At 42.2% G+C, this 273,281-nt stretch overlaps 3 protein-coding genes and 1 pseudogene across 8 annotated transcripts; 2 read left to right on the forward strand and 2 right to left on the reverse strand.

Annotated features, from left to right (window-relative positions):
* The first annotated feature begins 244 nt into the window (after positions 1-244).
* Positions 245-60,871, forward strand: WASHC4 (WASH complex subunit 4). Of its 2 annotated transcripts, none has more exons than XM_045467301.1 (33): positions 245-386; positions 3,492-3,631; positions 4,978-5,031; positions 5,126-5,191; positions 6,083-6,128; positions 6,595-6,662; positions 10,009-10,091; positions 11,642-11,684; positions 12,146-12,249; positions 13,948-14,068; positions 15,585-15,708; positions 15,808-15,935; positions 17,211-17,371; positions 23,124-23,250; positions 27,876-28,001; positions 31,688-31,795; positions 32,883-33,029; positions 33,155-33,234; positions 34,369-34,474; positions 35,066-35,182; positions 37,036-37,204; positions 37,489-37,643; positions 39,136-39,210; positions 39,479-39,583; positions 42,502-42,636; positions 44,330-44,438; positions 48,877-48,943; positions 49,390-49,476; positions 53,000-53,147; positions 55,520-55,616; positions 56,128-56,324; positions 56,585-56,681; positions 58,609-60,871. In XM_045467301.1, the coding sequence occupies exons 1-33, from the start codon at positions 326-328 to the stop codon at positions 58,674-58,676; spliced, it is 3,519 nt and encodes a 1,172-aa protein (XP_045323257.1). In that variant the 5' UTR covers positions 245-325; the 3' UTR covers positions 58,677-60,871. The 2 variants fall into 2 exon arrangements, with proteins under 2 accessions (XP_045323257.1, XP_045323258.1); XM_045467302.1 differs by having other exon boundaries at positions 246-386; positions 56,617-56,681.
* A 5,255-nt stretch (positions 60,872-66,126) lies between these two features.
* APPL2 (adaptor protein, phosphotyrosine interacting with PH domain and leucine zipper 2) lies at positions 66,127-120,899 on the reverse strand. 4 transcript variants are annotated; one of them, XM_045466612.1, is made up of 21 exons: positions 120,679-120,899; positions 113,694-113,792; positions 102,593-102,652; positions 101,974-102,045; positions 97,630-97,717; positions 94,132-94,173; positions 93,709-93,767; positions 92,426-92,572; positions 87,932-88,014; positions 84,166-84,324; positions 82,629-82,817; positions 81,307-81,349; positions 81,168-81,224; positions 80,983-81,071; positions 76,308-76,466; positions 76,117-76,169; positions 74,385-74,559; positions 69,575-69,611; positions 69,249-69,389; positions 68,464-68,511; positions 66,127-67,026 (listed from the first exon to the last, which is right to left on the reverse strand). In XM_045466612.1, exons 1-21 carry the CDS (start codon positions 120,730-120,732, stop codon positions 67,000-67,002), a joined length of 1,881 nt encoding a protein of 626 aa, XP_045322568.1. In that variant the 5' UTR covers positions 120,733-120,899; the 3' UTR covers positions 66,127-66,999. The 4 variants fall into 4 exon arrangements, with proteins under 4 accessions (XP_045322568.1, XP_045322566.1, XP_045322567.1 ...); XM_045466610.1 differs by having other exon boundaries at positions 66,127-67,240; positions 120,679-120,898; XM_045466611.1 differs by lacking the exon at positions 113,694-113,792 and having other exon boundaries at positions 66,127-67,240.
* A 67,953-nt stretch (positions 120,900-188,852) lies between these two features.
* On the forward strand, positions 188,853-227,682 carry CB4H12orf75 (chromosome B4 C12orf75 homolog). 2 transcript variants are annotated; one of them, XM_045463531.1, is made up of 6 exons: positions 188,853-189,491; positions 202,309-202,333; positions 221,582-221,617; positions 222,672-222,751; positions 223,563-223,597; positions 226,813-227,682. In XM_045463531.1, the coding sequence occupies exons 1-5, from the start codon at positions 188,879-188,881 to the stop codon at positions 223,565-223,567; spliced, it is 759 nt and encodes a 252-aa protein (XP_045319487.1). In that variant the 5' UTR covers positions 188,853-188,878; the 3' UTR covers positions 223,568-223,597; positions 226,813-227,682. The 2 variants fall into 2 exon arrangements, with proteins under 2 accessions (XP_045319487.1, XP_045319488.1); XM_045463532.1 differs by lacking the exon at positions 202,309-202,333 and having other exon boundaries at positions 189,030-189,491.
* A 29,426-nt stretch (positions 227,683-257,108) lies between these two features.
* LOC123590492 lies at positions 257,109-258,261 on the reverse strand (annotated as a pseudogene).
* Between the last annotated feature and the right edge of the window lie 15,020 nt (positions 258,262-273,281).

A 273,281-nucleotide genomic window follows, 5' to 3' on the forward strand; every position in this document is an offset into this window, starting at 1 on the left:
TCCCCAGGTATTAAAAATGACCTGGAGACACCAGGGAGAAGTCAAAGGCACCGATGTGTCTTCAGATGTGAAGCGAACGGCGGTGAGGACCAAGTCCCGACCGCAGGACGCCTCGAGCATCGCCGCCGCAGCGGCCGCCTCCGGCCGCCGCGGACGACTCGCTTTCCCAGCAGTCCCCGCGGCCCATAGGGCCTTGAGCCGGGCCTGCCCTCGCGAGCGGGGGCGGGGCCGGGGCCGGAAGTCACGTGCCTCGACAGCCGCCCGGGTGAGGCTGCCTCGGTCGCCCAGTCTGTTTGGGGCTGTGACTGTGGGAGGCGCCGGGGTGATGGCGGTGGAGACTCTGTCCCCAGACTGGGAGTTCGACCGCGTTGACGACGGCTCACAGAGTAAGGGAGCGGCAGGGCAAGGGCTGCGGGTGGATGCTCGCCGGCCCGCCTCAGCCCCCCACCCGCGGCGCTCCTGCGGGAGGGCTCTGCGTCGTGGTCGCCGCGCAGCCGTCCAGTTCGGGACACTTGCTGCCCCTTGAAGTGTGAGAGGGACGCGCCCTCGGGCGTTACTTTCGGGGTTGGGGCTCCAGCGGCGGTGGGTCAGGCCGGCCGGGTCAGGGCTCAGCATCCGGGGCGGTGGCTCTCCCGAGGAGCCCGTGGTGCCCGGGGCAGCGGCGTCCCCTCTCCGCTACCCAGGGCCGGGCGGGGTGCGTCCAGGGAGGCCCAGCAGCCCGGGGAGCCGAGGCTGGCCCTGCCTGTGGCCTCTCGGGGCTTTCGCCACATGTGCGGAGTGTGCAGTTCTAGAACGGGCTGAGTGAGGTCCGGGTTCCTGTTTTCGCTTTCCTGTTTTTCTACTTTTCTTCCAATCAACTTTTGGAAGTTTGAGGATTTTTTCTGCATGTTCTGACAGCGTAGAAGACAGCGGAAAAGCACTCTTCACGCGGAAAAAATAAACGAGCGAGTGCCAGTTTACCTCCTTCCGTGCCTTTTATTTACAAGTAGCGTTTTTCAGAGATGTTCTGTAGCTTCCGTTGCACCTAGAAAGGTTGCAAAAATTAAGCAACTTATACTTCATAAAATCGAGTCGTTTCGTTTTTAACTTGAAAGCCCAACCCCCAAAACCAAAGGTAGAGACCAAATAATTATTTTAGTGAAACTCTACTTAAGATTAATTCAAATTGGTAATGCTTTTTATCTCTAGTGCTGTTAATCTGTTTAAGTGATATGAGAGATTGAGACCTCCCGCTTGTGAATTTGTTTCTTAATGCAGTTTTCCCAAAAGGTGAATGTAATTTTTATATATTTTTTTAACGTTTATTTATTTTTGAGACAGAGAGAGACAGAGCATGAATGGGGGAGGGTCAGAGAGAGGGAGACACAGAATCCGAAACAGGCTCCAGGCTCTGAGCTGTCAGCACAGAGCCCGACGCCGGGCTCGAACCCACGAAACCGCGAGATGGTGACGTGAGCCGAAGTTGGCCGCCTAACCGACTGAGCCACCCAGGCGCCCCTAATGTAATTTTTAAAAATTACACGTGAACCCTGCCTAACTTTACAAAGAAAAAAATCATGTGTAACAACTTACATGTAATTAAGTAAGAAGCATGAGCTCAATTCATAAATGGTTTGCAGTTTTTCACAAAACATTCCATAAGTTAGTAGTTCTTATGCAGCATAGAAAAAAATCGTGGTGGTAATGATGTCCTTCAACTTTTTTTGTGGCGAGGATTTTGTATTTACTGTTATAAAGTGAACTGCGCCTTGTCATGTATGAGGTTTTATGGACAGAGGTCCCTTACTCTAGTATCTTCAAAAAACTGTAATGAAAATATATTGCTAGGTTTGAAAATGGTTCAACTGAGAGTAGGATGATCCGATTCAGTCAACAGACATTTTCTGCATCCTAGGAACTGTATAAAGTATTAGGGCTACAGAGATTACACAAAGAATGTTGAGATGAGCATGTAAATACATTTTTGGATTTTACTCTTGAGGAATCGCCCTGGATTTCTTCAAATCTTTTTATCATAACTTTGTACTAATTTTACAACTATTGATTATTTTATCAGCAAGGAACTTTAATGTTATTGCAGGTTATCAGTTGCCCATTGCTTTGTGAATTCCCAGACTAACTGCCACCATGCTTTTCTGGCACTGTCATGAAGAACTCATTTGCTGGTTAAATGCATGTAATTGAGAATTAGGCATGTATTTGGGATTTCAAGAATCTCTCACAGTTTTTAAATTTATGAGTCATATCTAGATCGTCTTCTAAAATTGCCTAGGTTACTCCTGCAGTGAGATAGGAACCTCAGTGAATGGAACTGATCCACCTGATCTAGATCTCAGGCTCTGAGCATTAGTTGCAAAATAAGGGAGATTGGGGAGCTAGGTCTTTATCCTTAGAACATAATTTATCTTAGAGTTACTTTGCATTGCTAATTTGAGAGAAAAATTTTAGTTTTTTTAGAAGACAACGATTGAATAGTTATTCACATCAATAAAAGAAACAATTGGATTTGCTGTCTTTGGAATAATTAATTCTTATGTATAAGATAGAATATCTCCTTTTAGTATTAATTTTGATGACTAGACATACTTTTATTGTCCAGTTTATTCCACTGACCCCTTAGAGTCATCTATTGTGTAAATTATGTAAATATTACCACTATATTCTATACTCAGTGTTCTTCATTTGGCTTTTCCAACTCTATTATGATAGTGAAGTCATTAAAATATCTTGGTGAATTTTGGGCATTACAGAAATAACATGATAGAGCAGGTCTAAAACCGTTTTTAAAAACAATATTTAGATGTATTTAAAAATTTTTTTTTCATGTTTATTTTTGAGAGAGACAGAGTGTGAGCGGGGAAGGGGCGGAGACATGAAGACACAGAATCTGAAGCAGGCTTCAGGCCCTGAGCTGTCAGCACAGAGCCCCTTGTGGGGCTCAAGAACAAGAACTGTGAGATTGTGACCTGAGCCAAAGTTGAATGCTTAACCGACTGAGCCACCTAGGCACCCCTGGATGTATTTTTAGACAGTAGTTTACAGTATAGAGAATTAAAAATTACCTTTTTAAATTTTGCTTCTATGACAACAGAGATTTTTGCGCCGAATACAGGTCTTTATTTATTTTTTTTGCAAAAAAGTTATTTATGACTAAAACATAGGATCAAGATGTTGAGCTATTGAAGGCATTATTCACATTATTTATGGGGTAAATAGGACAATAAATTTTTCATAGTACTTTAAAGTTGTAGTTTAAATGTGGTATTGCTGTATAACATGCACTGCTTTTAAAATTACTATTTGGAAAAGATGAAAAGCTGAATTATTGTTTAATTTTGAAACTTTATTTTCAAGACGTCCAGACATTCCAAAGTAATACATTTAAAAATGCTTAGTAAGTACTTTGCTGTGACTTTTGAGATTATTTGAAGTAAATGTCCTGTAATTCATTACTTGTACTTCTTACATACTATTTTAAAATTTAAATTTAGAAATTCATGCTGAAGTCCAGCTTAAGAATTACGGGAAATTTCTTGAGGAGTATACATCTCAACTGAGAAGAATTGAGGATGCATTGGATGATTCAATTGGTGATGTTTGGGATTTCAATCTTGATCCAATAGCATTAAAGGTTTGATTTTGTTTTATTTTTAATTTATGTGTGTATTTTCAGGACATACTATATCTTGAAAACATAGTTTAAAAAAATGGAATATACAGTTGGCCCTTGAACGATTTGGGGGTTAAGGGCACTGACTTCCCATGTCATTGAAAATCTGCATATAACTTTTGACTCACCAAACTTCACCTCCTGTTGACCAGAAGCCTTACCAATAACATAAACAGTTCATTGACACATATTTTGTCTGACACATATTTTGACACAAATTATGTATTATACTCTTACAATAAGCTGGAGAAAAGAAAATGTTATTAAGAAAATCATGACGAAAAATACATTGACAGTACTGTACTGTGTTTATAAAAAAATGAATCCACATGTAAGTGGACTCACACAATTCAAACCTGTGTTGTTCAGAGTTCAACTGTATGTTTTTATTATTTGGAATCTAGAGAACTGAAACTTGGAGGAAAAATTGTTAATTTATTCATCTCTAAGCCATGCAGTTGGTTTTTTTTTTTTTTTAAATGAATGACACAAACCTCTTTGAGGTAGCCTTTGTTTTTCACCAAGAAAATGAAGAGGGTTGGCATAAAATATTCAAGCTTTATTTTTTCCTTATTGAGATTATTTTGTGTGCAGTGAAATACATAGATTTACAATATACTGTTCGGTGAATTTTGTCAAACATCCATATCCATGTAACTCATATTCTAATGAAAATATAGAAGATTTTCATCATTTCCCCTTATGCTATTTAGAGGATCTTAATGTGGGAGTACTGGCATTTTTGGTTTATTTTTTAAATTTTTTATTTAAATTCCAGTTAGTTAACATATAGTGTAATACTAGTTTTAGTAGAATTTAATTTGGGAGTAATTTCTTAATGCACAAAATAAGGCATTCCTGCTCTGTTCCATTTTCAGATCATTCTGTCTTGTTTTATCTTTGAAACTGTAATCGGTTACCACTTAATAATTAACATTTACTGAGCATTTATTATGTACTAGACACTGCCCTCAGTTACATATTGACTTTTTCAGTAACAGTTTTCTTGAAATTCACACATCTCACAATTTTTGGAATTCACATATCGTATAATTCGTTGTTTTTTTAGTGTATTCACAGAATCATGCAGGTATCACTAGACTCAATTTTAGAGCATTTTCAACACCCTCAAAAGAAATCCTATGTCCCTTAGCAGTCACTCCTGATCTAGTGTGGTGTTAGTGCTAAGTACAGGGTTCAATGCAAGTTTGAATAGAATAGATAGGGCTAGACTCAATTTGTGTATTCAAAATTTCAATTATTTTTTTCAAATTAAAAAGAAATGTTCTTTCCCTCCGTTACTGTAGCTTTTGCCTTATGAACAGTCTTCCCTTTTGGAACTCATAAAGACTGAAAACAAGGTACAGATTTCTAAACCTAAAAATCTTATTTTTCTGAAATGCTTAAGTTATCTGCTATAACTTATATTTTTTATGTTTTTACACATGAAACTAGGTCTTGAACAAAGTCATTACTGTTTATGCTGCACTTTGTTGTGAAATCAAGAAATTAAAGTATGAGGTAATTATTTGTACTCTTAAGATGTTAAAAACATGATATGAAAGCAAATATGTGCTTACATATACAGTGTATATAAAGATTTATTGCATGTTGAATTGTTTATTTAAAGTAATACTAATAGTGATTACCATTCACTGAGTGTGCTTTCTGTGTACCAGACACCATAGGAATCCTGTTCATACGTAGAATGAAAGGCAGATAGTATGAGGAATAGATGAGGAAACAGATGAGCTTAAAGAGGATGTCACTTGCCTAACATTTTACTAGTGGTAACTGTTTGAGTCTGGGTCTGCATACCTTCAGAGTCTGTGTTATCTGCCACATATACTAGCTTTCTAGATATAATTGACTTTTTAGCCTTTTTTTTTTTTTTTTTTAAAGTGAGCCCCATGCCCAGCATGGGGCTTGAAGTCACCACCCTGAGATTAAGAGTTGCATGCTGTACTGACTGATCCAGCCAGGCATCCCAAGATATAACTGATTAAAAAAAAAAAAAAAAGCTTTGGATTTTTAATATGCTTTGTATTACCTTACCCATGGGTCATTAGAACTCTGGTAGAAGTTGGTAAACTTCCTCTTTTTTTCTGTACCCTTTTGATACCATGCGGTTGCTTTCTCTTCTCATGAACTAGTGGGAGGATGTGGGACAATTAGAATGGTTAGAAAAGACAAAGGCAAGGGCAAAGAAATTAAGAGGTAACTTTGAGTATTAATGATATCTTTGGTAGTCTAAAGATAAATTGAATTTACCTGTTTTGTAAGCAGTTTTTGAATTTAGTGAATTTGTATGTGATGTAGTCCTCTGATTATTATTAAAAATGGGTAACTAAGAGAGCCTAGGAATTTAAAAACAAAATAGCAACCTTTAAAATTATTTTTTTTTTTAAACAGGCTGAAACTAAATTTTATAATGGTCTCTTGTTTTATGGAGAAGGAGGTAAGTTTTAAAATTTTACATCGTAATGTCATAATGCCTTTTTGACATTGAAATGAACAAAAAGTTGACAATTCTAGGACTACCATGATTATATAATGTATTAATGTGAGAAAAGAAATATTCAGATTTTTTGTTGGTTTATTTGTTTTCATAAGCAGATGGAAAAAGCCTGAGTGATGAAACAGCAGCAAATTCTCTAAAATCTATTTGTGATATTTTTATAACTTACAAAGCACCGTGGCTAGATAAGGATTTTCCTTGAATTCACTAAATAGTGTAACAGATGATTGTTTTAACTGAATCATTAATGATTGTCTCATTTTTCTTTTCAGTATAAACATTCTGTTTTCAATAGTATGCAGTTTAGAAGATATACTAATAAAAGTTGTATTTATTTTTCTTTTTGGGTCTTGACTAAGTTTAAACTAAAAAATTGAAATATGACTCTTTATGTTGCCCTTTAAAGCTACAGATTCCAGCATGGTGGAAGGTGATTGCCAAATTCAAATGGGAAGATTTATTTCATTTTTACAGGTAACTAGTTTTGACTTTTTGCTGTTTTTTTCTTTTTTTCTTAAAGTTTGGGTAGATTACACTCAAAAAAGAGTTCAAATGCTAAGAACGTGTACTGTGAGAGTAAGACACTTAGTTGGCATTGAATTATAGTTAAGAGGTCATAATTCCTGAAAGATTTTCATAGCATTTTATGGAAATTAGGTATCAAAGTAAGTTTGTTTGTTTCTTTCATAATTTCATTTGTAGACAATTTGTCACCATGCCTTTTAAAATAATTTAAACTTTGGGGTGCTTGGGTGTCTCAGTCGGTTGAACGTCTGACTTCGGCTCAGGTCATGATCTCGTGGTTTGTGAGTTCGAGCCCTGCATTGGGCTCTGTGCTGACAGCTCAGAGCCTGGAGCCTGCTTCGGATTCTGTGTCTCCCTCTCTCTCTGCCCCTCCCCTGCTTGCTCTCTGTCTCTGTCTCTCTCAAAAATAATAAACATTAAAAATAAATAAATAAAAGTTGGAGGGCTGAAAGAAAAGAAGGTGAGAAAGAATGACATCTTGCCATTTGTAGCAATGTGGATGGAACTAGAGTGTATTATGCTAAGCAAAATAAGAAAGACAGATATCATATGATTTCACTCATGTGGAATTTAAGAAACACAACAGATGAACATAGAGGAAGGGAAAGAAAAATAAGATAAAAACAGAGAGGGAGGCACCATAAGGGACTCTTAAATACGGAGAACATACTGAGGGTTGCTGGGGGTGAGGAGTTAAGTGGGTGATGGGCATTAAGGAGGGCACTTGTTGGAATGAGCACAGGGTGTCATATGTAAGAGATGATGGGTTCTACTCCTGAAGCCAGCACTACCCTGTATGTTGAGTAACTTGAAAGTACATTTAAAAAAGTGAAAAGAAGATAGGTCATCCAGAGAAAGCAGATACCACCTCTGCATCAAGGGAAAAAAGGGAAAGGGTTGGGGTTGCCAGAATCTGGGAGTTTGGAGCAGGAGCCCTGTGGAGTTAGTGCTCATATCTGTGAAGGAACCAGCGCTGCCTGGTGGGCTGGTACCTCTGAGACAGCAACATGGGGTTGGTTCTGTAGTGCTGAAAGAAGCTGAAGGCTGGAGCAAACTGCTGTTGATGGGGTGGACTGCTCTTGTCTGGGTTTTATTGATAAAATCAGCAAGAAGTAGGGGCGCCTGAGTGGCTCAGTTGGTTAAGCATCCAGCTCTTGATTTTGGCTCAGGTCACGATCTCATTGTGGTGAGATTGAGTCTCTCGTTGGGCTCAGCATGGAGCCTACTTGGGATTCTCTCTCATGCTCTCTCAAAATAAGTAACTTAAGAAAAAGCAAGAAATAGAAAGAATGTCCTTTTCCTGCCCTCTAGTGTCCTTTTAGTGCCACCTGTTGACAGAACCTAATGGGAAACCTGCTGGCAGGAGTCTAAGAAATGTAATTTGCAGGGTCCCCAGTGAATGTGTCAGTTTCTCTGTCTAGTTTTATCAAATTTCACATTTCTTATTTTCAGGATATTCTGTATGGTGCATACAAGTTTAAAATTGATTAAAATTAATCATTCTTTGTAAGTTGAATCTTTTATGTGGTAACCCTGTTTAACTATAATAATTACATATGTAATATATGATTGTATAAGTATGTGTTATAAACTATAGCTCTGATATACTAACAAACTCTATTTTGTCTGATATTATCACTGTCCCAGCTCTGTTTTAGTTAACATTTTCTTGATTTATTTTTTTATATTCTCTCAACCTTTCAGTATCGTTATGTTTGAGTTGTGATTCTTTAAAGTCACATGTATCTGGATTTTGCTTTATTACGTGATCTGAAAATCTGAAGATCTCTGTCTTTTAATTGGCTAATTCTATTTTATTTAAATAGTCTATTATTTAAATAGACTTGTTTCTTTTTCATTTTGTGCTATTTGTCTGAATTTTCTGTTCTTTGCTTTTATTGAACTTTTAGAAGTTTAATAAGAAAGGTAAAACTAGAGCTATTTAAATTTTTTTTTTTTTCAACGTTTATTTATTTTTGGGACAGAGAGAGACAGAGCATGAACGGGGGAGGGGCAGAGAGAGAGGGAGACACAGAATCGGAAACAGGCTCCAGGCTCTGAGCCATCAGCCCAGAGCCCGACGCGGGGCTTGAACTCACGGACTGCGAGATCGTGACCTGGCTGAAGTCAGACGCTTAACCGACTGCGCCACCCAGGCGCCCCTAAAAAAAATTTTTTTTGATGTTTATTTTTGAGAGAGAGAGAGAGAGAGAGAGAGATACAGAGTGCAAGCGGGGGAGGGGCAGAGAGGGAGACACAGAATGTGAAGCAGGCTCCAGGCTCTGAGCTGTCAGCACAGAGACCGACGCGTGGCTCGAACTCATGAACCATGAGATCATGACCTGAGCCAAAGTTGGACGCTTAACTGAGCCACATAGGCGCCCCTAAAACTAGAGCTATTTAAGTAAAATTGAAATGCATTATTTATTTTTGTTTTCAAACATTTAAAATTGTTTTTGGATCTCATTGACAGCTGCATAAAATTAAAATTTTAAACCTTCAACAAGTGTTTCATAAGCCCTAGCATATGTTAGAAACTGTTCTTGGTGCTGGGGATACAGCATTGCACAAAACCAACAGAAATTCCTGCCCTTGTAGAACTTAAAATTTAGCCACAGATTTAATCAGGCTTTAAATACTTTTGCATACCAGTTGTTTTTTTAGGTTTAAGCGTTGAGAGCTTCTGAAAAGAAATTTTCAGAAGGTATGGGACATGGTAGATGCAAATTAATTTTTTCATGACAAACATATGCCTGCAGTCAGTAGTATTTCCCTTTCTGTGTACCAGATCTGTTTATAGATGAGGTTAAGGGTCATAAGCATTTGAAATTATTTCAGAGTGACTTCTGGAGCGCCTTTCCCTCATTGTCCTACTTCCTAAATTGCCAGCTCTTGAGCTTCTTCGTTCAGGTGTTCATTTTTTTATTCACTTCACGGGACAGAACTTTATTGAGAAGCACTTGAGGGTTAGTCACCATGCTGGACAGTGGATACTTACAGAAGGAATAAGACAGTCTCTGTCATTTGAGAATTACATGAGTAACTAAAGCATAATATTTAAAATAAAAGTATGAATGAAATGCTGTGGGGACAAAGCAGTAGAAATGACTTTGGGATGCAGGAGAAGGGTTAAGGACTGCTTACTTGAAGGATGTTTGGAATTGTCTGTCTGCAGGTTAACTGGAAATTTTACTGGAAAACTGTTTTGTTTTTGTTTACCATTGTTACCATAAAATAGAGAAATGGTGACTTTTAAAAAGCAACTATGTAACATATACTCAACTTGTCATTTCAGGAACTATCTTGTTTTGTGACGAGGTGCTATGAAGTGGTGATGAATGTAGTCCATCAGTTGGCTGCCCTCTATATCAGTAACAAGTAATGGATTTTGTAAATATTTGTGCATTTATAATAGAGATGCAGGGAATGTTTTTCTAAAACTAGCCAGTTACCCGAAATAATTTTTCATTTGTTTACTTATTCTTTCATTCATTTATTCAGCATCTTTTGAAGATGCATGATGTTTCGAACAGTACTTGATGTGTATAATAGGTTAATAAGACAATTTCTACCATGGTAAATGATGTTATCTCTCTGAATAAGAATGTTGACAGAATAAACTTAAATTTGGTTATATAGAAAAGGCTAATATGGAATTAGAGCTCGTACCAAATTCTCTCCCATTATTTCTCCTTTACATTGTTTCCTGGCTTATTAGAATCACATGGGACGTTTCTACAACTGCAGAATCTGGCGGAGTGGTGCCAGGGAATCTACACTGAGAAAGATTTTGGTTTTACTCAGTTGATCTTGCAAGTTTGAGAACCACGGTTCTAAATCAAGAAGAATAATCGAATTTTCATAGAGCCCTTACTGTTCTTAGTACTACAGAGTAATATCTCACATTTGATTAATTCTTTATACTTAAAAACTTTCCCATTTGCTATTTAATTATAATCTTACAGGAACTTTGTTTAGGTATATGACAAAGGGTTCTCAATTATGAGAAGTAACTGAGACCCAGAGGAATTCTGTAAGATTCCATAGCAATTTAGATGCTGTTCTTTTGATCACCAGGTCCATTCATGGTTGTTCTTAGTATACCAGAATGCATCTTAACTGTTGCTATGAACTGGAAGACTGTGTTAACTGTTTCTCATTCTCATGTTTTTCTCTGCAGTTAGGTGTTTACTTTATGTTCTGTTCTTTCACTGAAGCTGTCCTCAGGGCAGGGGGGAATGAGAGCATGAGAGCATGACTACACATCTGCAGTATCTGATGTGTAATTCAAAGAGAACTCCCCACCACCATGCCCCTGTCCAAAAGAGATGAAATTTATTTGTATTCTGAATTTAATTTTTAAAATATCCTGTGGAATATCTGTATGTGCTTTGATGTATAAATACTGTCTTAAATTATTTACTGTTGAGTAGGAGATGTCTAGGAAGTAAAATTTGAATTATCCTGGGGCTTTTGACTTTGGCATGTTGTTTGTATGCATTGTTTTTCAGTAGGAATGAGAACTCAGAAATAAACCTGACTAGTTTCCAAATGCCAGTTTGGGTAAGATAACGAAGATTCTGGTTGGGAATTGAAAAATTCTAATAGTTTAGAAAGAAATGAATATCAGTTTCACTATTTCTCCACCTCCATCCCAAACTTGATCCTTCAGGTTTAAAGGCTAGGGTTATTCATGGGTCACATATGGTCATTTCCCTACTCGTCGAGTTTAGGTATAGACAAGGATAACCCTGACTCTGTATACATGTTCGTTCTCTTCTTAGAAAAGTGGAGTGTGGCCCCATAAGTTATAGTGACTATAGCTGAAATAAAGCTAAATACATGTTAAAAGTCCAAGAGCTTCTGCTATGTGTTTTTCTTTAAAACAAAAAAGTTTTTTTTTTTAATTGGATGCTATTTTATTACAGGATTGCACCCAAAATTATAGAGACAACTGGAGTTCATTTTCAGGTAAAAGTCATTTAACTTGATCTGTAAAACTGTAATTTTTACTATATTTTACTGTGGAGTTTGTGTGATGGGGGAGTACAACAATTATAGCAAGACTCTTCAGAAAAAAAAATTTTTTTTGCTTCTTTTTAATTTGTGAAGTTGATGAGGCATTATTGACCCACTAGCAGTATAATTCTTAGTTTTTCCCAGTAGTGGCCCAATGCAGATTCTCTAAGTGGTCTCTTTGGAGAGTGAAATAATTCTGCAATATCCCAGTTAAGGATGAAATAGTGGGCAAAGCGTTTCTCTAAGGTTTACTGTTCCATCTGAGGATTAATAGTTTCATCTGTACGTTAATAAACTGATTTACCCACTGCTTTAATTCAGTAATTCGCCCAGTGTGTTTAACTTTAAAAATCCATAGGAAGCTTAACTTCTAACTAGTGATTAAATGGTAATCATTAAAGGTTTTTTGACAGACTATGTATGAGCACTTGGGAGAGCTGCTAACAGTTTTGCTTACCTTGGATGAGATTATTGATAATCATGTCACATTGAAAGAGCACTGGACTATGTACAAAAGGTGAGCCAATTAAATGTTTGAAATATTCTCTTTATATAGTTAATGTGTTAGTAAAAAAGAAACAAATGTAAATGATGCAGCTCTTTTAAAAGACCTGAAGACCTATATTTAGAAGGATCTCCTGTCACATGTTTCTATGAATACAGTAACCATTTTTTTTTTTTTTTCAACGTTTATTTATTTTTGGGACAGAGAGAGACAGAGCATGAACGGGGGAGGGGCAGAGAGAGAGGGAGACACAGAATTGGAAACAGGCTCCAGGCTCTGAGCCATCAGCCCAGAGCCTGACGCGGGGCTCGAACTCACGGACCGCGAGATCGTGACCTGGCTGAAGTCGGACGCTCAACCGACTGCGCCACCCAGGCGCCCCAGTAACCATTTTTTTAATTAATAATTTATTTACTTTTTAATTTACATCCAAGTTAGCATATGGTGCAACAATGATTTCAGGAGTAGATTCCTTAATTCCCCTTACCCGTTTAGCCTATCCCCCCTCCCATAACCCCTCCAGTAACCCTCAGTTTGTTCTCCATATTTATGAGTCTCTTCTGTTTTGTCTCCCCTGTTTTTATATTATTTTTGTTTCCCTTCCCTTATGTTCATCTGTTTTGTCTCTTAAAGTCCTCATATGAGTGAAGTCATATGCTATTTGTCTTTCTCTGACTAATTTTGCTTAGCATAATACCCTCTAGTTCCATCCATGTAGTTGCAAATGGCAAGATTTCATTCTTTTTGATTGCTGAGTAATACTCCATTGTGCGTGCGTGTGTGTGTGTGTGTGTGTGTGTATACATATATATACACACACACATATATATACACACAGATATATATATATATATGTATATATATGTGTATATGTACGTGTATACATATATATATACACGTATATACGTACGTATATATATACATCTGCTTTATCCACATCTTTATCCACATCTTTATCCATTCATCTGTCGAAGGACATTTGGGCTCTTTCCAGACTTTGGCTATTGTTGATAGTGCTGCTATAAACATTGGGGTGCATGTGCCCCTTCGAAACTGCATACCTGTATCCTTTGGATAGATATCTAGTAGTGCAATTGCTGGTCGTAGGGTAGTTCTGTTTTTAATTTTTTTGAGAAACCTCCATACTATTTTCCAGAGTGGTTGCACCAGCTTGCATTCCCACCAACAATGCAAAATAGATCCTCTTTCTCCACATCCTCGCCGACATCTGTTATTGCCTGAGTTGTTAATGTTAGCCATTCTGACATACAGTAACCATTTTTAAATTTCAGATGGGCTTGTTTGAGAGTATGGTATACTTATATAAAGCATCCTAATACTTAAAGTATATTAGAATGTTAATTTGACTACCTTAGAACTCAGAGTTATTTTTTTCTTGGGTTCTGTTCAAGTGACAGTTGTTTTCCTGAACTTGGTTTTATTTCATTGTATATTCTTAAGACTTCTTTAAGTCCAGGGATTTTATTTAGTTCATCTGGTATCTAGAGAGTACCAGACACCTGAATTTAGGATGATATAAAAAAGGCATGATTAGAAAATTAAATATATTAGCATTGTTTTTGTTCAGGTTTTCAAATGTGTAGAGCCAAACAAGCAATCAATACAAATGTAAAATTTTGATTTCTTGGAAATTTTTCAATTGAAGAATTATTAGTAAAATTGAAGGTCTTTCTCCTAATCTTCCACAAGGTTACTGAAATCTGTCCATCACAATCCTTCAAAATTTGGAATTCAGGAAGAAAAGCTAAAGCCGTTTGAAAAGTTTTTGCTGAAGCTAGAAGGGCAGTTACTTGATGGAATGATATTTCAGGTATGACAGCTCTATCAGGCTATACTAAATGGGCTTGTATTAGTTGATCCAGCTCAGAACTCTGTATGACACTTTGATAGCATACCATTGAAATATGTTTTCTTTAGAAGTGTTTGGCTTAAAACATTGTCAGTGTACTAAATGTAATTATTTCAGTACCTAGTAGCAAACAAAATTAATGGTACTAGTTGTATTTGGGATGAGGGTTTTGTTTTTTTTTTTTTAATTATGTAGAAGGATAAAACTATTCAAGGATTAAGATCTAAGCAGTTGCTTTAGTGTTTGTTGTTGAACTCTAGATTTGGGTGTGTTTAGGGACGCCTGGATGGCTCAGTAGGTTAGGCGTCCGACTTCGGCACAGGTCATGATCCTGCCTTCATGGGTTCAAGCCCTGTGTTGGGCTTTGAGCTGACAGCTCGGAGCCTGGAGCCTGCTTTAGATGCTGTGTCTCCCTTTCTTTGTGCCCCTCCCTTGCTTGTACTCTCTCTCCCATGAATGAATGAATGAATGAATGTTTAATTCTTCCTAGGCTCAGGGAATATAATTTGGGTCTGTGTAGTCCAGGTAGCTTCCTACTATTTCGTAGCTATTTTAAGTTTAAATTAATTAAAATGAAATAAAATTTCACTTTCTCCACCACTTTCACGTGCTTAATAGCTGCATATATATAATCTAATCATTGCGGCAGACACTTCAAACTTACATGTTATATATCAATAATATCTTAATAAAGCTGAGGGAAAAATAGCCACAATTAGTTTGTAACTAGCTATCCTGTCAGCATAGAAATGTAGAACATTTCTTTGATCACAGAAAGTTCTATTGGATAGCATTGCTTTGGGTAGTATTTATTAGAAATTGCAATATATTTATATTTAAAATCTGCTTCAAGGTTATTTTTAACATATTTTTACATAATGACAATAAAAAAATTGATATATAGTTGACACATAATGTTAGTTTCAGGCATACAACATAGTGATTTGACATCTATACATTATGCTGTTCTGAGGATCACACTTTTTACAGATTGATCCCAACTATTGTTTATACTAATTAACAGCTGATATATTCGATTCAGAAGATGATTTTTTTGTCATTGAGTCTTTTTCCAGGAGACATTCTGATACATGCTGTAATAAAGTGCTAGGAAAGTAATCATAATCAGAAAAAATACATTCTTCTCTTAAAAGTGCATGGTAAAATAATAAAATGTTTTCCGTGCTTCATCAGATACGTCTTCCATACGTCACTGAGCATCACTGTGTGTATCTCTTCATGTAGAATTTTGGATTTGTGGTTCAGTTGTATTTCACTAACTAGGTACTTAAGTACATAAGTACATATTTTTCACTCAAAAGGATTTAGTTATTAGATGACATTAAGGTAAAAACTTGAGCCTCAGTGTTACTGAGATTAAAATGATGAATGTAGAAGTTTGTCACACAGTGTATATTTAAGTCTGTTTAATAACTTACTGAAAGTTTAAATTTCCCTTTAAATGTTTCCTGTTTAGGCCTGTATAGAACAGCAGTTTGATTCTCTCAATGGAGGAGTATCTGTGTCAAAAAATAGCACTTTTGCTGAAGAATTTGCACATAGTATTCGCTCAATTTTTGCAAATGTAGAAGCCAAACTTGGTAATGTAAAATGCATTTTTTAAATTTTTGTTGATAAAGTTTGCATTTCCTTGAATGTAGAATTAAGTATATTTTTCTCACATGCTGTTGTTTTATAAGGAGAACCTTCTGAAATTGACCAGAGAGACAAGTACGTTGGAATTTGTGGACTCTTTGTACTGCATTTTCAAATTTTTCGGACTATTGATAAAAAGTTTTATAAATCTTTATTGGACATTTGTAAGAAGGTAAGAACTTGGAACTTTTTTTTTCAACTTGAGTAGGTGAAAAAGATTTTGGATAAAATTGGATATTCTAAAATGTATTTTATTCCTGATTATAAAAATAGTAATTTTTACAGTACTTTGTAATAATTATAAAAATAATACCATAAGAATTTTTAAAAACCAAGCATTCCCTTGGGGCGCCTGGGTGGCGCAGTCGGTTAAGCGTTCGACTTAAGCTCAGGTCATGATCTCGCGGTCTGTGAGTTCGAGCCCCGCATCGGGCTCTGGGCTGATGGCTCAGAGCCTGGAGCCTGCTTCCAATTCTGTGTCTCCCTCTCTCTCTGCCCCTCCCCCGTTCATGCTCTGTCTCTCTCTGTCTCAAAAATAAATAAACGTTAAAAAAAAATTTTTTTTTAAATAAAATAAAAAAACAAAACAAACAAACAAAAAAAAACCAAGCATTCCCAGGGCACCTGGGTGGGTTGAGCGTCCAACTCTTGATTTTGGCTCAGGCCATCATCTCATGGTTTGTGAGTTTGAGCCCTGCATTGGGCTCTACTTTGGGCTCTGTGCCCACAGCATGGAGCCTGCTTGAGATTCTCTCTCCTCTCTGCCCATCCCTCGTGCTCCCTCTCTCTCTGAAAATAAGCATTTTTTAAAACCCAAAAACCAAGCATTCCAGAAATAAGTAACATAGTAAATGGAAGTACTGCATAATTCCACATCATATAAATACCTATTCGTGGAAGTTCTTCCAGATTTTTTCCTATAAATTAACTTCCTATTACTGTCACTGCCGTTTTCTTTTTCTTTGGTTCTTCTCCTCTTCTTGCCATTCCTTCTCATTATTGAAGTGGAAAAAAATTAAATTTTTTTTTTTTTTTTACATCTTTGCTATTTCCATGATGTGACACACCTGATTTCAAAATTGAAAACTTTGTGTGTAAAATCAAGTGATATGTGACCATGAGAATCCAGCCATCTTGAGTCTTTTATTTTTTCACTAATATAGAATAAAAGTAAAAGTGGTGAAGATTGAAGTTTCTGTTTGCTTTTTGCATATTTTTATCTGAATATCCATGAGAGTGTGTAAGTGTTTAATATTTAGGCAGAATAAAACTTTCTCATGCCCCATGTCAGATATTAGAATGCCTTAATTGTGCCACAGTAAGATAATTTGTGTCATAATGTATAAATGATTGTAAGTTGTCTTCCCGTTGTGTATTGTAGGACTATTAAACAGCTTACTGTTAGCCTGAATTTATTGATTTCCCTCTCTTACATTTACTATTTCAGGTACCAGCCATCACTCTAACTGCTAATATTATTTGGTTTCCTGATAATTTTTTGATCCAGAAAATACCAGCAGCTGCCAAACTTCTAGACAGAAAAAGTCTTCAAGCCATTAAAATACACAGAGATACTTTCCTACAGCAGAAAGCTCAATCACTTACCAAGTGAGTTTATAAGTACCTGTAATGAAAGTGTTTAGATACTTTATATTCTTGGATCTTACACTGACTCTAAATATATGGAAAATATTTGGTTATAAGATCAAATGTACTTATTACCAGAGAAGAGGTTAGACAATCTCTAGGAGGCTTAATTTTTAGGAGTTTTTTTGGTTTTGTTTTAAATGTTTTAGGTTTAAACTTAAAGATGCAGGAAAATTGTACTTTATGGAGATGTATGTGTATATATAAGCACACATACATACGTATACATGTATTTGCAGACATATACACATACTTTTTATCAGACGCATTAAATATTTTGTGTAAAGTGAAGTTCCCACAGTAGGTGTCATTTGATGACATTAAAAACATTGGGTGTCCATGACTCAGTGATAATTTTTGGAGGTGTTGACTTTAATTTGATGCACTCCTTTTTTTAATTTGTATTTTTATGAAAGTAACATATGTACACACTTAAGTCCAAAAGTACTAAAAGTTGAAAGGGAAAAACACCTGTCCTCTGTTCAGTTTCCCCCTGTACCTGAGTCCTGTTCCCTAACAGAATACTTTTAACTTTAGTTTCTTCTGATATTTACATCCTTATGTTGTTACATAACGTAACAACAACAGATGTTCTTCTGATATTTACATCCTATTTTGTTGAAGTCTTACTATGCAAATTTTCAAATACACACACAAGAGAGAAAATAGATGAGTTCCCTGTTCTCATCACCTAGTCTCAACACTTAATTTACTGCACATTGTTTCTTGAGTGCATTGCTAAAATCACACACTGACCTGGATGAAGATTTTAGTGAAGTGATGCAGGACTGTGCTACTGGCTCTGTGCTGGACACAGTTTTTATTTGTGATATGATTAGAAGATAATAGGGATATTTATTCATTTTCTTTCCATCTTGACTGTCAAGGGGAAATTGGACCACTACTGCAGAATGGGGGAAGAAGGAGTACATCAGGAATATAGGAGTCCCCTAAAGCATCTCTTAGTACTCTCAAGTGTGGTGGTTCAAGTCCATGGAAAATGACAATTACTCAATTCAGGCAGGACTACGCATAACGGAAATTTCGGAGCTTCCTCCTATCTTCTAAAACAGAACTGAGGAGGGAAAAAGACATAGTTTGGAGTTAAAGCTGTGAATTCAATAAGATGGAGACACAGGGATCAGGTTAATAGTATTAATTAAGGTGTGTGGATATCTTAATTATCAGAAGCTTTATATATATATATATATATATGTATATATATATATATATTTTTTTTAATTTACATCCAAATTAGCATATAGTGCAACAATGATTTCAGGAGTAGATTCCTTAGTGCCCCTTACCCATTTAGCCCATTCCCCCCCTCCCACAAGCCCTCCAGTAACCCTCAGTTTGTTCTCCATATTTATGAGTCTCTTCTGTTTTATCCCCCGTCCCTGTTTTTATATTATTTTTGTTTCCCTTCCCTTGTGTTCATCTGTTTTGTCTCTTAAAGTCATATGATGAAGTGAAGTCATATGATATTGAGTGAAGTCATATGATATTTGTCTTTGACTGATTTCACTTCGCATAATACCCTCCAGTTCCAATCATGTAGTTGCAAATGGCAAGATTTCATTCTTTTTGATTGCCGAGTAATACTCCATTGTATATATAGACCACATCTTCTTTATCCATTCATCCATCGATGGACATTTGGGCTCTTTTCATACTTTGGCTATTGTTGATAGTGCCGCTATAAACATGGGGGTGCACGTGTCCCTTTGAAACAGCACACCTGCATCCCTTGGATAAATACCCAGTAGTACAGTTGCTGGGTCGTAGGGTAGTTCTCTGTTTAGTTTTTTGAGGAGCCTTCATTCTGTTTTCCAGAGTGGCTGCACTAGCTTGCATTCCCATCTTAATATTCTTTAATAGTGTGATGCAGTTGCTAAAAATGCCAATACATACTTGGATTATGTTAATAACTATATCCAGATTATGGGAAATGGTACTTATAATATCTAGGCCATGTGAATTGGTAGTTTCATTGAATTTTTATTGGTCAGATCATAGTTGGTGTCCAGTGGTGTCACATTTTTAAGAGGGACACAAAATGCAGCAACCCTAAATGCAGCTGATAAGGATATGTCAGAAGACCTGACAACCATGCCTTTTGAAGAATCTCTACATAGTTTGACCTTTAAAAGAGAAATCTGAGAAATGATGTGGTGAGCTCCTTAAATATTTGAGGGGCATTCAGGTTGAAGAGGGAACAGATTTGATCTCTGTGGCTCCAGAGATCCAAAATCGCCAACATGATTGAGCTCTTAGTAGCAGGCATTATGCTAAAGGCTTTAGACACTTTGTCTTATGCAAACCCTGTAATAGTCTTCTCATGTGGGAAATAATAAAGGTAACAACTAATATTAACCCAGTGCTTTCTGTAAGCCAATAACTAAACTGTTCCAGGAACTTCACATTTATCATCTCCTTTAATCATGAGAGAATCCTATGAGGTAGATACTGTAATTATGGCCATTTTGTAGGTGAGAAAATTGAAATACAGAGAGATTAAACTTGCCCAAATTTAAACAGCTAGTAGGTGGCAGAGCTGGGCAGTCCCAACTCTAGAGCATAAGCTGTTAACTGCTACTCGACAGTACTATATCCCATTTTTAGATAAGGAGAATGAGGCTTAGAGAAATGAACTTTGCCAGGTCAGAGAGCTAGGTGTGCTAGTGTGCAAGCCCATACCAGTTCTGCTGAAGAGCCTCTGCTACCAAGTCCTGGAGGCTGTCCTGAGAGGTAATGCACTCTTTACTAGAGCTGTGTAGGTAAAATATAGATGACCTCAGTCCAAGATGCTGTAGGAAGTGAGGCTTATCAGGTAGAAGATTGAATAAGTTGACTTTCAAAGACCCTCTCCCCCCCATGATAACATTTTATGTTTCTAAATTCTTTGATTCCAAAGATACACAGTTACCATAGAGCTCCAGGGAGCTGAAGGGGATAGTGTCTTTTTCATTCTCCTTGCAGTTCTCCCAAAGAAACCTAAAATTCACTAAAATGAAACCCAGGAGAGGGGAGACAGTGTGACCAGCATGAGTTTTATCCAGTGTTTTAGGAAAAATTGAGGGAGTGAACAAGAGCTGTCCCAGTTAGGTTCCAGAGTTCATTAGATAATGAGGAAACAGTGGGGGACAGTTTCCCTGCCCCCCGCCCAATATGCACTAGACTTCGGCTGGCCAAGTGTCCCAGCCACATTCGTGCCTGGGGTCCAAGGTTTGTAGTTTGCTGCATTTTCCTTTTCATTCAAAACCATTTTGACACTGGAAATACTGACTTCAGAGGATAGAGCTCTGAACCTTCATTTCAAACCTCTGTTGACATACAAGTGTTACTGCCATTTGGTGATTTATATTGGGACAGATTTTTTTTTTTTTTCCTTAGTGTTTTTCCTGTTTGTACTTTGAAATGAAGCTGACCATCTTACAGGACCCTTGGCTATTTTTGGACTCCATTTGTCAAAAACTTGTTTTTTAAAACTTGAAACAGCTTCATTTTCATGTATTTATAAGAGAGGAATATCATCTAGTGTTTGAATGTAGGAGTGATGGGTGGAGTAATGGATAATCTCTGCTTTATCCTGCATAGTCTGATCTAAAACTGAGTGAGTGCCCTTGACTGTGTTATTAGCCTTCTTCATAAGGTTACTGGTTTGATTACTGTCAAGGAGGGCTCTATAATCTAGGCCTCTTCCTTCTGTCTTGGCTTATGACTTTTCTGTTCCCTCCTATACTTGTATCCCTGCTGAATACTGATCACAGCTTCCTCAAAAGGAGGCATTGCCCTAGGACCCTGCTCATTCTCCGTATTTCACATTTTTAAGTCAAATAATCCACAAGTCAAATAATGTTAGCACCATTTGAGGCAAAGCCAAAAGTACAGCTGTTGGTGTCATTTGTTTAATGGAATCCTGGCTCAGCAAGAAATTTTTCTTAGATTTGATGCTAGGGTTTTACCTCTTTAAAAGACAGTTATGAAAAATTTTGGTGTAATCCCTCTTCAGACTGAGTTCTTGACATTGTCAGACTCTTTGGCAGTATGGCTGACCAGTGACCTCTCTGTGGGGTTCAGATTTCGGTCAGGTGAGTCTCTGCAGTCCCTTGTCCGGAGTGCTATCCTCTAGTTCATTCTGACTGGCAGTAATGGGATGTTTCTCTGACTGGAGGAAGTCTCTAAAGAGTTGGTAACATCAGATCCCACAAAGGGGAATTGTTTGTTTTTCCACACTAAACCTTTAAAATAAAAAAGAAGTGTATATTAAATAGCTTCTGGGCTAAAAGTTTCCATTTTGAGCCATTTGAGATACATTGATAGAGTGATTCAGTGTTTGTAATTGGCTTGCAGCGGAGAATTAAATCAGTAGATTTAGTCTTTCCTGGATAGGAAAGCTTCCTAGATTTGGGCTTTTATCTTGGGTTGGCTTTTTACCAGTTATGATCTTGGGCACGTTATATAACTTCTCTGTGTATCAGTTTCCTCTTCTAGATCATAAGGTTATGTGAGGATTAAATGAGTTACTTTGCGTACAGTGATTAGAACAGTGGCTGGCAGGGGCGCCTGGGTGGTGCAGTCGGTTAAGCGTCCGACTTCAGCCAGGTCACGATCTCGCGGTCCGTGAGTTCGAGCCCCGCGTCAGGCTCTGGGCTGATGGCTCAGAGCCTGGAGCCTGTTTCCGATTCTGTGTCTCCCTCTCTCTCTGCCCCTCCCCCGTTCATGCTCTGTCTCTCTCTGTCCCAAAAATAAATAAACGTTGGGAAAAAAAAAAAAAAAACAGTGGCTGGCATATAGGAAGCGTTCAATCAGTGTAGCTTTTATATCCAGATTCTGACCACTTCCAGCCTTCCCTTCTGGTTCAAGTTGTCATCCCCTTCTGCATTATCATGGTAGCTGCCTGAGTCGTTTTTCTGTTATCCCACTTGTCCCCTTTACAGTTTATTTTCAGCATCTCAGCCAAGGTGATTTTGGTCCTCTGCAAAGTTAGATAAAGTCACTCTGCTCAAATGCTTTGGTGGCTTTCCATTGAAGCCCTCTCTACAAGGTCATACACAAATCCTGTTCTACTCCCCACCCTTCCTGCTCCCCCAACCCCCACCTCTGTACTTCTCTGATTTCCTTTTATGTTGTCATCCCTGTTTTCTGAGCTCCAGCCATACTCACTTCTTTTTATTACTTGAACATGCCAGACGTTTGCGTTTGTTATTTACTTTCCTAGAATTCTCTTCTCATATATTTACATAGATTACTCATTCATCTTCTTCAAATCTTGGCTCAAAATCATAATTTCAATGAGCCTGCCTTGATCACTGTAATTAAAATTGTACCTGCCCTCCAAGTCTGTCTCTTTTTTTCTCTTTGCTGCATTTTTTCCATAGCACATATCTAACATCTTACAGATCTCAATTATTGATTTCTTTGTTACACAACTCTCCTTTCTTCAAAGAATGTAAACTTTATTGTGGTAGGGATTTTTATCCACTTTGTTTACTGCTAACTTTTATTTTTAGTACTGAGAAACAGTGTCTGGCCTATATAGGCATGAACATTTGTTGAATGAGTAAATTATATATATATGTAGGATGTCTGTAATTTGAAAACCAGAAAGGTGGCTCCTGCAAGGAAATATTTTATCCCAACCAGTTCAAAGAAATGGAAGTAAATTTTATTTCCTGTGCTGAGTAACCCCAATATTTTCCTTTGTTAGAGATGTACAGTCTTACTACGTCTTTGTGAGCTCATGGATGATGAAAATGGAATCTATTTTATCTAAAGAGCAGAGAATGGATAAATTTGCTGAAGACCTCACCAATAGATGTAATGTTTTTATACAGGTAGTTGCATCTTCTTACTTAGAATATTCTGGGGGTCATTTCTTTGTTAATTCAATGTATAGAACTTACACTTTGAAAAAACTGGAAGGGGTAGGATATGTTTTTGTTTTTAAAAACTGAAATTGATTATGTGTAGATCTGTGTGACTAATTTAGATTTTCTAATACATGCTTTTAAATCTCTGTATTCTCTTCAAAGCATGACTTTTTTTACTGTATCCCATAAGTTTTGATATGTTGCATTTCCATTATTTAGTTCAAAATATATAAGAAATGTTATTGTGATTTATTTTTTGATCTGTGGGTTATTTTGAAGATATGTTTTAATTTGTAAAGATAAGAGGATTTCCTAGTTATCTTTTATTATTGATTTCTAGAAGTACTAAAATAATTTTGCTATTTTTAAATTTGTTGAGATTTGCATTATGGCCCAGCCTATGGTCAACTTTGGTAAACATTTCATGTACACTTGAAAAGAATATGTAACTTGCATTTATTGGTTGTAGTGTTCTGTATATGTCAAGTAGGTTATTGTTTGTTAATGATTTTGTCTACATATTGTGTCAGTTACTGACAGAATTGGGTTAGAATCTCCCACTAGCATGGTGGATTTGTCTGTTTACCCTTTGTTTTTGTTTTATATGTTTTAAAACCAAGTGAGTGCATAACATTTAAAAATTATTATTTATTCCTGATGAATTGAACCTGTTGTTATGAAATATCCCTTTTATTTCTAGTAATGCTCTGTCTTAAGTCTTGTGTGTATAATAGTAATATAGCTATACCAGTTCTCTTTTAGTTAAGGTCTACATAGTATGTCTTTTTTCATCATTTGACTTGCAACCTGTTTGACTCCTTATATTTAATGTGTGTCTCCTGTGTGTAAGCAGTGTGTAAGCAGCATAAATTTTTCCCCAGTCTAGTTGTCTTTTTTTATTATTTTCTCTATGTCATTGCTGATGTATTTGGATTTAAAACTAGCACCTGACTAGTTGCTTTCTATTTATCTCACTTGTTCTGTGTCCCTTTTACTTTCCTTTCTTGCTCTCTCTTGAATTAATTCATCATTTTATTTCTCCCTTTATTATGTTGTTAATTCTGTATCCTTTTACTGGGTTTTTTTAGTGGTTACTCTAGAGATTTTAAGTGCATCATTTAACCTTCAACTCCAAAATAAATGAGTAGTTTTATCTCTTTCTAGACAGTGTGAGGATCTTAAACCACCGTAATTCTCTTTATCTACCGTCTCACTTCTGATGTTGTTGTTTATTTTGATTCATTTTATATATTAAACTTCTCGAGGCATTATTATTGCTGCTGTTGTCTTTATAGTCCTGATCCATTTAGATTTATCCATATATTTACCTGTTCTGTTGCTTTCCGTTCTTCCTGCGTCTCTTCATTCTTCTTATATATATATGTATATATATATATATATGTATATATATACATATATATATATATATACACACACACACATATACATATATATATGTATATGTATATATATGTACATATATGTATATATATGTATATGCGTATATACGTATATGTATATATATATGTCTGTGTATATACATATATGTATTTGTGTATATATATATTTTATCATTTATTTATTTTTGAGAGTGAGACAGAGAAGTAGAGCATGAGCTGGGACGGGGCAGAGAGGAGGGAGACATAGAATCCTAAGCAGGCTCCAGGCTCCAAGCTGTCAGCACAGAGCCCAACACAGGGCTTGAACTCACAGACTGTGAGATCATGACCTGAGCCACCCAGGTGCCCCTCTTCATTCTTCTGTTTGTGGAATAGCTGTTAGTATTTCATTTAAAATGTCCTTCTGTTGATGAGTTATCACTATTTTTTTTTTGTCTGAATATGTCTTTATTTCAACTTCATTTTTGTTTTTTAACATTTATTTATTTTTGGGAGAGAGAGTGGGTGCAGGGGAGAGGCAAAGAGAGGGAGACAGGATCTGAAGCAGGCTCTGCACTGTGAGCACAGAGAGCGATGTGGTGCTTGAACTCACAAACTGAAATCATGATCTGAGCCGAAATCCAGAGTTGGCTGCTTAACCCACTGAGCCACCCAGGCACCCCTCAACTTTGTTTTCAAAAGCATTTTTGCTATGTAGAGAATTCTGGGTTAGCAGGATCCCTCACCTCCCTCCCCCACTTATTGTCTTCTGGCTTTTATTTTTGTTGAGAAGTTAGCTGTCAGTTTTCTTGGTTTCTGAATGTGAGTCTTTAATTGCTTGTAAGATCTACTTTTTGGGTTTTAGCAATGTTGCTTTAATGTACCTAGGTGTAGTTTTCTTTGTGTCAGTGCTGCTTGGGATTTGTAGAGCTTCTGGAATTTGTGGAAAATTCTCAGCCACTAACTCTTCAAGTACTATTTCTGTTTTATTCTCTCTCTCTCTTCTTTTCTCTTTACCTATGTCTAATTTGTTAAGCCTATCTACTGAACTCTTAATTTTACTTATTTTACTTTTTAGCTTTTTTTATAGTTTCATTTCTTTTTCTGAAAAAATTTTGTTTCTTTTCCTTCAACGTAGCAGAATTATTTTTAAGCCTATGTCTAGTAATTTCATTGTCTGGATGTTTCTGTTATCTATGTTTCTCTTGTTTTTGGATATGTTTTATTATCTCTTTGGTTATTTTTAATAATGTGCACATTGTATATGAAAAACTGTGGATATAATTTGAAGATCTGGATATTGTTTTTCTTCTTCCAGAGAGGACTTAATAATTTTTACTTTTGATAAACAGCTAGTCTGGGACAACTAACAACCCAGATCACCTCAACCTAGTCATGGATTGAGATGATTTGAAATGGGACCTAAATCCTATGATGGCTATTTTTTTTGAGTTCACCCTTACTTTTTAGGGGGTAGTTTTTCAGGATCCCAATCCAGAACCTAGGTTTATAGGACCTCCTTTCCTCTTTGATGGGCCACGAACTCCTGTTTTTATTCCCCTCTCCTTTCTGGGAGATGCTGAAAGGTAACATTTGGCTTCTGTCTCTATTCTCTTTTGGAACTGGCAGATGCTTCTTAAGGGAAAGCAGCCTCAAATGCCAGGCTCATTTCTCTGGGTTTCTTTCTTCTCCCAGATTTTGGCTTTATATTTCCTTATCCTCTTAATAGCTCTTTGATGCCTCCTGAGAGATTAAAAAAATGTTTTGCCCAGATTTGCTTGTTCTTTGTACAAAGGTTAGTCCAGATTATTTATTCTTCCATTAACAAAAACAGACCCTAAACCTCTCCTCTCCCCATTTAGATTTTTAAAATACGTCCTTTATATATATGTTTCACAAGTTAATGACCATCTGGGGACCCATGAATTCTTTCTCCCCTGTTCCCCCTCAAAAAAGAAACTCCCCCTTTTTATGCCTGGCTTAGAGTTATACTTTTGCTGTTCTTTGTTTCTGCTTTTAAACTTTTCATGGTGCTGCACTAGGGCAGAATCTGGTGTGATAGTTCTGTAGCTGACAGGTTAAGACTTTTAGCTCTTTCCTGTGTGTATTCCCCAAGCTTTGTCACCTTTCTTAGGATGCTGCCTTCTCTCTCATTTCTTATTCTATTAACTTTGCACATCTCTTTATCACAGAGATATAATTGGTTCAGAGAAAATCCCCTCTCCCACCCACACAAAGTATCACTTCTTTACTGAGCCACTGTTACACTGATGGGAGAGTACTTTATCTCTCACATATGATAGAGGACTAGAAAAAAAGTTGAGAATCACTACCATATGGCTTCTGCCCCAGTTCCTTGAATATATCCATAATAGTATAATTTAGGTTCATCCTAAAACTGTACATGTATCTTTTTTGTCCTTTTGTAAACCCAAAGAATCTTTATTATGATGTTTCTATGTGTTTTTTTTTGGATCTAAATGAAAATATATAAGGTAATATCCTTTTCCTGTTTTCTTATTCCATCCCATTTCCCTGGGTTTACTAGCACTAAAAATCTTTTTTAAACCTCACAAGACCTTTGTTCTTCCTTTGTGAATAGAAGAGTAGGAGAGAATATGTTCTTATTGGGCTGGAAGGAGAGAAGGTCTGATTAGGACCAACATAGGCAGGGGACATGGTAGCAGATGAACAGTGGGGATTGGTCCGGGTGAAAAGGAAAGGGGGAATTGGCTTGGAACTGAGAAATACCTTTCAGTATCTGTATTGGCCAGACAGCAGCTCTCATACTCCTTATTTTTCAGTTCCTGGTTCTTTAGGGTCCTTAGCATTTGTCTGTAGCAGATAGGAGTCTTTAAACTCTTGTCTGGCAGGTAAGATAAGGATGAATAGATAGCTTCTGGACATTCAGATCATTTCTCTGAAGGGTTTGTTTGCTTTTTTAATGGGAAGATTCTTTAACTGTGATTTTATACTTTAATTTCAGCAGTACTAAACTTATGGTATGTAATAGGTTAAATACACATTTAAGGGTTGCTTTGAAGCTTCACCATTGTGTAACATTGCGTGAGGAAGAATATTTCAAAATCTTAAGAGCAGACTTTAAAATAGTTATTGGCAAGTTGGGGAATAATTGTTACATAGAGAATGAAATGTTGAAGAAATGAAATTTTTCCTTGTGATTATAATCATTGTTTTATTTTTTTATAGGGCTTCTTATATGCATACAGTATTAGTACCATTATTAAAACCACAATGAATCTCTACATGTCAATGCAAAAGCCAATGACCAAAACCTCAGTTAAGGCATTATGCAGGCTTGTTGAACTTCTCAAGGTAGGTTTAAGATTATTTTACCTTGCCATTATAATTGAGAATTAACCTGTGCTTAAATGATGGTGATCTTGTAATATTTGACTTCTTGATTATCAGAATAAATAATTGTGGGAAAGTGTACTTATCTCTCACGTGGCTAAGGAAACTAGCCATTGAAAGTAATTTCTGAATAACTTTATAAATGGCCAATATATTTAAACTTTATTAAAATTAGCATGTATTGAGAGAAGAAGGGAATGAGAAGGTTAACTTAAGTATTAGTAAAGTTTTACTCATGGAAGTTTTAAGCATGTTGCCTGAATTATAAAAGAATATGACGTGGTACAAAAATTGGTGCATAGATCAGTGGAACAAATAGGGACCCCAGAAATAAACCCACAAATATATGGTTAGTTTTGACGAAGGAGGCAAGAATATATAGTGGGGAACATACTCTAATAAATGGTGCCGGGAAAACTGGACAGCTACGTATAAAGAATGAAACTGGACCACTTTCTAATGCTATACACAAAAACAAAATCAAAATGGGTTAAAGACCTAAGTGTGAGACCTGAAACCATAAAAATTCTGAAGAGAGCACAGACAAGTAATTTCTCTGACATCAGCCATAACAATATTTTGTAGATATGTCCTCTAAGGCAAGGGAAACAAAAGCAAAAATGAACTATTGGGACTACATCATACATGAAAAATAAAAAGCTTTTGCACAACAAAGGAAACCATCAACAAAACAAAAAGACAACTGATTGAGTGGGTGAAGATATTTGCTAATCATATATCCAATAAGGGGTTAATAGCCACAATATATATAAAGAACTTATACAACTCAACACCAAAAACATAATCCAATTAAAACATGGGCAGAGAACCTGAATAGACATTTCTCCAAAGAAGACATACAGATGGCCAGTAGGCACTTGAAAAGATCCTCAGCATCACTCATCGTCAGGAAACTGCAAATCAAAACCACGATGAGATACCCACCAGTTAGAATGGTTGATATCAAAATGACTAGACGTAACAAGTGTCGGCGAGGATGTGAAGAGAAAGGAACCCTCGTGCATTGTTGGTGGGAATGTAAATTGGTACAGCCACTGTGGAAGACAGTATGGAGGTTCCTCAAAAAGTTAAAAATAGAAATACCATATGATCCAGTAATTTCAGTACTGTGTATTTGCCCAAAGAAAGTGAAAAAACTAATTTGAAAAGAACATGCCTCCTGTGTTTATTGCAGCATTATTTATAATAGCCAATGTGTGGAAACAACCTAAATGTCCGTCAATAGACAAATGGTTAAAGAGGATGTGGTATACATGTAATGGAATATTATACAGCCATAAAAGGATGAGATTGTGCCATTTGAGACAGTATGAATGGACCTAGAGGGTATTAATGTGAAATAAGTCAAACAGATAACTACCATATAATTCTACTCATAAGTGGAATTTTAAAAAAATAAACAGAAAGCAGAATCAGACCTGTAAATAATACAAGGAACAAACTGATGATTGCCAGAGGAGGGGTTTGGGGGATTGGGTAAAATGGATGAAGAGGAGAGAGTGGTACAGGCTTCCAGTTATGGAATGAATAAGTCACAGGAATAAAGGCACAGCATAAAGAATACAGTCAGTGATGCTGCAATAGCAATGTAATGGGACGGTTGATAGCTACACCTGTAGTGAAGAGAGCATAATGTATCAATTTGTCAAATCACTAGTTGTACACCTGATACTAATGTAACATTGTTTATCAACTGTACTAAAAAAAAAAAAAAGACATCCATTTTGTAGTGTTCAGATGCACATGAGGCTAGTCAACATGAGGCTAATTATTTTGCAGTTTAGGGAAAGTGCTATAATCTTGTCATTTGAATACTTTTGGAAATACGATAATGTTTTTAGCATACTCTATGTAAGTAAAAACAATAAAAACCCTTTGTAGGCAGGAGAGCCCACTTAACCTTTTATAAAAATTGAAATTAAAATTTTCCAGTAAATTTCTGCTAATGCCTTAAGATTTGCTTAGGAAATCTTTTTGGAAATTTTCAGCCTTTTTTAAAGATACTATATTTTTTAATGAACTGTAAATACAGAAATGTGTGTATATGCATATATTTCATAAACATAATTTTAAGAAATAATAGACAAAAACCCACCATCCCATTTAAGAAATATTGATATTTTCAGAAGCCCCCTGTGTTGTGCTCTGTGATTACATCTTACCCTGCTCCCTCAGAGGAAACCAGTCCTGCATTTTATGCTTCTCATTCCGTTGGTTTTCTTTTTAGTTTACCATATATAGATGAATCTATAAACCATTCATCATTTAGTCATATATGCTCTTGAAGTTTATATTAATGAAGTAATACTTTATGTACTTCTTTACTTTTTGAAACTCAGAATTTTTTTTTTAATACTAGAATTAATATTGGAATTTATCAAGGTGGTTTTTAGTTTGTTTTTTTTTTTTTAATGTTTATTTATTTTTGAGACAGAGACAGAGCATGAATGGGGGAGGGTCAGAGAGAGAGGGAGACACAGAGTCTGAAGCAGGCTCCAGGCCCTGAGCTGCCAGCACAGAGCCCAACGCGGGGCTCGAACTCACAGACTGTGAGATCATGACCTGATCCGAAGTCGGAGGCTCAACTGACTGAGCCACCCAGGTGCCCCCAGAATTTTGTATTTGAACTTTTCCATGCTGGGATGAGTAGCTATGGTTCCTTCATTTTCATTGCTGTGTAGCTTTCCTATAGATGGACTTTGGGTGATTTCCAGTTGTTGCTACTATATACAGTGTTACTGTTCTTGTATCTGTTTCTTGGTGTAGTTGTGCCAGAGGTTTGCTGAGTTTTGTATCTACCAGTGGATTGCTGGGTTGTGTGTTACTTACATGTTCAGCTTTTCAAGATGATGCCAGATTTTTTTTTTTTTTTAATGTTTATTCTTGAGAGAGAGAGTGTGAGTGGGGAGGGTCAGAGGGAGACACACACATAGAATGCGAAGCAGGTTCCAGGCTCTGAGCTGTCAGCACAGAGCCTGATGCAGGGCTCAAACCCACAAACCGTGAGATCATAACCTGAGCTGAAGTCGGACACTTAACCAACTAAGCCACCCAGGTGCCCCGCCAAATTGTTTTTTAAAGTAGTGAGAGCAATCAGTTTATATACCTCTGCAAGATTAAACTTCCCTTTGTTCCCCAACTGGCCAACATTGGTATTATCTGGCTTTTTCTTTTTCTTTTTCTTTTTTTTTCTTTTTTTTTTTTTTTTTTTTGGTGGGAGGTAAATGATTTTATTTTCAATGTTTATTTCCCTGATTGTTGATGAGGGTGTCTTTTCCAAGTGTTTATTGTGTGAAAAATCAGTTCATTTCTTTTGTTCAGTTTTCTATTGAATTATTTGCCTCTTTTAAAAGATTATTTGTTAAAAATGTTTCATGCATTCTGAGTAGTAAACCTTCGTGCATGGCAGATATTTTCTTATATGTTGGCTTGCCTTATTATTTTTTTAATAGTGGCTTCTGATGAACAGAAATTCTTAATATAATTGAATTTACCGATCTTATATAATAATTCTTTTGGATCCCATTTACAAATTCCTTACCTAGCCCAAGGTCTTAAAGATATTCTGTGATTTTGCCTAAAAGTTTTAAGTTGATTTTCACAGCATTACTTGTGATTCTTTTTAGGCTATAGAGCATATGTTCTACAGAAGAAGCATGGTTGTGGCTGATTCGGTTTCACATATAACACAGCACCTTCAACATCAGGCTCTTAATTCTATTTCTGTAGCCAAGGTATGAAGGTTATTGTATATTCAGCATAATTACCTTTTTAGTTTGCTCTCCTGTTGTTTTATGTGTGTTTTTTATTTTTAAGCATATATATTTTTTAAGTTTATTTCTTTTTGAGACAGTGAGCATGAGTGGGGGAGAGGCAGAGAGACAGAGGGAGAGAGAGAATCCCAAGTAGACTCCACGCTGTCAGCGCAGAGCCCAATACAGGGCTTGAACTCACGAACCATGAGATCATGACCTGAGCCAAAATCCGGAGTTGGACGCTTAATGGACTGAGCCACCCAGGTGCCCTTATATGTGTTTTTTTAGTTTAGTCTGTTTACTCCATTCCTTCAAACATAATATTTCTTGGTCCTTTTTCTCCATGGTATTTTATGATTGTTACTTAGAGCAATCAGGGTTAACTCTGAACTTGCAGCATGGAAGTTCACTCCTCTATTAAAGGAACACTCCTCTATTAAAAAGTGACATTGTGGGAACGGCTGGGTGGCTCAGTTGGTTAAGCATCTGACTCTTGATTTTGGTTCAGGTCATGATCTCATGGTTTGTGAGATTGAGCCCTGCTTCAAGCTGTGCACGGGCAGTGTGTGGAGTCTGCTTGAGATTCCTTCTCTTTCTCTCTCTCTCTGTCTCTGTCTCCCTCTCTGCCTCTCCCTCCCTCTCCCTTTCTCTCTCTCTCTCTCTCTCTGCCCCTCCCCCGCTTGTGCTCTCTCTCTCAAAATAAACATTTAAAAAAATGACATTGTGTAGTTTTAAAATATGCCTCTTTTTTAAAGAATAATTTATTAAATTAATATGGAAATTTTAGACTCTGGCCTATGTTGCCATCTTGAACTGCCTTTCAAAAAGCCTAATATAGAAATTTAAAAATATGCTTAGTACATTTGCTGTCCCTGTCAGCATTAAATGGTAATGTTACACAAATAAAGCACATAATGTCAGAAAAAGCTGATCAAGGAAAGCATTTGTCTAAGCTCTCTTAAATTGAATCATGGAAAAGATTACCACGAAGTTTTTCTTGTGAGTCTTTGTTATTGCTTCAGAAATAAAATTGTTATTTCTTGCTTTCTCTTCTTTTGTCTTTTAGAAAAGAGTAATTTCTGACAAAAAATATAGCGAACAGCGTCTTGATGTACTCTCTGCTCTAGTTTTGGCTGAAAACACTCTAAATGGACCAAGCACAAAGCAACGACGACTTATTGTTTCCTTGGCACTAAGTGTTGGCACACAAATGGTAAACTATTGCTGTTAGGGAAGGAAACTGAAATTGGAGATTTCACATTTTCCTTCTTACTGACCCAAGAAACCTGTTCTTACTTTGACTGCAACTTCTCTGTCATTCTTTCCCCTCCCTGATAGAAAACATTTAAAGATGAAGAACTCTTTCCACTGCAAGTAGTCATGAAAAAGCTGGATCTTATCAGTGAACTTAGAGAAAGGTAAGTAGGGATATGTAACGATACTCAAAAGATAAGGCTGATAGAAACATCAGTTTTCTTTTTAGCATAGCAAGAGAAGAAATATAACCCAGGTGGACCATTGGTTCCTCTTGTCACTCCTTCAGCGTGACCAAAGTGAGTCTGTGACCGGGGATCATATTTCTTTAACTTTGCTTCTATAGTAAGGAAATAGCTTCTGGAAGAACTCCCAGAGAAAACACGGTATCACCCATGGAGCACCTGCTAGACCCCGATGCATATTGTGATTGCTGTGATGAGTCTCCTAGTGGACTTTTAAAATTGCTGCTTCATAACAAAGTTTCATCTCTTAGAGATTCATGTCACATAGTTTTCTGTAGTTTTATTTTGACATGAATTGGAATTAATTCACTAAAATGACTTAATTTTGGGCTTATTTTTGTAGCCATTTGTGACTTTATTGTTTTCTTTTTATTGAGGAAGCAGTATGTTTCTTGAAGGGAAAATGGGCCTTCTGAATTTTGATTCCCAGGTGAATTAAGGTTATAGCACAGTTTTTCATTTAAAGCTCATATTTATAACAATATTATGTTGTTCTAAGAAGCTGAGACTTTAAGTGTAGGTACTAGCATTTAACTTTCTATCTTCTCCTTCTTCATTATAAGATACTTAGTGTAACATTTTGTTGCCCCAAAATGGTGTGAAATAGTCACTTGGCAAGGATTATAGGCAGGTTAAGTGTAACTATTTTTTTGTTTTGTTTTTTTGGTCACAATTTTTTAAAAGGTTCTGCTTTTCAACTTTGAGACAGGTAAAATGGTACATATGTGATGCAAGTATTATAAGTTCAGTCCTATCAAATAGTATTGAAAAATTAAACTCTATCTTAAGAGTTATGTGTATCGTTTTTCAAGTATGCTTTAGCCTACGTGCAGAATTCTGACAGTGTCTGATATAGGGGAGTTTTGTTACCCATGTTCAATTTAGAAAGTATTTTGTGGCTTTTCTCTACTAATTTTGGGTTAAGTGATGTAGGGGATACAAAAATGGGGAAGACTGAGCTCTTACCATTGTGATGTGTAATGTTGTTCCTTTCATTATTTTGGTGGGGGAGTGCTTTATTTTGCTACCACTAATTACTACTTTACATTGTAGAGTCCAAACACAATGTGACTGTTGTTTTTTATACTGGCATCGAGCTGTCTTTCCAATTTATTTAGATGATGTATATGAAAATGCCGTTGATGCAGCCAGATTACACGTAAGTGAAGAATAATATAAAGATAATCCATCATTTTAGTCAGTGTACAAAGCATTCTAGTTTTGAATACAATCATTTGACTTAATAGATCATTTAAAAATTGACTGCTAATGTTTTTACAATACTGTCCATATTTAATGAGCATTTATACAGTCTGTAGTTAAATTTGATATAAATGCTAATGAATATCAATATATTTAACTCTTTTACTCATATTCCTAATCATTCTCATTTCACTTTGATATTAGTTTATGTCACAATAGGCTGACATTTACTTGTCAGTAAGGAATATGTTACTCAGATCTTTCTATTTCTTTTGGAAATAAATATTTGAATGTTCAAGGCAAGAAAGGATAAGTGAATGTGAATTTTGTGTTGATTTAATATATATGCTTTAGAGAATGAAATCTGGCTCTTCTTATTTAGGAAAGTAAGACAGGCATGTGTGAAAAAAATTAACCTTCAGACTGAGGTTTTGTCTTCAAAGATAGATAATTAACTTTTGTGATATATATATTTTTTCCTTTGTGCTATTTTTTAATTAGAGCTCTGGTTTTTCTACATTCGTGAACATTCTGATTTTCTTCTTAGTACATGTTCAGTGCTTTACGTGACTGTGTACCTGCTATGATGCATGCAAGACATTTAGAGTCCCACGAAATACTTCTGGATTGCTATGACAAAGAAATTATGGAAATCTTAAATGAGGTAACATCATATTTGAGATTGCATTCCAAATACATGTTTTTAAGTTTTTCAGTGTTTGGAAAAACTTTCTGGATTGAAGCAGGCTTTCATTTATATTATATATTCATGTTATGTGTAAGTAGTAATATAAATTATTATTTATGAATCATTGTCTAGAATGAAGAAACTTTTCAGTATCACTGTTATGCTCAATTGGTCTTTAATTCCTAAGTTTTATATAGAAATTCAGACTAGGGATTTGGGAAAAATACTTGACTTTAGTGAATAGCAGATTTTGAGTGTAAAGTTCTGTTTATTAGAAGAATGCAGATACAAGGTGGGTTTGAATATTGAATGCTGCTAATGGTAGCGCACTTCTGGCACTTAACTAGTGATATTTTATTGAGTTATTTGGAGAGCTATGACCAAATATTCTATATTTAAAGATGTATTTGTGTAACAGAAATAATTCAGATATGCAGTGTAGTATATCCCTTCTTGTTTTACTGGAATCCATATTATAAACACTAACATTTTAAATTTTCATCTAGCAGTATTACATGGAGGGAGAGATAAAAATGAGTAAAGTTCACAATGTAAACCATATGCAGGTTTGATAAAATTATGAAAAATTTTATATAATTTCTTATTAACTACTCTTATTTAAAAATAAGATACATGTCTGGCCAGTATTTAGAACTTCATGGTAGACCAGAAAAGATGATTGATTTCATTACCTTTAGAGCAATGAATTTTGTGATTTTTTTTTTTTCTTTTTAATGATTATCATAAGGAAGCTTTTTAAAAATTTCTTCCGTTGCTTGTTCTCAGGACATTTCCTTTGTTACTGGTTTCCATAAGTGTTTATACTTTATTTAATTACTTTTTAATATTTTAATATTTTTTAATATTAGGCACCCCTAAATGTTATACTTTATATTGTATTTTCCCATTTTTTTTTTTTTTTAATTTTTTTTTTCAACGTTTATTTTATTTTTTTTGGGACAGAGAGAGACAGAGCATGAACGGGGGAGGGGCAGAGAGAGAGGGAGACACAGAATCGGAAACAGGCTCCAGGCTCTGAGCCATCATCCCAGAGCCCGACGCGGGGCTCCAACTCACGGACCGCGAGATCGTGACCTGGCTGAAGTCGGACGCTTAACCGACTGCGCCACCCAGGCGCCCCTGTATTTTCCCATTTTTTATAATGAAGCCATGAGACATTAGCTTTTTGAAATTCTTTTTAAGAATTTTAAAGTATTAACGAAAATAAAAAACTTCGGATTTATCTAACTGCTTCGTGGTCAAAAAATTGTTGGTTTAAAATGGAGAGCAGGGGCACCTGGCTGACTCAGTTGGTGGAACATGCAACTCTTGATATTGGGGTTGTCAGGGTTCAAGTCTCACATTTGGTGTAGAGTGTTTAAAAAAATTTTTTTTAAATGTTTATTTAGTTTTGAAAGAGAGAAAGAGTACCGCCAGGGGAGGGGCAGAGAGAGAAGGAGACACAGAATACGAAGCAGTCTCCAGGCTCTGAGCTGTCAGCACAGAGCCCAATGTGGGGCTCGAACCCACGAACCATGAGATCATGACCTGAGCCGAAGTCGGGCTCCTAACCAACTGAGCCACCCATGCACCCCTATTTAAAAATCTTTTTAAAAAAGTATAAAAATAAAATGGAAAACAAAGTAACTTTCATTTTCCTGATAAAAATAATACTTTACCATAGCTTAGACTCTTAAACCAGTTTGACAAATCCTTTCATCATTGAACTCATTATAAAACTCTAGTGGTCAATGCATAGATGCCTTAGAGGAGCAAGGCAATAGGAATATTATTTTGAAAAATTAAGGTATCAATTCCTTTGTGAATAGCATTTACTGGACAAGTTATGCAAGGAAATAGAGAAGGACCTGCGGCTTTCTGTGCACACTCATTTAAAGCTGGATGACCGAAACCCTTTCAAAGTTGGCATGAAAGACCTGGCCCTTTTTTTCTCTTTGAATCCAATTCGATTTTTCAATCGTTTCATTGACATTCGAGGTGAGTGTTTTGCTTTCCTTCTTAAACTCATATTCTATAACAGTTTGCCCTTAAGTGTTAACGAGCAACAAAAAAAAATTGAGGGTATTTTTGTGTTATTCATTTATTCTTTAATTCTTTTTTGTTTCTTCTTTTTTATTTTCCTAGTACCTTATTTTAAAGGAAGAAGTCTAATGTTCAAAGACAAGTTGTTTCCAAAAGCTTCATCTTTCTTCCTTTTCTATTTTTTCATGAATCAAAAATTTGCTTATATATTTACTGATTTATTTATTTATTTTTGGTAGCTTATGTAACTCACTACCTAGACAAGACCTTCTATAATCTCACAACAGTAGCTCTTCATGACTGGGCCACGTACAGTGAAATGAGAAATTTAGCTACCCAGCGTTATGGATTGGTTATGACGGAGGCTCATCTTCCTAGTCAGACTTTGGAACAGGTATAGTATGAAATGTTTCTAGCATAATGTGTTTGTAGCATAGCATTGTTTCTCTAAAAACTCTCTTTTTTTCTTCTTAATTTAGCACATGTTTATAATTGAAAATATTTGCTGTATAAAACTACATACTTGACAAGAATAATGGTGCTGATTTGCTTTAGGAATAATTTACCACAGGCTTTCTGTTTACACTCCAGCTTTTGTTGAACATCTGAAATGTACATAGATTTAGATACACTGTTTCAGAAACCGTGGGATAGTGAGGTGGTGACTTCTGCCGAGTTGTAAAAAGTTTAGTCAAGATCACAGTTAAGGATTTTAAACCTAGGTATAACGTATAAATTTTAGCATCTTAAGATATGGTCAAGTGTATCTGGCTATAAATATCTTCTTAAAATGAGTGCACAGAAGCATTTACTTTTGCTAATTCAGTAAGCTAATTTACAATATGACAGTATCTCATGAGTGCAGAAGTTATGTTTTCAGTTAATTTGCATGTATTTTTCCTAAGAAAATCCAAAAATAATATTTATCAAAAAACATTTACTCAGTTCTGAAATTTGAGGATAATTTTTCCTCCAGCCTACTGTGTGTAGGTACCATTTCTGCGATCAGTTTGTATTTCCTTTCATTCATTTATGCATTTAGTATTTACTGAAAAGATGCTAGGCACCAAACTATGTTTTGGGATACAAAAATAAAGAGGAACAGTTTCTGCTCATGTACTTATAACCAAGGGGAAGAAAAAGGGAGTTAACAATTTTTAGATTGAAACATGAGAAAAACTGTAACGAAAACTTAAAGGGGTATTGTGATGCTACCTTGGCCCCAGTTAGAAAAGCTGTGGGACAATGCATCTGATGCCATTAGGTGTTAGAGTAGTAACTGAAGAGTTAATAGGTAACTTGTATGTTAAAGGTAGTCTAGGGTAATTAAAAGAAGCCTAAGGATTTGGAATTAGACTTTCTAAAAATCCCTGGGTTCTGCCTCTTCCTAGCTGTTTGACCTTGGAGAACTCCCTTAGCTTCATTTTCTTCAGCTGTGGAATTTAGAAGACTAATACCTCATTTTTTGAGAATTACATAAAAAGAACCTTGCTTGCACAGTGCCTGAAAAATAGTATGTATTTTATAAATATCACCACATATCCTGACTACCTTTTAGAATCTGGCCATTAGTTTATTTAGTAAAATATATACAGAAGATTTTTGGGAAGACCAGTAGTCTCAAGAATGGTGGGGAAATGATTGAGTCATGGATGTCTGAAATTTTAAATACAACTGTTCCTGTCCTTACAAAAGGGGTAAGATAACAAGCAGCCAGGTTTTCCGGGGAGACAGTCCTGATTGTAGCAGTTAGAAGGCTGCTTAACCTTTGGTTGTACTCTTTATATAGTTGTTTTTTTTAAAAGTAATTTTAAATATTGGTAGTAAGTCACTATATTGATACAAGTCTGACTATAATAATAATAGAACTGTGTGGGTTGTTTTAGGGCCTGGATGTTTTGGAAATTATGAGAAATATTCACATATTTGTGTCTCGATACCTCTATAATCTCAACAATCAGGTGAGTGGGTTTTAGAATTTTTTTTTGATGTGGGTAGATGTATAGTAGGAAGGCTGAGGGGCAAAAATTGATTCTCATTAGTGAAAACTAATGAAATAATGCAGAAAATAATTGTTTAGAGATCTTTTTATTTCTTTGATTATATTATTGAATGACTTTCCAATGAAATTATCTTTTAATGAAATAGATTCTAAAATTTTCTTTGTGTAACTGACCAGCATTTGCTATGGATTGTGTTGTTATTTAGTGTAAATTTGTTTCATTGCAGATTTTTATTGAACGAACAAGCAATAACAAACATTTGAACACTATTAATATTCGGCATATTGCTAATTCAATTCGAACACATGGCACAGGAATCATGAATACAACAGTAAGAGTCTTTTTTGGGGATTGGGTGGGTAATAGACTCCTGTTTAATTTGGTAGTTTGGAAAATAGTTTTCTCATAGAACATTCTGGTAAATATACACTACTGCTTGTTTATCATATACCTGAATTTCCATTCTTCTGGTTGGTATAATTATAATGTCTGGGGAGGGGCTGCCTGGCCGGCTTAGTTGGTAGAGCATGTGACTCTTGATCTTGGGGTTCTGAGTTTGAGCCCATGTTGGGTGTAGAGATTACTTAAAAATAAATCTCAAAAAAAAATGGCACTACAGTTGTGTTGGTTGTCATGGAAGCTCTGTGATACAAAAGGCATTTTCAAATGTCTTACCATCTCAGGGACATCATTATAAGTGCTATCAGAGATTTGGGGACACTGGCATAGATGTATGTATCTGTGTGGATTGTCTGATATCATTTGTTGCTTTTGCACGCGAGCCATTGATAGCAGTTTGTTTAACATTAGTCATGCTTTTTTTGGGGGGGAGAGCTTACTAATTAATATCCATAAAAGTAGAAATTTACTCAAAATATTTTGAATCTTAGAAATGGGCATACTATCATTTGAGGGAATCACTTGAATTTGTATCCTATTTTTTCTTCTGTGGAAAAGAGCCATTTTTGACTTTACCTGGTTTTCAGGGTACACTTAATTTGTCCTTGAGGAAAGAAAAATATGAATGCTTAAATAGTAAAATCTTATTAAGCATGTTTGAAAGTAAAGAGGGAGGAGTTACATAACTGGAAATTACATAAGGACCGTTTTAATATTTGGTGCGGAGCCATTAAAGTGATTGAGCTGATAGGAGATGTGATTGGAGTTCTGTTTTAGCAGCTACCAATATAGAAATGACATAGAGTTTCTAATTTAAGGAGTCATTCGTGTGGAGATCGTGTCTGAACTTTTAAGGATAAAACTCTTCTTTGACCTCGAATCTGTCAGAAATCTCATTCATGTAACAGATATAATTATGTGTGTATTTTACATGTCTGCGACACTGTGCTAGGTGCTTTGGTGAGAAAACCAGTTTCTGCTCTCATGGTGATTACACTCTAGCAGGGGATATAGTCATGAATCAGTTGATCACACTAATGAATGTACATTCCTGATGTTTGATGATGACAAAGTGAGTATAGAAGAAATAAGATGAGGGGTGCCTGGGTGGCTCAGTCAGTTAAGCATCTGACTTTGGCTCAGGTCATGCATGATCTCATGATTCGTGGGTTTGAGCCCCGTGTCAGGGTCTGTGCTGACAGCTCAGAGCCTGGAGCCTGCTCTGGATTCTGGGTCTCCCTCTCTCTCTGCCCCTCCCCAACTCGTGCTCTGTCTCTCTCAAAAATACATAAACATTAAAAAAAAAAAAAAAAAAAAAAAAAGCCTGGATGATCCCCCCACGACAGTTAAAAAAAAGAAATAAGATCAGAGACTGGCAGTTACCCATTATTAAGAGTGGGAAGGTTAGGGGTGCCTGGATAGTTCAGTCAGTTAAGCATCTGACTTTGGTTCAGGTCATGATCTCACGGTTTGTGGGTTTGAGCCCCACATCAGGCTCGGTGCTGACAGCTCAGAGATTCTGTGTCTTCCTCTCTGCCCCTCCCCCACTCAGGTTCCCTGTGTGTGTGTGTGTGTGTGTGTGTGTGTGTGTGTGTGTCTGTCTGTCTGTCTGTGTCTGTGTCTGTCTGTCTGTCTGTCTCTCTCTCTCTCAAAAATAAGTAAATATTAAAAAAAAAAAAAAAAAGAGTGGGAAGGATAAAGAAGGGACTATTTCTACCAGGACAACTACTAGTAAGATCAAGAAGAAAACAGTGTTTAAGCCACAGGAAAAATTATGAGGAAGCACCCATTTCTAACACTGGATAAATGAAGACTGTCAAAAAATGAAGTTTTTGAGGGTGGAGGAGATGGAAATTAGTACAAGTCTTCCAGCTTAGGTCAGAAATAATGTCATGTTATTTTGGCTTTAATCTCAGCTCAAATCCAACTTTTTCGGGGTTTTCTGAGTCTTGATCAGGGCCTTTTATTATTACTTATTCTCAAAGCACTGGCACTTCTCATTGTATGAATTATTCCAGATGAGATTTAATAATTTATTTCACATATACTTGTTTAAATGTCTGTTACTCCTGGGGCGCCTGGGTGGCGCAGTCGGTTAAGCGTCCGACTTCAGCCAGGTCACGATCTCGCGGTCCGGGAGTTCGAGCCCCGCGTCAGGCTCTGGGCTGATGGCTCAGAGCCTGGAGCCTGTTTCCGATTCTGTGTCTCCCTCTCTCTCTGCCCCTCCCCCGTTCATGCTCTGTCTCTGTCCCAAAAATAAATAAACGTTGAAAAAAATTAAAAAAAAAAAAATAAATGTCTGTTACTCCTGCTAGAATATAGACTTCATGATAACAAGCACCATGTCTAGTGTGAGAGCAGATACACCCTGCCTTGTGCAAAGGAGGTGCTCAAAATATTCCTGGGTACGTTATTGAATGTCTTCCTTCAGGAAAGTTCAAAGAGCACTGTGTTTCTTACTTTAGTATCATTCTAGGCATGTAGATTAGTAATAAGTAAGGAACAGGAACTTCTGATTGTGGTTTATGCCATAAAAGCTAGAGTGTTGAATTTGTATTTTTTATTCTCACTATAACTCTTAGTTCTGTTATGAAGATATTTTCCTTGTATTTCTTTTTTTTCCCCCTTTTATAGGTAGTTAAAATATTTAAGGGGAGCTTATAGAAAGTTCTGTAAACTTGGGCAATAAAAAAGCTTCATTTATTTAAATATTTTCAATGTGAATTAGGCTTTGTAAATATTAGACTTTATGAAATCTCACTTAGAGCTTATAGTTGTTATTCAGTCATGTTGATTTGACATTAATTTTTATATTAACTTCTCCCAATTTTTTGTATTTTAATTTTATAGGTTAATTTCACCTACCAGTTTTTGAAAAAGAAGTTCTACATATTCAGCCAGTTTATGTATGATGAACATATCAAATCCAGATTGATAAAAGATATTCGGTTTTTCAGGGAAGTCAAGGACCAAAATGATCATAAGGTATTTTTTATTTTTATATTCTTTTCAAGGTAGTTTGATTTGGCTGTTGAGTGTATAGGAGATGTTTATGCTGAAGTTCATTATGAAGCTCTCTAATGGGATTTTAGTTTTTTTGTTATTTTTCACAATAGTGTCTTCTAGATCTGGCCTCCAAGTTTCTTGTATTTTCCCTTATAGTTTGTTACTAGTAGGCTAACGTGTAAGGATCCATGTGGCCAGGTGTTACTTTTCTTTATTTATTTTAAAATAATGCAGAAGAGAAACATGCTTATCTTGAAACATTTAAACAATATAGAGTGCATAAACTAAATGACCTCACTCATTTCTCTTTCCTCCCAGTTTCATTCTCTGGAGGCAGTTGCTCTTAACGTTGTGATATGATGCTTTTAGATGTCTGTGTGATAAACATATTTGTTTGCATATACACGTATTGCTTTTTTTTCCCTAACAAAAAGGGAGTAATACTACGGAGATTATTTTACAGTATGCTTGTCACAAGTCTGTACATATAATAGATCTACCTCATTCTTTTTAACAGTTGACAGTAAAGATGTATATACCATAACTTATTTAACCTTCTCCTACTGACAGATATTTAGATTTTTCTGATTTTTTTAGTGTTATGTACAGTGCTACAGGGAACATCCTTACACATTTATTTCTGTGTATTGGGACATTATTTCTGAAAGATGAATTGCTTGAAGAGAAATTTCTAGGGCACAGAATATGAATATTTAAAGTTCTGATATATGTTGCCACAAGTTCTAAAAATACCACACCAACTGTTACTCCCCGTATTATAAGAATACTGTTTTCCCTTCACCCCTGCACTGAGTTTTCCAATAATGAAGAGAAATGTAAGTGGTACTATTATGGAGGCTTGTAGCCATGTGGCTAGCATGGTTTTTATATGGGTTTTATATTTTAGATGGGTTTTATATTTGACTTGCCACATATAGAACTATTTTAATTGCTCTTTAGCATCACCTAATTTCAACCGTCTATTATTCTAGGTGGTAGTTTTCATCAATGTCAGAGCAGTAAAATACTATTTCCTAGTAAAATAACTGAATAAAATTATAGATTACAGTTATAAGTAGAGAATTATATTAACTCCTTTTTATTGGAACAAATTACTAGTATTCAGAGAAGTGATCATTCTATTGTTTATGAGAATTATTTCCATTTGTTAATATAAAATGAGTAATTTTCTCTTTTAATTAGCTAAGACTTGAAAAATCATTTTTTATTAGTGATGGCAATTAGAAATTTTGGCTCAGCTGATGTATGTTATTTGGGAAGGAGTGTGTTTATATATGCAATACCTATTTTGCCACAGGAACTTGGCTGCACGACACTGAAGAAGTGTTTCTAGGAGGAATTGGTTCCTTTTATCTATTGATAGAGTAGTTGGATGTTGGGAGACTAATAATGGTGATGGAAAACTGAAGTTTGGTGGCTTTAATAATTATTTTCCTTAGCTAGTGACAAAAAGAAATTTAATTTGTATTGACCTTAAACATTGGTAGCTTTTGTGCTATAAATTTTGTCATTAGATTTAAGTGATTTTTTTTTTAAGCACAGTGGAAATACAAAATTAGAGAGGAAAATGGTATTAGCGTGGTTGATTTTGTAGGCATTTTACGCTTTAGGGGTTTTGTTAATAAAGGTAGTCTTTAAATTATCTCTTTAGTATCCTTTTGAAAGAGCAGAAAAATTTAATCGAGGCATCAGAAAACTTGGAATTACCCCAGAGGGACAAAGCTACCTTGATCAGTTCAGGCAACTCATCAGCCAGATTGGTAAGTTATTATAAAAGAGTTGGGAAATAAAGTACAAATTCCAAGTAGCTATCTCCTTGAATATCTCATATAAATAAACAATTTAATATGTGAGTGCCTGAGATCAACTTTATTCCACTGAGTCATTTTCTTACCAAAAGATTTTCAAGTATGATTACACTGTTGGTGCAGAAATAATTGATAGACTGTGGGACTGTGGACTAAAAGAAATTCAATAAAACCTCTTCAATTCAATTAAAAATATATTTACGTCGTCTCAAATATGCTCATATTAGTCAGATTGTAACTATTTATTAGGTACTTACTCTGTTCATGGCACTGTTCTGGGCTTTTAAAATGGGCTCCCTGAAGTTATAGCCTCAATGCAGAGGCATAAAATAATTTATGTGAAAAGTTAATTAGTAACATAAGTAAATAAGTTACATTACTTACAAATAAGTTTGGTTAAGGTTGAAATATTAAATGTTACAATTTTCTGTTATATCATTTCACATTTGTATATAATTTCTTGAGTTGTCCTGCCTTATAGGTAGAACTAGTTTCCCAAAACATGTTACATTATATTTAAAAGCAAGAACTACATTTAAAAATAATTGTAAATTAACAAAACTGTATACTTATTTAAGCTTTCCACAAAATGCCTGTGCAGGAGGCAGGTAATCATCATTTTAAAGATGAAAAAAGAAAAACTCAGACAAATAAATAGTATTGCTAGGACTTAAACTGGTTTTTTGGCTGAAGTCCAGAGGTATTCTGTATCCTTTACAATTGTAGACACTAAACAGTAAATTCTTATTGACTACACTTTGGTAAACTTATGCTTCCTGAGATTCGTTCATTCATTTATGAAACATTTACTAAGAATCTGTTATACCAAATACTCTTCTAGATGCTGAGAATACAAATAGCCTTTGTTCTCAAGGGGCTTTAAATTTACTAGTGGGAAAGGTGTTATAAGGATTTAGTTCTGGAGTAAAGTCACTGAACACTAGCTTAAGTTTTATAAATTAATTATGTTTATTTTTTTTTGAGAGAGAACACGAGCAGGGGAGGGGAGAGAGAGAGAGAGGGAGACACAGAATCTGAAGCAGGCTCCAGGCCCTGAGCTGTCAGCACAGAGCCCGACGTGGGGTTTGAACTCACGGACCTCAAGGTCATGACCTTAGCCGAAGTCGGATGCTTAACTGACCGAGCCACTCAGGCGCCCCTGCATATTAGACATTTCTATAAGAACTTAGAATTTTACATTTGTCATTTTTTTTCTTATTTTAAGCAATTTAATAAGGAGATTTGTCCCACAAGTAGTTTCCTCATAGAGCCATTTGATGTCATTAGACCGTAAGCTTCTGGAGCAGTAGATCTTAGCCCTTTTTGAGAATCTGATGAAAACTCTGAATTGGTTTTCCCCAGAATAGTGCCCATATACTGCACATACAGTTCCACATGTTCTTATACCAGAGTTAAGGTGCTTAAGGTCAGAGTCCAGGGACCTCAGACTTAGAGCTGTTTTTCTAAAGCAGCACTGCCTAAAACTTCATTTATTCGCAACTTCATTTATTCATACTCTGATTATGTATCAGAGTTCTTCTTCCCCACATGTGAATACTGCTTGCACTATTATTTATTTAATGTTTTAATATTTTTTAAAGTATAATTTTGTCCTATGAAATAGTCCTTAAATTATTGAAGATGACTGTGCTAGTCATCTTCCCCCATACACATTCTCCCCCAACACATAAAATCATGTCTCCTCACTTGCCGCCAGGAGGTATTCAGCATTTGATGAATACTATCCTTTTCACTTTGTTCCAAAATTTTATTCTTTACTCTCTTCTTAGAAAATACAAATTCTTTATCTCCATATAAACATAGTAATGTGTTTTTGAGTCTGTTAAATATATTGGGAAAAGGAGTAAGAAATCTCAGAGTTGGGAGCAAAAGGAAAAGTCCTTTTGTCTAATTACTTGCCTGCTGAAATAATCAGTACCACCAGTAACATTTATTGAACATCTGTGTGCCAAGGCTTTGCTGAGTGCTTTGTGTGTTCTAACTCCTATAAAACTCACAATGTTATGAGTATTGCTGTTTATTAATTCTGCAGGTATTTACTGAGGGCAACAAATGTTTCTAGGTGCTGATGATATATAGGGCACTAAACAAAATCTTTACCCTGTAGAGCTTAATTTAACAGATGAGGAGACAGAGATACAAAGTTTATAACTTGACCTAGATCTTCTAGCTAAAAAGTGGCAGAGTCCATTGAACCCAAGAAATCTGGCTTCAGAGAGTTCCTCTTAACTGTTGCTCTATACTTGCCTCTTAATAGCACATTTTGATCTGCTGGATATTGGTCTGCTAATTGTAGGAAAACAAACTAGATATTTTATATTTGTAAGACACATATTAGGGAAACATTTTAACATCATCTCTCATCTTGGGATAGCCTTAAAAATAGATTCAGTGATACCTATTTTGAGAGTTTTTAAAAACATCAGATGAGATAGTGTATGTAAAGAATGTATTGTAATGATTGTGAAATAATAACTTTACCTTTTTGTCCTTTCTCCCAACTCATTTCAATTCAGTTTAGCAACACATAGATGACTCTTGAACAATACATGTTTGAATTGTGCAAGTCTACTTATATGTATATGTTTTCATACTATTGTAGTACTGTAATTGTGTTTTCTCTTCCTTACGATTTTTTTTAAATTTAAATTTATGTTAGTTAACATGCAGTGTAGTCTGGGCTTCAGGAGTGGAACACAGTGATTCATCTCCTACATATGACACCCAGTGCTCATCCCCAAAACTGCCCTCCTTAATGCCCATCACACATATAACCCACACCCTCCCAGAAACCCTCAGTTTGTTCTCTGTATTTAAGAGTCTCTTATGGTTTGCCTCCCTCTCTGTTTTTATCTTTTCTTAATAACATTTTCTTTTCTCTAGCTTACTATATTGTAAGAATGCAATATACAATACACATAACATACAAAAAGTGTGTTAATTGACTTTGTCACTGGTTAAGGCCTCTGATTAACTGTAGGCTGTAAGTAGTTAAAAGTTACACACAGATTTTCAACTGTGGGGGTCTTGGGGGGTCCGGCACCCCTAGCTCCATGTTCAAGGGTCAACTGTATTATTGAATTCCTACTATGTGTAGGGGTGGAGCAGTGAGAACAGAAGCTGTGCCATGGATCTTGCATGCCAGTTGGGGGAGACACAAAGACACAGAATATGTCACTGTTAAGTGCTGGCTAAGAAGGTGTAATGGTTCTGGCCAATGGTATTCAGTGATGGTCAGGGAAAACTCTAAGGAGCAGGGACCTAAATGACATTGGGGAATAAGTCATGTGTGTATTCAGGGAAGGAGCATACCAGAGCGAGGCCACTGGAAGTGCCAAAGCCCTGGGTCTGTCTGGCATTTTGGGGACCTAGGGGCTGGAATGGAGGAGTTAGTAGAGTCCTGAGTGGTAGGGCAGGATATCAGAACAGCAGCAAGGGCACGATCACACAGGGCTTTGTTGACCACATAAGAGATTTGGGTTTTATTGAGATGGAAAGCCATTGTAGGGTTTCCAGAAAAGGAAGGATATGTACCCACCTACTTTGAAAAGAACCACCAGCACTGCTGCTATGTAGATAAAAGATTGGGGAGCAGGATGCTGATGGTGGAAGATTGGGGAGCAGGAGGTCTGGGCAAGAGATATGGTGGTTTGGAAGAGGATCATAGCTGTGAACGTGAAAAGTGGTGGGATTGTGGCTACATTCTGAAGGTGGGGCCATTATAATTTGCCCATTGATTAGATACGAAGTATGGAAGAAAGAAAGGAGTCAGGGATGACTTCAGGACATTTTGCCTGAGCAGTTGGAAGGATGGAAATGTCAGTTTCTGAGATGGGAAATATAATAGGGTGAAGATCTTGAGTTTGACTTAAACATTAAATTAAAAATTCTTAGTCTTGTAGGTGTAGGCATTGACTAAAAAAGCCTGAAGGAGTAGTCCAGGTTGGAGATGTAATTTGGGGGCATCAAGTAAAGACCTCTTGGCATCACTTCCAGCTGTATTGGTGGGGAGGGGTTGGTCTGGCAAGCACTCAGTGTGAGAATGAAGAAATTATTGACATAGTAACTTTAAAATGTTTGTTTTTAAACATGTAGTCAGCATTTAGTGAATTTAGTCTATCAAATGCCAGTCACATTTATTTTTAAGATATTTAATATAGCTGTGTATAAGTAGGTATATTTATATTTTAAGTGCACAAATATGTAAGTTTCACTTTTATGGAGTAAGAATTAAAGTAAAAGAGAGAAGAATCTTTTAGTACTTAGGAATAGAAACCCTGTAATTGCTATATGTGACTGTATTCCTGATTGTTAGAGTTTAGACTTACTTGAATAAATATCTGATTTGTGTCTGTGTGTCATTTTTAAGGTAATGCTATGGGCTATATACGAATGATAAGATCTGGTGGCCTTCATTGCAGCAGCAATGCCATTAGGTATGAATGCAAACATTTTTGTCTTATGCTATTTAAAAATTTTATGTCATTTAAATTTATTGTAGGTGGTATTGTAGAGAAGTTTTTTTTTTTCTTATTGATATATTTTGAGATAAATATGGAAGAAGACCATTAGTTCTGGTTATATTTTTTTCTTCTTGAATTTTAAGATTATAGCAGACCTTTGAAAATTTTTTTTCTCTTGAAGATATAGTTATCAGTACACTTTGTGAATGGTTCTAAAGATTACATGATTTTAAGGATTAAATTTGATTATTCATGTCTAAAGGTCAGTTTTAGAACTAAATTGGTTATATTAGTAATATAACAAATACAAAATTCTTTCCAGATAATATAGTTGAAAAATTTGGAGTCTTATAGTAGCCCTTCATATCTCTGTCAATTACTCCTATTTAACTTAATAAAATTATTTTCCAAATTCTTAGATTTGTACCTGATCTTGAAGATATTGTAAACTTTGAAGAACTAGTAAAAGAAGAAGGTCTTGCAGAAGAAACGTTGAGAGCAGCAAGGTAGGGGCACCTGGGTGGCTTAGTTGGTTAAATGTCCGACTCTTGATCGCGGCTCAGGTCATGATCTCATGGTTCATGGGATTCAGTCTTGGATTGGGCTCCTCACTGGCAGTGCAGAGCCTGCTTGGGATTCTCTCTCTCTCTCTCTCTCTCTCTCTCTCTCTCTCTTTCTCTCCTCTCTCTCTTTCTCAAATAAATTGATAAACATTAAAAAACAAGGTTAAAATCTAATTTTGGAATAATCTAAATTTGGAGATTTTAAAAAGTATATGTTTATATAAAAACATTTTAAAGGGGAGATTAGGAGGTAATATATAAACTTATGTTTTTGTGTTTTTATTATATAAGTTGTGGTCTCAGTTTATGAGATTCAATTTTTTTAAGACTGCAGTATTCTGAGATTTTTCCAACTTCACTAAAAAGTTATCTTCTAGAACACGGTATCTAATATAGTAGCCCCCAGCTACTTGTGGCTGTTGAGCATATGAAATGTGACTAGTCCAAATTGGAATGTGCTGAAGTACAAAGTATCTAAGTAACTTTGAGGATTTAGTCTAAAAAATGCCAAATATCTCATTGGTAAAATTCACTTCACCTCTCTTTTAACTGTTTTTATATTTGTTTGCCAGCACTATTCTAGAACACCTGTCCTTTATTTCATGTAATCTAGGCCAGCATTGTCCAGTACAGTCGCCACTACCACATGAAGCTGTTGAACACTTGGAATAGGGCTAATGGGCCGAGGAACTGAATTTAAATTTTTATTTTATTTAAATTAGGCAAATAAGATAGCTGATGGCTATGTTATTGGACAGTGCAGATGTACAGACTTTAGTAAGTGGTGATTTTTCAACATAATTGAAAACTTGAGAGAGGCATGCAGAATTATTAAATTCTTTAGAAAACTACAGATTTTATTAATAAAATATTATATAATAATTATTATCTAATTATAACAGTTTATTGACTCAGACATGAAGGGGCACCCCTGGACAAAGTGGACACAATTTGAGTCTCAAAAAGAATCGTGGTAGAAATCAGTTAAGTAAAAAAAGAACATTAAGATATATTAAGTAAAAAAAGAAACCATGAATCCTACTGATGATAAGAAAGATTGGAGGAGTAGAGGGAAAGTTCCTTTTTACAGAAGAATGCCAGCTGATAGATATAGATGAGAAAATGTAGGGAGAAATCACTGTTTTGCAATCACCACAGTAAATGCTTGAAATCAGACAAAAATCATCAATAAAAATGGTTTTGGAGAGCAGAGTATTCATTTACTATCAGAAGATTATCCCACAAATTGCTCAATAACTACAAAGGGGAAAACTATGTCTATGAGGGAGAGGTTGATGTATTCCACCTTAACTCAGTGATCAAACATAGCATCACCAGTTCACAGGACACACTGACATTATGGGATCTTCTCATGCAATGTAACAGCAAGTACCTATGTTGTATTCTTGCCAGAAAGGTTTACTCTGGATTTATTTTAAGGGAGATTCTGAGACATTATCTGAGACATTCAAAGTTTGAGGCATTCCGTGAAACACCTGGCCTGGACTCTTAAAAAATGGCATGAAGGACAAAAAAGGCAACGAGACTATTCTAGATTAGGAAACTAAAGAGACCTGACAACCAAATGCAGTGGGTATTCCTTAATCATATCCTAGATAAGGGAAAAGGGGGGCTATACAGGACATTTGGGGGATAATTAGGGAAATTAGAACATGTGTATATTAGATAATACTGTATTTTATTTTGGGGTGTAATGATATATTGTGGCTTTGTAGGAAAATTTCTTGGCTCTTAATAGATTCATATTAAAGCACTTGTGGGCCGAGTGACAAATCTGTAACTTTAAATGTTTCCAGAAAAAACAAATGTGGCAAATGTTACATGGTGAAGAGTAAATAGGTGTTCATTATACTATGTTTTAACTTTTCAACAGGCTTGAATTTTTTTTTAATGAAAAAAAAAATGTGTGCATATTTATGAGAATAAGGCCCCAACACAAGATTTGCTTTGAAATAGTCTATTATAGGATAGCTTAGTTCTTTGCCAAATTAAAGGAGCCATGTACAGTTAATAATATATTTAAAGTCATTTGCCCTGAAATTACTAATTTTTGGCTTGTATGTCAAAGAAGAAAATCAGACTGTTGTCTCTTATTAAGTGATATCATCCATTTAAATATTGATGATCTTTTAAAAATATTTTTGAAGCAGTTTAAGGTCAGAGAGGTGGGATAATATCTTTTAAGATCTCTAGGGTAAAGCTGTCTGCTAATAGCAAGTTCAGATTTATGCAAAGGAGTGGATGACTGACATCAAGTGAAGGAAAGTTCCTGGCAGGTGAAGTCAAGGAGTTGTGGGATTGTGATAATGAATCAATTATCTAAATGGGCAACGGAGTCTTCCAGGATGATGGAGAACTAAAACATGTATCATAGTCCTAAGATAATAAAGGTAGGGCAATGGGTTAAAAGGTTAGTAGATGCCTGATATCAGGAAGGAGTAGCTGGGTAGTTGGATATAGTGGGATCATGAAAGTCTCAAAGGAGAGGTTTCTACCTTTTAGTGGTGGGGGAATAATAATTTGAAAGTGATGATAGTTGTGGGGCGCCTGGGTGTCTCAGTCAGTTAAGCGTCTGATTTCAGCTCAAGTCATGATCTTATGGTTCCTGGGTTCAAGTCCCATGTCGGGCTCTGCTGACAGCTCAGAGCCTTGGAGCCTGCTTCGGATTCTGTGTCTCCTCCTCTCTCTCTGTCCCTTCCTCACTTGCACTTGGTCTCTCTCTCTCTCTCAAAAATAAATAAAACATTTTAAAAAGTTAACAAAAAATGTGGTGGTAGATGTAAATGAGGGATGAAGGAGAAAAAGCAGCTAAAGTTTCCAAATGTTGAGTGGGAAGCTAAGTTCTTGAGGAGGAGCCAGGTTCCAGTTGAGGTAGGGAGGTATAGAAGAAGCATTAGTGAAGAGAGTTAAAAAGAGGAGTTTATTTACAATGAAATGGAATTCTACAGGGCTTATTGTGGGAAGAAGAAATATAAAACTGTTATTTTAAGTTTGAAGATGCCCTGCATATTTTATTTTAGGGAATAAGTTTATTAAACAGTTGGGATCAGCTTTTGTCCATAAGAAAATAAGTTTATTCTGAACTCCAAGGAAATTGACTTAGAAATTAGAAACGTCTTCTAACGTTTTATACTTTTGAGTACTCTCATTGAAACTGATGAGAGTTGGATTTAAAAAGCTGGACCTTCGTGGGGCATCTGGATGGCTCAGTCGGTTAAGCGTCCTACTTTGGTTTTGGCTCAGGTCATGATCTCCTGGTTCGAGGGTTTGAGCCCCACGTCGGGGTCTGTGCTGGCAGTGCAGAGCCTGCCTAGGATTCTCTCTTTCCCCTTCCCTCTGTCCCTTCCCTGCTTGCTCTCAGATTAAAAAAAAAAAGAAAGAAAGAGAGAAAAAGCCACACCTTCTTTTAAGAAAGGAACCAGGTAAATATTTTTTTGTATTTTAGGCATTTGGATTCAGTCCTCAGTGATCACACACGAAATTCTGCCGAAGGCACAGAGTATTTCAAAATGCTTGTAGATGTTTTTGCTCCAGAATTTCGAAGGCCAAAGAATATACATCTTCGAAATTTCTATATCATTGTTCCCCCTCTGGTGAGTATTTTATACCCAAAATGATTTTTTTTTAAGTTAATATGTCCATTTTCTTTACAGCAGGAAATGCATATAGACTATATTACTTTCTGGTTATAGATAAAACTTAAATGTAATCTCCGTGAATATGGCCTAGGAATTTTACTTAACTAGTTATGCAGAATGAAACTTCAGATAGATTTTTATTTGTTTGTAACTGCTAGAAAAATCCTAGTGTGATTTGAAGTGAGTGTACATCAGGCGCCTGGGTGGCTCAGTCGGTTAAGTGTCCAACTCTTGATTTCGGCTTAGGTCATGATCTCATGGTTTGTGAGTTCAAGCCCCATGTCATGCTCTGTGCTGATAGCATGGAGGCTGCTTGGGATCCTCCCTCTCTACCCCTCCCCAACTCGTGCTCTCTCTCTCTCAAAATAAACTTTAAATTGAGTGTACATCATTATATATGTATCATATAATCTTCGGGTTGAATTATACCATAATATTGTAAGTGATTAATGTAGACCAACTTTAACTGTTACAATATGAAGTTATTTCTAACACATCTCTTGAAAGTATTACTGTTTAAGGACAACTTCTGTATTCAGTAGTAAATACTAACATCTAGACTAAATTTTTAGTGCTTCCTTATAGTATACAGTGTGTCCACTGCTCTAATTCTATATAGTTGCAACCAAAAAGTAGCTCAAGTTATCCAAAATCACATTATACAAACAGTGGTTGCAGTGCGGAAAATGGAGTTAAGAGATTAGAGAGGCTTATACTAGCAATAAGAGTTACGTTTCCCTAAAGATTTCTATAATAAAACTTTTTTTAAAATTGTAAATGGGTAAGTCTAAAATCTAAATATCACTAAACAAATGTAACCTTTTGGTTACATCTAACTTGGAGAGTAATAAATTTTCATATTGCTGCCTGACTTAACACATATCCTCTTACATATTACGATTATTATCCTTTGAAAGCAGCAGATGGTTTGTAGACACCTTTTCTTCGTAAATGTTCTCTTACACTTTTTTTAATATGTTTATTGTTAGTGCTCTATCATAATTATATGTCATAACTGTGATGTAGCAGAAGTGTCCATATTCATCTGATAAATACTATCTTTCCATCTTAAGACAGTGTCAAACTGGAGGCAGATTTGTCTTATACTCTGTAACAGTGTAGTTAACTTAGGGTGACTTCTTACCATGTGTCTTGAACTTGAAGAACAGCATACTGCAGACATGGTGAACAGCGGTCCGGAAGTTTAAGGAAGAGTGGAGTTGTGCAGGGCAACTGTCAGAATTCTAGGACAGAAGGACACGAAGTGTAGGACACTCTGCTTACGCTTGAGTTTATCATTGAATTCCAGAAAGAAGACAAACATAAATGAGATATCAAAAAAAGATTTAACCATTTGTAAAGATTTCACAAATATGTGATTGATTGCCAAGTGAGTTTTACACGCATAAAAGTGAAAGTTGATATTGTTTCCAACAAAGTAGGCTGTTATAGTACTTTTCACATGTATCACAATTATTTTTATAGGTCTCTACCCTTCTACAACTGTGCTATCCGTATATAGCCACAAGTGGCTGCTTAAATTTAAGTTAATTAAAATTTTATATGATAAAAAAATCTAGTTCCTCAGTTTTGTGAGCCACATTTCAAGTTCTCAGTGGCCATATGTGGCTAGTGGCTTACTGTATTGGATAGTACAGATATACGATATTTCTGTCATTGCTGAGAGTGCTGCTCTAGAGTGTGGACTTTTTGATGGTATTCATTTTTTTATCGTAGTTACTTAATACCTGATAGAAGTTTCAGTAAATCTTTATTGAATAAATGACAAGGTATTTTGTAAGAGCTGAATTTTTAGAAAAGCCTTTTTGGGGGCAATTCATTTCTCCAGATGACTCATTCTTTAACCCAGAATCTGATAAATAGTATTTTCGAATGAATTGGGCAGAAGCAAGGACTACCACACATAAGAGCACTTATGCTTTGAAGTAAATAAAGCAGGCCTACTTTTCTGATTCCAGCTTTCACTTAGAGTGTGACTTTGGACAAGTTTCAGCCTCTAGGCTTCAGTGTTCTCATCTGCAACATGTTCATAATATTTTATAATGAACCATATACAAGGCACTGTGGTTAGGGTAAGTGGTGATCGAGGGAGGGCTTGTAGTTAGAGGACTTGGAAAGAAGAGCCGTTAAAAGATACTTGTACAGATTGTGATCTCACCAGGGGACTATTTATAGGAGGAACATGTCTCAAATCAAAAGGACAGGAATCTAGAAGGGTTCCTATTTATCATTTTTGAAATGTCTCCTTTATGAACTAAATTCTGAAGATATTTTAGCCCAGTTGTTTCTCTAATATATCTTTTTAGACCCTCAACTTTGTAGAGCATTCCATTAGCTGCAAGGAGAAATTGAATAAAAAAAACAAAATTGGAGCTGCTTTTACTGATGATGGCTTTGCCATGGGTAAGCTTAATGCAATTGTTTTTCCATTAATTTTATGTTCATTATTACCATGGATTTTAAGAAACATTTGCTTAATAGATCTGTGTGCTCTTTGTAGATTTGTTTTTCATGAGCAGTGTTTACTCTTTATTTTTTAACTGGGTCATCTGATTAATAATACTTATCTTCCATCAAGTGTAACTATCATTCACGCCCACCTGGTATTGCTAATCACTTAGTTTCATTAGATGTAATGTTTAGACTTTGTTGGGGTGGTGGCTTTAAGAGTTTTTAGCATTTTGTGTTGAGTTCCCCTGTAGCTTCCTCAGTTGCTGTCAAATAGCAGCGGAGGTTTTTCCCCAACCCTCAGCGTGTTACCTGTAAGTGATTTTCATGGCCATGTTGTTTCTTTTTTTCTTGATTGTCTTATTTTTAGTTCTATATACTTTCACTTTTTTTTTTTTTTTTAAAGGAGTAGAATACAACTTCTGTACTCATTGTAATTTGGCTTTGGTTTTGCTAATGACTGCAGGTGTGGCTTACATTTTGAAGCTTTTGGATCAGTACCAGGAATTTGACTCACTTCATTGGTTCCAGTCTGTTAGAGAGAAGTACCTGAAGGAGATAAGAGCAGTTGCTAAGCAACAGAATGTGCAGTCAACTAGTCAAGATGAAAAACTGCTACAAACCATGAATCTCACTCAGAAGCGACTGGATGTGTATCTACAGGTAGAGGAGAGTAGTAGTCAAATCTGCTTTGATATTTATGATACCCATTCTTGATATCTGAAAACAAATCCTATAGAAACCTCCATTTAAACAGGATGAATAGTGGTAATAGGTATATTTTAAAAGGAATGGCATTTGGAAGCCATTTGATTCAGATATTAAAAATGGATGGATTACTAAATGCAGTTTCTGTATTTATGATTTCCACAGTTTTTTAGGAATATTTTCAGCTTTTACTTTACATGTTTTTATTTACTTAGGAATTTGAATTGCTCTATTTCTCACTGAGCAGTGCAAGAATTTTCTTCAGAGCAGACAAGACTGCAGCTGAAGAAAACCAAGAAAAGAAAGAAAAAGGTCAGTGAGTGACTTAAATTTGGAAAGACCAGTAAATCTTTCTTTAATAGACACTAATGTCCCATTTTATCTAGTCAGAATTCCAGCTTCCTTTTCCTTTTGGAAAATAATTTAGACCTAGAAATGCCTTTTTTTTTTTTTTTTTTTTTTTTTGAAGTACAGCCTACATGCATCATTTGTGAATCTGAATAGAAATTTACATAGTTTTTACATTTCATTCTGGAGTAACTTTTTGTTCAGTTTCATCATAATTTAAATAAAATCTAACAAGTTTAGTTTTTTCTTTCACCCTTCAACTTGTGTCAGACAAGAAGGAACAAATTAGGAGGAACACTAGAATGTAGTAGAGCTGCTAACTAGACACAGACTGAGTGAGATGGGGCAGATGGCTGAGGAGGTGGCAGATTGTAGGGACCCCATTTCGTATCATGGTGAGCGGCCTCCCGCCCTCCTCCGCAACCAGGCCTTGGAGAATCCGAGTTTTACAGTGCAGCCACGAGAACCGATCGTCTTGTCCAGATCGTCTTGTCTATTGTATTCTTTGTAGGATGATATAAATTGCTTATTATTTCATAGTTAAGGCTGCACATGATACATTTCTCCCCAGTTTAAAATTTAGGAACAATTTCTTCCCTGAAGAATGGTTGTTTCCTTTTTTCTGTTATAGAAATTATGTAATTTAGGTTTTCCTCTGCTCGGTAGCTTAAAGCTTGGTACAGCAGCTGAGTTGAGTTTTCATGTTTTTCCTATATCCTTACTTGTATTTCACAAATCAAGGCATAAAATTTACATTTTATAAAATAAGATGTTTTTATTAATCTTACTTTGTTAAATTTTAAAATACATATATATTTTACACTGAATTTGGGTAGACCACTTATATCAAGTAACCTATTCCCTGATAATGTTGCATAAATTAAATATGTTAATAATTAGCATACAGAAGCTTTTTTGGAATCTAATAATTGTGTGCTTGAAAGTGATTTCAGGCTGTTACCTGGAAGATACTCAGTATTTATTACATGAAAATATGTATATATTCTGTTTGGGTCCCTTTCCAAGGCTAAAGTAAATTGGAAGACTTTGAGTGAATTTGATCTAAATTGTGAAGAAACTCAGTTATTGCTTAGGTTCTGCTCAGGCATTTCATGCGAGAACCTTGTCTCCAGCCAAGCTTATACTTACTTTAAGGCCTAAAACATTAAGGCAGAACAAACAAACCTTTTGGTCTCAGTGGAAGTCCTTGCTCTGGATTGTTCTTAAGGAACTCACTATGATTCTGGTTGATGCGTCTCAGCCACATCAACCACCGAGGTGGTTCTTCTTGTTGCAAAACTCTGTCTTAGCTAAAGGTTGCTCAGGTATGTAGTCAGAGTTGCAGGGTACATGAGATAGTTTTCCTCTGTTAATGAAATGTGTGCACGTGGTATTTCATACACAAAAAAAGAGGAATTCATTTTATCACAATCATAATAAAAAGCTGCTTTAAAAAATGAATTACAAACACAGATGGAAAGCTACTTATTCTGGACAATTTTATATGTGAATTTGCAGCAATGTCTCTGGCAATAACAGCAGTGCACTATAATAGTGATTTCTTGGCCTGGCTGGGGGAACTGGCTGAGGGGCAGCATGCCTTCAAACGCGCCAGGTGAAACTCCAGTGGCCCACATGCAGTTCTGAACTCTCACAAGTCTACACCCCTATTAAGTACCAGTCAGAACGTTACCTTTGCAAAATTTAGCTCAGATTTCTAAGAAATTAAGGTAACTAAACTACATATACATTGTAATATTAGAGAACTATTTGGTAGATGCACATTTTCTTAATTTGAAATTTAGCAGGTAGCTCTTCTCAATTTTTACTTAATTCATTTTTTAAAAATGAATATACATCTGTCCATTGTTATTTTCACCCACGCTTCCAGAAGAGACCAAAACAAGCAATGGAGACCTGTCCGACAGCACTGTGTCTGCAGATCCTGTTGTCAAATGATACCGATGGTATGCGTTGCCCCTCAGAAGTCATCAGAATTTTGTCAGTACTGTTGCCAGTGAAATGGGTGTTAGCAAGCTAATGGTGAAGTGTTTCCTGGGCCACATCTCTGGTAACAGGTAGATGTTGCAACTCTTTAAGGCGGTGCTGCTGAGTCCATTCTTCTTCTGAAGGCTCAATCTTCTTTCTAAAGGTTGAGAATGAGATTTTCAGTTGGGTTTTTGCCTGGACTTGAGGCTAGCAGATGTGCCTGGGGAGTGTTGTTTGAAGTGAAGCTGTAGAAGGGCCAAACCAAATTCCTAAACTGCCGCCTCAGATCTCTAACAATCTACGTGAGGGTTTAAAACTTGTGTTTGCATATTTGATCCATATTTGCTTCAGTCATTGGAAACTCAGTGCGTATCCTCTGTACAGCCAGCAAATACATGTTTAAACAAAGTGAATTAAGTCTGAAATTTATGAGGCATACATATCGACATTGTTGTAACAGACAGAAAGATGGCTTTGATAGAGGTGAGGCACAAGTGTGCTATGTACCTTTTATGTACAGTATAAAACTGGTTCATTGTTAATTTCATGTGACTCACAAGAGCTGTTCAGGTCTTTAATAAGACATTTTATAACTAGTTTACATTGCTTTGGGAACATGTAACCTCCAACAACTGCTTTAAATTTAAGATTTACTTAATACTCAAGATGAAAGAAAATTCAGAGAAAGCCATAGAGTCCTGCTTGAAACTTTACTTTTGGTTGAAGGCACTACGTGTATCAGAGAAAGTTGTATGGATTTTTATTTCTACATCCAAACTCAGGTTTCTTCTACATTAGGTTGAATTAAAGTCTTGGTGATGGTTTGGGCAGACTTTTTCTTTAAACCAAGTATAATCTAAGACATCAGATTAAGCACTGTGCAGGCTTTTTAAAAATTACCACTGTGAGAATAAAGTTCTAATAAATCATTTACTGATTTGAAAAGTACAGTAAGATTTTGAGTAAATTTAGTTCCTGGCAGGCTACAAGCTTTATTTTTGTAAAGATTACGTCAGTTGATAATTAAATGGTTAATCATGGCCTATATAATCTTTGAATATAATACAGTGATACTTTTACAACGAAAACAAAGTTTAAAACTGTACACGTAATAACATCATTTGGTAAACACTTGATTTTTCCATTGCACTTGCCTATTAAGCATTTCTTTGGGTATATCCTGCAAGTAATTCTAATGTTTGATTTCCAGCTTTTGGAACAGGTGTACAATGCCCTATCTGTATGCATTGATTACTGGCAGGGTAACTTTCCCAGCCCAAGATAAACACTTCCACTGTTCAAAGTCAGAAGAAACAAAATAGGTAGGAAATGTTTTTTGTTTATTATGTAAACATGACTTTCAGAATTATGAACAATGGGTGGATTAAAGGCATTTAATATCTGTAATTCATACTAACTGTAGAAATGGCCCTAAAGCATGCTGCATAATTAGTAATTTATATTTTCATTATTGTAAATGTTTATATTAATGATCTTCTGATTGTATCAAATTCGTCACCATTTCATAGCAACAATATTATTCTTTTTTTTTTTCTCTCTGACTTCCCTAAAACAATCTCCATTTTTAATAGGGGTAGAAATTGTAATTGGAAGAGAATCTGAGGTCTCTGTTCATTATCCCCACATGTATCAGTTATTATCGATCTTATGAATACTCTATAGAGTTTATATGCTGACACCATGGATACCTACAGTTGAGAAGAAAGTGATTATTATTTTGCCATTAGTTCAAAATAATGTCACTGTAATCTGGATAAATTACACATATTTGAAATAAAATCTCTGAAAAGATTAAGCATATTTAAATGCTATTAAAGTGCAGAGCAATAGGGCTTGAGTGTTTCACACCTAAGTTAATATATGCATTTGGATGATGTTTTCTTTGCTTAACATATTAATGTTAAATATTTTTTTTTGGACATACTGTAGTTTAAAATTAGTGAGCATTTGTTGTAAATTCACAAACTCAATAATGTTCAAATTCTCAGGAATTAAGGACTAACCATAACTTTGTCAGTTCTCATTAAGTTTTGTAAAAGATGGCAAGTTTGTTACCTCACTTGAGTGGGGCTTCCCCCTACCCTAATTCTAAGAGAATATAATATGTATAATAAAACATTAATAAATATAATTTCAAAAGTTTACTTCCCCTGTATGTTTATGTTCAAAATTGAATGTCTTAAACCAGTACTTCTTAACATTAACCTTTTTGGAATCCCCTTTAATAGAATATAGGGAATCTGTCTTTAAAAAAATACTTGCATGCACATAAGCAAAACATTTCAAGTATAAAACTGGTATTGGCTCCTTTCCATGCAACCCAGGTGAAGAGCTTTTCTTTTTCTCTTTGTACGTTCTTGATCTAATCCTTGTTGTTTTCAAATAAAAAGAACCCATGTGAATGTTTACTTTTAAATCCTAATCCTGGGAAGGGATCCTTGGTTTACAGTGTTTAATGTTAGAAATAACTCTAGTACCATTTGCAAACATGAGTTTAACTGAAACAGTAATAATAAATGAGAGCCTTTTAAATATTACACTGGAGACAGGAGACACATGCCTTTTAAATACAGCTGACCCTTGAACGGCATGGTGTTTAAACTGTGTGGTGGGGGGTAGGAAGAGTGTGCCTGGGTGGCTCAGTCAGTTATGTGTCTGACTCCTGATCTGGCTCAGATCATGATCCCAGGGTCGTGAGATTGAGCCCCGCCTCAGGCTCTGCGCTGGGTGTGGAGCCTGCTTAAGATTCTTTCTCTCCCTCTCTCTATGCCTCTTCCCCACTCACGCTCCCTTTCTCAAAAATAAAAATAAACTGTGCGGGTCCACTTATATGTGACTTTTATTTATTTATTAATTTTTTTTTTAATTTTTTTTTTCAATGTTTATTTTTTTTGGGGGGGGACAGAGAGAGACAGAGCATGAACGGGGGAGGGGCAGAGAGAGAGAGGGAGACACAGAATCGGAAACAGGCTCCAGGCTCCGAGCCATCAGCCCAGAGCCTGACGCGGGGCTCGAACTCACGGACCGCGAGATCGTGACCTGGCTGAAGTCGGATGCTTAACCGACTGCGCCACCCAGGCCCCCCAATATATGTGACTTTTAAAAAGAAATCCAATATAGTTCTGTAAATGTAGTTTCCTTATGATTTTAATAGCATTTTTTCTCTTAGTTTTTTTTTAATGTTTATTTAGAGAGAGAGTGAGGCAAAGGCAGAGAATCCCAAGCAGGTTCTGCACTGCCAGCATAGAGCCCAACATGGGGCTCGATCTCATGAACCATGAGATCATGACCTGTGCAGAGATCAAGAATCAGATGCTACAGTGTGGAGGTTCCTCAAAAAATTAAAAATATAACTACCCTAAGACCCAGCAATAATTCTACTAGGAATTTACCCAAGGGATACTGGAGTGCTAATACATAGGGGCACATGTACCCCAATGTTTATAGCAGCACTTTCAACAATAGCCAAATTATGGAAAGAGCCTAAATGTCCATCAACTGATGAATGGGTAAAGAAGATGCGGTTTATATCTATGATGGAATAGTACTTGGCGATGAGAAAGAATGAAATCCTGCCATTTGCAGCAATGTGGATGGAACTGGAAGGTATTACGCTGAGTGAAATAAGTCAGAGAAGGACAGATATCATATGTTTTCATTCATATGTGGATCTTGAGAAACTTAGAAGACCATGGGGGAGGGGAAGGGGAAAAATAGTTGGAGGGAGGCAAACCACAAGGGACTCTTAAATACAGAGAACAATCTGAGGGTGGACGACGGGGGTGGGGGAGAGGGAAAATGGGTGATGGGCATTGAGGAAGGCACTTGTTGGGATGAGCACTGGATGTTGTATGGAAGCCAATTTGACAATAAATTATATTAAAAAAAAAATCAGATGCTTAACTGACTGGGCCATCCAGGCGCCCCTGTTAGTTTATTGTAAGAATACGCGGTATTATCCAAGTAACATCTATAATATGCGTTCATTACAAGGTTTCCAGTCAGCGGCAGGCTCTTAGTTTAAGTTTTTGGGGAGTCAAAAGTTACATGCAGAGTTTTGATTGTGCCAGGAGTTGGTGCCCCTCACCACTGTGTTGTTCAAGGATAGGCTGTACTACACTGGAGAAACTTTCCTTGGTAAAGTCTGATTACTGCTCCTTTTCTTTCCAGAGGCAGTAGTGGGAAGATTGTGGGAAAGATGGGGTAGCACCATCACATACATCATCATGTTACTTGTTGATGCTGGGTTGGCTAAATGGAAAAAGATTTTAACTAATTTTAATAATTTTATGGGTTTTTTTTCCAGCTAAAGCCTGCGAAAGTTTCATACTGATGGTATTCTTTTTAAGAAAGTTTTAATGCTACAATTTTAAGAGAGGTTTTTTAGATGTTAGGAAGAATTTAACACGTTATTAGAGATTTCCGCTAAAAAGAATCTGGAATATGTGGAAATCTTTCAAGTGAATATCATGCAGTGAACTCAGAGATGGTGATGGCAAAGTTAGGGCTTACTTTGATACAAAAAGTTCTTATATATAGTGTATAAGAACTCAGTTTAGGAAAATATATGGATACTTGTTGGCCTCTCTTAGTGTAAAACCTAATTTATCAGATAATCCAGTTCCCATTAGTGGAGTTACACTCTGCAAAGGAGAGGAATTCATCTCCTGATCAGTGTAGAGATGATGTCATAATTCTGGGATCATCTTTAAAGACTATGCACTGTAGGGGCGCCTGGGTGGCTCAGTCGGTTAAGCGTCCGACTTCAGGTCATGATCTTACGGTTTGTGAGTTCGAGCCCTGCATTTGGCTCTGTGCTGACAGCGCAGAGCCTGGAGCCTGCTTCACATTCTGTGTCTCCCTCTCTCTTGGCCTCTCCCCTGCTCATGTTCTCTCTTTCAAAAATTACCATAAAAAAAAAAATTTAAAGACTATGCATTCTGTAATGTATGCAAGATCTTTGTGTAGTGAAACATTCTTTAGTAATGCCCTCATTATCATTAAAGTGAGGGGGAAAGTTAATACTTTATATCAAGAAGCACCTATCTGTATTAGTATTACAGCATTTAATCATTTTAGAATCTGCACAAAATGCAACAGGGTATTAGAGATGTACTTTAAGGTGGTATAATTACTGCATATCAGAATAATTTTCAAAGGTTTATGTACCTAATGAGAGAAGCATTTGGTGATTGCTGTGTGGTTTCTCTGTGCTGTGTATGTCACTGAGCAGTTAGAAGCATAGACTTTGGAGCCAGACTGTGATTTGAAGCCTGCCAGCAGGTTACTTAACCTCTCTGTGCTTCATTTTCTCAGGCATAAAATGGCCTAATGATACAGAGCTTGTAGATTGAGGACTGACTTTTGTGTAAAGCACTTTATATATTAGGAAACAGTAACTACTGTGAACACTAGCTAATATGATTACTAATAGGCAGAAATGCACTTGGCATATAGTTGTTAGCTTTACTATTACTCTCTTAGGTGGAAAAGTTGGAAGATGAACAGTATGTGACTCTGAGTGGGTCTCATAAAAATTATGCCTGTTTACATGGCCCAGCTAAGTGCAGACAATGGGAGAGAAGTCCTGCACTTCCCCAGTCTGACAGCTAAACAACCAGAGGCAGTGCTGGGAAATGAAAACCGGTGAGAATAGCTGGCTGATAAAGGGTCCCATTTTCTCCTCTCCCACCTTTCATTTACATGGCACTTGATAATTTTTCATAGTGCTTTCATTTGGGGAATTTAAAGGGCAACCTTCTAAAGTTTAACATTATTTTAAAATCTATGACCCATGCACAAGAGTACATGATATGTGTGTACTGAATCAAGAGTAAAACAGGACATCTGGGTAGCCACCGTACCGTGTAGGTTAAGAGCCTGTTGCTCCTGCCTGAGATGTTCCATTGTTCTTCCTCGGATCGCCGCTCCCTTTTCCACTCCGGAGGAAACCACAACGCAGAATTTTGGGGTAACTATGCCTTGCTTTTCTCTAGTGTTACAACCTATCTGTAGTTTTCTAAATAACACGGTGGTGGTTTGCAGGTTTTTAAAAAATTAATATAAATGGATTCTTACTGTATATGACTTGTCTCTTTTGAAATTCATCCATGATGATGCACATACCTGTAGTCCATTTAGTTTTCCTTCTTTAGTAGTGTTACACAAATACACAGATCTGTTTTGCTGATGACACGTGGGTCACTTCCAAATTTGGGATAGTACGAACAGGGCTACTGGCTGCACGCATCTCTGTGTACCTGTGTTCAGAGTTTCTCCAGAGTTCTACTCGCAAGTGAATCTGCTAGGCCATCTACAAGTGTTGCAACGGATACAATGCCAGACTTGTCCCGTCCCAGCAGCGGAGGAGCCTCGTCGTGCCCATCCCAGCAGCTATGTTTCTACAGTCTGGTGTGTATATAATATCCCAGTGGGTTTAATTTGTATTTATTATATCAATTTTGTATATTTCTATTTAAGAACCCCTTTTATTTTTTATTCTGTGAAATGCCTTTATGACTTTTTCAATTTTTTCTAATTGCAGGAATATTTTACATATTCTGGATACTAGTATTTTGTGGGTCATCTGTGCCTAATATGTGCAGTTCATTTTGTGTTTTCATTCTGTGGTTTTTTTCAATGAAGTTAGTTTTAATGGGCTTCAGTCTTTTTTTCCTATGATTTGCATACTTTGTGGCTTAGTCAAGCCGCATATTTTTGAAATATGAAAAAATTAGGAAATGAAAGAAATTGATTTTAGTTTCCAACAATATTGTGTACGACGTTTCTTCCCTCCCACCCTGAACAATTCGAAGCAAGAAAAGGAAATTCAGGGGACTGTGGCTCTTGCAGCCTATCGGAGGACTTACCAGTTTAATACAGTTATGATACACAAATTTTTGTAAGGCATTCGCTAACACCATACTAATAATTTCATGGTGTATCTCATGCTGGCTTAGTCCCTGAGGCTCACATTATAGAAGTGGACTCTGATACCCCTGTAACATTAAGTTTGGATTACAAAAGTTGTTTTCTTAATCCACCGTTTTGGGAGCTGTGGTGGCTCAGTTGAGCATCCCACCTCTTGATTTCGGCTTAGGTCATTGTCTCATGGTCATGAGATTGAGCCACACTGAGTGCAGGGCCTGCTTAGGATTCTCTCTCTCTCCCCCCCTCCTTCCCCATGCTCTCTCCCTCAAAAAAAAAACAAAAAAAAACTTGGTACTGAGATCACATTGTTCAACCAGTGTTGAATAGAGGTATTTGATAGGGCATAATGAAATCACAGCAGAGGGGGGGAATGTACTGAGGTTTTGGAAATGAACAGCTGAAGCCACAGAACTAACTTTAGTTTTCTTCCAGGGATGTTCTAGAAAATAACCACAAAAAGCAAAAGAAAGAAACAGAATGGTAGTTTTTATTTGCTAGCATTTGTTGCTAGGTTAATTTATTACAAAGACAACGGTATTCTGTTGAAATTGGTTATAATTAAACACATGGTGCCAATTCAGGATCATCATACTTCATAGGTAGGGGTGGAATAGGATTTTTATACCAAGCCCCGCAACCAGCCGTGCTTTCATTCAAGTGAGTTTTAAAATTAATTGGTCCCTTCCTTGAGGAGGGTCTGGCTCAGAAGAATCAGGAACTGGTAGAGCTTCACACGGTCTGTAGTGATCCACCACTAAAACCATACCTGAAGGACCGTAAACTTCTGAATGCTGGTTCATCCAGGTTCCCATGTAAAACTGAACATCTTGCGTGGTGCTCGTCTGCTAGTCTTTTTATTGCATGATGTCTGAGAAAAATGATCACAACTAGACCTGCATTTTTGCTAACACTCAGGCCCTCCAAGCGGGGCTCGCCACCTAACTGCACAAACTGATGCTGGTAGGTCCGACTGTGAGACAAGCCTGATTATAAATACACAACTTTCAGAATGACAGGCACTTAAAGCTCATTAAGGAAAATATAAAAATAGATTATATTAATAGGAAATATTTAGTGTTTATCAAATTATAAATCTAGGCTTTTATCATTTTTTAAAAAGGGTACTTGGAGACTAAAGAGATGACATTTGAATAAAGTGAACAATGCATTTTTTCAGTAACTTTCATTCTGAGCGCTGAACAGTACAATCTAAGAAGACGACTTACCACAAAGCACCTAAAGTAACATTTGTAGATGGGCAGGAATGTTGTCAACCATTTCTCACTGTTTCCCTCCCAAGTCTCAGTATCAAGGCATCAAGAGTACATTCCACAAGCGATTGTCAGCGTTCTGAAACCAGGTCGTGGGCCTGTATGTCAGAGAAGTTGAAAACCCTTAAGGAGGTAGCTCTCCTTCCTGGGTGCTCTTTCCCCAAAGGCCCAAGAGAGTTATGCTTCAGATTCTGCGCCTCTGTTTTCATTTGGACTTCCATCATTGTCATCTGGTTGATCGTTTAACAGTACATATTTTCCATCATTGGTTAGTGGTATGGACAGCATTAATTGAGCCAATGCTTCTGGATCCTGAAGTTATGAGAGTTTAAGAAGGAGAAAAGAAAACGCTTAAAATGCACTTAAAACCCCTATGGCATGGCTTTCAGTATTCTGTAATCTAGCTTCTTTCCTTCCGGGATCTACGTGTGCCTTCAGGTGAGTCTCCTTGCTTCTCTGAAAAAGCTCAATTGCATTTTACTTCTAGACTCTAGGCCAAGGTTTTGCTCTTAGCCAAAATGTCATTCGCTTAGCCAAATCATAATCGTCTTCCCGCAAAGAGTCCAGAGAAGAACTTCCTTTATAATACCTTTGTCTTCTAGATCACTAACTCCTTCCTCTTTCCCTGTAAACCAAGAGTTGGCAAACTACGGCCATCTGGCTCACTGTTTTTATAAATGAAGTTTCACTGGAACACAGCCATTCATTTATATAGTATATATGGCTGCTGGAACAATAGCTGAGTTGAGTAGTTGCAACAAATGTAAGCCTAAGAGGTTTCCTGTCTTGCTCTTTACAGAAGATGATCCCTGATCAATACCATAAAATACTAACTTGCACTGCTTGCTACCATTTCATGTATACTGGTCTTAGTCCTCCTGCCCTCCCCCAACATTAGGAAAGCTAATACGGTACTCAGTAGCTATATGTTACTGTTTAAAAATCCAGTTCATCATCAAATTAGCTACATTCAAGCTGCCTATTGAACAGTACAGACACAGGTCATTTCCATTATTGCAGAAGTTCTACTGAACGAGAAGCCTCATGGGGCAGGAACTGTATCTGTCTTGCTCACTGGTAGAATTCTAAGATTTTTCTTGTACAAACTTGGCTCTCAGAAGTTTGTGGGGTGAGTGAAAGATTGTAAGCTGCTGAAATACAGGGAGGTCTGGGAATCTTCACGTCTAGTACATTTCCAGGTTGATGTCTGTCTGTGACCGCTCAGAGGAGCAAGGCCTTCGAGTACATGGTAGATCCTTAAAGTTTCTACCATCTTAATTTGAAAGACAGGATATCTAGCCAACAACAGCAAGCAAAAAAGTGATAACGCAGGAAGCAGTGATATTTATGAAGAACTCCACGTGTGTTAACCAGTGACTGTGGCCCTAGCCGGTCTGGTGGTTAGAACGCTTCAAAGGAAATCTCAAGTTTGGCCACAATGTCCAGCGAACATCATTCCTCTTTTTGAGAGAGATCTTAGTATGTCTATAGATCTTTTGAGTAGTTGTGAAAACCAGCACTAAAATGTACCTTACCTTCTGAACTGCAATGATTTCTTTTCCCAAATTAATAGCATAACATATCTGTAAGACAAGAAAAGCAGTGTTGGGCAAAGGCAGAAAGCGATAAGGGATTTTAGGAAAAAATGTGGTTATGGAAGTACAACGAGGTCACTGCTCATGTCGGTGTGGGGACAGAGGACCTGGCTGTTAAGAAGTTCATCACACGGGGCTCTGAACAGTAGAGTCCACCTGTCCTGGTCTCCGGTTGCCAATGTGTGCAGAGCAACGATATCCAGGGTAAGTGGCAACTGAAATTATCCCAGTGCTTAACATTCTTAACGGAATACTTTCCTCCTTTCTCTCTCAATCACATTCTGCCACTGCGTGTTCGCACGCAGTGGCAAAAAGATACTTGCTGAAAGAGTTGATTAACTTTGATTAATTCCAAGTAGCAAATACGGTCACAAAAATTTTCATACTATATGAGAACAGTTTCCTGCTGTCTGCTTTGTTTGCTCTGAGACTAGATTTTCTCCATCGTAACTTCTTTCGTTTTTTAAAAAGAAACTTGAAGGCAACTGCTTTTCACATTTCATCTCACCATTAACATTCTTCCTCATCACTGTTTAGAATGACACGCATTTCCAAGGGAAAATTTATTCCAGTCGTTTCTTTCAGTGGGGCCTTCCTAGAGGTATTCTCTAAACTCCTCAATGGGGGCGCAAAGAATAGTCAACTTAACACCCACGGGTGGTGCAAAACCCCTTTAAATATCTTTGGACAGAGATATGGAATCTTAAGATGAAAAAAAAACAGACCTTTTCGCCTTCTGAGTTGCTTTCAAAAACGTATGTACTCAGAGACTGTCCACCTGTGGATTCAGGCGTGCGGACCACAAAGCCGACTAGTCTCTTGTTTTCTTGATGGGCAGCAAACTGGGTGATGCTGGTGAGCTCAAACTGGAAATAATAGGAATAGACAACATCACATAACTGGAATTAAAAACAGACAAGTCATTCTCCACGGACAGCGTCACGAAAAAAGTGCACTATGAGTGACAGCTGTTAAATTTGGCAAAATCTATAAAGTGCCTACTTTGAATTAAGGAATAACTACTAACATTAGCGTGCATGGAGGTACTTACATTGGCCCTTGTTACTTGAGTCTGAGGATCTATCAACCTGAAATTTTAAGACACGCATTATATTACACATGCTGGAGAAACCTATATTCTTAGAAGAGTCTAGAAGTTCAGAATGAAATCACACAAATGCCCTTCAAATATGAAACTCTAAGGCCCGGCCGCAGCAAGGCGAGATGGCTCCATGGGACTGTCCAAAGGGAGCATGCGCCATGGGTCTGCCTGTGCTGAACCCCATGTAGTTGAAGCTCCGGGAACAGCTTTATGGAAGATTGTAACAACTGGAGACTTTCACATTTCAGTGCTTATCCAAAGGGGCAGCATTAGAATTCTTCACAATTCTGATGTAGAATATAGACAGATCATATTCTGTATAGCCTGCTTCTCAGAAGATATTTACTGACTATGGTCTTTTCCTTGAAGTCTAATTTTTTTCCCCTAAATATGGGGTGGGGTGAGAAAACAGTGAACAGATTGTAGCAAAACTATTCTGTGTCAGTTTGGGTGTGGGGGAGCACGGTCTTTTAAGAAGGTATATTCTAGGGGTGCCTGGGTGGCTTGGTTGTCAGGCTCTTCAACACTAGCTCAGGTCATGATGCCAGAATCATGGGATTGAACCCCGCATTGGGCTCCGAGCTGGGCCTGGAGCCTGCCTGAGATGCTCTCTCCCTCTCTCTGCCCCTCCCCACTCACACGCCTGCTTGCTCTCTCAAAAAGCAAAACAAAACAAGACAAAAAAGGAAAACTTCTGTCCTATTTATAGAAGGAATAGCACATATTCTTTCTCCCCTTCCCCTCTCTCCTGCTCATGCTCAAAAATAAAAAAATTTTTAATTAAAAAAGAAGGTATTCTAGATGTATTCTTTATTTATTTATTTATTTTTTCAACGTTTATTTATTTTTGGGACAGAGAGAGACAGAGCATGAACGGGGGAGGGGCAGAGAGAGAGGGAGACACAGAATCCGAAGCAGGCTCCAGGCTCTGAGCCGTCAGCCCAGAGCCCGACGCGGGGCTCGAACTCACGGACCGCGAGATCGTGACCTGGCTGAAGTCGGATGCTTAACCGACTGTGCCACCCAGGCGCCCCACTAGATGTATTCTTTAACAAAACTTTAAGCATCATCTAATAACCAGGCTGATGTAACTGGAAAATACACTGCATTAGAGAATCTATTGCTGTCATACATACATATAAATTTCTACTTTTTTTTTCTTTTTAATTTTTTTTTTCAACGTTTATTTTTTTGGGGGCAGAGAGAGAGGGAGACACAGAATCGGAAACAGGCTCCAGGCTCTGAGCCATCAGCCCAGAGCCCGACGCGGAGCTCGAACTCACGGACCGTGAGATCGTGACCTGGCTGAAGTTGGACGCTTAACTGACTGCGCCACCCAGGCGCCCCTAAATTTCTACTTTCTAAACATGGTATTATTTATTGATTTGCTATAAATTCTGTGGCCGAAAGCAAAAAATCTTCTCGGTCTTAAAAAAATGGTTAGAATTCCATTTATATGAAATGTCCCAAACAGGCAAATACATACACACAGAATATTAGTGTTTTATGGCTGCGTGGCGGGGGGGGGGGGGGGAGGTTTAAGGAAAGGGAATGAGGGCTCACGGGTGTGGGTTTTCTCTGGGGATGATGAAAATACTCGAAAACTGTGGTAACTAATGGTTGCACAACTCTGAATATACTGAAAACACTTCAGATGGGCGAGCTGTATGGGAAGTTAGATCTCAGGAAAGCAGTCATCCCCCCAGAAAGGCTGCGGTTGGAAATACGTGCGGTTCAAGTATGGGCCTCACCACAGTCAGAGGGCTCTGGGCTGGCTGCTCGACTGTGCCCTTGTGTAAGTCACCCTGACTCTTCAGACTCATCTGTAAAAGTGGGAAAAGGACCCCACTTCAAAGAGGTGGCTAAGACAGTAAGAAAATGTGTATGGAATTTTATACATTTACAAGCTAAATACATGTTTTCTTCATGTCCCTATTAATTTGTATGAATTTAAAGATTTAAAAAATATACCTCATAAACGGTCTCCCTCAAGTAAAGTTTCTTAGGTATTTTGTAAAACTTTTCCATAAATGTGAACTTAAAACATGCATATTTTGTGAGTAACTTAAAAGGTTGCTATCTTAAACAGGTAATACGGATTTGCCTAAGATCTGATTTTCAGAGCGCCTGGGTGGCTCAGTCAAGCGTCCAACTTCAGCTCAGGTCATGATCTCATGGTTCATGAGTTCGAGCCCTGCACGGGGCTCTGTGCTGACATCTCAGAGACGGGAGGCTGTTTTGGATTCTGTGTTTCCCTCTCTGCCCCTCTCTCCCTCCCTCTCTCTCTCAAAAATAAACATTAAAAAAAAGATCTGATTTTCTGTGGGACTTCTCATTTGTCTCAAAACATGAATTCCAGTGCAGGGATCTGTGTGTGGAAACTGGTGAAATATACCTAAAATGGACTATTGCAGACTAATGGACTAATATTTAGTACATTTACCACACTGTACAACCATTACCACTGCCTGGTTCCAAACATCTTCATCACCTCAAAAGGAAGCTACACACCCATCAGACAGTCACTTCCATTCTTTCTCCTCTCAGCTTCTGGCAACCACTAACCTGCTTTCCATCCTGGACACTTCAGATACAGGATCAAACAAAATGCCTGACATCTTCCACCGAGCATGTTTTCAGGGCTCAACAATGTTGTACCACACATCAGGACGTCATTTCTCTTTAAGGCTGGCTCCTACTCTGCTGTGTCACATACCTCATCTTGTCTATCAATTTGTTGATGGAGTTGGGATCGTTTCCACTCTTTGGCTACCGTGAACCACGAACATTTGTGTAAACTTGGTTATCTGAACAGTTTTCAATTCTTCCGGGTGTCTACCAGGGCTGGCAATCTACGTTTAACTCCCAGAGAAGCTGCCGAACATTTCCCACAGTGGCTGAATGGTTTTAACTATTCCCACTGGCAATGGATTCCAATTTTTTCACACCCTAACACTTGGTATTTTCCTTTTTATTACAGCCATCTAAGTGAGCTGAAGCGATATCTCAATGTGGACTTGATGTGCATTTCTCTAATAACGAGTGACACTGGGCATCTTTTCACATGTGCTTGTTGGCCATTTGTAGATCTCCCCTGGAGAAATGTCTACTCAGGTCCTTGGTCCATTTTTTTGGTTTTTGGTCTTTTTGTTGATTCTTATAAGAGTTCTTTATATATTCTGAACATATAGCTTTATTAGATACATGATTTGCAAATATTTTCTCCCGTTCTGTGGGCTTTGTACTTTGATAGTGTTCATTTGATGTACTGTGATTTTTCACAATGCTTTTACGTATATTTACTCTGTTCTTATTGGTGGAGATTACAGGAACGATGAGCCAATGCCTATAAAAGGTGCAGGGCATGCTTGGAGAAAAGCTTTAAATAAAGTTTATTCATAAGAAACTTACTCTCAGTAGAAGGTTTATAATGAAACAAAAAAGACTGGTTTTAATGAATGGAAGAAACTATATTCTGACTTTAACAAAGTCCTATTTAACTTTTTGAAGCTAACATTTACTGAGCACTTATGCCAGTTGTGGTTGTATACATGTTTGATGTGCATTAACTCATGTAGTCTTTGTGTCAGCCCTATGCAGTGTGGATACAGTTATTTTCATCTCATAGCCCAAGAAGCTGATGCACAGAGGTTAAACTCGCCCAGGTCATATAACTAATGAAGGCCAAAGCCAGGGATAAACGTAGACATTCTGCCTCTAAAGTAGTGCCTGTGATCTCACAGGAATAAAATGTAAACCTCATATACATGATCTAAAATTTTCTAGCAGTCACATCAAAAAGAGTGAAATAGATTAAATAAAGTATATCAAGTTAATGTCACCTAACAGATCTAAAATACTACCAGGATATGTTATTAATATAAAAATTAATGGCATATTTTGCATTCTTTTTGGGAGGTTAGTATGAGACCCTAGAAGCTTGCTATATGTATTTTACACTTAGAACATTTTAACTCAGACTGTCATTCCGTTTCAAGTGCTACATGTGGGTCCATTATTGGATGGTGAAACTTCATAAAGCCTGTGCTAACCATGGCTTGACGGTCCTTTGCCGTCACTCATACAGATCTTATTACCTAAAACTCCAAATCACGTAGTTAACATCGCTTGGCTTATTTTCATCCCAACAAATATTAATCAGATTTTACTTGTGGTGGTCTAATGATCTCAGGTAGGTTCATGTTCTTTTTTCACTGTTGTTAATTTTTATAAGTAGTACTGCATTCAAAAATGAAAATCCTGGGGCACCTGGGTGGCTCAGTCACTTAAATGTCCAACTCTTGATTTCGGCTCAGGTCGTGATCTCACGGTTGTGGGACTAAGCCCCACATCAGGCTCTGTGTTGACAGTGCAGAGCCTGCTTGGGATTCTCTGTCTCGCTCTCTCTCTGCTCCTCCCCCGCTCGTGCGCTCTCACAAAGTAAACAAACATTTAAAAAAGAAAAAAAAACCCTTTCTTTTTCAAGCTCTGAGATATACTGAGCAATTCCTCAGTGATGCCATCATCACGAACGAGAGGACTCATTCACCACTAAGTCTCTGAGGGTACCCACTCCTTAGGGGAACAGCTTCTATCCACCGTATCTTGTAAAAGCAGAACGTACAAAGGAACAGGGCAAAGACAAGAGTAGCATCTTCACTTAATCCGATCAAATATTCTAGTATGAACATTCTAGGTGAGTAAATGTGCCTTAAATGGGGAATCAGGTAAAGCTGTAAGGGTCTGAAACGAAACATACCTCAGAGTCTGACTGGTGACCATCAGATGGGACTCTGTCGTACGGAAGATGTTGTGAATTGCCCGAGCAGCCAATACTTGTCTCATTGCTTCATAAATCACTTCAGTAGTGTTGTCTGTTTTGACTGCCATCGAGCCCAAAAACCGAACTACAAACATCTGCTGCAAAAGGGAATCTGCAAGAGAGTGTTTTCTGCTCAGGATCACATTCGCTTCCTGCCTGCTGCCGGTCTGAGAACAGGCAGAAGACCTCAGGTCTGGTCTGCCTCCTGAGGAGGGCTTCCCGGCAAATTCCTCAACACGGTGCCGAAGCCCTGAATCGCCTACTGTCTACATTTTGGCTCTTTGGAACGACTTCATTAGACTAGAAAAGCACCTCTTTGTGCATCCGTAAGATGAAAAGGCTAAGTACCACACGACCATCCTTCTAACGCTAAAACTCTAGGTGGTGGTATATACGTCTTTTCTCTGAAAATAAGAGCTTCTCTGCTAGATGACAGAAAATTCATTCCTCGGGCCCACTGATAAAGTCCTCTTGAAGAAGAAAATCCATCCGAAGAACAGAAGACCTGATTGGGGGCTCATCCAGTTCACACATATCGTGCATTACTCAAGGGCAGTGACGATCTCCCAGGAGCTAATGGCACATCTCCAACTACTCTGCTTACCAGATTCTAGTAAACTGCCAGCACTGGCCCCCTGATAATGGCACATAACTGACAAGACTGGGTAACTGCAACCGTAACTGGAAGATCACAGAGGTTTAAAGGTTTTTTTTTTTTTTTTTCTGTAAGAATAATTCACTTCTCCACCATTTTAAACTAAGATGGCTACTTTTTCCTTCCTCGATCTATTAGTGTCTTTGCCCCTAAAAATAACTTAAGGGTTAAAAGAGGAGAAAAATATAATTAACGTAATATTATAAGAAGTGACTCCCACATGAAGACAGTTTTTACAAGTTCGGAAGTTTTTTTTGTAGAGACTTTACGGGGTGGCCTATATGGAAGGTCAGCTAGAGACGGGGCGGCAGACCTGAGGCACAGCCTGTTAGCCTCCTTCCTTCCACCGGCCCCCTTTCTGCCCGATTCCGTAAGAGGTGCCGACTCTCAAGTCCTGCTTTTAAGTCTGAGGAAGCGGCATCTCATTCTAACGCTGCTCTCAGGCTCCAGGCGTGAGGCCTTCAACTGCCTCCGCTCTGCGGAGTGCTAGGTTACGGTCAGCTCTGCTGGGTGTGCTCTTAGGTACTAGAAGAATGTAATCAAACGTCAAAAATCTGAACTTGAACAAATTAAATACCACCGAGCCATGTCATCTTCAAACACAAGAATGAGGTGTTATGTGTGTTTTCGGCATTCTGAAATGAAACAGCATATTCATGTCTCACCCAGATTGCATTTTATTGTGAGCGCTTTATCCTCTTTGAATCTGTTTTGTAGTAATCTGATCTCCGATTTAGGTTTGGCCACTCTGTACGCAGGAGCTACAGAAAGGGTAAGGATGGGCCAACACTGTGACACAAGTGGAGAATCTGTCACATCCCTGCGGGTTTCATTTAAGACCTGCCTTCCCTGTACACACCCTAATGAGTTTTCAGAGAACGACAGACCCGTGGGTCATAATTTCAATTCATACCTTCAAGTCCCAGCTCTCCGGAACATGATTCCGCTCCTCGTTTCAATGGCCCTCGCCATTCTGTGAAGGGGAAAGAGCAAGCACACAGACCACCCGCTCACCTTCTGCTTCTGGAAAGGTCTCATCCTCAGTTTCACCAAAAGGGTTGATGCGCCTAGGGAAACGGCCAGAGGCACACAATCAAGACACTTCTGGCCAAGAGGGCACTCAGTCAGAATGTCAACAGTGTCTGGAGATGGGGGTGGACACAAGAGACACCCAAGGTCACTTTCATTTCTCCCTGAGCCCGCACCTGCTCCCCCGGTTCTGGTCCAGGAATTCTGTGGCAGGAAGGACGATATCAAACTGGATAGGTGTTCCCGGTGCGATGAGCTCATCGGCGTCGTCGGCACGGACGGCTGCTTGGGACACAATCTTGTCATCTTCTGTCTCTGCATTTCTCAGGTTCTGACTGGAGTATAAAATAGGGGGGAAATAAATCCCTTTTAACCTATGCCTTTATGATCAAAAGAACACATGCTGAGCGCTGATGTGACTTTTACAAATAGATAAGGGTGAAAACTTCAGTCAATCCTTCAACTCCTTCTACAAACAAATCTTCACAAAACGTCATTCATGTCCTTGGTTTAACCCCTTCAGATCCCCCCACAGTGAGTTCTGCTGCCCACTATTCTGCGTTGTCATATCACTTAACACATGGTCTACTGATTTTCTGGATCTTTCTCCCTGTGAGACAGGTTTTTGAGGGCGGGGGCTACAGCTAAATCCTATTTGTTACTTGGTATAAAGGCGGCACTCAAAACCGTTAACTGAACGGATAAATACACCTTGGCCTGCATTCAATCACAACCTGGCTTTCACTTCCCGAGAGCCCCCTGACGCTCCTGTAACGCACCCTCCACCAGAGGGAGCTACACCAACACACCACAAGCTTTTCCTTCTTTCAGTCTCCATCCCAATCCTCTTTCCCGCCAGAACAAATTCCTCTCCATCCACTAAGCCCGTCAAGCCAGCCTGACCCTCTGTCCTCTGCACTCCAGTGTTTCTTCCCAGTGAGCCCCGGGACAGTCTCGTGTGTCTGAACACCCTGAGCTCGGCACACAAGCTGCAGGTGAGACGGTGGCCCGTGACAGGAGAGAGCTGCCAGTACGGTGACCAGTCACGTGCCACCACGTGTCTTCTCTTTCAGTGACAGGATGCTGTAAGAGCAGGTCTCATGTCTTTATAATCTTCTCTCCCCAGCTGGAGTGTAAACCCCTTTGAGGGACAAAGAATGTCAAAATATTTTCATTTCTTCCGTTATCTGGAGCCCAAGAGGTCTCTCCGATACCCTTCTGTTCCTCGTTCTCAAGTCTGTCGGTAACTGAATGCACTGCATGCAAACTACTCTAAGGCAGCCGTTTGGCAGGTGAGCGCACTGACCGGAGAGTGGATGGAAACGCGACACAGGCTTGTAGCCAGTCACTGCGAGGAGAGACCGCTCTGCTTCAGCTCCCTCGTGACAGGAGAGGAGAGAGCGTGCGGTCTCTGGAGCCCCGGAGTAATTCTGAGGGCGCTGGGTCGCCAGGTGAGGGAGCCAGACTGGGAACCGAAGTCTCCCCACGGCCGGTCGTCGTTTTCCCACCATGTCACACCGCTTCGGTCCAAAGTGGCACAATGACATCCGGTCTTTACGAGAGGGGCACGAATTTGTAAGTGGTGAGCACGGGAGGAAGGCAGGAGAAGTTCAGAGGGAAGAGGGTGTGTCCGAGATGCTGGCTCCCCAGAGAGACTCGGGAGAGAACACCAGGAAGAGGAGCGGGCCGGGGTCGTGGAGGGCTGTGACACCGTCGGGTGAGGTCTGCACTTGACTCTACGTTCCCGGGAGCCACTGAACACTCTGAACCCAGGAGGGACATGACGGAGCACCCCGTGATCGCCACGTCACCAACTCCAATGGACACCTGGCGACCACTGTCCTACGTCACACACCCCACGTCAAAGCATCTAACATAGTTGAGCTCTCCCCTCCTTAAAACTCTTCTTTCTCGGTTCCTGCTGATTCCACTTTCCCTGGTGTTTCCTGGTGGCTTTTACAGGTTCCTTCCCTTCTACTCCAGATGTTGGCGTTCTTCAGGATTCGGTCCTAGGCTCCTCTCTTATCCTTCTACGCTCGCTCCCAAGATGATCTCTCTCGCCCTGCTGAGCCCGTGCCGATGAGTTCCTGATTCATGTGCTCGGCCCTGGGATTTCCTCTGTGCTGCAGACTCGTATCAGGAACGTGACCACCGGCTCGTGCCGCGGGCCCCTCAATCATCTGTCCAGAAGTGAGCGAACCCCCGATACCCACTCCTTTTCGTCTCAATACGCCACCACCTGTCCGGGTGCTCGAGCCAGACTGCGGTCGCCCTCTTGGTCTGTCCCTTTCCCTCCACTCGTATCTCCTTCTAGCACAAGTCCTTCAGATTTTGCCTCCTAAATAAGCCCCCCATGACATCTACTTTCGCCTCCTCTGCCACAACCCTGGTTTGAGATGCCACAGCCTCCTGACTGTGCTCAGTCACGGGCTTGCCCAGCTCAGTTCCGTGTCCTGCACAGCAGCCAGAGCTGCCCCCGGACGACGTCAAGTGAGTCACCTCTCCTCTCTGCCACGCACACATCTACCTCCCTGAACCCTTGGACGGCTCCCCCCGTTCCTGACCATGCCTGCCTGCCTTCCTTCGGGAGCTGTTCCTGGCCCCGCCCTCCCCAGTGGTCCTGCTCCCCCAGTGAGACTGGCCTCCCTCCAGTTCTCCCGACACACCAAGTGCTCTGCCCGCCAGCCTCCTCAGCTGCTCCGGGAACGCAGGCCACCTGGCTCTTTGCGAGAGTGGCCACTCCTCATCCTTCACTTCTCAGTCTGAATACCGTCTCCACGGCCAGGCCTCTTCAGGACAGCACCTTTGTCTTTAACACCAGCGCGGCTTTTCCCCATTTTAACTAAGTATTTATTTACCCTCCGCCTGGCTTTACCGACAAGACTCCGCTTTACGCCCCAGCCCAGTGCCTGGGCACAGAGCAGACACCCCACAAACCGACTCTTGACTAGCTGGATAAACGAGTGCGCATTAGAGATACGCTACCTGGGGAGGAGGGGAAGGCCACGTGTGAGGCCTGCTTGGGACTGAACGGCAGCTTGTTCCCAAGAACACAGTTTCCCTGCTCCTTCCCCCTCTGTCAGCAAAAACATTTCTTCATTCTGAATGAGCTGACCCTAAAGAGAGATCCGCCCTCTCCCACCTCCCCCCACAGCTCTGGGCCATCTGGCGGCCACATCTGTCACCCTTCCAGGCTCAGTTCAGCCGACTGGCTAGAGGATTCTGCCGCGTGACTGACTTATTCCCCAACAGAGAGAAAAATCAGCTCTTGAATTAATTAAATCTGAGCCACAGACTCTTTTTCAGAAAACCAACCACCTCTTTAGTAACACTAATTAAACAACACACTGGCACCCTAGCAAGACAGCGTTTTCAGGAACAGAAAGGGACCCGGGAGGTCATCTAGTTTCACCTCTTCCCGTGTCAAAGTCGAGGAGACAGGCACAGAGAGCTGACCTGCTCCAGGCCACCCAGCTGCGTTCAAGGCGGAGCCATCAGAGAGTCCCCAAACTCCAAAGCCAGCACCCTGCAGTGCGCCTTCTCTGTCCCCAAGGCCGTACAGGGAGGAACAGTGCCATCGCCCACGACGACGAGGCCCAAGGACAAGCGCTCAGACTGCCGTCCTCAGAGCCGCCCTTAGCAACACGCTCCCCGCACAAACTGTGGGATCCAACACCTGAGTGTGACCCGCTGCCTCATGCCCACTTTCGTCACCTTTGCTCACGTGCACGGTTTCAGCTACTGCTGCTGTAGCAGACACCCCGTCCGGTGACCCCACCCTGCCCTCCGCCCGCCACGCCTCAGCCCTGTGTGTCCTACACCCGCAGTGCCGCAGGCCACTCTTTCTACACGGGGGTCACCCCTTTCTCAGAGCTCCCAGTTCCGCTCCACGGCCCAGCACTGGTAAGCAGGGCACCCAAGTCTTTCGCGATCGAACTTCCGACTCTCCCAGCCTGATCGCGGCTCCTTCCCACGTGCCCCGTGCTGCGCGGACACTGGCTCCCCCTTCACAGAGCCCACACCCTAGGAAGTTCGCTCTTAGCTTTCCAATCACTTCTCTCCAGAGACATGCGATAATATCTGCAGATCATTTACGTAATGGGGTTCCTTCTACCGTGCCTCTGAAAAATGGTCACCAAACACAGTCCTAATTGTCATTTACCTCGGATGTTGTGCTTTCATTAGCAGCCCTCTATGATTACAACCTTCTTACTGTTTAACCAAATGGAGCGTCCCATTAAGAAAGAAGGTGGGATTCTGGGAATAAACCCCAAAGCCATATTCAAAACAAGAATGAAGGCAGAGGCAGGAAAATATTCACCGTAAACGATAATAGCAAACTCAGGAAAGGGAGACTACCTAAACATTCAACGGCATATAAATCAAGGAAGAGAATGTGTAGTTATCATAAGGAACAATTACGAGAAGTGTAAAAATATGAAAAATACACGTGAAAAAGCAAGATTAACGCACACGTGAAAGTATCAGTACGCATGCGGGTAAGGCCTGGGCAGTAACACAGACCCCTGTTCTGGACTTTAAAAAAGTTCTCGTTTTGGTTCCAGAACTTTGCTGATGTGGACAGGAAATGTGCGACTCCCTGGGCAGCAGCCCCTCTGTGCAATTCCTACGTGCCGGGACTGCAGCCGGCCAAGTGCTCCAGCAGGAAGACGCGCTGGACTCACGCAGCCAGTGGCTCCTGGCTCTGCCCCTCCCCTCCCCCGACAGTCCTTACTGCTTCTGTAGAACAGACCCGACACCATCCCTCCGTGCCGGGTGAGGACAGAGGACTCCTGCCGATTCCCAACACCTCAATGCAGAAAAGCCACTTTTCCACGGTCCTTTAGTTACCTGGGGCACGAGCTTTCTGTTTTTTTCCCAAAACTCGTAATGGGGGTCACTGCTTGGAGAGCCGTCTGATTCAACTTGATGGCGACTGCCTACAAGTGCACAGGAGGACACGCTCAGTCCGGCAGGGGCGCTGACCCTTCGGACCGAGCGAGGGGCGGGGACGCAGGTAAGGCCGTGTGAGTTACCTCTGGGTTGTCAGTCAGGTAGATCTGTCTGGAGATGTTGTTTATGGCGCAGATCCACTGTGGAGAGAGGGCGTTAGAAACCTGCTGGATCCCAGTCACCGGCTAGACCAGGACCAAAATGAAAGAACAAAAGCTTTACCTCTTCGTTTTCCTTTCTGCTTTCTGCCTGGAGGATTATTCCCCTGAAATAAAGTGCATTCAAGTCAGTGCTCCCCAGATCGCGGTGACTGAAGCTTACTCCACATTCACTGAAGTCAGCTGGGTCCCAAAGAGAAGGACCACAAAAGGCAGCATGACCGGAAAGAAAAAATGGGGCTCTGGCTTGCTGCTCATCCACTGTGTGATCCTGGACGGACACTTCCTTCCCCGGGGCCTGTGCTTTCTCATTGATAAAGTGAGCGGCTGGGCTCAGGTCTACTAGCTCAAGTCTGTGGGTCCACAAGCACAGACTTCTTGTTGGCCCCTTAGGTGATCAGGGCCAACCCCTCCTCCCAGCCACGCCCAGAGAAGCCAGACACTCCGCTTTCCCACTGAGGGGAATAGGACAAAAATAATACTGCCCTGCCTTTGGTGAGGGCTTAACCCTTCCCAGGGACCCCATAGCTATGGGAGGTGGGAGCATGGACCTCAGCCCTACTTTACATGTGAGAAAACCAAGGAGTTAACTGCCCGGCACCACCACTGGGATCCCAGGCCTCTCCTGCCGCCCAGGAGGAAGGGTGAGGTCTGAAGTTGCTCTGAGAACCTGGGAGGGGAGCCGGTCAGCACTGTACCAGCTTGCCAGAACACGCTACTGTCCAGACAGAATCTCAGCTCAGAACCCCACCCCGGAAGCAAATGCGAGCAGAGCCGGCTCCCACGGAAGGACGGCCGGCCCCACTCCTGGGGGCTCAGTTTGAAGCTCCTGCTCCAGAGGGGACCCCATTGCAGTGGGATCTGTGAATGACTCCAAGTGACCTCTTCTGGGCCCCTGAGGCACACGGGGGTCTGTGGGGACAGCACGTTCCCACAGGGAGTGCCGTGGCTGAGCACACCGCCCAGTTTGTCTCCAGTTTCAGCCGGAACAGCAGGCTCCCCAGGCAGGTCTGCCCGCCCTCCGCCCCAGCACAGTACACAGAGCTGGTCTGGGAACAGGCAGGGGTGGCCACGGCCTTCTCTACAGATCTTTGCTGACAAACGACTCTCCTATGGCTGCCTCCCACACAGAGACACAGAGGCCGGGTCTCCTCCAGGGCCGCGGACAAAGCCGCACTGGGACTCCTCACACGAGGCAGACTGGATCCCACAGGGGTGCTGTGTGCTTGCTTAAAGAGAGCATAAAACAACCTCCCCAAAGACCAACGAGCCCCGGAGGGGGTCTCTCCCATGGAGGGCTGGCATGGAGGGACGCGCCAGGAGGCCCCGGGCAGGGGTGGGGTCACTACCCTTGCTCTCCTCCCAAATAAGACCCGCGTGGCGTACGATTTTCCATTGGGAGTGGTGATCTGGAAGCAGTATCGTCGGTCTTCACAATCCACTGCCATCACCGAGCAGTTGTCCAGGTCCTGGATCAGGCCCCCGGCAACAGCTCCCCGGGGTTGACACATGAGGTTCCCGCCTTGCGTGAAGAAGTAAAGCCGCTCCCAGGTGGTGGTGACCAACCCTGTTTTACTGCAAGAATCGTGACTTTAGAGAGCCCGTCAGTGCTCGGAAGCCCACGCAGAACCTCAAGGTCTTGCTGCCTCTTTACCAGTGTTGGTGGCATTTTAGAAAAAATGCTTCTCCACATTAAAGCAAAACTGCAAATGCAGAGCAGCAGAAGAGGCAAACTGTAGCTGGAGTGACCTGGAAGTCACGGGCTCTGCCCACTCGGGGGATGCCTACCCAGGGCTCGCTCCGGCACGTGCCCACCCTACAGCAGCCAGATGCCGGCTTCTCCCCGAGACGGTCCACTAAGACACAGACCGAACTATCTCAATCCAGTGAGAGTCACCAGGGTCACCCTAGCTCACAGCACCCAGAATTCCGGGGACATTAACTAGGTTGAGTTTTGCTCCAACTGGATGCTACTCTGGTTTTGTGGGCTGCTTGCAAGAGGAATATCCAGTAACTGGCAAGTAACACCAGAATCTTGTAGGATTTTCCATCCGTATAAAGGAGATACTTAACTTGGGATCTCAACAAGCAGGAGAGCCGTGAGGAGCTCCACGTTGGTAAGAAAACAGCCGGCAATTCCTCTCTGTAGCCCTTCTATCTGCGAGGTATCAGGTGCACTTACCTGATTCAATGTTTCTCGAGTTGCAACTATGTGCAAGGCACTAGGTTTCCTGCCTCCATGATTGCAATTATTTCGCAAAACTGGAACTAGCTAACGTGTGAGTGCCTGTTCCCTGCTAGGAACGACCTCATTCAATCCTTGGAACGACTTCATTTAGTGGGACTCATTGCCAGCTGTTTCACGGGTGACACGACTGAGACCCGGCCACGGGGTCTGACTGAACCAAAGCCAGAGTGTTCACCACACCGGACAGCCTCCGTCTGCTCTTGGACACAAGGAAGCCCGATCATCCTCTCTAACTCAAATGGCCCCAAGTGACGTGGTGTGATTCAGCCTACATGGACCCGGATGACCCGGAAGGCCTACAGGCCCCGACGCCAGTCTCAGCTGTGGGCCCCGAGCACACTGCTCTCACACGTCAGCGGCCTGGGCTAAGGGCGGGGTGGGATAGGAGCTCTCAACGGTCCAGGCTGATGACGGTTAAGAGCAGGCTATCTGCACATGGCCATGGTCACCAGGGACGGGGTGACCCGCCCCTCAGAGTCCACAAACAGGCCTCTTACAAGGCTGTTTCAAGCCCCTCTCTCGGCTCTTTGGGCCCTGAGCCTCAGAGGCTTCCTGCGTGGCAGGTGGGAGGGGCACCGTGCAGGAGTCCTTCCCCACCCTCCCCTGCCCCAGCCCTCCCTTCCCCTCTGAGGGAAAACCGACTTTAGAAAAAGAGGCCAGCAACGGCATTCTCACTTTCTAAGATTCAGGTAACCAGCCTTCTGGATGAGGTTCCTGTTGATCTGTGGTGCAGCCACATCAAAGTCTGGGGCGTAAACAGACTCCTCGACAGAAAGCAGTTCTTGCTGCGACACCCGCATCTGTTCCGCTTCGGCTTCCAGTTCCACCTGAATGCTTAAGACAGAAGGCGTCAGGTCAGCGGCTCCTCATGGCCAACCGAGTGCTGCCGAGCCACAGATGGCGGAGCTGATCCCGCGGCTTCCTGCCCCACGAAGGGAGCTCAGACCCCAGACGCTGGAGATCGAGGGGACTCAAGTCCACGTTGCTAAAAATGTTTACATGACTGCTGTTTGAAAACAGAACAGGTTGGCCACTGGCCAGCGCCCCAACCCAGCGAAACAATCTCTCTGCTGACAAAGTGGTATCCGGGCTCAGACCTGTGGATGCAGATTTTAGGAGAAAAGCTTTAATGAGCCCATTCTCAGGGCTTCAGGTGCAGACCACCTGCGAAAGTGCTGGAAAGGAAGGAAACAGCAGTCATTCCTGCCCCTCCGCTCCCCCTAGTTCTGGAAGCGGCCATTGGAGGATGGAAAACAACCCGGAGGTAGGACGAGGGCACATGGACAAAGACAAAGGCAACGCTTTTCCTCTTCTAGAAGCCATACAGCTGCCCGAGACTGCGGGGCCGGGCCCAGGGCTGCCCGTGCTACACGGCACAGGGGAAGAGGGCCGAGGTCTGAGCTCTGGCTTGTGTGCACTTGTGTGCCGAGCTGTGGAAAACCTGGAAGCTTTAGCTTCGAAGAGGCAGCTGCCCTTACTTCCCACAAAGCGATGCCTCCACAGCTCCTCACCCAGCGCTGACAATCTCGGATATAAAGTGCCAAACACAAGCTGCCCAACACGGCCCAGCCCATCCACGCGAGAAAGCAAACCACAGACGCGTTGTTCCACTTTTCCACTGTGCTAAAGAAGGACTGAATTACAAATGTTAAAATCAGAAGGAACTTTGGGGGCCAGCTGGGCCACTGTTTCCCAAAGTGAGTTCCTTAGGAGTTTCTCTCAAAGGGTTAAGTTTGGGCTTGGAACACACTCTCCTCTTGGAGACTCACAGTGCATGTTGCCTACGTCTTAATGCAGCTCAACACAGGCAGGCAGGCAGGCAGGCGATCTAAGTTAATTTTGGCTCTTCTGACATTTGAATAGAATGGACTCCACCACTGGCAGCCTGAAGACGGGCGAGCTGGAGAACAAGCCTCATTGGCTTACCTGCTTATCACTGCCAAGACGGGGCGAGTGAAATGGAGAAGAAAGTTAAGCAGCTCAGGAAGTGGGAGGAGAGAGCCAAAATATACAAAACCACTTAGGTTCTTAAGCTTTTAGGAGTGGCAAGGCTCCTTGAGGACTCAGTGGAAGGTAAGGATCGCCTCCCCCAGAAAAATACTCCTGTGTACCAGCAGGACACCTGGCACACAGCTTCAGGAGCGGTCACTAACTGCCCCTGCCTCCACTCTCGGACCCACACAGACTCCACTTCAGTCACCGCGCGAAGGGCTCCCACCACTCCAGGACAGGGTAGAAAAGTACCTTCCAATAGGCTTTCTTCCAAGACTAAAGAACGAAAAGTTTATTTAATTGACCATCTACCTACATATTGATTGATCGATCAGTAGGAACCAAGAAAAAAAGCAGAAGTGTATCCCTGCAGGGTTAGGAACTAAAAAGAAAAACGCCTGGGGTGCCCGGGTGTCTCAGTCAGTTAAGCATCTGACTCTTGATTTTGGCTCAGGTCATGATCTCACAGTTCACGAGTTCGAGCCCCAAGTCAGGCTCTGTGCTGCTGACTGTGCAGAGCCTGCTTGGGATTCTCGCTCTCTCTCTGGCCCTCCCCCACTCTTGTGTGCATTCTCTCTCAATAAATGAATAAACTTTAAAAAAAGAAAAGAAAAGCTCCTGGCCCTCTGGGTGATTCGAAAAGCCACCACGTCTGGTTTAGGCTGGGTTCAGATTCTCCGCACAGCTCACACAGCAGAGCTCGGGCACTCACCTCCCAGGGAGAGGAGGGCAGCATCTGGAGCCAGCACACTGTCCTTGGCCCCTCTGGGCCAGCAGTGCAGCGGTCACCTCATGGCCTGAGAGGCGTGGCCGTGTTTATCTACTCGCCAATGGAAAAGCCAAGTGGTAGGAAAATTAGAACCTGGATCTGAGTGCTTCAGCCGTTCGAACCAGGAGGTTCAAGCGCTTCCAGCTTCGGCTGGGAATGCTGTCTGCGGCTGCTGCCCTTGTAATGAACTAGGCCTCATCAGGCAGCAGAGGGATGAGCCACAGCCCCGAAGGCCGTGGAGCCGGGGCTTTGATGCTGGTCACATGGAAATGCCCGAGCGGCTGAGGTGCACTCTGGACGGCCTGTGACAGCTCACACAGATGCTGATGACGGAGGACACAGAGGCTCTGAGGTTTGCAGAGAAGTACGTCACCGCGTCTCAAGCGCAAACGTCCCACTATCCATCAATAAAAAAATCTAGTGCGTGAACAAACTTTGAAGCCCAGACGGTTCTCTCAGGACCAGAAAGCCAGGGAATTCCGGGAGCTAACGGAGGCTAAGAGAGAGGCAGTTGGGAGAGGGCAGGGGTAGGGGTGGAGGGAGGGATGAAGTGACAGCAGGCACCTTCCTTTCCCCTCTCCTAACGCTCCCAGCGGCTCACAGTCAAATTAAGCAGGAAACGGAAATGGGATTTCAAAGTGCCTTCTAGCCTCATCACGAATGCGGCCCATACCGCCAGCGGCTGGGGACGAGCAGCCGGTGACTTCCAGGCAGGCGCAGACGACTTCAAACCGCAACCCTCCCGCATGCCGCACGGAGCTCAGCTCTGGCTTTTCGACTTCATTCTCTACTGTCAGCACTTGAGGTACACTTCTGCCTGAACGGGGTCCACTGCTTGGCCCCCCTCGAACGGGGGCGGTCCACTGCTTGGTGTTGAAAAGCAACACCCTCAAGAAAATGAGCGCCGTTGCTCCACTTTTCCAAACAAGATAAATTCTGCACTCCTACTTCCATTCTGTGTACCTGCTGATCAACTACTCTCTCTCTGTGCCATCCTCCAGAAATCACGTCTGCAGTGTTCATGAGACAAGGCTCCCCGGGGCTCACGGACACCGGCAGCGGGAGGTGAAGGGACTCGGAGCAGCCACGGCATCAACTAAACGTGGGCAAGACGGTCTGAAGAGAGAATGCCGTCTTCTTAAAATATAAACATTCATGAGGCCGAAATGCAATTTGTTAAATTGATTCAAAAGAGGCTTAAAGCCTTATTTATTGATCACGAACGGACGGGACGGTTAGTTTCCAGAAGAGCTGCAGCACTGCTGGCCACATACCTCTCGGCTCCAAAGGGGAAGCAAAGCGTGCTTCCAAGACCACAGCGAGTCTACACCGGACTGACGGCTTTAACATGCGAAGGCTGGGCCAACAGACAAGAGGCCCTCAGCACGCGCACCGGGACCTAACGGGAAAAGTCTCCTCGCAGACACTTCATCTTTTATTCATATACACAGTCTGTTCACGGGTGGGCACGCCTCTGGGCTCCCCATGGTGGGAACTGCAAAACGCATTACTTTTCAACCACAACCCAAACACCGGCGGCTAAGAAGGGGGCCCGCTGCCCAGGGATCCCAGCGTGGTGGGGCTCCATGGGACCCCCCCCGGGAGAGGGGACCCCCCGGAGGGATGGGTTCAGCAGGAGAAGCAAAGGCCCACAAGACCCAAAGTGGAGTGCAGCCTTACCTTTGAACCATGTCTGCTATGGAGGATAAAAAGCTGTCCATGCTTTGGGAAAACATCTCTGCTCCCTTCTTGAAAAAGTTAATCTGAAAGACAGAAGTGTGACACCGTGAAAGTCCTCTAGGAAAGGAGACGGATGAGCTCACTCGGTGTGGGACTGGCAGCACCGGGGGCGGCGATGCTGCCCCCCTCCACACCCCCGCGTGCCCGTGGTGCCTCATGCGCCTCCGCTGAGCTCAGCGGGCCAGCAGGGTTCCTCCCGAAGCCCCAAGTGCGCTGCAGAATGGGGGCGGTGGGACCCGGCTCTCTCGCCGAGAGACTGTCAACATCGGGGACAATGTAAGTCGCTGCTTGGCACAGACCACACGTGGGTGCGTCAGCAGTTGCTACTGACAAGTAGTCTTGATGTTCTCGCCATTGGCTGCTTTCCTCTGTGAATTCTAGACAGAGAGTTTCTTGGGGGCAAGAGGTAGGTCTCCACCTCTGCATCTCCAGGACCTACACTGGTGTGTGACAAATGATGTGCACAGCGCCAGCAAGAGGCCGACGAGCACTTGACGCGGCACAGCAGAAGGTTCTCCGGGAAGAGAAGCGCACCTCAGGGCCACCAGCTGACCCCGTTCACCGAGCCAAGCTCAGAACGCAAGCTGACAGATAATCGGGCTGAGACACCGAGAAGGCCCTTCCAGCCTCGGGGCGCCTGGATGGCTCAGTCGGTTACGCGTCCGACTTCAGCTCAGGTCATGATCTCGAGGTTTGTGAGTTCAAGCCTCACATCGGGCTCTGTGCTGCCAGCTCGGAGCCTGGAGCCTGCTTCAGATTCTGTGTCTTCCTCTCTCTCTGCCCCTCCCCTGTTCACACTCTGTCTCTCAAAAATAAATAAACGTTAAAAAATAAAATAAAATAAATTTAAAAAAGGCCCTTTCAGCCTTGAGGTCAACCCAAAAGATGCAGCCGAGCTCTGGCCCCGAACAGGCGCTTGACACAAGCAGGGTCCCTTCCTGCTCCCCACGTGCTGGATGGACGCTCTCTCAGCCCAGGGGAGAGTGGCCCCAGGAGACCTCAGTCTCCTTTGAAAATAAAACTACAAGTGCTGACTTTCGGGGAACCAAAAGAAGGAATGCCTACTTCCCGTGAGTCCCAGGTATTCACTGCCCAGAAAGTCCGGGTTGCCTGTCAAACCTTGAAGAGCAGGGGTAGGGGGAAGACGGGACTGTCCAGTGCACTACTGACATGTGTAACCATCTTGCCCCAGAGCTACAGTTTCCACTTCTTTCTATGGCCAGGGCTTTAAAAAACTCTCAATACTGGGTATGAACTCCATTTTACATGCCCGGTCAGAGAGAGGTAACAGTTGCAAAGCCAAGTCACGAAAAAAAAGACATGCAGTTTGCATGAGGGTATTTTCTCACACTTTGTCCCAGCTCATGTGTCTGATCTGGAAGCTGCCTCTGCCCTGGAAGGTGGGCAGAGAACTTGACCTCACATCCCAGTGAGGCTGGCAGGCACCGTCAGGACAGTTCTGACGTGTTTACACCCTGGGGAGGTATGCGACCCCAACTCCTTAGTTTTCATGGTACAAAAACAGAGGATGATCGCCATTATCCTAACGCAAGGTGATAATGCAGGAAGCTGCTCTGGCCCCATGATCTTTTAATCATACAGAGATCAACACGGTAAACGCCATTCTGGATCTCGGAAACATCAGTCTGTTAAATGAGCTTTCCGCATTTCTAAGGACACAGCAGCACAGTGGCTTTCCTCTCCTTCCCCTCTCTGAACTCTTGGAATTAATTCCATGTCTTAGCTCCCCTGCTACTCTGTAAGCTCCTAGGGCAGGGACTCATGCAGCCCCTAAAACGATCTGATTAAATGAATGAATGAAAAGGAAGGAGAAGGTACTGGCGTCTACGGTCACCTTTCCTAGCACCTACCCTGTAAATACTAGAGTTCATTTGGTGTTCTCAAAAACTTGGATGCAGCTTACAAAACCTCAGTTTGTTTCCAGGCATGACGACTAATCATGATTTCAGTGCAAACCTATTGAACAAGGGCCAGGGAAGACAGAAGTAAAGCCAAACCACTTGCACTGACAGGGGTGGTGCTGAGAAGCTGGATTCAGCCCAACGTCATCCAAAGACCTGGTGTGCCTGTGTGAACGACAGGAAGTACAGCGGCCACATGACCGGCAGCTAACGGAGGGAGATGCTGCGCAGACATACATGGCTTTAAAGGGGCCGATGAGGCAGAAGGAATGCCTTGGAATTGCCCAAAAGATTCACGGGGTTAGACGACAACTGGTCTATGCGAGACAGCCAAGTCTGCAGCAAGACTTGAGGTGTGCAAGGGGAGGGGCTGTCTGGTCTTCTGTCCCGAAATCTGGATACTTTCCATGTGAAAAACGAAACCGTGCCATCCTCAATCCTCAAAACTGCTGCTGTGGCCACCCAGTGACGTGTGCTCTGCTCCACAGCCAGGCCCCCTCGGCCCTGCAGCAGCATTCGCTTAGCGTGGGCCGGGAGAAGCGGCGTGGTCCTCAAGGTGACACACGGGAACCCAGCCGGGAACAAGTCCACCCTTCAGGCCTTGCGAGGCCCCTCCCCTAACCGACCAGGCCCTGTAAACACTAACTGATCAGGCCCGCAGCCATTCAGCTTTCTGAGGCTCTCGGGCCAGGACCCTGTCTGACCCTGGGCCTCTAAGTCCACAGGCAAGGACCGTCAATCCAGGAAGGACAGACGTGACAGGAGGCGTTAATTAGAGCAAAGGCAGTACCGATGTTCCCTCACAAAGCCGGGACGTCCTCTAGGGCAGAGGTGTAAAACTTGAAGGAGAGAGGAGGGCACAGGAGAAAGGACGAGAACACATCGTGAGGAAGCTGGACGGCTACAGAAGGTCTGCTGAGGGCTGGAGCCCACAGCCCACGAATGGACAGGGCTGGTTTTTGGTTCAACCCAGCTTCACTCAGATGTCACAGAAAGGTTAGAGTGCTCTATTTAAGCACCACCTCTGAAGGCAGAAGCTGATTTTAGTTACCTCGCCATTCAACAACGTAACAACCACATTAAAAAGACAGATACTTGAGGGGCGCCTGGGTGGCTCAGTCGGTTGAGCGTCTGACTTGGGCTCAGGTCACGGTCTCACTTTCATGGGTTTGAGCGTCGGACTCTGTGCTGAGAGCTCAGAGCCCGGAGCCTGCTTCAGATTCTGTGTCTCCCTCTCTCTCTCTGCCCCTCCCCTGCTCGCGCTCTGTCCCTGTCTCTTAAAAAAATAAAACGTTAAAAAAAATTTTTTTAATAAAAGACAGATAATTGAGCCTGAATGCTTAAAGATCCTCTCTTGTTCCCCTCTCTCCTGAATACTACTGATGCTGTGTTTTTAAAAACAGATCCATTTTTTAAATGTATTAAAAAACAAAAGATGCTCACGTGTGTGGAATTTGAAATCTTTTTTTTTTTTTTACATTTATTTATTTTTGAGAGACAGAGACAGAGCACAAGTCGGGGAGGGGCAGAGAGAGGAGGAGACAGAATCCGAAGCAGGCTCCAGGCTCTGAGCTGACAGCACAGAGCCTGATGCGGGGCTCAAACTCACAAACCGCGACATCATGACCTGAGGCGAAGTCGGACGCTTAACCGACTGAGCCACCCAGGCGCCCCAACACACGTGTGGAGTTATAAAAAGTTGCCGACTTTTTTTCTTCCCGACATTCTGCTTCCCGACATCCCCTTCCATTCCTAGACTGTCAGTGGAAAGAAGATTCGCGGGTGTGTTTCCCACATGCCGGAGGGAGGTGCTGGAGCCCACGTAAGTGGGGCCGAAGCAGAGCAGGGAGGGAGGGGGAGCGGTGCCCCTGGCCTCACACACATACCCACTCCCATCCCCACCAGGCTAGAACCCTGCCCCTCCCGCCACCTTAGACTCCCGGCACACAAAGGTTCAGTGGACCACTAACTGGGCAGGGAGAAGTCAATATACCCTCAACAGAGACCTCAGCAAGCAGTGGCGACATTTCACCACGACCCAGATGCCAAGGGTGCCGGCAATAACCTCAGCAACGAGAACGGCCCAAGCAGGCATGACCCCCCCCACCACACACAGCAGCAGAGGGATGTGCGGGGTCTCGAGCCGGAGGCCCACCTCCACCGACCTGAGCAGTCAGCTGCTTCTCAGAACAGCAGACCGTGCCTGGCTTTCACTTGGCTCAGAGACAAAGGGCCATGTCAGCCTCCTCCCCCCCCCCCCCCCCCCCCCCCCCCCGCCACGGGAGGCCTGGGATCAAGGCCATCACTTCCCCGGGCGTACAGCCTAACGAGTCCTGCTAACGATGAGCCAGCCCACCTGGAAGCTCTCCATGTGCTGAACCTACAGGAGGCTCCGGGGAGGTGGTGCATTCGTGTTTCTTTGGCTTCTCCTAAACACTACCTCAGCAGGAACGCCAAGCTGCCCTCCCCAGCCGGCTCAGGTCTTAGCCCTCAGGGGAAGGGAACGGCCTACCTGTCCGTGGGCGAAGCCTATCATGGGCTCCATCATGGCCACGCGCTTTCTGTACTGCAGCGCGTTGAGGGCACAGTAGTACTGAAGGGAAGAAAGGTGCTGCTTCCGGCGTGCAGCCGCCACCTCCTTCACAACATCGGTCTTCACCTGAGGAGAGGTGGGAGGAAAATGTCGGCTCGTCTAACTGAGATGGCAATTCTAGAAGAGCACGAAGCTTCGAAAATGTCCCTTTATTCACAAAACCCATTTCTGTGACAAATACAATAAAACCCAGATAAGGTTCCACCTTATGCTTTTTTTAATTTAATTTTTTTTTGAGGGGGCGGGGAGAGAGAGAGAATCCCAAGCAGGCTCTGCACTCAGCACGGAGCCCCACGAGGGGCTCGATCTCACAACCTAAAATCATGACCTGAGCCGAAATCAAGAATTGAATGCTTAGCTGACTGAGCCACCCAGGCTCACCCCTGCCTCACGTTCTAAAACTCTAAATTAAAAATACCAAAGTCCTAGCATCTTTGTGCTTGCGAGGCTGCACTGGGGTGAAGCCAATTCCTGTCTGCTGGCAGGACTACAAAGTGCTGTGATCCTTTGGGAAAACAATATGGCAGCATGCACTGAAAGCCACCAACATTTTAGTTCACTCATAAGATTGTATTCCAAGGAAATAATTTAGCTCAAGGAAATTATGTAATGGAAGTAAAAAGTCACATGTGTTAAAAGAAGTTCCATATCATCTATAATACCAAAAAACTTGAGCTAAAGAATCAGAGTGGGGGCACCTGGGTGGTTCAGTTGGTTAAGCGTCTGACTTCAGCTCAGGTCATGATCTCACAGTTTGTGAGTTCAAGCCCCACATCAGCTCACTGCTGTCAGCACAGAGCCTACTTTGGTTCCTCTATCCCGCTCTCTCCCTGCCCTTCCCTCGCCTCACACTCTCTTTCTCAAAAATAAACATTAAAAAAAAAAAAAAAAAAAGAATCAGAATCAACACCCAGGGCAAGAAATTGAAGTGACCTGAATACATATGAAGAACCATATGTGGAAATCACTGAAATTTTACAAAGGTTCCAAGCTGGTGTTTAATAAACCAGTTTGAAAAGCTAGAACAGGGAGGCAGAAGTCTACTTATAAGATTCAGAATAAATAATTTAAAAATTTATGTATATGAAAGAAGAGAAAGGATTCATCAAGATGCTCTCACTGCCACAAATTCACACCAGGAAACTAGAAAAGGAGCTTAAGCAAATGATGTGAAAAACAAAATGTAAGGTAGGTACTCTTACCTTTTCATTCTCCTTTTTTTTTGGAAGTCTGCTATATTTTGCCATCGAGAGGTCATGCTCTAAAAATAAAGGCATTTAAAAAAATTTTTTTAATGTTTATTTATTATTGAGAGACAGGGAGAGACAGAGCATGAGCACGGGAGGGGCAGTCAGACAGGGAGACACAGAATCCGAAGCAGGCTCCAGGCTCCGAGCTGTCAGCACAGAGCCCGACGCGGGCCTTGAATTTACAGACCACGAGATCGTGACCTGAGCTGAAGTCGGACGCCTCAACCGACCGAGCCACCCAGGCGCCCCAAAATAAAGGCAGTTTAGCACGCAGATAAGTTGAAAGGCAAGAGCATTTGGTCAGCACCTCCGCCCACACGCATGCCACACCCACACTAAACCCACGCACCAAGAACAGAGAGGATGCCTACCTACCATTACTGGCGAGTCCAAAAAGATCCTTTAAAGTGCTTACTTCTGAATGAGAAAAACAAAACCAAACAAAACATCTTAGAGCAAAGAAAAATAAAACGCACCTACCCAGAGCTCTGCGCTTCCCCAAGAAAATAGAAGTACGTGCGCGGTAGGAGGCAGGCTCTGTGGGCACCTCCTCAGGGCCTCCGCCCTCACGAGGCACCGCCCTGTGGGCTCAGAATCCCGGTCTGACTGGAGCTGGTGGCTTCGGTTGCCTCCCATACCTGGTGACCCTGACTGCTCCTAGGGCCACTCGTCTTAGACAGCATCCAGGGATCTGTGAAGCAGGGGCCACTGTGGGGACGTGGGCTGGAATGTGTGGTGGCCAGGTACTATTCATGAGACCTGGAGTATATGCCTAAGCTCATATTCTCCAGCCCCTAAAAAGAGCGTTTTAATACAGCTTTCCTCAGAATATCCTGACAGTACCCAGAACCTAGAAATGTCCTGTTGCTGCCATTGTAACGTCTGGCAAGGCCACCATTAATAAAGGAATACGAGGTACTTGTTTTAACGAAAAACTCTGGAGCAATCTAGTATATGGTACCTGTGACAAGCCAACAGACATCACTATTACCCCACGTGGGTGCCACAGCCATCATCACGCACAGACAGGCCTAACAAAGTCCAAGACCAAAAACACGAAGAGATAGATGAGGGTGATGCTGTCCAAGGTTACAAACTTAAAAACACAGAGACAGGGGCGCCTGGGTGGCGCAGTCGGTTAAGCGTCCGACTTCAGCCAGGTCACGATCTCGCGGTCCGTGAGTTCGAGCCCCGCGTCGGGCTCTGGGCTGATGGCTCAGAGCCTGGAGCCTGTTTCCGATTCTGTGTCTCCCTCTATCTCTGCCCCTCCCCCGTTCATGCTCTGTCTCTCTCTGTCCCAAAAATAAATAAACGTTGAAAAAAACACAGAGACATCTACAAGAAAGCAATACTTTGTACAACTCTAGAACAATCCAGTTTTGCTTCATCAACGGAAATCGTTTTCACATCACATCTTTTATGCCGCTTTTCAGTTTGCCTCAAAATTCCCTCACAGCTTTTAAATCTCTCTTCACGTTATTCTTACCCTTTCTGGAATCAGAATGCTTTCTGCCTTTGTTGGGTTTCATCTCCCTTTCTCTCTGTCTCCCCTTTTACTTCCTACTGGAGCTGTGTTGGGGTTTTCCCTTACGGGGTTAAATAACTTCGTTAAGATCTTTAGTGTTTTCTTCATCCAGATTGATGCGTAAATGAAAAAAGGCATTAAAACCTAAGATAAAAATGGGGCGCCTGGGTGACTCAGTCAGTTAGGCGGCCCACTTCGGCTCAGGTCATGATCTTGGGGTTCAGGAGTTCGAGCCCCGCGTTGGGCTCTGTGCTGACAGCTTAGAGGAGGGGGCCTGCTTTGGATTCTGTGTCTCCCTCTCCCTCTACCACTCCCCTGCTCACGCTCTGACTCTGACGTTCAATAATAAATAAACATTAACAAAAACAAAAACAAAAACCTAAGATAAAAACCACTAAGCAGAGAAGAGGCCGAATTCTAATCTGGTTCTCAGGCTGACTCAAGTATGACCCAGGCCAAACACTTCAAACTCACGTGTTGGTGTTGTCAGAAAAGGTTACTTTGATACTTTGATACTTAGATACTCTAAGATACTCTCTAAAACAGATACCTCTGTTTTCATAGCTTCTCAGTTTACTACCACTAGATAGTTTTATTGTCTTAAAAAACAAAAGAAAACAAACGCCATCCCAGGCAAATACTACTAATCCACACCTGAGCCATTCAGGATTAAGGAAGGCCCGGTCATTGCTGCTGCTGGGCACCCCCAGCTGGGGGCTCACTTCCCAGGCACAAAGCTGAAAGACACAAATCTGACAACACAGGTCTCCAGGGTGATTATTTTCTATCTAAAGGACTTGGAGTTTGGTTCTTAAATGGTATCTCCACACATTTCTACTGATTGTATTTAGAGGAAATCTTTATGAAACAAGGCACTAAGGCTTTCAGTTCGTATTGGATGATCAGCATGCAACCACATTTAGATTTGGAATTTCATGCAATTATAGATGAGCAACACCAAAAACACTAAAAGTCTTTCTCAAGCAAGGTTTCTCTTGACACAAGGTAACTGACATGCCATTTACTGTTCTTCTGTCAAGTCTCAGTGCTGTCAAGCTGCCCTGGGGCAAAGTTGATGCCAGTCCTCTCCTTGTCCCCTATAGCCTCATATGACATGATCACAGGGAATCTCCAAGTGAGGGGCGAAAAGAACATCGTCTCTAAGATACACTGCATCTTTTCTGCCTAAACAGATTTTACACTTTAAGGTGCTATATTTTTAAAGAGGAAGTACGATACTGAACAGATCTCTTAGTACTCAGGTTTAGACTTTTTTGGCCACTGACTTTTGTACTAGTGTTCTAGAAAATATAATTCTTTAATCTCGAAGCAATGACTATTTCCAAGGATATAAAGAGCAAAAAGACTACAAAGTTTGGATTCCTTTTTGTAACATCCAACTACATTTTTTCAAGATTATTTTTTTATATCCATATTTTGACTAATTTGATTTCCAAGAGATATGAAATTATTCTAAGGTTTTTAGTTGAAGAACCAAAACTAGTCAAAAAGGGCAACCAGGCTCTCTGAACCAGTCTCAGATACACCCACCCACTAAAATGTGAGCTCCAGGAGAACAGGGAGCTGGTCTGCCTTGTTCACAGAGTCCAGCACAGGTAAAGCATGGGCCCTGCCCTCCTTCCCTGAGCCACCCTCTTTCCATTCCAAAGCACTCATGGCTCCCCAGGAACAGCATGCCTTTACAAATGCTCCCAACCAGTAATATTAGCCTTGCCATCTCTGTCTCTTTGGTAATCTCTCAAAACCCAGCACAGAGATCACCTTCTCCAGGAAGCCCTCTCTGGTACCCAAAAATCAAAAGGGTAATCACACCTTTCTGTGTATATTTATTCCTTGTACCTCTCTGTCCTGCTGCCCTACTCACATGATGTTATGATTGTTTCCAAGTCTGTTTTCTCATTAGCCTGTAACCTCCTTTAGGGGAGCTAAGAACATAGTGGGAATTCAATAAAAGTTAGCTAAACTGAAGTGCTGAATAAAAGGAGGGCATTTCTCAATGATGCACGTATTTAAAGAAATTAGTACAGTCAGAAGTATCATGAAATGAACTGATATTTTGATTTTTTTTTTTTTTTTTTTAACGTTTATTTATTTTTGGGACAGAGAGAGACAGAGCATGAACGGGGGAGGGGCAGAGAGAGAGGGAGACACAGAATCGGAAACAGGCTCCAGGCTCTGAGCCATCAGCCCAGAGCCCGACGCGGGGCTCGAACTCACGGACCGCGAGATCGTGACCTGGCTGAAGTCGGACGCTTAACCGACTGCGCCACCCAGGCGCCCCTAAACTGATATTTTGAAGGTAACTGGCACTGAACTCAGAAACATACCTGTGAGATCCTTTTCTCGAAACTGTATAATAGGTAGAACCATTGTGTCTGCCAACTGTTTAGCCAGCTCTGTATGAAGAACATTAAGCTGAAAAAAAAAAAAAAAAAAAAGAAATCTTGCTGAAAAAAAAATTATACCACTATTATGGCAGCTATCTGATTTCCGCACAGGATCACATTGAACACTTCCATGTGGCTAGAATTCAGGCACACTTCCTTAGCAAATAAACACCCTTCATTTAAGCCGCAAATGATCCAGGTCTAGAGGTACTAAAACTAAATGCAAGGTTGTAACTGACCTGGCATCAGTTAGGTTTGCTAAAGGAGTTTCTGAGCTGAGCCCACGTTGTGGTCTGTTTACTGTGCCGACCCTGGTTCTATGTTCCCAGTCGGAGCCACACCAGCTGGAGGAGAACGCTTTCGTGTACTTGCAGCAAACATAGGTCACCACAAGCGCTCAGCTCTGGTCACACTTTACCAGGCCACCGTGAGCTCTCTCCCTCTCAGACGGGGCCAAGGTCATGCCTGAAAGACCAGCCTGCTGGGAGCCTACTAACCCTAAAACCACAGCAGCTACAGGCCTGGAAATTGTTCTGGAGAAAGAAGGCTCCCCACTGAAACCTCAGATCCCAGGCCTCTGTTCTTCAGAAAAGGATCTTTCAAGAACAAGATAACTGTTCAAATGTGATCTTCCTCACCAGATAATTTTAACGGCCCCTGATTCTTTCTTTCCTTCCGGCTTGTCAGGGCCTTTCTAAATCCTGTCATAAATGGCGTAGGAGAAATAAAGTCATCCACCTCAGCACTACCACTTTTGAATACTTCCTGTGTGCCAGAGTTACATGCTTTGTATCATTTGGTTCTCAGCCACTCTGGGAGCTCGCTTTTATTATAATCACTTAACAGGCAAATTCTCCAAAACCAGACAGCAAAGCGGTGGCATAGCTGGGATTTTCATCCTGGGCTATTGGAATCTGAGCTCCAGACTTTTCCTACTACACCGTGTTGGATACAGAGCCTGTCTTACGTGCTCGCAAAGTTGCCGAAACTTCAAATGTTTGGTAGTCTAGACATTAGCAATAAATGTAGACGTTACTGAGGATGCTCTGGGATTCCTGCCGGGTGAACAAAGAGAAACCACCCAGCAATCTTTTTTGCCGTACACATTTGGCAAAGTTTCTTTCAGCGGTGATGGCAGTTACATACAAAGCCCCCGTGTGCCCAGAGCTCTCCCTCCAACAGATCCGGACCTTTAGGATTGTGCCTCCAGAGGCTGCTTTGAGAAGCTTACAGACAATCGCTTGCCAGGCAGGGGAGCTATGGGCCAAACAGTTAATGTTGTAGCTTTCAGTTAAGCCAAAGCTGGCAGCTTTGTTCTGCTGAGAACACATGAAGACACCATGCCAATAAATGCCACCGGGACGGAATGCGTTAACTATTTCTCTCGAATACCTTCAGTAAAAAATGTACTGTTTTTTTTACTAACAGTTAAGTGAATGAAAGTCACCAAATGTACCTACTATGTGTCTGGCTATGTGCTCAATGCTCTGATAGACATTATCTAATTTAACCTTTACAAAAGCCCAATTAAATGGGCTTTCTCGCCTGCTGCTGCCATTTACAGATGAAGAAACCAAAACTCAGGGAGATTAAGTGGCTTTCCAATGATCATGCACTTCAGGAATGACAAACTTCCTAGCTACTCATTTTCTTCCTCGTTTCTTCTTAAGGATCAAGGGGATTGTCATCAACTTTTGGCCGTGGGGCTTTTGAAAGGTATGGGACGATGGCTTCTAAATACGGCGCCTTCACTCAGGAGAGTGGCAAGAGACCACCTCTTAGAGGCACTCCAGTATCATCATCCCAAAAATAAGGATAACACCATCTTCCTTGCATGGCTACTGTGAGGACAAAACAGTAACCGGAATAGAAAACACTCAGAGTAGAGAGTTTGGCTGACACATACTCGTTAATGTAATCTAGAATGATGATGACTTCCTGTCTTAGGTGCACTCCATGGAAGTGACCTAGAAACCCTGCCTGTGGGGAAATCAGTAAGGACAAAATCTCTGCATGCCTACAACATGGAATGTCTGATTCCAAGGCATTCTATTAAAAATGTAAGCCACATGATTCTCTACTTTTAGTTGGGTTTTTAATTTCTGAGTCAAATGACTTGTCTTGAAAACTTTCAACCTGGTATAGGCCCAGACAAACAAAACCACCTGAAAAGCTACTTAAAAGCTTCCCACCTGAGCTAACAGCTTTCACACATGTAGGTCTCTACACCACGAGGTTTGTTTGAAAGCCCCTTACACTGCCAAGCTTGGGCAGGGCCGGGGGGACGACGACATGATACTACCTATAAAATCACATTTCCAGCCTTCCAGCCTTTGGGAATGATTCACTCCCTACCAAAAGAATCATCATCCCTGCCCGTGAAAATCTGGTTGTAAGTAAATATCCTAAACTGGAAATCTTGGTTCTGGGGTTTTGACGATTAACCACATTTCCTTAGCAACTGCCTTCTGCTCGGGAAAACACATGACTTCAGTGGGTGGAGTCTGCTCCTTCTCCTCCTGGGTTATTTATTCATAGTTCATTAGGAAACATTCATCTCCTCACCTTCCAAAAAAACTACTTTTTGCTCCCCTCTTAATTACTTTTTCCATTTATTCTCCTCTTCTGGAAAAGATACCCATCCATTTTAACATACACTTTGAAGACAGTCAAGGTCATGGGAGAGAGGACGAAGCTTACAAAGAACCGGATGTCATGTTCTCTATTGTATCGCCAGTGCCCAGAACAGCATCTACTAAACAGTGGTGCTCAGTACATGTTTGCTGAACAAATAACACCTTGTTGGTCTGATTTGTTGAATGAACAAAAATGCAATCAGTACAATGTCATGTTAGTTTCTCATTTTTTTTCATGTTTATGTATTTTGAGAAAGAGAAACAGAGCACTGAGCAGGGAAGGGGCAGAGAGAGAGGGAGACACAGAATCCAAAGCAGGCTCCAGGTCTGAGCTGTCAACACAGAGCCTGATTTGAGACTGGAGCTCATGAACCGTGAGACCATGACCTGAGCCAAAGTCAGACGCTCAACTGAGCCACCCAGGCGCCCCTCATTTTATTTTTAAAGTTTATTTACTTTGAGTGAGAGAGAGAGAAAACACACATGAGGGGTGGGGAAGGGCCACAGAGAGAGAAAGAGGATCCCAAGCAGGCTCTTTGCTGTCAGTGTGGAGCCTGACATGGGGCTCGATCTCAGAAACCGTGAGATCATGACCTGAGCTGAAGTCGAACGCTTAACTGACAGAGCCACCACAGTGCCCTAGTTTCTCATTTTATAAACTGAAGACAGTATCTACTTTATATCAGTTAAATGGCATCTGCATTTTTTATCATGATTTTCTACTATATAAGTATTGCAAACTCCTTGCAAGATGAAATACCAATTTCATACCAGCCCAGTTTTGCAGAAGGTTCTGCCCAGCACCAGTAGCATTTGAGCTGGAATGTTTATTACGATGAGCGTTTATGTACTTTTCTCATAACAATACCTGTTTTCCACAAATATTCATGTATCATACAATATATGTATTATACAATACAGCTATAAGAGCAGTTATGTGAAACCCTTTGTAGTGGGGTGAATTGTGCCCACTCTCCTCCTCCCCCTAAAAACGTCCATCCAGAACATGAATATTTGGAAACAAGGTCTTCGCAGATGTAACGAAGGATCTCCCAGTGAGATCATCCTGGGTTATCCTGGTTGGCCCTAACTCCAATGACAAATGTCCTTATAAGAAGAGAAGACACAGATGGAAGGGGTGAAGTGCAGTGTGGGGAGAAGGCCATGGAAGTCAGAGGGAGAGACTGGACAGATGCAACCATCTGCCAAGGGACACGCAGGGTCACCAGAAGCCGGAAGAAGTCAAGAAGGATTCCCCCTGGGGTCTCTGGAGGGAGCACGGCCCTGCCAACAACTTGATTTCATACTTCTGGCCTCCAGAACTGTGAAAGAATAAATTTCTACTGTTTTAAGCCACCGACTTGTAATTTATTACTAGCATCCGAGAAACTAATACACTCTCCTTAGGAAACTGAATTCTTAGAAATCTTTCATTTGGTCCATCATTCACGTATACCAAAGCCCTTCCCCTCACACCAGAAACAAACTAATCACATACAACCAGTCTTACGAAATGGGCCTAGGAAGAGCAACAAGTTGAGTTACCTTCTCAGATATTTAAGCAAGTATCTAAAAATGGAAAGTGGGCCAAAACAAACATGAAAGAAAATTCAAGAAAGAATACAATTTTGCCATGTTGTGATCTTACCTCATCTACCACTTTGGAAAAATAGTGGAGTGTAGAAATTACTTCTTCGTCGCCTTTGCCAAGAGCAAAATTCTAAGACCAGAGAATAAAAGATCCAGGTGTTAACGCTCGGGGCAACGCCCGCGTCACCCACGTTGCGCCGCCCCCCACGCCAGCTCCCACTCTCCTCCCAAGTGCACGTCAAAGTGTCCACGCGCAGAAGAGCGGTGCACTCGCCTTGTCCTACCTCTGCGATGCACTTAATCGCCCCTCCCTGACCGCTTTGTTGGTCACCACCCTTCTCCTGTCTAGATGTAACGGCATCTTTGAGTTTATTTCCTGGTATTGGGTTATTTCCTAGAATTTGATTCATTTGCAGCCCCTCAGACTATAAACTCTCAAGGCGTGGGTTACTTCTGTGCTAATTAGAAAATATCATACTTTGGGATGATCACCAGTTAGAATTTATCAGTGGAAAGGAAAAGGCAAGACAAAAAATAAATAAATAAGACTGGACTATGGACAAAAAGAAAGAAGGAAATCAAGGTCTCTCTAGGACGCCTTTGAAGAACTCCTTAAAAGAACCCCACTTATGACAGTCCTGAGCGCCACATCACACGCCACATAAACACCAAGTTACCTGTTTTTCATATGCCAGCAGCTGCTTAGAAAGCTGTTGAGTGGCCAGGCACATCTCATTCTGCAGGGAGAAGAGAAAAGCAGGTAAGATTTGTCCAATACATGTATTTCAGTGATGACCAGAAAAAGAGGTCACCTCAGAGAATCCCTTAAAGAATGTATGTTTGTATCTGTAAAATAATAGCGTGTTCAGAAATTATTTGGAAAACAAGACCAAAGCAAATTAAAAGGTTAAAACAGCCTGCATTCCCCCTGCCCGCCAACCATTTGCAAGTTACTGCTCCTTCTGGTCAGTCAGTATAAAAACAATTATATTGTGCCCAATATCCAACAAAGGCGCGGTCTTCTCACTGAGGAAGCACACATCAAAAAATTGTTACAAGCATGATGAGAACTACAAAGGAAATCACGGACATGTTAGGAGGCTCTAACAAGAGGACCCAGATGGTCTCCGAGGAAGAGAGGTTCTAAGCAGACACTGAAGACAGACTAGGAGCTAGCGATGGGAATCAGCTTTCCAGAAGGGACCGGGATGGGGAGAAGATGCACAGTCTGAAGAGCTAGGGAGCAGAGTAGCTGGAACAAGGGGTGCAGGAGTGGGAGCAAGACAAGACTGGGGTGCAGGCAGCGTGAGGGCACGCAGGCCTACGGTCCAGAGCTAGCCTCGACTCTATGTGCAATGGGAATTTCAACAGCACCGTGACATGATCAGATCCAGCAAACAAGACTCCTAGGTCAGTAGTGCCGGATGGTAACATGGAAGCACAGCTGTGACATCCCAGGAGGCCTGTTTTGTGTCATTTTTCACTGGCCCCTACTGTTCATCTTCCTGTTCTCCGATTTATCGCTGTAACCTCTGGCAACAGGGCAGTTTTCCACCACTAGCCTCCCACCATCGATGCAGTCAGCCCAGAAAGCGTGTCTTATGTTTCTAAAACTCAGTGAAAGCTTGTCTTCAGATTCGGGACTCACTCCTAACAGAGGGGCAGAGCCACAGGGTCTGACCTGGAGAGAATGAGGGGAGGGCACTGGCCAGCCTCGGCCTTAGCCTTCACTTACTTTCTAATTCCCCTGGGCTTACTATTCCTTTAGAGGCAAGGCCTGAACTCTGTAGGAGCTTGTTTTCTTTACCGTGGTTCTCCTTTGCAAGCCCCATCAGAGCCCTAATCCTACTTTTTTCAGCCCTCTTTGCTGACAACTAGCCAACCTGTTCCTTGACTCCCTTCATCGGCCTCAAGGAACAGTTATTAACAGACCCTGAAACATGGCTCTCTTCTCTTCTTCCCCAGAATAAGATCAAACAAATATAATAAAAGTTCTCAGCTTTGGCAGTCTACCAGCATGCCATCCCTTTCAAAACTATCCAGAGCTGGTGGCCAAGAGCAAGGCAAGTGATCGCCTGCACGAGCACCAAGCCCTGCACTTAGGGAGGGGCACGCAACAGCTCCCAGCACAAGGCAGGCTCCCAATGAAAGCGTGATGAATGAATGAATGAACAATCAAGGTTAGAAGACTCCTCTAAGTCGCCAGCTTAAAGCAATACTTGGAATCAGGGAGTCGGGAAAATACTTCCTAACCCTACAAGGAAACATCATAAATGGGGAGGGGGTAATAAAATACAGACTGGACAGGCATGAAACAATCAGCCATGAAACACTGCCTGTTGAGCATCTTCAGCAGTGCTGTTTGGAAGGTCAGTGTGCACAGGAACGCGGGTCTTGGCCCACTCTGTGGGCTGAGAGCCTCTTAGATCAGAAAATCCCTTGCTCCTCCTCTTGGAGTTAGTAGCTGAGGTTTTAAGGTCGATTGCTCAAGCTACTTTGGCATCTGCCTAGGGATAGCATCATGCGCACTGGGATTTGCAGATTCACAGAATCATCCTAACAACAGCAACTAACACTGACAGCATTTAATCCGTGACAGATGCCACGCTAAGTGGATTCCACGCATTACCTCATTTAATTCTGACAACCCTATAAGGTAGGTTATGATTATTAACTCAAATTTACAGATGAAGAAACTGAGGAACGGAAAGGTTAAGACACTTGCCCAGGGTCACACAGCTAGTTAGCAGCAGGGCTGGGATGTGAACCCAGGTCTGTCCCATTCTAAAATCAACACTCTTAAACACCACTCTCTAAGATCCCAAGTACTGCTAAGAGCTGAGGCCTATGCTTTAGCCTAGAGTTGACAAACTTCCTATAAAGGGCCAGACAGACATGATTTTTGGCTTGTGAGATATGGTCTCTGCTGTGACTACTCAACTCTGCTGTTGTAATCCTAACAGCCATAAACAAGGCATAAATGAATGAGTGTGGCTTCCCTCAATTAAGCAGTTATTTACAGGGGTGCCTGGGTGGCTCAGTGGGTTAAGCCTCCAACTTCGGCTCAGGTCATGATCCCACAGTTCATGAATTCAAGCCCCACGTCAGGCTCTGTGCTGACAGCTCAGAGCCTGGAGCCTGCTTCAGATTCTGTGCCTCCCTCTCTCTCTGCCCCTTCCCCACTCACACTCTGTTTCTCTCTCTAAAAAAAGACACATTAGTGCTCGCTTCGGCAGCACATATACTAAAAAGACACATTAAAAAAAAAGTTAAACAGTTATTTACAGAAATAGGAGGCCAGCCCAAGGGTGTAAATTGCTGATGCTGCTTTAGATGGTAAATGTCTCCAAAGACCCACCCTTCAGAAGACTCTCCATTAAGCTACAGTATTTCCAATTCAAGAAACATCTTCTACTCCTTCAAGTCATTCTTTTCTTTATTTTAACTAAGTCTAAAATATTACTCCCCCATACCTGTATCCTTTAGACACTGGTCAACAGACATGATAACTACCCTCCATGCCTTCCAAACAAGCAGGAACCACGGACTACTTGAATTCCTCTCTCTACAGCTCAGTGGCAAATGCTCCAAGTGTAGTGGGAAAACCTGCCTGAATGCTGCCAGTGTCAGACTGCCCAGGCTGTCGGGGAGTGCCCGTGGGCCACCCACACAGCAGGGAGACAGGGCACAATGCACAGCACTCAGCCGCTGCTTTCTGGAACTCCCGTGTACAACTGAGCTCTGCCGAGCCTCTCCTAGAAATACCTTACGAAAATGCCATGTATTTTCAGATGTGTGTGGTTGTAGGCTGCAAGATTCTGTTCTGCCAGTACGATCTCACCGGGAACAAAGCACAGGTGCAAAATGGGCTGTCACCTGCCCCGAAAAGAAGTGAACTTCTGTACAGAGCACATCACATGAAAAATCTTTTGAACTAGACCAACTTTAACCTTACTCACACTTAATCTATCGTACACAAAGGTTTTATGAAATGCTTGGTCAACATCAGCCAATTAATCCACACCCTGTAAGGTAAACCCACACCATTATCTCTGCAGAAGGCTTGCAAAACTGGAGCTTGGGTGCAGAGTAAATATTAGTAATGATGATAATAGAGGCAGCTGCTAACATTCAGTCTTTTCTGGGTCCTTGAGAGGGCTGTTGAACGTTTTTCAAACAGTATCACATTTAATCCTTATAATGCACCTGGGAGGTAAGAACTATTATCATTATTGTTTTACAAATGAGGAGACAGAGGCTCAAAAAGGGGGATTACTTTCTAAAATCACAACTAGTAATGGCAAGGCAAAGATTCCACTCAGGTCTGGCAGACCTGCAATCTAGAGCCCAAGTTTTTAACGCTATGCTATTTCCAAGCCCTGTTGGGCCTTTGGATAGGAACATTAATCCCACACTTGACCAGCTGTGGTTCGGCAACAGAGGTGGCCTAGAATTTAGACTCTAAATGGAGTTCCACGAGTAAGATTTCTGTGACATTCTGGAACCACTCTCTGGCTATTATTTATGGTATCTGATGCCCCATGAGAATCCTTAAAAAAGATAACCTGACAAACTGATGACTGATAGCATCTCCTATATTAAATAGGACTTCCATGGCTCCTGCCAAGGCAGAAAATAGCAGTGGTGAGCAAACCTGAAAGGAAAGGAAAACCAAGCTTTTAGCAAAGGAATGTTTATCTCATAGTGGCCCAGAGTGCTTACAGAACTGTAACTGTCATCCCAAGCCACCCAAAGGCCTCTGCTGGTGGCACACCCACTGTGACTAGCAAGGGACAGGCTGGGAGCAGGGGCAGAGGAAATCCACTGGGGTCAAAGTCACAACGGAGGCACTTGCTTCAATCTCAGCAATGCTGCTGGCAAGCCGGTAGGGGGAAGTCTCTGTCACCATGGTGCTCACCACAAAGCCAGGGTCCAGGAGCCCTCGAGCTGGGCCGCACACAGAAGTAGTGAGAAGCGTGGGGAACAGAGGCAGGAAGCTGTGTTGGGGGGCAGGCCGTGAGGGGTGCCTGCTGAGGATGTGGACGTTAATCTGTAGAATCTGCTCTCTGGGATCTCACGGTCCAGAGGGTCAAGGAAACTTCACACTCGCTACAGCGTAAGCAATCTGACCAACAAGCGTATGGGGCATCCGGGCATGCTGCTGTGCTTTGGCCAGGAAGGGAGGGAAGGAAGGAAGGAAGGAAGGAAAGGTGCCAGAGACCTCGAACGTGAGGTCCTAAAGCCAGAAAGGCTATTTGTCAGGGCAAGGGTTTGATGGGGATTCCTGGCAGCAGGAACGGCAGAGCAAAGTCTCAAGACATGTAGAGGGTCTGGCATAATCTGGAACAACCAAACATGAGCCTAGAAGAGTAGGCTGATACTCAGTTCATGAAGTATGAAGCGCTTTGCACATACCTTGCTGAGGAGTTTAATCTCTATCTTGCAGTTACAGGGAGCCACGGAAACATCTGAAGACAGGGAGGGAAGGGAGGTTTGGAGTGATTCATTTAGCTGTAGGGTAGAGGAGGGACTGAAGGGGGGAAGACACCTCCCTACACGCAGGAAGATGGATCAGGAAAGAGCTGAGCACTCACTCCCACGGCACCAATAGGCAAATGTTTTTGCAATAAAGACCCAGAGACAAGGACTACAAACAGATTCTGAGATGGCCAGGCTTGCTGAAGTGATCTTAGCCTTGGAACCAAATAGAGACTAAGCAGAGAAGGGTTCCAATGTGATTTTGGAGAACACCAAGACTTAAGGGTAGGCAGCAACAGGGTGCCAGGAAAGGAGAAAGACCTAGAAGGACAGGCAGAGAACTAGGAGGGGACCTGAGGGGGCCTTGTCACAGGAACCAAAGAAAGACTGCTTTAAGAGGGGTGTTGTTAAAGAATCAGGTGCTACCCAGGGCCCGAGGGTGGAGAGGGTATGATTAAGGCATTAAGCAGCCCCCACTGTAAGGTGAAGAGGGAGGCCAGACCCAGGTGGCTTGAAGAGTGAGTATCAAGCATCAAGTGACACAGGGAAGAAAGCAAGTATAAACTGCTCCTTTAAGAAAGTCAGGATCAGAGGGCCAGGTTCCTATTTAACACAAATAAGAGTCCCAGAGTAACGTGCCATCTCAAGTACTATTATTATAAGACTTAAAAGATGATGAACACTCAGGGGCGCCTGGGTGGCTCAGTCGGTTAAGTGTCTGACTCTTGATTTCAGCTCAGGTCAGGATCTCTCAGTCATGGGATGGAGCCCCACACTGGGCTCTGTACTGAGCTGAGCATGGTACTTGCTTGAGATCCACCCCCCAAACCCCCGCATGCTCTCTCACTCTCTCTCTCTCACAAATAAAAATTAAATAAATAAATAAATAAATAAATAAATAAATAAATAAAAAAGATGATTAACACCCAGAGGCCTTCGTGCCAGGAACTGATCTTAACTTCACAGGTAAACTCTATTAACCCTCACAACAACCTGATGAGGCAGCCATTATTATGGCCTCTGTCAACTGATAAGGAAATTCAGGCAAATAAGTGACCTGCCCAACATCACACAGCAAGTGGCCAACACTGGAGCGCAGATCTGCTGAGTCCAAGGCCAAACACTTAACCCCTGTACCTAAGTGAATGACTCTCACCCAGAATCATCTTTGACCCCAATCAGAAAGCCTTCAAAGCCATCATGAGGGAAAGCTGTAGGCCCTCCATGCAAATCAAGTGCAGGATTCCAGGTCTCCAAAGCTGTTTTCAGAGACCACTCAGGCTCTCTGCTCCCTTACACCTTAAGCTACATACATATTTTTTCTCAGTCCCTGTCATATCCACATCAACTTGACTTTTTCAGGGCTACGCACTGACTAAAAACAATTATGCATAAAGACCAATCCAACAAGGAATTGGCTCCCACTTCTAACTTACAGGGGGCCCCCCTTTCCATGGGGAACACACTTCCAGACCCCTGGTGGATGCCTGAAATAGTGGCTAGCAATGAACTCTACATATGCCATGCTTTTTCTTACACGTACGTACTTACGATAAAGCTTTATTATATAAATTAGGCACAGTGAGAAATTAACAATATCTAATAGCAAAATGGAAAAATTACAATACAGCTGACCCTTGAAAAACATGGGTTTGAACTATGCAGGTCAACTTACATGAATTTTTTTCAATATATACAGAGCTGTAAATGTATTTTCTCCTCGTGATTTTCTTAACATCTTCTTTTCTCTAGATTATTTTATTGTAAGTATACAATATCCGATACATACAACATACAAAATATGTGTTAGTCGACTCTTTATGTTATTGAAAGGCTTCTGGTCAACAGAAGTCTATTAGTTAAATCTGGGAGGAGTCAAAAGTTACATGAGGATTTTCAACGGTGTGGGGGTCAGCACCCCAGCCCCTGCATTGTTCAAGGGTCAACTCTATACTGTAATAAAAGCTACGTGAATGTGGTCTCTCTCTCTCTCTCTCAAAATACCTTGTGCTGTATTCACCCTCCTTGTGGTGGTGTGAGATGATAAGATGCCTACGAGGGGAGATGAAGTGAGGCGAACGATGTAGCACTAGGCTACCAGTGACCTTGTGGTGAAGTGTCGGGAGGAGGAGCGCTTGCTTCCAGACTGCCGATGACCGCAGGTAAACTGTTCAGAAAGTGAGCCCGCAGCTGAAGGGGGACCACCGTGCTACAAAGCGGCTCGGCTGTTCTAGAGTGGGGGGTTATTCTACGATGACAAGAACAACCTCTGAACGCTCCTACTTCCTTAGCCTCTGCCGCCACTTCCGGAGACCGGTACGTCCAAAGAGTCCAGTGCAGTGGTTCAGAGTGAGAGTGCGGGTTTTGGTGTCAAAGACCCGAGTGCAAATTCCAGTTGTGCCACTGTGACCTTAGGCAAGCCACATAAACTGATCTGCAAACACATGCTAGAGTAGCTCCTTTCTTGTGAAAGCTAAATGAGACTCTACAAAGGAAATGCTTAGCCTAGTGTGTGGTATGTTTATGTGCCCAACAAATGGAGACTACTATTTATTTCTATTACTAAAATACGCAGCTCTGACCCTACCTGCCTTCCAAATCCATCCCCATCCCTATTACAAGCTCACACTCCTGGAAGTGCACTCCTCTCATTTTGTTTCCCAGTAGGTACATTAGGTTCCTTAACTTGATATCTCTATACTCTGGACCCTTGAACAACGGAGGGGTTAGAGGGACCGGCCCTGCACCACGCAGCCCAAAATCTTTTAATTCCCCCAAAACTTAATAGCCTACTATTTTGTTTTGTATTTTTGTGGGGGGAGGCAAAGAGAGAGGGAGGGAGAATCCCAAGCAGGGTCCGTATTGTCAGTGCAGAGTCCAACTCGGGGCTCGATCTCACGAACCGTGGGATCCTGACCTGAGCTGAAATCAAGAGTCAAACAACGACTGAGCCACCCTGGCACCCCAAAGATTTAAAAATTTTTAACCTCTCCAAGAAAGAGACAAAATTATGGCAGATCTATTTGATTGTATATGTTATTCTGTATACCAAATGTATTAAATGCAAAATTTGAGATTGACAGAGTACATGTACATGAGCATGTATTCAGACATTATGGAGACTTTCAATGTAGTTAGCCAACAATTTGCAGGACAGCACATGTTTTTAAGTAACCCATCTCTGCTGTGTTAGTGCTGCTTCCTTCACTCAAATGACTCACAATGAGGTCCTTAGTTCTCACAATGTGCAAAGGCACGTCTGACAGTTAAGAGACCAGATGTGACTTCAGGGACTCATGTAAACTGCTGAGAACAGCTCGGAGACCACGGCTTCATTCTACCGCTTAAGTCGAAATTCAACATTTCCCCCAAAGCAGTGACAATCAGCACAACTGTTCACATAACTTTCCTCTAGTTTTTCTCACTCTTCCTCTTTCTGAAACTGAGGTCCAAGGGCATTCCTCCTAGCAGAATACAGAAATTTACCAACTGGTCTGATTCAAAGTATCTCTCATAAACATTTATCTTTTATCAGCCGCATAAATCTGGTTTTTTAAAATATAATAAAAAAACATCTTGCTAAGTGCCTGTGTTGTTAAAAAGATTATAAAACCCTATTAATTTAATCTGCCATGTCTAGGTATAAAATATGTAAGGAATAATGTTAAATAAACAAAACACAACTCGGGGAAAAAGTTAAATGAAAACAGATAGGTTATTACTATACACACACACATCATCCACATGTGTATACACACACACACACACAAACTGATCCAAGGGTCAGAAAAGTTCTTTTTTTTAATTAAAAGAAACAAAACAAAACACCTAAGAGTTCAAATAGACCTGGAAACCAACTGACGCTGACCCAAACGATCTGGATGCTGACGGCCGCTGCTAGGCTCTGTCGCTGAGTTTGGCACCACTGACTGGCCGTTCCCGCGAGCCTCTGCTGCAGGAAATGCCGAGGCAGGAGGAAGGGTTTCTGGCCAGTAGAGGACCCGTGTGCTGATCATGTGGTGTGAATTAAAAGCCAGTGTACAGACTCTTGGAATGTACGACCCACTTAATTTTGGCAAAATGTAGTTTTCTGGCTCAAAAGAAAAAACACGTAAAGAAAGCATTTGGACATCTCCAAGTAAATGACTCTGACAGACGTGGAAAGGCAGAATAGAGACTCTTGAAGTGACAGAAACACAATCCCTAAGTCTTTGGGATCCTGAACCTTTACAAGAGGTAAATCATTTAATGATGATATTCAAATTACTGAACAGCAAGTTCAGGTGTTAAGTCCAGTTAAAAAAAAGTCCTATTTTTGGGGGTGCCTGGGTGGCTCAGTCGGTTGAGCGTCCGACTTTAGCTCAGGTCATGATCTCGCAGTTCACGAGTTCGAGCCCCGCATCGGGCTCTGTGTTGACAACTCAGAGCCTGGAGCCTGCTTTGGATTCTGTGTCTCCCTCTCTCTGCTCCTCCCTCGCTCATGCTCACTCTCTCTCTCTCTCTCTCTCTCTCTCAGAAATAAACTTAAAAAAAAATCCTATTTTCTTAAATTTTGACTATGTAGAGAAAAATATAAAAACATACAATATAAATAAGTACGGTTTAAAAAAATCAAAATAATATGTCCCCAGTTTCTGAATGTCTCAGCCAAATAAGTAAAATCACACAAAAGCACATGATTTGTTTGGGTTTTGTAATTAGTTCCAATTAAGTTGTACTTGTATATAATACAGTCTAGTTTGCAACTCTGTATCTCCAGCCTGAACTCTAGATCTGAACTTTCAACAAGCTCTTTCTCCACTTTGGACATCCCAAATCAGCCTTTCAAGAAAGAATTATGACCGGCATCCCTGTCATTCCTGACACACACACACACACACACACACACACACACACACACACACACCCCTTCCATCTCTTCCTCTGTGCTCCCAACCATCCACCCTGTTGTTCAAGTCAAAGACCTGGACATCATTCCTGACTCATCCTTTACACATCTGACCCCTTCACATCCAATCAATCACCAACCCGCCACCTAAACACCTCTGAATTTCATCCACTTCTTTCCACTTCTACTGCCACTTTCTAGTTCAGGCCACCCCATGCTCAGTGGCTGAGAGTTTGGGCTCTGGCTTCAGGTGGACTTGCTCTGCCACGTATGAACAGGGTGCACTTGGTCATGGTCCTGGTCGTTGGAATCCTTCAGTCTCCTAAACTATAAAATGAGGACAATGACAACAATGCCCATCTCACAGAGTTGCTGGGGAATTTAAACAAAATATCCATGTAAAAGTCCTGAAATGTTCAGTCAATGTCAACGACCACCATCATCCTCTCTTTGGGTGCTGAGCACAATTCCTCAGGGTTAGGTGACCTCCTTTCCTAGTGGTGCAAACACTCTTAGATAATTGTTTTCTCTGTCCTCCACCCCAAATGTAAGCAACTTGATGGCAAGCACTAATAAAACAATGACAATAACAAATCATCATATATGAATGTTAAGAGCTATATAATAATAACTGACTATACACTATTATTAATGTATACATATTATATACTGAATGGGGCATTTCTTTAGAGGTCATTAGTGAGAAAAAGAAACATTAACACACATAGATTTAAGTCGGCAAGGAATCAATAATCAAAAGCATCAGCTGCCATATTTTGATGTGTGACACTGAACATTTTAAGCAATTCGCAAGCCTTCCCTGAGAAAGTAACATACATGGACACTTCTTGATCTTGAAAAGATTCACTTTTGCTACTCAGCAATTTATTTTGCGTTCTTTTGCAAGTCAGAGAGATCTGTTCCTCAAAACAAAGAAGCCGCCCAACAGTTTCACAAGTGTGACTCAAGTCTTTTCAGAGGAAGCACTTGAAAAGAGCCTCTCTAGCCGCCTGCACTGACATCTAAGACTCCCATTTAGGAGAAAGACAAAGAGCATGTCTCAGAATACTGACCTCCCGCATTCACAAGTAGGAAGAGGAGATTCAAATGTTTCCCTGTGGGGCTGAATTAAAAAAAAAAAACAAACAAAAAAAACAAAAAACAAAACTAAAACCAGTGACATGGTCCTTCTCTACTGGTTTTACTAGTCACAGGAAAATTACACTCTTTCTTAAGCAATGAAAACAGATTGTCCTCGGTTTTTGAAAGTGAACGGAAGCAATTCTGATTTTATTTCCAAATTTTAAACGGTGTTGTTCTGACTCAAATTCCTCAACCTCCTGAGAGAAGTTCAAGATGAGGGCAGGGGGCTCCTACTCCCCCCCCCCAGGTGAGGGCGCAGCTGTGGATACCTGGGCTCCGTAGACGCGCTGCATCGCCTGGAGCAGCTGGTTGGTATAATCCGTGAGGGTGCCAGCATCTTCTTCAAAAACACTCAGTAAAGAGCGAGTCTACAAGAAAAGAAGAAATGAAGTCGACTTTATTTCTAAGTAGAAAAGTTACAAAGGAGGTAGAAAACACACACCTCTGAAATGTGGAGAGGGGCCTGTTCTCTGGCTTCATTCTTTTACTGATAATAGTAGGAAGAGTTGATTCCTGGAGCTTTAATTTAGAACTGCTTTTCTAGGGGCGCTTGGGTGGCTCAGTTGGTTAAGCCTCTGACTTCAGCTCAGGTCATGATCTCGAGGTTCGCAGGCTCAAGCCCCTGTGCTGACAGCTCAGAGCCTGGAGCCTGCTTCAGGTTCTGTGTCCCCTCTCTCTCTCTGCTCTTCCCCCTCTCATGCTCTCTCAAAAATAAATAAATGTTTAAAGAAAAAAGGCATTAGAACTTCTTTTCTAATCCTTCAGACTACAACGCAGGGACAAACAATATAATTCGAGTGTCGAGGCCAGAGAAGGAAAGCCAATTTTTAAAGAGTTAAGACTCCAGCACCATTACTGTTTCAACTTAGCCCCTACCTAAGCATCAGGAGAGTCTATGCAATTAAATAAAAAAAATTAAAAAAAAAAAAAGAAGAAAGAGGTAAAAAGGCAGCCTCTCCTTTCCAGCCCATAAACTGAACACAACGTCAGGCCTGCGTGTTTACCTGGGGTGTGGACGCCCAGCAGTATACCACCCCAACAGCTAGCCATCTGTCTGGTTTTCTGCAGTCTTGGACATCTTGCAGGAGTGTGTCATTCTTTCCTCTTCAGACACTATGGTCAATTTTCATGTCTTTTGTCGTCTTTTATTCAACCAATTTAAAACTCATAGCCAGGAAATTTCCAGATCTACCCTGGGTCCACCAGCAGATCTGGGCACAACACCGAGACAGCAACTTAACAAGAACGTGAACTCAGTTCCCTTTACGAAGACTAAACCACTCAGTGCCCTGGAGCAGCTGAACAATGTCACCAGATGAAAGGTATTTCCTATCGTTCTTATGCACAGAGCCCGACACATGATGAACTCTGAAGAAATATTTACATATTGATGGCATCTAAAGAAGTATCAAGGTGTCACATAAGTGACTATATCTACTCAGGGGACTTTACTTACTGTGTCCAGCACAGTGGGAATTTAAAATATTATGCCAGGGACAATGGAATCTCTGAGAATAACCCATGAGGCACAGAATGAACAGTGAGTTACAGAAATGCTTTTAATAAGATGGTATCAAAGCACGTTACAAAGAACACCCTCTTAAGGCTCATTATTTCCCTGCAAAATGAATTTCAATTCCTTCTTTTTCTCAGCTCAGGTAAGAGAGCAATAATCAGCCTCCAAGCACCCTCAATTATCTGGGCGTTTGGGTGGTTCAGTCTACCCTTGATCTTGTTCCACAAACTCTGGTACGCTTCACAGTAACACACACTTGTCCTGGCTTTGCCTGAGGCCTTTAAGGCTAAAAATACCTGCTCCGAGACCAGTATACTCTCTTTACTATCAGTCCTTTTTAACAGAGGGACCAGAAGCAATAAGGAAGATGTCGGATAGGTTTTTAAAAAGCTCTCAATGACAGCAAAATATCAGAGTTCCTACAGTGTGTAATTCGCGTGCTAAAGCAGAGTCCATCAAACTTTTTAAAATGAAAAACGATGGTGCGCAACACATTTTACCAATGTTCGTCATTAGTACGCATATGCGCTGATTTCTTCTATTCTATTCCATTTGTAAACAAAAATCATGATTGTGACTCACTGGATCTCATAATTGACTCATGGATGTCAACCAGTAGGTGAAAAACACTGGGTTAGAACTCTTCATTCTGTCTTCTCAAAATATACTTTTTTTCAGGGGCGCCTGGGTGGCTCAGTCAGTTAAGCATCCAACTCTTGGTTTCAGCTCAGGTCATGATCTCAGGGTTGGTGAGTTCAACCCACATCAAGCGCTGACAGCACAGAGCCTGCTTGAGATATTCTCTCTCTCTCTCTCTCTCTCTCTCTCTCCCTCCCTCCCTCCCCTGCTCATGCTCTCTCTCTCAAAATAAATAAATAAAACTTAAATTTAAATAAATATAATTTTTATTTTGGAAAATAAAAAAAGACTGCATTCATTCATTGATGCATGCGTCTCTGCCTTCATCTGACAAAACATTGTGCTGGGAACTGGGATTCAAAGGTGATTAGAATCGACTCTTTGTTCTCCAGGAGCTTATAGCCTGCTGCACCTCTCAAAGGACCTGGGAGCACCTTGGGGGACCATGTCAGTGCTGAGTCCAAATTCAAGCTCTGACACTAATTTGCAGGGTTACTGAGATCATGAATATACATAAAGTGCCTACTACTGTGTGACCTATAGTGACAGCAGATGACACTGATTATGACGATAATGAGAGCTGATTACTTACTAAAGATAATAAAGGCTTTACACGTAGGATTTCATTTTGTTAACTGAGAGCAGAGTTTGCTGAAGATACCGAGAGCAGCTACAGACGAAGCCTCTGGGAGACTCGGAAAGGAAAGGAGCACGGGTCTGTGTGTGATTTCACTTTAACACCACAGCAATGGTTATCTATAAATGTTATCTAAGAGTGAAGGACCTTTTCATCTTTTTGTAGTCATGGTGTCAATGCTGTAGGAACTCACCCATGTCTATTATGATCCTGGTATCTTTCTTCGCTGTACCTACCATGTCTAGGATATTGAGAAGAATGATACAACTGGATTGAGGATATTTAATTTTTTAAAATACTACAAATATCCATTTAGTCAAGTCCTACTCCTTGTTTTCAAAACTCTTAGGAATAAAATTGAGTGGAAAATGATAGGTAAGATGAAAAGAGAAGGCTTGTGTAAATGTCCTCCACAAAGAGAACAGGAAAAAAAAACGAAAACTCCTTTACTCTGTACCTCCTAGGTGTGAGACACTGTGGTGGGCATTAAATATTTGTTATTTCACTGAATCCTTCCAACAACTTTAGGAGACAGATACCATGGATACGTAACCCCTTTCACAGACGATAAAACTAAGGCTCATCAAGGTTAAGAAACTTGCTCAACCTCCCGTGATGGGGAAGCAGCAGGGCTGGGATGTAAATCCAGGTTTGTCTGGCACCGATGGCCATGCTTCCTCCGCCGCAGGAGGCTGTACCTGTCACCCAGCAGGCTGAGCTTTACCAGTGGCCATGCTCTGTGGTCCACAGCCCAAGTCCTTCCTGCCTGGAGCTGGCTTCCCTTTGGTCATCCTACTGCCACGCTCTCACCTATAATAACTGCTAAAGACTTGTATCAGAAGAGTTTTGTTTTGTTTCCTTACACTCTGGACATGTTTACCATGACCCCCATTAGCACTGGCAAGAAAAATCCAGTCCTTCTAATTTAACTAGGTCATGGTCACAGCTGAAAAATACACCCAGCTATCTTAGGCACTGTTTTGATACCCACATTATCAGCTCCATATCTGCTTAAATTTATATTTGGAACAACAGGACTGTTCTTAGTCATAAGGAATGAGACCAAGCACCAGGCACAGGTACATCAGACATCAAAGACTCTACTTAAAAGTCTGAAAGACGATGGTGCATGCCACTTATAAAGATAACAGCAATCATTTATGGCATGACTATGACAAGCAGGCATAAATAACTTTAGCATGTTATTTATTCTTCATAAGAAGCCCATTAAGTAATTACTTTTATTCTAATTTTGCACATGTCAAAACACAAGCTCAGAGAGGTTGAGTAACCTGCATAACGTAACAGTGGCAGAATCAGGATTTCAATCCCATCCTTTCTCTACTACTCTGCACTCTTAAGAGTATGTCCAGCCAGAAAAACCAAACCAGACACCCCAAGGATACAGCCTCGGCTCCACATCACCCCTCCATCTTAAAGAAACTGGCTGTTCCCTAATAAAAGAGTCCCAGACATGTTTGACTCCCCAGAATAGTATCTGATTATATAACGGCACAGCCTTAATAACTCTGATTGTAAAATACATGCATTGTTCTTCACAAAGAAGACATAACCACAGGCTGTTTTGAGGCATCTTGCTTGAGGAAAGAAAAGCCTGGCTTGGTCAAGGACGGCCGTTCCCAGTTGAGCCACTCACTGCATAAGCTCAGAACTAAGTCTTTAATTTCTCTGGGCTTCAGTTATGCCAAGGGCAAAGGAAACAAACAAACAAAAATCAAGAAAACAGCGAGCAATAGTGCCTTTGTCTGCACCTTATCTCAAAAGCTAGCTATCACGCAAAAGACAGTAAGCCCCTGGGGGCTGCAGCTGCCCGCATCAGTCCTTATCTGTCTCCCGGAACAGACTGCGCACCAGTGGCGGGCAGGCATTCTTACCATGTCACTATATTCCCGGCATCTAGCAGAGCCTGGCAAGGAGCAGAGGCTCGTAATCGGCCGTGGAGACAAGTATGTTAGTCCCTAAAACACTGTGCATCTCACATATCAGATGTAACTAGAAATAACGTGTGTGTGCGCAGACGGGGTCTTACAATACACCCCGCAGAACTAAAAAGGAGGAAATGAATAGATGTGTCTAAGGGAGGTCAACTGCTATGCAGCTCTTCTTGGGTCACTGAGTTCAAATACAAAAGCTTTTGTGTTCACTAATCAATCCTGCACAGGCTGCTGTGGCAACCCTCATAACTACTCTTCAGAAAACTAGAACAAACAAACGATAGATGGTTTCTCAGGACCTTTTCCTTTCAGCGGAAAAACATTTTAGGTCACCGATGACAGAAAATCCAGGTGCCAGGTAGCTGGGTCAACTTGAACAATATACTCAGACTCCCTGGTTCCAATCCTGGCTCGGCCGCTGCAGTGTGTATAATCTGGGGCAAGTTATTTAACTTCTCTGCTCCTTGGTACTTTTAATAGGAAGCCTACTACTTCAAAAGACTGTCGGGAACATGAAGTGAATTAATACAGGTGAAGGATTTAGAATGGTGCCTGGCACACAAAATGCATGTGTCATATAGGGATTTGTTACTGTTTTTACTCTGCACACATAAAATGAAGGACTCTGATTAGCTTCTCTCCAGTTCCAAATCTATGAGCCTCCTTGGAAGAAAGGCCGCTTTAGGCACATGCCCCCTATAAGACTGCTAAATAAATATATTCTGATGAGTATCAAAGACCTTCTTGAAAGTTAGCTTCCACTGAACAACCTCGTGAAGAACCCCAGCAGGGTTACACCCAACTCCCAAAGGCAGTAGCAACTTCCCCACGTGAAGAGGAACATCACATAGGAAGGGCAATGCCACACAACCTCCTCTTTCACATAACAAGCTCAAAGTTATAAGCCATGCACTATGATAGAATTTTAAGCTTCGAAAGCCCCTTAGAGGTCATCTGCTCCAGGTCCCTCATTCTGCAGATGAGAAAACGGACTCAGTCACAGGGTGGAGATGGCTGACATGCCCCAGTCACACGACGAGTCAGTGGGAGAGCAAGAATCAGGACCCAGGTTTCCTGACTTGCTTGCCTCACTGCTGAGCAAACCCTGTAAACGACTCAGAAATTGTGCCTGTTCACTTATGCGAGAGGCAAAAATGCAGCATGTGACTTACCAGCAACATGGAGAGTCAGTTAGTACAACCTCTCTGACCTGGCTCAGCCCATCATCATGATCAGTTAGGAAAGCAAGAGATCTTTGCACTCAGTTTCTCCAACTACAAAGCAAATGGAAATCCTAAATTCTACCTTATTATCTTCACATCTCACACTATGTGTGAGGATGCACAAAATGACTTCTCCAAAGAGCTTTGGTCCCATTAAAATGCCACCAGTCTGAAGCCTTCAAAGAGCCCTTTGAAAAGTCCATCAGACCAGCGGATGCCAATTAAAAAAAAAAAAAAAAGTCACAGCTTGATCAAGTTTCTCAGTTGCCTACCTAAAGATAAAAAAAAAAAAAAAAAAAGGGGGGGGTGGGCAGAAGAAAACTAAGCACGTAGCCCTTTTACTACTTATTCTGAACTGGCAAGATGCAGAGTGGGTGTAGCTAAGTCCATCAAAAGGTCATTGAACCAGGAGTTCAATCTGCTAAGAAGAAAAAGGAAAGGAACCGAAAAGAGAAAGAAAACAGGTTAATATCATAAGAATTTTTCAAGAGTTGAGACACCTGGGCATAAAGAGACTTGTTTAAACAACTCAGAACCAGGAGAGCGGATATGAAGCTGGGGAAATGCTAATGGGGAACAAAAGTTCCCTGAAGAGAAGCCCATTGGATTATAAACTAATGTCATTCTGCACTCATCTGCCATATTTACGCAGCCCCTTTCATCTGCAGAGCTCAAAGGACTTAACTTCCATCTCGAGCGTGCTAATAAGTTCCCCCGTGCCACAAATAGGGCAGGTGCTGTCATTTTCTCTTGACAAATGGGAAAACTGTGCCGAAGGGTACCGCTGAGAAAGAGATCTGGGCTCTCTGCCTCCCATCTTGGCCCTAAATCCACCAGGACCTATCCCATCAGTGGTAGTAGCGGGGATAATAATAACTAAGATTGACTACTTCTTTTCTACCAGACGTTGCCCGCTAACAACCTGACAGGCTTTCCCCTTACTTAATTCTGACAACTCTACCAGGCGAATACAATTATTACCCCTGGGTTACAGATGACAAAACTGCAGCACGAAAAGGTTAAATTATCTGCCCGAGGCGCTCAGCGAAGCGGGGGAGCCGGAGTTTAGGCCGGGCAGCGTCAGTTTCAGCTGACTTTGGGAAGGGGTCGCGCCACAAAGACTCCGGCCGTCGGGTGCTCTCCCGGGTTCTCCAGCCCCGCCTGAGGGGTGCCCCCTCCCGGCCGGCCGGCCCACCCCGCGTGCTCCAGGCCTTCATCCCGGGGCTTGAGGGGCCTCCCCGGCCTCCGGCCCCCGGGCGAGGTGACCGGAGCGGCGGGAGGTACCTGGGGGCTGTCCTGCAACGCCTCCTCCAGCAGGAGCTTGTCCACCGCGGGCATGGTGGCGCGGAGCCGGACCGGAGGACGCAGGGCGGGAGGCGCGGCCGCCGAGGGTGCTCGGGACTGAAGCGACGAGGCTGACGCTCCGTGCCCGCCGCGGCCCCGCGCGCGCCCACGCCTGGCCACAGGCCGCCACCCCCGCAGCCTCCCGCCCACCCGCCGGCCCTCCTCCCAGCCCAACCCTCGGCGGGGCTGAATCAACAGGAAGTGTGGCGAGCGCATGGGTGAACCACCGGAAGTGTGGCTGCCCCGCTTCCGCCGCACCGCGCCTCAACGGGAAGCCGCAGAGCCTCGCGCGGGTCCGGCTGCTCAGTGCTGGCCGCGGGTGTTAAGGTCTGCGGTTAGGGAGCCGGATGCTTAACGCTGGTCCGTGTCGTTAGCGCCCCAAACGACACCTCGAGAGCGGAACGATAGGGTTTTATCTACTTGTGGTTGCCCAGACTTTTGAATCGAAGGAGATAGGAGCGAACAGATTTTTGCCGCGGCGACTCTCGCCGCTTTTTTACTGGAGGGAAAAAGCCTACGCTTGCCACGCCACTTTTTTCTAGATAAATCCCATTGGCCCCGTAGCAGCTCTGAGCGCAGAGTCACCTAATTCTAGAGAAGAAAATGGATAACGGAATCATCTGTGTTTTTCAGAAGTAGCCATTTGTCATAAATTTCGATAATCTAGTTTTTAGACTTGGAAGGAATAGGTAATATAGTTCGATTCTCATTTGGAGGTAAGAAAGCGGGCCCCAGAGAATGAGTGATTTGGTCAGGGTCCAACAATGAAAGGTATTGGAAGAAGAGACAGAAGCAGTGGGGAGCAATGGGGAGTACTGGCAAACGGAACTTGGTGTCTTCTTATCCCAAAGGCAAGGGTTTCAGAAGTTCTTTATCAGTGGGGTTTGTCTAATAGAACACATTACCAGAAACAACAGGCAGGGTATGATAAAATTATACAAATGCTATAGGAACACCTAGGTATATTAAGGCACAACCTGAGTTGCAAACACCTGTGAAATTCTGATGGCGTGCTGCCTGGTCCCTTGGAGACTTTAAGGCCATTATTCCTAGTTGGCTCTAGCCAGCACCAACTTTTCCTGAGCCGTTGTACAGCTTCCATGGGGGAAATCATCCAGCATCCGTTTCCCCACCGTATTCTTTCTCCTTAGGTATCATGTTCAAACCATGTCTCTTCCTTTCTCTATATTTTCTGTCAAGTACCATTCAGTTAATTTCACCTCGTGCGCTCTCCCAGCCCTCTCTTGACTGAAATCCTCTTCCAAAGGCCAGATTCAAGCTCTTCTTTCCTCCTCCCTGGCCCCAAAGATCACTCTCTACTCTGAACAGCCCTCTCCTTCATTGACACCCAAGGCATCTTACCAGGTGGTGCTTTTTCTTTCTCCGTGTAGAGCTCACTCCCTGTGTAAATAGAAAACCTCTCAAGAGCCTAGCACATCATCTTTTTTTTTTTAATCTGAATACTGATACATGTGGTAAATACTTGTTTGCTGTTTATGACATGTTCATCTCTTAGAACTCTTTTCCAATTACTTTCTTTTTTTAATTTTTTTTAACGTTTATTTATTTTTGAAACAGAGACAGAGCATGAACAGGGGAGGGTCAGAGAGAGGGAGACACAGAATCTGAAACAGGCTCCAGGCTCCGAGCTGTCAGCACAGAACCGGACACGGGGCTCGAACTCACAGACTGCGAGATCATGACCTGAGCCAAAGTCGGATGCTCAACCGACTGAGCCACCCAGGCGCCCCCCATGTGGATATTTTTTAATTTTTTTAATGTTTCTTCATTTTTGAGAGACAGAGACAGAATGTGAGCAGGGGAGGGGCAGAGAGAGGGAGACACAGAATCCAAAGCAGGCTCCAGGCTCGGAGCTGTCAGCACAGAGCCTGATGCGGAGCTCGAACTCACGGACCGCGAGGTCATGACCTGAGCCGAAGTTGGCCGCTTAACTGACTGAGCCACCCAGGCGCCCCTCCAATTACTTAAGAGAACTTTCCCCCAGCCTTCCATCTTGAGTTGTTTCTACCTTCCAGCCAACTGAAAACAAAACAGTTATCAATTGCCTACCAGGCAAACAATGATCCTGCTGATAAGAATAGTATAAGATTGTACCAAGAGAAAGAAATGCATACATTTTAATTTTTTAATGTTTGTTTATTTTTGAGAGACAGAGACATAGCGTGAGCAGGGGAGGGGCAGAGAGAGAGGGAGACACAGAATCCGAAGGCGGCTCCAGGCTCTAAGCTGTCAGCACAGAGCCTAATGAGGGGTTTGAACCCACAAGCTGTGAGATCATGACGTGAGCCGAAGTTGGAAGCTTAACTGACTGAGCCACCCAGGCGCCCCAGAAATGCATATATTTTAATATGAAAATAGATGTTGAAAAAGTCACAATGCCCTCCATGATCCTTGAAAGGGCTCAGAAAGCCCTTGAAAGGGCTCTCTCTCCTAATTAAAGTCACTTCCTCAAACACCTGTATTCAAAAATGTTGAAGCATTCTTACACAATGCCATTACTTTCTTACATTTCATTGCTACATTATGGGTAAACAGCCTTAGTGGGATTTCTTGACCCTTAAGTATCATAACATTGTTTCTATGGGAGAATGCATCCCAAATTCAAACCAACCGAGTTACAAAACAAACTCTGGGAATACAACACATTTGCAAAGTGTTAATTCATTTTCATTAGTTCAACTAATCATTCATTAAATACAGACGGCTCAATATTAAACACTGTGTCTCCCACTTATTTTACTGTCGTTATTATGCCTCTCATTTAAATTCTGAAGCCAAGTATCCTCCTTTCCAACAGATAATCCTTGAAAAACTATGTAAGAGGAATTTTTATGCAAACGTGAGAACAATTTTAAATGTCTCATGTAAAAGTCTCTGTCGCTATTAAACTATTGCGAGGGTTGGGGCGCCTGGGTGGCTGGGTCGGATAGGTGTCTGACTTTGGCTCAGCTCATGATCTTGTGGTCGGTCAGGTTGAGCCCTGGGTTGGACTCTGTGCTGACAGCTCGGAGCCTGGAGCCTGCTTCGGATTCTGTGTGTGTGTCTCTCTCTCTTTGCCCCTCCCCTGCTTGCTCTCTTTCTCTCTCTCTCTCAAAAATAAACATTAAAGTAAAAAGAGAGAGAGACGAGCATGCTGTTAGGAGAGACACGGGCCACAAGGGAGCACGTGGTAGAAGGCTACCGTTGCCATTTCTGGGAATCGGGAGAGGAGCATGGGCCGGAAGAGTGACTGCCACTCTTCAGTCCATCTTGCTTGGAGCTGGTGCCATGTCTGTCTGCCTCTCTGTCCACTGCTGCTGCTGCTGCATCATCCTTGGAAGGAAAATAAATATTAGTAAGTTTATAAGTATAGTGTACTGTATATGAATCTTTTGAGCAGCGTTCCAAGAAATAACAAATCCTAGAAGAGGAAGTGCATCCTAGAATTGACAATGTTGACACAAGCTGCAGTGGAGTGCTGTTAGCCTTGTTAGAGGAGATCAGTGATACGTTACTCAAGTATCACCCAGGAACGTTCCCTGCTGGCTCCCAGTGTTTGTATAATGACTAGAGGCGATGGTTCTTCATAAATACCACCCGACTTAATTTTTCTTATGTGTTGAACAATTGTGGATAGCCATAATAGTGAGGAAAGAGCCTATAATACCGGGAATATGTTAGGAATAGCTTATGATATTAGGAATTTCTGAGATTTCCCAGGAATTCTGATTTCTGGAATTTGGAAACACCAATGTGGGCCTGTAGGCTAAACGAAGACCTTCTCTGAGTTGCCTTATGCCGATTCTGCCTGTCTTTCCTCCGTCTGCCCATGAGACTTGGTACACGCTTTTAGTAGCACTTGTCCCATCATCTTATTTATTTACCTGCCTCTCTCTCCACTTAACTGTGAGACCCTAAATTACAAGTTCACTTCATGCATCTTTATTTCTTTAACTCCAAGCTCAGAACCTGACATTCAATTGGCTTTCAGTGATAATTTGCTCAGTGACTGAAGGAATTCAGTAATGGCATCAGTTAAGGTTCGATTTGCCTGTAACTAATCAGAAAAAAAAATAATAGTGTGTTAAACACAATGGAAGTTCTCTCTTCCGTATTTAAGAAGTCCACAGGTGGTCAGTCCAGGCCTAGTACGGCCTCCAGATTCCTCCTAATCTTGTTCCAGCTTCCCTTCCCAAAGTCATCCCACGGTCCCATCCCATGATCCAGGATGGCTGCTGGCTCTCCTGTCACTAAGTCAGCTTTCCAACTAGCAGGTTGGACAGAGCAACAGAGGACATGTTTCCACCCACATACCACTTCTGCTCACATCGCATCCCACAAGCCAGGACTTAATTGTAGTATGGCCGTACCTAACTGCAAGGGAAGCTGGAAAGTCGACCTTTTTCTAGGCTCCATATGCCCAGTTAAAAACCAAGGTTTCTCCTCATATTCTGCTGATGGGAACGTACAATGGAGCAATCAGTGCGGAAAATAGTTGAGCAGCTCTTCAAATTGTGAAACATAAAGTCATCACATGACCCAGCAAGGCCCTCAGTGTCCACCCAAGAGACTAAAAACATCTGTCCGCAGAAAAACTTGTACATGGAGGTTTGTAGCAGCATTATTCGTAACAGCCAAACAGTGGGAAACAACCCAAATGTCCGTCAACTACAGATGGGTAAACAAAATATGGTATTATGGTATAGCCATGCAATGGAACACTATTATTATTATCTGGCCATAAAAAAAAGAGGAAGTGCAGTGTGGTTAAATCTTGAAAACAATATGCTAAATAAGAGAAACCAGACACAAAAAGCCACGTGTCATACGACTCCAACTACACGGAATGTCCATAATAGAGAAATCAGCAGAGACTGGAAGTGGGTGAACAGTAGCCAGGGAGGCAGGGGGGAGGAGGGAATGGGGAGGAACTGCTAGGTGTGGGGTTTATTCTGGGGTGATGAAATAATCTGGAGTTAGTAGTGACAATCATACAGCCTTGTGAATGCATTAAAAAAAAAAACATTGGTATACTTCAAAATGATGAATTTTATGATATGCGAATTATATCTCAATTAAAAAAATTTTTTGTTAAATCTGCGATTCTACTATTGAAAGAAGAGAGGGAGAATAACAACTTGGGACAATGGTCTCTGCCATAATTCCCTAGAATCAGTGAATCAGAGAAGATTCTCTTTAGACTACATTTTGATTAATGGAATAGGAGGAAAAGAAGGTTCGGTAAAGAAGAGAGTGTGGCAATAAACAGAGAATCAGGCTCAAGAAATGGTCACAGAGAAATGTTCTCAAGTTCCAAAGCCTTGGGCTCAGTGTGTTGTCACATCCTTGTGACTCTCACTGGGAATTAAGACTTGACTCTCCATTTGAACTCATAAAAGAAGACAAAGTTTAGAAAAATGTTTCACTCATAAGGTCACTGACTTTAGACTTCCACAAAATTAGCAACTAAGGCCCTCTGCAACCAGTGACTTTTAAAGTGGGAATAGTTAGAGCCTGGGAATCACTGCCGAGAAATCATTGGCCTATGAGGCCTTTGGTCATTAATCAAGAAACGTGGAAGTTCGGTAGCATGAATGTCCCAAAATTTGAAACAGAGCTTCAAATTTATAGAAATTTATAGAAAAGAATGCTAAGACTAATGAACAGATTTGAAAGAAAGGATGATATCACAGAAAGATCCCGACTTTAGAGCTAGGCCTGCATTTGAGTGCTGGCATCGTGGTTGGCCAGCCATGAGATTCTATCTAACCTTCCTGAGCCTCAGTTCGCTTCTCTGTGATATGGGAGTGACGTCTATCACAAGCTGTTTCCATGGGCACCTAGCCACGTGTCCTGTATTCGTCAGGACTCTTTCAGTGGCAAAAGACAGAAACCTAAGTCCAACTAGCTTAAGGAAAACATGAAAGGCTGGAGAGATTACCACAGAGCAAGGGAAGACTGGATTTCTTAGACTGTGTAACTAGGAAGGGCAAAGGTGAGCGGAAACCTCCCCAGCTGGGAGCTCAAAGCTCTCGGGGCTTTCTTTCCCTGCTCATCTCTCTGTTGGCTTCACTTTCTCAGATCTGAGTCTCCAAGGTGCTAGACCCATGTCTACTGACAGTTGCAGACTCCCTTCTGGCACTAGAAAGGAACAGGTTGATTCCCGGCTTTAGTTTGAAGATCCTAGTTAAGGACTCCTTATCCTGGCTGAGGACAGACACCTACCTGCCTACTCCTTGGACCACTAGCTGTGGCCGTGTGTGCACAGGTGGGCATGCTACTAAGTCCAAGGATGGTGTCCAGAAGAGGTGGGGTCTGTGACCAGAAGAAGGTGGAGGGGGAAGTATTGCACAGATCCAGGCATGAGAAGTCTACCCCATGTCCCAGACCAAGCTTCACCTTCACCCCATCCTGCCTCCCTCCCCCATCCACACTCTCTCTTCCTCCTCCTCCACATCTCAGGGGATGGCATCAGCCAGTGGCTGGAACCGGAGATGCAGAAGTCAAGCTGTATTCCGCCCTCCTGCTTGCTTAATTCCCGTTGGAATGAATCACCCAGCCCTCATACGGTGCCCATGAACTCCTCACACATCTATTCCTTTCTCCACCCCCCACTCCCCTCCCTGCACCTGCTCTAGTGTAGAATTTCAATCTTTGCCTGTGACGCAACGGTAATGGGTCTTCTTTCTCCTTGTTGTACCTCCCTCTATTCTAACTTCCACACTCTGGTAACAGTTATTTTTTCCCAAATGATACAAGTGATTAAGAGGCATTTTCTGTGTCTCTTCCCTGCTCAATATTTTTTTAATGGCTCCCCATTAAGGCCAGCTACATAATTTCTGGGGCTTGGCAAAATATTCAGAAAGCAAGGGAAAAGTGAATTGAATGTCCTAAAATATGAAGATTTTTCCTTTTTGTTTTTTCTTTCTTTCTTTCTTTCTTTCTTTCTTTCTTTCTTTCTTTCTAGTCTGTGTCTCAATTTGTCATGGTGTTTTTATTGGCCATTTAATGTTGTTCTAAGTAAAGAAATACTTGAATTATAAGTTCTTAGCATGAATTTTACTGTTCATGTTTATATTGTGCAATGCCAGCTTTAAATGCAAATATAAGAGCATTTAACTCATATGTGGAATCTCTGAAAGGATACAATTGATATTTTGTGACCCATTGCACGAAGTAACCCAACTGTTTTTATCTCACTTTTTTAAGCTTCATTTATTTTGAGAGAGAGAGAGAGAGAGAGAGAGAGAGAGAGAGAAAGGGGGAGGGGCATAGAGAGGGGGCAAGAGAGGATCTCAAGCAGGCTCCTCACTGTCAGTGCAGAGCCGGCTGCAGGGCTCTATCTCACGAACTGTGAGATCATGACCTGAGTTGAAATCAAGAGTTGGATGCTTAACCGACTGAGCCACCCAAGTACCTCTGTCTCACTTCTTAATACGGACACACAGGGGCGCCTGGGTGGCGCAGTCGGTTAAGCGTCCGACTTCAGCCAGGTCACGATCTCCCGGTCCATGAGTTCGAGCCCCACGTCGGGCTCTGGGCTGACGGCTCGGAGCCTGGAGCCTGTTTCTGATTCTGTGTCTCCCTCTCTCTCTGCCCCTCCCCCGTTCATGCTCTGTCTCTCTCTGTCCCAAAAATAAATAAACGTTGGAAAAAAAAAATTAAAAAAAAAAATACGGACACACAGTGGAAGATGGTGGCTTCCGTAATATGCTTCCTTTGGCCTTGTTTTGAGCTGCTAAACCCCCATGCATAGTAGGTCTGCTAGAATTCTGTGCTCCCAGAGCATGAGGAATACTACATGTGAATGAAACAGCAAGATAATGCAGCCACAAATACTGCACATATTTCCACTGCTCACATGCCTGCTCCAATGTCCCACTGGACTTCACTTACAGGGCACAAGTAGAAAGAAAAAATTATTAAGAATTTCAAGATGGCCGACAGCAGAACAGTAAACCAAGCAAGGGGCCCATCTTATCATGGAATCCCGGGGGAACGTACAGAGTCACATCAGCCCAAGAAGCTAGTCCTGCTCCCTATTTTCCATAGGGTGGGTTCAATCCGCTTCAGAGGAAATACTGGACCCTTCACGATAAAACCTGAGCCTCATCTTTTTCCTTTATCCTGTCACCTACTTTCTCTGTCCCACAGAATTTTTTCTCCTGCAAGGATGAACATCTTAGTATTTTCTCTCACACCATTCTCATTGCCTGAAATGTCTCAGACCCTCTGCTGATCTTAAGTCTCAATGCAAAGGCCCCCTTTTCTGTAAAGACTGTCTTCACGCCCCCAAGAAGACTGAGTTCTTCTGCATTTCCCTGCACTCGGAGACAGCCTGTCGTCATCATGCATTGCATCACCATTGCTAAGACTGTAAGCTCTTTGGGGACAGGAATGGTCTCTTTTCTGATTTGAGTTCTCAGTGTCCAGCAGGGTGTCTGGCAAATGAGGGGAGGTCACACAATGGAATAGTTATAAATGGAAAGAATGAAACAATGCCTGGCAGTAGGCATTCATTCACTAAGCCATTCTTTCAAAAATATCTACTGAAAGCCTATGAAATAATGGGGTCTGTGCCATATCTGTCCTTCCTTCAACAAATAGTGTCTACAGCGTGTCAGGACCTATGTTAGGAGCTGGGAACACAGGGTGAGCAAGGCAGGCAGAGGCCTCTTCCTTCTAAGACCTTACACTCTAGTTGGCTCTCGGTAAATGTCATTTCACCTCCTCCCCCTTTCCCTGCCCCTCCCAAGAGGTAACCAAATCAGTCATACATATTTTAAGACTTTCTCTGCTTCCACCTTCTGCTCTGGATTCCCTTTCTCTGCAACATTCTCGGCTACCAAAAGATGAATGCTTGATCATGCCAGAGCTGTTAGGTTTTCTTTTTTGTTTTCAACCACTGCAGAGGTTAACGTGGAATGGACATGAAGCCAGCTCCATAACCCCTGCACCAGCCTGGGTCATCTCACTAGATTATTCTGGAGGTTATTCCCCTGAGGCTCAACAAAGTCACTAACTGCTGACCACTGTTTTCATTCCCTTCCTCTCACCTAATCATTTCTCTCACACATTTGAGGTTTGTGTTCTTGTAACACATACCATACCAAAACTGTGTGTGTCTCACTGGGAGTGCAGCTGGCTCTAGAGCTCAGCTCAGGCTAACCGGAGAGAGGACAGAACTGTTGCCTGGGTGCTGGAGTTCTCGCTGACATAGGCTATTTTCCCTTCTCCCTTCTCTTCTCCCTGACCCTCCCTGTAGAAGTGTTTTCAGTGGAGAAGAATGTTATGAAAGCCTTCTTTATACAAGTACCCTTACTCATACAGAGCTTATGTTACCAAGTGTTCTCTCAGCTGAGATGAAATGTTTCATCCTTAATCACGGCTAAGAGGGGAAATATTTTGGAAAGTCTGAGCAAACTTCCTTCAGAGACTATGACTTAGAGAATTCAACTGTAGAAATGTTTTAGGTGAAGAAGTTGTGGAAAGGTTATACTATGGACAGAATTGTGTCTCCCCTGCCCCAAATCATATATTGAAGCCCTGACCCCAATGTGATGATATTTGGAGATGGGTCCTTTGGGAGGTAATTAGGGTTAGGTGGATCTTGAGGGTGGGCCTCTCATGATGAAATTAGTGCCTTTACGAGGAGAGGAAGAGAGAGAGATTCTCCCTTCCCCCATGTGAGGAGACAGTGAGAAGGTGGCCATCTATAAGCCAGGAAGAAGGTTCTGACCAGGAACTGAAATGGCCAGCACTTTGATCTTGGACTTCTCAGCCTCCAGAGGTCGTAATTGATTTCTACACACTTCGGTTAAGTGCTGGCCACTGCTGAATAGTTTGAGTCCCTCCAGGGCATGTCAGAGGCTAGACTGACTACATCAACCATTGTAGCCACTCACTGCACCTTATTGATTTAAATGATGACTAGGGTGGCTCAGTCAGTTGAGCGTCCAACTTGGGCTCAAGTCATGATCTCACAGTTTGTGGGTTCAAGACCCATGTCAGGCTTTTGTGCTGACAGCTCAGAGCCTGGAGCCAGCTTCGGTTTCTGTGTCTCCCTCTCTCTCTGCCCCTCCCCCGCTCACACTCTGTCCCTTTCAAAAATAAGTAAACATTAAAAAAAAATTTTTTTTTAAATGACTGACTCCAGCTGAGCTCTGACACATTGAAAGTGACAATGGAATCCAGTGACTGCTTGAAATCATTCCCAATACATGGATAGGTTTTCATAGAATTCTTGTTCCTAAAGAAAGCATTGTTATGGAGAACTCAGCTCTTAGTCACAGCATTTTGGCTCACTCTGCTCCCCCAGAAAGTGTTGGAGGAGGTAATTGGGAGGACATGACCAGCAGTCGACCAGCAAGCTGGACTCAGGCAATCAGAGGCTCCTCACCCTCTCCCCTGTCTGTGGAATGTATATTCTGCTCACTGTTCCCACAGTGGGAGCTGTCCCAGGGACGTAGCCTTGGGACAGTACGATGCTGTTGAGACCACCTGGATGGTGTACGTGACCAAACCAAGTTAAGGCCTATATATAAATATGAAGATGCTGGTGGGCAGGGATTGACTCTCTCATGGCCGCCCAAATAAGCCTCATGAGTAACTTCCCTTGCTTATTAAACCTGCCATCTACCAATCTGGAGTGGCTTGCCTCTTTCTTCCACCTCTCTCTGCCCTCCATGTATGGGGCCAGTTTGCGGACCAAGGTCACTGAAGATTTAAACAAGGCGAAGGGATGATTCGTCTCTAGCTCGAAATTGCTCTCTAGCACCTTTACCTATCAAATACAACACTTTGCTTGGCATAGAATGATGATAATAATAGCAATAATAATAATAGGCAGTGATACCTTACACAAATGGAGGTCTAATACATGCCAGATGTTGTGTTAGATATCTATCATCTATCTATCTATCTATCTATCTATCTATCTATCTATCTATCTATCTATCTCAACAGCCGTCCAAGATACATGCCATTATTTCTGTCTTGTGTGTTAGGAAACAGAGGCCTACCTAGCGAGCTTGGAGGTGGGTTTGAGATTTGGATTCAGATCTATCTGATTCCAACGCACATGCTTTGCTCACACACTGCACTGCCCCCCTGCATCCAAAATATGTTTCTATACCCGGATCCTGCTTTCTGGGATACTATACAATTAACAATTGAAGTTAGCAACACACAATTCTGCTGGTCCAGAGAACAATGAAAATGTGCCCTGAAGTAGGACTCCTCTTGCAAGGATTCCTGTGATCCAGCATCTCAGGAACAAGGTGTGTGCCCCACATCATCAAATTGCCAGTTTGTCCTTAAGAGAAAGTGTTTTGGGGCGCCTGGGTGGCGCAGTCGGTTAAGCGTCCGACTTCAGCCAGGTCACGATCTTGCGGTCCGTGAGTTCGAGCCCCGCGTCGGGCTCTGGGCTGATGGCTCAGAGCCTGGAGCCTGTTTCCGATTCTGTGTCTCCCTCTCTCTCTCTGCCCCTCCCCCGTTCATGCTCTGTCTCTCTCTGTCCCAAAAATAAATAAACGTTGAAAAAAAAAAAATTTAAAAAAAAAAAAAAAAAAAAAAAAAGAGAAAGTGTTTTTGACGAGAGTTAGAAAATCTTGGGGAAAGAGAACGTATGTTTTCTTCACTTTTTAAAATGTTTTTTAATTTATTTTTAAGACAGAGAGAGACAGAGCCTGAGCAGGGGAGGGGCAGAGAGAGAGGGAGACACAGAATCCGAAGCAGGCGCCAGGCTCTGAGCTCTCAGCACAGAGCCTGATATGGGGCTTGAACTCACAAACCTCGAGATGATGACCTGAGCTGAAGTTGGATGCTTAACCGAATGAGCCACCCAGGTGCCCCTTTATTTTTTTCCTTATTAAAGAGAGTAGACTGGATGTAATGAATTCTATTCTTGGTGTGTCAAGGCTATTTTTTATAAGCGTGAGTTGTGATTGTCTAACATAAATAGCATCATCGCTGCAGCTATTGTGGGCTGCTTATAGGGAGATTTTGCCTCTGTTAGCCGGCACGGGTCACCTTGTTTTGCTTTGTTTCTGTTGCTTCTGTCTTTATGCCTCCTTTTACGCAGTCAGCCGTCACTTTTCCTGATGTCAAAGGGACTTCTTCCGGTAGTTTCTCCACTTCCCCAGTTCCCAATTTACTATATCTAATCTGCTATTCTTCAAAAACCATCTTGAGTTTATTGAATCGGGAGCTTTGTTTTTCAAAGAACTTTAATCACAGGGAGGAAGGGTGTACCGTTGCCTCCATATTCCTGCTGGAGGCAAAGTATGCAGGCTTATGAAGGCGCTCATTCTTGCCACTATCTTCTTTGTTTTTTTTTTCTAGATTTGTGCCCATGTTTTAGGTATTTCAACCTGCTGCAAGTCTGGTCTTTGGACAAGATGTCATTACTTATATGGCAATGATAGATGCTTTTACTTCCAAGGAAGAGACAGCCTTACCCAAACTGGCTTAAACAATAAGGAAATGTGTTATCTCATATGACATTCAGTCCAGATAGGGCAGGCTTCAGGGTTGCTTGATTTAATGACTCCACGGTGTTATCAGAGACCCAGATCTTTCTATCTCCTAGTTTCCATCTCTAGAATGGCTCGTGGTTATAAGATGGCTGTTAGCAGCAATGGAGGCCTCATCTGACGGAAGTGAAAGAATCATAGCTACAAACATGAAATGTAAGTTCTTCTTTTTAATCTGATTGGCCAGTTTAAGTAACAAGCCCAACTCTGGACCAATGACATCTGCCGGGGGAATTCAGTGCTCTGATTGGCCTAGACTAAAAGTCAGCAAATGTTTTCTAAAGAGGACCAGACAGGAAATGTTTACTTAGGTTTTAGGAGCCCCACAATCTCTGCCACACTACTCAACTCTGCGGTTGTATCACAAAAGCAGCCAGATGGAAATAATGGGTGTGGTTGTTTTCAAACAAACATCATTTTCAAAAACAAGTAATAGGGCCACGGGCTGACCTCTGGTCCATACTAACAAGGATCCACCCCTGAGCCTAGAGATGAATCAGTGTCTCCAGAGTGAGGTGGGGTAGGACTGGACATGTATGAACACCCAGGGCATGTTCTGTTGGGAAGGAAGGGGGTGCCAGTAGCGGCCAATGGTTTACTGCACTGCCCTTTGCAGGAGTGGAGTTTAAAACCAATACCATATACCTTTTTCAATGGCCATGAAGGTAGAGAGAAGGACTTTTGAATGCTGGCTGACCATATGCATTTGATACAGCTTATCATTGAACTGATCACTTTAAGAACCGCTCTCTTCTTGCTGGGTCTTTCCTTACCTGGGGGCTCTAGCCTTACACACTTCCTGGAAGGTGACAGGTTCTCCTGAGTCTTTCCACTCCTTTCTTAGAAACACACTCTCTCCTCCTCCCTACTATTCTCTTGGTTATATCCTAGTCATCCCTTAAAACCATGCTGCATCATCTTGGAAACCTTCCCTAAGGTGGGATCCTTCTCATTTAAGGTCCACACAGCCCTGTACATAACTCTATTAGGGCACGTGGAACCCTGTGCTGTAAAGATCTGTTTACCGGTGGGTTTTCCCACCTGCCTGCACCATCCTGGAGGGCCTTGTTCCATTGTGTGGTGCAGTCCCTGGTTAACACAGCCCTTGCCTTTAGCAGTTCCACAATACATGTGTCTTTTTTTTTTTTTTAGTAGTTTTATTTTTTTAATGTTTATTTTTGAGAGAGAGCGAGCGAGCAGGGGAGGTGCAGAGAGAGACAGAGACATAGAATCTGAAACAGGCTCCAGGCTCTGAGCTGTCAGCACAGAGCCTGACTCGGGGCTCAAACTCACAAACCGTGAGATCATGATTTGAGGCAAAATTGGACGCTTAACTGACTGAGCCACCCTGGCGCCCCTATCAATATGTGTTTCTCAACTGAAGGAGCATTCATGTCTTGGATGATGAAAGGAAACTAATTATGTGTGAGGTGATATCATTGAGATCAGAGTAGGAACATGGATGCAATAAAACCTTGGTTTGTGAGCATAATTCATTCTTTGCAATCCAAAGCACTTGTATATCAAAGCGAATTTCAAGAGCCATCGGCTTGGTTGTGATCACATGATATTTGGTGTCACGTACTACACCTATTGCAAGACATCGCTCCTTCATCAAGTTGAAATTTACTAGAAATGTTTGCTCATCTTGTGGAACACTTGCAGAACGAGTTACTCGCAATCCAAGGCTTTACCGGTACGTTATTTTTGTTCCGAATGCTTTTCTCGTTAAATTGGAATTACCGAAGTTTGACCCCTCTGGTCTCTACACGTGAGTCAGATTTGATGGCTTCCATGCGCCTGTGTCATTAGGTGTGACTTCAGCTTCCATTCTGCAGCTCTGCCTGTGCTGTGAGACCCCGCCCAATCCCTATTCCCATAGTCACACGCCCCACCCCCAATCTACACATGAAGAAGTGAGGTTCCCTGGCCTCTGGCTCGCTATAGAGAAGTCAGTGCAGGAGGTTCTGACTTTTCAGTGCTCTCTGGATTTCTTCCTGAGGTGTGTCCTTGCTGAGAGTGGAGCTCCACTCCTGAATGACTTGGGACTGAGTGGATTTGCAAGGTGAAGCAAGCACACTGGTGGGCAGAGGAAGGTTTCTCCCGAACCCTCCCGCAGCAAGTGTCCAGGAGTGGGCTTGGAGGGAAACACCACCCTGCCCTGGGGCCTGCCTGGTTGTGTAGCTTCTCTAATCTGCGGCTATCTCACTGATAAGGTGAAGATAATAGAAGTCTCTACATCATAAGATTTTTATGAGGATTCAGTAAAATAACACATGTATAGTTACTCCTTGCTTCCTGGCTTACAGTAAGTTACTTATTGGCATACAGTAAGCGCTCAATAACAAGCTACTAATAGATACCCAAAATGTGCATGCCTGTGTGTGTAATTGATGATTTTAAGAAATTTAATTTTCCGGTCTAGAGATTCCAGATATGACTCATCTAAACCTCTCGGGCAAGGTTTTCTTAATATGAGACATTACAAAACACGCCAACTAAGAAGCAAGAAAACGCAATTCAAGATCAGGATTAAGTTCAGCTGTAACAGCAACTTCAATTAACCATGGTTTAAACAACACAGAAGCTTGTGTTTCACATAAAAGCCTAAAATTGGCAGTCTCGAGCTGGTATGGTGGCTTTATTCTATGACGTTCTTAGAGATCCAGGCTCTCTCTAAGCTTTTTTTCTCCCCAGTTTTTTAAAAAAAATAATTTATTTACTTTTTAAATTTATATCCAAGTTAGTCAGCATATAGTGCAATAATGATTTCAGGAGTAGATTCCTTAATCCCCCTTACCCATTTAGCCCATCCCCCCCTCCCAAAACCCCTCCAGTAACCCTCAGTTTGTTCACTATATTTAAGAGTCTCTTATGTTTTGTCCCCCTGCCTGTTTTTATATTATTTTTGCTTCCCTTCCCTTATGTTCATCTGTTTTGTATCTTAAAATCCTCATATGACTGAAGTCATGATATTTGTCTTTCTCTGATTTCGCTTAGCATAATACCCTCTAGTTCCATCCACGTTGTTGCAAATGGCAAGATTTCATTCTTTTTGATACTCTGTTGTGTATATATATATACACCACATCTTCTTTATCCATTCATCCGTCGATGGACATTTGGGTTCTTTCCATACTTTGGCCATTGTTGATAGTTGCTGCTATAAACATTGGGGTGCATGTGCCCCTTCGGAACAGTACACCTGTATCCCTTAGATAAATACCTAGTAGTGCAATTGCTGGGTCGTAGGGTAGTTCTATTTTTAATTTTTTTGAGGAACCTCCATACTGTTTTCCAGAGTGGCTGCACCAGTTTGCATTCCCACCAGCAGTGCCAAAGAGATCCTCTTTCTCCACATCCTCGCCAACCTCTGTCATTGCCTGAGTTGTTAATGTTAGCCATTCTGAGAGGTGTGAGGTGGTATCTCATTGTGGTTTTGATTTGTATTTCCCTGATGATGAGTGATGTTGAACATTTTTTCATGTGTCAATTGGCCATCTGGATGTCTTCTTTGGAGAAGTGTCTATTCATGTCTTTTGCCTATTTCTTTACTGGATTATTTTTTGGGGGGTATTGAGTTTGACAAGTTCTTTATAGATTTTGCATACTAACGCTTCATATGATTTGTCATTTGCAAATATCTTCTCCCATTCTTTCGGTTGCCTTTTACTTTTGCTGATTGTTTCCCTTGGTGTGCAGAAGCTTTTTATTTTGATGAGGTCCCAATAGTTCGTTTTTGCTTTTGTTTCCCTTGCCTCTAGAGACATGTCGAGTAAGAAGTTGCTGTGGCCAAGATCAAAGAGGTTTTTGCCTGCTTTCCCCTCGAGGATTTTGATGGCTTCCTGCCTTACATTGAGGTTTTTCATCCATTTTGAGTTTATTTTTGTGTCTGGTGTAAGAAAGTGGTCCAGGTTCATTCTTCTGCATGTCGCTGTCCAGTTTTCCCAGCACCACTTGCTGAAGAGACTGTCTTTATTCCATTGGACATTCTTTCCTGCTTTGTCAAAGATTAGTTGGCCATACGTTTGTGGGTCCATTTCTGGGTTCTCTATTCTGTTCCATTGAGCTGAATGTCTGTTTTTGTGCCAGTACCATACTGTCTTGATGATTACAGCTTTGTAGTATAGCTTGAAGTCTGCAATTGTGATGCCTCCTGCTTTGGTTTTCTTTTTCAAGATTGCTTTGGCTATTCGGAAGTCTTTTCTGGTTTGATACAAATTCTAGGATTGTTTGTTCTAGCTCTGTGAAGAATGCTGGTGTTATTTTGATAGGGATCAATTAAGGGTATAATCGACAAAAAAAAATATATATATTTAAAGTATACAACTTGATGATTGATACATTGTGAAATGACAACCACAATCAAATTAATCAATGGATCCATCATCTTATAGTTACTTTTTTTGGGGGGGGGGTAGAATCCTTGAGATCTACTTTCTTAGCAAATTTAAAGCATATATTATTATTAACTATACTCACCATATTTCCACTAGATCCTCAGAACTAATTCATCTTATAACTGTAAGTTTGTACTCTTGGAACAACATTTCTCCATTTCCTCCACCTCCCAGGCAACCAGCATTCTATTCTCTTTTTCCTATGAGTTTGACCTTTTGTTTTGTTTTGTTTTTTTTAAAAATTCCACATAGGAGAGGTGCCTGGGTGGCTCTGTCAATTAAGTGTCTGACTCTTGATTTTGGCTCAGGTTGTAATCTCATGGTTTGTGGGTTCAAGCTCTGAGTCAGGCTCTGTGCTGACAGCTTGGAGCCTGCTTGGGATTCTCTCTCTCCCTCTCTCTTTGCCCCTCCCCCACTTGCGATCTCTCTCTCTCTCTCTCAAAAATAAGTAAATAAACATTAAAAAAAGATACCACGTACGAGTGGAGTATACCATATTTGTCTTTGTCTGTCATATCTGTCTTTGTCTTACTTAATTTAGCATACTCTCCTCCAGGTTCATCTATGTTGTTATAAATGGCAGGATTTCATTCTTTATTATGTGAAATATATAAGAGGCCTACTCGGCTTGAGCCATCAGATCTAAGTTCCAGGTGGTAGGAAGTAAAAAAAGGGCAAAGAAGAAAAAGTAAGTGTTACATGCCAGTTCTCTCTCTCTTTTTATTTATGGGGCACCTGGGCGGCTCAGTTGGTTAAGCATCTGACTTTAGCTCAGGTCATGATCTTATGGTTCATGGGTTCAAGCCCTGCATCGGGCTCCGTGCTGACAGCTCAGAGCCTGGAGCCTGCTTCAGATTCTGTGTCTCCCTCTGTCTCTGCCCTTACTCCACTCATGCTCTCTCTCTCTCTCAAAAATAAACATTAAAATTTTTTTAAAAATTATTTATTTAAGTAATCTCTATATCCAATGTCGGGCTCCAACTCACAGCCCTGAGATTAAGAGTCACACACTCCCCACAGCTGAGCCAGCCAGGTGCCCCCATGCCAGTTCTCTTTTAAGGAAGATTCCTGAAAGCTGCCATGGGACACTTCAGCTTACATCCTTACAGCCAGAATTGAGTCACGTGGCCTCACCTAGCTGCAAAGGAGGCTGAGAAATCCAGTCTTTGTTCCGCATTGCCGTGTGCCCCTCCCAAAGTCAGAACTTCTGTTGCAATGGAGGAAAAGGGAAGATAAATTCCGAAAACAATCTTTGCCACAAAACCCCATCTGTGTCTCCTCGTAATATTCATATACTTAGCAACTTTGAGCGAACTCCCCCAAATTTCACTGTATTCTTTGTGATACATTCAATAAATAGGGCATTATACTTGCACCAATACACAGGCAATAAATCTAGGCACTGCGGTACAAGGATAAAGAAGAAAAAGTTTCTCCCCAGATGAAATTAGTACAATGTTTCACGTGCTGTACCAGTGGGGGTAACAGAGTGTTACTTGACAAGGAGGAAGAAATTATTAAAGCTTCTGGAGGTCATAGGGGAGGGTCTGAGGATGCTTCAAAGAAAACCGCTTTTGTTTGGGATGTTGGCAGATAAAGAGAACCCTTCTAGAAATGAGCAGATACAAGCCAAAAATCAGTGGCTGGGAGCATTCTCAGATGTAGGCAAGAGATTCTTGGCTCAACTAAGTGAATTCAAGCAAAGAGTTAGGGAGAAATGGAAAAACCCTCTCCCTCCCCGTTCTGTGCGCCCGAAGGGGCCAGCAGGAAAGAATGGAATACAATGATTTTTTTTTTCAATGATGAAACTTGGCTAGATCACTTACTGCCTTAGTCCAAATTCTTTCCCCTGAAATATTGGATACTTTTCATGCTGAAGAACAAATACAGTATAATGTGAATGGGGCAGAGAGCCCCTTTTAAGAAACAGATCAAGAGTATCGTGCTGTAGAAATAGCAGATGTATGCATGATATAAAGTTTCTTCTAAAATAATAGAAAATAATCTCATTGAAAGAGTGTCAGAGGTCTGGGAAAAAATTGATGCCCAAAATGTGCATGCGTGTGTAATGATGTTAATAAAAGCAATCTAACCTACTTTATTATTACGAATGGAGAAATGGAGTGGTAATATTAAATAGCTTTCCCAAATCATGGGGCATTATTGTGGAAAAAACTCCAACTTTCTCATTCTTGGCAATGTTGTTGTTTTTTTTGTTTGTTTGTTTTTTGTTTTTTTTTTTGTTTTTTGTTTTTTGAGAGAGAGAGCACAAGCAGGGGAGAGGGGCAGAGAGAGAGAGAGAGAAAAATTTTTTTAAGCAACCTCCATACTCAGGATGGAGGGACCTAAGGGATCATGACCTAAGCCAAAATCAAAAGTCAGATGCTCAACCAGGCACCCCCTCATTCTTGGCAGTGTTTGGTTCCCCCAGTTACTAAGCCTCTTTTGAATGTGGACATAGGGTTATTTCCTATGCTGCATTCATGTAACATTTCAAGTTATAGTTATATAATTTTTCATTACTCATTTAACAAATATTTCTTGAGCACTTGATATTCATCTCCAAAATCTATGTGGTGGCTTTAAATCTTCTATATTGCCCAGGTTCATCCCAGGTACTACTTTTTCAAGTGGAGTTGTTTGTTAGGTGGCTCACATCACATTTCCTCATGCAGAGGAGCAGTGAATTTTACGTTCCCATGGCTTAGGGATCTCTCTGGGAAACTGATGGATGTTGGGGGAGGTCTCTCCACACACTGATGCACCCAAAGGCATAACCTTAGGGACTGACTGACAATTTTGTGGCCCATTTGTGGGCTCTCTGGGCCCTTAAAAACAAGTCACGGATTGGGGAGTTGTACCACTAAGATTCCCTCTAACTGGGAATTCCAGGAATCATTTGTGATAAGAACCGGGTGGCCTCTACCTGTTTGAAGGTCAGCTGGATAAAACACCAACACCGGTGGAAAGGTCTCTATCAACCACTTGGGGACTCCTGCTATAGGCAGAGAAATCAGGGAATGAAAATCTTTTCAAAATGTGAAGTAGATCCTCTTACCTGTTCAAACTACGGTTCCCCCATTACTCGCACTGTAAAATCCAGTCTTTCCCATAGCCTGAAGGTTCTACCTTATCTGGCCCCTGTCTCGCTCCACCCCTGCCCCTGACTCCCTTCACTCCAACAACGCAGCCCTATTGTCTGGTCTCAAGCTCATGAAGCTGATGCCTGTCTCTTCTGCTTGGAGTTCCCTTATTCCAGACCTTCTCATGGAACCTCTTCCTGCCATTTAGGTCTCAGTCCAGGGCTCTTGCCCTCTGAATCTAAAGGAGCCCCATTCACTCTCTGTTGTTTACAGTTATTTTATTCCTGGCACTTGTCATTGTCACACTTTTCTTCTTTCTTTATATGTTTATTGTTAATTCTGAACCCAAAGGATGGGATCCCAAGAGAGTGGGAGGGATCTTGTCTGTCTCATTCCCTGCTGTATTCTCAAATTTTAGGACAGTACCTAGCACACAGTTGGTGCTCAATATAAAAGTTATCAAATAAATGAACAAATAAATAGATGAATGAGGGCAGTAGTAGAGAAACTTGCTTCCTTTCCATTCCAATTTCATCCTATTAACAGAAGAAGTGGTTTGGGGAATGAAGGATTTATACAGAGAAAGTCCATGAGTGGTCTCAGCATCAAAGTGATGGGGTGTAGTGAGCCTACAGAATCAGGAGTCAGACTTGCCGAGTTCAGTTCTCAGCTCTGCTGCTATATGACCTCTGGTAAGTTCTTTAAACTCTCTGCAAAATGGGCATGATGGCAAAATTACCTGTTGTTGTTTTGAGTGTTCAATGAACACAAACAAAGCTCTTAGGATAGTGACTAGCCCATACTAAATTATTATTATTGAGCAGATGTTTGGTAAACTTCAAGCCTCTTCTTGCATGGCCACCTTCTGCCCCCACCTCATGGTCAGCTTTCCCAAATGCCAAGCATTGCCTAGGAAGACTGGAGGCTACCCCAATTCCCAAAATCTCCATATGACACTCCCATGGGCTAAAGAAATTTCTAAGTGCCTTGGGTTTAACTTTCATTCCATTCCTTTTTCTCTTACTGAAGAAAACACTTTGGAAGACAAGGGTAGTTATTAGAAGGACACCTCGAATCTTTTCAAACTTGAAAACAAAAGTGTAAATCATTAGAAAAGTTGGTCATCTCTGAAGTGACCAAGACAAATGAGATTTGAGAGCCACTGGCTTCATGGCATACTGAGAAAGGAAGGGATTGAAAATGAAATGAGAAGAAATCTCTGAGCAGTAACACTTGTGGTCCCGGGCTAGAGCTGATGACCTTGTCTGCAAGTGTCATGGAAGCAGGTCCCAGAGAAGAATCTTCCCTGAATCCCATCTGGGACGTTACACTGTCCACCAACCATAATGGAATTGGATCCCTTCTCCTCCATAGGGGAAATGCCAAACATGTGTCCTCAAGTAAACAGAAAGAGAAGCCATCCCCTTAGGAACAAAACATAAATGGTTGACACCAAATTCCTTCAGCAACATAATTAATTAAAAACCGTTAAAGCTTGAAAAAGTCTATTAGCAGAGATAAGAATAAATAGCCCATATACCCAAAGCTAGCAGAAGGAAGAAAATAATAAAGATTAGTTCAGGGATTTAAAAAATAAAGAATAGAAAAGAGACAGAGAAAATCAACAAAACAAAGAGTTGGTTTTTCAAAAAGAGCAACAAAATTGACAAATCTTTAGCTAGATTAACTAAGAAAGAGAAGAGAAGGGTCACATAACTAAAATCAGAAAGAGCAGACATTACTACAGATCTTACAGAAAAAGGATTATAAAAGAGTATTATGAGGGTGCCTGGGGTGGCTCAGTCAGTTAAGCATCCGACTTTGGCTCAGGTCATGATCTCATGGGTTTGTGAGTTCTAGCTTCACATAAGGCTCTCTGACATCAGCACGGAGCCCTCTTCAGATCCTCTGTCACCCTCTCTCTCTCTGCCCCTCCCTTGCTTGTGCATGCAACTGTGTGCACGCGCACACGCACGCTCTCTCTCTCTCAAAAATAAACACTAAAAAAAGAGTACTATGAACAGCACTAGCGAATTTCATAAGCTAAATGAAATAGACAAATTCTTAGAAACTCACAACTTACAAAGACCAACTCATGAAGAAATGTAAAATCTGAACAGACTTATAACTAATAAGAAAATTGAATCAGTGTTCAAAAACCTCATCTCCTGTCTGGCTTAGAGCATAGGACTCTTGATCTCAAGATTATGACTTTGCGTATGCAACGGGCACAGAGATTACTTAAAAAACAAACAAACAAAAAACCTCACAACAAAGAAAAGCCCTAGGACAGGATGACTTCATCAGTGTAATGCCCTAAAGATTTAAAGAAGAATTAACACAAATCCTTCTCCAACTCTTCCAAAAACCTAAAGAGGAGGGACACTTTCAAATTCATTCTATAAGGTTAGCATTGACCTGATACCATAGCCAAACAAAGATGTTGCAAAAACAGAAAACTACAGATGAATATCCCTTATGAAAATTGAGTAAAAAATTCTCAACAAAATGCTAGCAAACAAAACACAACAGGACACGAAAGGATTATATACCATGACCAGGTGGCATTTATTCCAGCACCGTAAGAATGGTTCAACAAATTAATATCAGTTAATGTAATTCACTACACAAACAGAATGAAAGGGGAGAGCAAAAACACTTGAAAAATTCAATAGACTTTCATGAAAAAGAAAACTCAAGAAACTAAAAATGGAAGGAAACTACCACTATTAACAAAGATCATATATGAAAAGCCCAAAGCTAACATCATACTCAATGGTGAAAAATTAAAACTTTTCCTATAAGATCAGGAGTAAGATCTGACTGCAATTGCCTTGACCCCATCAATTCAACATAGTATTGGAAAAAGCAAGTAGGCAAGAATTAGAAATAAAAGGAATTCAAACTAGAAAGGAATAAGTAAAAGTATCTCTGTTTGTGGAGGACATAATCTTTTTTTAATATTTATTTATTTACTTTGAGAGAGAGAAAGCATGAGCAGAGGAGAGGTAGAGAGAGGGGGAGAGAGAGAATCCCAAGCAGGCTCTGCACTGTCAGCATGGAACCTGACATGGCGATTGATCCCATGAGCTGTGAGATCATGACCTGAACCCAAATCAAGGGTCAGATGTTTAACTGACTGAGCCATCTAGGCACCCCATGGATGACATAAGCTTATATGCCAAAACTCTAAAGATTCCACACATGCATACAAACTGTTAGAGCTAATAAATGAGTTCAGCAAAGTTGCAGGATACCAAGTCAACATACAAAAATTAGTTTCTCTTTGCACTAACAATGAACAATCTGAAGAGGAAATAAAATAAACAATCCCAGGGGCACCTGGGTGGCTCAGTGGGTTAAGTGTCTGACTTTGGCTCAGGTCACGGTCTCGCTGCTCATGAGCTCGAGCCCTGCGTCAGGCTCTGTGCTGACACCTCAGAGCCTGGAGCCTGCTTTGGATTCTGTGTCTCCCTCTCTCTCTGTCCTTTCCCCGCTCATACTGTCTCTCTCTGCCTCTCAAAAAATAAATGAATGCTAAAATAAACAATCCCATTCACAATAATATCAAAAGGATAAAATACTCAGGAATAAACTTAACCAAGGAGGTATAAGACTTGTACACTGACAAGCACAAAACTTTGTTGAAAGAAATTAAAGAAGCCCTAAATAAATGGAAAGATATACCATGTTCATGGTTAGAAGGCTTAATATTGTTGAGATGCCCATGTTACTCAAAGCAGTCTGGAGATTCAATGCAATCTCTTTCAAAATCCCAATGACATTTTGTGCAGAAATAGAAAATTCCATCCTAAAATTCAGATAGAATCTCAAGGTAACCCAAATAGCCAAAATAATCTTGAAAAAGAATAAAGTTCGTGGCTTCACACTTCCTGATTTCAACTTACTAGAAAACAATAGTAATGAAAGATATAAAGCCCAGTGGAGTAGAATAGAGAGTCTGGAAATAAACTCTTACATATTTGTTTGAATGATTTTTAACAAGGATGTCAAGACCATTCAATGGAGAAACAATGGACCTGGGAAAACCGGATACTCACAGGCAAAACAATGAAGTTGAAGTACATAATTCTCTTTCTATGTTGTGTTCTATCACAATCCTCATTTTTTGGTCTTTGTAAAGTCCTGCAAGGAGGTACTCCTAAAGACTAGTTATAGATCTGAATTCTAGTTCTGTATCTGAACTAGGTTACTTGACTGTCTTAGTTTGTGTTCTTTCCAAACCAGACTCCATGACAAGGATTCGAACATAAGTTGTTTCCTTGGCAAGTGCAAAGAAAGTGGGCAGGTGCTCCAGGAAGGGAAAGAAGCCAGTAAAGAGTGTGTTATGGAACCAGCGACTTCAACAACTGAAATTTAATTCCACAGAAAAATTCTGGGCAATGGTGTAAAACACACATCTCGGAATAATCCTACACAAGGGGCAAGGGACTTGGGCATGCTGTGGGAGGAGGAAGAGGCTGCAGGAATTTTCTGGTGCTTCTGGCCTGCTGCAAGCACATGCCAGCTAAAGGGCCTTCAATAGTTCCAAAAAGAACCTTCAGGTCCCTACATGTCCTTGCCGGGAGCTCCGTCAGCCTGACTACAGAGCTGGGTAAGGGCTGCAGGTGGGACATCCAGAGCAGCTGTCAATCAAGGCAGACTAATCTGGTTCATACCCCAGCCCTACCATCATTAGCTGTAAGATCTGTGCAAAGTTTACACCTTTCTTAAGCCTCAGTGTTTAATCCTAAAAATTAACACCAGCCTTTATGAAGTTGTTGGGAACATTAGTTAAGAAAATGTGTGTCAAGCGGTGCCTGGGTGGCTCAGTCAAGTGTCCAACTTCCACTCAGGTCATGATCTCTGTTGGTGAATTCGAGCCCCCGTCCACCCCCCGAAGGGCTTTGTGCTGACAGCTCAGAGCCTGGAGCCTGCTTCAGATTCTATGTCTCCCTCTCTCTCTGCTTCTTCCCTGCTTGGGATTTGTCTTTCTCTCTCTCTCTCTCTCTCTCTCAAAAATAAATAAACATTAAAAAGAAGAAAAGAAAAGAAAAGAAAAGAAAAGAAAAGAAAAGAAAAGAAAAGAAAAAAGAATATGCATGTCAAGGTGCACCTGGATGGCTTACTCTGCTGAGGGTCTGACTCTTGATTTCAGCTCAGGTCACTGTCTCACAGTTCGTGGGATCAAGCCCTGCATCAGACTCTGTGCTGACAGTGCGGAGCCTGCTTGAGGTTCTCTCTTTGTCCTTCCCCTGTTCACGCGTTTTCGCTCTCTCTCTCTCTCTCTCTCTCTCAGCTCTTTCTCTCTCAAAATAAGTAAACCTAAAAAAAATCTATTAAAAAAAAGGGAAATGTACGTCAAGTAAACCCTGGCACATAGCAAGTGCTCAATGCATTATATATACATATATATATATATATATATATATATATATATAATATATAACATATAACATATATATATGCTATATACACACACAATATATATATATTCTTTCTCTCTCTTTCTCTACACTATATGTATATATATATATATGTGTGTGTGTGTGTGTGTGTGTGTGTGTGTGTGTGTGTGTGTGTATTTCTGGGGGTAGCGAGACCAGGCAAACTGCCTTCTTCTTGTTGAAAGGTAGCTTTAATAAGGCTTATTTTGGTCGAGGGGTGCTGCCTACTACCAACCACATCGGGAGCGGAAAGGCCCATTTGTATGTCAGACCATCACCCTATTGAGTATATACAACACAAACAGGATCTAGATTGTGATTCCAGAGCTTTCTGCAACTTTTGAAAAAGTAACACAAGAGAAATCACGTGGCCTGGCAGATGGCTTCCTGGCCCTCTCTGTCCTCAGTCTGTGGTTTAGTCCCCTACCCAAGTCCCAGTTCAAGCCTTCCAGGTACCGGATGTGTGACCCTCCTCCCTGGGCAGCAGACGTGGGGAAACTGGGTGTGGGGGTGGGGAGGGTGCTTGCAGTTTTCCAAGGGAACCGTTTCCCTCAGGACACCTGACAGACCTCCATGTGCTCTTTTTAGTTGGTGGCCGTGGGTCATTCCATTCCTAAACCATGAAATCCGCCTGGACAATAGTACTTTCACTGAAAGAAGAATGCTATCAAAGAGAAAACCTTTGTTTACAAAACCTCTAAAGGAACCAGATATAAATTGTTGATTTACCTGTGTGCTTATTTTTCAAATGGAAAAATAAATATCTTTTAAAAAATTGCTCGTCATACAAAACATATTGACGTTACAGGTTTATCTTGTTTTTTTTTTTTTTTTTTTTTTGCTATACTATTGAGAGGCCGAGGAAAGTCCTGTTACATTTAAAATTCTTTTTGTATTAAAAAAAGGGACTGGAAATAGCTACATTTGGATGGTTCAAGGATATCAGAGTGAGGGGTGCCTGGGTGCCTGGGTGGCTCAGCATCCGACTTTGGCTCAGGTCATGAGCTTACGGTTTGGGAGTTTGAGCCCTGCATTGGATTCTGTGTTGAGAGTTCAAAGCCTGGAGCCTGCTTCGGATTCTGTGTCTCCCTCTCTCTCTGCCCCTTCCCTGCTCACATTCTGTCTCTCTCTCAAAAATAAATAAACATTAAAAAAAATTAGGGGTGCCTGGGTGGCTCAGTCAGTTGAGCGTCCCATTTTGGCTCAGGTCATGATCTCACAGTTTGTGAGTTTGAGCCCCGCTTCCGGCTCTGGGCTGACTGCTTGGAGCCTGGAACCTGCTTCAGATTCTGTGTCTCCCTTTCTCTCTGTCCCTCCCCCACTCATTGTCTGTCTCTCTGTGTCTCTCAAAAACAAATATTTAAAAAAAATTTTTTTTAATTAAAAAAGAAAAGAATATCAGAGTGAGAATCTGATTTGGATTTTAAAGGCTATCAATGTCCCAAGCAACACTGTTGGTGACTACTTTGCAAGAGTACAAGCTAAAAGATACGAACTATTCAACGAACATAGAAAATTACTGAGTTTGGAAAAGAGTGTCACTTTCTAGCTATTGCTGCTGAGAAGTGCTTTGCAGCATCTTCTGGGTATTTTAAAGCAACAGGTCAAGATTTGCTTTCTGGTTTGAGATAAGAGCAGCCTGAGCCTCAACCAGCAAATGTCACTGGTTCACTTTTCACATACTTTTCCTAAAGAACATCATGGAAAGTCACTAGTTTGATGGGTCTCCTTCTGACATTCTGTAGTATTACCCTTTTGTTCATAGACTGATTTCATTCAAGCCTTGTCAACGAGTTGTTACTTTTGTTTTTTTTACCTGCTAATTTCTCCTAACTTAGGTTTCATAAGCTGTGTCTCATGATACATTTTAACTCTTCTTGATTTCAGCCTTTTTACTTACCCAGTTACTCCAACTATCTAGTGCGTGTAATACCTGAGGTTTCACACCCTATCCTGTTCAAAGAAATGACCAGAAAACCCAAAATAAAGTTCTTTTTACTTACAAACTCACATAAGCCCTCATTTGGGACCGAGATTTCCTATTTGCTTCTCCATTTGGCAGAGCTTTGATTTTTACTTCCTGTCTGTTTGGTTCCAGAGTTCATGCATTTTCTTTAATATCACACACCTCTCTGGTTGAGTGCAAAACTAAAAAAAAAAAAAAAAAAAAAAAAAAAAAAAAAAAAAAAAAAGAAAAGCTTTATCTTTTTTAAAAATGGGTTTTTAATTTTTTTTAAGTTTATTTATTTATTTTGAGAGAGACAGAGACAGCACGAGGTGAGGGGGTCAGAGAGAGAGACACACAGAGAGAGAGAGAATCCTAAGTAGGGTCCATGCTGCTAGTGCAGGGCCCGATGTGGGACTCGAACCGACGAAGCCGTGACACCATGACCTGGGTGGAAACCAAGACTCAGACGCTGAACCTACTGAGTCACCCAGGTACCCCCAAAATCTTTATCTTTTTTGATAAGTGTATGATTATATGATCAGTATTGCTGATATATCAGGACCAAGAGATAGGAAATTCATTACAAACAGCCAGCAGTAATCACTCTGAAGCGCCTGAAATCGGTTGGGAAGTATTTTCATAATCTTTTTTTTAAAAATTTTTTTCCCAACGTTTATTTATTTTTGGGACAGAGAGAGACAGAGCATGAACGGGGGAGGGACAGAGAGAGAGGGAGACACAGAATCAGAAACAGGCTCCAGGCTCTGAGCCATCAGCCCAGAGCCCGACGCGGGGCTCGAACTCACGGACAGCGAGATCGTGACCTGGGTGAAGTCGGACGCTTAACCGACTGCGCCACCCAGGCGCCCCAGTATTTTCATAATCTTAACAAAAATTTTAATTTCTTTCATTTACCTTTTCTAGTCATTTTGGAGTTGTTCCCCAGCACAGGTATTTAAGATGAAAAAAAAAAAAAACATTCCTTACACACTGTGTTTGTTTTTATATTTACTTTCTTACTGCCATTGAAACATCTCGTTCCTACCATTTTCCCCACAAGTAGGTAGAATTTGAGCAAAATCAAGGCATAAATAGGCTTTTGAGGGCTGATCCAGGAACCCTACCCCTTAGAAATTGCTTTTATGAGAAAAGATGTTCCAATTCTAAAAAAACAAAACCAAACCAAAGCAACCAACCAATCAACCAAACAAACAAAAAAACCAATTAGAACACAATGCTTTTGTACTTTGGACATGGCTGATTTGTACCAGGTTAATGGAATGGATTGAAAGTAAGATAAACTGAATTCACATCCTGGCTCTGCTTCCAGTTAGCTGTGCCATTTTAAGCAAGTTTCTGAATTCCGAACCTCTATTTCCTCTTTTATAACTTGGGGGAAATAGGAGTTAGCTACTGCAGAGGGCTGCTATGGGGTATGAATGATACAATGTATATGAAGCACATAGTAAAAGCTCAACAAACACTATCAGGATCATGTTCCTCAGGTCACCTTTAGACCCTGAACTACACAAGTTGGAACTAGAAAGATCAGGGCTCAGACCAAAAGTCCTTTCTAAGAGATACCCAGTGATTTATTACAGAGAGATTTGCACTAGTAAGGATTCCTTGTATGACCCTGGAAAATTTCAGTCTTTTGTGTCTCTTTTTTCTTCTTTAGGAGAGGTGTGATAATAATACCCGCCTCTCTCTTCTTTTTTCCTCCACCTTCATAGCGCTATACATGGATACATGTAAGATTGTGTAAGTTTGATGTATACATTGTCATGATTTGACACATGTATATACTGAGAAATGATTACTACAATAAAGTTAGCTGACACGTCCAGCACCTCACATAATTACCACTCTTTTAGTGGTAATAACACTTAAGGTCTACTCTCTCAACAACTTTCAAGGATAAAATACAGCATTGTTAACCATAGCCACCATGCTGCACATTAGATTCTCAGAACGTATTCATCTTATAATTGAAAGTTTGTAGGGGCACCCTGCTGGCTCAGTCAGAAGAGCATGTGACTCTTGATCTGGGGGGGTAGTGAGTTCGAGCCTCACATTGGGTGTAAAGATTACTTAAAACAAACAAAAAACAAACTTAAAGAAAAGGAAGTTTGCAGCCTTTCACCAACCTGTCCCCAGTTCCCCTACCCCCATCCCCTGACATCCACCATTCTGCTATTTCTTTTTTTTTTTTTAATTTTTTTAACGTTTATTTATTTTTGAGACAGAGAGAGAGCATGAATGGGGGAGGGTCAGAGAGAGGGAGACACAGAATCCAAAACAGGCTCCAGGCTCTGAGATGTCAGCACAGAGCCCGACGCGGGGCTCGAACTCACGGACTGCGAGATCGTGACCTGAGCTGAAGTCGGCCACTTAACCGACTGAGCCACCCAGGTGCCCTGATTCTGCTATTTCTATAAGTTCAAAAACCTGCCTCACTTTAACTCACAGGACTACTGAGGAAATAAGGAAAGAGTCTTTGCTCAAGGTCTTTGAACTAAACAATGCCACACGTAAGATGTCACGAACCTCAGACGTGGGCAACTTTACATATACACTCATTCTTCTTTGGCGAGTAAGCAGGTAAGAGTACAAGTGAGAGAGGGCACTGCAGCCACGTGGATCTGTGCTGGGATGATTGGGTTCCTCACATTCCACACTTACTCACAAGCTTCAGTAGCATTGAAGAACTTTGGAGATGGATTGATTCAAGAGTTGGTCCCAGCTCTGCCACTTACCAGCTATGTGACCTTGAGCAAGTCAGTTCATTGCTCATGGGTAATAGCAGTATTTCCCTCAGAGGGACACGGTGGGGATGAAATGAGATGTTGTACACAGCACACTTATGACAGTGTTTGACACAGGCTCAGCACTCAAAACATTAGAGATGATGATGGTGGTGATGATGATGGTGGTGACAGTGATGATGGTGATGCTGATGATGGTAATGATAGTGTGATGGGGATAATAATGGTGATAGTAATGGTGATGATGGAGATGGTGGTGGTGATGATGATGGTGATGATGGTGGTGATTTTGCTAATTTACTGCTTAGCTGTCTGCCCTTAAATATCAGAGTTACTCATTTTTGGCTTTGAGTTACTGCTGCTACTATAGCCACAGGGGCTTAAAGTATAGACCTGAGCTCTCCAAAGGTATTCCCTTTTCTATTTTCTTTTTGAAACTGTTGCCCAGTTAAATTACAGTGTTGTTTCCATATCTACCTTCTGTTTTATAATGCACATAATTGTTAAAGCAGAGAGCAAGGGAAAGAGAGGATATTAGACAGTATCTTTCTACATTTTCTTTTTTCATTTAATGTAATGAGTTTTCTGTGGGTTTTTTTTTTTGTTTTTTTAAGAAATGATGATGCTGACAGAGTGTGCAGATTGTCATTTTGATGGGTCCTCCTAGCATATGACAAGATTTGATCAAGTTTTCAAAAACTGTTAGGTTTGTCAAAAGTCTACCCTGTACTTTGTCCAGACCTGCCATCTTCCACTACAAACATAGGACTCGTCAGATAAAAGTGTTATCACAGCAGGGGTTGGCAGTCAGTGCTCCTCGGGCCCCCGTGCCACCTTCAACCTTAATAGCTACAATTTTAGGGATGCCTGGGTGACTCGGTTGAGCATCCGATTTCAGCTCAGGTCGTGATCTTGCAGTTCGCGAGTTTGAGCCCCACATCAGGCTCACTGCTGTCAGCACAGAGCCTGTTTCAGATCCTCTGTCCCCCTCTCTCTCTGCCCCTCCCCTGCTTGTGCTTTCTCTCTCTCTCAAAACTAAAAGAAAACATTTTTAAAAATAGCTATAATTTTATATCCTGCAATTACAGATAAGATTTCACTTGAAAAGAGGTTCCACAGCTAAAATGTTTACACTTTTATATATGCATGTCTTCCCATGGGCTTACACAAGATATATATTTTACAAACAGGGAAAAACAATTCTAATTAGCCGGTTGTAGTGGGTCAGAAATGTAAGGGAGGAATGATGAGAAGCATAAGGAAAAAAGGGAGATAAAGACAGACAATATGCACTTGAGCAAGGAGGTACAGTTTTTTTTTTTTTTTAATTTTTTTTTTTTCAACGTTTATTTATTTTTGGGACAGAGAGAGACAGAGCATGAACGGGGGAGGGGCAGAGAGAGAGGGAGACACAGAATCGGAAACAGGCTCCAGGCTCTGAGCCATCAGCCCAGAGCCTGACGCGGGGCTCGAACTCACGGACCGCGAGATCGTGACCTGGCTGAAGTCGGACGCTTAACCGACTGCGCCACCCAGGCGCCCCTAGGAGGTACAGTTTTAAACATGTTTTGTTGATGGTGGTTTAACACATCCATGAAATCTGAGTCGACCACCAGCTCGCTCCTTGAGGATGGGAAACCGGGTTTTGAACATCCTTAGGAACTCATCTGGTAGCATGCAGGTGTGGCTGAATCCAGAAACTCAAAGACCGATTAGTTGCTGCTCCCTTTCTTCCACCTCTAGGTCCTGCTTCCTTTGACTTCATGTTCAGATAGGATTTTGCCAACAGCAGTGGTGCCTGCTGCTTCCACGGTCCTTCTTTAGTGATCCCGGGGGTAGAGGATTAAGGGCTGGAAAAATACTCTAACAGGGGCACCTGGGTGGCTCAGTCGGTTAAGTGTCCAGCTTCGGCTCAAGTCATGATCTCACGACTCAGGAGTTTGAGCCCCGTGTGGGGTTCTGTGGTAACGCTCAGAATCTGGAGCCTACTTTGGATTCTGTGTCTCCCTCTCTCTTTGCCACCCCCCCCCAAATAAATAAACATTAAAAGAAAAAAGAAAAGAAAAATACTCTTCCAATATTACACGGAACAGTTCTAGGCTTGACTCTCATTAGCCTGACTTGAGTCCTGTGCCCATCCCTCAACCAATCACTGTGGTTAACAGGACAAAGCACTCTCATTAGACATTTCTGGGTCACATGTTCACTCGTGGAGCTAGAGTGAGAAAGCGAATCCCACCTGACATTCGTGAATGTGAGTGCAAAAAGGAGGTGTTACCCCAAAGGAAAATCAGGATGCTATTCTCAAAGAGGAAAACAATTGATATCTATTACAGCCCCGAGGTTACCCTCTCCTTTCTCCTCTGGTTCACTCCAAAAATTCTTTTTTTTTATTAAAAAAAATTTTTTTTTAACGTTTATTTATTTTTGAGACAGAGGGAAACAGAGCATGAACGGGGGAGGGTCAGAGAGAGAGGGAGACACAGAATCTGAAACAGGTTCCAGGCTCTGAGCTGTCAGCACAGAACCCAATATGGGGCTTGAACTCACAGACCGTGAGATCATGACCTGAGCCGAAGTCGACGCTTAACCGACTGAGCCACCCAGGCACCCCCACTCCAAAAATTCTTAAAAGTGAATATTGTAAAGAAGCCGTCAAAAACACTAGCTTTGAAATAAGACATTCTGTGTTTAAATTCTGTTACTGCCACTTGGTGAGTCCTGGGACAAATGACTTAACCTCATTGTGTTTCAACGTTCTCTTTTCTAAAATAAAGATAATAGTGGCATTCATTTCATTGGTTGCCGAGAAGAGTAAATGAGACGAGGCTAAAGTAACACTTGGATGCTTGGATCTAGGCAGAATATAATCAATGTTATATCTCACAGAAACTTTGTTAACTATTGTCTACTTAACCCATCCATCTGATAAATGTCTGTTCTTTTTTTTTTTTTTTTAATTTTTTTTTTCAACGTTTATTTATTTTTGGGACAGAGAGAGACAGAGCATGAACGGGGGAGGGGCAGAGAGAGAGGGAGACACAGCATCGGAAACAGGCTCCAGGCTCTGAGCCATCAGCCCAGAGCCCGACGCGGGGCTCGAACTCATGGACCGCGAGATCGTGACCTGGCTGAAGTCGGACGCTTAACCGACTGCGCCAACCAGGCGCCCCTGTTCTTTTCTTTTTTAAGTTTATTTATTTATTCTTGAAAGAGAGAGAGAGGGTGTGCATGGGTACACATGCAAGTGGGGGAGAGGCAGAGAGAGAGAGGGAGAGGGAGAATCCCAAGCAGGCTCTGCACTGTCAGCGCAGAGCCCGATGTGGGGATCGAACCTGGGAAACTGTTGGATCATGACCTGAGCTGAGATCGAGAGTCAGACACTCAACTGACTGAGCCATTCACGTGCCCCTGGAGTCCATGCTTCATTCTCTCTTAAAACATACAGACAGACACCCACAACGTGTCCATGGTATGCTAAATATCTGGGCACTTCTGTTCTCACCTTCTGAGTTCCAATGGGTCCAAGACCTGTTTATTCTAGTTGTGCCTGTTATGATTACATATTAATTATATTAAACCAAGGTCATGTAAGTGTGAACAGAGAATTGTTTCTCTGAAACCTCTTTTGGATGCTTTGTGGATGTTTTGGAAAGACTTGGTTAAAAGTGAATTGCTAAAAAGAATACCTACAAAGCAAGATATGAGCATGGCTGTGTTGTAAAACATTGGGGGAAATCGTAAAGCTCCAGAAGGATCCTACTTGCAAAATGGTTTACGAGTGTGGTTTATTCAAGAAACATGATACGGAACTCTAATCACAGACCTACACTCAAGTAAAATTTTGGCTGTAGTGTATCAATTGATTGGTGATTGCATATAAAATTATATGTTTCAAATTTTATCTTATTTTTAAGTAGGCTCCACCCAGCATGGAGCCCAAGGAGGGGCTTGACCTCACAACCCTGAGATCAAGACCTGAGCTGAGATCAAGAGTTGGATGCTTAACTGACTGAGCCACCCAGGTGCCCCGGTATATGTTTTAAATTTTAAATTCAAATAATGTCTGAGGTATTTATGATTTTTTTTTATGAATCCATGCTCTAGCTAGTTTTTTAAAATTAAGTGCACAATAACCAGTCTCAATTTCGCTAATAGAAAATGGCATCTGCTGATTATTAAAACCTTCCTATACTTCCTATACTACAGTACCTATACTCATTACCATCACGTTTTAGTCTCCCATCTACCTCTCAGCTGTTTACAATCCGGCATCTACAACCGTGACTCTCCTGAAACTCGTATCTAAGAAATGGCCAACCTCCGTTCTCTATTTGCTCTTTAAACATCGAGGCGTCTCAGAATTCTGCCCCCTCTGAAATATTCAGACCACAAGGGATTCCTTCCAAATGAAAGAACTAGAAGAAGTCTATTAGGTAGGGGTCCACTTTTCAGTTACTACCAATGCATCCACCAACGACTCACCTGGTACAGTCCCTGGATCCTTGTCCTCTTCTGTAGCACGCCCTTGTTGGCCCAAATACAGGCATAGGTCTCTATCATGACGGCCAACGTTCCTAGTCCTGGATTTACCCTCACATACTCTGTCACGGCGCCTGCAACAGGTGTACCTTGGCAGGGGCTCTGGAGCCTTGGGACTGCCTTAGCCACATGCTGGGATGAGCCCCGCCCCAGGACCCTGGTGTTGAGCCTGGGCCTCCCCGTCCTTCTGGAGGATTCCTCCAAGCCCCTCTGCTGCCTTTCTCTCTCAGCTGAATGTGATTAGAACATTCTGTGTCCGGAGAGGTTTGTAGGAAAAATGGTCAAAGACTTTAAAATGAAGCAAAAGATTCCTGAGTGTCTTTAATGAAAAAACAAAGTGCTATCTAGCTGGGTTTTTTTTCTGGATTATCTGATTCTGGGCGAGCTCTGTGCCTTTCATTGTCTTTGAGGGATTTTATAACTGTAATGGGTCAACAACTGCTAGCAATGTGTGTAAATCGTCTGTTGTAAAGACAAGCGTCCCCCTCTCTTCACCAGGAGAAGCCAGTTTCGCATTTCTTTGTAAATTCGTTTTAGTACTTACATCCGATCTTTGCAAGTGTGGCACTTTGAATGGTTTCGAGCAGCCTGCAGCCTCTTCTGGCTCCCTAACTAATTAATGAGTTAAATAAAAGTTTTTAACCAGCGTCCATTTTACATTTAGATGAGAGTCTCGATTTTACCTTCTTTAAAAAAGCATTCTTTAACAGCTTTTAATATTTTTGATCCTCCAACAGCAGAGTCCTGTTACAACCTCCCCCAGGACAATAGGTACCAACCAACCCTCCTCCCGTTTATACCACCAAGAGAAGCCGCCTACGCATTTCTTCCCAGAACAGAGAAACTCTGCACCGAGATGATATGCTCTTTCCATTTTTAAAAGGATCTGGCAACTCTTAAAGGGCGGCTTCTCTCCCTCAAGTAACTTCTAACCAGGGACCTCCTTAAAGAAGTTCACAGAAGCATTTTTCATATTCTGTGGGAATGTGTTCATTTGTACCTCCGATCACCCCACCCTGCCGCCCACTCTTTGACTCTTTCGGACTGAAGGCCTGTCTTTTTCATCTTTATAGTCCCCACAGTGCCTAAAACTGTGCCTTGCAAATAGTAGGTGCTCATGAAAATGTAGGCTGAATTTATTTCCTACTGTGGGGTGAAGAAAAATAAAATGGCAGCCAGTTAGAGGAAGGCTCTTAAACTATAATATTAGGCTGCTGGAATTTTATAATGAAAGGGAACCATAACCATCTTCTGGTGGATATGATGAGAGGAGAAATAAAGTGGGAGTGATAGCCAACAGTCATTTCTGATGTCCCTTCATAATGCCAAGGTCACTGGTTCCCTCATCGCTCCAAGGGACAATGTGTCCCTACACTCCTATGGGGCCTCACTGTGCTTGGATCAAGAATGGGCCTTTACAATAAACAAGGGTAAAACTTTGTATCGTTTCAAATCTGGGACACCCTGAACTAACAAAGGCTGAGTGATTATGGGCCAAATAATAACCCGGCCCTTGCTGTGCAGGGATTCTAGATAAAGAGAAAAATATTCTGTAATACTTCGAGATTCCTTGTTAGCTAGCACTCACTGCTCCCAGAAGAGATTAAAAATACCACCAAAACTTCTTTTCGCGAAACGAATCCACAATGTCATGAGTTTAATGGAGAACACATGGCTTTGGCCATTCTTCCGAAACTTATTTTTATTATAGAAAAATATAAAAACAGTGCTGTGCATGAGCATATCAATGAGATGTTTGTTCTTTTTTTTTTTAATTTTTTTTTCAACGTTTATTTTTTTGGGGACAGAGAGAGACAGAGCATGAACGGGGGAGGGGCAGAGAGAGAGGGAGACACAGAATCGGAAACAGGCTCCAGGCTCTGAGCCACCAGCCCAGAGCCTGACGCGGGGCTCGAACTCACGGACCGCGAGATCGTGACCTGGCTGAAGTCGGACGCTTAACCGACTGCGCCACCCAGGCGCCCCGAGATGTTTGTTCTTTTTATACTTGTAAATGAAATAATACAGGATAAGTTAATCAGTCCCATTCATTTGGGGAGTGCCAAATTTAAAATCATAGACTTTCAGGGGTACCTGGGTGGCTCAGTTTGTTAAGAGTCCGACTCTTGATTTTGGCTCAGGTCACGATCTCACGGTTTGAGAGAATGAGCCCCGGGTTGGCTCCTCGCTGTTGGCACAGAGCCTCTTGGGATTCTCTTTTTCCCTCTGTCTCTCTGTCCCTTCTCTGCCCGTGTTCTCGCTCCCTCTCAACATAAATAAACTTAAAATACATAAATAAAATTACAGGCTTTCAGAACCACAGAGCTAGGATTATCTTAGATTTTCCAACTTAACACCAATGAAAAATACAATGTTTATGTTTTGTGAATGTGTTCCAACATCAACAGAGAAAAAGACTCTAACTTCCCAAGTAATAACCATCATTAACTGAGCACTGTCAGTGTCCTTCAGCCAAAGGAACTTGTTCAGACCCCAGGAACACACCCTGTGGTTGAGCAGCCTGGGTTTATTACTCACTGCAGCCACGGAGATCACATACCACGGGGAACCGTGCAGCATCTCAGTAAGAAGTGTTAGAAAAAACTTATAGGATTGGTGCGTTGGTTGGGTAATTTGGGGGAGGGTCTGATGAAGCAAAGACTCACTCTAGACTGGGTACCCTCAGAAAGCCAGAGCAATTCCAAGATTGGGCATCTCAAGAAATCATACCTCTAGGGAGGGCAGACTAGAGTTGGGGAAAAGCTGTAACTGGTAAAGGAGTTGTGGTCACTCGCTTTAGCAGAGAGAGGGGGATGTTGGGTACTTTGTGGGCTGCACAGAAACCTTGTTTTGTCTTTATCATGGTCTTCGAGTGACCTTGTCTAGGTCAGCGTGCTGTGAGATTGTGTTCCATAGGAGAACCATGTGGTCTGGCCGAGAGACCAGTGCCAGGATGCTACAGGCTGCTTTCTCAGTACGAAGTAGGCGCTAAGTGCTTCCCACACAGCATTTCATTTAATTCCTTTCATTATTCCGTGAGGCATATATTCTGAGTCCCATTTCTCAAGTGAGAAAATAGGGATGTGAAGAATTTAACGTTAGCAGCAAGGAAATGGCGGGCAGAGTCAGGAGTGACGGAGCCTGACTCCAAAGTCCCACCCTGGGAACACACAACACATGATGCTCAGGGGTCTGAGAACCGAGGGAAGGACAGAGGGCGTGTGTGTGGGGGAGGGGTGGTGGGGGAACGCAAGCTGGACCACAGAACCTTGGCCTCTGACTTTTTGTTTCCTGCCTTTACTGTCTCTGGGACCTTCACCATCCCTTACATCAGCCACCTACCATCCCCGTCCTCCCAGAGTCTGGACCCCCAGAAATTCTGCTCCAATAACATTTCTCTCCAACCCTTTTGGCCACCTCTACTTGTCCCCACAGCCCCCATCACACCTTGGGACCTGCCATTTCATCTCTAGAAATTAAAATTCTGAAATTTCTTTCTTACCCCAGCAACATATCAGCCCCCCTCTTCCTTATACTCCTTTTATCTTCCCCTCTTTGCCCCTCCCTAACCTTCAAGCCTGTCTCCCCCCTCATGGCTTTACTCTATTTCCTCCCCCGTCTCCCTTGAGCCGTATGACCCATCAATTAATTCCCCAGATCTCCAAACCTGCTCACCTCCTTGACCTTCTGGTGGCTGTCCTCCTGACTCAGTGATGGTTTTCAACTTTTGGACACGTTTCTCAGCTCTTTTCAATGATTAACCCATTTAACTATCACAACAATTCTGTGAGCTAAATCCTATTATACCCTCATTTTACAAGCGAGGAACGGAGACGTTCAGAGCCCTTAAATAACTTGCCTAAGGTCAAACTGCCAGTAGGTGGCAGAGTCAGGACTGAAACCTAGACGGTCTTGCTCCAGAGTACCTGCCGGTGAGAGCAGTACTCTGCTGCCTTAACTACAGTACTCTCCTGCTGCTCCTCTCTGTCCTTCAGAGCTGCCTCTGGTTATTGAATAGTTTCCTAAATCGGCTTCGTTCAGTGCCTGCAAGAAGTCCTCACTTCACTCACAAAGCTAAGTTCACCAAGACCTGTGCCTTCTGCCTCAAATTTCTCTGCATGCTTATGATCTCTTCTCTCCTTTCATCAGGGAGAAAGAGCCATTATTTGTAATATAGTAATTTGATTTTCTGTGTACCTATCTCCCCATGCTGCAAGCTAACCGACCCCCAAAGACATGAATGCCAAGGGTACACTCGGCCAGATTTAAAACCTATAGGCTCAGATTTTAAGCCAGTGCTCACCAACACACATAATGCCCCCACTTGCGTGGCAAGTAGGAATTTGAATTTTAGTTCTTCCCAGGATGGGTATTTATTGGCCCTGCTACCCCAGGAGCCACCAGCTCTAGCTAGCCTTCCTTTTTCACCCACCCTGTGTGTCTGTTTTGACTGGCAGAGCTAACTCATGACTTGGGTGACCATAACTCTTACCAATCTTTCCCCAGGGGGAAGGGGGTGAGGGCTGAACCATCTTCTCTTTCCTGTCCATTGGCTGGAATCTCCCTTCACCCCTGATGAAGTTCCTCCTGGAAGCAAAATAATGCCACCACCTTGAGATGCATTGTGTTGCTGCCTAAAAACCACTGTGGCCACCCCCTACCCGTGGGCATGGGCCACTCTGATCAGTGAGTCATTGTTTCATGTCATGAACACACATGGATATGCTTGAGAATCTACTGAAGGTTTAAAAGATCTGTTGATAAATATATGACTCATTTAAGAAAGTATCTTGAAGTTTTGCAAAAATTTTAGGGGTTTTCAGACTTCCCTGAAATTTTTTTTGTAGAACTACTCATTTCTGTACACAGTACAGTGTCTCAGATGCAGCCCATAGTAAATATTTATGGAATTGAATTACATGGACTAAGTCACAACTTCATCTGAAGTACAAAATCAGATTTATTGTCTTATTCTTTGTCTTTTCCCACAAAGTAACTTAAAGTGGTTAATACTCAGACATTTGCTTTTTTAAAGTATCTTTCTCAGTACCTTGGCCTCAGTAGGAACAAATCCCCTTCTCACTTAATTCAACAAGGACTCAGAATTCTGTAAAGGCAATATCATTGGAACATGAAGTGAAAACACAAAAGCAAGTCCCTCAAAATCCACTAAAAGGCATAAAACTGAATGTATGTACAGTTTGGATATTCCTTATCACGGTGGTTCTTAACCTTTCCCCCTAATTCAACGAAGCCTTTGGGAACAGTGTCTCACAAACACAGGGATTCCAATGCAGGTTGGCCTTGGCCGTGGGTCACGTGTCCTTGGAGGTCACAGCAGGATGTATGGACAGAACTGTAGCTCAGAAAAAAGCCCTTCAGGAAATTCTGGTGCCCCTACCTCTGCTCTTTACATTCTCATTTCCATCCGTATCCTAAAAGAACAATGCCTACTCAAACACTAACTCAGTTTGGCTTTTTGGCCGCCGGCCCTGCTGTTCCTCAGTTACTCTGGTTAGGAGAGCAGGCTTCCAGGTTTGGAGTCTTAACTCTGCCACTTGACCCCTCTGTGCCTCAGTTCCACTAATTCCATTGGCTGTCAACAGCTGTCTCTTCCTTCCTCCCTGCTAACAGAACCTGGGTCTGTTCAGGTACTGTCACTACCTCACCTGACCTCAGGTGGCCCTATCTCTTATTCCAGCCGCAGGGCATGAATTATGACTGGTCAAAAATAGTCATTGAAATCTCTGCCCTTTTGGCCAGGAATTAGTCCAAAGGTAGGCTTGTCATGGTGAGAGAGATGTGTAGGCTAATCGGCTGATGGGTGTGGTGGGGGGAGAATCCATCCCAAAGACGAGACAAATCCTTGAAAGGAGAAACTTTTCCTCATTCTCCCTGCCTGGATGCTGACATAATATGGGAGATGTAGCAACTATTTATGGCTTGAGAAGGAAGGACAGCACGGTAAGAAGGAAGCAGTGGAAACGGAAAGAGCTTCGTAGTTAATTGTGTTGTGGAGCTTCTGCTTCGACTTCTTATCCAGTGAGAAAAAGAAACAATTCATTTGTCAAGCCCCACTAAATTTTGTTACTTTCAGCTGAATGCATTCCTATCTGATATACTCAGCTTCTATAAAGCAAGAATAAAAATAGTACCAACCGAAATGAAAGAAAATTATCTGTTTTCACATAACATGGTCTTAGATGTAGAAAACCCTAAAGAGTCCACCAAGAAACCCTGTTAGAATTAATAAACAAATTCGACAAAGTTGCAGGATGTAAAGTCAACACACAGAAATGAATTGTGTTTCTTTGCACTAACAATGAACAATTTGAAAAAGAACTTAAGAAAATGATTCCATTTACAATAGCACCAAAAAGAATAAAATCCTTAGACGTACACTTAACCAAGGAGGTGAAAGACTTGGAGACAACTATAAAACGTTCCTGAAAGAAAAAAGAAGTCCTAAATAAATGGAAAGATATCGTGTGTTCATGGATCAGAAGACTTAATATTGTAAAGATGTCAATATTACCTCAAGTACTCTACAGGTGCAGTGCAATCCGAACCCATGACTTTTTTTGCAGAAGCAGAAAAATCCATCCTAAGATTCATATGGACTCTCAAGGGATCCCAAATAGCCAAAGCAATCTTTAAAAAAATTTTTTTTAATGTTTATTTATTTTTGACAGAGAGAGAGAGAGAGAGACAGAATGTGAGTGAGGGGTGGGCAGAGAGAGAGAGGGAGGGAGTTGCAGAATCCAAAGCAGGCTCCAGGCTCTGAGCTGTCAGCACAGAGCCCGATGCGGGGCTTGAACTCGTGAACCACGAGATCATGACCTGAGCGGAAGTTGGATGCTTAACCGACTGAGCCACCCAGGGGCCCCACCAAAACAATCTTTAAAAAGAAGAACAAAGTTGCAGTTGTCACACTTCCTCATTTCAAAAGTTACTACAGGGGCACCTGGGTGGCTCAGTTGGTTGAACGTCCAACTCTGGATTGCGGCTCAGGTTACGATCCCAGGGTCATGGGAGGGGGCCCTGGGTCAGGCTTTGCGCTGAGCATGGAGCCTGCTTAAGATTCTCTCTCTCTCCCTCTGCCCCTCTTCCCCACTCGTGTGCTCTTTCCCTCTCTCTCATAAAAAATATAAATAAATAAATAAATAAATAAACAAACAAACAGGGGTAACTCCTATGAAGCACTAGGCAAAGTGCTTAACACACAGGTCAAACTCAACCTGAGTGATAACTTGTTTCTTAATGGTACTGCTTGGACTTAGTGTAAACTGAAGAAATCCTTCCTTGGGGGTGGGCTGAAGTGCTTGGTGATTAATGAGCAAGCATTAATTTCACAAGAAACTCATGTGAGTGCCCAATAATTTACACACAGGTTGTCAATGGGGCGTGATCTTTAAAATCTGAAAAGACAAACATCAGCTTTCAAATCTGCTGTGTTGTACCACATCTGGCTTCTTGAACCCCCATTTCTTACTTATTAAGAAATTATTCTCTACTACCAGCAGGTAGAAAATATTCATTTTCTTTAGAAAATAGCCATCAGTATATGCTGCTTTCAATTTTCAGACGAATTGGCCTTACCTTATAGACTCAGTTGTGGGAATTATTCCAGGATTATTTACTTTAAATAAGTTATTAAAGATAGTTAAGGCATAAAGAAAAGTTGATTTTTTAAGGTTCAGCCAGAAAAAGGAAAAATCAGCCTCTGTGACAGTTTTTAATTTCCAAAATGCTTACATATGAAGAATACCTCCCCCCTAAATTCTTTTTTTATTTTTATTATTACTTTTAATGTTTATTTACTTTTGAGAGACAGAGAGAGACACAGTGTGAGCAGGAGAGGGGCAGAGAGAGAGGAAGACACAGAATCAGAAGCGGGTTCCAGGCTCTGAGCGGTCAGCACAGAGCCCGACACAGGACTTGAACTCATGAACTGTGAGATCATGACCTGAGTCAAAGTCAGATGTTTAACTGACTGAGCCACTAAATTCCCACTAAATTCTTGAGATTACGCTGCTCATTTCAAGAGTGTCTTCTGCTGCTGAGTAATACAGATTCCTTGCTTTTGAAACATGTTGGTCTGTATAATAAAGGAAATGAATGTGAATTTACTTTGTTTAAAAAGCTAGAAAACAATTTCAAAACAATCCTCAATGCACTAATGTGACAAAATTTAAAGAAAAATGTAAAAAAAAATCAGTATTCTTGGAAAGGAAGAAAATTTATTTTTAGATGCTCCTGATGATTGACTGCAAATTTCTCTCACATTTATTCTGATTCTAGGTACTCCTTCTTTATGCTAAATTGTAGTAAAAATGCTCATTTCAGCAAATCAATTTTAAAGAAAGCAAAGCGAACACTAGAGAAAGTAGGTGTTTCTTTTCTGAAGTCTAAAGGGGAACATTATTCTCACTGCTGGTGATCACATTCTGAGAAATCCAGGGTAACCTAACGTTCATTTGTGATTTCTGTCTTTCTTCCTTCATTTTCATCATGTCCCTTCACTGCTCAAAATCAAAAGAATACAACTTTTATTCTTTTAAACAAGATTTTTTAACTCATAAAGAACAAAAGGGTAAACAAAGAAGTATCTTCCTCTAGCTCCCTAGCCACTTAATCACCCTTCCTAGCGTCAACCAATGTTTTTAGTTGACCCCTCCTTCCAGATATTTTATGCATTCTCACGCAAAGACATATATGCATGCTTACGTATGTCCATGCCTTTTGAAAAACATTATATTTTGTTCTTTTTAAAAAAATTTTTTTTAACGTTTATTTATTTTTGAGACAGAGAGAGACAGAGCATGAATGGGGGAGGGGCAGAGAGAGAGGGAGACATAGACTCGGAAGCAGGCTCCAGGCTCTGAGCCGTCAGCCCAGAGCCTGATGCGGGGCTCGAACTCACAGACCGCGAGATCATGACCTGAGCTGAAGTCGGACGCTTAACCGACTGAGCCACCTAGGCGCCCCAAAGCTTGTTTCCAACAACATTATATTTCAAACTCGTTTATGAATCACAAGAAGTTGCAAAAATGGTACAGAGAATTCCTGGGCACACTTCACTCGGCTTCCCCGATGACAACACCTTATAAAAGCACAGCACACAGTTAACACCAAGAAATATGACATTAGCATCATTGGTATAATGCTGCTGACTCAAATGCAGACGTTATTCTATCCATTTGTTTTCATCCATTCTATTTTCATATAACAATGTGTTATGTTATAGTAATATAGCATATTGTATTAGGATAGTAGTGTGTTATTGATTCTGTTCAGCACCTCACTTTTCTACATTTAGCAAGAAAACTTGGAAATCATCTCATATCAATACGTAAAGCTCTTCATTTTTAGTTTTTTTTAAGTTTATGTGTTTATTTTGAGAGAGAGAGCAGGGTAGGGGCAGAGAGAGAATCCCAAGCAGGCTCCTCATTGTTTTTTTTTTTTTTTATGTTTATTTATTTTTGAGACAGAGGGAGACAGAGTGCGAGTGGGGGAGGGGCAAAGAGAGAGGGAGACACAGAATCCGAAACAGGCTCCAGGCTCCAAGCTGTCAGCACAGAGCCCGACGCGGGGCTCGAACTCATGGACCACGAGATCATGACCTGAGCCGAGGTCAGACGCTCAACCGACTGAGCCACCCAGGCGCCCCATCACTGTTAGTGTGGAGTCCGATATGGGGCTTAAACTCACAAACAGAAGGTCATGACCTGAAATGAAATAAGAAGTCAGATACTTAACCAACTGAGTCACCCAGGCACCCCACATTCATCCTTTAAAAAAAAAACTGTAGGATACCACTGCATGGAATATCAATTTAACCAGATTCCTATTAGTAGGCCTTCAGGTTGGGTGTTCTCAGTCTTTTGCCATTATCAACAATTTTATAATGAATAATTCTCTGCAGAAGTGATTTTGCACATATATGAGTACATCTGTAGAAAGAATCCTTAGAAGTAGGATGCCTAAATCAAAGGCTATGTGGATTTGTAATTTTGAAATTGCCAGATTAGCCTCCAGAATTATTATCAGCTATTTTAAATGTTTTGTTCGCCCCTTTAGTAAGGTTTCTACTTTCTCTGATTTAATACTGAGAAGGGAAGTAAATGGTAAAGTCCCAGTTGGAAACTCCATATTTATATGCACTTGCTGATCCCTATGAGGAAGTGGACTGTGGACACGGCAATCACCTGTGGTTGGGAGACGTGGGGGAGGGTAGGGGTGGGGGTGGTTGGAGTCCCTGAATTAGGATCTGTGAACAGCACAAAGTGAGCATGGAACCACAGTGAGTAAAGATCAGCTGGAGGACCATGAAATTTAGAGGTGTGGTGATCAGGGGATCCCTCAGGAGGGGATCCCACATCCCTTCCCAAAAACCACAGCTTCATCTGCACAGAACTATTAATAGTTGTCACCTCAGGGCACCTCGGTGGCTCAGTTGGTTAAGCTTCCAACTTGGGCTCAGGTCATGATATCACGGCTGGTAGGTTCGAGCCTGCATCGGGCTCTGTGCTGACAGCTCAGAGACTGGAGTCTGCTTTGGATTCTGTGTCTCCATCTCTCTCTGTCCTCCCCCGCTCACATTCTGTCTGTCTGTCTCTCTCTCTCTCAAAAATATATAAACATTAAAAAAATTTAAAAAATAGTTGTTACCTCTGGCCTATAGGATTGGGAATGGGAAGAATCTAATATTCGACTTATGTACATTTCCAAATTGTATTTTTGTTTTGTTTTGTTTTTTGCAAAAAATTTAGTACTCTGATACTGATGAAGTAAAATGTGGTTTAAAAAGTAAAGGGCACATAACTTCATAAAGACAGAAAGTAGAATGGTAGTTGCTAGGGGCCAGGAGGGGGAAATGGGGAATCATTTAAGGGGTATAGAGTTTTGCAAGATGATGTTTTGAACATGGGTTGGACGGCACTGTGAATATATTTAACACTATTGAGTTGTACACTTAATAATGGCGAAGATGGTAAATTGTATGTTATGTGTATTTTATTGCACTTTAAAAAAAAAAGGTAAAGGGAAAGGGATTTTTTTGACATTTCAGGAGACAGAACTTAATTTACTGCTGGAATGTAGCCAAGATCCAGATAAAAAGTTTTCTAAGTGTTTAATAAGCATGTATGGGCAGTCCCTGAAAAATCATGATCATATGAAAATTTTAAGCCTTATATTTCTCAATGAGGGCAAAAGGGAGCCAGTGAAAATATCCCTGGTCATTTTTCATAAAAACGCTGCTGGATATTGATCATAGTTTTAGGCTAGAGAAGGCAAAAAAATCTAGAATTTGTTCCTTAACATTACTCTCCACCAAAATCTGGAAATCGTTAAGTCAGAGAAGCTCTGATGTGCAACCCTCCATATAAGTTTATTGTTATGAACAGCCTACTAACTAGATTTCTGAGCAAAGATTATATTACCAGGCATCAAGAAGGATAAAGGTCATTTCGTCATGATAAAGAGGCCAATTAATCAAGAGGATGTAATAATCTTAGATGTTTTTAAGGGTCATGTGTCTATCCCTGATATTCTAATTGGGAGCCACCGGCAAAGCCACCTGGTTGACGTAGAAGAGGGAGGAGTTCTTGCAAGGCTGGAGAGGGCAGTAGAAAACACAATAGGTACTCATTACAGAGATGCTTGGTTTGCCTCCAAGCATATATACAGAGACACGGTACAGAATCTTTGATGTTAGAATGCTCTGGAATGTCCAAGGGCTACCTTAAACAAATCTATACAACATCCTTTCCTTTCTGCTCTCAAGCGTGTTTATTTTTGGCACACGTGCAAGACAAGAAGCTGTCAATGACACCTCTGACATTGACATTTTTGTTGATTTGATTGATTTTTCAGGGACAAGCCAAATCATTTTATGATAGAAGTATGGCTGATTAATGATATAATACGTCTGAGAAAGCTAACAGGTTTTTAAAAATCCATGGTTGTTCGCTTATTTGACAGCAGACAATACGCTTTCCAGTACTCAAGGACAGTGACCTTTTGTCAAGTATGGCTCTTTGATACCTGATTACTTCCCAGCTCCAGTCCTCTAAACCTATGGTTTCTAGGTTTGGTTTGCAAAGACACACTGAAGGCAATACGTGAGTGTGGAGTGACTCACAGTGTGAAAAATGTCATTGAGTTCTATGTCTATACTTATTGGACAATGATTACACAATGTATCTCTACATGAATTTCTCTGCCTTTAACATGGCTTCACATACATGATCTCTTCGTAACTCGATTCAAAAGGTTTTCTCCCACATCAGGTTTGAGGAGGCATTGCACCCCCATTGCCGGGGACCTGGTGAAGGGAGCACCAGTCTCTTCACGCGGGCTGATTATAGTCTCCTTGGAGCGGGTTCCTTGTCAGTACACAAACAGGGTACTTAAGGAAATCATCTGCATCACCGTTGTGGAATTCTAGTTCACAGGAATGATTTGGAATCGGTTTCATATTTATTTGAGGACTTAATGGGTCTCTTGGGAAAAATTAAAAGGAGATATTTAGAACTGAGGGTTGGACTTGGAAACATTTTCTTTCTTCTACAAATACTTTCTCACTCTCTCTCTCTCTCTCTCTTTTTTTATAAATAACCCCCCTTCTTCCAAAATAGACAAGTTTTCTTTGGGGAAAAAATGTCAGGAAACCTTGATTTGCAGAAGAAAACATTCTATTTAGAAAAAACATTGTCTAGAATATTGGTCAAACCAATTTCTATCCTCTCTAAATGATGATAAATTTTTGGCAAACCTCTTTTCTACCGCTTGGTCTCTGTCTTTGCATTGTTACATAGCTGTTTCAGGCTTGTATATCTTTTATTCCCCACCTCTAGGGGAGAAGGTGGATTTTCTTCTCTTTGTATATTCTTCAGCACTTAGTATATCACCCGGCAGATAATACATATGCAACAAGCATTTGCCACATGAATGAGTAAATGGATGAATTAATGACTGCTAAAAGAGTGACAGTAGTGAGTTTATCTACCAATACTTTTAATGCACTATGAATTAAATTATAATTTGCCTTATAATAAAGAAATCTGTAAGGAGGCATCTCATATTTAGGCATATTTATATCTTGAAAATATATTTTTCAAGTGTTTATTTTTATTTTTGAGAGAGAGAGAGAGAGCAGGGGTGGGGCAGAGAGAGAAGGAGACAAAGAATCCCAAGCAGGCTCCATGCTGTCAGCACAGAGCTTGTAATGGGACTGGAACTCACAAGCTGTGAGATCATGACCTGAGCCGAAACCAAGAGTCGGGTGCTTAACTGACTGAGCCACCCAGGCACCCCTACATCTTGAAAATACTAATGACAGAAAGAGGCAAGACAAACTTCTTGGATTAGGGGAGAGTTGGCCTCCCAAGTTCAAAATGTGAAAATGTGAAAAGTCTTTGGGAACAAGGGTGGAAAAAAAGAAAAGAGAGATTTTAGAGAAATGGGTGACCAGATGGCATGACACTTAAATGAGCACAGGGGACCACATTGGCCTGCTAACCTGTGCATTTTAGCTCTACAGATAATAGAAAACTCCAGGGGCTTAACCAACTGAGCCAATAGATACTCATTACAGAGATGCTTGGTTTGCATCCAAGGATATATACAGAGACACGGTACAGAATCTTTGATATTAGAATGCTCTGGACAGTCCAAGGGCTACCTTAAACAAATCTATACAACATCCCTTCCTTTCTGCTCTCAAGGGTGTTTATTTTTGGCACACGTGCAAGACAAGAAGCTGTCAATGACACCTCTGACATTGACATTTTTATTGATTTAATTTTTCAGGGACAAGCCAAATCATTTTATGATAGAAGTATGACCTGGTGGAGGAAGAGCCAGTCTCTAGGGGCTCAGTCGGTTAAGCGTCTGACTTTGGCTCAGGTCATGATCTCACGGTTCGTGAGTTCGAGCCCCGCATCAGGCTCTGTGCTGACAGCTCAGAGCCTGGAGCCTGCTTCGGATTCTGTGTCTCCCTCTCTCTCTGCCCTTCCCCAGGTCATGCCCCCTGCCTCTGTTTTTCTCTCTCTCTCTCAAAAATAAATAAACATTAAAGAAATAATAGAAAACTCCATTGGGTAGCTTAAACACAGATGCTTATTTGTCTCGTGTGTGGGGGGGCCAGTGCAGGACTGGTGTGGTGGCTCAGTAACACCATCAGGGTCCCAGTGTTTTCCATCATTCCATTCTCCTTCCATATAAGCCTTTATCCTCCTACATCTCATCTTGGGTTGTAACATGATTGCTGCATCACCTAGGCCTCACCTCCAAATTCTAAGCCAGAAAAGGAATGGGTAGGTGGTGGGCAGTGAAGAACAAAGGGGCAGGGGCACTTGCCTTCTTATTGAGGAAGGGATGTGTTCCCTGGGGACTTTTGCCTGTACCTCATTGGACAGAACTGTGTCATATGACCACCCTGGCTCCAAAGTAAACTGCGAACTCGCATGTTTTCGGTTGCCTTGAACAAAACTGAGCTTCTCCTAGTAAGGACAAGGGTGAGGGTGGAAGTCGAGGAAGCAACTTCCATCTGCCAAAGCATGATTAGATGATTAGAGCAACCTGGTTGGAGAAGCTGATAACTGGAATGTATCCAAGTGACCAGCCGAGGCTGGAAGAGAGGTACCAGTTCAGGGAGACTTCCATGGCTGAGAGGCCCACTGAGAATTACTGATCAGCCCTTCGGGGCAATGCTGTGGTCTTGCCTGGTCTGGCCCAGAAAATAACACTTAGAGACACCCAAAGCAAAGGACCCTGATGCTTCGGTTTCCAGGAAAACCCATAAAGAATGTTCTTGCATGGGGTTGGTTGACAGAGAATATTTCTTCTCAGTTGTAAATAGCTCTGTGTTTTTGTTTTATAGGTGGGTGGAGGGAGGGTGGGGAATATACATTTGTTGCATGAGTAAATGAGTCAGACCTTTAGTATAAGCATGTGCCCCTTTGATGGACAGGACATTGTGTTGAACATAAGCACCTTGGTAACCAACTCCCTTTAAATAGCTATAAAGGTTTTAGTTCTGTATTGATTCAGTTGCTGTAAAAGCTTGGGTTTATTTTTTGTAGGACTTAACGGCTAAGAATTAGAACTAGCAAAGGGCTGCTCTGTTGAAGTATTGTAAAAAGTAATTATAAATAAACATGTGAGCCTTTAAAACTTAAAAAAATAATGTCCTTTCATTAAATAATGACAGAAAAAGCTGGATAACTAGGAAGCAACATGGAGAGTTTCCATAAAGGCCTGATCCCCGTGTTAATTTATAGTACCACAAAAATTTAGAGGTAGAAAAGACCTCAGAGATGATTATAAATAATCCTTCATTCAATAGGGAGATACTGAAGGCAGATTAAGACAATGTGACTTGCCCCAAATAACCAAGGTAGCACCAGACTTCAGCCTATAAAATCTAAGTACTTTTAATTCTCAGTTCAAAACTGTGTTCTCTCCATTGTTTTTCATATGAGGAACAGCAAAATCATGAGGGGGACTGGCTAAAATTCAAATTCCTGGGTCCCGTACCCAACTTATTGAATCCACATTTCAGATATGGGTGCTAGGGATCTGAATGTTGACCTGGCTGAGAGCCATCTGTGTCTTCCTAAATTCCTACCTGCAGGAATTTCTGTCTTGAGATTTGTTTTATGTGCCTGTTAAGTTGCTTTGATCTCTAAAGGGCTAATGGCAAGGCGGGCATTGGGCCAAGGGTCTGGTGTGGATGGAGGAAGATGAAAAAGAGCAAAAGTGTATAAAAGCTAGTATCCCAAAGCTGTCACCTAAAGAGTAGAAGATTCTTGCTCTTTGGCTCATGGCAGTGGAATATTACTATTGAAGAATGCTAAAGAACGTTACATCTGGGGCTGACTCAGCCTACCTATATCTAAATGGTTACAATTCTTTAAAAAATTTTTTTTAAACATTTGTTCATTTTTGAGAGATGGAGAGAGACAGAGCATGAGTGGGGAAGGGGCAGAGCGAGAGAGGGAGACACAGAATCCGAAACAGGCTCCAGGCTCTGAGCTGCCAGCACAGGGCCTGACGCGGGGCTCAAACTCACAAACTGTGAGATCATGACCTGAGCCGAAGTCGGACGCTTAACTGACTGAGCCACCCAGACACCCCAAAATGATTACAATTTTTAACAATAGCACTCCATATGTTGGCCACTGACCACCCAACTTTTCAGGAAGGAACCAAAGCAATAAAAATTTTAGCTTGCCTCATGGATCTTTTCACTAAATGGGACAAAGTATTCTGTGCATCAGACATATAAGATAGTGGGCAGGAATTTAGCTTCTCAGTTGGCCATCTCTGTAAAAGTAGTTTTAAGACTCATTTCTTCCTGAGCTATAATGTTCCCACTTCAATTTCAATGTGAGCTATTTATTCCCCCGCATTATTTATTCTCTTTTTTTACTTTCTCTGCAGCTAAATGCTAGCAGGTGTCAGCGTTGCTTGGAGGCCTGGCACTCACAGGATAATTGGAAGAACCTGCGTCTTGAAGGAAACCCGGTTCCTTTAATTGAGAAATTAAACTAATAGACTTTTATCTCATTTGCTTGGTGCGATGGTCCCTGAAATTGTTGATGATCAGAATGCCCTGGAAAGCTTTTAATGTACTGTCACTGTTGATTAATTAATTTCAGTTGTAAAGGCTGTTCCATGCTATCAGTTAAAATAATTCAGAAAAGTGCCAAAGGCTAAAAGTGGAAGGTAAACCCCTTCTCCTCCATTTTGCGCTTCCTAGAATAACCCCACCGTCAACATATTTTTCTGTATTGTCTTCCAAATACTTTTGTACATAGTATAATCATGGGCATGTTTATATCTTTTTTTTCACAAATTTGATCATTTCCGCATTTACTGTTCTGTACCATGCTTTTCCAAGCCCTTGCCTCTTGGACACCTTTGTACCTAGTCCGTTTGGTTACACTTCAGTCTTTCAAATGGACATGGGTTCTGTTAAAACAATTGATTCATTCATTCCCTGGGTCTGTGTTTTTAAAAGAAGCTCTTCTACTATTCTGGAGGTAAGCTAGTCCATGAACTAGCATTCAGAAACCACTGTCTTAGCTCATGTGACAAAACATGTTTTAAGAAATACCATTCCCATGTTTGGCTGAAACTTTTCTTCATTGGGAGTAGAAACTGTGTTTTCCTTCCCACTGCCTGATAAGAATAAGAAATAAACAATTGCCTACAAAGATTTTTTTTTTTTATAAAGGTGATAAAATTCTATACACACAAGGCAAGGAAGTTTCCTTGGCAACTAGTGGCAAGTATGGAAGATAATAGGTGGCATTTATCATAAGAATAAGGAAACATTTGTAATGGGAGAGTGTCAGAAAGAAGTGAGCTAAACACGGTACTTACAGGTCTATGCATAGAGTCTTGGAACAAACACCTGATGTTCATAGATAAATAGATGAATCACGGCAAAGCTGTTCAAATTAAACAGCCCCTTCCCTTTTAAGCCAGAAGTCTTTAACTTCTGTCAAAATCATCTTTACCTTGAAATTGAGTCCTGGTGAACTGTCTTGACCATTTTTTTCTTGCCCAAAGATAAGACTTCAGTTTTGAAAAAATGCTATCCAAAGCCATGGTGGAGGTTTCGGACAGTCTTCTAGAAACAATTACAAGTCAGCAAACCTGCCAAGGAGCTTCTTTAGGACTTTTCAACATTAGCAGCTTGTCACCTCCAGCAGTGAACTGTTTTCCTGTAGGATGAATCTTGGCCTGTCAGATTAAGACTTGCCAACAACACTAATTAAAGTAATATAAATTAGAGTCTATTTTATCCCTTAGGAAAGATTACAAATGGTATGGGGGAGGGGACTTGAGATTATGGTCCATTCAATTCCTTAGCTTGGAAGAAGGGACCTGTCCCTCCAACCTGAACATCTCCCAGCTTGTGACAAGTATCAGAAATGATGGGCGCCCCAGGCATGAAGACTAAGCTTTATTTTAACTACATGTTTTCCAAATGAGAAACATAATCAAACAAAACTCATAAGATCTTTTAAGCACTTTTTTTTTTTTTGCCACGCATATATAGGAACAACTGGAATAGAAGCCGAACACTTTTTTTTTTTAGTTTATTTATTTATTTATTTATTTATTTATTTTTATTTTTTTTTTTTTAAATTTTTTTCAACGTTTATTTATTTTTGGGACAGAGAGAGACAGAGCATGAACGGGGGAGGGGCAGAGAGAGAGGGAGACACAGAATCGGAAACAGGCTCCAGGCTCTGAGCCATCAGCCCAGAGCCCGACGCGGGGCTCGAACTCACGGACCGCGAGATCGTGACCTGGCTGAAGTCGGACGCTTAACCGACTGCGCCACCCAGGCGCCCCATTTTATTTATTTATTTTGAGAGAGAGAGTGAGAGAGAGCAGAGGAGGGGCAGAGAGAGGGAGAGACAGAATCTGAAGCAGGCTCTGTACTGCTAGTGCAAAACCCGGTGTGGGGCTCGAACTCACAAACCGTGATATCATGACCTGAACTAGAGATCATGACCAGGCACCCCCGAATGCTTTCAAAGAACATTTTCAGAGATTCCAATTTGGGTTTTATCAGCCATGGGACTATCCCATTTGGGAAATTACCACCTTCAGAAATCAAGCTGCATTTGAATGCATATTCTAACTTTGATCTAACTTTGCTACTTTTGGAAGAACTGCATTTTTAGTTTGCACTTCTAAGTTGATTTCTGAAGGAGCATTTATTAATTAATGTATTTATTAGTCACTATGTCAGTTACATTCCTGTGGTTACAGTTACCAAGTCAGGTTAACCCAAGAAAAATAGGATATGTTGAAAGGAAATATGTTCTACAGAATCAAGGGAGGAGTTTGTCCTATGAATAGATAAATAATGACAAAGTAATTAAAATTAAATAAAAAATTTTGTAAGGTAAAAGTATTCCCTTCTATCAAAATCATCTTTACTTCAAACTTGGGTCCTCGTGAATTGCTTTAACTGTTTTAGTTAACAGCAGGCCTTAGGAAAACAATAACCGTGAGAGCTTTGGAGATTCCATGAACAGGCTGTTTTGGGCATTGCCATCAGGGTGACGGCTCCAACTGCTTTCTACCCTGGTGTCACTCAGCTCACGAGCAGAGTCCCGGGAGAGAGCTGGATTGGTCCAGCTTGGACCACAGTCCACCCGTCATCCAATCCTTGTGCTTGATGAGTTCTCCTGGCTCATAATCCCATCAGGACCCCATGAAATAGGAAACAAAGGGTTACCCAAAGGAGAGTCAGGTGCTTGTGATGAGAAGAAGGGGAAGAAATGCTAAACAAACGAAAACCACCCCTGTCACTCAGTGTACCAATTGGGATGAGTTCAGTGGCAAGTAGCAACATCTGACAATATCATGACCCGTAGACTAGGACCGCGACAGGTGTTACATGTCTCACCACCTTCCAAGTCCAGAGGTCGGTGGACCCAGAAGATCCTCAACAAATACTCATGACAAGTAGGCAGGGAGACTGTGGAAAGATAGGAAGCAGGCCATGAACTGGGGAAGTGAGAAGAGCTAGAAGGAGCAGTGGGGAGACAATCAAAAAGTAGAATTTATTTCTATAAATGGGAGAGATCTTCCTATTCTTAGAGCCAGAGAAGAGGTAAGAACTGATATTCCTTGTGGGGGACTTGAAAGTGGTAAAAATGAGAAGTCCTGGGGCACCTGGGTGGCTCAGTCGGTTACGTGTCTGACTTCAGCTCAGGTTGTGATCTCAGAGTCCGTGGGTTCAAGCCCTGTGTTGGCCTCTGTGTGGACAGCTCAGAGCCTGGACCCTGCTTCGGATTCTATGTCTCTCTCTCTCTGCCCCTCCCCTGCTCATGCTCTGTCTCTCAAAAATAAATAAATGTTAAAAAAATGAGGGGTACCTGGGTGGGCTCAGTCGGTTAAATGTCAGACTTTGGCTCAGGTCATGATCTCATAGTCCATGAGTTCGAACCCCGCATTAGACTCTGTGCTGACAATGCCCATTTCAATTTTTCAGGAGCGTGGCCACATTATGGGATGGCCCCAGCTGCCCACCCCTGGTGATGTGGTGAATGAGAGAGAAAAAAAAGGTTGCTGGTTTTAGATGCCCTTATTCTGCTTTTGCTGCCATAGGTGTTCTTTTGTTAGGTGTTGTTCATTCCCAGTGACGTTGGTGAAGCACTTCTCAGCACCATGTTGTATGTGACCTGGGGGCCAGCTCCCTGCTTCTAACCGGAGAGTCTGAATCGATCTCATCTATGTCCCTGGCAAGCTGTGGAGGATAAGAATTTCTGTGCCTATGGGTGGAAATTGCTTCCGGTTTATCGTGCAGGGAAATCTAGGCCATGATTTCTAACAGCTGGTGGGAGCTCACTGGATGTCAAGAGGAGGTCAGATATCAGGCCTGTGTGCATCATGGGTACGTGGGACTCCCAAGGTGTAATTTATTCCATTTCTTTTTTTCTTATTGGCTGTACATTTCAAAAGCAAGTGCTCAGGAGGCTAAGGAGAGAGAAGGTCAGGAAATGGTGCTTGATTTCCCTGCACAAAACTGCTGTCAACAATCCATGAGCTGGTAGATTGACTCCTTCCCCAGCAAACATTGCTTATACTAACTTCGTGACTCAGTGAGTATTTGCTTAGCAACCATCAGAGAAATAATAGCTCAAGTTTATCAAGAGCGTATCATGTGTTTGGCTAAGCTCTGGGAACCTAAAGTCCAATAAAACCTTGACCTTGTGGAATTTGTGTGTTAGTGGGGGCACAGGGGGAGAGAGAGAAACGAGATGTAATGATACAATGTGGTAAAGAGTGTGCCTAAGGTGTAGATGGTGGAGGAATTATTTCTTCCCAGGACGACAGGAGAAAACTTGCCAAGGAGGTGACATTCGATGGTGCTTGAAGGTGGAGTGTGAAGGTGCAGGGTGGGGGATGGAGGAGAGGGAGGAAGGATGTCACACAGAGGCACCTGTGTGAACCAAGGTGAGAAGCCCAAATGGAATGAGCAGAACATAGTGCTCACGAAGAAGAGTGGCTGTAGATGGGTTTACAAAGCAGGTAGGGCCAGATGATAAAAAGGCTTTGTTTGGGGGCACCTGGGTGGCTCAGTCAGTTAAGCATCCAATTCTTGATGTCGGCTCAGGTCATGAATGATCTCATGGTTGTGAGATCAAGCCCCAGGTCGGGCTCTACGCTGGCCATGAAGCTTGCTTGAGATTCTCTCTCTCCATCTCTCTCTGCCCCTCCCCTGCTCTCTCTCTCTCTCTCTCTCTCTCAAAAAATGCCTTTGTTTGAATGCCTACTAGCCTTTGTTTCCTTGGCACTGAGAGGTCCAGATGGGATGCAAAAGAGAGAGTGATAAGATGAGGTACGTCAGGCCAGAAAGCACCCCCTGGCAGCAAGTGTGGGGTGTGGCTGCTTCCTCTCCTGGAACGCCTGTTGACTTCTCCATCTGGCTGGCACTGTACATATTTAATAGATTCAGCTCGAGTGTCCTCTTCTGTAAGGAGCCCTCCCTCATCTGCCTGCTCTGGGATGCCATGGAATCCTATATAAACATGTAGCATAGCACCCGAGACACTGTATTGCACACTTGTTTCCCTGCCTGCGTGAGTGCTGCTGGGAGCTGGCCTCCGGTCTCTGCTTCTCTGTGTGGTCAGTGCCCGGCACAGTTGGTCGCTAGAAATGTCTATTGTCAAATGAAGGAGAATGAGCATCCCTGCCTTTATGTCTTCTGAAGCAGTAATAATAAGCACTACTGATTGAATACTTACTCCTTGTGAGGCGGTTTGTGATCTCATTCAGTTCCCATACAATTACTCAGTCAGTGACAGCGACAGTGACGTTTCTGCTACCACTACTGAAATCTCCTATGGCCCTTGCCGTGTGCCAAATACTGATGTGATTTACATATATTAACTTATTTCATTCTCAGAGCAACCTTCTGATGCAAGTACCATTCTTTTTCTTTCTTTCTTTCTTTCTTTCTTTCTTTCTTTCTTTCTTTCTTTCTTTCTTTCTAAATAAGGAAATTGAGACAGAGAGTAAGTAACTGGCTATAAGTGATGAATTAGATTTGGACCCAGGCAATCTGGCTCCAGAGTCTGGGTGCTCTCTGTTGTTTAGAATGGGTACATACCATAGGTTTAAAGAGGTTAGGGGGCTTTAGGTTATTCTGTTATAAATGTCAGGAAGTGGCCCCATATCTGTCTGACTCAGAGTCCTAAGGCTTCAATTCCCTGCCTTGTTCCACTGTGAACACAGTGTGAGTGTTCACCGGGGTTATCATCGAGACATTCGGGAAGCTGAAGGTCCGCAAAATTAAACAAAGCAGTGTAAGGAGAAGTCTGATTCATGGTTGGGTGAGAAGCAGCCAGTTGTGGGGGCGGCTGGACAAACTCAAGGTGGGTGGATGGAGAGTCAGTAAGAAATTGGGATTCAGAATGCAACTTCAGTCCAGGAAGTTTCCAGCATGAGGCACTGGTGATCTGAAATCACTGTTTAAGACCTTCAAGCTGGGAACCACTGTATTAGTTTAATCAAAACAATGTTTTTGTCATTTGTTGTTGAAGGATTTAAAATCGGAAAGTGATGTCCTCATTATTTCTCTGAATCCTGGCAGAGTTTCTCTACTAAAAGGGCTTGAATTTGGAAATCACTTCCTTTTAGAAATCCCTTTGAGTCTAGACACAGGAGTCCAAATTCCATGTGCTTTAGCTAATGATTAAATGCCTCCTTTTCACCTTCCAAGTTCCCTCCCTCTTTTCCAAGCAATTTAATCTTAATCATTCATGTATATTGTTTAGTTAGTCATGGCAACGAGGCCATTTGATTGACCAATTAACAACTGAACTTAGACTCCATATTGATGGTCCAGCTGTGATAGCAAGTTTTGAGATCCTAGCATAAGGGTTTGACTGACCTCCATGAATGGACAATAAACTTGGAAATTATGGTGTTGTAACTAAAGAAGTTTCCTTGGTGTGTTAGAATGCATCATTTTGGCTTTCAGATATACGTATAAGGCAATCACGGGGGTGAACATGTAGCCCATCTGGTTTCAGTAAAGGCAGATTATTTTTATGAAAAAAATAACCCAGAAGGGAGAGAAATTCCTTTTGAGGAAATGAACTTCTCTTTTTTTTTAATTAAAAAAAAATTTTTTTTAATGTTTATTTTTGAGACAGAGAGAAACAGAGCACAAACAGGGGAGGGGCAGGGAGAGAGACACATACAGAATCCGAAGCAGGCTCCAGGCTCCACACTGTCAGCACAGAGCCCCAGACGGGGCTCAGACCCCGCGCCGATCATGACCTGAGCCAAAGTCAGACACTCAACTGACTGAGACACCCAGGTGCCCCAAGAACTTTCCAAGGGAAATGTAGATTTCAGAATTTCAATACCAAGCTCCCTTTTATTTTCCTGTTTAGAGAAACAAACATGTAATTGCTAAAAACCCCATTTTTAAAATCGAATTTATAAAATGACAGTCCATTGTAATGAAGACTTCATATATAAGCATCTTAACTGTCACTCACAGGTTTCCCTAAGACTCGATTGTATTTTATAATTTAAAATATATGATATTAAGTGTAATTCAAGTGAAAGAGCATTTACAAGTTTAACATTAAACTTGTAAATGAATATATAACATTCCTTGAAGGAAAGAGTCCTTCAAGGAATCAAATATTACTCTCATGTCTCAAGTCTTCAAAAATAATATGCTATAAAATACAAAATCACTTCCTGCTCATGGTTTGAATTCCCGATTGACCTCTTTTCCTTTCGTCATCCGCTCCACACAGGCTAACAAATGTCTTTCACATTGTGAGTGTTCAGAGATCCAGGGAAAACGCTCACAGTTGTCCCCCGGAAATGAGGATATTTTCTTAATAGTTTGCTTCAGAGAAAATGACACGGCAGTATTTATTTTACATGTGCATTAGACTTTCATCATGACGCTGATTATGCACCGAGCAATAGGCTGTCACTTGTCTGCTGTAAATCTCTACCTGGTTCCTTCTCAATTATTGTAAATAACCACTGACTTCTGAATAAAACCTTTTATCCTAGAATCTCAGAGCTAATTAGTCTATAAGTTTATGGTGGGGGAGGGACACAAAGCAATGTACAAACTTTTATAATGTAAGAGTACTATTTAAAATGCAGTAGCATCTCCATTTGTAAAAAAAAAAATTTCTTAACGTTTATCTATTATTGAGAGACAGATAGGGACAGAGCATGAGCAGGGGAGGGGCAGAGAGAGGAGGAGACACAGAATCTGAAGCAGGCTCCAGGCTCTGAGCTGTCAGCACAGAGCCCGACGCAGGGCTCTAACTCACAAACTGCGAGATCATGACCTGAGCCGAAGTCTGACGCTCAACCGACTGAGCCACCCAGGAGCCCCATAACATCTCCATTTGTAAGGAGTAACCAGAATAGGCAAATTCATAGAGGCAGGAAGCAGATTAGAGGTTGCCAGGGGTTGGGAAACGGGGGGAGGGGGGACCGAGGAGTGACTGCTCACATGTACAACGTTTCCTTCTGGAGTGATGAAAACGGCTTGGAACTAGAGCGTGGTGATGGGAATACTAAATGCCACTTAATTGAAGAGTTTAAAACGGTTTATTTATGTTACAAGAATTTGACGTCAAGTTTTAAAAATTGTAGCCACATCCAGTTGTGAGGGCCAGTAATGGTGAGTGGTGAGGGAAAAGGGTGCTTGACAAGGAGACTGAAGTCACACGCCTACTTTTGACTTCTGTTCCACCCCCTCCCTTTAAAAACAGCAAACTCATTAGGTGTCAGCCTAGAGAAAGGAAAGCAGATGCTTTGTGTGAGCCCTACTATGGGGTCCAGCAGGAGGGCACTGGACCACATTTCCTGGGACCCCTTCTGGCTCTGAAATCCTAGGAAATTTGCTGAGCACACTTCTCTCCACTCTCGGGCACCGCAGGCTCTTTGATTCCAAGCCCAGGGTCTTGGTGCCCTGAGGTGGCCATGTCTTAGTGAAGCACGAAGCCAAGAAGCTTAAGAGCCCAGATCCTTCCTTTCCTCAGGTGTCACCTTAACCATAACCATGACCGCCTAAGTAGCTTCTCTACCTGTGTTTTCAGTCTTAACCTGTTGTGTGGATGAATATCTTCTTTGCATTTACCCCAAATGTGCTTTGGGGGCACCTTTTTGATTTGGGGATTTTTTTTTTTTTTTTTTTTTTTTTTTTTTAGTTCTGTCTTCTCTAGAAGGTCAGCTCCTCGGTGGCATGAGTGAATGCTCACATATATTCCTGGGCCAGCTTTGGTCCAAACACTGAAGGAGGTGCTAGAGAAGCAACAGTGAAGCCAAACCAGGCCTGGTCTCTGTGCTAACAAATAAAATCTAGTGAGAGTGACAGACATTAAGCCAAGAATCACATGGAAAGCTAACGTTGCAATTGTCACAACTGCTCAGAGGACCCAGAGTCTCTGTAACAGGGACATTTAACCTCATCAGAGAGGTGAGGCAGGCTTCTCTGAAGAAGTAATTCTTGAGTCAAGCTTGAAGGCCAAGATGAATTAATCAGGCAAGGAGGAGAGAGACTATTCCAGGCAGCAAGAACAGCTAGTGCAAAGGCCCTGTGGTGGCAGGGACAGGAAAAGAACAAGAAAACAAAGAAGGTCGTGAAAAGAGGACAGAAGCAGGAAAGTGGTTAGAGGTCAGACCAGGTGAGGCCCTGTAGGCCAGCTTTAGGACTTTTGTTTTTATCGTGAGAGTAGTGGCAAGTTCTTGAAGATTCTCAGGAAGATGGGAGGGGTTGACTTGATTAGACTTACATTCTGTAAAGGATTCTGGTGCAAGGAATGGAGACGGAGGAGAAGCCAGCCTTGATGCCTGACTAAGGTCTGGCCTGCCCTTCCTTACTTAGCCCTGCAGTCCGAACAGAGAGGCGGGGGTGGAGCAGGCCTGGCCAATCAAATTTCTATACCGTCTTGTCCCCCGTGACTGGTTCATGGGTGAGCCTGGGATGGAAAGCTGGCTTGGTCAGAGTGACTACGGGGAATTCAGTAAGAATTACCACGTGCATTCTCTTTGACCTTGAACCGAAGCACGCACGAAGAGCTGCTATAGCTGTCCTTTCCACCACGATGTGAAGAGTCTGATGCTGCCAAGGCCACCAAATGGGACCTGAGGATGGGGCCCAGCTGCGGAGGGGTGCGAAGCTGAGTCCTGCTGGCTTTCGGTCTCTTGTCAAAGCTCAGTCGAACATGTCCTTGCTTATGTACTTTTCAGTTCCAGAAGCCAATGTCTCCCGTTTTGCTTTTGTCACAGTTCACCCAAAGCGTGAGAGGGCTGACGGCAGTTGGGGAGCATGGAAGCCGTCTCCCTGGGGGCACGCCCATCTGCTGCTTTAGGACTGTGGGAGAGACAGGGACTCCTATTTCAACTAGTCCTGCCGAGCAGAAGGGGCATCAGAGCGGTGGGCGGGAGAGAAATGGCCCCATGGCCTGGGAAGATGCATTTTTGGGTGTCTGATAATCTAATCTAGTTAGGAAAGTTTGATGAACATTACCCTTCCCTATGCTGGAAAGGGTACTGTTGTCTCTAGGGATCCTAGTAAAGTTCCTTCAGGAAACTTGGGCGCTGATGGAAAGGGGGAAGGGAGGGAACCAGGGAACAAGAGAGGCCAGAAAAGCCTGGAAGCTGTGGGGTGCAGGAGGGGTGTGGCAGCCACTGAGGCCAATGAGCCTGTGGCCAGGCCCCAGGGAAATCCTTCTCTCCTACCCACGATGGGGAGGTCCCTGCTAAGCACCTCCCAGCGTTGCCTCCCCAGCCAGTAACTCACTGGGCTTCTCAGCCAATTCTCTAGGTTTTCAGAGCCAAAGCCACATCCCAAATCTGATGGTTATTTGAGACCCAAAGGTTAGCCTCCCTCAATGTCTCATTCTCCCAAAGGAAGAATAATATCGGCAAGGGAGGAAGATAGTGAGATGCCATCAGCTTGGTGGGCCTTTCAGGATAAGCGGGGCAGAATGAGTATCACTGAGAGGGTAGAGCAGGAAACAAGAAGGCATGGGTTCAAGTTCTTACTCTTAACTATTAGTTAATAGTGCAATGGTGGGCTAGACCTCTCTGCTAGCATTGGATTCAACGTTCTTAAATCAAATGGTAAGCATGGTATAGTAGATTACTGCCTTTAAGAACTACGCAGGAGGGGCGCTTGGGTGGCTCAGTTGGTTAAGCGTCCGACTTCAGCTCAGGTCATGATCTCATGGTTCTTGAGTTCAAGCCCCGCGTCGGGCCCTGCGCTGACAGCTCAGAGCCTGGAGCCAGCTTCTGATTCTGCGTCTCCCTCTCCCTCTGCTCCTACCCCACTCACACTCTGTCTCTCTCTCAAAAATAAATAAACGTTAAGAAAAAAATTAAAAAAAAAATAAAATAAAAACTACTCAGGAAAGTGGCACCTGGGTGGCTCAGTTGGTTAGGCATCTGGCTTCAGCTCAGGTCATGATCTCACTGTCCGTGAGTTTGAGCCCCATGTCGGGTTCTGTGCTGACAGCTCAGAGCCTGGACCCTGCTTCGAATTCTGTGTCTCCCTCTCTGCCCCTCCCCCGCTTGTGCTCTGTCTCTCTCTCTCTCTCAAAAATAAATACACGTTAAAAATTTTTTTTTAAAAACTACTCAGGAAATGAACTCTCTCTCAAGTTTGGCGAAATCACCTGCTGTGTTAGTCACGATGGGAAGCAGAGATTCCCCACTTCTCTCTCAGCTGGAGGGAGGACAGCTTCTTTCTATCTCTGACCCTACATGGCATTTGACCTTGAATCTTCCCTCCTCAGGCTTTACAGAATGGCCCATAGTTCAGTGAGGGTGGGGTTGGGTTTGTGACAGCAGCCGTGGTGGTGGATCGAGGCAGTGGCAGCTGCAGTGGTGCTGATGGACAGGCACCGTGCACTGAGGCTATGTTGTCCCCAGTGCCCAGAATCCAAGCTTCCTGACTGTTTCCCAGCCTTCATATTAAGTCTGGGAACCATGCAACAGAACCAACGCCGGAGTGTTTTTACGAGGATTAAATGAGATAATTCATCAAAGTAGTCAGCATTGTGCCTGACTCATGGGAAGAGCTCAAAATGTTCATTATTATTGTTTTCAGAAAGATGATGCAAATTGTCTTGAAAAACCAGCCCTAGGATTAATAATGGCTGTTGGACAAAAAAATGTTTTTATGATTCTGTCTCTCACTTCTCTCCGTTTACACCCGCACAAAAACATTTTTACCTGCTTTCATTGTGCAGTAAGGAAACATACTGTAGAGGACACCATCCCTGTCCTCAAGGAGCTAACAGTTTAATTAGAGAGATACAACTTACCTACATTCAGCGTAGTCTGCTAAAACACATCATTTGTGGGCTGAACGATAGCCTGTGCCAGAAGAAAATGTGTTGAAACATGTTCGAAGGTTAAGCATGGAGAATGGCGGGGGAAGTCCCTATATTTCAGACCATCACTTTTCACAGCCAGTAACTCTCTCCAAGACCATGGGTACATTTTAAAACGAAATTCATTTGGTAACAAAAGAGTTCTCAATGACTCATGCATTAATAGATAATGGAAGTTACAAAGTATTTATAACTGAACAACAGTGAAATTAATGAAATATGAAAACTTTTGGATGCAACATAAACCATATTGAGGAAAGGAAGGCAGGAAGGCAGGAAGGAAGGAAGGAAGAAAAGAAAGGAAGAAAGAAAGGAAGAAAGAAGGAAAGACTTAAATGAGTTTGGTGTTTAACTTAAGAAGTTATAAAAATAGGGGCACCTGGGTGGCTCAGTTGGTTGAGTGTCCAATTTAGGCTCAGGTCGTGATCTCATAGTTTGTGAGTTCGAGCCTCACATTGGGTTCACTGCTGTCAGCACAGAACCCCTTTTGTATCCTCTGTCCCACTCTAGCTGTGCCCCCTCCCCTGCTCATTCGCTCTTTCTTTCTTTTTCTTCCTTCCTTCCTTCCTTCCTTCCTTCCTTCCTTCCTTCCTTCCTTCCTCTCTCTCTCAAAAATAAACATTAAAAAAAGAAGTTATAAAAATAAGAGTATTCTCAAAGAGTTTAGAAAAAAGAAAATAATAAGATAAGGGCTGGAAATAAATGGAAAACAAAACAAAAAGAGATGGCCAATAAAAACTAAAAGTGGACTCTGAAAACTCCAATAAAATGGACAAATGTATAGCTAAACTAGTCAAGAAAGAAAAAGTGCAAGGAACACTATAGGAAGGCAGAAGGGGGCACAACCACACACATAAAGAGACAAAAAAATCACCGTGGGTAAATAATCAATCAATTTCGTGATCAGCTTCATGGCATTTAAAAGTGTCTAAGGAGCAGACACAGGTGCTACCGCATCTGCGTTACGATCCGTTATGAACCCTGTGCTCTGTTTTTATATGTTAATGGTTTGTCATGATAACACAACCCTAACATCTCAATGGCTTAAACACAATAAAAATTTCTTTCTTGCTCATTCTTTAGGTCCAGCACGAGTGTGGGTGGGGACCTGTTTGATGTAGTGACTTAGGGGTCCAGGCCGATGCAGGATGCAACCCTTTCACACGTGCTGCCAGGGTCCTTGAAACTGGAGAATCTAGAACTCTCAGTCAAGAGTGTCTTCCTGTGTGGACGGCTTGGAGATGCGCTGTTCAGATCGCCCTTCAAGAGAGAACTTGTTGTGAGGAGTGGGGTTGGCTCACTGCCCCCAGCTCTTGGCACCTTTGCATCTGCTGCTGTGCCCCAGCTGAGGCCAAGCTCTCTCTGGGCAGCTCACAGCCCAGCCAGGTCCCTAGGGCCTGGCCATCTCTGCCCAACAAGGGGGTCCCCCACAAACAATCTGCATTTGAAGTTCTCCCTGGCCTTGGTCAAGACTTTCTCAGAGCTGCATCACAGTCTGGGGTTCTTCCTACCTAGTCCTCTTTAGATATCCCTCTTTTTTTTTTTAAGTTTATTTATTTTGAGGGAGAGAACATGGGGACAAGGGCAGAGAGAGAGAGAGAGAGAGAGAGAGAGAGAGAGAGAATCCCAAGCAGCCTCCCAATTGTCATTGCACAGCCTGACACAGGGCTCGAACTCATGAATCTCGAGCTCATGATCTGAGCCAAAGTCGGACACTTAACCAACTGAGCTGTCCAAGCGCCCCATATACATATCCCTCTTCTTATTTCCCCCATGGGTGTTAGACCTCCAATGCAGCCTGAAGGCTTTCCGTGCCTACTTCTGATCCTGCCCCCTGGATCTTTCAGGTAGTACCCATAACAAATCTCTTCTACACCTGTCTACTAACTCCCAACAGACCAGAAGTCACAGAGCCTCTGACTCATATTTCACTTTTGTTTACACTTTATTGGCCAAAGCTAGTCATATGTCCGTGCCCATCTCCAAGGGGGTAGGGAGCCTAATCTAGAAGAGAACTAATCTAGAAGAGAGAGATAGTACAAAGGTAACATATGTTCTATCTATGACTACTACTGGTTAAGCAGCTACACTCTTACCCCCCCTCCATGCCGGCAGAGACCCAGTTTTGTTCAGGTGTCTATCCTGCACTCCCTGTCATGACTCAGGGATAAATTGTAACTTAACCAGAGCCAATTACAGCCATCCTATTCACCTTCCCAGTGGTTGCATCAGGAAGAGTCATGTGATCCAAATCGTGGCCAAAGAAGTGGGAGAGGAAGCGTTCCCAGTGCCTCTCAGCTTGGACCCAAAGGGGGAAAACAAAATCCCCCTTTTGTTGCTGAGTTCTGTTGTGTCCAGTGGCTGAGCTACCCAGAGCTGAGGCAGCTATCTTGCAGTGTGTCCACAGGGAAAAGGAGAGAAACAAAAATAAAATTCAGGTTGCCAAACTTCTTGGTGGGGAACTCTTTATGGAAGAAAAACCAGAAAACAGACTATTTAGCTCCACATTCTCCTGTGTCTTGCTTTCTTTCGCTGGCCAGATCAATTTCAGCCATGCACATCTTCTCTCCTCCTCACACCACATCGGTTCTTGTCTGAAGAATGAAAACAACAGCTCAATGGTGTGATTTAACTGGCACAGAGAATGAAGCCAAAATTGACCAGTCAGGAAATGAGACATGTATTAATGATTTTCTTTTGACTCATTGTTTTTGAAAACATCCAGATGCAATTAACTGTTATTTATAAAAAATAAAATAAATTCCTAAAAAGGAAAAAGGAGACACTAGGCTTATTCTTTCACTCCACACTAGGGAGAGGATTGACATTTATGAGGCACTTACTATGTGCCTGACACTTTATCAGGAACTTTGCTTATATTGTCTCATCAAACGACTTCGCATCACCCTTTGAACACAATTTTAACTCTTTACAAAGCCCATCATACCCAGTGTGATCTGGCTTACCTCCCCAACTACCCCTCTCTATCTCTGCTCTAGACCGGTCATGCTGGCCTTTTGTTCTATTTGTGAACCATATTCAGCATGTTCCTGTCTCAGGACTCTTGCACTGGCCATTTCCTCTACCTGGGATGCTCTTTCCTTGGTCTTTACAGGTTTGATTTCTTCTCTTCAATCACACCTCAGCTAAAATACCCCTTCTTTGGAGAGGTCTTCCTTGATGATCCTACCTAAAATAGTACCTCTCTTTCTACCCCTAGTCACCTATTTCAGTGCCCTGCTTTATTTTGTTTCCATCACACTTATAGTATCTAAAATTATCTTTTGTTTGATTCTAATCTGTCTCCTCCCACTGGCTTTTTCTTCTGTGCCTTGTTCACTGTTTCATCTCAAGCATTTAGAAAAGTGGTTAGCACAAAGGAAATACTCAATGGTGTTTGTTGAAAGAATGAATAGATAACACACTCTGTAACCTTATAAGGCAGAGTACATATCATTCACAAGGGTCAATGTCCTCCAACCTGAGACCACCAGGAACATGCTGGTAGTTAGGCAAGTTGGGTTTACTGCTATTGCAGTGAAAGAGAAGCCACACCATAGGCAACCATCTCACTAACAGAATGTTAGGAAAGAATCCCTAGGACTTGGGTTCAAGTTAAATGATTATGGTTGGGATTTGAGAAAGCAGGACTTTTTGGGGCACCCGGGTGGCTCAGTCGGTTGAGCATCTGACTCTTGATCTCAGCTCAGGTCATGATTTCACGGTTCGTGGGATCGAGCCCTCCTTCGGGCGCTGGTCTCACTTCCTCAGAGTTATAGAGTGTCCTGGTCTGATATTGGTGTTCTGTGTAACTAGATGTCAGGATCTGTTTTTCTCTTTCTTGCAAGTGTCCTAGGGCTGGAGTCCAGTGTCAGCACAGAAATAAACAAGACTGTTTCCTTTGGCTGTTTGATAGTCCTCCCCTCCTCCTCTCCCCACCAATTTTGGGTTTGTATGGGGGTAGCCACTGAACAAAGATGGCGGAGGCCAAGGTAGAGAAACAGTGCTTCTAGAAGTCAGACAACTCAGAAACACCTTTATTTGCCGAAGAATTAGTTACCACCTCAGAAGGTGCCCAAATCTATTTAATTTTCAAATGAGGGATGGTGTATCCTGAATGAGATTACCCCATGTTTACCATTGCCTCAAAGGTCATGTTAATAGTCCACCAGGGTCTTGGTTCTAGTTCAAGGTTTTCTCTAAAGACAACTGTATTGTTTTAGAAAAGTGTTTTAACCAGGATCCCAGCATCCTCTGGGCTCCCGTAGCACCCTCTATTCCTTTGCTAACCTCCCTGCTTATATTGTAATTAATCTGTTTATAATCTGTCTGCCTGGTTAGACTGTCTCCTACATGTTTGTATCACTGGAACTTAATTTTAACTAAGGACTTGGCACAGGCTACGTTCTCTATAAATATTAAATGGATTTAAAATGGAGATTTAATTCCTGGCTTGAATTCATCTCACAAAACATTTATTGTGTCTGTACTACGAGCCAGGAGGACACTATGATAAAACTGATAGTCCTTACCTTCAGGGAATTAGTATTCGATTCTAATAGACTTAAGAACAAGAAGAGCTGGCCTTTATTTAGGATCGGGCACCGGGTTACGCGCCTGAGTGATTACTGCCATCTTAGAACAGCTGATACACTAATGGGTTAAGTAACTTTGATGAGGCCACACAATTATTAAGGGGGCAGAGCAGGGATTGTAAATCAGACAGTCTGACTCCTGTCACACTTGCCCAAATGTTAGGCCGAAAGGTGCCAAGTAAATTCAATTCTGTTATTAAATGAGTGGAGGTCCTTTAGGCTATCAACATTGCAGCAAATGCAATTAAAGTGGAGTAGGTTAGTAGCACCAGGCTAGGGAAGACTTTATGCTCTTTACCAAAGAGCTGCATTAGCTCTCCGTTTCAGCAGAAATGGATTTCGGTGTTGGCTTCAGATCTGAGTATCATTCAGTCAATAACATTTATTGGGCGCCCACTGTATGCAAATAGCTGTTTCTGCCACTTCCTTTCCTACCCACATCCTGAAGCAGGGAGGGGAAGTGGGGAAGAAAAGGCAAAGAGGGCGTGGAGGTCGGCAGGTGGGCATCTCCGGTCGCCTCCAGCCTCACCCCACTGCCGGCGCCGGCCACGCCCCCAGCCTCGCCCTAGCCCCCCAAACCCACTTTAAACTCCCGCCCCCTCTTAACGACGACCAATGCCCGGCCGGGGAGCCCGAAGGAGACCGAGGATTGGCCGGCGCGGCGGTTGCCGAGGTGACGGGTGGGTCCGGCGGGGACCCCGACCGCGGCTGGGGCGAGGGGTGCGGGGCGGCTTCCGCCCCCGGGCCGCGCCGGCTCCTCTCGCGCGCCCCCTCCCCCCGCGCCCCAGCCCGCACCGCTCGGCTGCGGGAGGGGGCGACCCGGCTCTGCCCCCGTCCCCCCGGCCCGGCGCGCCCCGTGCGCCCCCGCCGGCCTCCGGCTCGGGGCGCACCGCCCTCCGCCTCCGTCTCCGCCCCCAGGACCCGCGGCCGCCCGCTCCCGAGCGCGGCTTCCCCGGCCAGCGGCGCGATGGGCTGCGGGAACTCCACCGCCACGAGCGCTGGCGCCGGCCGAGGTGAGCGGGGGCGCGGGCCGGGGACTCGGGGGCGGCGGGGAGGTCTGCGGGGCGGGCCGCCCGTGCGGGAGAGGCCGGGGTAGGGGTGGGGGGAGAGGCGGCGGGGCGGGGACCCCGCGAGGCAGGGCGCTCAGCCTCCCTCTCTCCCCGTCCCCATTTTCGGGCCGGGGGGCGCAGGCCGCCCGCTCTCGGAGCGACCCAAGGCAGGGCATTTCCCCACCCCCGCGCGGGGGCGGTCTCGGCGGGACGCGGAGAGCCTGCGGGGCGGTCCTGCGGAGGGCGCGCGGGGAGGACGCGCGGCGGGGCTCCCCTGCAGCGGGTAGCCCGGCGCCCTCCGGGGGCAGAGGGCTCCTGCGCGCGGTCCGCCGCCTCTCCCTCCGCGCCCCGCCGCCTCGCGGTCTTCGCCCCCAGCCCCTCGGACCCCTGGCGCTGCGACAGGCAAGTGCGGCAGAGCAATTCAGGACTTTCTCGGTGGTGCTGGTGGCGGCGGGGTGCGAGTGGGTCGGGCAGAGCCGCAGACGGGGCTCCGAAAATTCATCCGAGTCTGTCCTGACGCCTAAAACCGGCCGGGCTGCCCGAAGGATTTCTCCGAGAGGCTGCAGTTTCAAGGATGCTTTAAGACAAAGTGTGACAAAGCTTGCATATTCGCAGTGATCGCTTCATGTAGTTTTCACTGGAAAATCTGTTGAAACTTCTTTTACTCCGCTTCATTTTGTGGATTGGCAGGCGACAGCTCCCGAGATTTCCCCCGTCAGCCAGGCTTTCTTGTCGAGTGACTTATTCTAAAGCTCAACTCTTCGCATTTAGCCCAGCTAGCGTCTCCCAGTTAAAGAGTCAGGATCTGTTTGGAGTAATGTCTGCTGGCCTGTTTTGGTAATTCTTCTGGTTAAAGAGCTTCTAGTCTCCTCCAGTTGAGATCAGTCAGATGCCACATCCTATCCCCACCGGCAAGTGCAAGCAGCAGTCTGATGCGGCAGTGTTTCCTAGCTCGCTGGTGTGGGCGCCCTGTCAATAACTTGGTGACCTTGGGCCTGTCACTTCCCTTAACCCAGACCTCCGTGGAAGATGGGAGTTTAAAATTCGAGCCCTGTTTGTTTATTTATTTTAAAGTTTATTTTGGCGTTTTGCTTAGTGGGATCAGATGTGGAAAGCTGCCCTGTTAACTGGCCAAGTTTGTTTTCTCCTGTTTGTGGGTAATCTCACACGGAATATTCCGTTTTCGGAGAAGGCGCTAAAATATGTGGGCTTCTAGTCTCAGAGCTGTGAATTAACCCAGGTGAAGGATTCACTGAAAAGTTGATCTGTTACAGGTGATCTTTATCATCTTGAATTAAATTCTTGTTCTTGGGATATGCAGAGAGCCACCAGGGACCAAATCTTTTCCATCCATGTATCAGTGAGACGGGTTAGTAAGCACCTTAGTAAGCACCTTGTGCTAACGAGGACAAACAGGATTCTAACCTGAGAGTGGCCAGAATGCTCTGGTTGGAAACCTGGAACAGTGTCAAGGCCACATCCTGCACCATGCGTTGTGTCTGTCAATCCAACACGCACCGGGACCCCATGCAGGCCACTGCAAGGTTAAGAACAGGGCATCTGGGTGGCCCTGTTGGTTGAGCGTCCGACTCCTGATTTCGGCTCTGGTCATGATCTCACGGTTCTGGAGTGTGAGCCCCGCTTCTATCAGTGCAGAGCCTGCTTGGGATTCTCTCTGTCTTCCTCTCTCTCTGCCCCTCCCCCACTGGAGCATGCACTTTCTCTTTCTCAAAATAAGTAAATAAACTTAAAAACTAAATAAAAATTAAAAAAAGGTCAACAATTATCCACGTTAAAAAAATCATAGGAAGGATTTGTAACATTTTCTTTAAAGTGGAGCTGTACGGTCGGTTAGTTCATTTGCGTTTTTATTTATTAATGAACTGCTTGTCAGATTTGGGGCCAGGAGGGAGGAGTACCGTTGCTACATCAGAACAACCATAAGGTAATTTGGAAATGGTAATGTAAGAAAATGGGAAAACATGATTCTTTTTACAGATATTTGGTTGAGCTTTTCTTTTTTTTCCCCTAGGTGCACATCCCTTATTACATAAAAGGAGGTATAGTTCTATTGAACAGTACATGCAAAGTGCATGTCTTCTGGTTGGGTAGCCTCTCTTTTGTTTATGAAGAAGAGTTCACATAAGAGCATGCTGTTCTCTCCTCTGGCTTGCTCTTTGCTAAAAATTACTTTTCGTTCAGGGAAGAACAAGATAGCGAGTGCAGACCGTAAAACATGACAGAGAAGACATGATGAGTAAGGACTTACTGCATCACTTCTTTGATGGATCTGCCCTGTCTTTCACAAGGTCCTCCCCCAAACATCTCCTTGCTAGAGTCCAGCTGGCCAGCTTTGGCATTTGGTCATTGTTATTTTGAAATTTTCTGTCAGCTGGTGGCAGGACTTGAGTTTCAGAAAGGAAATGCATCAGGATGAACTATGTAAGGTTAAGAAAAATAAAACCACAGTGCAAAGGTATTCGGATATCTTTCAGTTGTGAACTTTGACATCAGCATCCAAAACGCTATTGGCCAAGTTGCAGAGTTGTGGTCCTGAACCCAAGTGGCATGAAATGCATTAAGTAGATGTTGTCCCTGCCCTCTAGGTACTTACCATGCACAACTTCTGAAATATCCCGGGGTCATGCAGGTCAATAGCTATCCTTGAGATTTTCAGCAATCCATCCATCCATCCGTATATACATAATATAAAAGTACAGAGAGAAGGTGAGAAGGGTGCTCAACTTGGAGACTGGGGACTAGGGCTCAAGCTTGACTTTGGTTCTGTGCTGGTTGCGTTGCTATGGGTATTTCATTTCACTTTTCTGAGTTACAGAGTGAAAGCACTATGTAAGCCGTAATTTATTATAGAGTAGTGGAATATTACCATGTTGAAGGTAAAATGGCTTTCCCTGAGCATTTTTCTACAAGAATGTGGCAAATCTACTTCCAAAGGGTACATTAACACCTAATAATAATACTCTTAAACCTAAAATCTTTATTATAAGCCCTGTTTTACTCTCTAAGTAATTCAGGTAAAACACGATAATTGTTTCTCCTCTCCCTGATCTATCTGAACAACTGCCTTTCTTGGCTTCTGCCTGGAGAAATTGGTTAATGTGACAAATTGATATTTAGTAGTGTACTTGTGTAAATTTGATTCCATATGTCCAGTATATGGAGAAACTGATATGCAGTAAAATGATCAAACAGCCGTAAGGAATCAGCCCCTAGATCACTCAGGCCCTAGGTAATTTCTCCTGAGGAGATTTCTAACCATAAACTTCTGCACAGTCCACCTGTATGTGCAGAGCGCTGGACTTTACTAGGAGCTTTAAGGCAAAGGCTGAGCAACCAGCAAAAGGTAATTGAAGGAAATCAAACTTTCACGCCCTTGAGAAGTTGATAGTCTAGGTAGGAAGATGAACCATTTGAGAACATTTGCAAAGCAAAGTATGATAGAATGCACGTTGAACATCCAAGTGCCCAGGAGATGTTGAATAATACAGTTGAATCAGAGGAGGCTTCGGGGAGGAGTTGCGCTGCTGGTCCAAATGGGGTCATGAGAACCATTGCGATTGCACAAGAGCTCTCTCCATCGTAATGTTCTAGTAAGATCACTGTCTCAATGTAGGAGTTTGATTTTCCCCAACCTAGAACTGTGTTAGGTTTCTTGCGTAGTCTAGAGTCTAGACCCTAAATGATAGAGCAACATTTGGATTAAATAATCCATTTTAAAAGTGCTGCATTTTCTATAAAGCAGGGAGTTCTGATTGTTTCTCTTTGCTCCCCACTCCCACCTCTCTCTCTCAGCAATCAGATTCTCTGTCCCCTTGTTTTTCTTTGAGCATATATATATTTTTAAACTTAAGTGGAGAAAAGAGTAGCCCTGCATTTAGGCTAATGATCTAAACAGGTCAGCCTTTCCCTTTTATATTTTCATACATATAGATGGCTAAGCGAGTCTGTAATGTAAGCCAGACCGTCTCTTTTTAGGTAAACCAGAAAATCCTTAAAATGTCTGGATGGTTCCAAATATCTAGAATAGCCTACTTCAGTGCAGGCTAAGGCTGTGGAAATTCTTTGCAGCAGAGGACTTATTTCAGATGTTTTCTGCTCATGGTAGTTGATTGAAATTTTTGGTTGTAGTTTTTCTACCAGATATATCTAATTGGTAAGTGTCTGATCATAACTTCGTGGCAGCTTAGTATCAGAAAGTTTCTGTAATGGTTCTTCTGCTCTTTATATAACATTAGTCTGAAGAGGAGGAGTTTGATAATTATTTACTCTATTTTTATCAGTGTACCCAGGGAGTTAATACAATCCTTTTGAGTCCAGTTATTTAGATTAGTTTTTTCCTCATCCTCAATTAGCCAGACAATTGCATTCTCTTCTTTTGATGTAGCTGTGTGGTCCAGCTTTAGTGGACGTGTATTAATGGTTCGGTAGTACTGAAATGTTGCCACTGTGCTTAGCGTTAGTGCAGGCCGTATGGGGGAATAACATAAAATTTTGTTGATAGCACCCAGGAAGTCACTTATGTCATAAGTGGCGTTTTCTTTTAATGTTTATTTATGTGAGACAGAGTGCAAGCAGGGGAGGGGCAGAGAGAGAGGGAGGCACAGAATCGGAAGCAGGCTCCAGGCTCTGAGCTGTCAGCACAGAGCCTGACGCGGGGCTTGAGCCCACAAGCCGTGAGTACATGACCTGAGATGAGGTCGGACGCTTAACCGAGTGAGCCACCCAGGTGCCGCGGGCCTGGCTGGCTTTGGTAGTTCACGTTGGTTATAGGGTGTTGGGAAGGAAGGAAGAGTGGGAAGGAAGGCAGGAAAGCCTCAGAGTTGAGGGGGGCCTCTGGTGCCACAGGGCCCCAGTTCAAATCCTGCTTTTGTCATTTATCAGCTGTGTGACCTTGGGCAACTCACTTAAACTGTACCTTAGTTTTCTCAACTATAAAATGAGGGAGTAATAATAGAACTTACTCAGGGTAAAATGTAAGCAGAGTCCTTAGAACAGCGTCTCGTATATTGTAAGCACTCCCTGCGCTGTTTATTATTAATATAGGGAAAGACTTTGGTAACTGGTGTAGAAGGAAAGAGCGGGCATACAGCAGGGGCATACTTTAAAGCTGCTGCCTGGAGTCAGGGGAGTGAGAAGGGCCTGGAGTGTTGGAGGCATTGATGTCAGAGACCCCTGGGACAGCCAGGCTGAGGATGGGCTGCATGGGACGGAGAAATAAAAATGAACCCAAAGAAATGCCTGGGTCACTGGAAGATTCTGTTGCCTCTAAAGGGAAGGTAGGAAGGTGCAGGTGATTGGTATTCTCCTGGAGGTTGCAGTGAGAAGTGATGGTGAATGAGGAGAGATGTAGAAGTACTTCTGTCCAGGCATTTAACCACTCGTGCGACAGAATCTGGACAGCATCAGGACGTTCCCGCGTCCCGGCTCCCCGGAACTGATGTTGCTGTTGCGTGCAGGGTTTGTAAAGGTGACCTCAGCGAGTTACTCAGTTCTGCCAGAAGCCACTTAGCGCTCGATATAGACATGGTTAAATTATGATATAGGAGCGAGATGCCAATCCCTTACCTTATGTCTGTACTTATGTGGCAGCCTTTATTTATTAATTTTTAGCTGCCTAACGTGGAGCTGCTCAACAAGGACAACCTGCAAACAGAGAGGTTTTGTAAGAGCCTCCATATTCATGCACGTAATTTTATATTTCTAGGACACATTGACCTGGATTTTTTTCTCCCTTATTGAAGAGATGACTTACGAATCTAGTTCTTTTATTGGCTTCTTGAAAAAATAACATTGCTTTGGATGAACTATGAGCTGTTTTTCAACTTCTTTTGGCCAAACTGAGACTATGACATCGTTTTAGAACTATTATGGGTCAGAAGAGACATCACAAGCTGTCAAAATTAAAGAGAAGTTTGTTTAGTTTTTCTGTAGTTATGTTTATACAGTTCTCAGAGGGCCTTTTCTTTCCTTTTATAAAACAAATAAAGAGTAAGACATTCCTGCCTATTTTTTTATTATTTCCCATAAGAACCATAGTCATTTATGTTTCTGGTCATTTATGCTGAAAGAAGAGTGATTTGTAAATCTTTAGTGCTTTTTTAGAAATACTTCATGTACACTATTTTTTGGCACGTGTGTTTAAATGATCACTCAGTTGGAAGAAGGAAGTATGATTTAATATGTAATTTAGCAATTTATTTACTTGTGAATATTTCGTCTGTAACATTTCTATACATAGAACATATTTATAACATAAATTCTATACGGTACAATAGAACGGTGATGAAAAAAGGCATTAATAAGCCAGTTTGTCCTGGTGTCTGGGTTAGTTGGTTAAGCATCCGACTCTTGATCTCAGCTCAGGTCGTGATCTCCCAGTTCATGAGATCCAGCTCCTGGATCGTGTGGGGCTCTGCGCTGACAGCATGGAGCCTGCTTGGGATTCTCGCCCTCCCTGTCTCTCTCTCTCTCTCTCTCTCTCTGCCCCTCCCCCGCTCACACTATCTCTCTCTCTCTCTCAAAATAGATGCACATGAAAGAAATAAAGTAGAACCTTTCTCTAAAAATTAATTAATTAATTAAATAGGCCAGTTTTTGAAATGTAAAAATGTATGTAGCCTTTCTTTAAAAAAGATAGATCTTTTCTTTATATTAGCATTTGGCACATGGGAGGAAGCTTGTGACAATAACTGTATGAATCTGAACAATGTTGAGAACGTACCCAACTGTACAGCTCACTTCATTTGTAAGGCTGTTTAGATTGCAAAGAAACGTCTGTCTATAGGAACCAAGGTGTGACATCTGTCTCCCTAAAACTGCTGAACCCATGTTGTGTCTTGTAGCTGGCTTGCTTTATCATTCACGAGGAGTAAGATTGTGTCTGTGTTTCTAGAATGTATGACTGTAACATTAAATTTAATCCCTCCCCCTGCAAACCTTAATTTTGCTATATATTTCTTTTCTTTTAAAAATTTTTTTTAAACGTTTATTTATTTTTGAGACAGAGAGAGACAGAGCATGAACAGGGGAGGGGCAGAGAGAGAGGGAGACACAGAATCTGAAACAGGCTCCAGGCTCTGAGCTGTCAGCACAGAGCCTGATGAGGGGCTCGAACTCACGGACCGCGAGATCATGACCTGAGCTGAAGTTGGACACTTAACCGACCAAGCCACCCAGGCGCCCCTATATATTTCTTTTCAAAAGAGAATTTTGGGTTTTAGAGGGAAGGAGGAGGACAGGGGTGAGAGGTGTAGTGGGAGGAATGGTGGCCTCTAAAAAGATATGGCTGTATCCTAATCCCTGGAATGTGTGAATTATCTTACTTGGAAAAAGGGTCTTCGCAAATGTAATTACGGTAAGGATTGTGACGTGAGGAGATCATCCTAGATGGTCTGGGTGGGCCCTAAATCCAGTGATAAGTGTCCTTATAAAAGAGACACAGTGATGTGGGGACGTGGGTGGAGTAGAGTGCACACGCTATGAGGTCACAGACCAAAGAATGCCAAGGAATGCTCACTGCCACCAGATGCTAAGAGGAACATGGAAGTTTGGACCTGTTGATGCCTTAATTTTATGCATCTGGACTCCAGAACTCCAAGAGCAGTATTTCTGTTGTTTTATGCCAGCCCGTCTTCGGTGATTTGTTAACAGCCTTACAAAACTAATACAGAAAGTTTTTCTGCAGTTATTCGGGAATGCGATATAACTAGAAAAGAAGGAAATACAGTTTACAAACCATACCTTTTCCCTCCTGATGCAGTCCAGTTTCCCAGTTCTCTGACACCAAGTGGGAGCCCTCGGATGCAGTTCACTTCTGACACTGACCGCCTGGAGTCTGTGTCCATCACCACAGATTTAAGGGCAAGGTGCCGTAAGATGTCCTCAATTCTTTTTTTTTTTTTAAACTTTATTTATTTATTGTGCATGCACGTGTGCAAGGGCACATTGGGGAGGGGCAGAGAGTCCCAAGCAGGCTCAGCGAAGAGCCTAATGCCAGGCTCGATCCTGTGAACTGTGGGATTGTGACCAGAGCCCAAATCAAGAGTCAGACGCTTAACTGACTGAGCCACCCAGGCACCCCCAAGATGTACTCACTTCTGACACCAGTCGCAAGTACTGGGTCCCCATTACTCCCACTTCTATCCAACTTGGCAGCAAATTTGGGTGTTCCCACAGCTCTCCTCCTCAGATTTGATAATTTGCTAGAATGGCTTAGAATCCAGGAAGGCACTTTACTCACGGGTTTAAATTTAACAGTTTATTATAAAGGACACAAACGAACAGCCAGATGGAGAGGTACATAGAGTAGTCTGGAAGGGTCCCGAGTATAGGAATCTCTGCCTCCATAGAGTTGGATTGTGCCACCCCCCTAGCACATGGATGTGGTCGCCAAGTCAGAAGCTCTCGGAACCTTGCTGTTTAGGGGTTTTTAGAGAGGGTTCATTACATAGGCCTGATCGATGGAATCATTGGCTATTGGTGATTAACTCAATCTCCAGCTCCTCTCCCCTCCCTGGGGAACAGGGATGAGACCAAAAGTTCCAAGCTTCTAACAAGGCTTGGCTTTTCTGGCGACCAGTCCCCATCTTGAAGCCATCTTGGGTCCTGCCAGGAGTTCCTTTATTAGTATGAAAGAAGCTCCTATTACCCTTATCACTTAGGAAATTCCAAAGGTTTTAGAAGTTTTGTGCCAGGAACAGGGGACAAAGCCCAAATATTTTTCTATGACCCCACAATATCAGATTAAATTTTTTAAGTGTTTGAATAAATTGGGTTTGCTATGCATTTTCAAGTGACTGAGGCTTTTGACTTTGAGACTCATGAAAATATTAGTCTTTTGAAGTGTGTAAAGTAAAAGGTATACACAGTCTTGGTGAAGTGAAGTGATGTTTGAAACAACCAACAATGTTTAATTAACTGTTTACTACTTTTTTGTCTGCACTTGATCTTAGCCAAAAGGCCGAGAAGCGATTACTACTTTTTTGTCTGTAAGGAAATGTTCTTCCCTATAGACCCAAACCATTTATAATAACTTTTTGTCACTAAAATTGCATATAGTACTTGTCTGAGAGCAACCCTTAGACCCTTTCTCTTTTTTAGGAAGGTACTTAAAATTATCATCCTTTATACAGTTTTGGAAAATAGTCATCAGATCTCTAGTGTATATATTTTGTGATGATTTCATGCCACAAGAAGCATTGTTACCTTTCCTCCATCTCTGTTTCTCCTGAGGCCATTATATTAATGTGTCAAGGCTATGTTTAAACGGTAAAGAGTCATTTTGGCAGGAAATGAGGTGGTGCTAACAGGGATCAATGTTGTATCCCAGGGGCCAGGAAAGAATTAGATACCATTATAAATATTTGTTTAGCAAATAATAAATCACATGGACCATAAACACAATTTAAAGCAAATGGGATTTTGCCACTATCTGAATTGTTCTAGGTAATTTTTTTTTTTTTTTTTTTTTTTTTTGTGGCATAAATTCTCTAGAGATCTCCCTCTGGTTAATTAAAATCAATATATAGGTGAAGTGTGATTACAGTGTTGTGGTGAGGGTAATGATTTTTCTTCTATTTAGTTTTACAGTTTTATACTTTTGCAGAACAAAGACATTTTACATTTTATGTACCTGCATATTCTGATAGTTTTGCCAAGGTTTGCAACAATAACACATTTTTTATTTTTTTTTACTCTGAGAACTTGTGTGTTGGGGAGTCATGTTATACCTGTTCTGGTTCTATAAAATCATTACTACCATGTTCCCTTGCTTCTAAGATGCACATTTTCTTCCCTTAAGACAAAAAATGGAGCATATATTATGGTCACGTGGATACCTGTAGTGTTTCTGACTTCTTTGCCCACCCTGCCACTGCACGTATTAAACAGATGGTGCCCTTTAAATGAGGGACATTTGCAAACAGGAAAAATGGTGGGCTGACTTTCTTTGGGAAGGTAATACCAGGCACCTGCATGGGGCCTGCAGCCATCAGGTGAAGTGAATGGAAGGTTCCCTTCACCTTCCATTGGCTTCCAATGGCTGATTAAGTACTCATTAGACAACATGTTGCTGTTTTGAAACTAGTTACACACACATTGTGCTTTGTCTTCTCAGCTGCTTTTAATCTGCCCAGTATTAGCAATTGAAGCAGTGATTTAGTGACCTTGGACGGAATGATCAGAGCAAGGACTTTGCGTGGGTCTCTGCCTTCCCATTCCACACTGTTCTTTCCCTGCCGCCCTGGGGCCATCCCTGAGATGGAGTGAGGTGGCTTCTGTCCCCTCTGCTCTCTGTGTGGATTTATCAGACGGCCCTTCATCTCTCTGCTGAGGACTCATGGTCCACACTATGATCTCTGCTTTCTTCTCTCTGGAAGACTTTGCAGAATCAAAGTTTCCCACCCCTCTGGCTCTCCTGACCACAATAAACCCTCAAAACATTCCCTGTGCTTTTCCATGAAAATGAAAATATGAAAATCAAGATATTATTTTCTCTCTAGACTTTCTTCCAAATTCTTACACTCGTTTTGACTCTGAAATAAAACATTCATTTACACAGGTTTTTGGTGGCACTAATCCTTTGCTTATTTTTTCTATCAAAACATCCAATGTTCTTAGGTTAAGATGTTTTTTTTTTTAATTTTAGGATTTTTTTTTGGTTTTATGATTTCAGATTCCAAACCAACTTTTATTTCTATAATTTTAATGATAGTTGTGACATAAAAATGTTACTCTTCTCTAAAGAAAGGAATGAAGTTTGTTACAAAGTTAGGGTTTGGTCAGAACCTGAAAAGAATTTGCTTGAGACACAGTCTTGATTATCTTTATGCTCTGCTTTGAATGTGTAGGATTACAGATCTTAAATTAATATCACCGGGGTACAGTTCGTGCAGTTTTGGCAATAACTTTTCCTGCAGGTTTATTGCTTACTTTGTAGCACATTCTTTATTTTCAAATCTCTATGACTTGGGCAGAAATTATTTTAATTCCCATTTCATGGGTATGGAAATTGAGGTATTAATTTCTAATGAAATTGACTGCTAATAATAACACCTTAGCTATTTTTATGTAGCAGACTTTATTCTAGGTGTTGACATGCATCTTTAAAAAAAAATCTTGGGGTGCCTGGGTGACGCAGTCAGTTAAGTCGCTGACTTCGGCTCAGGTCATGATCTCACAGTTTGTGAGTTTGAGCCCTGCGTCAGGCCCTGTGCTGGCAGCTCAGAGCCTGGAGCCTGTTTCGGATTCTGTGTCTCCTTCTCTCTCTGCTCCTCCCCTGCTTGCGCTCTGTCTCTCTGTCTCAATCTCAAAAATAAATAAACATTTAAAATATTAAAAAAAAAAATCTCCACAGTAGCGTCAGATAATGAAAGATGAAACTGAAGCTGCAAAATAAAATATGGGCATTTATTTGGGGTCTTAGGGATTGCAATCTGGGAGACAGGAATTTGACCAAAATTGAAAACATACTCTGAAAAGACAAAGGAGGTTAGAGTTTTTAGGGGAAAGAGAAGGTGTTCATAAATTGTTTTGAAGAAAAGGTGTTTGGTGCTGGCTTAAGTACAGTTAAAGTAATCTATGTGTGATTGGTTGCTAGTGTGAGAAAGCCCGTTTTGGTCCATTATAACATAAGTAGATGCCTTAGCTTTCAGCTGAGTTCAGCAAAAGGATTCTGAGAATTTGGAACAGAATATGTGCATGAGCTGGGTCTGCCTCCTCACTGTCCTCCCTGATCCATTTTTTTTTTTTTTAAGTTTTAGTTATTTTGAGAGAGAGAGAGAGAGAGAGAGAGAGAGAGAGAGAGAGAGAATCCCAAGCAAGCTCCACACTGTCAGCTCGGAGCCCGACACGTGGCTCCATCTCATGAAAGTGAGATCACGACCTGAGCCCAAATCAAGAGTCAGATGCCCGCTCAGCTGACTGAGCCACCCAGGTGCCCCCCACCCTGTTCCATTTTAAATGGAACCATAGCTCTTAGCTGTGGTTATTCCATTTTATTCTCTGTTCTACATAAACTTTTGAGAAAGATACTCTTATTACCCTCATTTGACACAGGGAGGGAAGTGAGGTTTTAAGAGATTAAAAAACACTACCTAGTATAGTTGGAACCAAGTTCTGTGTTGCTCAGATGAGGATCCTGGGAGGAGGCAGTGTGTAGATGGGGCTGGCCATGTTGGGGAGAGAATCTGTGCTGAATGATAGGAATGGGGTCTAGAAGAGAGGGGTTGTTTTTGGCATGTGGGTGGGAAGCCAAGATGGGACAGGGTTCAGTAGCAAATAGGAGCAGAGTTAGAAATGCATGTAACACCCTTGGGAGCTAGGCTGGTGTCCTTAAGACTCGTAGTTTACTGAGGATGTCCCTCCAATTTGTCTTGTGCTTTACTTTGTGACTAGTGCATGGTGTGACTTAAAACAAGGCCACGTGGACACCAGCTTAGAACATGTGTGACTTAGAAATGAAAATATTTCTCAAATCTGTCAGCTTATCTGGAAAATGAAGGGATCGGATTAGGTGATCTGTAAAATCCTGTCTAGAACTGACACCTTAGAGTTTATAGAATTGTTAAAAGTGGGCAGAAGAAATTCAAATTTTAATATTTGAATATAATGATTTTCTTGCTCTCTTTTTTCTTTTTGAAGTGATCTTTTTAAAACATATTTTCAACTTGTCTCTTCTAGAACATCATTTTGGATGGGTATCGGGATTAATATTTTTGTAGCAATTCTATCACAGTAATGCAAACCTTTTTTTCCCCCCTAGGCCCTGCGGGAGCAGCTAAAGATGTGTAAGTAGTTAATATTATGATTTTCTAAACTCTTTTTGAGGAAGACACTGTTTTTCATGATCATGGCTTTTCAATATATGTAGGTATGCCTGAAAAGACATGGGAATACTGGCTGTATTGTGTATACCTAAAGTGGTATTTGAAGAATGATACTGTGTTATTAATTATTCCGTTTTAGCCTTTCAGTTACCCTAGCACTGTAACTCAGAACTTTCAGGAAGGGAAACATTTAATTGTGCTTCCTTCCCAACTTATGCCAAAATTTCTTCTACTTGAAAGCAAGTGGTTATGGGAGAATTAATTTAGCACGTAGCTCCTATGACTATGCTGTAGAGTTAGCCAGTGGGGAGAGGCTGGAGCGAGCATTTATCAAATGCACACTGAATTTTAAAACTAAAATTGAAAATTTTTCTTTAAGTTTATTCATTTTGAGAGAGAGAGAGAATGAGCAGGGAGAGGGGCAGAGAGAGAGAGGGAGAGAGAATCCCAAGCAGGCTCTGCACCATCAGCCCAGAGCCTGATGCGGGGCTCAAACTCATGAACTGTGAGATCATGACTTGAGCTGAAATCAAGAGCCAGATGCTTAACGGACTTGTTAAGCATCTTAACAGACCAGATGCTTAACGGACCACCGGGTGCCTCTGATAATTAGATATTGGAGTGAATGTATGTGACCATTCAACATAGTCAATATTGAGTTGATCCTTTACACCACAGGACATTGATAAAGGGGCATGTATCTCCCTGGGAGAGGTTTCTGGAGTTCAGGAACCCTTCCAGTGTTTCCACCATGCCCCTTCTCTGCGTCTTAATACCTCTCATCTAGGACAGAGGGGACGTTGCCGTAGTGAGAGTTTGTGGTTACTCCGTGGAGAGTGGGATGGACCCCACCCCCCAGCCAGTTTGGATGGTAATAACTGATGGAACCACACACACACCAAGGAGGATAGGAAGATTTCTTCCTCTACACACATAATGAGGCTTTCTGGGGGAGAAGAGTAGGCACCCGCCTGGCCCATCAGCTTGAGTGAAGGAAGAGGGTGGCGGTGAGTGGCTTTGGTTTTTATTGGGGTTGGGAGTGGGGCTGGTTGAGGGGCTCGTGTGCAGGGGGAGAGGCCTGCCTGATTTTGTTGTCCTCACTGGCGCTAAGGAAGTAACGTCCCTGCTTTCTCGTCCACTCGCACTGGTGTGAGGCGAAATGGGGAGTGGTCGGACTTGAAAGCTGTCAGTGGTCAGACATCAAAAATAGAGTCAGACTTTTTTTTGTTTAATTATAGGGAAGATTCAGAGAAGATTCGAATGGGATTGTTTTTCAAGAGGTTTTTCAAGAGTTAAATATGTATCTTATGTGGGACTTAAGGTACCCAAGGAGTCTACATTGGTTCAAACTCCTGATTGCAGCGTTTGAGTTTATTCCCACAACTTTTAGCAACAACAGCTTCCGCATCCTGACCTTATTCCTGTCATTGCTGTATCTTGGTCTCCCTCAGCCCCTGCCTTCCGTTTCTATACATTGTTGCCAGATTCATTTCCTCAGGCACTCCCCTGCCCTTGTAGGACCTCCGCTCAAAAATTTGCAATTATTCTCCATTGCCTGCTGGATTGAGCCCAGAATCCTTTGGGAACAGGAAGGCCATTTATGTTTTAGCCTTTATTTGACAGACTCTGCATGAGGTGGAAGGAATCACTGCAGTTGGGGTGAGCAAGGCCAAGGGTGGGAAGTGAGCTGAGTCCTGCTCTGTGAGGCCTCTGTCAGGGGTCCCCTGACCTCCTGTGTTCTGCCTCTGATCCTTGTGTTTTGCTGTTCCCTCTGCCTGGAATGGCATTTTTTCTCAATTCTGTTATAAAAAAATGCTGTCTCTTCTTCAGGGCTTATGTCTTGTTTGTGGGAAGAATTTCTTGGATCTCTCAACTGGATAGAGTGTCTTTTTCTTCTCAAATGTTATAGCATTTTGGACCTTTCTAATGACACATCGAATTGGGCTTATATTGTAGCTATTTATCTTGTCCTCCTCGGGCAGTGAGGGAAGTGAAATGTCTTACCCATCTGGAACGTCTCCCATAGTTATTAGTATTGTGTTTTGAAGGTGGTGTTCAATGAACAGTTGCCGAATGAATGCCGTCATTTCTGTTCCAGGAGAGAGATTGACAGCTTGACTTTTTCTTTCTTTAAGAGGCATGGAAATTTCTAATAAAATTTAGTGATGCTTTTGTCAACAGAATTAACTACTCTAGGATATGAGATGGGTAATTTAATTACTTTTTGAAACCCTAACTTCTCCAGATCTAAAATTTCTGTGACTATATATATATATATATACTTCATTGTATGTCCTAGAAAGATGTAATTTTAGTTAGTGATTGACTCTTTTAGAAATTAATGTAGCAAACTGGAAAAAGTTAACGACTATTATAGTATTACTTTTTCTTGCACAAAAGGTATATTTAAAAGTGTTCTTTTTTTTTTTAACTAGAAGGTAAATATTTATAAATCTTGACTATGAATGAACAAGGAGCTACGAAATAAAGACACTTAAAACTTTTTTTTTTTTTTTTTAAAGCATGGGGCTTGAACTCACAACCCTGAGATCAAGACCTGAACTGAGATTAAGAATCAGACTCCTAACTGACTGAGCCACCCAACAATTTAAACTTTTTAATATGAAGATTTAATTTAAAAAAAAATTTAATATTTATTTATTTTTTTTTTTTTTAATTTTTTTTTTTTTTTCAACGTTTATTTATTTTTGGGACAGAGAGAGAGACAGAGCATGAACGGGGGAGGGGCGGAGAGAGAGGGAGACACAGAATCGGAAACAGGCTCCAGGCTCTGAGCCATCAGCCCAGAGCCCGACGCGGGGCTCGAACTCACGGACCGCGAGATCGTGACCTGGCTGAAGTCGGACGCTTAACCGAGTGCGCCACCCAGGCGCCCCTAATATTTATTTTTGAGAGAGAGAGAGAGAGCGAACAGGAGAGGGACAGGGAGAGAGGGAGGGAGACACAGATTCTGAAGCAGGCTCCAGGCTCTGAGCTGTCAGCAAAGAGCCTGACACGGGGCTCGAATTTATGAACCGTGATATCATGACCTGAGCTGAAGTCGGCTGAGGCACCTAGGCGCCCCAAAGATTTAATTTTTTTAGGTTTATTTATTTACTTTGAGATTGAGAACATGAGTAGGGGAGGGGCAGAGAGAGGGAGAGGGAGAGAGAGAATCCCAAGTAGGCTCCACAATGTCAGTGTAGAGCCTGATGTGGGGCTTGATCTCATGAACCACGAGTTCGTGACCTGAGCTGAAATCGAGAGCCGGACGCTTAATTGACTGAGCCACCCAGGCGACCCATGAAGATTTAATTTTTTAATCTAGAGAGACTGATCCCAAACCAAAAGAAGTGGCCAAAATTATATAATGGGTGCTAAGAGTACAGAACTTCATGTAGGGCAACCATCATATTAGTATGCAGAGAACATAAAAGTCTTTTGGGGGGATTATGGTTTAGTTTTAGAAGTGAGAAATACTATAATCACTCTCTTAGTATAACAAAAAAAACCCATTCTCTAGGGAAGGTTTGCTTTTTCTTTCCCGTTTGCCTCTTTTCTGTAGACAAGAAGCCAGGATACAGTAACAAATAAAATGATACTTCTGCCTTTTAGTAGGTTATTGTCTATTGGGGATCAAAATGGAGTGATAGGTGCTAATTATTAAAATAGTCAGAATTTAGTGCTGGTCTGGGTCTTGAGGGATGAATAGGAGTTCGTGTGGAGAAGAGAAGAATGGCAGCCCAAGCAGAGGAGCATGACAAGAAGCACATGGGTGCAAGAGAGCCTCAGCTCTTCTGTGAGGAGCCCGTCAGTTTGTTCTGGAGCCTGGAGGGCATGCTCAGCAGAGATGCAAGACGAGGCCGATGGCCTGAGCTGGCTTGTGAAGGGCCTTTGGTGCCAGGCCAGTAATTGCATTTGATGTTATATGCATTCAGGAGCCATTAGAATTTTAAGGTGGGGAATTCAAAGATTGTGTTTGAGCTTTTAGGGTGACAACTCCCAAGACAGGGCAGTTTGTGAGCTGGGGGAAGAGTGGACGCATGGGGAGTTAAGGGGGTGAGGGAGTTAAGAGGGAGGCAGACGGAGGGGCAGACTGCAAGCAGTAGCCCTGGGAAAGAGAAGAGCTGCTCTGAGTTCAAAGTACTCTTGGAATAGGATTAAGGTTTGTTGACTGACAGAATGGAGAAGGAAAGGAAGGGCAAATCTGAGGATCGTGTTGTGGTTTCAAACTTGAGCCAAGGGAAGGGATGGCTAACAATCCAAATAGGTAGATGGGCTACAGGGGGAAGGGAAGCCATTGGATGTGGCGTGGTGGCCACATGGGTCACCTGGGGGACTGTAGTTTCCACTGAGTGATGTGAGTAGTAATTGGGTCAGGGTGGAAATGGGCGAGGAGCGGGGAAATGGTGTGTGGTCTTTCGTTTTATTTTTATTTATTTATTTATTTTTTTCAACGTTTATTTATTTTTGGGACAGAGAGAGACAGAGCATGAACGGGGGAGGGGCAGAGAGAGAGGGAGACACAGAATCGGAAACAGGCTCCAGGCTCTGAGCCATCAGCCCAGAGCCTGACGCGGGGCTCGAACTCACGGACCGCGAGATCGTGACCTGGCTGAAGTCGGACGCTTAACCGACTGCGCCACCCAGGCGCCCCGGTCTTTCGTTTTAAAATGTTTGCCAGTAAGGGAGGGAAGGCTGGTGTTAGGTTAAGAGAGGGTGATGAATGGAAGCGTTGAATTACTGTATTGTGCACCTGAAGCTAATATACACTGAATGTTAGCTAACTGGAATTTAAATAAAAACTTTAAAAAAGGTAAAAAAAAAAAAAAAAAAAAGAGGAAGCATATTTTTAAAAAGTGTATTTCCATTAAAAAATTTTTTTTTAACTCACAGAGCATGAGCAGGGGAGGGGCAGAGAGAGAGAGAGAGAGGGAGACACAGAATCTGAAACAGGCTCCAGGCTCCGAGCTGTTAGCACAGAGCCCGACGGGGGCTCGAACTCACAAACTGCGAGATCATGAACTGAGCTGAAGTCGGATGTTTAACTAACTGAGCTACCCAGGCGCCCCAAAAGTGTATTTCTGTTATAAAAGGAATACCTAGAAAATTTGGAAAGTGCAGAAAAATATTTTTTTTAAAAAGAAAATAATTAGCTATTATCATACCACCAGAAACAGCCATCATGAACACTTTACACAATTTTCTTCAATTTCTTCATTTTTCTATTTCTGCTCGGTTGTGTGTGTGGATGGAAGTTTGTTTTGCTTTTTGTTTATTTTCTAAGTGCCCATGGACAGAAGGGTGGAAACCAGAGGAGTGAGATGTGCTGAGGGTGGTTTGGGGAGGGCGTCATCTCTGATAAGGGGGACCATCTGATGGAAGTGAATCCCAGAAGAGGTGGAAGGGCTAAACAACTTAGAGAGAAAGTTAACCTTAGTAACTTGAGATGTGGAGGGAAGCCTGGGTGAGGATATACATGCATACCCTCCTTTTATTGCATTTTTGCTTTATTGTGCTTTGCAGATACTGCATTTTTTACAAATTGAAGGTTTGTGTCATCCCCGAGTCAAGCAAATCTGTGGGAGCCTTTTTTTTTTTTTTTTTTTTTTTTTGGCAACAGCATTTGCAACTTCGTGTCTGTGTCACATTTGGTAATTCTCAATATTTCAGCCTTTTCAATGTCATATTTGTTATGGTGATCTGTGATCTGTGATTATGGCTAACAATAATGTACTTTTTGATTAAAGTCTGTACATTGTTTTTGTAGACATGTTATTGTACACTTAATAAACTACAATATAGTGCAAACATAACTTTTATATGCACTGGGAAACCAAAACATTCATTTGACCTGCTTTATTGTGATACTTGTTTTATGGCCGTGGTCTGGAACCTAGCCTGCAATATCTCTGAAATATGCTTGTAGAGAAATGTAATCACCATAGCACAGATGCATGCGTATCAGTGAGTGAGGCTTTCTTTTTCTCTCTCCCTCTGTCTCTTAAAAATTAAATCACAGTGCTGTAACATGCAAAACAAAATAGATGTGGATTCCAGGTGATGACAGTTGGCTGCTTTCACAAACCTGCAAAACTCAACCACGCTTTTTGCCTTATTTCAGTGAATTTTCTTAGCTATTTGGCACAAATAGGTTGTGTTTGGGATATTTTTGGTTGGAAATGGCAGAAGCCCAGCTTAAACTGGCCTAAACAAACAAACAAGAAGGAATTTATTGGCATGTGTAATGGAAAAGCTCCAGGGGTTTGGCCCTAGTCACAGCTGGATCCAGGTGATCAAATGACAGGAAGAAACTCATCTCTGCTTTCCTGTTTTAGGCTCCATTCTTAGGAAGCTTTCCCAAGTAGTGATGGAGATGGCCAACTTTTTATCTTACCAGATTAATAATTCCTGTGGAGGGGCGCCTGGGTGCCTCAGTTGGTTGAGCGTCTGACTATTGATCTCAGCTCAAGGCATGATCTCAGGGTCATGAGTTCAAGCCCTGTGTTGGGTTCTGTGCTGGGTAGTGAGATACTTAAAATAATAATAATGATAATAATAATAATAATAATAATAATAATAATAATAATTCCTGTGGAAAAAGAGCTTTTCTTTCCCAGTAGTATGATTAAAAATCCTAGGGCTAGGACTCTCCCTGCCAGTGCATGGGGTCATGTTCCTCTCTCAGAGTCAACCAGTGAGCCAGGGGAATGTTGGCTTCTCATTGGCCAGGCCTGGGTCATGTGTCTACCACTGGAGCCAATCAGCATCATTAGCTCCACCTGACCATATATGGTCAAAGAGTGGGAGAGTGGTGGTCCTCACACTACAGACAAATTGGGATGCTGTTACCCAAATGGGGCAAACATACGCAAAGTACATTCTGCACTAGGTCAATTTCCATCTCTTTATTCAAATTTTAAGCAATATTTATAAGAATATTACAAACATATTTTAGTAAGAAACAGTATTAAAGAAGATGACACTAATTTAATGTTTGCTACTGAAAATAAAAGATCATAGCCACTCAGCTTAAATGAGGTATTTCAAATACTTTTTTTGCTTAGAACTTGTATGGTGACCTTTCATGAGGATTCTGTTCTTGACAAAGCAATTTCATTGCTCTGGAAGGTAGCAGCTACAGAGGAGAATATCTCAGAATGAGTTAACAGAAAATACATTGAAGCGCTGCTTTTTAAATTAAAATGAGATTATGACTCTTTCATCTCGAGTGTCCTTGGAATCCTTTATGAATTTCTCATGTCTAATGCACCTGTGTCAGCAGAACACTCTCTACTCCTAGTTACAAACCTGAGTGTATTGGTGAAGAAGCAGGAGGTTGAGGTGCATGGTGTGGAAGTGACAATGAAAAAGCATGCATTTTGGAGGCAGAGAGACCGGCATTTATTTATTTTTATTTTTTATTTTTAACTTTATTTATTTTGAGAGAGAGAATTCCAACCAGGCTCTGCTCTCTCAGTGCAGAGCCCGAAGTAGGGCTTGATCCCACGAATGATGTGAGATCATGACCTTGGCCGAAATCAAGAGTTGGACGCTTAACTGACTGAGCTACCCGGGTGGCGGTGTCCTCCATAATCTTAGCCGTAAAATTGGGATGATGGTTAAGTATACAGGGCAACCATCTTTATCATTATCGTCATCATTGTTCTCAGTTCCTAGAGCTCATCTTTATTGAGGACTGTATGCTATATAGTGATTTCCAGCATCTATGTTATCCCATTCTGTACCCGTGATGATCTGATGGAGACAGTAATGCTGCTTCATTTTACAAATGAGGATATGGGGCCCAGAGAGGTTAAGTAACTGCTCAAGGGTTGTGATGGTTATTGGTACAGTATATTTAGTATCCCAGGATGATACTTGGCATTATGCTTTGCTGCTGCCTATACATGGGAATTAGAAGTGTTTGATGTTTTAAGTGTCACTGAAAAGACTTGGCAGAGGCTCTGTCACAAACACTTGGCCGTAGAAGACCCAGCACAGAGCTGCAGTTCAGAACCACGCAGTCCCTCTGTCTGCCTGTCGGTACACGGTTCGATTCTCCTTAGGTAGGGCAGTGCAGTAGGAACAGGAAGACAGAAAGCAGGTGGGTGGGTTCATCCCGGGACACAGAGATTGGTGTGACCAGCAAGGGTTGATGAAATGCTTGGCTGCAAGGCACATGCTGGAGAGGGGGAGCCTAAGGGGCTGATGAATGGGGAGAGTGGGCGGATGGCTGGACTGGAGGCTTCTTGGGGATGCGGGGAGAGGGGAAGATCGGAATAATGATTTTTCCCCCCTCTAGGGAGTGAGATTGTCTACTGTAAAATGTCAGAGGTGAAGTAATTCCAGGAACTAAGCTCTTCAGAGCAGTCATGGAGGGAGTTATTAGAGTAGCAACAAAAGTTGTTGGAATAGGGGAAGTCAGCAAAATGTGAAGCAAAGGTCGATTGGGTGATTTTCATGGAATTTAAAATACTCCAAGATAATGATGGTTCAGAAGAAAACCTCTGGGTCAGGGCCAAAATCTTTAGTGTATTTGGGGCTGCCGTAGCAGGGTTCCAGTGTCCAGAGGAGAGTATTTGAATGAAGGTGACATTGGCCCTATCTGAAAGAGCTCTGTGGGGAGGTTGGGAGCCTGCTGGCTTCATCTCCTGTTTGGAGACACTGGGAGATTTTGAGAAAAGTGATACCATCAGGGAAAAGCAAGTTTTCTTAAGATAAGGAGGTGGAGAGAACATTCCTGTCTTTAACAAATGATCCTTCTACAGCCATTGCCAAAATAATCCCAAGCACTGTGTGTTTCTTAGAAGGAGAGCAGAAGGAGGGGAGGGGAATTGCAATTTGGCTCTCAATCCATTGCCCTTATACAAAGAATGAATGTTATTCATGTTTTCCAGTAATACATTCTGGAAGGAAGAACAGGACCAATATTGGCCAAGGGGGTCATACAAGAAGAGAGATTTAAAGATAACTCTTCAAAGAAGTTTTGAAATCTTGAAGAAATGAATGAGATTACATATATTCCAAAATACGTAATTAAGTGTTTGGTAGAATTGATTGGAATCACACTTAAAAAGCAGGAGTCATCAAAAGAACGTATTATAAAGAAAATTAAATGATTCTACTTTATCCAGGGAGCTGTAGTGTCAGCGGGAAGTCAACATTGTCAATTAATAAACCTATTCCAGAATATTATCATGAATGGCAACTAAAAATAGACAATTAGAGCTACGCACATGGTCTCCAGAGGTTTCCATATTAAATCTTATTGTTTACAAATCAAAATAAGTTTGGCCTCTTTAGCAACACTGCAAATATGGAAAAAGAAGAGACTGCAGGCTGTTTTTTCTACTTGTTAGATTATCGCTAATAAGAAGCTCTATATTTAGAACATTTTTCTTGATAAGTAAGTAAAAATATAAATCATTTCCTTGCCACACAACTGTGTTTGTTCTGGAAGGCTAGGGAAATGAGAACTTTGTGAATTTTAAGGCAAGCTGTGGCGAGGCTGAAACAGTAGATGATAATTGGAGTGGCTTGCTTGCTGGCTAATATTTATCATCTGTATTTGTTCTTGAAAGTGAACACCATGTATCCATGCCATGGTTCCATTTATTTTATCTTCGGAACCTTTTTTTTTTTTTTTTTTTTAGGTCACTTGGGATAGCTATTCTGCACAACCCAGAAACCAAGCAAATAATAGTGACGAAAATATTTTGACTACCAGGTATTACTGAGGATGAAAAAGTAGTGGTTTTTATTTGATAGAGTGACTCTGAATAAGGTTTCTCTTCATTAAAGTGATAGTTATTGATCGGGTTGAAATCACAGTAGAATAAACTAAAAGATTGAAGTGTTCTATGCAGATAGTTGGTTTTAAATAGGCGGCCGCAAATATGTTCATGCAAAAAAGGACAGGCAGAAGGGAGCCAGCCTGCCCCAAACAGTGACCACAGACACGTAGCTGGTTTTGAGGCAGCTCATTTTCTGGAATCTTGACTTTAAAAAAGTCAGAGCTTATTTATGTTTAGGGGGAAATCCAGTCTCTCTGGTTTATTTAGGAAAGGTCCTCAAAGCTAGTATGAAGCAGATGGGGTGTGCCATTACCTAGAGAATGTGGATCCATATAGACACTGAATCTGAGAAGGGTAGGAGGGACCCTGTGCTGGCTTTAGCAGGTTCACAGGAAGTAGGCTAGAAGTATATGATGGAAATGCTGAGATAGAAGAAAGCAGTTTTGAAACTGTGAGCTCAGTTGTGGTGGTTGCCGTTGGTCGGTTGGGTTTTTTTTTTTTTTCTTCTTCTTCTTCTTTTTCTGCCATGCCTGTGGGAGGGTCTTGGGCTGGGTCAATTTTGGTGAGATAGAAATCAGTAACCAGTCTACTAGTCTGCAAGGGTGTGTCATTTTTAAACTAACGGAGGAGTTATCTTTTCAACAATCCCCAAAGTGGGGCAAATGTGTTCACCTGTGGTCCACCCTCAGTAACCCTGGTCTTTGCAAACATGGTGGTTGATGCTGTGACCGAGAATCTGAGTCAGAGCCTTTGAGCCTGAGTCCCAAGGGGTGGCTTTACCCTTGACACATTCTTTGCCTGCGAACATCTATCTATTCTTTGATAAAGGAAGCTGAATTTTTTGTTAACAGACGGAGACCCATTTTTAATTAAATGCCCAATGTATTGCTTAAACCTGGTCCAAAATTGTTATGTTCCATATGTTTGTAAGAAATGTTCTTGTGGTTTAAAAGGTTTTCCTCCTAAAATGGGGTGTGAGCTTGTGATTAAAAATTACTTCATTATTACATTTCTTCAAATATGACGTCACTTTCCACACATTTTCAAATGCTGTCTATGATTAGAAATAAAGCATTGTCCTGATACTAGAGGAAGCCATTTAGCAGCAGGCTTTCAGTCATGCCCCCTCTGGAGAAAACAAGCATATCTCGCAAGTGCACTCTGTATAGTAGTGGCTCACACGCAAGCAGAAAATGGAGTGCCTTCTTGTTAAAATTAATGGAAGGCTGTTAGTACTACTTTGTTCCTTTGCTCTTTGCACGATGGAAGTAAGTCTTCCTTCTAAGGCCGTCCTAGGCATGACTGCAAAATGGACCATGTTTGTACCCGAACCCCTTCCTGCAGGTTCTGTTCCTTGAATCTCTCTCCTGTGCCTCTCCCTTCACTGACACTGAGTGGGACACACGTCCTTGCTAACAGAGGACTTGAAGTTGTAACTTTAGCCGTAAATTAAACTGCATTTAAATCTTGGCCTTTCCAGACCCTTAAACATATTCAAATACATGTTTGCTTACACCACTAAGTAAAAAAAGCCAGCCTATGTGCCTCTCTACACGTTTCCTTCCCTCCCTTTACTCTTGATTGAGTTGGGGAAACCAGGAATCAAGAGGGCCCTGACTTTTTTAAAAAATTTTTTTAAAATGTTTATTTATTTTTGACAGAGAGAGAGAGAGAGAGAGCGAGCACGAGTGGGGGAGGGGCAGAGAGAGAGAGGGAGACACAGAATCCGAAACAGGCTGCAGGCTCTGAGCTGTCAGCCCAGAGCCCAAGGCGGGGCTTGAACTCATGGACCGCGAGATCATGACCTGAGCCGAAGTTGGATGCTCAACTGACTGAGCCACCCAGGTGCCCCGAGGGCCCTGACTTTCTTGCCTTGTGCATTAGGGCAAATGGCAGGGGTGGGGGGGGGTAGCGCCTGGGTGGCTCAGTTGGTTGAGTGTCTGACTCTTGATTTCAGCTCAGGTCATGATCTCCTGGTTGTGGGATTGAGCCCCACGTTGGGCTCCATGCTGAGCATGGAGCCTGCTTGACATTCTCTCTCCCTCTGTCTCTGCCCCTCTCCCCAAGCTCTCTAAACAAACAAACAAACAAACAAACATTAAAAAAAAGACAGTCTGCCTGCCTCTTCACACTTTTCCTTCCCCCTCTACTCTTTATTGAGCTGGGGAAACAAGAAATGAAGAGGGCCGTGACTTTCTTGCCGTGTTGTGTTAGGCCATTGAAACGGTGTCAGATGGAAGGTCTTTTTCTGTTACTGTTTTAGATTCAGTTCCACATTGAAGGAGTACTTCATAGCTTTTCAGTTTCCAGTTCTAATAGAGACAGCTGTTTGAGCCTCTTCTGTTTCTTACTTCTCTGGTTAGAGCACTAGATTGGCCTACATTAGAATTGACGTGAAACAAAGCTGACTTTTCTTTCCCCATCTTTGCCAGACAGAAACTTCTGGTTTTCCTGGCAGTGCCTTTGGGAAAGGAATAGCCTGGCTATGTGGGGAGGTGTGGAATAGGGTCCCCTCATCTGGGGAGGTGGTTTGGTTAGGTGCTGCTTGTCCTCAAGACCTACTCCGTCCACCCCTTCTTTTCCTCTAGACACACAGATAGAGTCAGAGCTCCATGTGCTCCCAAGGGACAGACACAAAGTCTGACCTGACTTTGTGTCTTATAGGAAAGAGCTTAGACTACAAAGTAATTGCAGGATTGTGTAGTTTATATTACCAGGAACTGAAGGAATGTGCGTGGAAATGGATCTAAGGGTGTGAGACCAAGGTGGAAGGAATATATATGGGGCTGGTATTGTATTTAACAGAGATTTTGTATTGAATAATTTAGGTGCATGGTGGGGACTCTAACAGTTTATTAACCTGGTTGGCGAGACTCTGCATCATTGAGCTTACTCTATTCAGGGGCAGAGTAGGTCACAACTTCCCTGGGGTCTGGAGAGGAAGGAATCCAAAGGCTTAAGGAAATTGGGATATTGGTGTGAATTTCTCAAGTATGACCTGCTCCCCACTGCAGAGGACACCGCCCCCCATCCCCACTAAGCTTTGAGTAAATTGGGGAATGCATAGTGAGAGGGTGTACCCAATAAGCACTAAGGGGGTGGTCCTCTGCAAGGTGGCTGTGCCCCTGAGATGGGCTCTTTATCTCATGTGGTATGACAGAATCCCAGAGGACAGGATCGCATGTCTACCAAGTGGTAGCGGAACTTAACCACAAGGTGGACACACTTACCATAATAGATAGCAGGGTTGGGATGACGGGGCACAGGGGCTCATCCTGGAGGGAACTCTGATGATAGCTGGTGGATTACAGCCTGTCTAGGGATAAATTAGAAGGATAGCCTTCTAAAGGGTCATTTTCTCCCTCTCTGTATTTTTTTATAAGAGGAAAACTTCTGGTCTATGAGCCAGAAACCTAATTTGAGCCATTACAGTGGAAAGGCATAGCCACTTAACCCAGTTTCCCAACCCAAGTCAGACTCCCAGTGATTGAGGCCATGTTCTCTTGAGGGAACTTTTGTCACTGCCACCTGTATATACTGTAGGTATTTCTCCACACCTTCTCAAGGGACCTTTGTTTACTAGAGTAGCTGTGTCCAGAGCAAAAGGAAGTACCTGGACCTTTTAGAGCTTTCTAGATACTGACTCTAAATTGGTGTTAATTCCTGAGGACCCAAAAATGCCACCGTAGCCCAGAAGTCCATGTGTGGGCTTATGATAGGAAACTTGGCTAATGTTCAAATTATAGTGTGCCCAGTAGCCTGGAGACCCATGCTCTGGTTTTTTCCTTAGTTCTTGAATTCATAATCAGAGGAGACATATTTGGCAACTGGGAGAAGCCACCCATTGGCTCCTTGACCTGCAAAGTAATGACTGTCATGGCAGGAAGGGCCAAGTGGAAGCCCATGGAATTTTCCTTCCCTACTAGAATAATAAACAAAAAGGGATACAGCATCTCTAGGGGGAACTGCAGAAATTAGTGCCAGCACCAAACACTTGATAAAATGATGGCACGGAGATACTTCTCACATCCCCATTTAACTTGCCTGTTTGGTCTGTCCAGGAGGGAGGTTTATTTTAGAGAGTGACTTTGATTATTGCAAACTTCGTGAAGGGGCAATTTCAGCTGCCATTCAGGGTATGGTGTCCTTATGGAAAATAGCCAGCGTAGCCCCTGTTATGCAGCCTTTGGTGTGGCAAATCCCTTCTCTCTGCACCAGTTTGCAAGGAGTACAGAAGCAGTTTGCTTTTACCTGGCAAGGCCAACAGTATACATCACAGTCTTGCCTCTGTTCCATAGATCCCCCTGCTTCCCCTCATCCTCTGTTCTGCAATATCCTGATCTTACTGGTATCCTTCAGCACATCCTAATGGTCCCGTGCATTGACCTGGATAAACAGCAAGTCACAAGTGCTTTTGATGCTTCAGTAAGACATTTCGATTCAGGAGGTGGGAGATAAACCCCTCTTGCCTCCAAGTAATGTATGGGTTAGCATCCACACAGAGAAAAGGAAACCACATTAACTATATTAACAGAAAGAATTCACTATGAGGAGTTGGTTAAGCGGGTCTTGGAGGATAGGGAAAGCTGACTGACTGATCAGGGGTGGGAATAGCAGGAAGTGGCTACCACTTCTCAGGCTGGAGTGACGAAGGAAGGAGGTTGGGGCCGTCATAATCTGGGAGTTGGAGGAGGAGGAGTCTGTGGGTTGGGACCCAGGCTTCTGAGGCATTGGGGGTGGGGGTGGGGGCGCACTGCCAGGTCGGTGCTGTCACATCTGAATGTTGTAATCCGGGGCCTGTTCTGGAGACTGGAGCCAGCTGCTGGGCTGATGCAGACAGGGACAGAGCACAGCTGGAAAGAGCAGCCCTCTTTCCCTCCTTTGCATTTATGTCTCTTTTTTATGTCCCTCTAGCATTCCCTTTGGTGGAACCTAATAGGGAGACTGGCGGCGGAGAAGAGCATTTTGTCAAGAGTCCCAGCCCCACAGCCCAGGGTGTGGGGAGGGGCAGGATTTGGAAGCGAGAGGTCACAGCTGACAGGAGACAGAGTCCTGCACAGGTCCCCGAGCAGGAGCAGAATTTGTCTTGAAATGCCATATAGTTGTCTCCAGATCACTCTTGACCTCTTGGTAATCTGTGCTGGTTTTCCCTCCCTCTCCTTGACCCCAGCCTGTGGCTCCATGGAGGGGAAAGGAGTCAGTAAAAATTACCTTTCACTTTTTGTTTGTAGGTGATTTGGTTACGGTAGCTGGTCCCTTACCTCTTATAACTCCGTGTTTGGGTCTCCTAGTAGAAACCTCATCCTCAAGGATTCTTCCCTGTTTCTGGTACATTTCCCAGTTTTCAGTGCCTCTGCTTGTAGCTGTCTGGGCGTTGACTCTTGAACTGTGTTTCAGAACTCTTCTTTGGGAGTGGATTACCATGATGGGGGATTTAGCCTGGTTGATGTATGTGTCCTTGCTCCTTTTCTAAGGGAACAAGATTATGGGTAGGCTGAGTTTGTAGAGATATTGGGACCAGTTAGCACCTGAGGAGGGCGGGGCTTAAGTGCAGCAAAGCAGTTTATCCCCTTTTCCAGTTTGTCTGCCATGAATTGGCCTAGGTTTCACTCTGTTGATGTTTTCTAGCAGGGAACAATTCAGGCTTCAGGCTCTTCTCTCTAAGGTTCGAGGCTGGAGCTGTCTCATTCTGTGCCCTTACCTCTCTGCTTTAGTGCCGGCAGCGTATAGGGTAGTGCTGAGGACCTTCTAGACCATCTGTCCATGGCTTGCTGTTCACACAAAGCTGGGGGAGGTGTGGCTCCCTCCACTTCCTTCACCGGTTGGGGGACCAGATTTAGTACTTGAGCCACATTCACAGCTGCAGGCCTCACAGTAGCTACTGCCCTCCCACTTAAACTGTAGTGACCAGAAAAGAAAAATAATCAAGTCCTCAGTGGAAAATAGAAGTTCCTCCATGGTGGGGGTGGGGGACGCTCTGGCCTGAGCACGGTTCCCAGCCTGGTGTTCTGGATCAGTGGGACTGACAGACGACCACAGACTATTTTCATGACTTCGGAAACCAAACAGAAATCTGCATGTGTCTGAAAGGAGATGGCACAGGCTTACCAAAACGTAAAACTGATTTGCCTTTGAGTCAGAGACACAGGCTCCCCCTGGGTCATCCCATGCTCATCAGAAGCTCTTTTGGGCACCTGTACGTCTAAGAAAATATCTGCCAATGAATTATTAAGGCGGGTTGATAACAAAATCTTTCCAAATTTTGTTGTATAAGGAGACAAAACCCGATGATTCCTTAAAATGGTGTACATGTGGGGCAGTCCAGATATTTAAGCAGCAAGGGCATTCTTCAAAACCTAAGAATTTCCCCAAGGATTAGAATTCTGAAGGCTTGGTAAGTGCTTAGCAGTATATAGTAAGTTCAACCCCAAGTTTTGGACTGCTCCAAGATAATGTCCACTTCTCTTCAGTAAGAAATGACCTTTCAGGAATCTCTGCTGCTGCTTGATGGACCATTTCTTCTTCTAATGCAGTTGGGTCAGGACCACATTATGCCAGCTGGTAGGATGCTGTCCACTTGGCCACGGGCAGGGCAGCATTTGGTTCCCAGGCATCTGACCACACTGGCTCGGACCTGTCAGTTCACAAGGAGATTGGACTTAGACCAACCACCATTTTCTGATTTAACCTCAGTCTGGATCTGGCTGTTCAGATGAATAGATTCTAACATAACTGTCCATCAGGACAATTTTTAAACTTGTATAAAAATGAGTTGTATAGCAATTCAGCAAGTTCTGTGAGGATTGACTGCCCCTGGAGCAGTTAGAAGTTTCTCCGAATGCTAACAAAATGTTGACTAAGACTCTTTTACTGTCTTACTTTTTCCTCTTCCCTTAAACGGAGTGATAAAAATTGGAGAGATCCAGCTTGGTGGATGGGGGTGTTTCTCTGATATACCCGCATGTGGGCTCACAGTTTCTGAAACAGGAGTCGGAATCACACAAACTGAGATTTGAATTCTGGCTCTGTTACCTGGCTCTGTAACCTTGGTCATGCTACTCACTCAGCCTTTCAGAGCCTCAGGTTTTCATGTTGAAAACGTGGCTAAAAGCCACCATGTGATGAGGAAGCCATGTAATAGCACGAGCACAATGCCTGCACAGTTCCACAGGAGGCTGTGAGAGCCAGGTGATGCTCAAAAGCTTTTGCAAGAGCGGTGTGGAGGCAGGTCCCAGGTCGGGAGTGGCCACCTGCTGTTTTGTCACTGGCAACGTTCTGACTTTTCCATCTTCCTATTTGAGAGACAAGTGATGAATTAGAACACGGAGCACGGTTTTTGGTGTCAGGCGGGGTCTAAATGTCAGTCTTGCTTGTTGGTCTCGCATATTTATTAATTGGCTCACATATTTATTAATGACATGGCTCTGTGAACCTACTTCCCCAGGTCCAAACTCGCAGAGCTGTTGTGAGGTGCCCTGTGAGATGCCTGTGAAGTGCCCTGCCCTGTGTGTGACACACAGGAGAGACTCAGCGATGCCGCCATTTTTACCCATGTGGTCTTTGTATTGTAGAATAATTGTGTGTGGAAGGAACAGATGAAGGAGTGGCCTCGTACGTGGGGGCATATATACAAAGGCAGGCATTATAGAGTATTTGAAGGCTTAAAAGAGTGGGTATCTAATAAGTCTTTATAAATGGTATTTTTAATGACTTAGTAATTTGTCTGAAGCTTAATTTATCACCCAGTATCTGTGGCAGCTGCATTATCATTTCCTGCAAGTTAGATGTACAAGGTTGTTGATTAATTTTATAATGGAGAGCACACAGTGGGTTTCAGGATATTGAATACTTTATAAGAGATAGTAGATTAATAATAATTTACTATTTTCTTATATTTGGGGGAGCTAAAATATATTTTAAAACTTTTAGTGTATCCTTAAGCAGAATCAGGCAAGGGGAGAAAGAATTAAGAAAGAATTATCCAGAGTTGGATATGAAAAAAATATATATATCTGTGCCAGAAAATGAGACATTGTATTTGTCCAGACCTACCAGTAGCTTCAGAAACAACATCATGATGGGATTAGCCATTTGGGACCAAGGTAAACAGTTCTAATAATCTCGAACCAGTTAGTCACCATCATTGTCCTATTATCTATACTAACGGGTTATAAATCCATTTTAATTAAAAGTGGTGAACAACACCTTGTATACCACTTCCCTAAAGCTTAACACCATTTCTAATACAGTATGACTTTGACACCTTTGAATTAAAAAACGATCCAGCTTTAGCAAGAAATGAATGAAATTGACGGTTATCTGGCAAATTTAGGTTATGTGCTCAATCTGGATCAATTAGATCTCAAGATGGATTTTGCGCTCCATTGGAGTAGTAGCTGCGGGCATGGCCAGTGTTCAGCGGATGATTTCCACATCTACACCTCCCTTCTGCAGAGGCTTGAGACTTACTGGAGGTTGCAATGAAGCAAAATCTCTTGTACATATTCATTTGAAGCATTCCCAACTTTTAAATGGATGAAACCACGATTAGACAATCCCTAAAATTAGAAGATTCAGTGATTCATTCTTTCTTGTTGAAATCCTAAAGCCCTTTAGGATTACATGTTGGATTCAGCCAGATACATTTGAATCTTGGTTTTTTGCCTTTAAGAAAAGTAACTTATGTATGCTAACTAGTGCTTGAGGGAAAGCTTCCCTATCCTCTTAGAAATATGCCAAGGAGTATCAGTAGAATATGGATTCCTCTCATGCAAGGAAAGATGCTGTACATTTTAAAATTGTGATCCCCTCTAAAAATCACCTTTTAAACATTTCTTCCTTCTCTGTGCAGTAGATCATATGTAAAATGGCCCGTTTATATAGAAGGAAGTCAAACTAACGTTAACTCTTCTGCACTAAAGAAATCTCTCATACCTAGAGAGAATTGTACCACCGAGTGGCATGAGAATCACAAAATCACAGTATGCTAGGACTGGAGAGTGGGCACCTTGGGCATCTGGTCAACCACTTAATTTACAGATGAGATGCAGGCTGGCAACTTGCCCACAGCCCGTCTGTGCTGGTGGCACACCCATGACAAGAGGCCAGGCTTCCTGAGGCTGTGTTAGTGTGCTCTTTCCAATCTTGGTTGCCGTCCATTCGTCCTTTTGTCAGCGGTTGGACTTTTTGGCATTTGCTGGATTTGCACATTTTGTTAAGTAGAAAATGACATTTTTTTTTTAGTGCATGAATGATTGAGGTGGAAACAAGAGTGTTATAGAAATACTTGATGGAAGAACTTGAATAAGCAAAATTGACTTTAAGTCAGTAGCCCTCTTCTTTTTATAACCAAAAAATAAAGTCTGTGACAATGTGACCAAATGGCTCATAGCAAATATTTTTGACCTTTCAGAACAGAAGAATCGATAACGGAAGATGACAAGAGGAGGTATGTTTGATATTGAATCTGGCTTTAATTAAGTGAATAATTCTGGCTGTCTTTCATGGATTAATTTAACTCACGGATGTAATTTAACACTGTAGTGCATTGCCAATAGCATTGGTTACACCCAGAAAACTTCTGGCACAGAGAATACAGGTAGGAGCATGTGATCTGAAAAAGAACTTGCCCAGAGTTCATAAGCCTTGCTTTTCTTTTTTTTTTTTTAATTTCCTTTTTAATGTTTATTTTTGAGAGAGATAGAGCATAAGTGGGGAGGGGCAGATAGAGTGGGAGACACAGAATGTGAAGCAGGCTCCAGGCTCTGAGCCGTCAGCACAGAGCCCGACGTGGGGCTCGATCTCACAAACAGCAAGATCATGACCTGAGCCAAAGTTGGACACCTAACCAGCCGAGCCACCCAGGTGCCCCACGGGCCTTGCTTTCAAGCATGCTCGATTTTTGTCTTTTACACATGGCCTGTCATAGCTGGTTTCCATCCTGTGGCCTTTGGATGTGCTATTTCTCCCTAACTGATGACTTCCTTCATTGTCACAGCAATGAAGGAGGTGTTCACCTCCACCCTCCCTCTCCTCCTCTGGTTGGCTGCACTCTACTCTCATTTCTCGTTAGCTCTCTCTCCCCTCCTTTTATGTTTATATGTACCTACAGGGAATTATTTCTGTGTGTCCATAGCAACTACCACATTGACCACTCCAAATTCTTGATGACTGTTGACTCATTAACTACCATGTCACTCTATGGATATTTATTACTGTACTAAATTACAAAAATCCCAACTTCTTTTTTTCTTTTCCATTGCAAGTTAAATATCAAAAAATTCCATTGACATAGCTTTCTTTTTTCATATAGAGCTTCTTTTTAACATAGAAAACATTGTATTTCCAAGGGCAATTATATTCCAAATTCTACTTTTGAAAAGTCATGAGTTATTTTAATAATTCTCTAATTGTTGGCAGTATCCCAAGCTTCTATCACTTTGCAAATATTGAGCTCCCTTAATATTGGTCTGATTTTTCTGTATCTGCTTCTTTTCACGAAGAAACTATGGAGGGGTATATGTTGGCCTACCATCTGAAGCTGTCAATATGGTATCCAATCAAACAAAGACTGTACGAAAAAGTAAGTAAAATTGTGATATTTACTTTCTCTAAATATCTGTTCGTTTTGTGGGGGAAAATATGAAATTTATGTTTCAGCTTGCCCAGCTCAACCTACGTATTACTTAGTTGCAGTTAACCATGTAGAAAAGCCATTTTCTGTTCATTGTAATCATTGGTTGAAATTGGCACCCACATCGTGAGAGTAATTCCAGGGCAAAATTTAGCGTCTATTTGTGGTTATGCTCCATGGATTAAATTTTTTTTTTTTCCCACGGATAGTTTAAATTTATTGTTAACCTCAGTGACGATTGGTGTGACAGTGATAGCAAATGATTCAGTAAGTTTACGGAGTTCTTCTAGAACATAAAGGTAAGTTCTTGTAATATATTCCTTTTATATGCTGATGGCAGTCTGATGATCGGATGAAAAAACAACTGCCTATTGTATAAGTAAATGAAGCGAGGTCCCATTTTGTGTTTTAATAAGTAGTAATGGTGGGGCTAATGATGTCTTTTTCATGATAGCGTGCATAACAGCAGCCTCACAGCTAGCTTGTTAAATGTGTGGCTCGTGGTGAAGAGTGCTCATTATCGGCCACCGTACAGTTGTCTGGGGCATCGTTTGAAAGGATTGTTAATATGTATAATTTGCACACAGGCTATGTTACCTTATTTGTAACATACTATAGTTGTTTGTTTCTCATTGTTATTTCTCTGCTTTATGATCTGGACTAGCACATACATATGTCACTAGTATTCATCATTTTATAGGAAACTAGAATATGTTCTTTATAATCTGGTCGTTTAACTTTTCTTAATTTTCTCTTTAAGATTAGAAGAAAATATCATGACTCAATGATCAAGAGGTACTGTATGTTTTCTAAGTAATTGTACATATTTAGCCTTGATGATGAGTGATATTGCTATGTATATACGGATGAATAGATATTATTGCTATGTATTTCTGAGAAATCTTGAACTTCAAGATTAGGTAGGCGGGATCACATCTTGGGGTTAACTCTATGAAATGGAGCATGTGATATTGTAGAGGGGTCTTTGATAATTAGATCAATTTTCTTTGCAGTTAATTTTATTTTTCATTTCTTTTTGTTTCAAATGCAACTTAATTCATTTAGTAAGAACAAGCTAAGTGTTTACCTAAAACACAGAGGTGTCACTTTTCATTACCAAAAACTGAGGGGCTGAGACTTTGGAAATGACAGATAGGGAGAGACCAGAGAGGCTGGGACTGGGAATTAGATCAGGATCAATATTAAGTGTTCGGCAGTAGCCAGGGTTCATACAGAGCAGAGATGTAGAGATGGGCAGTCTTCAGTATACAGAGATGCCCTTATGCAGGTGGGAAGAGTAAAACCATAGACCAAGTTTACAGGTTGGGTATTACAAAACACGTCCAGTATGCACAGAAGCAACCACTGTGTAAAAGATGAGGCATTGTGGACCTGCTATCCTGGCGGAGAGCTTAGAGTTAGAGTTATCATAAGACAAGCAAGAACAAGGACAGGAAAAAAGTTTTCCTTTATTCACTATGTGTGCCGGTCTCTAAAAGATCCCCAGTAGCATTTCCATAGAGGCAGAAAGTCTCACTCCACCTGTCCAATGACACATATGATGCTTAGATCCCCGCTGCCTCTCAGTCTTGCTGAATGACATCCAGCCTCTTGAACGTCCTGTGATCAGGAATGCCCTCTCTCCTGAGACAGCCCGTTCTCTTTGGGAGTAAGATAACCTTGGATTTGAATTCAGGCTCTTTCACTTATTAGCTGGGCAAGTTACTTTCCCCTCGTAGCCTCTGTTTTATAATCTGTAAAATGGCACTAATGCTTAGCTTGAAGGGTGTTGTTAGGATTCAGTATGAAATAAATGGTAGTTTCTGCAATCATTGTCATCATTAGCATCATCATCATCATCCTCCATCATACTATTTTTTGTAACCAGAATCCTGCCTTTGGCAGACCCAAAGCAAAACTGATTTGAGACTGAACCAACTTCTTGCTCATGGCCAGTTACTGGAGTTGGTGTTTGAGATGGGGAGGGATCACAGAATAAGCTTACAGGTGCAGACAAATAAGCTTTCCCACTGGGGGACAGGGACACAGAAACCGTAATCAGTTTCTCCCTGACAAGATATACAACAATCTTGGGTAGACACTTCTTCAAAGACTTTCTCCTCAAGGCAAAAGCATCATGGAGCTTTATTCCCTAGTGCCCATGACCACGTCGTAGAGTGTTGAGTTTCTTTTTGGGAATTGGCTGGAGATTTTCTATTTCTAGTATTTTTTAATATTTATTTATTTTTGAGGGAGAGAGAGATAGAGCGAGCACGAGCAGGGGAGGGCCAGAGAGAGAGGGAGACACAGAATCCGAAGCAGGCTCCAGGCTCTGAGCTGTCAGCCCAGAGCCCAATGCAGGGCTTGAACTCACGAACCACGAGATCATGACCTCAGCTGAAGTCAGATGCATAACCAACTGAACCACCCAGGCGCCTCTGTTTCTAGTATTTCTAATAGAGTTCTAACCCTCTAGATTCCCTGCTAGTTTTCCCCTGTGCAGAAATGCTTTTGTTATTTGCTTCGAGTAGAAAAGAATCTAATTGCAAGCAAGCATACGTTATTCTCCTCAAAATGGGTTGTATTTCAAAAAGTACAGGAATAGAGTGGAAAGAGGTGTCTTGAGATGGGTATCAGGAGACTCAGGAGCTCTGTTACTAACGCATGACCTTAGAGGAAGCCCTTACCTTCTCTCAGGTTTTCTCAATATCTGTTTTCTCATGGGACAGCTGGACAAGATAGATGGTGGTTCGACTTTGTGTATATGAAATTCCCTGATAACAATTTAACAATCTTGCTGGTAAACCAGCCCACGACTTCTAAAATACCTCTTTACTGCTCATGACTATAAACACATATCATTTTATTGCCATCCCACTCTCTTTGAATCGCCTGAGAAGTTTTCTAAGTTGAAAGGCTCTCCTTTTTCCGTAGTTGCTAAGCATCACTTCCCTGTGATATGTCTGAGCTCATGGCTCTCTGGGCTTAAGTTATTGTTCAGAAACCCTGAGAAGACTGTCCTTTGCAGAGAAAAATACTTCATGGAAAGGATCGGAGACTTTTTAGACCTAGCATGTACAGAATCTCTCGAAATAACGCCACTCAGTGACCAGAGCTCAAAGTTAATTTGGTTACTTTTTGAAACAAACTGCGGAATGATTTCAGAATCTCCTGCAAGACTTCTGTCTTGCTACAAAAGTGTAGTTTCTTCTGCAGATGACTCTTGGGTGAAAGTTGTGCCCATCTAGATGTGTGGAGTACTCCAAGCCCAGACAAGCTTGAGTGATGCTCTCAGATGCCCATGGAGGGCCTGGCTGAAGCAGATTCCCCTGGGAGAGCTGGAGATAGTGCGGATGGCTACACCTCTGCCAGCAGGGTTTGGCCAAGTAGGAAAGAAACGATGTTATGGCTGAGCGGTCTGTGTCTTTAATTTGGGTGATGTTGATGTGCAGCTAGTCTGGGCATTATCATATCATATATATGTGTGTGTGTGTGTGTGTGTGTGTGTGTGTGTGTGTGTGTATTTTTTTAATGTTTATTTTTGAGAGACACTGAGTGAGAGCAGGGGAGGGGCAGAGAGAGAGGGAGACAGAATCTGAAGCAGCTTCCAGGCTCCAAGCTGTCAGCATGGAGCCTGACGCAGGGCTTGAACTCACGAACCGAGAGATCATGACCTGAGCCGAAGTCAGACACTTAAACTACTGAGCCACCCAGGCGCCTCTTATCATGTCATATTTTAATTCTAAGCCCGTAAATCTCTTTCCCCACTGCTCTTTGTCTCTTTATATATGTGTCATCAGTGCTTAGTGCTGTGCTGGCCACATATTTAGACTTAAATAAGTATTGAGTGAATCTTGAATGTGTGTTTTACTGAAAGGAAGAATAAGTAAATGATTTAGCTGAAATTATCAGCTAAAAAACCAGCTTAAAGCTGATATTTGTTTTCCCTGAGTTGTACTTTTTTTAAGCTCGCTAACTCTTTCCCCCTTTGACGTTTGTTGTCTTCACAGCTTGCTCGTTAAGATTTGGAAGGAATTGCACCCCATGGGACATCATAATGTGCACAGAAATTCCCAAGGAAATTCTAAATAGTCACCTGCTTCGCCTCCCCTCCCCACCCAGATTCCTAAGTCTGTAGTTGAAACATGGGTACATGTTGAACGTCGTGGTGCTAGACAGGAAGTGGGTGAACAGTACATGGGCAGATGGGACTTTCTGGGGTCCACCTGCGGAAGACAAGCTGACACAAGCTGGTGCCTGGAGCCAGCCTGCTATGCCTGGCAGCATCGTCACCTTGGCCACTCAACACAGCTCATGAAGATCATGTCTTTTCACTGATACTTTTTTGATAGCTTTTATATAACAAAATCCTTATTCTAGTTATGACTTCAGATACTAAGGCACTGTACGTGAACTCCCTAAAGTAATATATTTGTGTGTTACCTTTCACTATTTCTAGGTCACGTTAATTTTTAGCTGTAATAATGGTTAAGTTGATTCTTACTGTTACCTCTTTCCCTTTCTTACCTTTTGGTTTTCAGCTTTATTTAAGCATCAGAGAATTTCTTAAGTTAGCAACGGTGTGTCTTATGTTGCAATATTTAAAAATAAGCCATTGAAATTTGCATGCCCCACGCGCGTTTCGATTAACTTTCTGTTTTCTTTAGCCGAAGATTCATGTCACCCTGGATCCTTCGTATGCATCGATTCTCCCGTTCTCATCATGTCAATTCTGTACTCTCTTCGAGGATTTGTGACTGATGGTTCGTGGGGTGTATGGAAAGTTCTTTATGAGGATGTGTGGCCACTTAGTACTGCAATGTAGATTACTCAGTTTACCGATGTATTTCAACAATTAAAACATTTTTAATCCCTCTTCACCTGGATTTCTTGTTTTTTAAAAGATCACTTTCAAAGAAGTCACACATGGCATTGTGATATATAGATACTGTATCAGTGTATAAAGCTAACAATGTATATAACCCGATTGCCATGAAGAATCAAAATTTTTCATAAGAAGGAAGACATTGTCTTATATATCTGGTCTATGTGACAACCGCTGGGATGTCAAATTGATAAATATATATCGAAAGTGCTTTTCCGAGCAGGTGGCCAGAGCGGAGTCTTGGATCTTGCTTCAAGTGGTTGCTAGCTGCATCTGGGGTGTCATGAGCCATGGGACCTAGCTCTGAGGAAAGAGTAAATCAGACCTGGGAGATCTGCGTGGTCCTAATAGCTGTTGTCAATATTTTATCAGGACAGTTTATTGGGAGGAGGTTCAAGATGGCAACATAGAAAGATCCTAAACTCATCTCCTCCCACGTGCACAGCAGACTACATCTCCACGTGAAGCAGCTCCCTCTGAAAAGGACCTGAAAGCTAGCTGAACCGCGCCTCCACAACAAAGGATAGAAGCACCACACGGAATGGGGAGGGGCACAGTCATGCTCTTGCAAGCAGCTCCACCCTAGGCACAGAGACCAGCAGCTGGGAAGGGTCTCACTGTTACAGAGCTTGTCCCTGAGGAGGGAGGGGTTTTGCTCCACATCAGGTAACCCAGCCCTTGGGAACTGCGTCAGAGAGATGAACCCTCAAAGCACCTGGCCTTGAAAACCAACAGGGCTGACTTCCAGGAGAACCAGAGGACTTTAGGGAATGAAAATTCCCCTCTTAAAGGGCTTACACACAGACCCACTCATCCCAGGACCCAGCACAAAAGTAAGTGTAAAAGATGCTTAGATCATATGCGTAGGGGACACATTTGTTAATCTTGCAGCATCTGCCAGAGAGACGGGAACCTGTTGGGAGTCTCTGGGGACAGATGTGCTGGCAGACACCATTTTTGCATTCTACTTCTGCCTTGTTGGGACTGGTGCTGACGGTCGCCATTTTTGTACCCCACCCCCCAAGCCTGCTAGCTCTGGTGGAAGTGTCCTGCCTGCAGGTATGGCAGCCAAAGCCCACCCAGCTCCAGCTGAGTGCCCTGCCCCCATGGCCCACTGTGCCAGCCACAGGGCATGTGCAGCCCACACAAGGGTCACCTTGGAGCACCTGGCTTTGGTGGGAACGGGCGATTGTGTTTCTAGACCCCTTGGACAATCAGTCCTTGATGGGTTGCCACCCCCCAGGGCACTGCACAAGCAGAGGACTGAAACCTACCTCCAGGGTTCATGTGAAAAAGGAGATTTTCTTGTCCTGGAGCCTCAATCTGAGGGGCAGGCTTCTAGGCTTCTGGTTTGCTACATATTCTTAGGCTACAGAGGTGCCCCCAGGGAAGATGGGCAGGAAGATAACCGTATTGGAGCTCTCCCTTGGCCTCCTAACAGCTGGCTGATAACCTCCCAGAAAGCCATGAGTTTTGCAGTTGTCCCCCTGGGGACGCCTCCAGATTTCCTGGTCTGGAAAGTCTTCAGGGTTTAGGATTGCAGATCCACAAGACTGTATATGTGATATCCCTTGAAAGGTGCTCCCTGTGGATCTAGATGGCTTACTCTTACGTAAAAGAACTAGAAAAAGAACAAATGAAGCCCAAAGGAAGGAAATAATAAGGTGGAGATAAATGAAATAGAGACTAAAAGGATAGTAGAAAAGATCAGTGAAGTGAAGAGTTGGTTCTTTGAAACTGTAGATAAGCTAACATACAGGCTAACATACCTAAAATCAAAAATGAAAGAGGAGTTACAACTGATACTATGGAAATACAAGGATCATAATAGACTACTACAAACAAACTACTTTTTTTTTTTTAATTTTTTTTTCAACGTTTATTTATTTATTTTTGGGACAGAGAGAGACAGAGCATGAACGGGGGAGGGGCAGAGAGAGAGGGAGACACAGAATCAGAAACAGGTTCCAGGCTCCGAGCCATCAGCCCAGAGCCCGATGCGGGGCTCGAACTCACGGACCGCGAGATCGTGACCTGGCTGAAGTCGGACGCTTAACCGACTGCGCCACCCAGGCGCCCCCAAACTACTTCTATATAGTAGTTTAGTATACTACAAACATACTACTATATGCCAGCAAACTGGACAATCTGGAAGAAGTGGATAAATTCCTAGAAATATACAATCTTCCAAGACTGAATCTTGAGAAAACAGAAAAATCTGAATAAGCCAATGGCCAGTAAAGAGATTGAATCAGTAACCAAAACCTCCCAACAAACAAAAGGACCAAATGGCTTCACTGGTGAATTCTATTAAACATTCAAAGATGTAATACCTATTCTTCTCAGACAAGGACCCCACAGTGTAGAACGTTACAGGCCAGCACAATAATCCTGATGAACATAGATGCAAAAGTCCTCAACGAAACAAATACTAGCAAACCAAATTCAACAATACGTTAAAAGGATCACACATCATGATCAAGGTTGGTCTATCCCAGAGATGATCAACATCCACAAATGAGTCAATATGATACACCAATTTAACATTTGTATATAAAAAGCTGTTGTGTGGAAAGAAGCCTGAATGAGAGGCAGGGAGACTCCAAAGCAAACACAGAGAACTGCCTAAGTTCCTAAGGACATGATAGTCCTGGGGCCATTGTGCCACGGGGAGTGTGAGTTGGCTTCTGTGAAACAAATTCGTGGCCCTGTGATCGGTTCTCCCCTTCGCTTTGGCTTAGGTTGCTGTCTGTCCCTGGATGCCAAGACACATTCTCACTTTTCCATTTACACTGCTTACCACCCTGGTCTCGTCTCACATGAACCTAGAATTGTATGAAAGCCCGTTGAACTTTTAACATGATAAAAGAACATTGAAGGTAAGAGTAAGACATGGTCCTAATATCCATCCCCCTGTCCCCTAATGGCATTTCGGTGGAACAGCAGCAGTTTATCCCATTAAGGTTAACAGATTAACTTTGTGAAAACGTTTAATTTTGACATAATTTTAGCTTTATAGAGGAGTGTAAAGTTGGCACAGACAATTCCCATATGCTTCCCCTGATGCTAACGTCTTACACAGATTTGTCAAAACTAAGAAATTAAATATTGGTACAATCTACAGACTTTAGTGGGATTCCGTTAGTTTGGGCATAAAGGTCCTTCCTCTTGTTCCAGGATCCAATCCGAGGTTCTGTTGCATTCCATTATATTAGGTCCTCCTGGCTCCTTAGTCTCCCCATTCTGGCAGTTCTCTCAGTCTTGCCTTGTTTTTTTATGACCTTTACACTTTTGGGGCCTCCTGATAGATATTTTGTAGCATGTCTCGCAATTTGGATTTGTCTGTGTTCTTATGGTTAGACTGCAGTTTTAGATTTTGGGGTAGAATACCACAGAGGCGATGCCCCCCCTTCATCACACATCGTATCTCATGATTTCACCACAGCTTGTTGCTGGTGATAATGACCATGATCACTTGGTTGGTTAGGGGGGCATCTGTCAGGTTTTTCCACTGTAAGGTTTCTAATTTTTCTTTTCCAAACTCTGGTCCTTATAAAATGAGTTACCATGTTTAGAACATACTCAAAGGAAAGGAGAATAAAGCTCTACCTTCTGGAGGAAGGAGTATCAAGGAATTTTTAGACATTTGTTAACAAGCACTACAGTAGTAAGTATTTTGGGGGAGATACTTGGAGACTCTACAGATGTCCTGTTTCTTCTTAAAGGTTTGCCCACTAATTGTAGCATTCACTCTCAGATGTTGCCTGTAGCATTTATTACTATAGTGTTTCAGTGCTGGTTTTCTACTTTCCTCATTCTGTCAGATGTATTATTTGGAATTCTTCTCTAAGGAATATTTGTCTGTTCTCCCCTATTTACTTATTTGTGCAATCTCTTATTTGTATCAGTAGTGATGGATATTTATTTTGTTCTTTAGATTATAATCTGATACTGTCACTATTTTATTGCTCAAATTCTTTGAGCTTTGACCATTGGTAGTTCTTCAGGTTGGTTCTTTTCTTTTTCTTTTTCTTTTTTTTAACGTTTATTTATTTTCAGAAAGGGGCAGGGGCAGAGAGAGAGGGAGAGAGAGAAAATCCCAAGCAGGCTCTGCACTGTCAGGGCAGATTCCAACACAGGGCTCTATTTCATGATCCCAATGCGGGACTGATGTCACAAAATGTGAGATCATGACCTGAGCTGAAATCAAGACTCAGTTGCTTAACTGACTGAGCCACCCAGGCACCCCCAGATTGGTTCTTGACATGGCTTATTTCCCCCCCACCCCCCTGCCTTAGGTTGACTTTTAGTAGTAAGCTGGCCTACAAAATAAAAATCCAAGTCAAAAGTTAAAGCATACTCCTAAAACTTCATCAATTTTATTATAAATGAATAGTGTTTTCCATATTATGACAAGTCTTAACATTTTCCTTCAACTAGACATTACTTAAATTTAGAACCTTGTGATTCTCACATGCTAATAATACTTGCCACCCACTTACCTCTGTCTTAAGGCGAATGATTATAATATTTATTAAGGACTACAAGAATCTTGAGTGAAAGACTTAAAGTAGGAGATCTATTAACATTAAGATCTTTCAAAAGAAAAGTGAGAGATTAGTGAAGCCTTAAAAATGCCTGAAAGCTAAGAGGTAACATCTTTTCAAACAATATATCCTGGTTGTTTGCAAGATTATTATTTAAAAATATTAACAGAAGGATGAGTTTCAGAAATTTTCTGATTAATATATTAGAGAAGGCTTTTTTTTTTTTTTCAACGTTTATTTATTTGGGGGACAGAGAGAGACAGAGCATGAACGGGGGAGGGGCAGAGAGAGAGGGAGACACAGAATCGGAAACAGGCTCCAGGCTCTGAGCCATCAGCCCAGAGCCCGACGCGGGGCTCGAACTCACGGACTGCGAGATCGTGACCTGGCTGAAGTCGGACGCTTAACCGACTGCGCCACCCAGGCGCCCCTAGAGAAGGCTTTTTAAAGAAACTTTCTGAGCGAGGACACATTTACTCCTAGACTTAGTTAAGAAAGACCACTAGAGTTTACTTTTGGAAGAAACTGAATCTGGGATGTAGAAGTCTGGTTTTGGCAGGTACAACTAACTTCTGAGGTGTTACTGAAGAATGGCTGGCCTGGTAAATTGAGTTCTCAAAAGTGTTCTGGAGTAAGGCTTGGGGGAGAGAGGCAGAATGATAGAAGATGCTAAGTTAGCATGACAGGCAAGCTGTCTCTGCATGTTTGAATTGGTAAGAGCTTGAAGAAGAAGAGAAAAGGTTCAGTTTTGCAAATGAGAGCTTTGTGTAGTCATATGGTATCCATGTCCAAGGTTGTGAGGAATTTCAGGGGTGAAAAGTTCTGTAAGAGACTCATTCCCAGGAAGACATTTGCTTATTTGCTTATTTTTACATAATGCATGCGATAACTTCAAGCAGTACAAAGTGATGTGCTTTTCCATAGATTGTGTTCTAGTACCCAGTTCTGATTTTCAGTTGCTCATCAGCCATCATCAGTCAAGTTCTCGCTGTGCCCCAGGTGGGTATTAGTTGTTAACAGTATGGTTGAAAGTCCCTGCATGCTAGGCTCTTTAGACTAGTGAGGATATACCCGGTAACCTGCAGTGTACACAGAGCCATGCCCAGTGCCGGCATGGATTACTCTGGGAGCACAGAACAGGGGCAGCTAAGTCAGAAAAGATTAGAAAAGATTCCCCAGAGGGCAGTCCTCTGCAGAACCACATGAGAGAGGGTGAGCTGGCCAGCCAGAGGTGGGAGAAGAAAGAGGCTTCAGGCGCAGAACCTCAGGTACAAAGAAGGCACCGAGGGTCCTTGGCATATCCTGGGAACTGCTAGGAGTTCATCTTGGCTGGCTGGGAGCTGATGGTAATGGGGTGAGAGGGGCGATAAGGTGAGCTTGTGAGGCACTTCATAAGCCACACTAGAACTTCTAAAAGCTGTGGGAAGGCATTGAGGGAGAGAAGCAGTGGTGGAGCTTGTGTTCTGGGTCCTTCCATTTACCTGTTGTGTGGGGGCCGTCGGAAGGTTTGGTCCTGCTGTCTACCCCAGCTCCGGGTTTGTGGTCTCTCTGTGGGAGGCATGAATGATATTATTAGGTCTAGATGGTGAAGGTGGGGCTTTCCTATTTAATCTGTCATACAAAACACTTGGAGTTTTCAGATACAGTGCAATTTGTGGAAAGGTTTGAGGCAACCAAGAGTTTGATAAGGTTCACCCCTTACACGAGACCATACCTTCAAGACTGGGAGAGATGGCTGTTTATCTAATGCATAGAAACCAACACGGAGAAAATGAAGAAACATAGGAATATGTTCCAAATGAAAGATTCCATCAAGAATATCAGAAACATTGCATTAAGGCAGGGTCATGCCCCTCCCAGCACCAAGTATGACCAGGTACTTAGTAATTAGGTGTTTGAGAATGTTGAAATCATCCTGTTGTTTCTTTTATTTCTTCCATATCTTTTTCCAAAAAACCATTCTATTAAATGAAGACAAGCTTCTTTGTCCAGTGGAGACTTTACACTTAGATAACTTAGCACTTGACTGCGTATTTTGCTTATTCTCTACATATGTAATATTGAAGTACTCAGACTCCTTAGAAGGCAGGTATATTCGTGTATATTTGTATACAATTGTATATTCTTTTCCATTCTTAGAATTGAGTCCCCTAGACCCACTATGAAGAAATGGCCTTATGTTGGTAGGGAAAGCAAAATAATTTGTGTCTCTCTCCCACACAAGAAGCAACTATGGTGTCTTTTCTACAGTAGTCATACCTTTGAGACAATTTTAAGGTCTTTGGCAAGTCATTTGGGTTTTCTTGCACCTTGGCAAATTGCAGTGAATGGTACAAAATCTATTCTAGTTCTCTTCTAAGATTGTTAGCAGAATTCATTGATTGATTGATTCATTTATCCAACAATCATTTCCTGAGTGTCTACTCTGCCTGTCATTGTTTAAGGCATTGGAGATGCAGCGGTGAACAAATCCTATGACATCGCTTATGTTTTACAAAGGAGACACACACTAAATATATATATATATATAAATATATATATATATAAATATATATATATTTATATATATATATTTGCACACACACACACACACACACACACACACACACGCATTATAGTTTGTGAGAGTAATAAGTTCTATGGGGAAGACTAAACCAGAGAAGAGGGAATAAAGAGTTAGTTGGGAAGGTGGGAATTATAACTTTAATGTTTTCTTTTGAGAGAGGGAGAGAAAGAGAATGAGCGGAGGAGGGCAGAGAGAGAGAGAGAGAGAGAAAGAGAGAGGGACAGAGGATTGGAAGCAGGCTCTGCATTGACAGCAGCAAACTCGATGTGGGGCTCGAACTCATAAACCATGAGATCGTGACCTGAGCCAAAGTTGAACACTCAACTGACTGAGCCACCACTCAGGTACCTCATGGGAATTGTAACTTTAATCTTAAATAGAATGATCAGGGAATTTTTCACTGTAAATATGATGCTTGAATCAAAGACCTGAAGAAGTAGCTATTACCCATGTGGTATCCAGAGGAAGAGCATTTTAAAGAGAAGAGAGGGACAAGTTAAAATACCTCATGCAGGCATGTGTCTTCAGTGTTTGAAAAGGGCAAAGAATTCAGTGTGGCTGGGCAAAAATTGCAAATGGGAGAGAAATAGGGGAGGCTAGAGAGCTGCTAGGGAAGAGATTTTGGAGAAAGATTAGGTCTGTTGTTGACCAATGGCTTTGTAAGTTATTCATATATTTTAGAATAAAAATTGTAGATATTTAAGATATACAACACAATTTGATATAAATACAGTCAAGCTAATTAACACATTACCTCCTTCATATAGTTCCTTCTTTGTGTGTGATGAGATCACTCAAGATCTCTCTCGGCCTATTTCCAGTATTTAATGCAACATTATTAAGTATAGTCATTATGCTGTACATTAGATCTCTAGACTTACTCATCCTACATAACTAACTTTATACTCTTGAGTAAAATCTCCTCATTTCCTCCATTCTCCCAGCCCCTGGCAGCCATCATTCTACTCTCTGCTTTTATGAGTACAATCTTTTTTTTTTTTTTTTTTTGATTACACCATAAGTGAGATCATATAGTATCTATCTTTCTCTGTCTGTATTACTTTACTTAGCGAAATGTCTTCTAGATTCATCCATGTAGGTATCAATGGCAGGATTTCCTTTTTCATGGCTGAATAATATTCCATTATATATATATAACATACAATAATATAAAAATATAACAGCATAATATATATCTATAATGGAATATTGTATAAACTATATATATTATATACTTTCTTCTTTATGCTCTCATCTGTTGATGGACACTTGGATTGTTTCTATGTCTTGGCTACTGTAAATAATGCTGCAATGAGCATCTCATTGAGATACTGATTCCATTTCCTTTGGATATATACCTGGAAGCAGAATTACTGGTAGTTCTGTATTTAATTTTTTGAGGGATCTCCATATTTTCCCATAATGTCTATGATAATTTACATTCCCATCAATAGTGTAAAAATGCTTTCTTTTCTCCACATCCTCACCAACACTTGTTATCTTTTGTCTTTCTGATAATAGCCATTCTAATAGGTGTGAGGTGGTATTTCATTGTGTTTTTGATTTACAATTCTTTGATGATATTGAGCATCTTTTCATTTATCTGTTCAGATATCTGTTGGCTATTTGTATGTCTTCTTTTGAGAAATTTCTGTTTGGATTTTCTGCCCATTTTAAAATTGGGTTATTTAAATTGGGTTATTTGCTAGTGAGTTGTTTGAGTTCCTTATATATTTTAGATATTAACCATCTATCAGGTATATGGCTTGCAAATATTTTTTTTTTCCCATTCTGTATGTTCTCTCTTCACAATGTTGATCGTCTGCTGTGCAGAAGCTTTTTAGTTTGATGCAATCCCATTTGTCTATTTTTGCTTTTCTGCGTGTAGACACTTCATTCTATGAGGTGGGGAGCCCCTGGATGGTTTGCAATAGAGATGGTTCAAGTTTTAACTGGATTACAGGTTGATGTATTGTGTGTGGTGAGGAGGGAAGCAGGGACATCAGTTGGGAGGTGGTTGAAGTAATCTAGGAGAGAGAAGAAGATAGTTTGGAAGAGGGTGATAGCATTGGAAGTAGTCAGATTCTAGATGTATTTTGAAGGTAGAGCAGATAGAATTTGCTGCTGCATCAGATGTGAGATATAAGAGTAAAAGAAGAATTAAGGAGTGCTCCAAGGATATTGGCTGAGCAACTAGGAAAATGGAGTTGCCATTTGCTGATATGGGGAAGATCGTGGGAGGAGCAGGCTTGAGGGATAATCAGGTGATTGGGTACATTAGCTTTGAGATGACTCTTCAGTTTCAAAGTGAGTACATAGGAAAGGAAGGTAAGATGGCACACACATACATACCGTGTACAGATGGAATTTATAGCCACAGGGTGATGGGATTGCTAGCAGAGTGAATAGATGGAGGAGAGATTGAAATGCTGAGTCCTGGTCACTCAGTGTTTGGGTCTTGGAAGATGGGGAAGGACCAGCAAAGGAGAGTGAAAAGGAGTAGAGAGAGAGGGAGGGAGAGAGAGAGGGGAAATCTGGGAAAGTTTGGCGTCCTGGAGATCACACGCAGAAAGCATTGAATGGAGTACCATATTAGAAGGGCCACACAGTGGTAAATGGTTAAGACAACCATACCCTCAAAAGCACAGATTCCCATAGAAACAAAGCCAGTGGGAACAGAGAAGAGAGTCAGGAGATACTGATTTTGTTTTAGGCAAGTGGTCTGTTAAAAAAACAACCCTCTTTAGGTCTATTATAATTATTGGCCTAGGTATATTTTTGACTGATTTGGTTCTGTTTGGAGCTAATGAATCTGTAGCTCTGGATTTCCTAATTCTCTACACGAGGGTGGTATATTGAGAGGGAATGCTCAAAGGAAGTTGTGTCTTCTACGGACAAGTTATTGTCTTTCTATAATTGCTTGCAGCTTTAGAGCAGTTACAGTCATAAAAACATGTAAACTGGGAAAGTGATGAGTAGAACAGGAACATCTCTCCCCAGATCTTGGAGCACTAATAAAGCCACAATAGCCACAATAGGGCTGGTACAGGAATAGATAGATTGGTGGAACAGAAGAGAAAATATATAAACATCTATTTTTGCATATGATGATGTCATTATAAATTAGAATGTAAAGGATGATTTGTCCTTTTTAAAAATTTATCTTGGGGCGCCTGGGTGGCGCAGTCGGTTAAGCGTCCGACTTCAGCCAGGTCACGATCTCGCGGTCCGTGAGTTCGAGCCCCGCGTCGGGCTCTGGGCTGATGGCTCGGAGCCTGGAGCCTGTTTCCGATTCTGTGTCTCCCTCTCTCTCTGCCCCTCCCCCGTTCATGCTCTGTCTCTCTCTGTCCCAAAAATAAATAAACGTTGAAAAAAAAAATTAAAAAAAAAAAAAAATTTATCTTTTTTGGGGCGCCTGGGTGGCGCAGTCGGTTAAGCGTCCGACTTCAGCCAGGTCACGATCTCGCGGTCCGTGAGTTCGAGCCCCGCGTCAGGCTCTGGGCTGATGGCTCAGAGCCTGGAGCCTGTTTCCGATTCTGTGTCTCCCTCTCTCTCTGCCCCTCCCCCGTTCATGCTCTGTCTCTCTCTGTCCCAAAAATAAATAAACGTTGAAAAAAAAAATTAAAAAAAAAATTTATCTTTTTTAAATGGTGCTGAAAATAATTTGCTGATTGGGTAGACAAATGGCAAGAGTCACCAAATAACCTATCAATGTATTTGAGTGGATGTGAGCATAATATAAATGATAAAACCATAGAAAAGGAAAATATTGTTGACTATTTATCTGACCTGGATCGGAAAAGAGATTTATGTGAATGACACATAATGCTGAATCCATAAAGAAAAGTATTGTTAGATTGGACTATGTAAAAAATGAAAGCCTATGTAAGAAAAAAAAAAAAAAACAAGCCTGGAAACATTTAAAAAGCAAATAACGGAAGAAACAAACAACATTTGTGATAGAAGGTTAAAGTGCTTTGCAAAGTGCTCTTAGATGAACGGCCTAAGAGAATTATGGACAAAGGAACCAAAAAGGCAATTCATAAAAGGGATACAAATGGCCAGTGAATCATTGTGGGAAAAGTTCAACCTCATTAAAGTCAAATGTTGCAAAGAAAAGTCACAGTTTTCACTTTTCAGACACTGCTCATCACCGCATCTGCTGCTCTATTAGGAGGGCCCCTCTTGGTCATGTGACTCCAGTATTATTACTCTTTGCTTTCAACATCCATGAGTGGGAGCCTTTCAATTCCCTGGCCTCAAAACTCCTTGACCTTATCTTCCCCAATTAACTTGTTCTCTACCCAGCCTCTGACACTCACTCCCACTGCATGCCCCAGCTCTTGTTATTTACACATTTTTTAAATGTTTGTTTATTTTGAGAGAGAGAGACAGAGACAGAGAGAGGGAGAGAGAATCCCAGGCAAGCTCTGTGCTGTCAGCGCATGACCGTGAGATCATGACTTGAGCCCAAGTCTAGTCGACCGCTTAACCCGCTGAGCCACCCAGGCGCCCCAGCTCTTGTTATTTACATAACTATAACTTTTTACAGTGACACTTTCTAACATTCCACACTGTTGCTCCCTATCCCCTCTCTTTCCATCTCCTGACTCCAACAGTCTTTCAACCCCAGCAGGACCACTCATTGCTGCTTTCACTGCTAATCCGTCTTGTGCCCTCATGTCCTTCCTTACCCAGTTCAAACACTAAGGTCAATCAATATCATCACTCCATTGCACACATCAACTCGCTTGCTCCTGTTTTCTGCTGCAATCACTTGACTAACTATGACCCTGGATGGAGCCATTCCCCTGCCTGCACATGTGCAGCTGAATAGAACTGCATAGAAATAGACATTCAGCTAACAGAGACTTCCAGTGGGTCCATGGTGCTGCCTGGCCATTACCTTCTATTTTCTTAGTCCATTCATACTTCCATTCTCTTAGATGGCTATGTCATATTTTCTCACTTCTCAAACATCTACCACATCCCCTCCCATCCTCACTCTAAGCTGACACCATTGCTTCCTATTTCACCAAACAGAAATAAAAACAGGAACAATCAAGCTCCCCCAACCTTGGGTATCCCATTTTTCCTTTCCTTGCAAACTCCAAATACCGCAACTGGAGAGCATTGCATCCTGTCCTCTTTGGCCCAGCGAGGGGCTTTGCTCCTATAAGTCTCTCCAGTTCTCCGACAATTCCGAAATCAATTCCCCACCCTTTACAGTATAATTTCCATCATCATAAAAATGTGCTTTTATTTCTCCTACCTTAAAAAAACCCTCTCTATTGACCTAATACCCCTTTCTTTCCTTCCTTTGCAGCAAACCTCCTTACAATAGTTACTGGTCTATACTCACTGTCACCAATTTCTCTCTTCCTCTTCTTTAAAAAAAAAATTTTTTTTAATGTTTATTTTATTATTTTTGAGACAGAGAGAGACAGAGCATGAACGGGGGAGGGGCAGAGAGAGAGGGAGACACAGAATCGGAAGCAGGCTCCAGGCTCTGAGCCATCAGCCCAGAGCCCGACGCGGGGCTCGAACTCACGGACCGCGAGATCGTGACCTGAGCCGAGATTGTGACCTGAGCTGAAGTCAGATGCTTAACCGACTGAACCACCCAGGCGCCCCTCTCTCTTCCTCTTCTTGAACCTACTCCATTCAGGTTTTCACTCCTCTTTCCACTACAACCGTTGTTCTCAGGGTCACCAATGACCTGCTTGTTGCTGAATCTCATGGTCAGTTTTTGGTCTTCATCTTGCTCTTGATGTTTCCAGCCTCCCTGAAACACTTCTGCACTTGGCCTCCAGGTCACCAGGTTCTCTCGATTGTCTTCCCGCCTCTCTAGCTGCTGATTCTCAGTATCCTTTGCTGATTCCCTCTGATGATCCAAACCTCTATACCTAGGTGTGTCCACCAGCTTGGTCTTTGGACTGTTCTTCTTTTCTATTTATTCAATGCACTGCCAGTTCTTTTTTTTATTATTTATTTTTATTTTTTCTTTCTGTCTCTTTTTCTATAATTTATGTTTGTTTGTTTTTTTTTTTACAATTTACATCCAAGTTAGTTAGTGTATGGTGCAACAATGATTTCAGAAGTGGATTCCTTAAGCCTCTTACCCATTTAGCCCATCCCTCCTCCCACAACCCCTCCAGCAACCCTGTTTTTTATTTAAGAGTCTCTCGTGTTTTGTCCCCCTCCATGTTTTTATATCATTTTTGTTTCCCTTCCCTTGTGTCCATCTGTTCTGTGTCTTAAAGTCCTCATATAAATGAAGTTATATGCTATTTGTCTTTCTCTAATTTCGCTTAGCATAATACTCTCTAGTTCCATCCACGTAGTTGCAAATGGCAAGATTTCATTCTTTTTGACTGCCAAGTAATACTCCATCATATATATATATATACCTCATCTTCTTTATCCATTCATCCATTGATGGACATTTGGGCTCTTCCCATACTTTGGCTATTGTTGATAGTGCTGCTATAAACATGGGGGTGCATGTGTCCCTTTGAAACAGCACCCTTGTATCCCTTAGATAAATACCTAGTAGTGCAATTGCTGGGCCATAGGGTAGTTCTATTTTTAGTTTTTTGAGGAACCTCCATACTGTTTTCCAGAGTGGCTGCACCAGTTTGCATTCCCACCAGCAGTGCAAAGGAGATCCTCTTTCTCTGCATCCTCGCCAACATCTGTTGTTGCCTGAGTTATTAATGTTAGCCATTCTGACAGGTTTGAGGTGATATCTCAATGTGGTTTTGATTTGTATTTCCCGGATGATGAGTGATATTGAGAATTTGTTCATGTATGCACTGTCAATTCTTAAGTGTTTGTCCTCAGTCTCGACCTCTCTTGAAACTTGAGTTCTCTATGCAATTGTATGGTCTCTATCTCCATTTGGATGTCTTAAACCATATCTCAGATTTAACAAGTCCAAATCTTTGTTCTTTTTTTTTTTTAATTTTCTTATTTTTAAAATTTACATCCAAGTTAGTTAGCATATAGTGCAACAGTGATTTCAGGAGTGGATTCCTTAATGCCCCTTACCCAGTTAGCCCGCCCCCCTCCACAACCCCTCCAGGAACCCTCTGTTTGTTCTCCATATTTAAGATTCTCTTATGTTTTGTCCCCCTCCATGTTTTTATATTATTTTTGCTTCCCTTCTCTTGTGTTCATCTGTTCTGTGTCTTAAAGCCCTCATATGAGTAAAGTCATATGATACTTGTCTTTCTCTGATTGACTAATTTCGTTTAGCATAATACTCTCCAGTTCCATCCATGTAGTTGCAAAAGGCAAGATTTCATTCTTTTTGATTGCCGAGTAATACTCCATTGCCGAGTAATACTCCACATCTTCTTTATCCATTCATCCATTGATGGACATTTGGGCTCTTTCCGTACTTTGGCTGTTGTTGATAGTGCTGCTATAAACATTGGGGTGTATGTGTCCCTTTAAAACAGCATACCTGTATTCCTTGGATAAATATCTAGTAGTGCAATTGCTGGGTCATAGGGTAGTTCTATTTTTAATTTTTTGAGGAACCTCCATATTGTTTTCCAGAGTGGCTGCACCAGTTTGCATTCCCACCAGAAAGAGATCCTCTTTCTCCACATCCTCGCCAACCTCTGTCATTGCCTGAGCTGCTAATTTTAGCCATGCTAACTGGTGTGAGATGGTATCTCGTTGTGGTTTTGATTTGTATTTCCCTGATGATGAGTGATGTTGAGCATTATTTCATGTGTCAGTTGGCCATCTGGATGTCTTCTTTGGAGAAGTGTCTATGCATGTCTTTTGCCCATTTCTTAACTGGATTATTTGTTTTTTGGATGTTGAGTTTGATTAAGTTCTTTATAGATTTTGGATACTAACCCTTTATCTGATATGTCATTTGCAAATATCTTCTCCCATTTGGTCAGTTGCCTTTATTTTAAAAATTAAAAAAATTAAAATAAAATTAAGAAATTAAAAACAACAACACACACACAAACAAATCAAATAAATGATGCTAGATCCTAGGTGTGTTTTGGTCTGGGTGTTGAAAGGGGCTTGATAGATTAGAGAAAAAAGAGGAAAGAAAAAAAATAGTTTGAAAATTTGAAAAAATGAATACAGTGAAATAGAATAAAATGAAATGATGGAAGTAAAATAGAATTTGAAAAAATTTACACAAAAGTAAAAAATATAGAAGAAAAAATTAAAGAAAAATATTTTTAATAAAAATTGAAAATAAAAATAAATTTTTTCTTTCTGTATTCAAGAAAAAGAAAGAAAAAGAAAAAGAGAAAAAAAAGAAAATTGAATAGATGGACCAGCAAACAGACAGAAATACGATTGAAATTGCTTCGTTTTCCCCTAGAAGTCAAACTATGAAGTGCTTTATGGTCCATAAACTAAGCAGGCAGAGAGACTTGTGTTCCTGAAGAGCGAGGTTGGCCCAGTTGGGCAGGGGTCAGATTAGCGGCTCCGCTCTCCACCAGATGGCGCTGCTAGCCTACTGGTGTGGATTGTTGTGGTGCTCGTAGGTGCTCATGCTCATGCGCGGGAGCAGTGAAAATGGCGCCACCCAGCTGCCCAGTCTCTAGTATCGGAACTCTGTTCTCCCTGCTCAGCAACCGCGCACCAGTCCTTTGTCTTTGGCTTCCGTCCACTCCCCTCTTTTACACTGTCTGTGACCATGCTGTCAGATGGCACCTCCCTCCTGAGTTTTATCTCAGATGTGTCTGTGTTTCCTGGCCCCTTACTTCTGAGGGACTGCGGCTCTGACCCGCTCAGATCCTCTGGGGGACAGTCTCACCGAGCAATCGTTGGGTGCCGGCTGCACCCAGGAACGTTCTCGGGACTGTGCTGCTGCCCATGCTCAGAGACTGCGGCTGGGTGCCAGCTCGCCCCAGAGAAAGATCACACGATTGTGTAAGGGCAGCATTTCAGGGATTATGGAAAATCACAAAGCGCATCTGACACCAGGCTTCACCCCAGCGACCTTGTTCCAGCACCAGTGAATGTGGCTGTTCTCCCAGGTCCACTGGAGCCTTTGCCTGTCAAGCGGGGGCACACAGCCTCTACCCGATGTCCTCCCAGCAGGAGAACTGCCTCTCCCGTCTGGCCCAAAGAACCCCAGACTCCACTCTGCTCCTGGGGATTCACCCTTCCCACCAGAGCATGGCCAGGTATAGAGCTGCGGAGTTTCAGAGTCTGCATTCCCCCTGTTTATAGAGTCTTAATGGAATTTAAACCCTCTCCTTTCTCCCTTTTTTAGTTCAGTCCCTGTGGCTGTTTCCACTTTCTCTGCAGCTGCTTTTGGGTGGGTGCTTTTCCCGTATTCTTCCCCCACCCCCCGTCTCCATCCTCTCTCCATAAGCAAAACAGCTCCCTGCCCTCTGGGGCTTCTCTCTCCCCATGCATACCTGCTGAGTTCTGTGGTTCAGGTTGTGCAGATTGTTGTGTTAATCCTCAAATCAGTTTTCTAGGTGTGCAGGATGGTTCAGTGTTGGTCTGGCTGTATTTCATGGACACGAGATACAAAAAAACCTTCCATGCTGTTCTGCCATCTTGGCTCCTCCTCTCCCAAATCTGTGTTCTTTGTCTTCCTTCCCAGTTTTTCTCCTGTTGCGGAATTCTCCAACTCGGTAAAGGGCAACTTCATTCTTCAAAAAGCTGGGCGTCATCCTTAATGCTTCTTTTTCTCCTGTCTTCCACCTGCTGTATCAGCAAATCTGATGGGCATAGGAACCACCTTTGTCATGTGCCTACATTTCTGTTTCTTCTCTCCATTGTCATTACTGCTATCCCAGTCTATACTATCATCTCCCTCCTGGATTACTGTAATAGCCTCCTGAGTCCTGACACATCTCGTGCTTCCTTCCTTAACCTACTCCAGCCTGTTGTGAGCACAACATTCAGACGGTTCTGGTTAAACGTCAAGTCAAAACCCTCCAGTGCTTCCTCTTCAATTTCAGTGAAAGAGCTGAAGTCTGTACAGTCCTGCACAACAGGTGTCTTACACCACTCCTAATTCCAGTAACCCTTCTGACTTCTCCCTTTTTGCTCTAGCTACACTGATTCTGCATTTGAACTTGCCAACCAGGCTCTTGTCTTTCATTTTCTTTCTTTTTTTTTTTTTTTTAAATTTTTTTACTATTTATTTTTGAGAGAGAGAGAGAGAGACAGCAAGCAGGGGAGGGGCAGAGAGAGAGAGGGAGACACAGAATCTGAAGCAGACTCCAGCAGAGCCTGACGTGGGGCTTGAACCCATGCACCATGAGATAATGATCTGAGCCAAAGTCGGATGCTTAATTGACTGAGCCACCCAGGCACCCCATCGTCTTCCATTTTCATACTTGCTGGCACACCCATGCCTGCACCCAGCTTCCTCTCTCCTTCAGGGTTTGACTGAAATGCCCCCCATTAAGGCTTTCCTTGCCCACCTCGTCTAAAACCCACCTCCTTTGTACCCATGCTTCTAGTCCCACTTCTGGGTTTGTTTTGTTTTTTTTTATTTCTAACTTTTCTCCCTAGCATTTATAAGAAACACATTCTACACTTTATGTATTTTCCTTCCTGGGTGTGGCCTCCTTCACTGGGATGGAAGCTCCAGGAACAGGGATCTTTGTCCTTCTTGCTCACTGCTTTATCGTGGCACCTAGCACCTGGCACATAGTAGATGCCTAATAAATACTTATTTGAGTGACAAAGATATCAAATGCAAGAACACTCAGCCTTGGCATGAGTATGGTGAAGTGCACGCTCTCATCTTTGCTTGGGAGCTTCAAGTAATAAAACCTTTCTGAGGCCAGTTTGGCAGCTTGAATGAAGAGCATTTAAAAATGCCCATATCTGGGGCACCTGGGTGGCTCCGTCGGTTAAGTGTCCAGCTCTCGATTTCCGCTCAGGTGATGATCTCATGGTTTGTGAGTTCAAGCCCTGGGTTGGGCTCTGAGCTGACAGTGTGGAGCCTACTTGGGATTCTCTCTTTTCCTCCCTCTCTGGCCCTCCCCCGCTCATGCAGGTGCACACCTATGCTTTTTCTGTCTTTCAAAATAAATAAACTTAAAAAAAATGGTCACATCCTGGACTCAGACGTTCAATTTCAGGGATTTATTTTAAGGAAATGATAATGGATGTACAGACTTACATGAAAAGGATGTACATCAGTTTTTATAGTAAAGAGAAATTGGAACCAATATGATATTTTAAAATAAGGGAATGCTTAAACATTATGAATCAGCTATACAGGAATATTGCATAGTCATAAAATACATTTGAAGAATATGTAATTTAATGGGAATATGTGCACAGTACATTTCAGAAAGCAAAGACACAAAATTATATACAGAATTATCCCACATATTATACACACACATACACACACACACACACACACACACACACACACACACACACAGTTTCCCTGCCTATCCAAAAGTAGAGCGTTCTTATGAAAACTTTTGTAAACTGAAATGGCATAAAACAAAGAAGCAATTACCATCAATTTATATGGAAAAATCTTTGAGTGTTCCCAAACCCAGAAAGTCACCTCTCTTAGACTCTTCTGATACCTTAGGACACACCTTGCTGATGGATGCACAAAATAAATTGAGATAAAGCACAGATGCTCAAAGATATAGCTCACAGCTATGGTGGCTTGATGCTGATCTAAATGCTGAGTGCTGAGTATGGTTCCCAGGAGAAGGAGTCTGTTGGCCACCCTCACTGCTCGGGGCACGTGTTGCCTCTTATTGGCTTAGCTCGCTGCAAAACAAATGATTAATGCTATTTTCTCTTTCCACCTCTTCTTTCTCCCCTTTTTAAAAAAATGTTTATTTATTTATTTTTGAGAGAGAGAGTGTGAGCAGGTTAGGGGCAGAGAGAGAGAGAGAGAGAGAGAGAGAGAGATACAGAATCCAAAGCAGGCTCCATGCTGTCAGTGCAGAGCCCAACTCAGGGCTAGAACTCATGAACTGTGAGATAATGACCTGAACTAAGGTTGGACGCTTAACTGACTGACCACCCAGGTGGCTCTCTGCCTCTTTTCCTAAGAGGAAACGTTTTCTTTGGGTTTCTTTTGGTTAGCAAAAACAGGTACTAATGTAGATCTTCTGTAAAAATGAAGTGGCATAACGTAAGCTTTCAAAAGGCAGGGGACACCTGCATAAATATAATAATATGTCTGTAAGTGAGACAATAAAGAAATCCTGCTTTTTTGTGAGTGATGAAATATACATTCTTAATACATTTCCCAAAAATGTGTGTGAGACTTTTGCGATCAGAAATACATAAACTTTATTTTTCAAGGTAGAATATTATTCTTCCACCTGTCTTGGGTGTGTAATATTCTGAGTTGGGGGCAGCGGGATGGATATCTCTCCTCCTTTCCCTCCAGCTCATCCCACAGGGCTTGCTGAGCACCCTCTAAAGGCACAAGCACCCTCCATGCTCTGCAACCTTTATTCAGAGTATTTCTTCTTCTTGGAATGCTTCTCCATTTCCCTCCGTCTGACTTGCAAGCTCTTTTTGATCTTAATACTGAATTCCAATGTCATCACCAGGCAAAACTAGTCACTCCCTCTCCTGCGTTCCTGTTGGCATTTGGGCTCCAACACAGCACCTACCACAGTGTTTTCCAAGTTCAGTTTTGTCCAGTTGCCCCAAATATATGCCGAGCCCATGGACTGCCTTCTCTGGGCCACCACTGCCGACCAAACCACTGCTATCATGTGTCTGGACCACTGCCATGCTCTTTTCACTCAGGACAGGGGTGGGTGGAGAGTGGTACAGTGGCGTGGCCCGTCCTTGTCTCTCCTTGGTCAGTGAACGTCACGCCTGGGACACGCTGACCCCGGGCAGCAGGGCAGTGCCAGGCTCATCAGAGTAACAATGGTTTATTGAATGTTGATGGAAGGAGTCCTTTCATTTGCTTGACAGTTTACCAGACATATTATTTTTAATCCTCACAGAAGTATTCTACGCTTTAATAGGGAAATAATTTGAATCAATTTCTTCCTTAACAATCGGCATAAATATCTGTGATAACACTTTCAATGTTTAAGGTCTTAAAAAACCCCACAAAATCCCTCGGGCTAGCGTCATGTCTGTGTAATGCACGCGTCTACTGCCCCCTAGTGGACCTAGCTTATAATAGCCGTTTTATTCTCTATTGCCGGCGGAAGTAACCGGTACCTTTCCTTAATATATTCATGGATTCCAGAATACAGCAGTTTCTTCATAACAGCAGGGAGTTTATATCCTGGCTTTGCCACCTATTAGCTGTGTAGCTTGGGTAATTTACTTAACTTCTCTGTGTCTCAGTTTCCTACTTTATAAAATGGAGCCAGTGACAATGGTAAGTCATTAAAAACTAATATGTACTGAGTGCTTACAATGTGCCAGGCATAACTCATTGAATTTCTGCAACAATCATAGTAAATAGGAACCATATTTTATTTCAAATTTTATTTAAATTCTAGTTAGTTAACATTTGGTAAAATTGGTTTCGGGAGTGGAATTTAGTGATTCATCACTTACATACAAACACCCAGTGCTAATCATAACAAGTGCCCTTCCTAATACCTATCACCCATCTAGACCATCCTCCTGCCCACCTCCCCTCCAACAACCCTCAGTTTGTTCTCTATAGGTAAGAATCTCTTGTGGTTTTCCTCTCTCCCTGTCTCCCCCGCCCCTTTCCCTGTGTTCATCTGTTTTGTTAACTCCACATATGAGTGAAATCATGTGGTATTTGTCTTTCTCTGACTTATTTCCCTTAGGATAAGACACTCTAGCTCCATCCACAGGAACAAATGTTATTTCCACTTTACAAACAAGGAAACCAAGAGCCCAGAGAGAAATAGTTCCTACCTCTCAGAGAGATGTGAAAATTTAAGTAGTTAATACATGTAAAGTGATTATAAGAGGGTTGAAGGTGGAGTAAGAGCTCAGTCACGTCATCATTAGTATCACAAGATTCTGTCTGTGACAAGGACACTGCTGTGGACCACACAGACCCTTATTTGCATTTGGGTTGCTCTCATAATGCATGGCAGTTACTTGTGTAATGAAACATATACTATATCACATGGCAAGCTATGTTATTTATACATATTTTTCTAGACATTTTTATTTTTCTTTTTTAAACTTTTTTTTTTAACATTTATTTATTTTTGAGAGACTGAGAGGTGGAGCATGAGTGGGGGAGGGTCAGAGAGAGCAGGAGACACAGAATCAGAAGCAGGCTCCAGGCTCTGCACTGTCAGCCGAGAGCCCGACATGGAGCTCAAACTCACAAACTGTGAGATCTTGACCTGAGCCCAAGTCGGAGGCTTAACTGACTGAGCCACCCAGGTGCCCCTCTAGATATTTTTCTTAAGCCAAGACATAATTCCTTCTCATTTCTCCATTTCTGATATGAAGTCAGCCTATTTCATTCTTTTTTTTAACAACTTTAAAAACACTTTTTAATGTTTATTCATTTTTGAGAGAGGCAGCATGAGCGGGGGAGGGACAGAGAGAGAGGGAGACAAAGAATCCGAAGCAGGCTCCGGGCTCTGAGCTGTCAGCACAGAGCCCGATGTGGGGCTCGAATCCACAAACCATGAGATCATGACCTGAGCCGAAGTAGGACATTTAACCAACTGAGCCACCCAGGTGCCCCTATTTCATTCTTGACTGCACAGAAGAATCACTGGAGAAGGGAAATAAGAAGAAAGGGGCAGATTTAGTATTTACTAGTTTGCAGTTGTCTGGAAGTAAGTGGATCCACACATATTTCCCCAGGGGAGTGGGGATGAGAGGAAAAAGAAGGTGTCCAAAGCTATTCACGTAGCTCCTTAGGGTGTCCACTTCTTCATCTACTCAAAAAACATGTACCGAGCCTCTGTGTGTTCTACAGAGTTCTACACTGTTCTAAGCACCAGCCTCTCTCTCACGTCTACCTTTTGACATCATGCTTGTGGCTCCAACAGAAATAAAAGAACCAGATTAAGTTGGGAATACAGATCATATATGGATTTTCTCATAGATTTTTTCCATGGCATTTCAGAAAGAAAAAAACAGGTATTGTGTCAAGTGATTCAATAGTGTGAACAGTTTGAATTCTCAAGGTCTGGTAAGAAATTTGATTCTTGATCAGAGGGTTAATCGTGCAAAATTATTGAACTTCTAATGAATTAAATTTGAACAATCAAGTCCAATATTGATGGGGGCAGATTATTGGGGGTGGAATGGAGTCCAGTTTGGAAATCGATCTAAAAAAAATCGAGCACTAGATCTAAAAAAAAGAAAATGTATCTAAAACACAAAACAGGGCATGGAAAGCTGAGGAAGTATTAGATGATGGGCGCCAGGGAATGGCCAGGACACAGGGTGTTCCGTGGAAAGATGGGCGTGGTGCGAATTTCAGTGCCAAGATTAGTGGTGTGCGGGTGGCACTGGCAGCTGTCCCACGGTGCCTTTTACCTGACAGCACAGTCTTCGCCAATGATGCCGTGAACGTGCACACTGCGCGCAGTAGGGGGCAAGTCGTTGCCATCCAGCAATCTCCCCAGCACAGACTATAATTTCATCCTTGCTCATTTCATTTACCTGAGCATTTCAGAACCTAAGTTCCAGATACCATTCGTGTTTCCATAGTGTCTTGAGAGCAATGCCCAAACGTGTAGGATCGCCAGCTTGTTCAGGGGCGCTACACCATGAAATGTCAACTGGAAAAGATAGGGAACTGCTGCTTAATTTCTCCTCCACAACTTGAAAAAGAACAGTGGGTCCTTTCATGCAAGAGTGTGATGAAAGTCCAGCAAACCTCTACTGAGCACTTACTCTGTGGGTCAGGCCTGTGTTAGATCCTTCCACGTACTATCTCATTTAATCCTTGAAGCCACGGACTTATCAAAGTTGTAGAGGTTGTCATAACGCAGCATGGTAAGCCTTCTAGGCAAAGGGTGAGGAAGAGTAAGGTGTCACCCCTGTTAGTGACAAAGCTGACTTTAGGGATTGTGGCTTGTATCTCGGCGCTGGTAGTTTTCTTAATTCTGAACCCCACCTAGAATTAGAGATGCTCACTCACCCGGCCACAGGCAGTGCCCGGCCGCGAGGGGCCTCCACTCACGCAGGCCCCTGCAGAGCCTCCAGTGTGGAAAGGGGACCAGAAGGTAGATTTCCGGTGGGCAGTCACATCCCAACAAGAAAGGGGCACAAGGGTCAGTGTTCCTGCTCTCACAGTGTGCGGGAGTTGGCCGGCTGGGCTTGTGTACATCTCTTCCTGACTTCATGCTGATGGCTCGGAACCGGCCAAGGCGAGATGGGAATCTTTACGCCATGGGGATCGTCAAATGCGACACACCAGGGCTTCGGCCCCACAGAGCCAGTTGTTAAACATTCACCAGCACACCACTGCCTGCTCCCCAGTTTTTCCAATCCGAGGTGTCTCCTCTTCCTCAGCAACTAGGAGAGTGAGGAGGCTAGAGAAAGGCTGGGAATGTCACACTAGTGGACGCCTCCCACATGGAAGGAATATCGGGAGGTTAAGTAGAGTTCAGTTGATCTCAAGGGTTCCAAACTGCAGCAGGCTTGAGAACCACGCCTCCAGCTGGTGCTGCTTCGCCATTCCCCTTTATAGGAAACTCTTCAGAGGTGCCTACACTCTTTGTCTTCTGGAACTTTCCTTTAGGCCAACCCATCAGTGAGGTGCCAGTGATTGAGCTGCTTACCCTACTGGAAGGCACTAGGCACTTATAAATGGTGGCTGTGTAATCCTTTTTATTTATTTATTTTTCTTAATTGCTGTGAGAATGCTTAATCCTTTTAGGTAGGTAGGAATGAAGTGGAGACCAGGATCCATTCTCTCATCCATAGTCCTTCAATTCATGGTCCATTACGCTGTTCAAGACCATGGCCATGTGCCTCGCCTCCCCCCAGCTTTACTTTACAAGGACATTTTGTTTTAAGAGATAACAGGTAATAATTTAATTGCTGGATTTACCCATGAAATGCCCTGTGTTGCCAGAGTCCCATCCTCCAATTTCAGCTATTTTCTCTTGACTTCAGACCGAACCAGGCCACACAATCCATTCTTGAGTCCCGCGTCCTTGAGTGTCTGCTACCTGGGACCATCCTGATACTAATCACTGTAACAGGCAGGGCTCCTGTGGAAACAGAATTGGCTTTAACTAATTTTAGCAGCAAGTGCATTTGTTAGAGGATGTTAAGAGCGCACGACTCTGGGAGAAGGAAGGCAGAGTGTGTCGGGCTTGGAGGCCATTTTGGCCGGAGGGAACACCCACACCATCTCACAGGGGCTGCCCCAGTGAAGATCCCACCATGCTCCTGCTGCTCAGCACAGACACTGGTGTTGATTGTGGCTGGACACCCCAGTCCCTGCCTGTGCTGCCCGTCATGGGTTTCCTTGTCACCAAGTTCTCAAACCAGCTTCTCCCGTTGCCTGAGATGCTTGGCTTACCTCATCACTGCTCCTTCATCTGCGTTACCCTGAGGTGGCCTTCAGTGTCCATTATCACCTCTTCTGGGAAGGCTTCCCTAGCCTCACAAAGGCCTAGACGCATATTGTCCCCCACCCCACCTTCCCGCCTTCCCTGGAAGCTGTGTTTATGTGTGTATATGGCATTCATCATCATGATGGGTCTCTGCAGACACGGTGCTCCTCCTGTGGAAGCTTCCCCAGGTTCTCCCTCACACTGTTGCTTTGCTCTTCTCTCAGGCTCTGGTGTTGCAATTCCATCCATTTTCTTCTTGCTTATGCCTTAATGGAGAAGGATCACTTTAAAAAATAATACACAACTTCATTTGGGAGCAACACATACCACCAATTCCTACGTCAGCGGCTTTGGTGAAGAGTCAAAGTGTTTCTCAGGAGTGCTCCAAGTGCTCAAGACAATAGCACCTAGAAACTTCATGGCCAGAAAAGCAGGAGGCTAGGGCCTGTGTGTGGGAGTGTAGAGGGTGCTGTGAAACAGGCACTCAGGCAATGGAAAAGGAGAGGGGGAAGGAGAGAGAGAGAGGAGAGGGAGAGGGCAAGAGATAGCATGAGCCTGCTACAGGAGTAGCTCCTGGTGTTGTGCCTAGCCTGAAAGGTCTTCAGGGCTGCCCCGTTTATTATGGTAACGCTATTGTGGGTTCTCTTTATTTCTAGAACTATTCACCAAGTGACATTCCTCCTTCCTTGGTCTTGCCCTTATGGAACTGTTATTTCATGATGACTTGTCTCTTTCATCAAGCATAGGGGTGTTCCACCTGTGATGTTTATTATTACTTCCACATTTCTGATGAGGAAACTGAGATACAGGAGAGCAATGCACCCATCTCAAGGCCTCTCATCTAACAGCAGATTCAGTCCACATATTTACTGAACACTCATGAAGAGTCAGGTCCTAAGGGCTGGTAGGTAGCAGCGTGGGATGGGAATCCAGGTTTGTACAACCCTAAAGCCTTTCCACTACAGCATGGCAACATCTGTCAGAGACCTAACCAACACAAGAGTGGTTAAGGAGCACAAAGATAGAGAAATGATAAGAGGAAATGGCAGGGAAGAAGAGAAAAAAAGGATGGAGGGGAGAAATGCACCTAATTATGGTGCAGTTGAAAGATTGCTCATGGACAGGGCACCTGGGTGGCTCAGTTGATTGGGTGTCCAACTTTGGCTCATCTCATAATCTCGTGGTTTGTGAGTTCGAGCCCCACATTGGGCTCGCTGCTGTCAGTGGAGATCCTGCTTTGGATCCTCTGTCTCCCTCTCTTTGCCCCTCTCCCTGCTGTGCACGCATGGTCTCTCTCTCTCTCTCTCTAAAAAAAAAGGTGGCACACTGCTAACATCCATGAATGTTGAATATGGCTGTTGGAGTTTGAGATAAAGAAACAATATTTGATTTGCTGGAGAGGTCATGGGTGGGGGTGATGGGCTAAGTGGGCGATGAGCATTAAAGAGGGCACTTGTTGGGATGAACACTGGGTGTTGTATGTAAGTGATGAATCACTGGGTTCTACTCCTGAAACCAACGCTACACTATATGTTAACTAACTTGGATTTAAATTAAAAAACAAAAAACAAAAAACAAAAAACTTCTGGGGGGAGAATAAAAAGAAACAGTAGCCCTTGTTTTCTCTCTCAAATGGAACCTTTTTGGAGACAGATGCCGGAATCAGGTGGAGATTAACATGTAACTCTTTTTAAAAAAGAACCTATTCTGTTGTGTTGAAGAGCGTTCCTTTCCTCCCTGCCGTCCCCCAAATTCATGTCCACTCAGAATGTGACCTTATTTGGAAAAAGCATCTTTGCAGATGTAATTAGTTAGGATGAGGCCATACTGGATGAAGTGGGCCCTCATCCAACATGACTGGTGTTCTTATAAAAAGAGAAAACAGACACAGAGACGCACAAGGAGAAGGGCAAGTGAAGAAGAGGGGGATGCTGGAGTGATGAGTTGCAAGCTGGGGAACGCCAAGGATGGCGGGGAGGCACCAGAAGCTGGAAGAGGTAAGGAAAGATTCTTCCCAAAAACCTTAGGAGGAAGTACGGTCCTGCTGACCCCTTGATTTTGGATTTCCAGCCTCCGGACTTGTGAGAGGGTATCTGTCGTTTTAAACTACCCATTTGGTGGCACTTTGGTACCGCAGTCACAGGAAGCTCATGCTCTAATAAAGCAGTTTGGAGAACTTGGTTTTCTGTTCCCAAGGAAGTGGGTTTGTGGGCGCCCCATCCTTGAATAGTTGGGCTTTCCCACCCAGCCTGAGGGGCACAGGCTGTGCACTCCCGGAAGCCACGCTGGCTCCCAGGATGGAGATTCCTGGGCATGCCCACTTCCTGTGCCAAAGCTCACCAATCAGAGGAAATGGGCGGGAGGTTGGGGGTGGTCTGGCTAAAGTTCCTCCCACGGGAAACACAATAGTGCAGAATCAGAGTTCCGGCCTAATGGGGGATGGCAGATGCCAGTTTTTCGGCCTGCACAATGTATTTCAAAAAGTGTTTGAATCAGTGCCCAACATTTAAACGTTGGGACATTTCGTATAAAGTCCAAGATTACAAGCTTCTCTTTGAAACTGGAAACTGTGGCCACACTGGACCACATTCCCTGAAGGCTCTGACTGGCTGTTGCTGCAATTGGGCATCCTCTCCAGATGGGGTGCAGGCTTTCTACCTCCTCATTCTGCTCCTCACACCCCACGTCTTCCCCCTGGTCTGCACTACTCCTTTCTGTGCCTCCCTGATGCCTGTTGACATTTTAGTTTAGGATTCCCAGAGTGGTGGTTAAGAGCAGAGACTCTGAAGTCAGACAAGTCCTGGGTTCAGATTCGAGCTCAGTCACTTCCTAAATGTGTGGTCTTGGGCAATTTGCTTAACCTCCCCGAGCCTCAGTTTCCCCCACTTGTAAAATGGAAATAATAATAGAACCTACCTACCTTATTGGGCTGTTGTGAGAATCCTATAATGTAATCATGGGAGTCTTTTCATATACATGCAAGGCGCATAAGTGCCCAATAGTTAGGTGTTATTGTTACTATTTGAAAAAAGCTGTAAGAGGAATCCTGGAAGAGAAAGAGTCTCTAACCAACTAAGCTTGGTCTGGTTTTAGCGCTGCCCTCCATCTCACCAAGTTTCAGAAAAAATAATAAGCCAGCTTCCAAGGAACCCCCTCTCTGTAGTAAGGAGTCCAATAGTTTTGGGAATTAGAGGTCCAATTAAGGTGGTTTCCCTCCTCCTCACAGTTTGATTCTCCTCTGGAAGGAGATTGCAGGGAGGCAGGAAACTCTGGATCCTAGCCAAATACTTAGATGTCTGGGTTTTAAAATAGCTGCGATCTTAGCTGGCTTTGCAGACTTCCTAGTGGCCCTCAAAGGACAGCTTTTGCTTTGACTGATCACTTCTTCTTGGCGGCCCAGAATGATGGAAGATGCAGAAGGAACCAATTGACTTCAAATAGTCTACTTCCGGGTAGAGGCAAGACACCAGATGGAATTGGGAAGGAGTCAGGATGACAGACAGGAATTAAGAGATTTTTTTTTTTTTTTTTTTTTTTTTTTTTTTTTTTAATGAAGAACGTATAAACTTCTCCTTGTGTAAAGGAGTGCCCAACTGGGATGCCATCAACCTCTGAAATGATTGCATGCTACATAAACCAACTCAAACCAGTCCTTGCAAAAAGGTGAATTTCTTTGGAAGGCTATTGAAGTATTCCCTAGAACGGAGGGGCAGCAGGACCTCCCTCCCTGCAGACTAGAACCGGGAACTGGGAAGCGATCAGGTGCCAGGTGTGAAGTATTGATACAACTTAGCTGTTGACATAATAGACGGTTACCTGGTTATTCAAACATCAAGTATAGAGTAATCTATCTTTTCTCAGCGGGTTTGAACTGCCACATTTATCACAGTAGAATGTGATAAATTTTCAGTGTGTGTTTGGGTCAGTTTCTGGTAAAATTCTACTCCATTTGCTATCCATGATTGTTACGGGTTGAATTGTGTCCCACGAAAGAGACACGTTAAAGTCCTTACCGCCAGTACTCAGAATGTGACTTTATTATTTGAAAATAGGGTCTTGGGCTCCTGGGTGGCTCAATCGGTTAAGCGTCCAATTCTTGATTTTGGCTCGGGTCATGATTTCACAGTTTGTGAGTTTGTGCCCCGAGTCGGGCTCTGTGCTGACAGTGCGGAGCCTGCTTGGGATTCTCTCTCTCTCCCTCTCTCTCTCTCTCTCTTAAAAATAAATAAATAACTTAAAAAAAAAAAGAAGATAGGGTCTTTACAGAGGAAATCAAATTAAAATTCGGTCATGAGGGGCCCCTAATCCAATATAACTGGTGTCCATTTAAAAGGAGACATTTGGACACAGGACAAATGTGCACGAAGATATCTGCACACAAATGTGCGGGAAGATAGCTGTCTGAAAAAGGAGGACTGGAATGATGCATTTCTAAGCCAGGGTGACAAAGATTGCCTGCAAATCACCAGAAGTCAGGAAAAGGCAAGGAAGGATCCTTTTCCCAACAGTGTTCAAAGGAGCATGGCCCTGCCCACGCTTTGATTTTAGACTAATAGTCTCCAGGACTGGAGACAATACATTTTTCCCAGTTCATGGTATGTTGTTATGGCAACCCTAGCAAACGAATATCCAATATAATACTCTAGTACCCAACTGTTTAATTATTATAGCTTTAAAATATTTAAAAAGTACCTGGTCTTGTTAATCCCTGGGAGGATATATTTTTTTTTAACTTAAAAAAGTACTATTTTAGTTATACTCATGTATGAAAAAAATTGGCCATACTATCATGTTTACATACACACCAATATTGGAAGCAGAATTCAATAATGAATCACTTTTAAATTTTATAAAGAACACACAAACATTAAAACACTGATTGGTTATAGAAAGCAGAGTGGAGAAAAAAGCACTAGCTATCATTTTCATTTTCATTAAAGAGCAGCACTCTCTGAGAAGAATCAAATCAATTAGCAATATTCATCTATATTGCAAAATAATATAGAAAAGGTAGTGGTTGTACTGATTTTATTACTTTTACTAAGCCATTTTACCTTCCTCACACTCAATGCAAAGAAATAAAACAATATAAAGAAAAATACGTCCTCATGATTATCCACAATAAAAAATTCTGCAGGTCTGGGCATTTTATATAACGGGGAGCACTTAACGCTCAAGTGGATCTAAGTACCATTTTGATTCTGACCCCCTGAATAGAAACTCATGCATATCTGGTGACTGGACTAACTCCATGGGAGCTGTGATGTACTGAACCATATCTGTGGTATCCCCAGATCTCACTAAATTAAGAAAAGACCCTACACAAGAGAAGATAACAATCTGTCCAGAAATTATATCTATGAGCTCTTTCTTCAGTGGAAGGTGGGGAAGGAGCCCTTTCTTGAGTATATGGATACAAGCATTGCTGTGTCTAAAGATTGTTGGATTGATATTGTGTCTGTTATAATGAAAATAAGGTGTACGTCAAAACCACTGCCAGATTAAGAAACTTCCACAATGTGTCTCAATTCTTTGACTAATGGAGCAAGTTCCTTTTCTAGGCTGACGGTGAGTCCTGTATTGGTGTTGCTGCTGGCTATGAAACTCACCACCAAAGGCAAACGATTGAATTGAACCACCTGGTAGGTGTTATAGTAACAGATAATAATACTTTTATTTTTTGAAAGTCCAAGTTTGCCTCCTTGGTCTGTTGCCAGGGCAAAAGTAGATAAGAAACCAGGTCTCAAAACATGTTCTGGAGTATTATCATTGGCCACTTTAATAATAGGCTCTCCATCTCTATCTGACACAATGATAGCATGGAACCCTTCAATACTTGGTAATTTTTTCTACAGGAATTGCTTCAGGTCATCCGCCATTATGAACCCCTTTCTCTCGCAGGATCAGTCTCCACTCCTGGTTTTCTGGGTTGCCGTGTTCTCTCAGCTGTGAATTCAGGGACAGCTTCAAAAACCATCTCCCTGGGAGGGTATTTTTAAGATGGGAATGATTAGATCCAATGTAAATGCTGAAGATTATAATCTAGAATATCATTTTATTTTATTTTTTTTAAGTTTATTTATTTTGAGAGAGAAAGAGTGAGAGTGAGAGAGAGAGAGAGAGAGAGAGAGAGAGCAGGGGAGGGGCAGAGAGAGAGGAAGAGAGAGAGAATCCCAGGCAGCCTCCATGCTGTCAGTGCAGAGCCCAATGTGGGGCTCGATTCCATAAACTGTGAGATCATGACCTGAGCTGAGATCAAGATTCAGACGCCTAACCAAGCGAGCCGTCCAGGCATCCCTAGAATATCATTTTAAAAATTAATTTTAATTGTTTAGAAAACTCATTGAAATATACTCTTGAAATGGGTTCATTTTATTGCATGCTGATTGTTCCTCAATAAAGTTGATTAAAAAGGACTGTAGACAACATACACCAGAATGTATTATATATCACAATGTAGCAAATGAAAACCACCACCATTGTGCTTTTTAACGTATATTGTATGGTTTATGCAGACTGTGGACCAGAGCTCTGCATATATTTAAAATTCTTGTGGAAGTCTCACTGATTTGCAGGGCTGGGATGTTACACTAATATTTAGAAACAATTTAAGCCAGCACTCATCTACTTGTCTAAAATTGTGCGAGTGAATACATTCTTATAACACATGTGTAGGCCATTGTCAAGTACAGATTGAGTGAGGCGTAGTCTTAGCTTAATAGATCAGCTGGGTAGAACAGCAGAACATAGAACATGCTGAGTGTGACTATATAATGTCATAGATCATTTCCATATTTAAGTTTTTGTTACAGTTCTGACTTTGGTAAGCAGAATGGCTTCAATATGGCAATGTAGGGCTCACAATATGGCTGTGCCTCCAGCAACAGCTAAAGTTTCATTAAAACAATAGAAAGGTTACATTTGTACTGAACATTCAGTACAAAATAGATCGTTTTGAAGTATCTTGTGAATAGCCTCCAGAACAGGAACTGAGATTTCTAATTATTAAAATGTTGTTGAATGTTTCAAGATATATTTGAAAAGTATTCTGGTTTTGCAAAACAAGGAAGATTTAAATTGGCTGAAGATAGTGTTCATCAAATCCCTCCTAAGGTAACACTTTGTGATTAAGGAGTCTGAATAACTGTTAGTGATTCATTGTCAGACCAAAAACTCCTGCTATCCCTCAAGCTCTGAGTCTCTTCCATTACACTGAGATAGGAAGGTGAGCTATCAAAACTCTTATGTATGCAACTATTTATGCATGTTAAGTGAGCTCTGGGAGCTATGGGTTTTGTCTACCTAGCACATTTCCCTTTCACTTCTTGTTCTGCTAACAGAAACCCTCTTCCCTGTGGGAAACCCATTCTTCATGCATGGGAGGGGCTGACATGGCCCTAACCTGGCCAATAAGAGTTCCCCATTTCCCTGACCTGTAGTTATCCCTTCTGAAAAGGACGTATGACCCAAGACTGCCTGATCAGGGCCTGTCCTTGAATTTTCTCCAGAACTTTAGGGGGAAAAACATTCTGTTTTCTTCTAGGATCATGAGCTTTAACTATAGTGTAAACCTAGAGCTTCTGGGACCATGTTTCCCTCCAGCTCAGAGAGGTTCTCTGATGATAAAGTCTACCCGAGGCAGAGCAGGGCTGAGAGGTGAAGAGACTCTCACGGCTGAATCACCCAAAGCCCTTGACTCTTCCTTATGTGAGCTGAAAGAAATGCTCCCTTCCACTTTTATCCCCTTTGATCTAAGTTGAATGGAGTTTTTCTCATTTACCACATAAAGATTACCGACAAATTGTAATTGCCTGATTGTGGAAATCAGGATCTGGCACCTGTGCAGCACTAACAACAACAACAACAACAACAACAACAACAACAACAACAACACAAAGAAAAAAATTAGATGCTGAAGCTAGTATAGGACGGAACTATCTGTATTATGCAGAATTCCACACTATAACTTGTTGGATCCGTCAGAGAACCTCAATCAAAATCATTGACAAACAACTTGAATTCATTACATGGAAAATACTGCTTTGTTTCCTCATTTTCTGCAGTAGAGTTTTGGGTAAAAGTTTCATCTGACAAAAGTGTCCTGTGTCAACACTTATTTGAAAATGACTGTGTTGGACGAGCTCTCACAGCTCACTAGCCTTGACATTTTGAGATTCGAATATACTTCTCCAGGTTGAATGGAAGAAAGATTAGGAAAAATATCACGGAGAAGGAAAAGTTAGTCTTATTCATTCATTCATTCATTCATTCATTCATTCATTCTTGATTAACCAGACTGTGTTGGCCCTCTGCTGGGCTGTGAAGCCAGGGAAGAGGTGCCATTCAGGAGAATGCATGGATTCATTGGAACCCAAGGCAGGGATGGATCCCTCAGGGAAAATGGCCAGAATAACTCTTGAAAGGCTAAATGGAGATGATTGAGATCCTACTATTTGTATTATTTCTTACCCAAGTTGCTCAAAGAACCCTTCTCACCAAGAGTTCTTTGGTTAAGGACAGTCATGTTCATTCATTCACTACTAGTTTTCTTTTCTTTCTTTTTTTAAACGATAAAGAGAAAGGAACTGGCTTCCTCTCATTAGCAATAGCGAGATATTTCTGAAACCTTTTTGGCTCCATTTAAATGCCAGGAGACCTTTTTGCTGTCCCTTCCATTTGCTCTTTCTCCAGGAAGACTTGGTTTCCCACTGCCAGTTAGCTCTGAGGTAGAATGAGCCACAGAAATGCAGGCAGGAATGGCATGTTGAGCAGGAAACGTGGATTTGTACACTTGTCAACCCCCCCAAGGCTGACATCTGACTGTGCTGAATAACAGAAGTAATGACCATTTACAGAGCTCTGGCCATGTGCCAGGCACTATTCAGGCTCCCAATCTCATTTATTCCTCAGAAGAATCTATGAGGTAAAGATGATTATTATCCATGACCTCTCCAGTCTAAATTAGTCTCTCCCATACCCTCGTATAATGCTCTGTAATTTCCCTTCAGAGCACATACCTCAGTTTGGAATTCTATGTCTCCCCCATGGGAATGTCAACTTAACAATGTCAGGACCTCTGCCCATTAATTATGGATGCCCAGACCTAACACAATGCCTGACATGTAGCAGGCACTTCAAAAACATTTTCTGAATAAATGAATCCTCATTCAATATGGACAAATTAAAGCTCAGAGAAGTTAAGTATTTTGCTGAAGATTGCACATCTAGCAAGCCATGTGGCCTGTGTTGGGACCTGCGTTCTTATCACTTTGCCTCTCAGGAGGGAAGCCTGCTTTCCAGGCTTCCTGCGTGATGCCTGCTTTAGGCAGGGAAGCAATGTGCCTAGTGTAGCTTAGCAGCAATGTTGTGTTATTTGAGTAACCAGGGTGAGAATCTTGCACCAGTTGATGAGAACCTGTAGGACTGGAGGGGAAAGACTAGACTGGCATCATTGTGAAGGAGAAGTTGGCTTCAATACTCATGCATGGGTAGACTCTGATGTTTGACTTAAGTTGTTTCTGGAAGACAGTCACCTAATATATCATTTCCCCCCAAAGTACTTGAATCATTGGAGACAAGTATTTAAATTGGAGGAGTGGCTGTCTTGAGTTGAGATATCTTATTAGCTGATTACCAAATCATATCTTAGTAGAGGTAATGTAGACCTTCTCCTACCTGATGTCCATTTAACAGTTTTTCCAGAAGGGCTGGATGATGTGTCTATATCTGCACTCTTTTTTTCTCTAGTTAGCCCTGCAGGTACACTAAATAATCATGGCTATTGCCTCCTTTATAGAATGAGATTCTTTTTCTCCCATCATTGTATTTTTACCAAGAGGGAATAATGTTTGTTTCCAAACCTATCCAGCTGATTATACTTAATGCACTTGATTACCAATAAATATTTTCACAAATGTTAAAAAGTGATGAAACAGGACTGCAGGTGAGGGGTTGTTTTTATGAAAATGAGGATGAATGTTTCAAAAAAAAAGACTAATGAGATGCTTAAAAATAACTGCATTAAAATAGTTGTGGTATAGAAAAACTTTAAAATTCTGCAATCAGATTTCTTACAAGCATCTTTGACTTCTTATTCCATTTTAAAGAAACAGAAATAAGATAGTTTAGATAATGTTAAATGGCTATGATTTTTGCCAGAAAGAAAAAATGGAACTTTGACCAGCAGATCAATATTCAAGGAAAAACCCTTGGCTCAAACATGGCAACATTGGGTTAGTTTTCTTTCCTTCTCCTTTTTTAACAATAAAAAAAATGAACTGTTTTCCTTTGAGTAGCAATAGCAGATTGTCTCAGGAATTTTTGTGTGTTTTTTGTTTATTAAGTTAAAATACTCAAGGTATGTATGCATCATTTTAAAAAAATGACTCCCTACTTTAACCATCTTTTTTTTTTTTAATTTTTTAACATTTATTTATTTTTGAGACAGAGACAGACAGAGCATGAACGGGGGAGGGTCAGAGAGAGAGGGAGACACAGAATCCGAAACAGGCCCCAGACTCTGAGCTGTCAGCACAGAGCCCAAGGCGGGGCTCAAACTCACGGACCGCGAGATCATGACCTGAGCTGAAGTTGGACACTTAACCGACTGAGCCACCCAGGCGCCCCTAACCATCTTTTCTGATTGACAGTCTCTGGAATCATTCAGGCAATAGGGTCTCTATTGTATATATAAAGTTTTATAAGAGATCTCCAGATCCTTCCAAGATGGTGAATTAGCACAGGCTTCAGTCTCTTCTTGTGAAAACCAAGCTTCAATCAATTCTGGACAAATTATAGAGGAAAGCATGGAATATAAGAAATACAAAATGAAACCCCAAACAAACCAATAGGAACTAACCAACCAAACATAGAGGCAACCAAGTTCTGCTCTTGGGAGATGGACCCCTGTTTTGAACTATATGTTGGGGCTGGGGTGGTTGGGGGATGAGATGGCTATAGCCTGGGGCAAAGAGCGATAAGCTCAGGTAAGTTAGAATTAGCTAACTAGGGTGCTCCAGAGTTCTGTACCCATAGGAACTGATTGAGATAATAAATATTTGATACTCTTTTAAGCTGCTAAATTTTGGGGGTTATCTGCAATGGCTATGAATATACTGTCCTGTTTCCTTGTTTGAATTCTTGAATTCTTTCCCCTTTCTCCTTCAAATGGCTCTCAGGTGTGCTTCTGTGTAACCGAGTCCTCTCCATGGCTCGTAGGCTGTGCATGTATTGAGCCTTTGTCTTGTTTTTGCCATTCTCTGTTTCAGAGAAAGATTCAGTATGGAAAGATCCTTCTTTAATACTGGTTCATTTTTCCAAGATGCAGTATCGGGACTTTAATTTGCAGTATTAAATGTAGTCTTGGAGCCCATCCCTGGGGAGTACACCTGAAGGGGACTCAGGTGTTGGTTTTGCTCAATCATCGGTGAAAGTCACATGAAGTGAAGCTGTTGATTTTGGCTTTGAGACCAAGGTTGTATTTTCACTAATTGGTGAAAGGAGTAGTGGGAGGCTTTGGCTGCAGAGAGGAGATTCTTCTTTGTTGATCCATGGAAAGTGACTTTCCTTTCTTGGCCAGGGCCTTCTCAGATGGCTTTTTAAATGGAGTTCTTTCAATTGAAGATGTGGTTGAGAGTCAGGCTGTTGGAAAAGGCATTTGGCAGACTAGTGGACACTCTGATGAACTTGTGTCCTTCCTCCTGGAATTTCAGCAGTACCGTGTTGAGCTCTAATGAACACCCAGAAATGTTTGCCTAAGTTGTTCACTTTTGATGATGGGGAATATTATGTTCTTTACGATCAGCATTTCGGTCCACCCTAGTCTCAACATCTGGATGTTTTTTTTATGTGAGGACAGTGCAGGTTCTAATCTCCAACTCATCTTGAAATCTCTGCTTTTGATGTTCTTATTTCTTGGGCTGCGATGAGCTTGATAGTTTCCTGTGCTAGAATGCTCTTGTGTCTTCCAATGAAAATAAGAGCCACCCTTTATGTGGTGGCTATTCTGGGTCAGGCCCCATGCCAAGTGGTATATTATCTCATCGAATTCTCCACAAACCTATGCAGTGAGGTTCCCTACTGCCATGATGTAGATGGAGCAGTTCAGGCTCTGACATGTGAAGCGATATGTCTAAGGCTGTGCATCTAGCCAGTGCATTAGAGAGAATTGACCCCAGGCCAGTGGGATTCCACTGCTGATTTGTTTAACCACAACACTAGGAGGCCACTCCTGCTATGCCAGGAGCCCTTCTGGAAAGTTGAGAGTGATGGAACAGAGGCTACCTGTTGGCTCAACCCTCCACCAAGGGTTTCTGGGGCTCCTGTTTTAGCAGGCCACCCAACACCAAGCATTGCTTTTCCACCTTGAAGAACGTAGACACCAATCACTGCAAGCACGGCTCCATTGACAACAACAACACAGGTCATTCCACAAATACTACTTTTCTTCAGGGAAGTCCATATAAAGGAGGCCTGATGCGCTCCATCCTCTAGAGGTGTGTTAGTTGTGTGTGTGCTTCCATTTTGTTTTGAAGGTTCCCATAGAACCCACAGTCACATATGCTGCTTAAGCTCTTGATACAACTTTGGTTTTCCTTACTTTTATAATCATGTCATAATAATCACAAAATAATTAGATAATTACATTATAAAAATGATAGTGAACATCTATGGAGTGTGTCCAGTTTGCCCTGTGCATGAATCTTCACAGCAATCCTCTGAGGTAGGTGCTATTTTTAATCACCCTCATTATATAGATGAAGAAACTGAAGCCCAGAAAAGCTAAGTAACTTGCTCAAGGTCATTAGCTGCTGACTGGCAGGGCCAAGATGTGGTCCCAGAGCTACCTGATTTTGGAGTTATGGTGCTTCTATCTGTAAACTCAAATGGAATGCCTTTGCTACACTTAGCTGTTGCCTTATTTAAAGAGGATCATCCTCTTTTATCTTTTTAAACCCATGTTGGCTTTTCAAGTTCTATGTGCCATTATATAATTTCCTAGTTGTTGATTCTTGGGTATGGGTGTAGGGCTGCGGGTTTCTCAGGATAAAACTGGAGATGGTTAAGGTCTACCAGTTAGCTTCAGAGAGTTGACAATTGGTATTCTTTGCTCCATTTTCTCTTTCCATTTAACAACTTTTGTCTCAGATGGAAAAATTTATAGTTTTTTTTTAAATGGCTTTTGAAAAAAAAAATTGAGGGCTGGAGGTGATGGGTGGAAAAACAGGCAAGGGGAAGGAGAAGGTCTTTATTTTTTAGTCTGGTCTCATTTAAAAAGCTCTTTTTGCTCTGTCCTTAACATTTTGGCTTTCCAATTTCTCTCTTGTTAGTGGTTTTGCCCTGTCTCTGTTTATTTTGTGACTTGTGCCTGAAGGGATGTTTTCTCAAAAGAGAATTATCCACACTACATCTTGTTCTGGTCACGTGCTGACCATTCTCTCGGACAAGGCCTTCTTTGTGCAGGGGAATGGAGGGTTTATTCTGGTTAACGGGGATTTGCCATATAGAAGCAGCAGTTAGATGGGGCTTCCACTAGATGGGATGAGCTTCCACTAGAATAACCAGACATTTGAGCTGTAATACCCATGTCATGATGTTTTTCCTGGCACCAGAGCCCTTAGGCAGAGGTTTGGTGCACTGGATCTAATGTGGGTGACTGAAACTCATCAGAATTCTCGTTGTTTTAGTCAGAACTCAGAACAGAAAACTTCACTCAGATGAAGGGGGATCATTCAAGGACTTCACCAGGTTATTTCACTTGGGCCTCCCAGGGCCTGGAGTTGGACATCAGGGTCACAAGTCACACTCTCTGGCTTTTGGGCCCCTTCCCCATGTCCCCCTACCCAATTTCTTGGTGCTGCAGGATCTTCCCTGGGCCTCAGTTTGCTTACCTGCCTAATGAAGTAGTCACAGAATGGTGAAGGATATAGGCTCTGAAGCACAATGCTAATCTTCATTCCTGCTGTCGCCACTTCCTAAACCTTTGGCAAATCAGTTTATGCCTCAGTTTCCTCATTGGTGAAGTCATGCCAGACTCAGGAGTTGTCGTGAGGTTTTAGTCGGTTGCTACTTGTCAAGCAGAGTGCACAGTGCCTGGTGCTGGGAAGTGTTCAACCTGCGCTAGAATTGTTGTCTCTTGTGACTGGCTTCCTTTGCTTTCATGTGGCCAAGCATGGTCATAGCCAAGGGTAGTATTAACCCTGCTAGTAATATTCATGATAGCTCATAGTTATTGAACTTTTACTATAGAAATGTTTTTATAAACATTTGCACTCTATCCTTGTGAAATGCACATTGAAATATTTACCTTTATTACTCCCACATTATCGATAGGAGAACAGGGGTTCAAGGACACCAACGTCACACAGGTAAACTGGAGGCAAACCTACATACATACTGTCTGAGTCTGTTCAGGCTGCTTTAATAGAATACCACAGACAGAGAAGCTTATAAACAACAGAAGTTTCTGGAGGCTAGAAGTCCGTGATCACGGTGCCGGCACAGTCAGGTTCTGGTGAGGACTCCCTTCCAGGCTGCAGACTGTCAACTCCTCTTTGTGCCCCCACATGGCAGAAAGAGGTGAGGGAACTCTCTGGGGTCTCTTTTAAAGGCTCAAATTCCATTCATGAGGGCTCCGCCTTCATGAATGACCTAATTATGTCCTAAAGGCTGACCTTTAAACACTGTCATGTTGGGGATTTGGTTTGAGCATGAGTTTTCAGGGGACAGAAAAATTCAGTCCATTGCAATGACCTTATAAGTTCGATGCCTCTATTGTGTGATGGTGTGGTTCGCAGTTATTAATCTTGGTTTCTTAGTTTACTTGTTCCAATACTTGAGTAGGAATGTGGTGGACTAAACTCAGTCCATGAATTTTTTCCCCTTTGGGTTAGGTGTGCATTCTTGGAACAGTCAGCTGTGGCCAGAGGGGTGGGGTCATGTGGTTCCAACATGGCGGTCTCAACCACATAGAGGCTGAGAACTTTTCCCAGAAAGAGAAGGTAGGCAACCAAACCTTTCTGTTATGTACTTCCCCGTTCAATCCTAAAATTGTCTCAGTGGGTTGAGGCACAGCAGGTACTACCGTCTGCCTTTTTCCTGCCAAGCTCAACTGTAGGCATGGGGGACCTTTGCTGGCAAGCTCAGTCCCGCCCAGTTCTGGAATCAATCTACACAGTGTTGGCAGTACATTGAGTGCCCTGTGTCTGCCAGCGGGTGGGGTCTGGAAATTAGTCTGGCAGCCATAAGCAGCAAGTGTCTATGTGTCTACCTACCATGCTGATCTCCCCCCACCTCTCTCTAGGTCTTTCTGATGATGTTCCTGCCTGGTGCTTGGGACTGTACTCCAGTTTTAATGTTGTTGTTAGAGCCCCTCAGTGAGCCTGACCATTTACCTAGTGCTTCCTTCCCACTTTCTGGAGTTCCAACCACTAGCTGAGGTCCTGCCCCAATCCAAATATAAGGCTGTGAAGCACAAACTCTTTCTTGCCACAGCTTACCCACCCACCAAATCAGTTCCCTTTCAATATTTTTCTTTTAACTTTTATTGTGGAAATTTATAAACATTCGCAAAAATACTCAGATTCATATAATAAATCTTCAGATACCATCACCTGGCTTCAACGATGATCAAGTTATGGCCAAGCTGGTTTTGTCTATACTTCTACTTAATCTCCCCCAATATTATTTTGAAGCAAATTCCAGATCATATCCTTACATCTGTAAATATTTCAGTGTCCATCTCTAAAATATTAGAACTGTTTGTTTTTTAAAAAACACTTAACACAGTTAACAGATAGTTTACACAATCACAATCCTACTATCACACCTAAATATGTTGACAATGATTCCTTAATATCATCAAATAATACAGCCAATGTTTATGTTTCAATTTGTCTCATAAATGTTTTACAGGTTTTTTTCATTAACTGTTCGTTTGTGTCAGAATCCAGATAAAGTCCACATATTGTGATTTGTTGATGAAATCTCTAGAATTTTGTCTCCATCTTTATTTCTTCTCCCTGGAACTTATTTCTTAAAGAAATTGGTTTGTTTGTCCTGTTGAGTTTCCCAGTTGGGCCTCCCTAATGGGATATTCCTGTATGAATTAGTTTTTGGATAAAATGTCTTGATCATGTTAGATTTGATCTCTCTTGTCAAGACTTCTTCATAGGTAGTGTTGTGTTCTTCTACCAGAGGTATATGTCTGGTTGTCTTTTTTTGTGACTGTAGCAGCTGTTGAGGCTTCATGAGGAAGTTTATTAATTTCAGGGCTTGCAAAATGATGAGGTTTTGAATCCTATAATCCCTTCTTCACTTATTAGGTGGGATACTTTTTTAAAAAAGAGGTTTTGCCTCATCTACTATTTGGTTCCCCAGTGGCATAGTCCATATAGAAAAATTAGAATAAATGCTTGATACTTTTTCTTTATTTACCAGCTTTATGAACATGGAGTTTGTTCGTTGGCATCCTCCAACAGTGAGCAATTAGGGTTTTCTGAGAAGTATCACTGAAACTCACAGATTAAATATAGGTTTCAATCCATTTCAGTTATTGTATTTATTTATGCTCAAACAGTTCCATCTTTGGGCAGAGGAAGCCTCTTTGAATTGGCTCCTGGGTCCATTTAACATCCTCTATCCCCTTGGCATGTTGACAGGAGCCCAGGTTGAGCCCAAGTTTTTCAGGCTATTTGTTTGTTTAGCACAATGTCTGGCACATAGTGAGTGGTCAACAAATGGTAGATATGAATGTTATCTTAATCTCCCCATCCAGGACCAGTACTATGACTGGGTTTCTTGAATACCTCCTTCACCCATCCCTAACTTCCGGGAGAGAAGGGAGCTCTATTTCTATCTCTTTTGATACATCTATGTCCCAGATCTCCATTTTTTTTTTTTTTTTTTTACTAATCCCTCCCCCAGGGGGAGAAGGGACATATCTCATTGGTGAGACTGAGACCAGGGAAAGTGAACATATACAATATAGCCCTTCCTGAACTCTCTTTCTCAGAGGTGGGCTTTGTCCAAAATGTGTGTGTGTTCTGTTTGCACCTGCCTTCTCCTTGAGTGAGCAGCTCAGGACAGGTCTGGCATCTGGGAGGGGTTGCCTGCATCTGGTGGTGTTGAGGCAGGGGGGTGCAAGGAAATTCACAGTTATACCTGAGACTGGGTGTGTAAACTGAATTCAGGAGGGAAGGAGTAAAGTATTGCTTTTGGCTTCATGCCTCTGCTGGTCTCTAATCCAGCTACAGCAGCCAGAAAGCTGATAACATTGGTCCTTATCAGACTCTCCTTTCTACTTCTCAAATGGCTTGTCATCCAAAGAAAAAAGGAGTGTGCTAAATCAGCACCTTGGAAATGCCACCCACTGCCTTCCTTTCTCCACCAGCCAATGGCTGGTGGGGTCCTGTCCCTCCTCCTGGCAAACTTTGCCCAAGGTAACACAGAAGGCTTTTGTAAAAGTGCAGATGTCACCTGGAAGATTGGCTGTATGTAGTAAGCTGAATAAACACGTCATCTGGCACATTTCTTAAACAGGTGTGGCTAAGGCAAGTGTTTTAGTAAGGAGCAGAGAGAGACTTTCCATTTGTAAACCTTTTAGACATTTGGGGTACAGAAGACTTTGTGCAGCTTCTATAGAGCTTTCCGGTCAGCCCTGCCTGTGGGTGCATTGGGTGTGCACATGGAGGCTGAGGTTGCTGGTGCCACATCCCTGCCATACTGGAAGTCCCAGTTCTGTTCCTTTTCAGTTGATTTGAAGTAAGCTCAGTTCTGATGGTTAGAGTATGACTTAGTTCGTTTGGGCTTCTCTAACAAAATACCATAAGCTGGGTGGCTTGTCAACAGCAGAAATTTATTTTTGACAGTTCTGGAACCTGGCTGACCAAGATCAAGGTCATGGTTGAGCTCTGGTGAGGGCCCTCTTCTGGGTTCCAGACTGCCACCTTCCCTGTGTCCCTGCATGGTGGAAGGAGTGGGGGAGCTCTTTGGCTCTCTTTTATAAAGACACTGCTTCCATTCCTGAGGGTCCCATCCTTAGTAGCTAAGCACCTCTCCAAAGTCCCACCTTCTGACACCATCACACTGGGGATTAGGGTTTAATACGTGAATTTGGGGAAACACAGACATTCAGTCTAAGCAGGGTATGACTTGGACTAGACATGAAATAGAACCCAAATAATGATACGTTAAATTAGGTAGACATTTATTTCTTTTCTCATGGAAAAAGTCTAAGCTGACATCGTGGCTCTGCTTCACAGAGGCATTAGGAGCCCAAACTCCTTCCGGTTTTGGGTTCCAATATTTGGCTGCAGTAGATGAGCATTTCTTTCTATGGTGCTAAAGAGGTCCTTGTGCTTTTGTGCATAGATTTTAGTTGACTTTTACTTACTCTCAGACATTCGTTGTCTTCTTTCAAAGCATACATTGTTCTCCAGCAATAGTCCTTTACTTCCATTAACTTTATAATGACAGTTTCCTCCATATTTTTCAAAAGCCTGTTAAGTGGCACCCATTAGTGCCTTTTCCTCCACCAGGATCACCACCCGTGGCAATTTTACCAGTTCCACTACCAACTTGCGTCAGGGGCGAAACACACTGCTCATGTCAACAGAAAGAGGGTTCTCATCACCTGTCAACCAGCAGGTGACACAACCCTAGATTTCCCTCTTTGCAGCTGCTGGGACAGAGATTAGATGGCAATAGGTCTACTGGGGAGTGTGCTCAGGACGGACACCTGTGGTGGAAGGGGAGGGAAGCAGAATTGGGCAGAAAATGGAGTTAGGTTGCAATTTGGGTTCAACAAAAGCCAAACTGTTGGGGAGCTCCGAGGCTGACCTGACTCCTCAGACTCGTCTCATCTTTGGGCAAGGAGCTACGCTGTTATGTCTCTGTATTGACCAGTTACCACTGCAGACTGCTTCTGGGAAGAAAGGGGAATGTCCTTGAGAGAGGTGGCTTTCTTTGGGGAAAAAGGAACAATTTCTGGGGAAGGCTGACAGATGAGGGTCCTCAGCCTGCAAAGCTCCCAGCATCCGAGGGAATAAGAAAGAAAAAATGGTGGCAATATTTTGTAGACCCACCCATTAAGAAGTAGAGTCTAGGGGCGCCTGGGTGGCTCAGTCGGTTAAGCGGCCGACTTCGGCTCAGGTCATGATCTCGCGGTCCGTGAGTTCGAGCCCCGTGTCGGGCTCTGTGCGGACAGCTCAGAGCCTGGAGCCTGTTTCAGATTCTGTGTCTCCCTCTCTCTGACCCTCCCCTCTTCATGCTCTGTCTCTCCGTGTCTCAAAAATAAATAAAAGGTTAAAAAAAAAAGAAAGAAGTAGAGTCTAGTTTTGCACCCCTTGGATTTGACTTGGCTTTGGGCAACGGGACGGTAGAGTGAAAGAAGAGTCTTGAAAAGTGCTTGTCCTTTGGGACTGGCCCTCACTTGCTATTGAGCACCCTTCATATGTATGTGATGAGGCCCAGCTGTCCCCTGAGAGGAGACAGGCCCCATTCAGCATAGGTGAGTCCCAGACATATGAATATGGGTGGCATCCTAGACAAGGCAGGCCTGGCCAAAGAGGCCCATACAACCACCCAGCAGACACAGGATCAGGATTGTGGGAAATGATGTATTTATTATTTTCAGCCACTATGTTTTCGGGTCATTTGTTACGCAGCAAAAGTTTATTGATGAGTAGACCAGCATGAACCTGGCGCTTAGTCTGACCAAATGGGGGATAATGTTTTAGGATTTGGCAAACGTATATGGTTTTATTCTCTTCCTTGCCTCCCCACTGCCCCTGCCCAGGTTTCTAGATTTCTAATAAAACTCAAGTCAAACTCATGCTTTTTCAGAGCCTTTACAAAGCAGCCTTTCAATTGCTCTCCTCAGCTCAGAAACAGGAATCTAAGAGGCCTTCACTATTCATATTTGCTAAAGAAAATACATGCTTCCAGACCTTCCCGTGTTACTGAACAGAAAACACAATTACAACTGGAAAAGGCCAAGGACTGTTATTTGATCATAAACGTTCTAAAGGTAGCTGTATGCTGATTATTAGTTGCACTGAGGTTTTGAAGGAGCATTTGAGGACCTGATTCAGTGAATTAAGTGGAAATGCACTAAAATGAACAAGAAAGGTCAAATCAAAAGGAAATGCAAATCAAGCACCTTCCGGTTGCTTATTGGAAAAATATTTTCATAGTACACAGTTCTTGGCCCTTGAAAGATGTTTGATGAGTGAGCAAATGAGTACACAAATGGTAGCAATATATGCTACTGTGCTAGAAAAATGTGCTACCTTGCTGCCCAAGCCTCAAGATTGGAAGGATCCTCTGACATTAAAATGAAGGATCTGGGTAGAGTCATCTTAAAGATTTCTCTTCCCAGGCCCCATAGAACTCCACTCAAATTCCATCACTTCCAATGTATGTTGAGCCCCTCTTCTTTGCTCCCCTTCCCCTTCTGAAAACAGGATCAGACCATCTAGAAAGCCTCTGTTTGGGATTCTCCACGGGGTAGTAGTATTTGCCTGGAGAAAGAGCGATTTGGGTTTACTCCCTTACTTGGCCTTTTGCCAGCTGTGTGTGGGACCTTGGGTAAGTTATGCAAACTTTCTGCCTCACTTTCCTAACCTGTAGAATGGGACAATAATAGTAATAGTACTTGCAGGGTTGTTGGGAGAATCTGGGGTAATAGATGTGAAGTTCCTGGAGTGTGGGTACCAAATGGCTGGAATTTATTTATAATGGGCGTAGATGGGCGTAGAGCAGGGAGAATACAATTTGTATATTCTAATGGGCCTTATAAAATCTGGTATTTCTGATTTTGTTCATAACTGTTAAACAAGGGGGAAAGCCCTTCTGGGCCCATTCAGCTCCTTATCTTCATTTAGAATTCTGAACTTGTTCTTTCTGACTATTCCTTCCTCCAAATCCCCCTGGGGACAAGTCACATTTCTCAAGCTGCTAAGTCAAATGACAGCTGCCTTTTATTTCATATGTTTCT

This window comes from Leopardus geoffroyi, chromosome B4 (genome assembly GCF_018350155.1).
Source record: "Leopardus geoffroyi isolate Oge1 chromosome B4, O.geoffroyi_Oge1_pat1.0, whole genome shotgun sequence".
NCBI classification, from domain to species: Eukaryota; Metazoa; Chordata; class Mammalia; order Carnivora; family Felidae; genus Leopardus; species Leopardus geoffroyi.

Coding starts and splice junctions, on each gene's coding strand:
- CB4H12orf75 (XM_045463531.1), top strand. CDS start 188,879: ATGCAAATAGCTGTTTCTGCCACTTCCTTTCCTACCCACATCCTGAAG. Junction 189,492..202,308: donor GAGCGCTGGCGCCGGCCGAG/GTGAGCGGGGGC, acceptor TTTCCCCCCTAG/GCCCTGCGGGAGCAGCTAAA. Junction 202,334..221,581: donor GCGGGAGCAGCTAAAGATGT/GTAAGTAGTTAA, acceptor TTGACCTTTCAG/AACAGAAGAATCGATAACGG.
- APPL2 (XM_045466610.1), bottom strand. CDS start 120,732: ATGCCCGCGGTGGACAAGCTCCTGCTGGAGGAGGCGTTGCAGGACAGC. Junction 82,818..84,165: donor GGTTACCTGAATCTTAGAAA/GTGAGAATGCCG, acceptor CGATTCTTGCAG/TAAAACAGGGTTGGTCACCA. Junction 74,560..76,116: donor GACCTTTCCAGAAGCAGAAG/GTGAGCGGGTGG, acceptor ACTCTCTTGCAG/ATTCCCTTTTGCAGCAGATG.
- WASHC4 (XM_045467301.1), top strand. CDS start 326: ATGGCGGTGGAGACTCTGTCCCCAGACTGGGAGTTCGACCGCGTTGAC. Junction 15,936..17,210: donor TATTGGACATTTGTAAGAAG/GTAAGAACTTGG, acceptor TTACTATTTCAG/GTACCAGCCATCACTCTAAC. Junction 55,617..56,127: donor TGATGATGGCTTTGCCATGG/GTAAGCTTAATG, acceptor TAATGACTGCAG/GTGTGGCTTACATTTTGAAG.